This window comes from Pararge aegeria, chromosome 26, assembly GCF_905163445.1.
Source record: "Pararge aegeria chromosome 26, ilParAegt1.1, whole genome shotgun sequence".
Lineage (NCBI taxonomy): Eukaryota > Metazoa > Arthropoda > Insecta > Lepidoptera > Nymphalidae > Pararge > Pararge aegeria.
In genome coordinates, this window is record NC_053205.1 from 2559710 (window position 1) to 2843680 (window position 283971).

The 283971-nt window shown below is 36.5% G+C and overlaps 11 protein-coding genes, 1 long non-coding RNA gene and 2 pseudogenes across 19 annotated transcripts; 8 read left to right on the plus strand and 6 right to left on the minus strand.

Annotated features, from left to right (window-relative positions):
- Positions 1 to 3416: 3416 nt before the first annotated feature.
- On the minus strand, positions 3417 to 27722 carry LOC120635001. The gene is made up of 10 exons (XM_039905908.1): positions 27540 to 27722; positions 23858 to 24032; positions 21858 to 21950; positions 18878 to 19012; positions 18362 to 18766; positions 16612 to 16682; positions 14777 to 14832; positions 9192 to 11330; positions 7053 to 7244; positions 3417 to 5209 (listed from the first exon to the last, which is right to left on the minus strand). The coding sequence occupies exons 1-10, from the start codon at positions 27620 to 27622 to the stop codon at positions 3744 to 3746; spliced, it is 4815 nt and encodes a 1604-aa protein (XP_039761842.1). The 5' UTR covers positions 27623 to 27722; the 3' UTR covers positions 3417 to 3743.
- A 635-nt stretch (positions 27723 to 28357) lies between these two features.
- On the plus strand, positions 28358 to 40110 carry LOC120635420 (annotated as a pseudogene).
- A 3002-nt stretch (positions 40111 to 43112) lies between these two features.
- Positions 43113 to 57339, plus strand: LOC120635419 (zinc finger imprinted 3-like). 3 transcript variants are annotated; one of them, XM_039906442.1, is made up of 9 exons: positions 43113 to 43377; positions 44266 to 44440; positions 46436 to 46528; positions 47093 to 47227; positions 50217 to 50666; positions 52602 to 52699; positions 54293 to 54348; positions 54994 to 55869; positions 55955 to 57339. In XM_039906442.1, exons 1-9 carry the CDS (start codon positions 43295 to 43297, stop codon positions 55984 to 55986), a joined length of 1998 nt encoding a protein of 665 aa, XP_039762376.1. In that variant the 5' UTR covers positions 43113 to 43294; the 3' UTR covers positions 55987 to 57339. The 3 variants fall into 3 exon arrangements, with proteins under 3 accessions (XP_039762376.1, XP_039762377.1, XP_039762375.1); XM_039906443.1 differs by having other exon boundaries at positions 56040 to 57339; XM_039906441.1 differs by having other exon boundaries at positions 54994 to 57339.
- Positions 57340 to 60032: 2693 nt separating this feature from the next.
- On the plus strand, positions 60033 to 115217 carry LOC120635445 (cilia- and flagella-associated protein 91-like). Its single transcript, XM_039906472.1, has 24 exons — positions 60033 to 60108; positions 60941 to 61017; positions 61153 to 61216; positions 62163 to 62295; positions 63734 to 63847; positions 64824 to 64924; positions 66419 to 66485; positions 94048 to 94168; positions 96053 to 96221; positions 97508 to 97705; positions 99149 to 99322; positions 99619 to 99803; positions 100445 to 100591; positions 100962 to 101091; positions 102062 to 102153; positions 104357 to 104505; positions 105182 to 105354; positions 105957 to 106076; positions 107120 to 107200; positions 107544 to 107660; positions 108122 to 108244; positions 109400 to 109516; positions 110096 to 110209; positions 115094 to 115217. The coding sequence occupies exons 1-24, from the start codon at positions 60033 to 60035 to the stop codon at positions 115168 to 115170; spliced, it is 2919 nt and encodes a 972-aa protein (XP_039762406.1). The 3' UTR covers positions 115171 to 115217.
- Positions 115218 to 120613: 5396 nt separating this feature from the next.
- On the minus strand, positions 120614 to 130138 carry LOC120635308. The gene is made up of 5 exons (XM_039906279.1): positions 129867 to 130138; positions 126802 to 126877; positions 125653 to 125829; positions 124160 to 124274; positions 120614 to 121170 (listed from the first exon to the last, which is right to left on the minus strand). The coding sequence occupies exons 2-5, from the start codon at positions 126869 to 126871 to the stop codon at positions 121002 to 121004; spliced, it is 531 nt and encodes a 176-aa protein (XP_039762213.1). The 5' UTR covers positions 126872 to 126877; positions 129867 to 130138; the 3' UTR covers positions 120614 to 121001.
- Positions 130139 to 131950: 1812 nt separating this feature from the next.
- Positions 131951 to 133759, minus strand: LOC120635463. The gene has a single exon (XM_039906488.1). It carries the CDS (start codon positions 133363 to 133365, stop codon positions 131974 to 131976), a length of 1392 nt encoding a protein of 463 aa, XP_039762422.1. The 5' UTR covers positions 133366 to 133759; the 3' UTR covers positions 131951 to 131973.
- A 445-nt stretch (positions 133760 to 134204) lies between these two features.
- LOC120635090 (programmed cell death protein 4) lies at positions 134205 to 171876 on the plus strand. Its single transcript, XM_039906004.1, has 11 exons — positions 134205 to 134681; positions 142364 to 142524; positions 158144 to 158245; positions 159998 to 160115; positions 160722 to 160887; positions 162394 to 162483; positions 164189 to 164321; positions 165938 to 166048; positions 168568 to 168707; positions 170221 to 170339; positions 171398 to 171876. The coding sequence occupies exons 1-10, from the start codon at positions 134426 to 134428 to the stop codon at positions 170291 to 170293; spliced, it is 1350 nt and encodes a 449-aa protein (XP_039761938.1). The 5' UTR covers positions 134205 to 134425; the 3' UTR covers positions 170294 to 170339; positions 171398 to 171876.
- On the plus strand, positions 143331 to 145954 carry LOC120635091 (protein ALP1-like). The gene is made up of 2 exons (XM_039906005.1): positions 143331 to 143858; positions 144768 to 145954. Exons 1-2 carry the CDS (start codon positions 143554 to 143556, stop codon positions 145639 to 145641), a joined length of 1179 nt encoding a protein of 392 aa, XP_039761939.1. The 5' UTR covers positions 143331 to 143553; the 3' UTR covers positions 145642 to 145954.
- On the minus strand, positions 143858 to 146403 carry LOC120635093. Its single transcript, XM_039906006.1, has 2 exons — positions 146004 to 146403; positions 143858 to 144591 (listed from the first exon to the last, which is right to left on the minus strand). Exons 1-2 carry the CDS (start codon positions 146170 to 146172, stop codon positions 143921 to 143923), a joined length of 840 nt encoding a protein of 279 aa, XP_039761940.1. The 5' UTR covers positions 146173 to 146403; the 3' UTR covers positions 143858 to 143920.
- LOC120635092 lies at positions 146732 to 151104 on the plus strand (annotated as a pseudogene).
- Positions 171877 to 181619: 9743 nt separating the features above from the next.
- On the minus strand, positions 181620 to 191744 carry LOC120635344 (lisH domain-containing protein C1711.05-like). Its single transcript, XM_039906322.1, has 5 exons — positions 191459 to 191744; positions 188124 to 188543; positions 186893 to 186928; positions 184603 to 184783; positions 181620 to 183174 (listed from the first exon to the last, which is right to left on the minus strand). Exons 1-4 carry the CDS (start codon positions 191641 to 191643, stop codon positions 184615 to 184617), a joined length of 810 nt encoding a protein of 269 aa, XP_039762256.1. The 5' UTR covers positions 191644 to 191744; the 3' UTR covers positions 181620 to 183174; positions 184603 to 184614.
- Positions 191745 to 192621: 877 nt separating this feature from the next.
- LOC120635489 lies at positions 192622 to 198287 on the plus strand. Its single transcript, XR_005659287.1, has 3 exons — positions 192622 to 192770; positions 194461 to 194629; positions 198206 to 198287. It is a non-coding gene; the product is annotated as an uncharacterized LOC120635489 (long non-coding RNA).
- Positions 198288 to 206200: 7913 nt separating this feature from the next.
- LOC120635096 (pantothenate kinase 3) lies at positions 206201 to 262138 on the minus strand. 4 transcript variants are annotated; one of them, XM_039906013.1, is made up of 12 exons: positions 262021 to 262138; positions 258120 to 258210; positions 233207 to 233277; positions 230556 to 230662; positions 225769 to 225947; positions 224571 to 224744; positions 223071 to 223202; positions 221445 to 221596; positions 219673 to 219849; positions 213444 to 213579; positions 209165 to 209280; positions 207565 to 207692 (listed from the first exon to the last, which is right to left on the minus strand). In XM_039906013.1, the coding sequence occupies exons 3-12, from the start codon at positions 233275 to 233277 to the stop codon at positions 207581 to 207583; spliced, it is 1356 nt and encodes a 451-aa protein (XP_039761947.1). In that variant the 5' UTR covers positions 258120 to 258210; positions 262021 to 262138; the 3' UTR covers positions 207565 to 207580. The 4 variants fall into 4 exon arrangements, with proteins under 4 accessions (XP_039761943.1, XP_039761947.1, XP_039761946.1 ...); XM_039906012.1 differs by having other exon boundaries at positions 230556 to 230665; XM_039906009.1 differs by lacking the exons at positions 258120 to 258210; positions 262021 to 262138 and adding an exon at positions 245856 to 246165 and having other exon boundaries at positions 206201 to 207692; positions 230556 to 230665.
- A 1091-nt stretch (positions 262139 to 263229) lies between these two features.
- Positions 263230 to 279284, plus strand: LOC120635310 (charged multivesicular body protein 7). 3 transcript variants are annotated; one of them, XM_039906281.1, is made up of 11 exons: positions 263230 to 263498; positions 264693 to 264912; positions 265588 to 265759; positions 266572 to 266738; positions 267222 to 267358; positions 268069 to 268156; positions 271460 to 271610; positions 274166 to 274339; positions 275320 to 275475; positions 276663 to 276807; positions 278188 to 279284. In XM_039906281.1, exons 1-11 carry the CDS (start codon positions 263230 to 263232, stop codon positions 278330 to 278332), a joined length of 1824 nt encoding a protein of 607 aa, XP_039762215.1. In that variant the 3' UTR covers positions 278333 to 279284. The 3 variants fall into 3 exon arrangements, with proteins under 3 accessions (XP_039762215.1, XP_039762217.1, XP_039762216.1); XM_039906283.1 differs by having other exon boundaries at positions 278197 to 279284; XM_039906282.1 differs by having other exon boundaries at positions 275326 to 275475.
- The last annotated feature ends 4687 nt before the right edge of the window (positions 279285 to 283971 follow it).

Here is a 283971-nt window from a genome sequence, read left to right on the forward strand (position 1 = left end):
TGGAGGATAGAGGTAAGTAGAGTCATCTTATATGGGAGAAAAGTTGAAAATGTTTCCAGTTGTTGCGCTAAATAACAGCTCAAAAATCCTCCACAATGGCGCTGGTGGATGCACAGGGTATGGTATGAATGTAGCAATCGTAGATGAATTGAAGTATGCCGAGTTAAAAAATTTAATGTCATTGTCGACTAAAGTAGTTAATTATTGAGAATTTCAACAACTTACGTTGTACAAAAAATTTTGGGAAATATAACCTTACTTCCTTGTTTATTTTTCAAGCCTACTCTAACAATATTTATATTTGGCGCCATCCTAATTTAATACATTTTCACGACACTTTTTCATATACACAGATGACTCTCCTTACCGGTAGAGGTAAGGAGACAGATGACTCTCCTTACCGGTAGAGGTAAAGAGAGTCATCTGACTCTGCATAATTTCAAGTAGGCCTACTTTATAAGCACTTTTGAAACGTCAAGTATGTATGTTTATAGTGACTCTACCACCGGTTCGGAAAGCAGATTCTACCGAGAAGAGCCGGCAAGAAACTCGGTAGTTGCTCTTTTCCAACATCAACATTTACAATCATTTTGATATCATGCGGGAGATGAGAGCGAGGCTGCTGGCTGCTTCCAATCTACCTTGTCATTGAGGAATTCATCAAATGTATAGTAACCTCGCTGTACTAGATGCGTTTTTACACATTTTTTAAATATATGCATTGGTAGGGCAAGAATTTCCTTAGGAATGATGTTGTTGAAAGAAGTTTCTTATATAAAAAAAAAGGTTGTATAGCCACTTTGTTTTTTATGTCTTTTTCGACCGTCTAAAACGTGCGAAATTCGCGTGCGCGCCGCTCTCGCGCGTGCGGGTGTCGATGTATTATGTTAATATTTTTTCTATAGAAAGCTGGGTACTTATGACCGATGACGTCATTGGAATTTGCTGTATTATTGTACAAGCGACATTTTGTTATCTACTAGAGCGGATTATGGTACCAAGTACGCTTCCGTGGAAGTACTGCTACAATGCTCATTTCTGCCGCGGAGCAGCACTAATTACAGCCAGTTGAGGCTTAGCACCTACACCCAGTGGCGTGCACTTCATACACGCACAAAAGCACTGCATACCCAAATTATTTTATATCACTCGTCGTGGAGGGGATTTTTTCCATTAAATGCTATTAACCTGCTGTATGCATACCCTGGTCAAAATCCTATGCACGCCACTGCCTACGCCTCAGGGTGATGGACACAGCGTGGCATGTATGGGAGGGTGGACATGTTCCTTGCGTGCCCTGTGAAGTGTCGCTCTGTTTAATAATAATAATTGTTTAATTCAGGTAAAACCCATCTCAATAAAGGCGATTTAAAGGCGATTGTTGTTCCGTCAATTAATACCATTAAAAAAAATTAAAAAAAAAAAACTACTATTTTTTTACGTTTATGTTGTTGAGCGGTAATAGCCCAGTAAAAAGCCACTGGACTGCATAAAATTAAAAAAAAAATGCTTTACACACGTATATTGTTGGACTAGATTACTACAGACAGCATTGCGCACTACACGGATTTTGAAAAGTTCTCATGTGTCTCACGAAGCCATTATTCGCAGAACATTTTTATACTCCCATAACTTACAAAAATACGGATTTTGACATCTGTGAGTTCTCATGTGTCTCACTGAGCCACTACAAGAAATACTTTTACATTTACAAAGCTTAAAAGTACTGAAGCCTTGTACCAGCACGGCTAGCATGGGCAAGAGCCAATTATTTCCCCGGGGAAAGGATAAAAATGTATCTTCTCCCACAGCTTTATAAACACTCAGACAACACACACACTGTTGCACAAGTGGAAATAATATCCAAATAAGGTATGTGTAATATTTGGTTGGGGAAAAGTTTCTTCGCATTTCTTAAGGAATAGGGTATTCAATAAATTTTTTGATATAGTTTATTTACATTTAAATTATGGAGGGTAGAGGTAAGGAGAGTCATCTGTGTATATGAAAAAGTGTCGTCAAAATGTATTAAATTAGGATGGCGCCACATTTGCATCAGGGTAACTCTTAATAGAAGCGCCAAATATAAATATTGTTAGAGTAGGCTTGAAAAATAAACAAGGAAGTATGGAGATACAAGGAAGTAAGGTTATATTTACCACAATATTTTGTACAACGTAAGTTGTTGAAATTCTCAATAATTAACTACTTTAGTCGATAATGACATTAAATTTTTTAACTCGGCATACTTCAATTCATCTACGATTGCTACATTCATACCATACCCTGTGCATCCACCAGCGCCATTGTGGAGGATTTTTGAACTGTTATTTAGCGCAACAACTGGACACTTTTTCAACTTTTCTCCCATATAAGATGACTCTCCTTACCTCTACCCTCCATAATTTAAATAGAGTATGTAGGTACCATTTTGTTCGATAACTTTTTGCCATCTTGTAGGTAGGGACATAATTCCATTGCTAAAGAAATTATGGGGCTTGTGTAATCTTGGCAGTCCTGTCGTGATGTTAACCTGACACTGCCTGAAGAATTCTGAAGACACCGAAACAGGTGGAAATCTGAAGGTGCAAGGTCAGGTCTATACGGCGGATGCATTAACACCTCCCAGCCAAACTATCTTAATTTTTGCTGAGTGGATAAAAATGTGTGAGGTCTAGCGTTATCATGATGAAAAACCACACCCCTTCTGTTGATTGATTTCCTTAACTTTTTGCTTTAATCTCATCAGTTGTTCGCAATAGAGTTCAGAATCGATGGTCCTTTCACGGCTTGCGTTGCATTTTTTTCGCGGCTTGCTTTGCATTTTCACCTTTATGTAGTTAAATTTTTAAATGTATCGAATTTCTTCATTAGATACACTCATATTCACAGTGCGAAAAACATATAAAATTCCACATTTTTCCCAATTTAAATTTGGAATTATCTTCTTCAAAATTTAAACTTTTCAATTTTATTACAAGTTTACATACTATAATGCGAAAAGACTTTTTCCCCAACCTATTAATAAACGGGTGTAAGTAAGCTTCTCCTATTCCATGTTCCTGCAGGCGGACACGTTAATTATAGCCCCTGTCAGGGGATAATAACAATAACGGGATATAATTTTTGTCTCCTGCACGTGCTAGCCCTGCAGTAGGGGGCTAATTATGTGAATCACTAATGTACTTTTAAAAATACTTTTACATACTAAGTCAGACTAAGTGGCTATAAGAAACAGTTTACATTTATTCCAATATATTTTCACATTTTTCTTTTTAAATAAATAAATATACTAAGACCCAAAAAATATACTAAGGTCCAAAGTAAGCGTACCTTGTGTTACCCAGACAACTCATTAATATTTTTATGAATAACATACACGTATACTTATAATATACAGATAAATACCCAGAAGGTGAAAAACATTTTCCAGTTGTGGAAATCGAATCCACAGCCTTGGAATCAGAAAGCACTTATACGTACATGGCACTCCAGCAGTGTGGGTTATACGGACGGACTTTTAGATAAAGTTCTATTCGCACAACTTACAAGAATAAGGCCAGTGTGCTTTCTGTTGCTTTCACTAAGCCACTATTCTTAATACTTTTATATTTTCATAATTAAGGAGTGTGCAATTTTTCACAAAGGTGCGTTCTCATGAGTACCAATATCTGGCTTTAACAAGCAAAGAAATATTTCCGTGACTGAATATGGCTTTTCACCAGTGCCACGTGTCGTCTTAATTAGCCACTATTCGTTAAACTTTTAAAATTGCACAACTTGTTAGTATGTGTTTTCATGTGCTTCGCTAGGACACAATTCAGTGAAAATTTTCGATCGCATAACTTACAAGTATAAGGCTTTTCACCGGTGTGCGTTCTCGTGTGTTTCACTAAGTCACTGCTCGAAACACTTTTATGTTTGCAAAACTTGCAACAAAAAGGCTTTTCACCAGTGTGCTTTCGCATGTGTTTCACTAAATCCCTTCTCCAAAAACTTTTATATTTGCATAACTTGCAACTGTGACGCTTTTTACCGATGTGAGTTATCATGTGTTCTGCTAACCGACTTTTACAAGCACTTTGAAATTGGCATAAATCACAAGAATACGGTTTTTCACCAGTGTGCGTTCTCATGTGAATCGCCAAGTAGAATTTAGAAACACCTTTAAATTTGCATAAATGACATGAAAAAGGCTTTTCACCAGTGTGAGTTCTCTTGTGTCTCATTAAGCCACTATTCGTAGCATTTTTATAATTGCAAAACTCACAAGAAAACGACTTTTTACCAGTGTGCGTTGTCATGTGTATCACCAACAGACCTTTAGAAACACTTTTATATTTGCATAAATCACAAGAATACGGTTTTTCACCAGTGTGCGTTCTCATGTGAATCACCAACTGATTTTTATAACTACTTTTATAATTGCATAACTCACAAGAAATCGGCTTTTCGCCAGTATGCGTTCTCATGTGTTTCTTTAAGCCACTATTCGTAGCATTTTTATAATTGCATAACTCACAAGAAAACGGCTTTTCACCAGTGTGGGTTCTCATGTGAATCACCAAATGACTATTAGAAACACTTTTATATTTGCATAAATCACAAGAATACGGCTTTTCACCAGTGTGCATTTTCATGTGTTCCACCAATTGGCTTTTACTAATATTATAACACCTGCATAACTTACAAGAGTACAGCTTTTCCACAGTATGAGTTCTCATGTGCACTTTTAAATAATTCTTGTGTTTAGTTTTAAACTGGCAATCCTTGCAATTGAACATCTTGGTTCCTTTAGTGTTAGTATGCGTTCGAGTCTTTATATGTGTTACTACGGGATTTCTTCTGTTTAACGTATTACAACGATCGGCGCTAGTGAATGTTTCTTTCTTAATATTTAAAGGATTCTCTGTTGAACTATTTAATTCTGATTTAATGCCACTATTGAAATACTTAGTTGTTGATGTATTCGGCCTACTAGGTATGGAGACGATTTCATTCCTACTCGCTAACTGATGCTTTTCAGATGAAGTATCATTATTCTGGTCGATACAAAACTGTGCAGTTTTTCTTTTTTTTGCCTGCGGAACATCTCGCGTCGGGGCATTTTTTGAACGACAAAACTTGTCCTCGCCATTGCCTCGCCTAGCAGACGATTGCGTGCCCGCTTCCATACTATTCTCGGTCGTAGAGGCTGGTGTGGTAGAGACTGAAAAAAAAAAATGTGTTTTATTTTAAAGGAATGAATGAATGGTGAATGAATGAATGAATGATTGAATGAGCAAATGAATGAATGAATTAATGAAGACAGAATGAATGAACGAAAGAATGAATGAATGAATATAAATAAATTTCAATCTCTTTATTTGCAGATTGAGTTACATAGTTGGCAGGTACAATATTATTATAATCCTGCTACAATCGCCATTGATTGGCATGCTAATTTGATTACTTAGAAACAATGTCTCTACAATGCTCATTCATCAATTAAAATTATTATCAAGTGTTTAAATAAAATAATAATAATATACAACAAATCTATTGAAAAGTTCTATATATAAAAGTCAAAGTTCTATAAAATGTCACTTTAAAATATTCTTTAATATCATACTCTTATGGTAACACCACAAGAAGTACATGATGATACAACGGCTAAGACACCGGGAGGAGGGTTTTTTTTTTTTTTTTTTTTTTTTATTAACGATAGGCCAGCGTTTGACGACAATCATGCCCGTTAGAAAGCAATGATGAGGTCTAGGTTGGAGCACGCTTTCCTAGAAAAAGCCTATTCACTCTAGCCTTGAAGGTACTTAAATTATACGTGGCAGGAAACACAGTTACCGGGAGGGCGTTCCACATCGTAGCGGCACTTATCAGAAACGTGGATAAAAAACGTTTCGTGCGTGTTGATGGGATATCAACCACATAAGGATGCCACCGCTCTCGGTTTCTCGCTGTTTAACGTATTACAAATGGTTTAATGGTTTGTATCGTTCGAGTCCATGTAGGACTGAAGTGTATCGATAATGCAGTTGTATTTACATCAAAATACCCTAACAGGATGCTCGGGTTTCGGAGCGAAACGTGCGTAGAGGGTACATTGCCGAAGATCTGTTTGGTGTGGAGCATAAGCGTTGAAGAAATTATAAATTGCAACTAACAGTGCTATATACTAGATTACATAAAATTTATAATTCATTTAAAGGAAATTGCATATAAGTCAACAATAAACTACCATTTGACATCTTGGAGATGTCTCTTAAAAATTTCAAAGTTTGTATTAAACGTAAGCTTATAGAAAAGTCCTATTATAGTATAAAGGACTACGTAAACGATAAAAAGCTTGGGTGTAAATTATTGCTCTAACCGGGTTGCTCTTCTAATAATTTTAAATGTCAATGCGAGATGGTGATAACAAAAAAAAAACACCCGGCTAAGTTTGTTGTGGGCTCTTCTTAGACCAGGACGCGTTTGGAACCCTCATAGCTTTAGTTTTAAGTTTACGAATATGGTTATCGCCATCATCTCACTACCGTGTAATTCTCATATAATGTACGCATCAAAAGTGCTACCTATAGGCAAATGTCGGTAAAACCACTAATAAAAATTATAAATAGTTGGAAAATCCAAAAGTGCAATAATTAAACTACATCTATTTATACAGTGAAAAGTAATAAATAGGTTTATATTCCTCAAAATACTGAAGCCTATAAAAAAAAACCAACTCGATAAGTGAAGTATTTCGCTCGTTACCGTGACCACAAGATGCGGGATCCGCACATACAGACACACGGACGTCCAAGACAGAACTTTTTTAAACATTTTTTAATTACATATTTTAAATAATATAAAGAGATTTAAAAATATCACGAGTGTTAAAAATAGTGTTTTTTCTCGACATTTGTCCATTTATATTCACTTATAAAAGCAATAAAGAATAAACAAGTGACATTTTATAAAATAACTCGGTGTGCGTGAACTGACAGTACTACCCACCTCAACGCATCGGTTAAGAGGCGTGCAAAATTGTATAGATGAGACTTCATACGTACTGGCTGCCTTCTGACTGTCACGAATCGGTATAGCTTGTCTCTTTCTTGCCGATGGATTTGGCCCAAATACATCATACAACTTGACCGCACAAGCTGTTATCCTGTACATGTCGTGTTTGGGTTTTTTGTTGGTATCACATGATTGGTGGAGTCCGCTGATCTTCCGGGTTGTATCAGGTTTTCTGGCGATAGCTGAAACAGAACCATGTTATTTATTATAGTTCTACTTCTATTTAGCGGCGTTAGGAAAATAAAGTGCGTGTACTTATGTGCACGCGTCAAAAGTTATTCTTCTTTGGCGTGACAAGATAAACCCCTTTTCAATAATTGTATATTCCGCATTATTCTACGTTTATAGAGAGAACGACACTAACAATAGAAAAAAGGTGGAAAGTTTTATTACAACGCATTATCTAGTTAAATAAAGTTTATATAAATATCACAAATAAATACATTAAAACAAGAAACATTAAAATATTGACGGATTATATATATTTTTGTGACGGAGTGCGCGCGTATCGTAAAAATATCCTATAATAATTTTTCCATAACGCGCCAAAAGAAGTATAACTTCAAAAACCTGGGAGTGAAATTATACGATGTAACGATAACACGATTTTGAGTTTTGACAGGATGAAGGTAGTTGCGAAACCGAGTGAGAGGGGTATACATCGTCCGCCAGCTCACCTTTTACAATGCGCGCGAAGACTAACACAAAAAACCGACACTATGAAGTTAGCTATGACATTTTAGTTTTTCGAAAACAGGTGTGACAGTGTACACTTTCAATTGTCAAAGTCTGCGGGCTCATTCCTTTGTTTATTGTTTATTGTTATTAGGTACACAAAACAGGTAATAACTAAGTAGTGTATAAGTAATAACAAGTATTATTCTAAGCTACAACTCAAAGTAAGTGTGCAGTGGAACACATCTTGGAATTAAATGAAACAAAACTACTGCCTAAACTACTACCCCTGTGTCAGAAGACACCGCTCTTCCATAACAAGAAATAAACATAAAAACGAGGGTAGGTATACAAACAAAAATATTTGTGTTGATATTAAAAATAATAGACATGTTGCATAGCAGAAGATAAGTTAACTAAAAAATAAAACCTCTTAAATTTCTAAGTTAACAGCGTTTTAAGAAATTAAAATATCACTTGCTTCAACGGTGGAGGAAAACATGGTGAGGGAACCTGCATGCCTGAGAGTTCTCCATACCGTTCTCATAGGTGTGTGGAGTCCACCTATCCGCACTGGGCCCGCGTGGTGAATTACGGGGTTAACCCTTCCTCATTATGGGAGGTGACCCGAGCGCTGTAGTGGGCTGGTGATGGGTCGATATGAAGGGCCTATTTGAATGAAGATATTTTTGACTTTGACTTTGAAAGGACCGACAGTGACATAGGCTACTACGGGGTTAACCCTTCCTCATTATGGGAGGTGACCCGAGCGCTGTAGTGGGCTGGTGATGGGTCGATATGAAGGGCCTATTTGAATGAAGATATTTTTGACTTTGACTTTGAAAGGACCGACAGTGACATAGGCTACTACGGGGTTAACCCTTCCTCATTATGGGAGGTGACCCGAGCGCTGTAGTGGGCTGGTGATGGGTCGATATGAAGGGCCTATTTGAATGAAGATATTTTTGACTTTGACTTTGAAAGGACCGACAGTGACATAGGCTACTTCGCGAAAAAACAAATGTTTCCTACGGGATCTGTAAAAAATCTTAATAAACGAATACGGGGAACCGGGCAAAGGATGGTTAGTTAACTAATAATACAACTTAGGCACTAAATTCACCATACTATGTATTATGTTTTAATTTGACGGCCGATTGGCGCAGTGGGCAGCGCCCTGCTTTCTGAGTCCAAGACCGTGGGTTCGATTCCCACAACTGGAAAACGTTTGTGTGAATGTTTTTCAATGTCTGGGTGTTTATATGTATATTATAACTATTTATGTATATTATTCATAACAATATTCATCAGTTATCTTAGTACCCATAACACAAGCTACGCTTACTTTGGGACTAGATGGCGGTGTGTGTATTGTTGTAGTATATATTATTTATTTATTTATTATGTTTTGATCGGCTTTTTTGTTGTTATAGTATGATTCGCTGTGAACTTACTTGTTTGCTTGGTTTTTACAGCTTGCTGGGTTCTTACAGCTTGCTGGGTTCTTACAGCTTGTTGGGTTGTTACAGCTTGTTGAGTTGTTACGGCTTGTTGGGTTTTTACGGCTTGTTGGGTTGCTACGGCTCGTTGGGTTGTTACGGCTCGTTGGGTTGTTACGGCTCGTTGGGTTGTTACGGCTCGTTGGGTTGTTACGGCTTTTTGGGTTCTTGCGGCTTTTTGGGTCCTTGCGGCTTGTTGGGTTCTTGCGGCTTGTTGGTTTGTTCCGGCGATTCGGATTGTTCGGGCTTCTTGGGTTGCTACCACATTTTGGGTTATGGTTAAAGTTATGACTTGTTGGGTTCTTGTTGGTTGATGATGGGCTGTTACAGATACTTGGATTCCTCCGTCTTGTTGGGTTTTTACGGGTCGTTGGATTGCTCCGTCTTGTTGGGTTCTTACGGCTCGTCGGGTTGTTACCGCATTTTCAGTTGTTATGGCTTGTTGGGTTCTTACGGCTTGTTGGGTTGTTTGGGCTTCTTGGGTTTTTACCGCATTTTGGGTTGTTACGGCTTGTTGGGTGGTTTGGGCTTCTTGGGTTTTTACCGCATTTTGGGTTGTTACGGCTTGTTGGGTTGTTTGGGCTACTTGGGTTTTCACCGCATTTTGGGTTGTTACGGCTTGTTGGTTTGTTACCGCATTTTGGGTTGTTACGGCTTGTTGGTTTGTTACCGCATTTTGGGTTGTTACTGCATGTTGGGTTGTTACGGCTTGATGATTTGTTACCACATTTTGAGTTGTTACGGCATGTTGGGTTGTTACGGCTTGTTGGTTTGTTACCGCATTTTGAGTTGTTACGGTTTGTTGGGCTGTTACAGATACTTGGATTTCTCCGTCTTGTTGGGTTTTTACGGGTCGTTGGATTGCTCCGTCTTGTTGGGTTCTTACGGCTAGTTGGGTTGTTTGGGCTTGTTGGCTTGTTACCGCATTTAGAGTTGTTATGGCTTGTTGGGTTCTTAAGGCTTGTTGGGTTGTTTGGGCTTCTTGGGTTTTTACCGCATTTTGGGTTGTTACGGCTTGTTGGGTTGTAACCGCATTTTGGGTTGTTACGCCTTGTTGGTTTGTTACCGCATTTTGAGTTGTTACGGCATGTTGGGTTGTTACGGCTTGTTGGTTTGTTACCGCATTTTGAATTTTTACGGCTTTTTGGGCTGTTACAGATACTTGGATTTCTCCGTCTTGTTGGGTTTTTACGGGTCGCTGGATCGCTCCGTCTTGTTGGGTTCTTACGGCTTGTCGGGTAGTTTTGGCTTGTTGGTTTGTTACCGCATTTTGGGTTGTTACGGCTTGTTGGTTTGTTACCGCATTTTGAGTTGTTACGGCATGTTGGGTTGTTTCGGCTTGTTGGTTTGTTACCGCATTTTGAGTTGATACGGCTTGTTGGGTTGTTACGGCTTGTTGGTTTGTTACCGCATTTTGAGTGGTTTGGGCTTCTTGGGTTTTTACCTCATTTTGGGTTGTTACGGCTTGCTGGTTTGTTACAGCATTTTGGGTTGTTACGGCTTGTTGGTTTGTTACAGCATTTTGGGTTGTTACGGCTTGTTGGTTTATTACCGCATTTTGAGTTGTTACGGCATGTTGGGTTGTTTCGGCTTGTTGGTTTGTTACCGCATTTTGAGTGGTTTGGGCTTCTTGGGTTTTTACCGCATTTTGGGTTGTTACGGCTTGCTGGTTTGTTACAGCATTTTGGGTTGTTACGGCTTGTTGGTTTGTTACAGCATTTTGGGTTGTTACGGCTTGTTGGTTTGTTACCGCATTTTGAGTTGTTACGGCATGTTGGGTTGTTTCGGCTTGTTGGTTTGTTACCGCATTTTGAGTTGATACGGCTTGTTGGGTTGTTACGGCTTGTTGGTTTGTTACTGCATTTTGGGTAGTTATGGCTTGTCGGGTTCTTAAGGCATGTCGGGTTATTACGGCTTGTCGGGTTCTTACGGCTTGTCGGGTTGTTTGTGCTTCTTGGGGTTTTAACGCATTTTGGGTTGTTACGGCTTGTTGGTTTGTTACCGCATTTTGGGTTGTTACAGATTGTTGGGTTGCCCCGCCACTTTGGGTTGTTTGGGCTTGTTGGGTTGTTATGATGTCGGTTGGGGCGATTTCTGAAACAAACAACATTACTTTTATTTTTTTAGTTCTCAATTCAATGCGGTGTTCGTAATTTTGTTTGTACAGTATGTACGCGAGCTTCCGCGTCCTATGAGGCCATATTTCCATGACCTGCGACCTCATGACTTTAAAAATCAACATCTCTAGAAGATGCTCCGGTTTCGGAGCGAAACGTGCTTAGCCGACGTGCATTGCCGAAGATCTGTTTGGTGTGGAGAATAAGGATTGAAAAAATTACAAATCACACCATACAGATTCTCCCGCTTATCGCGGAGTATAGCAAATTAAGCTTAATTTTCATAATATAGCATGGAATTTCGTCAAAGTTATTCACCTGCTTCTATCCAATATAGATTAGTACTCATTTGTCCCAGTGCTTCACGTTATTTGTTTGTTTTCATCATTGTTTAATGTAAGTGTTGCTATTTTTTTTAATGTATGTAAATCATCTAAATAATCGTATATGTCGGCGCGAAGGTGTTCTACACCTCATTTAGCGGCGTCAAAATAATTAAGATTTATTAATTAACTCTTTTAAACTGTTTCAATCACAAACTAAGCTTTTACTGACAATCATTATGTTGTGAGTTTTACTCACAACATAATCGTCTGAAAGTATTCGTAATAAAAACAGAAAACAACAAGTTGTGGTTTTAATCGTGATGGACGGAAATATTGAAGTTAGTGACGTCAGTATCGCTGACGTCACTCTTTCTAAAAACAACTCGGAGGCTTTTGAGCCGTCATATATATTAAATTCATAATTCATTTATTTCAAGTAGGCCGGCCCAGTCTATAAGCACTTTTGAAACGTCAGTCTTTTTGTAGTGACTCTACCACCGGTTCGAGATTCGGTTGAGAGAGCAGATTCCATCGAGAAGAGCGAACAAGAAACTCAGCAGATTTATCTTTTATTTATGTCGTACTCAAAAAGTTGAATTAACATATAAGTTAACATTTCACGTAAGCATTAAAATTTTCCAAGAAAAAATTAAGAGATTTTTTTAAACCGTGAAACGAATATTTCTGTCGTGACACGTTTACGCGAGAAATATTTTTTCTAAATACGATTTGCAATTTATATAAAGAAAATCTTTATTTTCTGCAAAAATAAGATTTTTTTTTTATATAGGTAGTAAATACTTCCGGACAAAATAGGCCATTTTTTTTTTAATTAGTCATTATACTATTATTTTTTGTTCGTGATATATCTTAAAGAACAACATAGTGCCGTGACCTGATCAGAAGTGGTTATAATGCTTGTTTAAATTGTATTTTTGAAGTAAAAACTTTTTTTAGAGCGGTAAGCATATTTCTATATAATCTCTGGACTCGCGGCACCGTTAAGTGACGCAGCTATTTGAATTTTGGAATACAGAATTTGATTTTACTTTGTCCAATCAATGCAATATTAGCACAACGAGATATGAAATAAATAAATAATAAATGTACTACGGCAATCCACACATCGCCATATAGCCCCAAGGTAAGCGTAGCTTGTGTTATGGGTACTAAGTTGACTGACTGTTTTATGAATAATATACATTCATACTAATTATATACAGATAAACACCCAGAAAAGTTACGAGGTGCGGGCTGTTTCTAATAAAAATAAAATAAAAATAAAATAAAAATAGTTTATTTCGGTAAGAAACAAAGTGGCATCAATATATCGCTGAAGCCTTCTTTTAAGAGTAGTATTACTACCCCTGTGTCAGAAGACTCTGCTCTTCCATTACAATTAAAATAACTAAAATACATTAAAATGAAGGTAGGTAAACAAACAAAACAAGAGATACAATGATATACAAAAGGACAGACATGTTATAAAGAAATTTAAATGATAATAAAAAAATAACAACCTATAATATACAAATTAAGTATGCGTGTTTCTGTGTATGTTTGTGTGTGTGCATGTGTGTGTGTGTATGTTTGTGTGTGTGTGTATGTTTGTGTGTGCGTGATCAAAATTTGTGTAAGACAGAATATGTGAAAATTCACGACTGATAAATTCAATTTTATATACAACGTTCCAATAAAGATTCCACCTCATCATAATTTAGTGATAAAAGGTACTTATTTAAAATTTCTTTGCATTTATGTAATCCTAGTGGGTATATTTTAAGTTTCCTGTTAATCACGTTATACAGATAGTTTGATTGCGACAAGTATTGTTTCCGCGCAAAGGCAGTTTTGGTTTTAAATGAATTAGCTGCACAGTACTGACTGACGGCCGACTGGCGCAGTTGGCAGCGAACCTGCTTTCTGAGTCCAAGGCCGTGGGTTCGATTCCCACAGCTGGAAAATGTTTGTGTGATGAGCATTAAGTGTTTTTCAGTGTCTGGGTGTTTATATGTATTTTCTAAGTATTTATATATATATAATTCATAAAAATATTCATCAGTCATCTTAGTACCCATAACACAAGCGACGCTTACTTTGGGGCTAGATGGCGATGTGTGTATTGTCGTAGTATATTTATTATTATTATTGTTAATATCTATTTCGTTTACTGGTAGTTATAAACGGTAAAGTTTTGTGCCTTCTAAGAACTATGCTTGAAATTTAAAGCTCTCTGACAGTAAGCAACCCAGTGATGGAATAAAGTTGTGAAGTAGAAAACAAATAAGGTTTAAACAGCATTACTTTTAAAAGAGATCTTTGTGCTCTCTCTAGCTCCAGAAATTTAGTAACGTACGTTTTTTAAATATGATTCCTAAGTTAATTTTGGACCTACCAATGCATAAGTTTAAAGAATGTGTTAAAACACATTTATTATATATTGAGGAATTTCGTAATGACAAGGTTGCTTGGAAGCATCCGGCTCCGCTTTCATCTAGAAATACTCCGTTTTCATCTCTCCGCAGTAAACAAATATGAATGCTAAAACATAATATGTAAATTGTAGATGTTTGAAAAGAGCAACTGCTGAGTTGCTTGCCGGCTTCTTCTCGGCGGAATCTTCCATTCCGCCGGCGTGCGGTGGTAGAGACAATACAAACAGACATACTTGACGTTTCAAAAGTGCCTATATTAGGCCTACTTGAAAGTGTTGAAGGTGTAACGAGCACTTCCCCTCACGAGCTCTGTCACACAAAGCCGCGCTGCTACATCTTTATATATATACTAGCGGACCCCAACGCCATCTGTCGGGCTGATTTGTGAATCTAAACCATCCAGGGTGCCAGCCAAACGCATACTAAAAAAATCATTCAAATCGGTCCAGCCGTTTAGGAGGAGTTCAGTGACATACACACGCACACAAGAAATATATATATAAAGATATATTTCTTGTGTGCGTGTGTCACTGACTATATATATATATATATATATAGTCAGTATATATATATATATATATATATATATATTGTATATGCTCAAAAATTGACACAATAATGGTTAAACGATATAACACAATAAAAAGTGACTGGTCACTCACCAGCACTGTATGTACAGCCCGTTGAGAATCCCGGTATCCGACTCTGAATTTCTCGCCTGTAACACATGAGAGCGTATCTAAGGTGTTCTGGGAAGTTATAAATGGCATATATTGGTACAATGGTTAATTAAAGAGTATTGCATTTTTTTTTATTCCACTACACGTTATCCCTTGACAGCTTAATGTTATATAGCTGGCTAAAGAGTGTTGCATTTTATGTTTATTATTCCACTACACGTTAGCCCTTGACAGCTTAATGTTATATAGCAGGCTAAAGAGTATTGCATTTTTTTTATTCCACTACACGTTTGCCCTTGACAGCTTAATGTAACATAGCAGGCTAAAGAGTGTTGCATATTTTTTATTCCACTACACGTTTGCCCTTGACAGCTTAATGTAACATAGCAGGCTAAAGAGTGTTGCATATTTTTTATTCCACTACACGTTTGCCCTTGACAGCTTAATGTAACATAGCAGGCTAAAGAGTGTTGCATATTTTTTATTCCACTACACGTTAGCCCTTGACAGCTTAATGTTATATAGCAGGCTAAAGAGTGTTGCATTTTATGTTTATTATTCCACTACACGTTAGCCCTTGACAGCTTAATGTAATATAGCAGGATAAAGGGTATTGCATTTTATTTTATTTATTCCACTACACGTTAGCCCTTGACAGCTTAATGTTATATAGCAGGCTAAAGAGTGTTGCACATTATGTTTATTATTCCACTACACGTTAGCCCTTGACAGCTTAATGTAATATAGCAGGCTAAAGAGTATTGCATTTTTTTTATTCCACTACACATTTGCCCTTGACAGCTTAATGTAACATAGCAGGCTAAAGAGTGTTGCATTTTTTTTTATTCCACTACACGTTAGCCCTTGACAGCTTAATGTTATATAGCAGGCTAAAGAACATTGCATTTTATTTTTTTTATTCCACTACAAGTTAGCACGTGACAGCTTTATTTAATATGGCAGTAATTAAAGAGTATTTCATTTTATTTTTTTATTCCACTACACGTTAGCCCTTGACAGCTTAATGTTATATAGCAGGCTAAAGAGTATTGCATTTTATTTTACTACAAGTTAGCCCTTGATTGGAATCTCACCTGGCGTTAGTGATGATGCTGATTAAGATGGTAGCGGGCTAACCTGTTAGGGAGTATGGTATTCATACCCCTAATTTCTACGCGACATCGCACCGGAACACTAAATCGCTTAGCGGCACGTCTTGTCGGTAGGGTTGCAATAAGCCACGGCCGAAGCCTCTCACCAGACCAGACCAAAGAAAATTCAGCCCCTGCCGGGAATCAAACCCGGGACCTACTGCTTAAAATTCACAGCGCTCACTGTTGCGCCAGGGAGGTCGTCAGAACGGCTTTTTTTAAATAAATAAATATACTACGACATTACTCTAACGCCATGTAGTCCCAAAGTAAGCGTAGCTTGTGTTATGGGTACTAAGATGACTGATGAATGTTCATGTTCATCACACAAACATTTTCCAGTTGTGGGAATCGAACCCACGGCCTTGGACTTAGAAAGCAGGGTCGTTTGTCGGTAGGGTGGGTAACTAGCCACGGCCGAAGCCTCCTACAAGACAAAAATGTGGCATCTTTATCAGTCTCGTCGTGCAACATCACATGTAGTCAGTTGCACAGTGTAATGTCACCATAGAGAAATAACATTTTCGTATGAAATATATTAATACTCTATTTTTAAAAGTCTTAAAGCAAAAGTTGTTAGTTTTACTGTAAACAACAAAAGGCCGAGAGCTTTTTGCTGCATTTTTTTTAACCCTGTTTGGCGACACCCGGATATAGTATACTGACTTGTACTCCTCGATGATGTCAGGCACGCTGCCGTTTTTGTTTACAAGAAATTCAGCATCATATTCACTGTTCTGGAAAAAATAATATTAATAAGAGACGTTACCGTACTACAAGTATAAGTGGGCGTTATAACACACAACACATAATATAACACAATATATATTTTACAAAATATAACAAAAACAGAGTCAACCGGTGATCCTAGAGCGGGCAGTTACCTTGGCCAACGAATTAGTTTGGCCATCCAAAGGGGCAATGCTGCCAGCATCTTGGGAAATGTACCTCGCTGCGGTGGTTTCAAAGACGTTTAAGATTTTATTTCGTTTGAACTAGTTTATTTCATTTATAAAACAATTATTTTAAAGAATAAATAAATGCTATTGATATCAAAGTACAAATAAATAAAAACAAAACAGAAAAATATAGGAAGTAGAATACAAAAGGCGGCCTTATCTCTGCCAGGCAACCTTTATTTCCTGTTGTTATGTTATAAATACAACAGACTGACTTGACGTTTCAAAAGTGCTTAAACTTAACCTACTTGAAATAAATGATTTTTGTATTTTAAATCTTTTTGAATTATTCCGTTGGAAATTATTTTGGATAACGAAACACTTTGTAACATTTAATTTTTCATAGCTTTATTAATTATTACAGTTTATAACAGTTTCGCGTTCAACTACAATTGTACTCAAGCGCGACGGTGGCTTTTTTCTTTTTTTTTAATACTAGACTCGCGCTTGACAACTATCATGTCTGATGTAAAGCAATGATGCGGTCTAAGTTGGGGCGCGCCTGCCTATAAAATGCCTATTCACTCTTGCCTTCAAGGCATTCAAGTTGTATGAATCAGGAGACACCGATGCCGGAAGTACGTATCAGAAAGGTAGGTGAAAAACGCTTCGTGCGTGTTGCCTGTATGTCCAACATAAGGATGCCACCGTTCACCGCGTCTCGCCGTTCTGTGGTATAATAAATATAAATAAATTTGTATAATTTTTAATATTTGTATAATTTTTAAATCTTATTTATTGCACCACCTACCTCTTTTCTATGTTTTTTCCTTTTACGCCATTGGTTGCCTGGAAGAAATCGCTATGTAGCGATAAGGCCACCAAATTGTACTCTCTTGATTTGTATTTATATCTTTGTAACTACTTTTTGTTTCTTTGGTGTACAATAAAAGTGTATTCATTCATTCATTCATTCATTCATAAATAAGCTACGACAATGTCTAGCGCCATCTAGCCCCAAAGTAAGCGTAGCTTGTGTTATGGGTACTAAGATGATAATATACTGTAGCGTACTTTAGTTCCTTCAGATGGTTGCAGGTAAAGTGAAACTCACGATGGTTGGTAACTGAGTATATTTCATCGTCAAACCTAGCCTAATTTATACAAAATTGTCCTAATACTACAACCAACAGAATTATCTACTTAAAAAAAACTAACCAATCCGAAAACAGCAATTCCTAACCAATATGGAGCTCTGTCTGTCGTCGTGTCTCACTGACACGAAGTGGATGCACCGTTACGTTCGGTGCGAGGCCATAAGTAGAACCCACGCCGCGCGCGCCGCTTTACTACCCCGCGGCCGGCGCGACGTGCAGACGTGTAGTGTGTGTGTGGAAGAAACCAACCGTGAACGTGTCGTGTTTGGATGCAAGCCTACCTTTAAGTATTTATAAGTCGTACTGGAGATTTTCTTCATTTTATATCTGCATACCCTCTATGCACGCGACTGATCTCACCTGATCCATGCTCGAATCGTCATCACTACTGTAGTTGTCACGGCCCATCTCGTGATTTAAACAATCGTGCATTCCCGTGTCTTCTGAACGCACAGAGCTAGAAGCCGCTCGATACTTCCGGGCTTCTAGGGCTGTGTGAAAATCATTATTCAGGTGGTCGTGATCTGCAATAAGTTCACTAAACGTAATAGACATGTCACAATCATCATTTGCCACAGTGTCATAATTCTTCTCATTTTCCACTATGACTACGTCATCATCTTCATTAACCGTTTCCCCTGTAATTATCACTTCGTTTACATCAGGTTCAACAATATGTAAGTCGCAGTGGTCAGGTTTTGGAGTAGTTCGCACAAATTTTTTTACTTGTAGGTGTCTTATACGTGTTATATGCTGTTTTGTAATCTGTAACAAATTTAGCATTGCAAAAGCGTCATCTACTCCAAGATGGTGAATACAAGTTGAGAAAGGTTCAAGAAAGTAAACAACACAAGTGACCAATTGTAATGTACTCACCAATTTATTTTTTTCAGCTAAGGTCATCATCAACGTACGGGCTAGTAAGCACTTGAATCCAAAACTTCTGAAGTTTCCTAATTTCTGAGCACATAGTACGCAGACTGTTTTCTTCAGGTTACGTGCATCATACATCTGAAACAACGGCAACGTTTACAGATTTAACAAAAGCATTTGACAGTGTCCCGCAAGGTAATTAAACACTGTATTTGTAATGAGAGTACTTTTTTCGTTACTCGTTACGAGTACTGCCGGGCAAGAATAGATCAGCAACAGAATAAAGAACATACTGTATTCTCATTCAGCCATTCATACATCTGAAACAACGGCAATGCTTACAGGTTTAACAAAAGAATTTGACAGTGTCACGCAAGGTAATTATACATTGTATTTGTAATGAGAGTACTTTTACGTTACTCGTTACGAGTACTGCCGGGCAAGATAGATCAGCAACAGAATAAAGAACATACTGTATTCTCATTCAGCCATTCATACATCTGAAACAACGGCAATGCTTACAGGTTTAACAAAAGAATTTGACAGTGTCACGCAAGGTAATTATACACTGTATTTGTAATGAGAGTACTTTTTACGTTACTCGTTACGAGGACTGCCGGGCAAGAATGGATCAGCAACAGAATTAATAACATACTGTTATCTCATTCAGCCATTCATACATCTGAAACAACGGCAATGTTTACAGATTTAACAAAAGAATTTGACAGTGTCACGCAAGGTAATTATACATTGTATTTGTAATAAGAGTACTTTTTACGTTACTCGTTACGAGTACTGCCGGGCAAGAATGGATCAGCAACAGAATTAATAACATACTGTTATCTCATTCAGCCATTCATACATCTGAAACAACGGCAATGTTTACAGATTTAACAAAAGAATTTGACAGTGTCACGCAAGGTAATTATACATTGTATTTGTAATAAGAGTACTTTTTACGTTACTCGTTACGAGTACTGCCGGGCAAGAATAGATCAGCAACAGAATAAAGAACATACTGTATTCTCATTCAGCCATTCATACATCGCACACGCACATCGCACTGGTTTACTGTCAATAATTTACTTTTAAATGCAAAAAAAACTAAGTGTGTGGAATTTATTTTACCAAATGTAAAGAAAGTTAATAAAAATATAATAATAAATGGAGAATCACTAAAAATGGAAGATTCCACAGTTTTTCTGGGCATGACCTTGGATTGTAAGCTTCAGTGGGGTACCCATATAGATACACTAGCAGGTAAACTAAGCTCGGCTGCCTACGCCGTCAGGAAAATTAGACAGATTACTGACGTAGAAACAGCAAGACTTGTTTACTTGGCGTACTTTCATAGTGTGATGTCTTACGGGATCTTATTATGGGGCAAAGCTGCTGATATTTAAACTATATTCATATTGCAGAAAAGAGCTGTACGGTCAATATATAAACTTAATTCACGTGAATCCCTCCGTGAAAAATTTAAAGAAATTTAAAGAAATTGGTATACTTACGGTAGCCTCACAATACATTTATAACAATATAGTATTTGTAAGACAACATATTAGTCTTTATAAACAAAAAGTGGATATAAACAGTCAACTTACAAGAAATGGTCATAAATTAGTGACATCTGCATATCGTCTGCGAAAGGTGCAGAAGTCATTTGTGGGATTGAGTATACGCTTTTATAATATGATTCCTAAGGTAATTTTGGACCTACCAATCCATAAGTTTAAAGAATGTGTTAAAACACAATTATTACAGCGAGGTTATTATACAATTGATGAGTTTCTTAATGACAAGGTTGCTTGGAAGCATCCGGCTCCGCTTTCATCTCTCACAAGATAGAAAAATGAATGTTAAAATATAAAATGTAAATTTTTGATGTTGGAAAAGAGCAACTGCTGAGTTTCTTGCCGGCTTCTTCTCGGTAGAATCTGCCTTCCGAACCGGTGGTAGAGTCACTACACACGGACAGACTTGACGTTTCAAAAGTGCTTGTATTAGGCCTACTTGAAATAAATGAATTTTGATTTTTTTTTTTTTTTTTTGAATTTTTTTCTGAAACAACGGCAATGCTTACAGGTTTAACAAAAGCATTTAACAGTGTCACGCAAGGTAGTTTAACACTGTATTTGTAATGAGAGTGCTTTTAACGTTACTCGTTACGAGTACTGCCGGGCAAGAATAGATCAGCAACAGAATAAAGAACATAGTGTCATCATTCAGCCATTATTGTATGCAGTGCATTGTGTCCAAAACCGGTGGAAACGCCCCGCGCACATCTCATTTTGAGACTACAGAATCATTTATTTCTCTTAAAGAATAATTTTACATATTCACTTACAGAGAAATCATATTGATCTTATGTAATTTGATTAGCAATCAATTTAAACTTATTAATGGTATACATATAAATTATTAAAATTCTACCCTCAGAAACTTCGATATCCGTAAGTTGCGAAATGCGAAGTCTTTACCATAGTGTAGTCATAAGCGGTATTACAACATTACAACTGAGATAGTATGCGATTTTTTAGTTTGCGTTTGAAAATTGTAAGCGACTTCGCATTTTTCACTCCCGTGGGTAATTTATTGTACAGTTGTACTCCTTCAAATTTCACATTTCTTCGCCCGAGGCAGGTTCTAAGACGTGGAAGTAAAATATAGTCTCCTCTACGACTGATTCTACTTTGCACTTGGTTTATTTTTGTAAATCATGTTACACCCGCGTTATTATACTAGCTCACAAACTTTTTACCACTTTCCCGTCGCGTAGCGTAGGTACTATGCGCCAGTCAGTCTTTTATCTTTAATAGGGTTGTCATAAGTAAACACTCAGCATGTTTTGAATTCGTTTGTATGGAAAAATAAATATGCTTCTTTGGATTAAATACTGGGTGAATATACTTATGAAATATACTTATGCATCCTTCAACATTATTTCGTAATTCGGTACAGTTTCGGATCATAAACTACTTACAGGAAATCCCGTTAACTGGATATAAGCTTCTTCCAAATTGTGTTTACTTATAAGTAACAGCTTTACGTCGGTATCTAGGCATATCATGCAAACCTGTAAACATACTGTGAGTAACTATTACATTGCTTTTGATTGTATGGAGATTACAGTAACGGGCATGCGTAGGACGGACAGACCTTTACTCTTCTATTAATTAATCAAGTACTTCGTCAAAAAGATAAATTATAAAACGTGTGTGTACTTATGTACACGCGTTACAAGTTATACTTCTTTGGCGTAACGAGATAAAAATCTTGTCATTTTACAATTTAGCACTATTTTTAGACCTTTCAATCAGTGGCGTGCATAGAGGGTATGCACAGACCATGCAAATGATATAAATTTTAAGGATAGACATTGTAAGAGTTATAAAACGTGTGTGTGCTTATGTACACGCGTTACAAGTTATACTTCTTTGGCGTAACAAGATAAAAATCTTTTCATTTTACAATTTAGCACTATTTTTAGACCTTTCAATCAGTGGCGTGCATAGAGGGTATGCACAGGCCATGCAAATGATATAAATCTTAAGGATAGACATTGTAAGAGTTATAAAACGTGTGTGTACTTATGTACACGCGTTACAAGTAATACTTCTTTGGCGTAACAAGATAAAAATCTTTACATTTTACAATTTGAAATTTTTGTACAATTTAATCAATTTAACAATTGAAAGTGTACACTGTCAAACCTTATAGCTACTGACTTCGGGGTGTCAGTTTTTTGTGGCGGTGTTCGCGCGCAACGTAATAATTAACTCTCATCATTATTACCTAACGCGCCAAACGAAAGCCTACCCTTAAGTATTTATAACTCGTACTGGAGATTTTCTTCATTTTATATCATCTGCATACCCTGTCACTGCTATCAATTTGTTTAGGACCAGCTGCCTGCGTTTTTCGTTCGCCTTCATTACGGTTTTTTACAATTCTTTTGAAAATAGTATGTTTTCATGGGACAAAAATGGGCCTATGCTACCCTCAATCAATTGCGTAATTACAGGGCGTGTAGGGAGTATAGACAAACAAACAAAGACACTGACGCATTTATAATATTAGTAAGGATATAAAAAATGTTAATGTTAATTACGGTTTAAGTTTTTTTAACTTAAACCGCGCTGAAGTAAAGTAAAGGGTTTTTACTTATTCCACATCCACACAAGATATTTATTTTATTTATAAGCTTTTCAAGGGAAACAAACAGTACTATATCACACAAAATTAATGTCGTTATTAACCACAATTGCTTAAGAATTAAGTACCGAGCGAAAATTATACAACAAAATTAAGTAAAAACAAAAACTTTAAAGCTTGTGATATTTATTTTGCCATAATTATCTTCATAAGAGTGCCAATTTTGACGTGGAAAATGTCCGTCTCACAATATTCGCTGTTGAAAATATTGCACGCACGAGATAAAAAGTTATTTATATGCCGAATACCTTGTCTTCCATCTAGCACACGCAAAGGGAGTTTTACGTCTTGCATCAAAACTACGACACCACCTACGACAATCAAAATCGATATCCCTACTAATATTATACATGTAAGTTTTTTTGTTACGCTTTCACGCAAAAACTACTTAACCTATCCTCATGAAACTTTGTACACATATTCTTGGAAGTGTTAGAAGTAATATAGGATACATTTTATTCCGACATTAAGCTCGATTCCTTTGCCTTTCCCTTCCGGAGAGGGGATGAAAGTGTTTGACGGTTTTACACCATAACTCCGACAAATTATAACCGATATAAATAATTATTTTTGTACTATAGAGGTTATAATATGTGTTTAATTTTGCCAAAACATTGTGCAGATCTGATGACTGTAGTTGGAGATAGAGGACAGAACTCCTCAGCTGACAGCAGCAAACCCTCATTTAAGGCTTAGCAATACTGAATACTTGAATGCCACATATAAAAAAATCAAACGCAGACGAAGTCGCGGGCAAAAGCTAGTTACCTGCACTGTCGATGGAATAGCACTGGTATAAATCAGCCTTAGGCCGCCCTCTGTTTCATGCATTTCATCATCTAGAAAGTGCTCTGAGCAGACCATAGCAGATATCGGCACTTGAGTGTCTCGTTTGCCGAGGGCTTTGAGCCAAGCGGCACGGCGTGACACTTCAACGGGGAACCTGCAAATTTACCATGAGCGAAGTGCCTTAGCAAAAAAGAAACCTTACGAAATTAGTTTCATCTAATAGATAAAACGAAACTAGCAGATGCTCTAAACCATGCCCTTGAATTGTAGTGGCAATGGGCCGGCCACATCTCCAGGTGCAAAGATACAAAACAAAAAAAAAAAAGTTCATTTGGGTAAATAAAATTACTTAAAACACTAATGGCTGGAGCCTTCTTTTAAGGGTAGTATTACTACCCCTGTGTCAGAAGACACCGCTCTTCCATAACATTAAAAAATTACATTACAATATATTTAATATGTGTGTGTGTGGGTGTGTGTGTTTTAACCTCTATAATTGTACTTAATATTAAATTATGCGTTTTAATAACGTTTCCACTTCATTATAATTTAATGTTAATAGAAATTTATTTAATATTTCTTTGCATGCATGTGTTAGGAAATAGGGAATTACAGCACTTTATCTATGATAAACCCGATGATTATATTAAATATATCAACAAATCATAGTTTGTATACTCATTGATAATGTATTGAAAATAGAATAATGGACTTTAGTAGACTGTCAAATAAAAGTATAGGATCTATGGCGGGAAACGCGAGTTTGACAAGATAGATTGGCGGGAAAGAAAAGTTAGCACGGATTTAGATTAATGAATTGAGAAAAGGAGATTAAGTAAAGTATTGTGGATAGAACGTTACAAATGGGGAATAGATGATTTATAATGGAAACGATATACTTAACGAAATGTTGTTGTGGCGGAACAAGAGTCGTATATACTGGTGATGGTGTTGAGATAAGTTGTTAAAAGTTGTTGGTACTATGGTTGTACCTGATGTTGCATCAGATAAGTATATATCATCCTTTGGATAATTTAGGTATCATATATGGACCCCTGGCATTATTTTACACAGACAGTTTATGTAGCAGAGGTTGCTTTATACAAATAACTTGTTCTAAAAGTCCTGATGTTATAAGTGATCATAGTAGTTATGTTTGATATGTCTTGTATCAAAGGGCATAGCGTTATAACATATGACAATGCTGTAATTGTGTTTATGTCTTGTTTTAATTTATTGAATAAAAGAGCAACAGTAGAGTTTCTTGCCAGTGGGCTTCTCTGCCAAAACAGCATTCCGAACTGGTAGTAGAGTCATTTGAAGGTAACAAGTAATATGAATTATAGAGAAGCTTAATATACAGTATTAGAGTCAGTCCAGTTGTTTTATTTCACTCCTTGGGAAGTCAGGTTTATAGAGTACAGACCCACAACACTGCTCTAAAGCAGGTTGGTGGGCTTCAAAGATGTCTTTTATAAAATGAATACTTTAATAGGAAGGAAGAATAATAGTCATGAGAATAAATGATTACTGCTAAGTAACTAGGTATTTAGCTTCAATAATACTATTATTAATGAAAGATCTAAGTGTTTATTGAAGTGAATATCTGAATACCATGGTCTTCCATTCTTTATATTTTTTTAGCACATGCATGCAATTTTTGCGGATATATTTTAAGATAGAAAGATAGTAGATGGACTACAATTCCTAACTAACTAACAAAATGGGTAGGACCAAGCTGTAAAAGGAATGTTGGTAGACCTAAGAAAAGATGAGCTGACGATATAATACACAATATTGGATAGAAGCCGACGTTAATTTGCGGATATCCACAATATATTATGAAAATTAAGCTTAATTTGCTATACTCCGTGAACAGCAGGATCATCTGAATGGTGCAATTTATAATTTCTTCAATCCTTATCCTAAGGAGATGTTGACTTAATAATTATTCATTGTAAAGTCAACATCTCCTGAGGATGCTCCGGTTTCAGAGCGAAACGTGCGTAGAGGGTACATTGACGAAGATCTGTTTGGTGTGGAGTATAAGGATTGAAGAAATTATAAATTACACCATACAGATTCTCCTGCTGTTCGCGGATTATAGCAAATTAAGCTTAATTTTCATAACATATAATACACATCGCTGGGACGTAGTGGATGAAAGCTGCCCCCGACAGAAAAGTGTGGAAAGATATGTAGGAGGCTTTCACCCATCCTCTGGAATCCATCTAACATAAAGTCTAACATACTAACACTAACTTAAGAATTGATTGAAATCACAATAACCAATTACTGACACAAGTAGTTTGTAAGGATTCATACTGGTTTTGTAAATTTAGACAACAAATAAACCTTTATTATTATTAACTGTGTACTTATGTACACGCGTTAGAAGTTATACTTCTTTGTCGTAACAAGATAAAAATCTTATTAAATTTTTAATTTTTCGCCTTAGTCTACATTTTTAGAAAAGAAAGGTATTGTTTGAATTATTGAAAGTCAAGAAAGACCTTTTTTAGAAAGACTTTTTTTAAAAAAAATTATTTTTTTTTGGGTTATTGTAAATTTTTACGATGCATAAGTTTAAGGAATGTGTAAAACACATTTATTACAGCGAGGTTATTATACAATTGATGAATTTCTTAATGACAAGGTTGCTTGGAAGCATCCGGCTCTGCTTTCATCTCTCACAAGATAGAAAAATGAATTTTAAAATGTAATATGTAAATTGTTGATACATATGATATTGGAAAAGAGCAACTGCTGAGTTTCTTGCTGGCTTTTTCTCGGTAGAATCTGCCTTCCGAACCGGTGGTAGAGTTGTGGACCGGTGGAGAGACACACAGACAGACTTGACGTTTCAAAAGTGCTTGTATTAGGCCTACTTGAAATAAATGAATTTAGAATTTGAATTTCATGTATATTACAAATAATATTGATACCATCACGTCCCAATGACGGATTAGTGATCATAGTACAGAAGTTGCTATAGAATTCCACTAACAAACTATAATAATTGAATTCACTGACAAGCTGATTGAATTCACACGTCTTTGTTAAACATAATGAAGATGATCCCCCAAGGCACTATACAGTAATTATTAAGAAGCCCTTGGTAATAAATAAATAAATAAATATACTACGACAATACACATATCGCCACCTAGCCCCAAAGTAAGCATAGCTTGTGCCTTAGGTACTAAAATGACTGATAAATATTTTTATGAATGATATACATAAACATATACAAATATACACCCAGACACTGAAAAACATTCATGTACATCACAAAAACATGTTCCAGCTGTGGGAAAAGAGCCCACGGCTATGGGCTCAGGAAGGAGGGTCGCTACTCGACGCCTACTGCGCAAGTAAACTGTCTTATAATCGAATATAAGTAAAACTCTTAAAATATAACAAATTGTTGCCTTAAATTAAGTGCAACATAGTGGTTACTGCCTTCTGTGAGCGACAAATTCTGTGAAGCCTTCTTAAATACTTAATTCATTCTTCTTTCTTCCTTCTTTCGCACTTCAAACAGTATTGTGGAACGGTGAAGAATAAATAATACACGCAGATGAAACAGGGGGTAGGGGTACTACATACAGTTTTTGCACAATAAAACACTATGATACTGTTTAAAGAATCGTGTGCTCACCTAAAAAAGGTAAACTCGGCTTTCCCCTCTGATGTGGACACATTGTCCGTGGTGTTCCTGCAAAAGGGCACACAGCACTGCATCTTCAATGTTTATTTGCAACGCCGCAACACTGCAAGTCTCACTGAGCATCAAAATTTACAACTACGTTACAAGAAACGAGAGCAAACGCAGAGGATTTTATTTTCAATGGCGCCTTTAATTCGAATATCGATTGTTGTTATAATTGTAGGTACTTAGTAAATAAAAATAAAAAACTACTCTGTGGTTAATAAAAACAGCCATAGACTAGATACCATTGTAGTATTTTAAACCAGCCCACAACACTACAAATAGTAGTCATTTACATTGGATTGACACCCTGCCAACAGTATTTGAGGAGACCGGCAAGTTCTGCACAAAACAAAGTACTTCTAGCCAAGCACCCCAACCGTCTTGCTAGCTCAGCCTTATTAAATCGAGCTAATGTGCTCGACATTTGGCGGATGGTCGAGCTATCGCTCGACCATCCGCTCGACGAGCTCCTTCGTCTACAACTGCCAATAATTATCGTTGCACGATTGATATTACAATTATAAAAAGAAAAAAAAAATTACATTGAAGCACATTGAAGAATGAAGATGCGGTGCTGTGTGTGTACGTACCAATAATAAGTGATTATAATAATTATCTGTGCTTTTACTAGTCTGTCATTCGATCATGTCAGTCACATGACAGAGACCAGTAAATATGTCAATGTTTTAAATTTTTATATTTATTGCCAAAGCACCTAGGTATCTACTTTATAGAATAGAATCCTCATTAATTTAACTTGCATTTGTTTTTACTCGTTTTTCGTAGCGTAATTGTGAGAAAGCGTAAAAGTTAGATTTGGAACGTTGCGGCGGAACAAACAAACACTGGCGATGCGGTGTTGTGTGCCCTTCTGCAGAAACACCACGGCCAATGTGTCCTCATCAAAGAGGAATGTAGAAATAACTTTTTATAGGTGAGTGCTGCATGATAACACGAGCTTCGCCTGTGTGTACTATTTATACGCTGTATCCATACTGCCCTACTTCTAGAAATACAAATGATGCTAAGTAAAAGAAGCCAAACCACAAGTTTTGTATTACAGGTATTTTTGCTATAAAAAATTTAAATATAATTATTTAGGGCATAATTTCATTGCAGTCCCTTCAGACATATGAGCTTGAAAGATAACAACAAAAAGTTTTAGATTTATCTAGTTCCCAATTTTGCTGGGATGAAAAGCAGGCTCTGTAAAGGCCGATTAAATTTGAATAAGCCTTCCTGTCAAGTTTTATAACTAGTTCTATCAATTGATTTGTACTATTGCTACTACGCTACTCCTCTCCCATCTTCTTCTACTTTTTAGTAAGTTTTGTTGCTTAAGTCCTTCATGAATGGTCATTTCCAGGTTTCCCAGTGAAGTGCAGCGCCGTGCAGCTTGGCTCAGAGCACTTGGTAAACAAGACAGCCAGCTGTCCAACTCTGCTGTGGTCTGCTCACAACACTTTCTAGATGATGAAATGTATGAAACAGAAAGTGGCTTACTGCAAATATACACTGATGCTATACCATCCACAGTACAGGTAAATTTAAATTATGTCCATAAAAATATATCAAAATTTAAAAAGCAAAATGCACTGTAACAATATAAATATTAGAAGCAAAACTAAACTCGTTGTGCAGTTTACTTCTTCTTTGTCGTAACACTCTTGCCAGAGTGGTTGTGGTCATCACGGTGGGACATTGTTTGTGGCAGTTGTTACTCGCCTCACGATCATTCGCCACTTCTCCCTGTTTGCAGATAGTCTGGTACACTCATGCAAGGGACCTCCCACTGAAGATTTGATTTGATCTGTCCATCGCATAGGTGACCTACCGCGTGCTCTAGTGCCTTCTACCTTGCCCTGCACAATAAGGCGTTCTATGGAGTTGCTGTCTTTCCGAGAGACGTGACCGAAGAATTTTAATATGCGGCTATGCACTAATGTTGAGAGACGTTTCTTGATGTCCAGTTCTTGGATAATGGAAATATTGGTGCGAAATTCATTCCATGACACTCCAAGCATACGTCTCCAACACCACATCTCTAAAGCATCAATTTTCCTCTTCTCGACCTCTCGCAAAGTCCACGTCTCCGCGGCGTATAAAAATATGGGGACAACCTCGCAGTTCGCGTGTTGAATAATTTCCGGCGAATTATTTTTGGCTCTGTCTATAACCATCATTTTGGTCTTACTGCGGTTAATCATTAATCCAAAATCTTGGCTGACGCACTCCATTTTGCGAAGTAACTGCTCCATATGACAGGCAGTGGTTGCGAACAATGTGGTGTCGTCTGCATAGCGTAAATTGGAAATCTTGTACCCGCCAAAAGTAACGCCGTCCGTCCAATCTTCAAGTGTGATTCGCATCATAAGTTCAGTGTAAGTATTAAACAAGAGCGGTGAAACTATGCATCCTTGGCGTACTCCCGCGCTGAGATGGAAAGTTTCTGATAAAACGCCATCCGTGCGAACAGATGCAGTTCCGTTGTCGTATAGACGTCTGAGAAGATGAACCAAATGTTTCGGCGTACCCATGCTTAGCAAAACATTCCACAGCTTGGACCATTTTACCGAGTCAAATGCCTTTGAAAAGTCCACAAAGCAAATATAAGTTGGCTTGTTAAACTCTCGGGCTTTTTCTATAACCTGGCGTACGATCAGGATCTGCTCACGAGTACCCCTACCTTTTACAAAACCAGCTTGTTCAGGTGCTATCTCTTTGGACAAAAAAGTCTTCAGTCGCTCATTGAGAATGTGTAAAAAGACTTTGCTAGCATGAGATATAAGTGCTATGAGGCGGTAGTTGCTACACTTTTTTGTTGAACCTTTCTTATGCAATGGAATAAAAACGGTATGTCCCCATTCTACTAGGCTACACAAAATTGCAAATTCATTCAAGGGCAATTTATATATTTTATAACAAATTACCAAATGAAATCTTTGAGATGTCTCTCAATAAGTTCAAAGTATACTTATAAAACGTAAGCTTACAGAAAAATCCTATTATAATATTAAGGATTACTTAAACAATAAAAAAGCTTGGGTGTGAATTGCTCTAGCTTCATAGCTTAATATAAATTTTCTGGAAGATGGTGATAACAAAAAAAAATTTTACCCAGCCAAGTTTGTTGTGGACTCTTCTTAGACCAGGGCGCGTTTGGAACCCTCGTAGCTTTAGATTTAAGTTGGCGAACAAAGTTATCACCATCCCCTTACAATTATGTAAACAAATATGTATGAACGCTTCATAAGTGCCTGTGATAGGCCTACATGAATAAAGAAATTTTGAATTTTGAATATTTTGTACCATCTGTGTTGTATTGTATTGTATTTAATAAGAGGACACCTGCTAATGGCACACGGGTGATCTATTCTGTCTAAGGACCATTCCACTCTGTACCCCGTTTGAGACACAGGTTTTACTGGCGCCTTGGTAGCATATCCCCCTGAAACTTACTAGTCACTGAACCTAACAATATCTCCTATGGTGAGGTTTGCTAGGTCCTTCTATCCTTACCTTGTAGTTTCAATCCATAGGGGTTAGCTGGAGATAGCTTAACCCATGGCCCCAACATGGCAATAATGAGACTCAAGTGGCTAAGCATGTGAAAATACATATTCTAACCTAAGCCTTTATCTGTCTTCCTGAACCTGTTCTTGAATTTAGGCACCGATTAAAAATTAACTGCTTTATATTCATGTTTAATATCAATTTATTCAACAATAAAAAACATCAAACTGTAGGTCTGTGTGTCTCACACTCGGCCAATGCTGTAATTTCCATTGATTAATGTAATAGTGACTCACAGTTTCTTTGCAGGTCTGCATGATATGTCTAGACACTGAGGGAAAGCTGTTTCTAATGAGTAAACACAAGTTGGCAGAAGCATATGAAAAGTTAACAGGATATCCTGTAAGTAGTTTATGGACTATAGTTACATCTTATATGTAAAGAGTATATATTGAAATAAGCAAGTTTTGTCTACTTTTGATAAATCTTTAAACATTGCCGTTGTTTCAGCTGTTTGATGTGGGAAACCTAAAGAAAACAGTTTGTGTGTTATGTGCTCAAAGATTAAGAAACTTCAGAAGATTTAGAGCTAAGTGCTCGAGAGCCCGTTCATTATTGAACGACTTGGTTGAAAAACATGAATTAGTGAGTACATTACAATATTTATGTGGTTTTCTCTCAGCTTTTCTTGATTTATGTAAACTGTTTTAAAGGGGATGTACTCTTTCACTGTTCAGGCTGTAAAGCTTTGGAATGCCTTGCCTCTTGAAATCCAAGAGGCACAGTCTATTACCATTTTTAAAAACTTGTCAAAGATCATTTTTTGTCTGAATCTGCGGATCTTTAACATGCCTATTCCCTTCTGTTTTATTTGTGGTTTGACAATATTGTATATATTTATTTATTATTGATACTAATTATATAGGTATATATTAATTATTATCACTATCTATATATTTTATTGTAAGTTTGTTATATGTATATATTATATTTGTATATATAGGTTTATGCATGTTTATTTAAATGCACCACCTACCTCTCTTCTTGAGCTGTTTTTAGCGCCTTTGGTTGCCTGGAAGAGATCGCTATGTAGCGATAAGGCCGCCAAATTGGATACTTTTTGTAAAATTTTTTACTTATAATTTTGACGTGACAACGTCTTATAAATTGGTTTGCCGGGTGACACTTCAAGAAACTGCGTTACGCTCCGCTCACGTTATGCGCTCACAATGAGAGCGAGTGAGAGGCACGCGTCCCTTCCACTTGGGCATGGTTAGCCCGCCTAAGAGCGAGAGAGACAGACATAAAAAGTGAAAGGCACGCGTCCCTTTGTAGTAAACGCTGTTTCATTGTACGCAAATGTATTGCAAGTTATTGTATGTATATTTGTATATAAATACGTATGTATGTGTAAAGGTAAAAATAAAATTTTGTTAATATGAAATTCAGTGCGAGATTCTTTGTATAAATTAATGTTTTAAATATAATTCTTTGTATAAATAAATGTTTTAAATTGTTACTATTATTTCATCCTTCTTCCTACTATACGAATGAATATTCACATTAAAATTATTTTACCACTCAAAGTCGTTGTCACGTAAAACTTTCGCCCGTATACCGACTTTACAGGCAACCAATTTTTTTTTTATGTTTATGTGGTATACAATAAAAGTGTATTCATTCTTTCATTCATTCTTTAACAGTGGTAAATTTGTTACAGATTACAGAAAAACATATAAAAAGCATAGACCATGCAACATACCAACTAAAACATAATTTTGCGCAAACTAAACTAGAACTTGACCACTGTGACTTACGTGTTGTAGAATCTGATGTAAACAAACAGATGATAACAACAGATTCTTTTGTAGTTGATGAGCGTAATGAAGAGATATCTGAATGTGATGACAATGACGATGAGTCAGTCGCAGCTAGTGAACAGCACTCATCATCTGATGATAGCATACGGATTGACGCAAAACAACTGGATATTGAACTTCGCAGAGTCCTAGAGGCCCAAAGGAGAGCAGCTTCCACAACTGTAACTGTAAGTGTAGCCGGTATACAGGGTCCTGTGAAGTGCGAGTGAAAAACTTAACATTTTTTATCATTTGAGTGCTCATTGGACTTGGTTTTGTTTGAACACCAGTTAAATAAAATATGGCCGTAGTAAAATGATGAGGCTCCAACCCATTCTTCTTCTTCCTCTGGGCTTGTCTTCGTACTTGGTCGGCCGGAACCTACCCGTAGTGCCACTGGTACGGCGCCCCGCTGGGTCACTCACTCCAGAAGCTTAGCAGGCCGCCCAGGTCGCCAAGTGCTTCAGGGAGTGATGCTGGGGAGCCAAGATATGCTACGCGTTGTTCTGCTACTCCTCTACATCGGAGCAGTACGTGAGTCGGTGTTTCATCTGCCTCCATGCACGCTCTGCACAGAGGACTGTCGTTTATACCTAAAATGAAAAGGTGTTTGTTTACAGATACTATTCTTTCTATTCTATATAATCTATAAAGTCTCGTTGTGTTTCTCCGAAAGTCTTCATCGATATGAAATTTAAATGGGACCATTTCTGAATAAACCTCTTTCGAACAAAAAAAAAAAATTTTTATAAGTGACGAAGTAACGCCCGAGCAAACATAAAAAAACAACCGAATTATTAACCGACTCCTTTTTCAAGGAATTATAGTAGCATACAAATTATAGTTATCAAATTTAAGGTGCCCTAACTAAGACTACACTGCGGACTGAACGCCAGTTGCAAAATTGTTGTTTGGATGCAGTTGTTGTGTGTTTGGCATAGCTGCATCAAAACTCCTAACCGACTGGCAAGTCCGCCTGCAGTCGGTGCTCAGTTCTGTCGACTGTACGTTGATTACACACCGCATAAATCAACTGCATAAGGATTGCAGTTGATTATCATATCATATCATACTTACTACCGTCCTTAGTTTTTTCCGACTTAGTTTTATTAGTTTGGTTGTTAGTCGTGTGTTTAGGTTCGGAAAGACCTCCTTTGTCTGTTTACACTCATTTCCGTTAATCCATACCTCTGAGTGTGAGGATCCAACCGGTGATAATGAGCTTGTGGACGTTCGGGTCCCAAGAATCTGGAAAGGCAATACTATCCGCACCGGTTCAAGCAGCATTGGTCGACCCCCAACAACGTGGGCAAACAAACAGCCCAGGACTATGTATTTTGGGTGTCGACAAAAGACATATGTCCAGCAGTTGCCGTCAATCGGTTGAGGTGATGTAGTTTAATTTGCTTATTGTTATTAGGTACAAAAAACAAGGTAATAACTAAAAGTAGATCTAAATAGAAGTAATAACAAGTTTTGTTCTAAGCTACAACCCAAAGTATGTGTACACAACTTGGAATTAAATTAAACAGAAAGTAAAGATAAAATTAAAGTCGAAACAAAAAAGAAACACTTAAATAATAATATATATATTATTTCCCTAAAGATTATGTGGAATAGTGCTTAATAATTTGATTTTTAAAAATATTTATCCTTTTGTTAAAAATGTCAATATTACGATTACTTGATACTAAATCATTATAAAGGCGGCACATGCGAACGATGGGATTGTAAAAGGTAGTATTGTTAAGTAGTGGATCATGTCACAACATGCAGCGACAAATTGGTTGGATCCTCTTTGTTTCACTACGTCTTGATATTGTCATATAGTGGTATTGAAAAAGTTGAATGCGATCTGAGCACACTGGTTGTCTCAACACATATCATTCTGTGTATATATTATTATTATTATTATTATTATATATTATATATAATATATCTATACTAGCTGTACCTTGACACGCTTCGCTGTGGCACATTGTGATTGAATGGTTGAGAAAACTAGATAAAAACAATCCTTGATGCGTATATATCATGCTAAATTTTCAGCTCGATCAGTGCAGAACTTTTTGAGTTTTTGTAGCGTACACAAACCAACATAACATTTTTATATATATAGATATAGGTATATATGCAAATATATATGTTGATATATATTATAGCACCACCTACCTCTCTTCTTGAGCTGTGTTTAACGCCTTTGGTTGCCTGGAAGAGATCGCTATGTAGCGATAAGGCTGCGAAATTGTATACTTTATGCTAAATTTTTTTTTTATCTATAATTTTACTATATGTTTATATGGTGTACAATAAAAGTGTATTCATTCATTCATTCATATCTATGAATTTATCAAGATCGTAATTTGTAGACAATCAATCAATCACCTATTACTGTCCTCGGGAGGTTGGTGATCAACCAGTTTTCCCACCTTGGTTTATTAGAATAAATAAATAAATATACTAGGACAATACACACATCGCCATCTAGCCCCAAAGTAAGCGTAGCTTGTGTTATGGGTACTAACAACTGATGAATATTTTTATGAATAACATACATAAAGACTTAAAATATACATATAAACACACAGACACTGAAAAATATACATGCTCATCACACAGACATTTTCCAGTAGTGGGAATCGAACCCACGGCCTGGGGCTCAGAAGACAGGAATAAGAGACATTTGTTGTGTTTTGCAGAGTAGTGACAGTGAAGATGATTCACAATTATTTGGATCTCAATCCGCTGCAAGCTCCAACGGCTCTGACCACGAGACTGAGAACAAGTCAGTATACTTTTTTTTTTTTTTATAAATAAATGAATATACTACGACAATACAGACATCGCCATCTATCCCCAAAGTAAACGTAGCTTGTGTAATGGAACGGTACTAAGATAGCTGTTAAAATTTTTTAGGAATATAATACACATAAATACTTATAAAGTACAGTTAAAAACCCAGACACTGAAAAACAATCATGTTCATCACACAAACATTTTCCAGTTATGGGAATCGAACCCACGGCCTCAGGACTCAGAAAGCAGGGTCGCCGCACACTGCGCCAGTCGGCCGTCGAACAAGTCACTTTGTACTTAGTAACACTATAATACTCACCAGCTATACTCTATTTATAACTTCCCAGCACACTTTAGATACATTCTCATTTGTTACAGGCATGACATACAGGAACTGAGAGAAACACCATCCGTGGACTTGACTTGTAATGTAGGTGAGTGACCATTTAATATATATAAAATATAAAATAATAAAACAATTATGTTTTACCCATGCCGCATTATGTAAAGGTAATATGCAGTATGTCAACTGTATTAATGTATAGTTGTATACTAATTACGCCCCGCTGTGAAAACGGAGTACATTCGATCCTATTCTCTATGAATAATTATCATAGTACTGAAATAAATTAATTGTTCAAAAAAACTAAAAAAACACGCTCGGTATAAAAACCAAACTAATTTCTACCTTTTATTTTAGTTTATTTTCTAAAACTACTATTTCTTTTATAGCAAAATTAATCGTTTAACCATTCACTATAAAATTATTAATATTAGAGAAATCGGCTAAAGATAATAGTTGGAAATAATTTAACATAATTCCTAATAATGAAAATTATATAAATTAACAAAAATCTTATTTTGCAAATTGAAAAATTGATTAATCTTATCAAATTAGTATATTGTCATCGGTTCTCGATATATCTACATAGTTTGAACGAAATCAGACCATTGGTTAAAATCAAAGGGGTTGGTTACAATTTCATATAGCACGGCTAGCGTAGGCAGGAGACAATTATATTCCCGGGAAAAGGATACCAATCTATCTTCTCCCACAGTTTTATCAACTCTCAGAGCACTGGCGCACAAGTTGAAATAATATCCATATAATATGTATTAATAAACGGGGGTAAACTTCTTCTATTCCATGTTCCAGTGATTAAGCAGGTGGGCCCTGAAAAGGGATATATTCGGGCGATATCATTTTTATCTCCCACCCATGCTAGCCGTGCTGATGAAGTTAATAAAAAGCGTGTAAAAAAAGAATCAGTCTTATCAAGTTTTCATAAAGTCTTAGAAAGATAACTTAAATTCAAAAATTCAAAATTCAAAATTCATTTATTTCAAGTAGGCCTAATATAAGCACTTTTGTAACGTCAAGTCTATCTGTGTGTAGTGACTCTACCACCGGTTCGGAAGGCAGATTCTACCGAGAAGAAGCCGCCAAGAAACTCAGCAGTTGCTCTTTTCCAACATTAACAATTTACATTTTACATCTTTCTATCTTGTGAGAGATGAAAGCGGAGCCGGATGCTTCCAAGCAACCTTGTCATTAAGAAATTCATCAATTGTATAATAACCTCGCTGTAATAAATGTGTTTTAACACATTCTTTAAACTTATGCATTGGTAGGTCCAAAATTACCTAAGGAATCATATTATAAAAGCGTATACTCAATCCCACAAATGAGTTCTGCACCTTTCGCAGACAATATGCAGATGTCACTAATTTATGACCATTTCTTGTAAGTCGACTGTTTATATCCACTTTTTGTTTATAAAGACTAATATGTTGATAATGACTTAAATAATATAAATAACATTGTTTCTTTCAGTCACTGCCAAAACCCCTAATACAACCCAGATGATTAGCGAATGCAACCAATCATCTGATAGCAACAAAAAACCCAACCCATGTACAGATTAAAAGATTGTGCTGTTAAGTTGTATGATATATTTACAAATTCAAAAATCCTGCCACTAAAGGTAGAAGATCCACTGGCAAAAAAAACTGAACCAGAAGATCCACTGGCAAAAAAAAGAAAACCAGAAGATCCACTGGCAAAAAAAAGAAAACCAGAAGATCCACTGGCAAAAAAAAGAAAACGCATAACCTTTTATGATGATCAGAATATTGATACGTCCTCTATAGATTGGAGTTATCAGTCACCGAATAAAAATGAAGTGTCATCTATACAAAGCAAGTCTAATAGATCAACAGATCTACCTTTACAAGGTGAAACTGAGTACTCAAGTAATGGCATTAATTTAGAATTTAGCAGTTCACCAGAGAATCCATTACATGATGAGAAAAATCGATTCACTTGTGCCATTTGCTTTAATACCTTCAACAGAAAAAGTGTCTTATTGAAACATTTGAAGACTCATATAAAGATCAATGGTGTAAACACTGGCGAAAAGCCGTTTTCTTGTAAGCTGTGCAAATATAAATGTGCTAAAAATAGTTATTTGCTGAAACACATGAGGCAGCACACTGGCGTAAAGCCATATTCTTGTGAGTTATGTAAATATAAAAGTGTCTGGAAAAATCAGTTAAAGGTCCACATGAGAACGCACACTGGCGAAAAGCCGTATTCTTGTGAGTTATGTATATATAAAAGTGTCTGGAAAAGTCAGTTAAAGATCCACATGAGAACGCACACTGGTGAAAAGCCGTATTCTTGTGAGTTATGCGAACGAAAATTTTCCAAGTCTAATGGCCTGTTGGTACACATGAAAACGCACACTGGTGAAAAGCCGTATTCTTGTGAGTTATGTAAATATAAAAGTGCCTGGAAAGGCCAGTTAAAGATCCACATGAGAACGCACACTGGTGAAAAACCATATTCTTGTGAGTTATGCGAACGAAAATTTTCACAGACTAATGGCCTGTTGTCACACATGAGAACGCACACTGGTGAAAAGCCGTACTCTTGTGACTTATGCAAATATCAAAGCGTCAGTAAAGGTCAGTTAGTGGTTCACAAGAGAACGCACACTGGTGAAAAGCCGTACTCTTGTGACTTATGCGGATATCAAAGTGTTAGGAAAGGTAACTTAGTGAAACATATGACTATCCACACTGGTGAAAAGCCATATTCTTGTGAGTTATGCGAACGAAAATTTTCACAGACTAATGGCCTGTTGTCACACATGAGAACGCACACTGGTGAAAAGCCGTACTCTTGTGACTTATGCAAATATCAAAGCGTCAGTAAAGGTCAGTTAGTGGTTCACAAGAGAACGCACACTGGTGAAAAGCCGTACTCTTGTGACTTATGCGGATATCAAAGTGTTAGGAAAGGTAACTTAGTGAAACATATGACTATTCACACTGGCGAAAAGCCTTATTCGTGTAAGTTATGCGAATATAAAAGTGCTAGGCGTAGTGACTTGCTTCAACACGTGAGAAAGCACACTGCTCAAAAGCCGTATTCTTGCAAGTTGTGCAACTACAAATGTATTTTTACAAGTAATTTAGTGGTTCACATGAGGAGGCACACTGGCGAAAAGCCCTATTCTTGTAAGTTATGCGAATATAAATGTACAACGAATAATAGCTTAGTGATACACGTAAGAACGCACACTGGTGAAAAGCCATTCTCTTGCAATGTATGCAAATACAAAAGTGTTTCGAAAAGTGGTTTAGTGAGGCACATGAGAAAGCACACAGGTGAAAAGCCTCATTCTTGTCAGTTATGCGAACACAAAAGTGTTTCGAGTAGTGACTTAGCGAGACACGTAAGACAGGTGCACACACGTGAAAAGCCGCACACTTGCATGTTATGCAATTACAAAACTGCTATTAGTATGAATCTAATGAAACACATGAGAATCCACAATGGCGAAACTGAAAGTCATTTTTGATTTTTAATTAATTCAATTCTCGTTTATGACTTTTTGTGTGCCATTCGGGCATATATTACTTGGACAATGTCGCGTAGATTCAGAAGGCACGAAGTAGATTGATCGGTGAAAATGAAAATAAAATTTTGGGTATCCACCTAAAAATAAATAATTGAAATTAGATTTTCAGTTCTAAGACAGCACAGACAACGCAAATATGAATAATAAATGAATTAATGTTTAATTGTAGAGTAAAACCTTTTTTGAAATTGTAAATATCTGGTAAAGCATCTTTTGAAATGTGGAAGCCACATTTGTCTTGTCAAGAAAAAAAGGGAAAAGAATAAGTCGAAAAAAATTTAAAAAATTTTAAGTAATAAAGATGAGAATTTCGGACAATTAAAATAAATAGTAAAGTTATTTTCCATTACGAAGCTATCGTAGTTAAACATGGTTAAACATTAATTTCCTCGTTTTATATTTTATTTAGTTTTAAATATTTTATTTTAGGTTATAAACAAATTGTGAACATACTACTGTACTTTAATTTCATTCCTTTCTATATCCTACTAATATTATTAATGGGTAAGTGTTGATGTTTGTTACTCAGTCATGATAGAACCGATTTGTACGGCGGTTCTGTCCAGATGTGTCTTTGCACGAACACATCTCAGAGAAGAGTTTTTAAAATGGTGTACAGAACCTGAATCAACGGCTGCTTCAGCACACCAGTCTCAAGTCAGCTGCTTTAGTCTCGTTTCCAGAGATACCTGCTACAAATGCTGATTTGAATCTTCTTATATTTCTCCCAACGGGCAAAAATATGGACCTATGGGCTTACAAAATCGTTTCCAACCCTAATTTTTTTTCTTTTTGAGGAGAAGAAGTCTTTGTTGCACATACAAATAGAAAGCTAGGTTCACAAATAATACAAAATATATATGCAAGGGCGGGCTTGTTTTTTTTTTTTTTAACTCTGGGAAATGTCTTTATGCATCCCCTCCGGAAACAGCGCATCCGAAGCTGCGTCTTTTTCGGATGTTCCAATGTGGGACTTACCGGCATACTGCAACCAGAATACCCTCTAAACCCCAGTGATGTTCCTACTCGTCGCCTGGTGACTGGGAGACGGGAACACTTGCGCAATCGTCCGCATCCCAGCCAGCGGCGTCTGCCGAGGCAAACCCTCCACAGGGGGACCTTATTTGGTCTCCAAACTCCATCAGAGGCGTACCAGGAACACTCGATGCGCCTCCCGGCTCGACGGGCGACCGATACCTCTAATCTGTCGCCCGAAATTCCACGTGGAACTTCGGGCGACAGATTCACACATCGCCTGCGACCCGACCTTTGGCGACGGAGAGGATCCGCGACTGCGTCATCCATCGGCCGCCGCCGTTCCGCTGCCTCCTTCTGCGTCATGACCTTCTCGTAGAATGCGACGGCGTTTTAAGACCTCTCGCTGCTTACTATGGCCCGAACAACGGTGGACAGCGAGAGATCGGGACTAACTACTGCCACGAGTGCGGCTCGCTGAATCGACCTCTGTGACTGCGCAGGCGCAGCAACGTGAGCTCTCGTCCAACAATACAGCGCTCGCTTCGAGGGAACAGGGTGTACTCTCGGCATGGCCCCGTCGCAGATATGCGACATTGCCATGCCGAGATGTGCCACTTCCCCATCAACTTCCACCACCCAGGTTGCCCTTTCGAGGTGCGGTAAACCACGCTTCGACGAGGGCAACCTCGACCAAAAAGTCCCGGTCTATGCGCGACAGCGACCAACGACCGTCCCCTCGCAAGGGGGTTTTCCGCTCGGGAAAACGGAACTTGCGGAGATGTCGAACCCAAAGTATCGCTGGTCCGACAACGTTTCCACGTTCTCCAGCACCTCCCAGCCCCGAACACGGCGCGCCAGGGCAACATCTGCGAAAGTGACGTCCACAATGGAGCCATCCTGTTGCCGCATGCATGTGTTGACCGACCCTCGGTTTAAGACCGTGAGGCCAGTCGCTGTCGCCCATTCCTCCAGCTCTCGTCCACGTGGATCTGTCGCTGGACACCCTCATGCCACAGATTTAGCATTAAGGTCCCCGTGACAAGACGCGTCCGGAGCGTCTTCTGCTTATCAGGACGCCTACTTCAGCAAGAAAATGCTCGATGTCAGCGAGGCTCTTATTCAGCAAGAAGTATACTCCAACCACCATGACGTCGTCAACAAAGGCCGGGGAGCCCACTATGGACCGGGACGTCATGGCTACAACTCCGTCCGTCTCTCCCACCCAACTCTGCTCAAGACTGCTCGCGATTCTGGCCAGCCTTTCCTCCCTTCTTCTTGCCCGCAGATAGGGATACGCAGACTTTCTACCAACGCGCTCCACTGATCTGCCACCCGCCGCACAGACTACGCAATGTAGCGAAGCGGAGCATCCACGGGCTTTGTGACCCGGTTGGCCACAGCGGTAAAACAATCCGCTGCGATACACCCTTTCCTTACACTGGGCCCGATGTGCCCCGGTGCGAGGCACCGATAAGGTTTTAGTATACAATTCGTTATGTTTTTCTGTAAGTTGGCTAAAATTTAATGATGATAGTTACAGTTATGATATGTTTAAAAATCATTATACCGACTGGGAGCTTTACTGGCCTGCACGGCGAAAATTACTATCGATGCCTAGAAATACATGTATAAAGTAATCATAAACCGCTAAAAAAAAAGACCGCGAGGCTTAGTATAGTCACAACAACCGCTCAGTGTTCAAATATTTTAATCAGAACACTGTTACAACAAAAGATGATGACAATTTCTATTATGATATTAATCCTTATCGAAATAATTAGTTTTATAATTAAGATTGATGATGTAACTGTTAATTCCTCATTAGTTTTATTCAAATTGGACCTATCGTTTAAAAGTTACGACAATTGTCGTATTACGATTTCATGAAGTTATTATAAAGTGGAAAATTATTTTATTTGTTTGAGTACCCAAAGATTCTGAAACTACTGTGCCGATTTTAACAATTTTTTACGAAGATAAACCTTTTTTAAAATCAATTATAAATTAGAAACATTACAATTGCTATAACAGTGTACCTAACATATTAAAATTCGTTATTTGGCGTGTGCTGATAAAACTTTTGTTGATAAATAAAAGTAATGTACGATATGATTAGATTACTCATTGTTACCAAAAAAAACCTCCGGCTAAACTGACGTTTCCTGAAACTATAATCGATTACTGTTATCAACATCGCAATCGTAATTTCAATCATTAACTATAATCGATATCCGAAATTCTATGAACGATAAAACAACAAAAAGTAACAAGGAATTTTTGCATTGAAAAGTATTTATTTTTAACACTTTTGATAGTATTGCTAAATCTAGCTCTCTCCAGCTTGTCCAATCCACAAATCACAATTGCTTTTTTTCAAAAACCAATGTGGCAACACTGACCATTCGCCAGTTTTAATCTAATCACTACTCCGTGGTTTCACTTTCATAAACTCCACAGACTAGTATATAAATATGTACTGTTCTATTGATGTTTTATTATTGCCAAATGCCAAGTAAATTGTTAGAATCCTCTTTTATTTTGAACTTCGTGCATACTTGTACTCGTTTCTTGTAGCGTAGTTGTAAAGTGAGACTAGTGAGTGCTGTGGCGTAACAAATAAACATTCAAGATGCGGTGTTGTGTGCCCCTCTGCAGAAGCACTAGGGAAAATGTGTCCACATCACAGAGGAAGGAAAATATTACATTTTACGGGTGAGTACCTACATGATAAGCTTTGCTTTAAGCGTAAACTCTCTATCCATACTGCCCTATATTTTTTTTAAATCCGATAAGAAAGGAAAAACCAACAAACCTACTTTTGCATTTCTATCAAATAATCTTAAATTAAAAATATATCAAATAATTTACAGGGTTTTTTCGCTACAAAAATTGCAAGGCATCTCGATGGCCCTTAATACATAATATCATAGCCCGTTCAGACTTAAAAGCATGTGAAGGTGGACACAATTAGGTTTTAAATCTGTCCAGAAATGTATTTCACTACAAAAGTTGAAACTTTCTCTGCGACAATCAGGTCAATTGGCTTTTGTTGAGGCATGATTCGGGGACTAAAAACAAACAGACCTTCGCTTTAATATCCTTTGGGTTATTGTAAACTGGCTGTTGCTGGTGACTACACGTTTTCTTTTGAACTGTTTGATTCCCCGAAGCTTTGACGAACACCGTGGCGCAACGGTGAGCGCCCTGAATTTAAGTGGCAGGTCCCGGGAATTTCTAATTTTGAATTTTCTCTGGTCCGGTCTAGTTTCTCCTTGGCCATGGCTAGTTACCACGCTACCGACAAAGTCGTGTCGCTATATGATTTAGTGCTGCGGTGCGATGTCACTTAAAAAACAATTAAGGGTATAATTACTATACTCCCTAACAGGTTGGCCCGCTACCGTCTTAGACTTCATCACTTACCACCAGGTAATATTGCAGTCAAGGGCTAACTTGTCATCATCATCATGGGCCGCTTGCCTCCAGCGGCTCCCAGCTACTCGGATTTGGTGGTTCACCTTCTTTCTTGACTAACTTCTTCTTTCTCAGTCTTCGATTTGATATATGGTTATACAGTTCAAACAATTAAAATATTTTCAGGTTCCCTAGTGAAGTGCATCTCCGTGGTGCTTGGCTCAAAGCCCTAGGCAAGCAAGACAGCAACCTGTCAAACTCTGCTGTGGTCTGCTCACAGCACTTTCTTGATGATGAAATGTATGAAACTGAAAGTGGCTTCAGGCAAGTTTACGCTGGTGCTGTTCCATCGACAGTGCAGGTAACTATATCAATTCTCATACATAATATCATCCCAATCCCAATATCATCATGCGCACAGTCTGACTGGCGCTCCCATGACATTAGGCAGTCTAAGTCACTTTGTATTTTTAAGAATGCTGTCAAAAACCACTATAGTTTGCATTGAAGATGACTTGTTATAGTATTTACTGTTATTAATGTATTTATGATATGTTAAAGTATATATTAGTTTATTATTTTTTTTTTGTTAATATTTATTACATTATGTATTATTTTATTTGTGTAATTAATTTAAATTTTATTTGTGTACTAGTTCAAGTATTAGTATGTACTTATTAGTATGTATTTTTTTTATATGCACAACCTGCAGTTATCCTGTCCTTTTGTTTTCCTTATCCTTAGGTTGCCTGGAAGAGATCCAAAGCGATAAGGCCACCTTTTGTATACTTCTTTGGTCTGTGTGTTTTTTTATTCTTCTTCTTATTTTTAAATTTGTGTACAAATAAAGAGTATAAATAAATAAATAAAATAATATGTTACATATATCTCTCTGGGCTTGTCTCCGTACTTGGTTGGCCGGAACCACCCGTTGTACGTAAAAAATATGTTACATGTTAGTAGGCAAAAGAGGTTGAATGTGTAAGAAATAGGTATAATTACTGTAACTTCACAATATATTTATAATAATATAGTATTTGTAAGACAACATATTAGTCTTTATAAACAAAAAGTGGATATAAACAGTAGAGTTATAAGAAATGGTCATAAATTAGTGACATCTGCATATTGTCTGTGAAAGGTACAGAAGTCATTTGTGGGATTGAGTAGCTTATTAGCTACTCAATCCCACTTAGCTTTTATAATATGATTCCTAAGGAAATTTTGGACCTACCAATGCATAAGTTTTAAGAATGTGTTAAAACACATTTATTACAGCAAGGTTATTATACAATTGATGAATTTCTTAATGACAAGGTTGCTTGGAAGCATCCGGCTCCCCTTTCATCTCTAACAAGATAGAAAAAAGAATGTTAAAATGTAGAATGTAACTTGTTGATGTTGGAAAAGAACAACTGCTGAGTTTCTTGCCTGCTTCTTCTCGGTAGAATCTGCCTTCCGAACCAGTGGTAGAGTCACTACAAACAGACAGACTTGACGTTTCAAAAGTGCTTATATTAGGCCTACTTGAAATATATGAATTTTGAATTTGAATTTGAATTAATCGGATAGAAGAAGGCGTTACTTTGCCAAAATCCATGATACTAGCATTACTGCATGCATTGCATTACATGCTTTATAATAATAACAAGAAACAAAACGTTTTCCTTAGCTTTTGCAAGTGATATTTAATGCTAATAACACCAAGAAGAATAAGCTAGAGCTGTGTGTGTCTTATCATCATATCCATCCATTACCAGTCCACTAAAGAACATGGCTCTCCTGCCACAATGAGAAGGGGTTAGGCCATAGTCCACCACGCTGGCCCAGTGCGGATTGGTGGACTTCACAACATTATGGAGAACTCTCAGGTATGCAGGTTTCCTCACAATGTTTTCCTTCACCGTTGAAGCAAGTGATTATTTCAATTGCTTAAAACGCACATAACTTAGAAAAGTTAGAGGTGCGTGGGATTCGAACTCGCGCCCCCGAAAGTGAACATGTATCTGCTACATGTACATGTATCTTATATTACTATCACTAGCTGACCCGTGCAACTTCGTTGCACCAAATCGGTTATTACCGGAAAGCACGAATAAAATGATATTTTCTACAAATGAATCCTAGCTAGATCGATTTATCGCCCCCGAAACCCCATGTATACTAAATTTCATGAAAATCGTTGTAGATTTGCGAGATTCCAATTATATATATACAGAGATTTGCTTGTTTAAAGATATAAGATTTTTGCAAAGAACACAGTGTCACAATGCCTGTATAAATTTTTTCATTGCTGTACTCCTAATAAAATTAATTGTATTGTCAAATTTGTAAGTAATTGTATGTGTTTTTACAGGTTTGCATGATATGTCTAGACTCCGACAGAAAGCTGTTACTAATGAGTAAACACAAGTTGGAAGAAGCGTATGAAAAGTTAACGGGATATCCTGTAAGTATTTTATGGACAATAGTCATATATAGTGAAATATTGCACATATAGAACCACTAGCTGTTGCCCGCGACATCGTCTGCGTTTGATTTTGTTTTTTGATGTGGCATTAAATTTAGTTGTAGATCTAAAAAAAACAAAAATATTCAGTATCGCGAGGCCTTAAATGAGGGGTTTGCTGCTGTCCGCTGAGGAGTTCTGTCCTCCACAGTTTGGGCAAAATTAAACACATTTCATAACCTCTATAGTACAAAAATAATTATTTTAATTTATTAATTATTTTAATTTGTCGGAGTTATTGTGTAAAATCGTCAAACACTCATCCCCTCTCCGAAAGGAACCGTGCTTAATGTCGGGATAAAAAGTATACTATATTACTTCTAACACTTCCGAGAATATGTGTACAAAGTTTCATGAGGATCGGTTAAGTAGTTTTTGCGTGGAAGCGTAACAAACAAACATACATTGACATTTATAATATTAGTAGACACACAAATGCTTCTGATAAATCTGTGGACACTGTCCAATGCTTCTGATAAATCTGTGAATATTGTTTCATTTCAGTTGTTCGATCTAGGTAAACTAAAGCAAACAGTTTGCGTACTATGCGCCCAGAGGTTAAGGAACTTCAGAAGATTTAGAGCCAAGAGCCTGCGAGCCCGCACATTGATGATGGACCTAGTCAAAAAACAGGATTCGGTAAGTACTTTATCACTATGCGTGAAAGGAAAAGATGGCCGAGTAACTAACTCACTGATGTATCCTTACAGAGCTCAAACTTATTTTGGGCTTTCGGGTAGGAGTTCGTGATGATGATGATTGAAGCCTTAAAATTATTAATTAATAAAAACAAATGATCTGTGGGGCATTTCCGTAAACGTTGTCAAATCATTAATTGATATTGTTCCACCCGATTTAGCCTTAATATTTAATAATTGTATAGATTGTGGTGTGTTTCCTGACTTAATGAAACTTAGTAAAATAATTCCATTGTTTAAATCGGGTAGTACTTCTGACCCCACTAACTTTAGAGCAGTGTCCGTACTACCCACTTTCAGTAAAATCTTTGAAAAACTCATTTTAAATCAAATTCTTTACCATTTTCATAAGTATAATTTACTTCATATTAAGCAATTTGGTTTCACGCGGGGTCGCTCAACAATCGACGCAGGTGTTGAGCTAATACAAAACATATTTGGAGCCTGGGAGGAGTAACGCACTTGGTGTGTTCTGTGACTTATCTAAGGCGTTTGATTGTGTTCAACACGAAACGTTAGTTAGGAAACTACACCACTATGGAATTCAGGGTGTAATTCTAGACTTAATGAGTAACTATCTACGCGATAGAATTCAGAAAGTCAACGTGAATGGAAAACGGTCTAATGGATCAGTTGTGAAAATAGGTGTCCCACAGGGGTCTATATTAGGACCATTTCTGTTCCTTATTTACATTAATGAACTTCCTTACCTTGCCAAGAACAAACACGGGATAGTTCTGTTTGCCGATGATACATAACTGACTTTTAAAATAAATCAACGTGAACTAGCTTTTGACGAGCTTTTTAGTGGTTTAAAGCTAATAATTTGATTCTTAACGGAAAAAAAACGAAGTGTATAAAACTCACTCTACCTAATATTAAACACCTGAAAACCACTGTACTACTTAATAATGAGGAACTGAAACTGGATGGCCTCATGTAAATAATTTATCGAACAGGCTTAGTTCTGCTGCCTATGCGGTAAGAAGATACGCCATATGACCGACGTAGAAACTGCTAGACTGGTATATTTTAGTTACTTTCACAGCATTATGTCATATGGAATTTTACTTTGGGGTAATGCTGCTGATATTAGCACTATTTTCGTGCTGCAGAAGAGGGCTGTTCGTTCGATCTACAAAATGGGTCCGAGAGAGTCATTGAGAGATAAATTTAAAGAATTTAAAATAATGACAGTGTATAGTCAGTACATATTTGAAAATTTAATGTACGTTCATAAAAATATTTCTAAATTTAAGAAAAAATGTGACTGCAATAATTTAAACATTAGAAGTAAGAATAAACTTACAGTGCAATATACTAGGTTACATAAAATTCATAATTCGTTTAAAGGATGCAATTCTACAATAAACTACCAATTGACATCTTGGAGATGTCTCTTAAAAAGTTCAAAGTTTGTATTAAACGTAAGCTTATAGAAAAGTCCTATTATAGTATAAAGGACTACGTAATCGATAAAAAAGCTTGGGTGTAAATTATTGCTCTAACCAGGTTGCTCTTCTAATAATTTAAAATGACATTGTGAGATGGTGATAACAAAAAAAACACCCGGCTAAGTTTGTTGTGGGCTTCTTCTTAGACCAGGACGTGTTTTAAGAAATACACGGTAGTGAGATGATGGCGATAACCACATTCGTAAACTTAAAACTAAAGCTAGGAGGGTTCCTAACGCGTCCTGGTCTAAGAAGAGCTCACAACAAACTTAGCCAGGATTTTTTTTCTGTTATCACCATCACATATATATTTATAGTCCGCTACAAATATCTTGAAATCGTTGAATATAAAAAGATATTTTAAGATGGAAGCGGTGATTCAAATTCAAAATTCATTTATTTTAAGTAGGCCTAATATAAGCACTTTTGAAACGTCAAGTATGTCTGTTAGTAGTGACTCTACCACCTGTTTCATCTTCATCTTCATCTTCATATCAACTCATTACCGGCCCACTACGGGGCACGGGTTTCCTCCTACTATGAAAAGGGTATAGTAAGTCCACCACGCTGGCCCAGTGCGGATTGATGGACTCCACACGCCTTCGAGATCCAAATTCGGCCCCACGAAAGCGAAGTTGAAGTCCTAACCACTGGGCTATCACCGCTCCTATTGAAATTTACAATCACTACCGCGTAATTCTCATGTAATGTGTTTAAGACGGCCGACTGGCGCAGTGGGCAGCGACCCTGCTTTCTGAGTCCAAGGCCGTGGGTTCGATTCCCACAAACTGGAAAATGTTTGTGTGATGAGCATGAATGTTTTTCAGTGTCTGGGTGTTTATCTGTATATTATAAGAATTTATGTATATTATTCATAGCAATATTCATCAGTCATCTTAGTACCCATAACACAAACTACGCTTACTTTGTTGCTAGATGGCGATGTGTGTATTGTCGTAGTAAATTTATTTATTTATTATTATTTAATGTACGCATCAAAAGTGCCGCCCACTTGAATAAAGATATTTTTGACTTTGACTTTGACAATTCTTTTCAACCACCAACGCAAAAATACGGGGTGTTATAAGTTTGACGTGTCTGTGTTTCTGTGTGTTGTGAGTGAGTGTGTGTCTCTCTGTAGCAGCGTAGCTCCCAAACGGATCGACCAATTTAAATTTATTTTTTTCTGCTTGAAAGGTGATTCAGTCGGGAGTGTTCTTAGCTATTTTTGATGAAAATTGGTCCAACATTGCCTCAGTCATAAGATCACCACCTTGTGGCTGACAGTTTTTTTTCACAACCCCAAAAATATGGGTATGATATGAGACGTCTTGAGCACTAGAAGAATTGGGAAACTATATTGGTAGACTGTGCCGTGCAGGCATGACAAAAAGCCATTAAATCAAAGAAGAAGAAGAAGAAGAAACAATATTGAATGTCGGGCGTTTATTACATTTTTAATTTGTATTGTTTCAGATAACTCAACAGCATATGAAACAGATAAACCAAGCAAAGAATCAACTGAAGGATAATTTGGTGCAAATAACTCTGGGATCTGACCACTGCGACTCGTACATCATAGAACCAGATGAGAACGTAAAGATAAAGACCGAGAAATCTGATATCAGATGCGAAATCGTTGTAGTGAAAAATGAAGACAGCTGTTATTCTATGGATGATGAATATAACACAGAGATATACGTAGATAACGCAAATGAAGAGTTTGGCGCTGGTGTGGACTATTCAGTAACTGATAATAGCGTAACGTTGGAGGTAAAGCCACTGGACGACGAGCTTTGCGAGGCTCTCCAGAGGAATCTAGAAGCTTCCAGCTCAATGGTTGGAGAACAATGGGCCGGGACACAGGTCCCTATAAAGTACGAATATGACCCTGAGTATGATGAAGATATTCCTGAGCATCTGCAGGTGAGATTGTTCTCCCTGAACAACGTTTTCAAAGAAAAAGCTTGGCTAGTTGAATACTATACACTATGATAAATTTCAAATCCAAGATGGCCGCCACCACGAAATGGCGATTTACATATTTTTTTCACACCTCCCATACAAAAAAAAACACACCCACTATACAAAAATCCAAAATGGCCGCCACAAAAAAAAATAGTTTTTCTCAACTCCCTCGATATGGGTATCCACATGGTTTTCAACTCAAAAAGCTGGGCTAGTTGAATACTATACATTATGACAAATTTAAAATTCAAAATGGCCGCCACACCAAAAAAAACTGTTTTTCTAAACTCCCTCAATAGGGGTTTCAAATGAAAAGGCTTTATTTATAGAATAATGTACACTATATTGAAAGTCGGGGACGAATGAGACCCTGAGTATGATGAAGATATTCCTGAGCATCTGCAGGTGAGATTGTTCTCCCTGAACAACGTTTTCAAAGAAAAAGCTTGGCTAGTTGAATACTTATACACTATGATAAATTTCAAATCCAAGATGGCCGCCACCGCGAAATGGCGATTCACATATTTTTTTCACACCTCCCATACAGAAACAAACACACCCACTATACAAAAATCCAAAATGGCCGCCACAACAAAAAAATAGTTTTTCTCAACTCCCTCGATATGGGTATCCACATGGTTTTCAACTCAAAAAGCTGGGCTAGTTGAATACTATATATTATGACAAATTTTAAATCCAAAATGGCCGCCACAACAAAAAAATTGTTTTCTTAACTCCCTCAATATAATGTACACTATATTGAAAGTCGGGGGTTTTTGGAGTATTTAATTTATAATTGCTAAAATTAAATTTGAAAGTTGTTATGTTTTTTTTGTGTTAATATCTGTGACAACGGCGTATCCAGGGGGGGTCATGGGGGTTATGACCCTTCACTCTTGCGGAGTTTTGCGTCATACCTCTCGACATACCTGTACCTGTTACGGCAAATCATTCACCACGGTTATGGAATATAAATAGGCTGCCTCATTCCGTGAGTGATAATTCTTCTCTGGATGTCTTCAAGAGAAGATGGCATTATGTACGTGTATGTACAAGTTATTTAGGTTACGTTTTGCAAGTGTAAAATAAAGAACAAAAAATTTTAAGTACAGTACTTAGGTACATTAATGAAATACCTACTTTTTACTTCTATCTATTGGCATCAAAATCAAATTATAAGTTCTCGACTTGACCACGACTATGTAACCCCCTCCTGGCGCCAAAGCTGGATCCGCCCTTGATCTGTTACTCAGTCTTGCATTATAGCAGTATAATAATTGCAGTAGTTTGGGTTTCTTGTTCAGTATAAAATTAAAAAATATAAGGTAATGTACACATTATGTATGTATGTATGTTCTTCAGACACTCTTAATGTTGGTATGGATAGTATAGTTATTATATTTCTCTATGGTCATAAGTTGTTTTTTAATATTGTTTCTCAGGTGACTGCGCCATTACTTTTGCGGTTGTCAGCGACTGCTTGTACTGTTGCGAAAAACGGGTTCTAAATATAAAAATAATATACAACTTGAGCATAGTTTTCATGCCACCTAGAACTAACTTTACGATGTAGAATTCAGGTGTCGGTGTGCGCGCGCATCGTAAAAATTCACTCTCAGCATTTTTCTCCATCGCGCCAAAAGAAATATAACTTAAAAAAAAAATTTAAATACAGTCAAAAAAAGTTAAATACAGTTGTGTGCAAAGGCGGTATATATATTTATAAAGTTAAACCTTCGGTATCATATTGTTTAAGCATATACACTAAGGTTTTCTGCCCATTTTTTAAGACAATATGCTGTTATCACTAATTTATGTCAGTTTCTAGTAAGTCGATTGTTAATATATGCATAGTTAAATGAAATAAACAAATATTTTTTATTGTTTAAGCAGAGCTACGGCGGTGATATTGAAGGTGGTACGTTGGAAGTCTGCAGGCCTCACACTGTCTTTCACTCCAGCTATGTCTCTTCACCCTACACTGAGAGCAAGTAAGTAAATACTCGCATTAGTATTATTCTCGTCATAAGTCATAGTCAGTACATATTTGGTAATTTAAAAACCTACTAATATTATAAATGTCAATGTAAGTTTGTTTGTTACGCTTTCACGCAAAAACTACTCAACCGTTCCTCATGAAACTTTGTACACATATTCTTGGAAGTGTTAGAAGTAATATAGGATACTTTTTATCCCGACATGAAGCTCGGTTCCTTTGGTACCATAACTCCGACAAATTGTAACCGATTTAAATAATTATTTTTGTACTATAGAGGTTATTATATGTGTTTAATGTTGTCCAAACTGTGGTTGGAGATAGAGTACAGAACTCCTCAGTGGACAGCAGCAAACCCCTCATTCAAGGCTTAGCGATACTAAGTACTTTAAATTTTTTTAGAACTACAACTAAATTGAATGCCACATCTAAAAACAAAATCAAACGCAGACGAAGTCGCAGGCAACAGCTAGTTATGTCCATAAAAATATAACAAAAATTAAAAAGATAATGGACTGTAACAATATCAATATTAGAAGCAAAAATAAACTCGTGCAGTTTACAAGGCTACATAAAATTGCTAATTCATTAAATTCAAATCCAAAGTTCATTTATTTCAAGTAGGCCTAATATAAGCACTTTTGAAACGTCAAGTCTGTCTGTGTGTAGTGACTCTACCATTCAACGGCAATTGTATATTATTTTATTACAAAATACCGATTGAAATCTCTGAGATGTCTCTCAATAAGTTCAAAGTTTATATAAAACGTAAGCTTACAGAAGAATCCTTTTATAATGTTAAGGATTACTTAAACAATAAAAAAGCTCGGGTGTGAATTGCTCCAGCTTCAAAGCTTAATATAAATTTACTGTGGGATGGTGATAACAAAAAAAAATTACCCCGCTAAGTTTGTTGCGGGCTCTTAGAGCAGGGGCGTTTGGAACCCTCGTAGCTTTAGTTTTAAGTTGGCGTACGAAGTTATCACCATCGCCTTACAATTATGTAAACATATATGTATGAACGCTTCATAAGTGCCTGTGATAGGCCTACATGAATAAAGAAAATTTGAATTTGAATCAACCCATTATGGGCCCACTATAGGACAGAGTCCTGCTCTTAGAATGGGAAGGGTTTGTAGTCGACCACGCTGGCCAAGTGTGGATTGGTGGAATTCACACGCCTTTGAGAATGTTATGGATAACTCTCAGGCGTGCAGGAAGCCCTACCAGCTGAGCAATCACCACGACTTGTCTGTGTGTGTTTGTTTCTTTGGGTGTGGGTGTGTGGGTGGGTGTGTGGGTGTGTGTGTATCGTGGCATCGCATGGCTCCCGAAACAGATGAATCTATTTCGATTTAGTTTTTTTTTGTAAGGCGAATTAGTTATGAAAAAAGCTTGTCTAGTAGAATTCTATACACGATGATAAATTTCAAATCCAAGATGGCCGCCACCACGAAATGGCAAATCACATATTTTTTGCACACCTCCCATAAATGCTTAAATTAAATGCTTTGACTAGTAAAATAATGTACACTTTATTGAAATGGATAGAGGAATGAGCGATTATAATTTTATTCTAACGTTACAGGTGTGACATTCAGAAGCTAAATGGTGATTCTTCCGCAGACTCTACCCGTGCTGTAGGTAAGCTAATTGACTGTTTTATATCGTAGGTCTAGTCGTGAGCGATCTACTGCAGACCACGAGGTTCTGGGTTCAATCCCCGGTTTGGGCTCTTAACTGTAACAAATAAGTAATGGAAACTTGGTAATGGCGACAAAGTTCGTTCGGAAATGTGTCCAAAGGGCATGTTTCAGGACTTGCATTCCCTGTGAAGTGTTGCCTAGCATAGGCGACGCTTTTCCACTTACCAACAGATCATTACTATATAAAAAAATGGCGTGCACTTCATACATGCACAAAAGCTCTGCCTACCCTAAATTTTTTTATATAAATCATAAATACGATGGAATTTTCCATTTTATGGCATCCTCCTTCTTTATGCATACCCTGTTCTAAAACCCTGTGCACGCCACTGAAGAACTTCCCCAAAGTCAGTTAAGGTTCTTCATTGGGATGACGATTCCTTTTATATATAAATGATTGTAGACTCCAGCTTCTGTAAATCAAACCTTCATAAAAATAAATGATTGAGATCGCCAATGCCCGTTTACAGAAACATTATAGATGGTCTGGGTCTTTTTTTATACGCATATTTCACTGAAAGGTCACATAAAAAAAAACAATATAATTAATGGGTTTAACATGAGAAAAATGTTTTTGTTTCAGTCGCTGCCACAAGAGCGGATACAACAAAGAAAATTAATAAAACTGACAACCAACCATCTGATGGCATTAATAAAGCCAAACGAAATAAAAATAGATTACCACGTTGTGTGGTTGACTTGAATGACGTGGTCACGAATTCGTTAAAAGTCCTACCGAATCAAGAAGATCTGCAGGCAACACAAAAACTAAGTTTCGACAGTCATGATAAAACAGCGTCTAAAGATCTCAGTTTACAATCACAGAGTAAGAATGAAGCCACCACGACACAAAGCAAGCCTAAAAAACCGAAAGTTTCACGTAGCGTTACTAAATGTAGCACTTTAAACAATGGCTCCAAATGCCCACCAGAAATTAGTTCGCTAAAGAAAAAACAATTCACATGCAACATCTGCAGTAATGCGTATTACGGAAAGAGTCTTTTGCTAAAACACATGAAGACACACAATGAAACTAGCAATAGAGCAAGGATTATGTACACATGCAATGTTTGTCAATACCAAACCAGACGCAAGAATCACTATACGATGCACATGAGGATCCACACTGGAGAAAGGCCGTATGCATGCGAGATATGCAATTACAAAAGCATAAGTAATAGTCTCTTAGCGCAACACATGAGAACGCACACGGGCGAAAAGCCGTTCGCCTGTCAGCTATGCAAATTTGCAAGTGTCAGGAACTGCGATTTAGTGTTACACATGCGAACGCACACTGGTGAAAAGCGTTATGCGTGTGAGCTATGCGAATATAAGTGTATTAGGAATAGCGACTTGGTGATCCACATGAGGACCCATACAGGTGAACAGCCGTATATGTGCGAGGTGTGCAAACGTAAATTTTCACACACTAGTGCATTAGCGAAGCACATGCGAATACATGTTCCCAAAACGTTGGTCCCTCGCAAGTAATGAAACTATGGAATTGTTACAAACAGTAACTAATCGTTTCACATGGCGAAAACATGTTCCCAAAACGTTGGTCCCTCGCAAGTAATGAAACTATGGAATTGTTACAAACAGTAACTAATCGTTTCACATGGCGAATACATGTTCCCAAAACGTTGGTCCCTCGCAAGTAATGAAACTATGGAATTGTTACAAACAGTAACTAATCGTTTCACATGGCGAATACATGTTCCCAAAACGTTGGTCCCTCGCAAGTAATGAAACTATGGAATTGTTACAAACAGTAACTAATCGTTTCACATGGCGAATACATGTTCCCAAAACGTTGGTCCCTCGCAAGTAATGAAACTATGGAATTGTTACAAACAGTAACTAATCGTTTCACATGGCGAATACATGTTCCCAAAACGTTGGTCCCTCGCAAGTAATGAAACTATGGAATTGTTACAAACAGTAACTAATCGTTTCACATGAGAACGCACACTGGTGAAAAGAGATATGATTCTGAACTATGCCAATATAAGTATATGCCAATAGAGGAATAGCGACTTGGTGATCCACATGAGATATAAGTTCTCCTTTAAACAGCCGTATATGTGTGAGGTGTGCAAACGAAATTTTCACAAACCAATGCATGTTCCCAAAACGTTGGCTTGTCGGAAGTAATGCAACTATGGAAGAACGTATACTGGTGAAAAGGGGTATGTTTGTGAGCTAGGCCTTGATAAGTGTATTAAGAATAGTGACTTGGTGATCCACATGAGAACCTACACCGTAGAACAGTCGTATAAGTGTGCAGTGTGCAAACGTAAATTTTTGCAACCAGTGAATTAGCGAAGCACGTTAAAATACATGTTCTCTAAACTTCGGTTCTTCGCATGTAATGCTAAAATTGTTACGAATAGTAAATAAGTGGTTCAGATGAGGACCTGAACACTGCTAAAAAGCGATATGCTTGTGAGTTACGGTAATGTCAATGTATTAGGATAGAGACTTGGTAATCCACATGAGAACACACACTGGAGAGCATACATATATGTGTAAGGCGAACGTTAACGTTCACACACCAGTGTATTAGAAAAGCACATGAGAATACATATTCCCAAAACGTCGGTTTCTCGCAAATAATAAAATTATTACGAATTGGTCAACACGACAACGTGAGTACTGGTGAAAAACAATACACTTGTTAAAGTTATGATATCAAATTTTCACTGAGTAGTTCTTTAGCGAGGCACATGAGAACTCTCACACGTGTAAGGTTTTATTCCTATATTTGTACGATTAGGAATGTGTACCAAAAAGTAAATTAGGAAGGCACATTAGCACTTTTGCTGTTGAATCCATGTTGGAGTTTAAACGAATTTAAATGTGCACTAAAAAGTAATTTTGACGGCCGATTAACGTAGTGCAGTGACCCTGCTTTCAGAGTCCATCAAGGCGTTGGTTTCGATTACCACAACTGAAAAATGATTGTGTCATTAATATAAATGGTTTTCAGTGTCTTGGTGTTTATTTTGACGGTCGATTGGTGCAGTTTGCAGCGACCATGCTTTCTGAGCCCAAGGCCGTGGGTTCGATTCCCACTACTGGAAAATGTTTGTGTGGTGAGCTTGAATGTTTTGTGTATCTATGTGTGTGACTGTCTGGGTGTTATATAATTCATAGAAATGTTCATCAGGCATCTTAGTACCCATTACACGAGCTACGCTTACTTTGGGGCTAGATGGCGATGTGTGTAGTTCATTTATTTATTATTTATAGGAAATAGGTGTGGAAGAATAAAACAAATTGGTGGCTTGATCGCTTGATACAAACTGAATAGCATATATGAGCCAAACTAACTTATTATAACAAGGAAGATAATACCTCAGTGTCCTACCAGAAAGGGACTGCTGTTATTACTTTAAAATAATAATATATTTTATATCAAGTTAATTACATTTATAAAATGAGATTAGTTTTTGTAATTAAATATAACGTAATCCAACAGTATTCAAAATAATATTCATCAGTTATCCTAGTACCCATAAAACAAGCTACTTGGGGCTAGATGCATTGTCATTTATTTATTTATACATAAGATTACTTGTTCTTTCCAGTTGTGTTTGATGGCCGAGTGGCGCAGTGGGCAGCGACCCTTTTTTCTGAGTCCAAGGTCGTGGGTTCGATTCCCACAACTGGAAAATATTTGTGTGATGAACTTGAATGTTTTTCAGTGTCTGGGTGTTTATCTGTTTATAATAAGTATTTATGTGCATTATATTCATAACAAAATATTCATCAGCTATCTTAGTACCCATAACACAAGCTTCGCTTACTTTGGGGCTAGACGGCGATGTGTGTATTGTAGTAGTATATTTATTTATTTATCAATCTCGCATAATCTATGAGTTTTATAGATTGCACCCACAGGGCTATTAATTTTATAAAAACTAAAAATTGTGATGCTTAAAATTCTATATGCAATTATTATAACCCAGCAAATGTTGCTTTGTGAAACAAAAATGTTTTAAACACAACTTAGTTGGTATGCTGGCATGCCTTTGTAGTAAAATCGTCACATTAAACGGCATGACGTTCTCTTATGCCGTCATGCCGTTTACGCCACTACATATTTACTTATTTTGTAATTAAATTCTGTATTATATTAACTTAAATAATAAGAGAAATATATTAATGATAATAAAGAAACTCTACTCATGTTTTATTTATTTTATTTACACTCTTTTATTTTAGCTTCACTTAGCTAAGAAGCAATGTCATCAAATATCAAAATTAAGCTTCATATATATGTTATGTGGATCAGAAGACAACACTATGATTTGGTGACTGAGAGCATATCTGCGGTGAAAGGCCGGAGGTTAGGACTTTGGCTTCACTTTCGGGGGGCTGAGTTCGAATTCCAGCGAAAACTTAAGGATAGGCATTGTAAGAGCTATAAAAAGCCTACCCTTAAGTATTTTATAACTCGTACGGGAGATTTTCTTCATTTTATATCATCTGCATACCCTGTGCATACCCTCTATGCACGCCACTGCTAGAAGGTAAGCCCGGTACCATCTTCGACTGCATCATCACTTACAGATCAGATTACAGTCAAGGGCTAACTTGTAGTAGAATAAAAAAATAAGTAAGTCAAGACTTCTTCAAACCCGCGTAATGTTGCCAGCCCACGAGCAAAATTTAAAATTCATTTATTTCAAGTAGACCCAGTTTATAAGCACTTTTGAAACGTCAAGTCTGTCTGTTTGTAGTAACTCTACCACCGGTTCGGAAGGCAGATTCCACCGAGAACTGCCGGCAAGAAACTCAGCAGATTGCTCTTTTCAGACTTTTTAAACATCTTTTAAATTTTCTATCTTGTGAGAGATGAGAGCAAAGCCTGTTTCCAAGCAGCCTTGTCGTTAATTCATCAATCGTATAGTAACCACGATTATTAAATGTGTTTTAAGATATTTAATAATTGTATTGGCAGGTCCAATATGAGCTTGAGAATCATATTATAAACGCATATACTCAATCCCACAAATGACTTCTGCACCTTTCGCAAACGATATGACAATGTCACTAACTTATGTCCATTTGTGAGTGTAATTCACATCCAGCGTGTAATTCATATAAGCACAAATACACTGCCTACTCTGAAAATTTCAAAAACATTTATTAAAGGAGAATCTTTCAATTTTATGCGATCTTCCTTCTTTATGCCTACCCTGGTTAAAATACCTATATGCACGCCACTGGTGACATCGCCATATCGTTTGTTAGCTTTTTACGGTTAGAGAATAAAAAATAAGGCTAGTCTCAAGACTTCATTACACCCACTTAATGGTGCCAGCCCACGAGCTATTTCTCCTTTTCCCCATTTTATGGTAAACGCTAAGGGAATCAGAGGAAATATAAATAATTTTTGTTCTCTATTGTGAGCCGTTATCTCGTATCGTTGGTTAAAGCCTTTTTCACGATAACTGTTGCCTAGTAACCAAACGCCAGTTTTGTCAATATTACTCAATGTTATTTTCAAAGTCATTTGGCCTTAAACTGGTGTCAAAATAGTAATTTTAATACTATTACGCTATATTCAAACTATAATCAGCTTATATACATTGAATAATAGTGTTTGGAAATAAAATGAGTGGTGATACGCTTTACGAAGCGCCGAGAAGATACAATGCCGCCAAGATGAGAGTCCACGATTATTTATATGGTAAGGGAACTATAGTTATATATGCTGTATAAAGTATATAAGCATGGGCGTACCCAGCTTCTGGCGTAAGGGGGGGCAAGACAGATTTTTTTGGGTCAGATCGTCCTCGGCTCTTTCGTCATACATACAACGACATTTCTATGAAATATGTATGTATATACAACGTGGAACGGAATTACGAAATAATGTTAAAGGTAAAAATGTTATATCAATAGAAGCATATTAATTTTTCCAAACCAACTAATTCGTATTTGATTGCGTTTTGTCATAACTATGGCAATGGTTTACTCAAAAACTAAGGTTTAAACTAAGATTAGCGCGTTCAACTAAATAAACTCAAAAGCTAAGCTTAAAAAACCACGTCAATCTAAAAGTCCGTTGCGCGGATTTTGAAAGACTAATTCGGCAAAAATTGCGATGCTATCCTGTAGGAGCTATGAAGAAAAATTGATAAAAAAATTCATCACATTTCCCGGAGGAAACTTACTGTTTATCGGGATAAAAAGTATCCCATATGTTTACACAGAATATCAGCTACAACTTTTATTTAAATCCACTCATTAGTTATCACGTGATGCCTGCACAGATAGACAGACGGACAAAAATTCAATAAAAATCTGTTTTGGACTCAGTATCGATTATAAAGAATACCCCGGTAAAAATTTTCAAAATATATTAAATGTACAGAAATCTTCCATTTACAGATTTATTAAAAGTAGGTATAGATTATTTATAAAAATATTCATACCAGTACACAAGATACGCTGACTGTGGGGCCAGATGGCGACGTGTATATTTACGTTCAGTATTTATTTATTTATGTTATTTACAGATTCTGCCTTCATTGTATCCGGCGCCAGGGATTACGCGAGAACCGCTTTTAAAGCAGCCATGGCTTCTGCCCAAGTTGTAAGTACAATAAGTTTGTTGTAGAAAAGTTATTTACTCATTTCATTAAACTCATTTCGCGTTTCATTGTTCGTTAAAATAAAAGTAGTGGTTTCTGTCCATAAATATTATTAACATCCTAATGGCGTCTTACAGATCATTCAGCCCGTATACAAAACAATGTTCTCGGAGCTGCGACAGTTTCCTAGGATTCAAGTTGGTAAGCAACTTTGTAACTTTGAAGTCTCCATTTACAATAATACACACATCGCCATCTAGCCCCAAAGTAAGCGTAGCTTGAGTTATGGGTACTAGGATGACTGATGAAATAATAAGTATACATAACCCATACCCATCCATATTTGACGGCAGAATGGCGCAGTGGGCAGCGATCCTGCTTTTTAAGTCAAAGGCCGTGGGTTCGATTCCCACAACTGGAAAATGTTGTTGTGATGCACTTGAATATTTTTCAGAGTCTGTGTGTTTATATGTATATTAGAAGTATTTATGTATATACTTCTTAAAAATTTTCATCAGGCATCTTAGTACCCATAACACAAGCTACGCTTATTTTGGGGCTGGATGGCGATGTGTGCATTGTCGTAGTATATTTTATTTTTTACAAACGCACACACATACACATTACGTTAGTTTACCTAAATTTCAGTGTACCTAAACTTATTTTAAAATGCAACTTACATCTTTTACGCATATATAACGGATTTTCTTTTTTTTCTTTTTAAGATTAACTTTTTAAAAATGAGCAATCATTTCTGCGTTATTAACTTATTGTAGCTACTATTACTTAGTATAAGTTACTTATCTATATAATTAAACAAAACTCCCGTATCATTAAGAGAATTTTAATTAATAGTGAAAACTTTTTTGGCTTCTGTAAGAATTTTTTTTTATTATTTAAACTAATCAATACTAACTTAGTGGTTAAGGAAAAATTGTAACTAATATTCTAACAATCTATGGATGGAAACGTCAGAATTAAATGATTATTATTATTATTATTATAATGAAGTTTATCCATTGTAACAATTTATTAATAGCTGTTTGTTTACCGAATAAAAAAAAGAAGGTTCCAAACTTACAATCTTGTTATAACTGTAAAAATTTGATAAAATAAAGTATTTTTGATTTTGATTTAATTGTTTCAGTGTACCACCCCAACTGTCGCCTGCCGCACCACGTGGACCGATCATACGGTGCACACTTGACCAAAGTGAGGGAAATGCGTGCGGTACCATCGCCAGACCTGACTGGGAAGGACCGATACAAATATAGTGCAGTGTAAGTATGAATAATGGATAGAAGAGTGTGTGGGTATGTTCCGTATAGTCTCCGAACGTACGTACTGACGTAGGGAGTAATCCTGTAAAGCTTGGTGACGATCGGAGCACTCCTATTTTTGAACTGTCAAACTGTCAAATACAGCTTTTATTTACTATGATGATATTTTATTGTTGGGTGGATGTAGATAATGATCTTCACCCGCTCGAGAAGAGAATAGAAGAGAATTAATACGGAGAGAAATAAATGATTTAATAATATATTATAAGACTTAAATTAAAAATTTAATAATGTAAATTTATTGTTTAATTAAAATAAAGCAAAATCTAGCCCGGCGAAGCGGGCTGGGTACGCTAGTATAAATAAATATAAATATACTACGACAATACACACATCGCCATCTAGCCCCAAAGTAAGCGTAGCTTGTGTTATGGGTACAAAGACAACTGATTAATATTTTTATGAATAATATACATAAATACTTAGAATATACATATAAACACCCAGACACTAAAAAATATTCATGCTCATCACACAAACATTTTCCAGTAGTGGGAATCGAACGGCCTTGGGCTCAGAAAGCCGGGTCGCTGCCCAATCGGCCGTCAAATCAATTACAAGCCGTCGAAGCAATTTGCCACACTCCGTGTAAAGCTGGAGAATTGCATGGTGCAGTTCTTCACTCGGTGATAACCGATATTTCGTTCGCGTAGATTTAGGTTTTGTATTCCCACGGGAACTCTCTTATTTTCCGGGATAAAAAGTAGCCTATGTGCTATTTCAGACTGCAATCTATCTCTGTAACAAAGGAGAATGCCGGACGTAGTCTGGGATTTGGTTTCACATAGTACTTATAAGGTGCCTTCATGGAATTGATCTCATTTTGCAGGGTTCAATAATTACAATACATTACCAAAAACATTAAAACTCTAGTTCGCCGGATTTCAGAGTTACTAATGGAGTTATGCTAATGGAGTTCGTGAATTAAGGTTAATTTTGACACATGCGATTAATGTACCTACCTATTGATGGTACTGTTCACGTGTTTCTGTTTAATTTTTATTGTTTTTACGTACACAAGTGACGTACCTCTTTTCATTTTTGTGAGTATATTTAAACGAGATGGCGGAAATAAAAGAACCACTAATTTATTTCATTAAAAGATTTTTTATCCGTCGGTGTTAAGGCTTGGGATTCTCCTTTATTTCATTTATTGTGACGTCATTGAGTAACAAACATACAATGTTTTCCTTCAACGTTGAAGCATTTTAATTATTTAAAACGCGCATAACTTAGAAAAGTTAGAGTTGCGTGCTGTGATTCGAACTCCGCCCCCCGTGAGTGAAGCCAATGTCCTAACCACCGGGGTAACACCGCTTTTTTAAAAAGCTATACTTTTATATATAAAGCACTGGACTCAAGAAGTAAATTGTTCCAGACCAAAAAAATTGCTGCCCATAAAGAGTGCCAGTCCAGAATTCCATCCACCTTCCTTGCTGAAGACTCCTGCGCCGACCAAACCAATGAATAAGGGGACCCAAAGTGTATTCAGGTTTGAGAATAGCTGTTCAGGAGAGAGAGTGTGGAGTTGAATGAATGAATGAATACACTTTTATTGTACACCACAGAGAAAATTTACAGAGATACAAATACAACAGCACAATAAGGTAGAACGTACAATTTGGCGGCCTTATCGCTAAATAGCGATCTCTTCCAGGCAACCAAAGGCATACAAGCAAATGTTATAAGAAATAAGTAGGTGGTACAACAAACAAAATTAAATATTAGGATTTAAAACTAAATTAACATAAAAAAAAACATAAAACATAGTATATACTAAACATAACATATTAAAGATATGTTCAAAAATATAAAATATATTCCATACATATATACAAACATATAAACATACAAATACGCTACTATAAATACTTAATTAAAAAATAAATAAAAAAAAAGAGTTCGGTGCCAGATTTTCATATCTTTGTCGGTATATCATGAAAGTTAAGGTTAATTTGCTATACTCTTAATATCGTATATACTAGCTGTTGCCCGCGACTTCGTCTGCATTTGATTTCGTTTCTTGATGTGGCATTCAATTTAGTTTTACTTCTAAACAAATTTAAAGTATTTAGTATCGCTAAACCTTAAATGGTGTTGGGTGCTGCTTTCCGCTGAGGAGTTCTGTCCTCTATCTCCAACCACATTCATCAGAACTACACAAGAACTTCAACTTCAAAATATAAACTACAACTCTAAAATTTAATGCCACATCAAAAACAAAATCGCACGCAGACGAAGTCGCGGGCAACAGCTAGTAACTTATAAAAAATGAGGCGCGTGCTGGGATTCGAACCCAACCCCCTGAACTAGCCCTACCCATTGGTATATCACTGTGATTTTTTCTATTGATAACGGTACGGAATCCTTTTCCGGTTTTCTTATCTGTGGTTTGATAGAATAAAGTAATTCTCTATCTATCTATCTATGTATGTTATCTATCTTTTAATCACAATCATAACTACCAGGGAGTCATCAGCGCAGACACGTCCGTGGCAACCGGACGCGCGGCTGGCAGAGGGTTGTGAAAACACTCCCGAAGTTATGTACCTGGATAAACTGGAATGGGGTGAGTGGCAGTGACTTCAGACGAAATTTTTATATATTCGATAAGATGACGCTTGTCTGCGGCAATGACAATAAAAACGACACTCAAAATGTTATAAGGCATGATGAGAGTAACAAAGAATCGCTAAAATATTGTATTTATCTAATGTTTCAAATATTATAAATAACGTATTGTTATTTATATTCGAAGTGCGTTTTGTACCTATTTATGTTCAATCAATAAAACTGCAAATTCTAGTGATCCGACACCTCAACAAACGGCGCATTCAAAATTATGACGTCACGTCTATATAAACAGTCGCAGTCGCAGTCGCAGTCGCAGTCGCAGTCGCAGTCGCAGTCGCAGTCGCAGTCGCAGTCGTAGTCGCAGTCGCAGTCGCAGTCGCAGTCGCAGTCGCAGTCGCAGTCGCAGTCGCAGTCGCCGTCGCATTCGCTGTCGCAGTCGCCGTCGCAGTCGCTGGCGCAGTCTCAGTCGTATTCGCTGTCGCAGTCGCTGCCGCAGTCGCAGTCGCAGTTGCAGTCGCAGTCGTAGCCGCAGTCGCTGTCTCAGTCGCCGTCTCAGTCGCAGTCTCAGTCGCAGTCGCTGTCGCAGTCACAGTCGCAGTCGCTGTCTCAGTCGCAGTCGCTGTCGCAATCGCTGTCGCTGTCTCAGTTGCAATCGCAGTCTCAGTCGCAGTCGCAGTCGCAGTCGCAGTCTCAGTCTCAGTCGCAGTCGCAGTCGCTGTCGCTGTCGATGTTGCTGTTGCTGTTGCTGTCGCTGTCGCTGTCGCTGTCGCTGTCTCAGTCGCTATCGCAGTCGCAGTCGCAGTCATCTTTCACCTATCACCTATCGCTATCGCTATCACTATCACTATCACTATTACTATCACTATCACTATCACTATCACTATCACTATCACTATCACTATCATCACTTTCACCATCACTATCACTATCACTATCACTATATGATGCGTTATTTTTTTATATTTTTATTTATTTATTAGGTTCAACAGGAAGGTTTATATGTATAACTTAGCTTTATATACAACGTTCTTCGTTTTTCCCATTTGTTGAAGAATAACCAAGCTGTCAAGCGAACTTACTCTTGAGCATGCCACGTATGTTGGCCATGAGAGAAATGGTCATATCTTAAATGCCTTGCCTAACCTGTCATCATTAAACTCTGCCCTTGTGCCTTATTAATCGTCATAGCATAAAAAGCTTTGACAGGAAATTGCAGACGTTTAAATCCGAAGTGGTAATCTGATGGAATTAGAGGAATCCTTGGAATGAATACAGTTTCTCCATCATATTTCCCGGTGAAAATCATGGTTTCTTGCCTGGTACCATAACATAATTTTGGCGGATTTGAAATGCGGAGCAACATCATTGAAGCACCAGTCTTGAGTTGAAGAACATGTCAACGAGAGTTTACATCTCTTTGTTGCCCGCTTTTGTATTCGTTCATAGTTTATCTGATCTGCATATATTAATGTATTCTTTTTTTTTTCAGGTCCAGGTATTCCGTACCGTACTGGGGACTTGCCAGCCGATTTTCATACTACGGAAATTATAAATAAGTACGAATTTACTGATAGCTCACGGTACCTTAAGATGCTGGGTATTCCGAAATTAGACTTAAACTACTTAAAATTTCCGAAGAATCTGTGAAACCGAAACGCTAATAGTTTTGAGTAAACCACTGCCATAGTTTTTACTGAAGGAAATTCAGATACCTAACATCACATGCAAAATTAAAATCAAATGATTTCTGTCACTTTATTAGGTATGCGCGTGCCGATCTTTTATCTTCAATAGGGTTGTCACAAGTAAACACTTAGAATGTTTTCAAAATTCAGAAATTCAAAATTCAAAATTCATTTATTTCAAGTAGGCCTAATATAAGCACTTTTGAAACGTCAAGTCTGTCTGTGTGTAGTGAATCTGCCACCGGTTCGGAAGGCAGATTCTACCGAGAAGAAGCGTGCAAGAAACTCAGCAGTTGCTCTTTTCCAACAAAAACAATTTACATTTTACATTTTTACATTCACTTTTCTATCTTGTGAGAGGTGAAAGCGGGGCCGGATGCTCTGGAGGTGAGGTATGCTTTCGAATTAGTTTATTTTACCAGGGTGATGATACCATATCAAATATACGTTTGCAGGGAGACCCGCGTCCTTTATTGGGTCAGTAATGGGTAAATATTATGAAGATGACCGCATCAAAAGCCATCTATGTGTGCCTATTTGAATTAATAAATATTTGACATTGACTTTATTCTTTGCATTCAACTCCCAGTTCATAAAACAACTGTGATATTTGTTTTTTATTTTGACATTGATGATTGAACACGAACTTTCAATTTAATATTTCTGATTTTGTTTTTAAATATGTTTTACTCCTATTATTTAACGAAAACGAAAACGAAAACGAAAACGAAAACGAATTGGCGTTTTCGTTTACGTATACGATGACGTTTTCGTTTTTATTTTCGCATACGATACGATGATTTGTTTCTCGTATTCGATGACGTTTTCGTTTGCGTATTCGATGACGTTTTCGTTTTGGTTTTCGATGACGTTCTCGTTTTATATTCGGATACGATGATGTTTTCGATTTGGTTTTCGTATTCGAAGACGTTTTCGTACACAATTACGTTTTTATTTTCGTTTTCGTTTATGTAGACGATGACGTTTTCGTTTTTGTATACGATGACGTTTTTGTTTTCGTGTACGTATTCGATGACGTTTTCGTTTTGTTTCTCGTTATCGTTTTCGTTTTCGTTTTCGTTTTCGTTTTCGTTTTCGTATACGATGACGTTTTCGTATACGATAACGTTTTCGTTTTGGTTTTCGTTTTCGTTTACGTAGACGATGACGTTTTCGTTTTTGTATACGATGACGTTTTCGTATACGATAACGTTTTCGTTTTTGTATACAATGACGTTTTTGTTTTCGTGTACGTATTCGATGACGTTTTCGTTTTGTTTCTCGTTATCGATGACGTTTTCGTTTCACAGTTCATAAAACAACTGTGATATTTGTTTTTTATTTTGACATTGATGATTGAACACGAACTTTCAATTTAATATTTCTGATTTTTTTACTCCTATTATTTAACAAAAACGAAAACGAAAACGAATTGACGTTTTCGTTTACGTATACGATGACGTTTTCGTTTTTATTTTCGCATACGATACGATGATTTGTTTCTCGTATTCGATGACGTTTTCGTATACGATAACGTTTTCGTTTTGGTTTTCGTTTTTGTTTATGTAGACGATGACATTTTCGTTTTTGTATACGATGACGTAAACGTTTTCGTATACGTATACGATGACGTTTACGTTTTGTTTCTCGTATTCGATGATGTTTTCGTTTTCGTTTACGTATATGATGACGTTTTCATTTTCGTTTTCGTTTTCGTTTTCGATGACGTTTTCGTATACGAGATAACGTTTTCGTTTTGGTTTTCGTTTTCGTTTTCGTTTACGTTTACGTATACGATGACGTTTACGTTTTGTTTCTCGTATTAGATGGCGTTTTCGTTTTCGTTTTCGTTTACGTATACGATGACGTTTTCGTTTTCGTTTTCGTTTTCGTTGTCGTTTTCGTTTTCGTTTTCGTTTTCGTTTTGTTTTTGTATACGATGACGTTTACGTTTTGTTTCTCTTATTTGATGACGTTTTCGTTTTTGTATACGATGACGTTTTCGTTTTCGTATACGCAAACGATGACGTGTTCGTTTTGTTTCTCGTTATCGATGACGTTTTCGTTTTCGTTTTTATATTCGGATACGATGACGTTTTCGTTTTTATTTTCGCATACGATGACGTTTTCGTTTTGTTTCTCGTCATCGATGACGTTTTCGTTTTCGTTTTCGTTTTCATTTTCGTTATCGTTTTCGTTTTCGTTTTCGTTTTCGTTTACGTATACGATGACGTTTACGTTTTGTTTCTCGTATTCGATGACGTTTTCGTTTTCGTTTTCGTTTTCGTTTTCGTCAAAGTCAAAGTCAAATATATCTTTATTCAAATAGGCACATAGATGGCACTTTTGATGCGTTATTATATACAAAATGTGTACATAGCAGTGAGTAGTGATGGCGATAACTACAATCGTAAACTTAAAACTAAAGCTACGAGGGTTCCAATCGCGCCCTGGTCTAAGAAGAAGCCCACAACAAACTTAGCCGGGTGTTCTTTTTGTTATCACCATCTCACATTGTCATAAGAAAATATTTAAGAAGCAACCTGGTTAGAGCAATTGTTTACACCCAAGCTTTTTTATCGTTTACGTAATCCTTTATACTATAATAGGACTTTTCTATAAGCTTTCGCTTAATACAAACTTTGAACTTCTTTAGTGACATCCCCAAGATATCAACCGGTAATTTATTGTAAAATTGTATACAATTTCCTTTAAATGAATTGCTTATTTTGTGTAGTCTAGTGTACTGCACTGCAAGTTTATTTTTGCTTCTAACGTTCAAATTATTGCAGTCACATTTTCTTTTAAATTTTGATATATTTTTGTGAACATACATTAAATTTTCAAATATGTATTGGCTATAGAGTGTCATTATAAGCACTTTTGAAACGTCAAGTCTGTCTGTGTGTAGTGAATCTGCCACCGGTTCGGAAGGCAGATTCTACCGAGAAGAAGCGTGCAAGAAACTCAGCAGTTGCTCTTTTCCAACAAAAACAATTTACATTTTACATTTTTACATTCACTTTTCTATCTTGTGAGAGGTGAAAGCGGGGCCGGATGCTCTGGAGGTGAGGTATGCTTTCGAATTAGTTTATTTTACCAGGGTGATGATACCATATCAAATATACGTTTGCAGGGAGACCCGCGTCCTTTATTGGGTCAGTAATGGGTAAATATTATGAAGATGACCGCATCAAAAGCCATCTATGTGTGCCTATTTGAATTAATAAATATTTGACATTGACTTTATTCTTTGCATTCAACTCCCAGTTCATAAAACAACTGTGATATTTGTTTTTTATTTTGACATTGATGATTGAACACGAACTTTCAATTTAATATTTCTGATTTTGTTTTTAAATATGTTTTACTCCTATTATTTAACGAAAACGAAAACGAAAACGAAAACGAAAACGAATTGGCGTTTTCGTTTACGTATACGATGACGTTTTCGTTTTTATTTTCGCATACGATACGATGATTTGTTTCTCGTATTCGATGACGTTTTCGTTTGCGTATTCGATGACGTTTTCGTTTTGGTTTTCGATGACGTTCTCGTTTTATATTCGGATACGATGATGTTTTCGTTTTGGTTTTCGTATTCGAAGACGTTTTCGTACACAATTACGTTTTTATTTTCGTTTTCGTTTATGTAGACGATGACGTTTTCGTTTTTGTATACGATGACGTTTTTGTTTTCGTGTACGTATTCGATGACGTTTTCGTTTTGTTTCTCGTTATCGTTTTCGTTTTCGTTTTCGTTTTCGTTTTCGTTTTCGTATACGATGACGTTTTCGTATACGATAACGTTTTCGTTTTGGTTTTCGTTTTCGTTTACGTAGACGATGACGTTTTCGTTTTTGTATACGATGACGTTTTCGTATACGATAACGTTTTCGTTTTTGTATACAATGACGTTTTTGTTTTCGTGTACGTATTCGATGACGTTTTCGTTTTGTTTCTCGTTATCGATGACGTTTTCGTTTCACAGTTCATAAAACAACTGTGATATTTGTTTTTTATTTTGACATTGATGATTGAACACGAACTTTCAATTTAATATTTCTGATTTTTTTACTCCTATTATTTAACAAAAACGAAAACGAAAACGAATTGACGTTTTCGTTTACGTATACGATGACGTTTTCGTTTTTATTTTCGCATACGATACGATGATTTGTTTCTCGTATTCGATGACGTTTTCGTATACGATAACGTTTTCGTTTTGGTTTTCGTTTTTGTTTATGTAGACGATGACATTTTCGTTTTTGTATACGATGACGTAAACGTTTTCGTATACGTATACGATGACGTTTACGTTTTGTTTCTCGTATTCGATGATGTTTTCGTTTTCGTTTACGTATATGATGACGTTTTCATTTTCGTTTTCGTTTTCGTTTTCGATGACGTTTTCGTATACGAGATAACGTTTTCGTTTTGGTTTTCGTTTTCGTTTTCGTTTTCGTTTACGTATACGATGACGTTTACGTTTTGTTTCTCGTATTAGATGGCGTTTTCGTTTTCGTTTTCGTTTACGTATACGATGACGTTTTCGTTTTCGTTTTCGTTTTCGTTTTCGTTGTCGTTTTCGTTTTCGTTTTCGTTTTCGTTTTGTTTTTGTATACGATGACGTTTACGTTTTGTTTCTCTTATTTGATGACGTTTTCGTTTTTGTCTACGATGACGTTTTCGTTTTCGTATACGCAAACGATGACGTGTTCGTTTTGTTTCTCGTTATCGATGACGTTTTCGTTTTCGTTTTTATATTCGGATACGATGACGTTTTCGTTTTTATTTTCGCATACGATGACGTTTTCGTTTTGTTTCTCGTCATCGATGACGTTTTCGTTTTCGTTTTCGTTTTCATTTTCGTTATCGTTTTCGTTTTCGTTTTCGTTTTCGTTTACGTATACGATGACGTTTACGTTTTGTTTCTCGTATTCGATGACGTTTTCGTTTTCGTTTTCGTTTTCGTTTTCGTCAAAGTCAAAGTCAAATATATCTTTATTCAAATAGGCACATAGATGGCACTTTTGATGCGTTATTATATACAAAATGTGTACATAGCAGTGAGTAGTGATGGCGATAACTACAATCGTAAACTTAAAACTAAAGCTACGAGGGTTCCAATCGCGCCCTGGTCTAAGAAGAAGCCCACAACAAACTTAGCCGGGTGTTCTTTTTGTTATCACCATCTCACATTGTCATAAGAAAATATTTAAGAAGCAACCTGGTTAGAGCAATTGTTTACACCCAAGCTTTTTTATCGTTTACGTAATCCTTTATACTATAATAGGACTTTTCTATAAGCTTTCGCTTAATACAAACTTTGAACTTCTTTAGTGACATCCCCAAGATATCAACCGGTAATTTATTGTAAAATTGTATACAATTTCCTTTAAATGAATTGCTTATTTTGTGTAGTCTAGTGTACTGCACTGCAAGTTTATTTTTGCTTCTAACGTTCAAATTATTGCAGTCACATTTTCTTTTAAATTTTGATATATTTTTGTGAACATACATTAAATTTTCAAATATGTATTGGCTATAGAGTGTCATTATTTTAACATCTTTAAATTTATCTTTCAATGACTCTCTCGGACCCATTTTATAGATCGCACGAACAGCCTTCTTCTGCAGCACGAAAATAGTGCCAATATCAGCAGCATTACCCCATAGTAAAATTCCATATGACATAATGCTGTGAAAGTAACTAAAATAGACTAGCCTAGCAGTTTCTATGTCTGTCAGGTGGCGTATCTTCTTTACTGCATAGGCAGCAGAACTAAGCCTGTTCGATAAATTATTTACATGCGGGCCCCATTGAAGTTTAGCATCTAACGTTATTCCTAGAAATACTGTTGTATCCACCGGATTCAATTCCTCATTATTAAGTAGTATAGTGGTTTTTACATGTTTAACATTTGGTAATGTGAATTTTATGCACTTAGTTTTATTTTCATTTAAAACCAAATTATTAGCTTCAAACCATTGTACTACTTTAGCGAGATAGTTGTTTACATCGTCTAAAGCTAATTCACGTCTCTTAATTTTGAACATAAGTGATGTATCATCAGCAAACAATACTATCCCGTGATTGTCCTTAACAAGGTAAGGCAGGTCATTAATGTAAATAAGGAATAGAAAAGATCCTAATATAGAACCCTGTGCAACACCAATTTTCACAAATGACCCATTAGACCGCTTTCCATTAACGTCTACCATTTGCACCCTATCACGCAAGTAGTAACTAATCAAGTCGAGAGCTACACCCTGAATTCCATAGTGGTGTAGTTTTCTGACTAACGTTTCATGTACAACACAATCAAACGCCTTAGACAAATCACAGAACACACCAAGTGCATCATGTGACTCCTCCCAAGCTTCAAATATATTATGTATTAGCTCAACACCAGCGTCGATAGTTGAGCGACCCCGTGTAAAACCAAATTGTTTAACGTGGAGTAAATCATACTTATGAAAATAGGAAAGTAACTGATTTAAAATAAGTTTTTCAAAAATTTTACTGAAAGTGGGCAGTACTGATATTGGTCTGAAGTTAGTGGGGTCAGAAGTACTACCCGATTTAAACAAAGGAACTATTTTACTATGTTTCATTAAGTCAGGAAACACACCACAATCTATACAGTTATTAAATATTAATGCTAAATCGGGTGCAACGATATCAATTAGTGATTTGAGAACTTCAACGGAAATGCCCCACAAGTCATTTGTTTTTTTATTATTTAATAATTTAAAGGCTTTAATAACGTCAGAGCCACTAACATGGCTGAATTTAAAAGCGTTTTTACACTCGGGCACGTTATTCTTCAATAGAGAGAGAGCAATATCTGGTGAAGAGTTCAATGATTTAGTGGTGGAGATAGGAATGTTAGTAAAAAAGTTTTCAAAAGCAGTAGCCACCACGAAATCAGATGATAAGTCTTTATTATCTACATTAAGTTTAAAGTTACTATGCCGCGGTGGTACTCTTCCCGTCTCCTCATTAATTATTTTCCAAGTAGTTTTGATTACGTTATTGCTATTTTTTATTTTATTCTGTATGTATCGGGACTTTTCCAAGAAGCAATCGCGTTTAAAACTACTGGAACATAATTTAACACAATCTCTAAACTCATTATCAGTATTGTATTGACGTTCTGCATTAAGTTCGTACATTTTTTGCCTACTCTTATGCAGTTCAATTGATGCCCACTCACTAAAAACTAAAGCATCAGTCACCACAACCGACTTACTAGTGAATATAGAATTAAATAGTCGTTGAAACGTGTTGAAAAAACAGCTGTACATCTCATTCGGACTTGTCCCCGATTGTAAGAACGGGAGGTCTTTGACGAGGCTAGTTCTCATTTTCTCTATGCGGTTTGATGTCACTGGTACAAAAGTAATTTTATGTTTGGAGACATTTTTCTTCACATTTTCAAATTGAATTAATTGACCACAATGATCAGAATCTAATTTATTAATTATGTGTTTACTTATTGGAATTATATTCGTAAAAATGTTATCCAAACATGTGGCGCTAGTGGCAGTAATTCTTGTTGGTTCCATGAACATATTTGTAAGATTGTATGTTTTAAATAAATTTAATAAATTAACACTTAAACAATTACGTTCTAAGATGTTTACATTAAAGTCTCCGCAAACTATTAACTTTTTATTTGACTTTGATATTTTAAATAACACTTCATCCATTACCTTTTCAAAAAGTTCAAAGTTAGACAAGGGTGGTCTATATACAGTGACAATTATTAATTGCTCTAATTCGACCGAGGCTAGCTCTATTGTCCGTTCAACAGACAGGCTCACAATATCATTTCTGTTTTTAAATTTTAAATTTTTATTTAATAGTATTAAAGAGCCTCCATGAATTGCAGTAACTCTGGTGAACGAACTACCAACCTGGTGGTTACCAAAATTAAACAAGTATTCATGAGTCTTCAACCAGTGTTCAGTTATACATAAAATATTAATGTTGAAATCATTAAAAAATAATTCAATCTCTAAGTCCTTTCCTTTAATACATTGAATATTTTGGTGAACCAAGTTGATATGATTAGAATTAGATTTTTTGTATATTTTTTGGTTTACTTTTAAATTGTGCAATGCCTTAATATAATTTATATTGTATATGCCAGAGATAGTCTCAGTTGTCTGTTTATCTATGCAAGAGGAAACCTCTGTTGTCTCCTTAACTAGTTTAAAGTAGAATGACTTGGAATGATTTCCAAGGTGTTAATGTCAGAATTATTACACTGCTCAATAAAAGCAGCTTGTTTAGCCAAGTTCTTGGCTGTAATTGTAAAAAAATATGATAGCGAAACAGCTATCTGTCGTTTAAAATAGTGTGATAGGTAATACCTATCTCGGTACAAATTATAAGAAGGTTTAGCACACTTGCTAAAGTCAATAATATGAATTTTTTTATTATATGTACATAAGTTGTACAAAGTCAAAGTCGTTTTCGTTTTCGTTTACGTAGACAATGACGTTTACGTTTTGTTTCTCGTATTCGATGACGTTTTCGTTTTCGTTTACGTATATGATGACGTTTTCGTTTTCGTTTTAGTTTTCATTTTCGTTTTCGATGACGTTTTCGTTTTGGTTTTCGTTTTCGTTTACGTAGACGATAACGTATTCGTTTTCATTTTCGTTTTCGTTTTCGTTTTCGTTTTCGTTTTCGTATACGATAACGTTTTCGTTTTCGTTTTCGTTTTCGTTTTTGTTGTCGTTTTCGTTTTCGTTTTCGTTTTCGTTTTCGTTTTCGTTTTCGTTTTCGTTTTCGTTTTCGTTTTCGTTTTCGTTTTCGTTTTCGTTTTCGTTTTGTTTCTCGTATTCGATGACGTTTTCGTTTTCGTTTACGTATATGATGACGTTTTCGCTTTCGTTTTCGTTTTCGTTTTCGTTTTAGTTTTCGTTTTGTTTCTCGTATTCGATGACGTTTTCGTTTACGTAGACGATGACGTTTTCGTTTTCGATTACGTATACGATGACGTTTTCGTATACGATAACGTTTTCGTTTTGGTTTTCGTTTTCGTTTACGTAGACGATGACGTTTACGTTTTGTTTCTCGTATTCGATGACGTTTTCGTTTTCGTTTTCGTTTTCGTTTTTGTTTTCGTTTTCGTTTTCGTTTTCGTTTTCGTTTTCGCTTTCGTTTTCGTTTTCGTTTTCGTTTTCGTTTTTGTATACGATGACGTTTTCGTAAACGATAACGTTTTCGTTTTCGTTTTCGTTTTCGTTTACGTATACGATGACGTTTACGTTTTGTTTCTCGTATTCGATGGCGTTTTCGTTTTCGTTTTCGTTTACGTAGACGATGACGTTTACGTTTTGTTTCTCGTATGCGATGACGTTTTCGTTTTCGTTTACGTATATGATGACGTTTTCGTTTTCGTTTTCGTTTTCGTTTTCGTTTACGTTTTCGATGACGTTTTCGTTTTGGTTTTCGTTTTCGTTTACGTATACGATGACGTTTTCGTTTTCGTTTTTGTTTTCGTTTTCGTTTTCGTTTTCGTTTTCGTTTTCGTTTTCGTTTTCGTTGTCGTTTTCGTTTTCGTTTTCGTTTTCGTTTTCGTTTACGTATACGATGACGTTTTCGTTTTCGTTTACGTATACGATGACGTTTTCGTTTTCGTTTTCGTTTTCGTTTACGTATACGATGACGTTTTCGTTTTCGTTTACGTATACGATGACGTTTTCGTTTTCGTTTACGTAGACGATGACGTTTACGTTTTGTTTCTCGTATTCGATGACGTTTTCGTTTTCGTTTTCGATGACGTTTTCGTATACGAGATAACGTTTTCGTTTTGGTTTTCGTTTTCGTTTACGTAGACGATGACGTTTACGTTTTGTTACTCGTAAAGTCAAAGTCAAAGTCAAAAATATCTTTATTCAAGTAGGCCCACAGGTGGCACTTTTGATGCGTACATAAGAATTACACGGTAGTGAGATGATTGCGATAACAACATTCGTAAACTTTAAACTAAAGCTACGAGGGTTCCAAACGCGTCCCGGTCTAAGAAGAAGCCCACAACAAACTTAGCCGGGTGTTTTTTTTTTTTTTTTTGTTATCGCCATCTCACAATGTCATTTTAAATTATTAGAAGAGCAACCTGGTTAGAGCAATAATTTACACCCAAGCTTTTTTATCGATTACGTAGTCCTTTATACTATAATAGGACTTTTCTATAAGCTTACGTTTAATACAAACTTTGAACTTTTTAAGAGACATCTCCAAGATGTCAATTGGTAGTTTATTGTAGAATTGTCTAGAATTTCCTTTAAACGAATTATGAATTTTATGTAACCTAGTATATTGCACTGTAAGTTTATTCTTATTCTTACTTCTTATTCGATGACGTTTTCGTTTACGTTTACGTATACGATGACGTTTTCGTTTTCGTTTTCGTTTACGTATACGATGACGTTTACGTTTTGTTTCTCGTATTCGATGGCGTTTTCGTTTTCGTTTTCGTTTACGTATACGATGACGTTTACGTTTTGTTTCTCGTATTCGATGACGTTTTCGTTTTCGTTTTCGTTTTCGTTTACGTATACGATGACGTTTTCGTTTTCGTTTACGTATACGATGACGTTTTCGTTTTCGTTTACGTAGACGATGACGTTTACGTTTTGTTTCTCGTATTCGATGATGTTTTCGTTTTCGTTTACGTATACGATGACGTTTTCGTTTTCGTTTACGTAGACGATGACGTTTACGTTTTGTTTCTCGTATTCGATGATGTTTTCGTTTTCGTTTACGTATATGATGACGTTTTCGTTTTCGTTTTCGTTTTGTTTTCGTAGACGATGACGTTTACGTTTTGTTTCTCGTATTCGATGACGTTTTCGTTTTCGTTTACGTATATGATGACGTTTTCGTTATCGTTTTCGTTTTCGTTTTCGTTTTCGTATACGATAACGTTTTCGTTTTCGTTTTCGTTTTTGTTTTCGTTGTCGTTTTCGTTTTCGTTTTCGTTTTCGTTTTCGTTTTCGTTTTCGTTTTCGTTTTCGTTTTCGTTTACGTTTTCGATGACGTTTTCGTTTTGGTTTTCGTTTTCGTTTACGTATACGATGACGTTTTCGTTTTCGTTGTCATTTTCGTTTTCGTTTTCGTTTACGTATACGATGACGTTTTCGTTTTCGTTTTCGTTTTCGTTTTCGTTTTCGTTGTCGTTTTCGTTTTCGTTTTCGTTTTCGTTTTCGTTTACGTATACGATGACGTTTTCGTTTTCGTTTACGTATACGATGACGTTTTCGTTTTCGTTTTCATTTTCGTTTACGTAGACGATGACGTTTACGTTTTGTTTCTCGTATTCGATGACGTTTTCGTTTTCGTTTTCGATGACGTTTTCGTATACGAGATAACGTTTTCGTTTTGGTTTTCGTTTTCGTTTACATAGACGATGACGTTTACGTTTTGTTACTTATTTATTTATTTATTTATTTATTTATTTATTTATTAGTAATCCAACAGCGTTACAAACAATTTTTGTTAAGGGTTTATCTTATTAGTAAAATAAGGCCAAATCTAGATTACATATATAAAGCAATAGGTACAAGTACAAAATATACAAAATAATCACTTACGATATTCACAACAGCATGAATGAGTGTGAGTGGGTGTGAGTGTGCGTAAGTGTGTGCGTGTGTTCGTAAGTGTGCAAAAATGAATGATTTCACATCATTTATTATCTCTCGCGATGCAGTTTAGTTATTTCATTCTTCAATTGTGTTTTCGATAAATGAAATATATCAAGTTTTGAATAAAATTTATTATAGTTTCTTGCCAGACGCAATATTATAGAATTCTGAGCATAATTTGTATTTGACTTGGGGACAACCAGTAAGCGCCGGTGACGTGTTCGAATCGAGGAGGCATTCAATGAGTAGGCTGACAGTAAGCTGGGACAATTTAGTTTGCCTGTCAGAATAGCTTGCAGCAGTAACATATCACTCTGATTTCTTCTTTGTTCTAGAGAATCCATTCCGTAATGAGTACAAGCTTCCTCGTAAGTATCGAAAGTTTTAAAATCTTTAAATGCTAAGTACTTAAGAAACTTATTTTGTACGGATTCAAGTCTTTGGGTGTGTATGATATAATAAGGTGACCAGACGTTGCATGCATATTCAAGTAGACTTCGGACAAAAGCAAAGTATAGCGCTTTGATACATTCAATATTATTAAAATGACGGGTCACTCGTTTAATGAAACCCAATTGTTTAAAAGCTCGATCAACAACACAACATCAACGTGTTCATTCATAGATAGCTTTCTGTCTATCTTGATACCCAAGTCTCTAACAGTGTTCACTTTAGGTATCGTTACATCATTAATTTTATAGTCGAAAATAATTGATGTTTTTTTACGAGAAAAAGTTATTTGATGGCATTTTTTGACATTAACTGAAATTTTATTTTTAGTATAATAATCTGACAACGCATTTAAGTCTTCCTGTAGCTTGTGACAGTCGTCCAGGGTGTATATTTTATAGAAGATTTTTTTGTCGTCAGCAAACATTAAGTGTTGTGCATGACTGAAGCAGTTACCAATATCAAATAAATACGCGTTATATAGAAGCGGACCTAGAAAAGACCCCTGAGGCACACCAGAAGGTATTGTTAAAAAGTCACTTCTAGCACTTCCCGTCACAACTGCCTGCATACGATTTCTAATATATGAAGTCAACCATCGAAGCAGGTTCCCATTTATTCCCAAGACGCTCAGTTTTTCAAGTAGGATTATATGATCCACACGGTCAAAAGATTTTTCGAAATCTGTGTAGATTACGTCCACCTGGCATCTCTCGTCCATACTTCGTAGTACATAGTCAGTGAAAACAGCCAAGTTTGTAACTGTAGAACGATTTTTCATGAAACCGTGCTGCTCATATGGTATTGATCTAGTAATAATAGGGTTTATGTGTCTGTAAACCGCTGTTTGAAATAGTTTGCTCATCACGTTGAGAATAGATATCGGCCGGTAGTTCTCTATTTTGGTTCTGGACCCACTCTTATGAATAGGAACTATTAGGGCTTGTATCCATATTTCGGGAAAACAGCAAAAGACGTTAATGGAAAGGTTAAAAATTATGGCTAGAGGCTTAGCCAAGTTGGAAGCACATTTACTGAGAAAAATAGGAGGAATACCATCACTACCCGCTCCTTTATTAGTTTTTAAAGATTTTAGCAGTCTAAGAATATCGTCTTCAGCAAAAATGATTTTACTGAGGGATTCATTATGGGTCAAATTAATAAGGCTAGTTGGGTCATAGGTGTTCGTTGGCTTAACAAAAACGCTCTCAAAGTATTCACTGAACCCACTGCAGATGGAGGTTTCATCTGTGTACGCAGTGCCCCCACGTGTAAGCTTAGTAGGATACCCATTATTATTGCTCCTTAGGGATTTTGTGTAGGAAAAGAGAAGTTTAGGGTCCTTTAGAATGTAGCTTTGCATACGACGTATATATGAGTTGTAACACTTCTTTTGTACATTTTTTTGCCTGGTCCTTAGTAGTGCGAACTCATCGTAATCACGTGGGTTTTTGCCTTCTTTCCACCGTTTGTGCTTAAGCAGCTTTTCCTTCACTATGTGAGTTAAAGATTTAGAGTACCACACAGGAAAATTTGAATTAAACTTAGCTTTAATCGGGATGTAGTTGTTAATAGTTTCGTTGAGAATCGAGTAAAATATTTCAATTACTCTGTCTATTGAGTCACCTACGAGAACTACTTTCCAATTAATTTTAGATAAGTATTCGTTTATTTTAATATAGTCACCTTTAAAAAAGTTTGGCTTGCTTATAGATTTCTGGCGAGCTTTGCGAACCAGCAGGTTGGAGAGATTGAACTCAAGACAAGGGTGATACACGTCTTCCGAAACTAAAGGGTTTGGGCAGTGAATAACATCAAAGTCTATGTTGCTAAACAATAAGTCCAAAGTATTATGTTTACTATTTTTAATGGTATTCTGTTGTTTAAGGCCAGATATATTGCATAAGTCTACAAAATTCACAAAAGCATTCTGTAAGTCCAGTGATCCTCGTTTTTGTATGGTAGGTCCGGAGTCCGACCATGTAATATTTGGTAAATTAAAATCACCAGCTAAGATAAGGAAGTCATTGGGATGCGACGCAACGATTTCTGCTAGTCGAGAAGAGATTGACTCAAGACGAGCAGGTAACAAAACGTCTGGTGGCGCGTAAATTAATCCTATATGGATATTTTGATTGCCTTGGACATTTAGAGACTGGGCAGGTATAGTTGCCCATAGAGCTTCAACTCCAGGGCAGTCCCACTCATGTTGATGTTGTATGTGTAGTTTCTTTGAAGCACACATAACGACTCCACCTCCCTTTGTCTTCGTAGATGTAACAGGATTTCGGTCGCAACGTAAGATATCATATCTATTATCACAAATTTCAGGGTCATAGATACCACTAACTAACCATGATTCTGTGATTAAGATTAAGTCATAATCGTTATGAAGAATATTTTGTCGAAATTCGTTCGTTTTAGTGCGTAAACCACGTACATTCTGGTATAGTATATCTATGGGATTGGCGCCGGTGAGTATATTATTAGTACCAAAATATAGAAAAAAAAGGTATATGTAGATGTACAAATTGATGTGCGTGATTTATAACATGAAATGATCAACTGGCATGAGGGACCAAAAATGATTTCATGGCTAGTTACTATAATAAACTGGTTGCGGTAGCTCAGTTGTAAGCTTGACGAAAAGTAAAACTGAGTGACGAGAGAAGATTGCTGTGTGAATGGAATATTGGTTTTTGTGTGATTTTTGTGTGCTCTTGGAAATATGTGCTGAATGCATGTCTTTGAATATAGTTAGTTAGTTACTCGTAAAGTCAAAGCCAAATTCAAAGTCAAAAATATCTTTATTCAAGTAGGCCCACAGGTGGCACTTTTGATGCGTACATAAGAATTACACGGTAGTGAGATGATGGCGATAACAACATTCGTAAACTTTAAACTAAAGCTACGAGGGTTCCAAACGCGTCCCGGTCTAAGAAGAAGCCCACAACAAACTTAGCCGGGTGTTTTTTTTTTTTTTTTGTTATCGCCATCTCACAATGTCATTTTAAATTATTAGAAGAGCAACCTGGTTCGAGCAATAATTTACACCCAAGCTTTTTTATCGATTACGTAGTCCTTTATACTATAATAGGACTTTTCTATAAGCTTACGTTTAATACAAACTTTGAACTTTTTAAGAGACATCTCCAAGATGTCAATTGGTAGTTTATTGTAGAATTGTCTAGAATTTCCTTTAAACGAATTATGAATTTTATGTAACCTAGTATATTGCACTGTAAGTTTATTCTTATTCTTACTTCTTATTCGATGACGTTTTCGTTTACGTTTACGTATACGATGACGTTTTCGTTTTCGTTTTCGTTTACGTATACGATGACGTTTACGTTTTGTTTCTCGTATTCGATGGCGTTTTCGTTTTCGTTTTCGTTTACGTATACGATGACGTTTACGTTTTCGTTTTCGTTTTCGTTTTCGTTTTCGTTTACGTATACGATGACGTTTTCGTTTTCGTTTACGTATACGATGACGTTTTCGTTTTCGTTTACGTAGACGATGACGTTTACGTTTTGTTTCTCGTATTCGATGATGTTTTCGTTTTTGTTTACGTATACGATGACGTTTTCGTTTTCGTTTACGTAGACGATGACGTTTACGTTTTGTTTCTCGTATTCGATGATGTTTTCGTTTTCGTTTACGTATATGATGACGTTTTCGTTTTCGTTTTCGTTTTCGATGACGTTTTCGCTTTCGTTTTCGTTTTCGTTTTTGTTTTCGTTTTCGTTTTCGTTTTCGTTTTTGTTTTCGCTTTCGTTTTCGTTTTCTTTTTCGTATTCGTTTTCGTTTTCGTTTTCGTTTTCGTTTACGTATACGATGACGTTTTCGTATACGATAACTTTTTCGTTTTGGTTTTCGTTTTCGTTTTCGTAGACGATGACGTTTACGTTTTGTTTCTCGTATTCGATGGCGTTTTCGTTTACGTAGACGATGACGTTTACGTTTTGTTTCTCGTATTCGATGACGTTTTCGTTTTCGTTTTCGTTTTCGTTTTCGATGACGTTTTCGTTTTGGTTTTCGTTTTCGTTTACGTATACGATGACGTTTTCGTTTTAGTTTTCGTTGTCGTTTTCGTTTTCGTTTTCGTTTACGTATACGATGACGTTTTCGTTTTCGTTTTCGTTTTCGTTTTCGATGACGTTTTCGTTTTGGTTTTCGTTTTCGTTTACGTATACGATGACGTTTTCGTTTTCGTTTACGTATACGATGACGTTTTCGTTTTCGTTTTCGTTTTCGTTTTCGTTTTCGTTTACGTATACGATGACGTTTTCGTTTTCGTTTTCGTTTACGTATACGATGACGTTTTCGTTTTCGTTTACGTAGACGATGACGTTTACGTTTTGTTTCTCGTATTCGATGATGTTTTCGTTTTCGTTTACGTATATGATGACGTTTTCGTTTTCGTTTTCGTTTTCGATGACGTTTTCGTATACGAGATAACGTTTTCGTTTTGGTTTTCGTTTTCGTTTACGTATACGATGACGTTTACGTTTTGTTTCTCGTATTCGATGACGTTTTCGTATTCGTTTACGTATATGATGCCGTTTTCGTTTTCGTTTTCGTTTTCGTTTCCGTTTTCGTTTTAGATGACGTTTTCGTTTTGGTTTTCGTTTTCGTTTACGTATACGATGACGTTTTCGTTTTCGTTTTCGTTTTCGTTTACGTAGACGATGACGTTTACGTTTTGTATCTCGTATTCGATGACGTTTTCGCTTTCGTTTTCGTTATCGTTTTCGTTTTCGTTTTCGTTTTTGTTTTCGCTTTCGTTTTCGTTTTCGTTGTCGTTTTCGTTTTCGTTTTTGTTTTCGCTTTCGTTTTCGTTTTCGTTGTCGTTTTCGTTTTCGTATTCGTTTTCGTTTTCGTTTTCGTATTCGTTTTCGTTTTCGTTTTCGTTTTCGTTTACGTATACGATGACGTTTTCGTATACGATAACTTTTTCGTTTTGGTTTTCGTTTTCGTTTACGTAGACGATGACGTTTACGTTTTGTTTCTCGTATTCGATGACGTTTTCGTTTTCGTTTACGTATATGATGACGTTTTCGTTTTGGTTTTCGTTTTCGTTTACGTATACGATGACGTTTTCGTTTTCGTTTTCGTTGTCGTTTTCGTTTTCGTATTCGTTTTCGTTTTCGTTTTCGTATTCGTTTTCGTTTTCGTTTTCGTTTTCGTTTACGTATACGATGACGTTTTCATATACGATAACTTTTTCGTTTTGGTTTTCGTTTTCGTTTACGTAGACGATGACGTTTACGTTTTGTTTCTCGTATTCGATGACGTTTTTGTTTTCGTATTCGTTTTCGTTTTCGTTTTCGTTTACGTTTTCGTTTTCGTTTACGTATACGATGACGTTTTCGTATACGATAACTTTTTCGTTTTGGTTTTCGTTTTCGTTTACGTAGACGATGACGTTTACGTTTTGTTTCTCGTATTCGATGGCGTTTTCGTTTTCGTTTTATTTTTCGTTTACGTAGACGATGACGTTTACGTTTTGTTTCTCGTATACGATGACGTTTTCGTTTTCGTTTACGTAGACGATGACGTTTACGTTTTGTTTCTCGTATTCGATAATGTTTTCGTTTTCGTTTACGTATATGATGACGTTTTCGTTTTCGTTTTTGTTTTCGATGACGTTTTCGTATACGAGATAACGTTTACGTTTTGTTTCTCGTATTCGATGACGTTTTCGTTTTCGTTTACGTATATGATGCCGTTTTCGTTTTCGTTTCCGTTTTCGTTTTTGATGACGTTTTCGTTTTGGTTTTCGTTTTCGTTTACGTATACGATGACGTTTTCGTTTTCGTTTTCGTTTTCGTTTACGTATACGATGACGTTTACGTTTTGTTTCTCGTATTCGATGGCGTTTTCGTTTTCGTTTACGTATATGATGCCGTTTTCGTTTTCGTTTCCGTTTTCGTTTTTGATGACGTTTTCGTTTTGGTTTTCGTTTTCGTTTACGTATACGATGACGTTTTCGTTTTCGTTTTCGTTTTCGTTTACGTATACGATGACGTTTACGTTTTGTTTCTCGTATTCGATGGCGTTTTCGTTTTCGTTTTCGTTTACGTATACGATGACGTTTACGTTTTGTTTCTCGTATTCGATGACGTTTTCGTTTTCGTTTACGTATATGATGCCGTTTTCGTTTTCGTTTCCGTTTTCGTTTTTGATGACGTTTTCGTTTTGGTTTTCGTTTTCGTTTACGTATACGATGACGTTTTCGTTTTCGTTTTCGTTTACGTAGACGATGACGTTTACGTTTTGTTTCTCGTATTCGATGACGTTTACGTTTTCGTTTTCGTTTTCGTTTTCGATGACGTTTTCGTTTTCGTTTTCGTTTCCGTTTTCGTTTTAGATTACGTTTTCGTTTTCGTTTTCGTTTTCGTTTACGTAGACGATGACGTTTACGTTTTGTATCTCGTATTCGATGACGTTTTCGTTTTCGTTTACGTATATGATGACGTTTTCGTTTACGTAGACGATGACGTTTACGTTTTGTATCTCGTATTCGCTTTCGTTTTCGTTTTCGTATTCGTTTTCGTTTTCGTTTTCGTTTTCGTTTACGTATACGATGACGTTTTCGTATACGATAACTTTTTCGTTTTGGTTTTCGTTTTCGTTTTCGTAGACGATGACGTTTACGTTTTGTTTCTCGTATTCGATGGCGTTTTCGTTTTCGTTTTCGTTTTCGTTTACGTAGACGATGACGTTTTCGTTTTCGTTTTCGTTTTCGATGACGTTTTCGTATACGAGATAACGTTTTCGTTTTGGTTTTCGTTTTCGTTTACGTATACGATGATGTTTTCGTTTTCGTTTACGTATATGATGACGTTTTCGTTTTCGTTTTCGTTTTCGATGACGTTTTCGTATACGAGATAACGTTTTCGTTTTGGTTTTCGTTTTCGTTTTCGTTTTCGTTTACGTATACGATGACGTTTACGTTTTGTTTCTCGTATTCGATGGCGTTTTCGTTTTCGTTTTCGTTTACGTATACGATGACGTTTTCGTTTTCGTATACGCAAACGATGACGTTTTCGTTTTGTTTCTCGTTATCGATGACGTTTTCGTTTTTATATTCGGGTACGATGACGTTTTCGTTTTTATTTTCGCATACGATGACGTTTACGTTTTGTTTCTCGTCATCGATGACGTTTTCGTTTTCGTTTTCATTTTCATTTTCGTTATCGTTTTCGTTTTGGTTTTCGTTTTCGTTTACGTATACGATGACGTTTTCGTTTTCGTTTTCGTTTACGTAGACGATGACGTTTACGTTTTGTTTCTCGTATTCGATGACGTTTACGTTTTCGTTTTCGTTTTCGTTTTCGATGACGTTTTCGTTTTCGTTTTCGTTTCCGTTTTCGTTTTAGATTACGTTTTCGTTTTGGTTTTCGTTTTCGTTTACGTATACGATGACGTTTTCGTTTTCGTTTTCGTTTTCGTTTACGTAGACGATGACGTTTACGTTTTGTATCTCGTATTCGATGACGTTTTCGTTTTCGTTTACGTATATGATGACGTTTTCGCTTTCGTTTTCGTTTTCGTTTTCGTTTTCGTTTACGTATACGATGACGTTTACGTTTTGTTTCTCGTATTCGATGACGTTTTCGTTTTCGTTTTCGTTTTCGTTTTCGATGACGTTTACGTTTTCGTTTTCGTTTTCGATGACGTTTTCGTTTTCGTTTTCGTTTCCGTATTCGTTTTAGATAACGTTTTCGTTTTGGTTTTCGTTTTCGTTTACGTATACGATGACGTTTTCGTTTTCGTTTTCGTTTTCGTTTACGTAGACGATGACGTTTACGTTTTGTATCTCGTATTCGATGACGTTTTCGTTTTCGTTTACGTATATGATGACGTTTTCGCTTTCGTTTTCGTTTTCGTTTTCGTTTACGTATACGATGACGTTTTCGTTTTCGTTTTCGTTTTCGTTTACGTAGACGATGACGTTTACGTTTTGTATCTCGTATTCGATGACGTTTTCGTTTTCGTTTACGTATATGATGACGTTTTCGCTTTCGTTTTCGTTTTCGTATTCGTTTTCGTTTTCGTTTTCGTTTTCGTTTACGTATACGATGACGTTTTCGTATACGATAACTTTTTCGTTTTGGTTTTCGTTTTCGTTTTCGTAGACGATGACGTTTACGTTTTGTTTCTCGTATTCGATGGCGTTTTCGTTTTCGTTTTCGTTTTCGTTTACGTAGACGATGACGTTTTCGTTTTCGTTTTCGTTTTCGATGACGTTTTCGTATACGAGATAACGTTTTCGTTTTGGTTTTCGTTTTCGTTTCGATTTTATTACAAATTACCCTTTTCTTTAAATTTATTTAATTAAAATATCACTATATATACAAAACAGTACTCAAACCCATATGGACATACGGATTACAGCTCTGGGGCTCCGCCTGCGATTCCAACATCAAAATAATCCAAAGAGCTGAAGACTCTATTCTCAAACAAATAACAAACTCCCCTTGGTTTATTAAGAACAATGAGATCCACGAGCATCTGAGGATCAGGAACGTAAAAGAAGAACTGCAACAGTGTAGTAAAAACTACCAAATACGACTTAGGCACCATCCCAACCAGCTGGCAGTTCAACTCACTGTACCAGATTGTCTCAGCCGGCTAAAAAGAAAAAAAATTCTAGACCTAAATAAATGCTAAACCAGTCTTTCCTCAATATGACAATTTCCAATGGGAAATTATCATAAAATAATTAAAAATATCTATGAACACATCTGCTCTTAGTCAAGGACTGATTGAAAAAAAAAAAAAAATTAAAATATCACATCCGTTAACACTGAAGGAAAACGGTAAGGAAACCTGCATGCATGTTCCATAATGTACTCTGGGCCGTGTGAAGTTTACCAATCTGGACTTGGCCAGCGTGGTGGACTACAGCCTACACCCTTCTAGTTCTGAGAGGATACCCTTTCCCAGTAGAGAGACAACACACAAAAACACTGAATACTCACAAGCACATACCCGCACATACTTGCACATACTCTGGCATACTCCCACGAACTCTCACACGAACACACACACGGACACACATACACAGTCTGTCGCACCCGTACGTGTACACACATTATAAAATTGTAAGTTGTATTGTTTTAGTTTATTCTCATATTTTAATTTTTATTGTTTTAGTCTTTTTGTATTTAAGCGAACCCAGGGGTTGGCGTAATAGCTGTAACAGTTTTTAACTAACCGTTCCTTAAATTATAAGAATCCGTTCTAAGATACTATAATAAATATAATCTTATATCTTTAAACGAGCAATTCTTGTATATATATGTATATATATATATAGTAATTGGAATCTCGGAATCGGCTCCAACGATTTTCATGAAATTTAGTATACATGGTATATCGGTTTCGGGAGCGATAAATTGATCTAGCTAGGATTCATTTTTAGAAAATGTCATTTTATTTGTGTTTTCCGGTAATCGGTTATTGGTGCAACGAAGTTGCACGGGTCAGCTAGTATAATATTATAGATATACTTTTTTTGTATATATGTATGTATATATTTATACAATAATAATACTTATATACAATAGGAACAATTATTAATAAGAGGTTGATAATACTAAGTCCGTCTATCGAAAATCCCGAACTTGCATTTAATGATATAAATACTGACACACATCAATTTTCATCAGTTTTCGTTTTCGTTTACGCATACGATGACGTTTTCGTTTTCGTTTTCGTTTTCGTTTACGTAGACGATGACGTTTACGTTTTGTATCTCGTATTCGATGACGTTTTTGTTTTCGTTTACGTATATGATGACGTTTTCGCTTTCGTTTTCGTTTTCGTATTCGTTTTCGTTTTCGTTTTCGTTTTCGTTTACGTATACGATGACGTTTTCGTATACGATAACTTTTTCGTTTTGGTTTTCGTTTTCGTTTTCGTAGACGATGACGTTTACGTTTTGTTTCTCGTATTCGATGGCTTTTTCGTTTTCGTTTTCGTTTTCGTTTACGTAGACGATGACGTTTTCGTTTTCGTTTTCGTTTTCGATGACGTTTTCGTATACGAGATAACGTTTTCGTTTTGGTTTTCGTTTTCGTTTACGTATACGATGACGTTAACGTTTTGTTTCTCGTATTCGATGGCGTTTTCGTTTTCGTTTACGTATACGATGACGTTTACGTTTTGTTTCTCGTATTCGATGACGTTTTCGTATTCGTTTACGTATATGATGCCGTTTTCGTTTTCGTTTTCGTTTCCGTTTTCGTTTTTGATGACGTTTTCGTTTTGGTTTTCGTTTTCGTTTACGTATACGAAGACGTTTTCGTTTTCGTTTTCGTTTTCGTTTACGTAGACGATGACGTTTACGTTTTGTTTCTCGTATTCGATGACGTTTACGTTTTCGTTTTCGTTTTCGTTTTCGATGACGTTTTCGTTTTCGTTTTCGTTTCCGTTTTCGTTTTAGATTACGTTTTCGTTTTGGTTTTCGTTTTCGTTTACGTATACGATGACGTTTTCGTTTTCGTTTTCGTTTTCGTTTACGTAGACGATGACGTTTACGTTTTGTATCTCGTATTCGATGACGTTTTCGTTTTCGTTTACGTATATGATGACGTTTTCGCTTTCGTTTTCGTTTTCGTTTTCGTTTTCGTTTACGTATACGATGACGTTTTCGTTTTCGTTTTCGTTTTCGTTTACGTAGACGATGACGTTTACGTTTTGTATCTCGTATTCGATGACGTTTTCGTTTTCGTTTACGTATATGATGACGTTTTCGCTTTCGTTTTCGTTATCGTATTCGTTTTCGTTTTCGTTTTCGTTTTCGTTTACGTATACGATGACGTTTTCGTATACGATAACTTTTTCGTTTTGGTTTTCGTTTACGTATATGATGACGTTTTCGCTTTCGTTTTCGTTTTCATTTTCGTTTACGTATACGATGACGTTTTCGTTTTCGTTTTCGTTTTCGTTTACGTAGACGATGACGTTTACGTATACGATAACTTTTTCGTTTTGGTTTTCGTTTTCGTTTTCGTAGACGATGACGTTTACGTTTTGTTTCTCGTATTCGATGGCGTTTTCGTTTTCGTTTACGTATATGATACCGTTTTCGTTTTCGTTTTCGTTTTCGTTTCCGTTTTCGTTTTTGATGACGTTTTCGTTTTGGTTTTCGTTTTCGTTTACGTATACGATGACGTTTTCGTTTTTGTTTTCGTTTTCGTTTACGTAGACGATGACGTTTACGTTTTGTATCTCGTATTCGATGACGTTTTCGTTTTCGTTTACGTATATGATGACGTTTTCGCTTTCGTTTTCGTTTTCGTTTTCGTTTTCGTTTTCGTTTTTGTTTTCGCTTTCGTTTTCGTTTTCGTTTTCGTTTTCGTTGTCGTTTTCGTTTTCGTATTCGTTTTCGTTTTCGTATTCGTTTTCGTTTTCGTTTTCGTTTACGTAGATGATGACGTTTACGTTTTGTTTCTCGTATTCGATGACGTTTTTGTTTTCGTATTCGTTTTCGTTTTCGTTTTCGTTTACGTTTTCGTTTTCGTTTACGTATACGATGACGTTTTCGTATACGATAACTTTTTCGTTTTGGTTTTCGTTTTCGTTTACGTAGACGATGAAGTTTACGTTTTGTTTCTCGTATTCGATGGCGTTTTCGTTTTCGTTTTCGTTTTCGTTTACGTAGACGATGACGTTTACGTTTTGTTTCTCGTATTCGATGACGTTTTCGTTTTCGTTTACGTATATGATGACGTTTTCGTTTTCGTTTTGTATCTCGTATTCGATGACGTTTTCGTTTTCGTTTACGTATATGATGACGTTTTCGCTTTCGTTTTCGTTTTCGTTTTCGTTTTCGTTTTCGTTTTTGTTTTCGCTTTCGTTTTCGTTTTCGTTTTCGTTGTCGTTTTCGTTTTCGTATTCGTTTTCGTTTTCGTTTTCGTATTCGTTTTCGTTTTCGTTTTCGTTTACGTATACGATGACGTTTTCGTATACGATAACTTTTTCGTTTTGGTTTTCGTTTTCGTTTACGTAGATGATGACGTTTACGTTTTGTTTCTCGTATTCGATGACGTTTTTGTTTTCGTATTCGTTTTCGTTTTCGTTTACGTTTTCGTTTTCGTTTACGTGTACGATGACGTTTTCGTATACGATAACTTTTTCGTTTTGGTTTTCGTTTTCGTTTACGTAGACGATGACGTTTACGTTTTGTTTCTCGTATTCGATGGCGTTTTCATTTTCGTTTTCGTTTACGTAGACGATGACGTTTACGTTTTGTTTCTCGTATTCGATGATGTTTTCGTTTTCGTTTTTGTTTTCGATGACGTTTTCGTATACGAGATAACGTTTACGTTTTGTTTCTCGTATTCGATGACGTTTTCGTTTTCGTTTACGTATATGATGCCGTTTCCGTTTTCGTTTTTGATGACGTTTTCGTTTTGGTTTTCGTTTTCGTTTACGTATACGATGACGTTTTCGAAAAACGAAAACGAAAACGAATATGATGACGTTTTCGTTTTCGTTTTCGTTTTGGTTTTCGTTTTCGTTTACGTATACGATGACGTTTTCGTTTTCGTTTTCGTTTTCGTTTACGTAGACGATGACGTTTACGTTTTGTTTCTCGTATTCGATGACGTTTTCGTTTACGTATATGATGACGTTTTCGTTTTCGTTTTCGTTTTCGTTTTCGTTTTCGTATACGATAACGTTTTCGTTTTCGTTTTCGTTTTAGTTTTCGTTGTCGTTTTCGTTTTCGTTTTCGTTTTCGTTTTCGTTTACGTAGACGATGACGTTTACGTTTTGTTTCTCGTATTCGATGACGTTTTCGTTTTCGTTTTCGTTTTCGTTTTCGTTTACGTATACGATGACGTTTTCGTTTTCGTTTACGTATACGATGACGTTTTCGTTTTCGTTTACGTAGACGATGACGTTTACGTTTTGTTTCTCGTATTCGATGACGTTTTCGTTTTCGTTTTCGTTTTCGTTTTCGTTTACGTATACGATGACGTTTTCGTTTTCGTTTACGTATACGATGACGTTTTCGTTTTCGTTTACGTAGACGATGACGTTTACGTTTTGTTTCTCGTATTCGATGATGTTTTCGTTTTCGTTTACGTATATTATGACGTTTTCGTTTTCGTTTTCGTTTTCGATGACGTTTTCGTATACGTCATAACGTTTTCGTTTTGGTTTTCGTTTTCGTTTTCGTTTTCGTTTACGTATACGATGACGTTTACGTTTTGTTTCTCGTATTCGATGGCGTTTTCGTTTTCGTTTTCGTTTACGTATACGATGACGTTTACGTTTTGTTTCTCGTATTCGATGACGTTTTCGTTTTCGTTTACGTATATGATGCCGTTTTCGTTTTCGTTTTCGTTTTCGTTTCCGTTTTCGTTTTTGATGACGTTTTCGTTTTGGTTTTCGTTTTCGTTTACGTATACGATGACGTTTTCGTTTTCGTTTTCGTTTTCGTTTACGTAGACGATGACGTTTACGTTTTGTATCTCGTATTCGATGACGTTTTCGTTTTCGTTTACGTATATGATGACGTTTTCGCTTTCGTTTTCGTTTTCGTTTTCGTTTTCGTTTTCGTTTTTGTTTTCGCTTTCGTTTTCGTTTTCGTTTCGTTGTCGTTTTCGTTTTCGTATTCGTTTTCGTTTTCGTTTTCGTTTTCGTATTCGTTTTCGTTTTCGTTTTCGTTTTCGTTTACGTATACGATGACGTTTTCGTATACGATAACTTTTTCGTTTTGGTTTTCGTTTTCGTTTACGTAGACGATGACGTTTACGTTTTGTTTCTCGTATTCGATGACGTTTTTGTTTTCGTATTCGTTTTCGTTTTCGTTTTCGTTTTCGTTTTCGTTTTCGTTTACGTATACGATGACGTTTTCGTATACGATAACTTTTTCGATAAAAACGAAAACGTCATTGTATATGTATACGAAATCGTAAACGTCATCGTATACGTAAACGAAAACGAAACCCAAAACGAAAACGTTATCGTATACGAAAACGTCATCGTATATGAAAACGAAAACGTCAGCGATAACAAGAAACAAAACGTAAACGTCATCGTCTACGAAAACGAAAACGAAAACGAAAACGAAAACGAAAACGAAAACGAAAACGAAAACGAAAACGAAAACGAAAACGAAAACGAAAACGAAAACGAAAACAAAAACGTCATCGTATACAGAAACAAAAACGTCATCGTCTACGTAAACGAAAACGAAAACGTTATCGTATACGAAAACGTCATCGTATACGTAAACGAAAACGAAAACGAAAACGAAAACGTCATCGATAACGAGAAACAAAACGAAAACGTATGCGAAAATAAAAACGAAAGCGTTATCGTAAACGACAACGTCATCGAATATGAAAACCAAAACGAAAACGTCATCGTATGCGTAAAAAAAACGAAAACGTCATCGTATACGTAAACGAAAACGAAAATAAAGATATTATTGTGTACGAAAACGTCATCGAATACAAGAAACAAAACGAAAACGTCATCGTATGCGAATATGAAAACCAAAACGAAAACGTCATCGTATGCGTTAAAAAAAACGAAAACGTCATCGTCTACGTAAATGAAAACGTTGTCGTATACGAAAACGTCATCGAATACGAAAACCAAAACTAAAACGTCATCGTATCCGAATATAAAAACGAAAACGTCATCGAAAACCAACACGAAAACGTCATCGAAAACGAAAACGTTATCGTATACGAAAACGTCATCGTATACGTAAACGAAAACGAAAACGAAAACGAAAACGTCATCGATAACGAGAAACAAAACGAAAACGTCATCGTATACGTACACGAAAACGAAAACGTCATCGTATACAAAAACGAAAACGCTATTGTATTATTGTACTGTATTAAAATTGCATGTTTTTTTTTTAATTTATTCACTGTGTTGATTGCAATCTATGGTTTGTAATATTTGCACGCCAGCTAATGGCAATACACTGTGACTTCGTAATTGATATTTAAATGACATCTATGTAAACGTGTGTATTATGCATATAAATATCTATCTATGGCGCAGTTTGCAGCGACCCTGCTTTCTGAGCCCAGGGCCGTGGGTTCGATTCCCACAACTGGAAAATGTTTGTGTGATGAGCATGAATGTTTGTCAGTGTCTGGGTGTTTATATGTATATTCCTAAGTATTTATGTATATTATTCATAAAAATATTCATCAGTCATCTTAGTACCCATAACACAAGCTACGCTTACTTTGGGGATATATGGCGGTGTGTGTATTGTCGTAGTATATTTATTTTATTTATTTATTTTATCTATCTATCTGGCTATCAGAATGCGTCACGCTCGCAAGTGGACGGAGCTGGTGGAGAAGGGTCGGTTCCCGCGCTGGATGAAGAAACAGGACGCGATTATCAGCGATATCGAAACCAAAGATTGGATCTTCAGGGAAGCTGTAAGAACTATTTTCTTCTTTAAACGGATTCATCAAATCTTAGTCTCCTAAATTTCACAAGCTTAATAGCTGTCGCCCGCGTTCACCGTCCGCGTTCATAACGGTATCTCAAAAACCCCGTGGTAACCGTTTGTTACCCCGCGATAAAAGGAAGCCAATGTTACTAACTCCACACCGATAATCAACTTAAATGGTTGCTTAGTTAGGACGGGAACGAAAGCAAAACAAGCAAAAACAATTTTAATATTAATTTTCACTTTTCCCGGTTACATGGAAAGTTCCATAATGTACCATTTTTCTCAAATAGCCTTTACTCGCAAAATCTGTTCAAAAACAAATGAAACTTTAAAAATAACAAAAGAAGTTTATTTAGTAAGTAGATTTTAAAATAAAACCATACTTATTTTTTAATTATGGACCTTTTTTTTGTGTTCCGCTAAATATGCCGCTGTGTATATTATATTATTGGCCTTATAAGAAGGCTCAGCAGAGTCACTCAGCGAGCGATGGAAAGAGCTATGCTAGGAGTATCTCAACGTGATAAAATCAGAAATCTGTAGAAGAACTAGAGTAACTGATATAAGCTCAACGAGTCGCAATGGACGGGGCATGTAGATCGAAGAACCGATGGACGTTGGTGGACCGAAGTGTTGGAGTGGCGACCAACACACCGCTAAGCGCAGCGTTGGTCGACCCTCAACCCCAAGCACGGCTAGCATGGGCAGGTGACAATTATATACATTTATCTTCTCCCACAGCTTTATCAGCTCTCACAGCACAGGCGCACAAATGAAAATAATATATGTATATAAATAAACGGGGGTAAACTTCTCCTATTCCATGTTCCTGTGATTTAGCAGGTGGGCCCTGACAAGGGATATATTCGGGCGATATCATTTTTAACTCCCACCCATGCTAGCCCAGCAGGTATGCGCGTGTCGGTCTTTTATCTTCAATAGGGTTGTCACAATTAAAAACTTTGAATGTTTTCAATTCTTTTGATTAATTATTTTTACAGCGTGATACCTTATGCACCGTTAAGGAGACCCGCACCCTTTTTTAGGGTAGGCCCTGCAGGTGGACAGACGATATCAAGCGAGTCGCACGGAGCCGCTGGATGCAGGCGGCTGAGAATCGTCGAGTTTGGAATGCCGTAGATAAGACCTATGTCCAGCAGTGGGTGGTCAATCGGTTGATTAGATAATGATATTATTAAAAAAGATTATTTTCTATCATTTATTTATATATTTGACGACCTCCCTCGCGCAACGCTGTGAAATTAAGCAAAAGTATTCGATTCCCGACCCTACCGACAAAGACCGGTTACATTTCCGGTGCGATGTCGCGGAGAAACCGATTAGGGGTATGACTACCATGCTCCGTAACAGGTTAGCCCGCTACCATCTTAGACTGTAACATCATTTACACCAGGTGAGATTGCAGTCGAGGGCTTACTGGTAGTGGAATAAAAAAAAAACGTGTTTACTTTATGTACACGAGTTAGAAGTTATACTTATTTGGCGTAACAAGATAAAAATCTTTTCCAAAATTTTACATTTGTACGCGAAACTACACTAACAATAGAAAAGAGGTTTAATACATTGAAAGTTTTATTACAACGCATTACCTAGTTATTTCATTATCGGACAACCAAGTTTCACTCAAAATTAAAATTAGAAATTTTTTATACAATTGCATCAATTAAATCACCGGAATGAGCACGCAGACTTTGACAATTGAAAGTGTACTCTGTCGAACCTTTTTTTTTTATAAACTAAAATGTTGACTGTAGCTAACTTCAGGGTGTCGGTTTTTTGTGACGGTGTGCGCGCGCATCGTAAATTTACTCTAAGAATTCTATTACTTAAAAAAATCCGTTGCCAGGAAATCGACGAGCTCCAGGATATTCGTCTATCGCTACTCCAGAAGCTGAAAGCCGACCAGCAAAATAAGAACACGACCCGCGTTGGCGCGAAATTGACCAAGCTTTGGAATCGCAAGAAAACTGACATGGAACGCAAGATAGAACTCATTAGGAAGACCAGGGACCGAGGTATTTCTTTTTTATTTTTAATAAATATACTACGACAATACACACATCGCCATCTAGCCCCAAAGTAAGCGTAGCTTGTGTTATGGGTACTAAGATAGCTGTTGAATATTTTAATGAATATAATACATATAATTACTTATAATATACAGATAAACATAACAATCATGGTCATCACACAAACATTTTCCAGTTGTGGGAATCGAACCCACGGCCTTGGACTCAGAAAGAAGCGTCGCTGCCCACTGCGCCAGTCGGCCGTCTAAGAGGTATGTTATAATGGAATTCGATCCAGAACCTGCATTTTTTTTTTAAATGTTTATAGTCGAGCGCTGTGCATGCCTGGCACAAATGTATTCACAATCATTACTCCCCTATGTAGAAGAGCAATCAGTGGCGTAAACAGGTTTTTTGACCAGGTTATGCATAAAGATTGGCATGGCATAAAATTGAAAAAACCTTCCCCTTTATGAGTTATACAAACATCTTAGGGTAGGCAGTGCTTTTGTGCGTATATGAAATGCATGCCACTGGGAGCGACTCTTTGTTATGTACGTTTCTTAGTGCGTTTAATACTCAAAGGGATCTTTATGGGGCAGCTGCCCTCCCCTGCCTCCCTGAAAACCTCGCAGTAAATGTATGGCTTCCAAGATATAGACAGACAGAGAAACATAAAAAAAAAGATCGTCTTCAGTATCGATTACAGAGGGCACTCTGTTTAGTATATGTAGATTATGTAATGAAATTTAACTAATTGCTGGTTAACTAAGACATTTGTTTTCTTACAAAGATTCTAGTAAATGCAATGAGAGAAACCCCCCTCAATTAAATAAATACAATATTACTGGCATCATTATGCATATTGTACGCACGATGCCAGAAAATGTAACATAGAGGTTTTATCGAATTTCAAAACATTAACGTCAAACCTCGCGATCCTTATTTGGCGGCATGACAGCCTTCATTGTAATTTGTAGAAATAAGAAAGCTGTCAACTCTTCACGGCCGCGGGGGCAGAGCATCTATACATTAAAAAAAAAAATTAAAAAAAGGAGTTTATCAAAACAACATTTTTTTTTAAATTCTTAACAACGCATAAAAATTAAAAACACTTAATTTAAAAAAAAAAAAACATCCACCCTCCGCTTGCGGGGCTTTTGAATGCCCAAGCAACCGGCGGTCAGGGTTCCAGAGTGAGGAACACAATACGCCTCCTCACAATACGCGCCATTTCAAGGTCTACTGCCTTCTGTATCCGACCCTTGATCCAACAACATTGTAATTTGTAGAAATACGAAAGCTGTCAACTCTTCACGGCCGCGGGGGCAGAGCAGGCCTCGTGCAGTCTTTGCGCGCAGCAAGGGGAGCAGGGTCCGCTATTACTGCTGCCCAAGACCCAAACTCAGACCTGTACGCGCCAAGGGCGATGCACGGGTACCAGGGGAGAAGAACGCATGGAGAGATAATATATGACCCTTCGTTGCTTGGTGAGTTCTCATAAATTCGAATTCAAAATTCATTTATTCTGATACTAGCGTTGCCCGCGACTTCGTCTGCGTTTGATTTTGTTTTTTTGATGTGGCATTCAATTTAGTTGTAGTTCTAAAAAAAATTTAAGTATTCAGTATCGCTGAGCCTTAAATGAGAGGTTTGCTGGTGCCCGCTGAGGAGTTCTGTCCTCTACCTCCAACCACATTCATCAGATCTACACAAAGTTTGGTACAAGGCACGGTTCTCCTCTCACAATGAGAAAGGGTTAACGCCGCAGTCCATCACGCTGGCCCATTACGGATTGATGGACTCCACACACCTTTGAGAACATTTTGGAGAACTCTCAGGCATGCAGGTTACCTCACGATGTTTTCCTTCACCGTTGAAGCAAGTGATATCTTAATTACTTAAAACGCTCATAACCTTTAAAAAAAATTAGAGGTTGGGATTCGAACTCGGCTCCCCAAAGGTGAAGTCGAAGACCTACCTACCGGCTATCACCGCTTCACGCGTCGCTTAGCGTAAGTATGCGCGTGTCGGTGTTTTATATTCAATAGGGTTGTCTCAAGTAAAATACTAAGAATGTTTTGAATTCGTTTGTATAGCAAAATTGTTTTTCGTATATCGGTTACACGTTGTATAGTAGGTTTAGTAGTTGAAGCGCGTTTTGGAACAGAGCTCGTCCGGGGAAGTACTATATGCTTCGAATTTCCGCAGCCACGTAGCATTGCTGTTTTCCGATCTGAAGCGTGGTTGCCGTGAAGTTTGGTTGGTGTATAGTCAAAGACAAAGTCAAAAATATCTTTATTCAAGTAAGCCAAGCACTTTTGATGCGTACATTACATGAGAATTACACGGTAGTGAGATGATGGCGATAACCATATCCGTAAACTTATAACTAAGACTACAAGGGTTCCAAACGTGTCCTGGTCTAAGAAGAATCCTACAACAAACGTAGCCGGGTGTTTTTTGTTTGTTATCACCATCTTACAATGTCATTTAAAATTATTAGAAGATCAACCTGGTTAGCGCAATAATTCACATCCAAGCTTTTTTATCGATTACGTAGTCCTTTATACTATAATAGGACTTTTCTTTAGGCTAACGTTTAATACAAACTTTGAACTTTTTAAGAGACATCACCAAGATGTCAATGGGTAGTTTATTGTAGAATTGTATGCAATTTCCTTTAAACGAATTATGAATTTTATGTAACCTAGTATATTTTGCATTGCACTGTAAGTTTATTCTTACTTCTAATGTTTAAATTATAGCAGTCACATTTTTTCTTAAATTTAGAAATGTTTCTATGAACGTGTATTATAGGCACGTGAGACTTGACACCGACGCTTCAGGTTTATAGACACAGGACGACACTGGAATTCTGATCTACCGTCACCGCACGGTACCGTTATGCCTACAAATGTTATTTTATTCAGCTATCGAAGACCACGAAGCGTTGGCTCAACCACCGGCGTGGCTGGACCAGTGTGGCCAGAACTTGGCGAAGTCATGCTCCGGCCACTATTTACCGCGCGATGAGAGGCAGCTGTGCGAGCGGGAGACCAAGTGGAGTGAACAGTTCCTTGAGAATCTGCACAATGATTTGAAGAGTAAGTTATTCGTTTGTTTATTTACCAGCTGTTGAATGTAATTTTAAGTAAGCCTTATTTGTATTTGATGGTTTTCTATTTACCATAAACCCTGGGCGATCGATTATTATTATAAAAAGTTCAATTTGTTGACACAGTTGATACTCTTGGCAAAAAGAAACAGGTTTACAGAATTTTCGACTCCAAAATCAGAAACACAAGGTCCATTTTGCTTTGCCGATACAGAGCTGAATACTCGAAATCGACTTCTCGATTGCGAGCCAGAAAATCTCGTTCTTAGGCTACTGTTCTTGTAGAAGCTCGTTTGGGAGCAGCGGGTAACGCGACTGGCCCGCTCCGAGTCCTCAAACCTCGTCGCCTAGTAGAGCCTCCAAGACCTTCGACCCCAGAAGTGGAATCTGTTCCCGATTACGATGAGGCGTCGCACCAAGCAGCTTTGGTACTGCAGAAGATATTGAGAGGGCGTGCTGTTCAGAACCTGGTGAGTAGCTGATACTCCGTGATACAACTAACTAACTTGGAATGAAATAAAAAAAAAATAGTACAGCTTTACTTTTGGAACTGTGAATTTGGTTTATTTTCGAGGTTTTTTACAACAGAAGTATCCAACTTAAAACTAAAGCTACGAGGGTTCCAAACGCGTCCTGGTATAAGAAGAAGCCCACAACAAACTTAGCCACCCGGCTTTTTTTTTTGTTATCACCATCTCACAATGTCATTTAAAATTATTATTATATTTACTTTTGGAACTGTAAATTTGGTTTATTTTCGAGGTTTTTTACAACAGGTTGTTTTGGTATAAATTGCAAAATATATAAAAAAAAATATTTCCTTAGATAACGCTCGACGGTTGTCATTGTTATACTCGTGACGTCATAGGCAAATTAGAGCTTTAGTCCTTAAAATTAACAACTGATAGTTTGAATTCACAAAATACTTGAAATACGCGAGATTTTCGAAGTTCAAGCGGTAACAAAATTATGATTATATAGACGTGACGTCATAATTTTGAATTAGGCGTCACACCTGTCATGGCGGATCGCTAGATTTTCCAGTATTATAAGAAAAATACAACATTTTAGCGATTATTTGTAACTGTCATCATTGGAACATTGTCTCCAGATGTTCGAAGGGCGTACCAGGGCAGCAGAACTCACTGAGGAGTTGAAAACCACGCACGGTCTCCAGAAGGAAGACAAGGCGCATATAGCTGAAGAGGAAACCAAGGCCAGAGACTATCGGGCAGTGCATTCGGAAGCCGAGCAAAAGGTTATTGATACTAAACCTAAAAATTAGTAAAGGAAAAAAAAAATTTTTTTTTCAATAAACGGCTTTCGATTTTCAAGTCAATACGAAATTTAAATAAAACCTTTGATAAGTTGCTCTGCTTTTGAGTAAAAGATCGTTCCATATTTAATTACACGACAGAGTTTACTATGTACCTAATTTATTTGGCCGCTAAACCGCGACAGATATGGATTTTCATACAAGTATTGCCGGCCGCTGCTGGCATGTTTTTGTCCAGGACGGCAATTTCGAAGGTTGTCAAATATTGCTTATATTTCCAAGCATGTTTCAGGAAAGGAATATGCTTTTATATATGCCTCACCTAGGTTTTCATACTCAGCTTTTGTTTTAGGAGGAAGCAATAACTGCACTGGTTGAAGAGTTGTGCGGTGGTGCAGTGTCCGCTGCTTTGGACTTCTTGGAGAAGGAACTCAGGAGGTTGAAGGAGGAGCGACGTCAGCACGCCTTTATACTCATTGCACGTAAGTATCTCCTACTAACCTATGCATTCCTAGTAGAAAACGAAAGAGGACGCGATCTTGAAGAAGGGTGGAAGAAGGGGGATTAGATTACCCTTCTGAATACATATCAGCTGTAAGGGGGTGGGGGAACGGAGCAATTTAAGGTGGATTATCTGACACTTCTCAAAGAGAGAACTCTGTCTCCCCCTGACCTATACAATCCTGGTAGAAGACTTAAGCAGCCGCGTGGGTGAAGAAGTGGGGGGAAGGGAAGGGAGGGAGCAATTTAAGGCGATGCTAATGTTTTGTTTGACGGAAGGATTATGTTCTTCTTCTTAAAGAGAGAAGTGTGTGTCTCCCTTAACCTATACACTCCTAGTATAAGACGAAAGAGGACGCGTGATTGAAGAAGTGTCCGTGGGAGGGAAGGGAAGGCAGGGAGCAATTTTAGGCGATGCTTATGTCTTGTTTGACGGGAGGATTATCTGCTGCTTTGCACTTCTTAAAGAGAGAAGTGTGTGTCTCCTCTTAACCTATACTTTCCTAGTAGAAGACGAAAGAGGACGCGAGATTGAAGAAAGTTGGAAGCAGGTTTGCAACCCTGCATCATACGTATCAGCGCGTAAGGGGGAAAGGGGGAGCAATCTAAAGGGCCCATGTCTTGTTTCACCAAGCACATAAATGCTTCGTGGGACTTCTCGGGAATTTCATTGAATCCAGAACATATCATAATTCTGCCGTCGTACTGTGCCACAGATTTCTGAGTGTTTCAATGAATGAATGAATGAATATACTTTTATTGCACATTACAAAAAGTACATAAAAAAAGAAAAGTATAACAAAACAAAACAACGTATACAATTTGGCGGCCTTATCGCTTCATAGCGATTTCTTCCAGGTAACCAATGTTTGCATACTCATTGGTTGTTATTGCTTTATGTGTTCAATCGCATACAGTCCTGACCACATCGACGCTCTATTATATTCATAGTTCGCGAGAAATCAATGCGGGAGGCAGCTGAAGCTGGTCGTAGACAGAAAGAGGAACACCGACGCAAGGAACACGATGAAATGTTTAAACAGGTACGTCTTTTCAACATTTGAAGACACTTTGAAGATATTTGAAACAAGCAAACGAACGCTGATTGGCGCAGTTGGCAGCGACCCTGCTATATCATTCCAAAGCTGTGTATTCCCACAACTGGAATCCGGTCCCGGATCCGGTCTTACACGTCAAGTGAAACGGCTAACGCTTCACTTGACGTGTAAGACTTTTGTCAATGGCCTCACCTCAGATAAGAGTGGCGTACACTAAAACATCCCGCGTCGATCTATTTCGACGAAAGCCGTACTGTTTATCCGACAGTCGATGTTAATCGATTATGATTACGAAATCATAATCGATTAATATAATCGATGTCTTAATCGATATTATATTCGATATTGATTTCGATATCGATTGTGATATTTATTAATGGTTTCGATATCTTAATCGATATTGTATTATTGATATCGATAAATGACAAGAGTGTTCTTCAGAAATACTTTAATTCATGGTGTGTCCTTAATTTTTGTACACTATAATATAAATTGTAAAGAGCGAAAAGACATAGTTAGTAAGACATCTAGTATGACATCGATTAAAGTAATCGTTATCAGTATCGATTAAGATATCGATTATAATAATCGATTACAATATCGATTAAGACATCGATTATAATAATCGATTATGATATCGATTAATGTAATCGATAACGATATCGGTATTACAATATCGAATACAATAATCGATAACGATATCGATATTATAATATCGATTACAGTTATCGATAACAATATCGATTTTGATAACGGTTAAGACATCGTTTATAATATTCGATTATGATATCGATTAAAGTAATCGATTTTGAATAATAAATATCCTAATATCAAAATCGTAATCGTATTTCTAATCCTAATTCGATATCGACAGTGATATCTATTACAATGTTCGATTATTATAATCGATAACGATATTAAAATTGATATCACTATCAATATTGATATCGATATCGATTAGGATTCCGATTGCGATTGCGACTATGTTTTTGATCAAGTAATCGCAATTTCATTGGCAATATAGTTATCGATTACGATAACAGTATTGGTTACGATTCAATCCATCGTTATTAATATCGATAGTCATTATCGATTACTGTAATCAATATCAACATCGATATTGTCGACATGTATTCAACATGAACATGACCCGCCATCCGTGCCGCCCTGTGTCCATCAACCTGAGGCGTAGGTGTTAAGCCTCATGTTCCTGTAATCACACCGGCAACCGAACCCTTCAGAGCGGCACACAGTATTCCAAAAATGCTGCTTAGCGGCAGACATAAGCATGGCGGCATTAGGTACTTCACCGGACGCATCACACCGGTACACAGTATTCCAAAAATGCTGCTTAGCCGCAGAGATGAGCATGGCGGAACATTAAATCGCTCCGTACAGATTCTCCTTCTTCAGTGTCTGGGTGTTTATATGTATATTATAAGTATTTTATTTATATAACCTATTCATAAAAATATTCTTCAGTCATCTTAGTACGCATAACACAAGCTTACTTTAGGGCTAGATGGCGATGTGTGTATTGTCGTAGTATATTTATTTATTTATATTTATATTTCATATTTCAGTTACCATAAGCCATAATAATAATATTACAATTAAATTAAAGCTGTAATAATCTTAGTAGTAATAAAGTAAAATGACATAATTGTATTATTTGTATTCATGTCCATGATAATAAAAGCCTTTTGTTAAACTTTATCTAATTTAACTTTATTTAACCAGTTTCTGTAAAGTTGCAGTAGATCATTTTTCGAAAAATAAGGTCTTTAAGAAGTTTCACTTTTTACGTGTGTACACGCACACATTTTTTTATTTCATAATAACGTTCATCAATTATCTTAGCACCCTTAAAACAAGCTACGCTTACGTTTGACCTTACGGCGATGTGTCGTAATATATTTATTTGTTTACTAGCTGTCCCGCCGAACTTCGTACTGCGGATAATTTTTTTTTTATTGATGTTATTTTAATACTTATTATCCTATTCCGGTGTAAGAGATATTAAAAAAAAAACAAATATCATAAAAATTGGTCCAGCCGTTCTTGAGTTATAAATGGTGTAACACAACTTTATTTTATATATATACATTTCAATGAGCAATAAAACTGTTTACATCAAAAATTCGACGTCTATTTCTTTGTTGTCATGTATATTGTCATTTAAAACCAGGTTCTAGGCGTTACCCAAGAAACTGTGGATGTGTACCTCCAAGAGATCATCAAGGAAGGCGTGGACCTAGCAGCCGAAGCGGACGCTGTCAAAATGACATTGACAGCAGCTGACAAGATAGATCAGTCAATTTTAGACCACGGCTCTATGTGAGTATTATAACTAGGGGCCCCATTCACAGTAACACCTGAAACACTTCTGCGGCGTGTGTTATTTATATTATTTGTATAGGTTTATATTAATTCCTATTATAATATTAAGGATTACTTAAACGATTAAAAATCTTGGGTGTGAATTGCTCTAGCTACATAACTAAATAAATTTACTGTGAGATGGTGATAACAAAAAAAAAAAATTACCCGGCTAAGTTTGTTGTGGGCTTAGACCAGGGCGCGATTGGAACCCTCGTAGCTTTAGGTTTCAGTTGGTGAACGAAGTCACCATCCCCTTACAATTATGTTAACATGTATGTATGAACGCTTCATTAGTGCCTGTGATAGGCCTACGTGAATAAAGCAATTTTGAATTTCAATTTGAATTTGAATTATCAGTATCTATAAGTATATAATATTGTAAGTTTATTATATATCTTTATATATATATTACTTGTGTGCGTGTGTATGTCACTGAACTTCTACTAAACGGCTGCGACATATAAACCATAGTGACGTCTTTCTTTTCTTTTTTCTTGACAATCGGGATAGACAGCCAATTTTTTTTAGGGAGAGTTGGCCATATAATTTCAATGTTGTTGCGGTATTTTATTTATTCCGTTTATTTATTCCGTTTTAAATTTTTAATTTAATTAGTAATATTATTTACCAGGTCGACGGCTGAGCAGAACGAATTGGTTGCGGAGCTGGTACAGCAATTCTTGTTGCCTGAAGCGCATAAAGCCGCTGCCAGGCATCGCGTTTCAGCGCTGCAAGCTGCTAGATTGGAAGCCGCTAGAAGCTCCATTTTCGGAACATTGGATGAGGCTGAGTCGGGCAGAGATGGTATGTTTTTTTTTATTCGTGAAACTAGCTGTAGAAACTTGTATAATAATAGCTAGCTGACCCGTGCAACTTCGTTGCACCAAATCGGTTATTACCGGAAAACACAAATAAAATTTCATTTTCAAAAAAAGGAATCCTAGCTAGATCGATTTATCGCCCCTGAAACTATACTAAATTTAATGATAATTGTTGGAGCCGATTTCGAGATTCCAATTATATTATATATACAAGAATTGCTCGTTTAAAGATATAAGATATAAGATAATAATAATATGTGGACCGAGTCCACCGATATTGTTCCGATCGTCGATTCAATCAATGGTCTTCTCGCTAAAAGCTTCGACCAACATCTTAAGAAACTTTCGCTTGGTTGTTGGATCAAGGTTCGGATACAGAAGGCAGTAGTCTTTGAAACGGCGCGTTTTGCGAAGAGGTTCCTCACTCTGGAGCCCTGACCGCCGGTTGCTTCATGCTTGGGTACTCAAAAGATAAACGGTGAAATATGGAGTACATATGTATATTGTGACACTTCTATAAGATTAAAGCATTTAAAAAACATTTATCCGTTTAAAGTTGACTAAAGTTACGCATTGATACTTTAGAAAGGTGCAATCGATGTGGCGGACCTCTGAACTACCTATGCAAGTGTGCGAACTGCGATTTACCAATGCAGCCAACTGCCACCGAGTCGCGAGACGATCCTCGATGGAAGTGCGCGAGACGTGAGTTATTCGGTAGCTTTAGATCAAGTTTTGCTCGCCGAGAGTCGTTTATCAAATTGTGCCAGGCGAAATTCCATCATATACAATGAAAATTAAGCTTAATTTGCTATACCAATACCAGCACGCGTCACAACTTTTCTAAGTTATGGGCGTATTAAGCAATTGAAATATCACTTTCTTCAACGGTGAAGGAAAATATCGCAAGGAAACCTGCATTCCTGAGAGTTCGCCATAATGTTTAAACAAAGGCGTGTGGAGTCCGCGAATTAGCACTGGGCCAGCGTGGTGGATAACGGCTATGGGTTTCCCAAAATGAGAAGGGTGTACCTTCTATTGTATAGAAGCAGGCGTTACTTTGCGGAAATCCATGATATATTATCAAAATTAAGCTTAATTTTGATAATAAATAAATAAATAATAAATAAATAAATATACTACGACAATACACACATCGCCACCTAGCCCCAAAGTAAGCCTAGCTTGTGTTATGGGTACTAAGATGACTGATGAATATTTTTAGGAATTATATATAAATAAATACTTAGAAAATACATATAAACACCCAGACACTGGAAAACACTTATGCTCATCACACAAACATTTTCCAGTTGTGGGAATCGAACCCACGGCCTTGGACTCAGAAAGCAGGGTCGCTGCCCACTGCGCCAATCGGCCGTCAAATAAGGTGTACCTTCTCATTTTGGGAAACCCATGCCTGTAAGTGAGACGGTAATGGGTTGACCGAAGCTCTAACCAGACCAGACCAGACCAGATTCAGATTTTGCCGCTGCCAGGGATCGTACGACCTTCAACCTAAATACAGATCGCCAGGGTGGTCTTTAGAGAGGTCACTGCATTTACTATAGGAATTAGATTTAGTTTAGGTTTAAGGTTATCGAAACACTGCATTGTAAAATGTAACTTTACTTAAGTTTAACTAGTTTAAGATTCTTAACTGTCACCGCAAAAAAATGGACGAGGTTCGGAAAGTGTTGCTACAGATAAAATATTCAACTTAGTAATATCATATACTTGTTAAACAGGACACGAAGTTAAATCCGTGGATAAAACGTTACCACCCCCTATTGAAATACGTCGCATGCTAGATGGAATTGTGGACGAAGGTAAGTGCATTTCTCCTTTTTTTTTTAATAAATATTCAATTTTTAGCCTGTACCACTTGATTCGATGTAATGCTCGTATTGCTAAGCTATAAAATTTCAAGGTTATTCCGTCATATTACTAGCCAATGTGTAAAGAGTGAATAGTCAACATCTTTGTATACTCATTGAAAGTAACGGTGCGCAAGCAAAGTTGAGTCGGCTGAGTCAGCTGAAGAATTCCTTTGTTTTCCAGTTAAATTACTATGTACAAAAAACGTCTACCCTATTAGTGTATACACATACGGTACGGGGTACGGGGTACCAGGGCCACATAAGTCTAACGGTTATACGACTATGTTTCCAGCGGTCGGGGTCGCAAGATATGTGCGCGAAGAGAAAGAGAAGATAACAAACTATATCGCGCGACGAGTTCGCGAAGATACAGAAGTCGCGCTTGACGCTATGGAGACGGTTGAAGAAGGTAAGTTTAGATGGAAAAACTTTATTGCACCAATACACTAATAAATAGTAGAAGGAACCGGAGAGAGTATTTAGTGCTAGGGTGCTATTAGCGGCGTTTGGAAAAAATCATGGGAGTGAAATTATACGACGTAAAGAAATGCGCGTGTAGGTACATGGTAACACGATTTTAACAGTATGAAGGTAGGAGGATCGACGATATCGATTTCGAATATCCTCTCGTTACGAAATCGATATCATAATCGATATCGTATTCGATTTCTATAATCGATAACAAAATCGATATCGATACCATCAATTGATAACTGTAACCAATATCGTAGTCAAAATCGCAATCCCGATCTTAATCTTCATTTTAATCGATAGCTTTAATCGGTTTTTAACAAAAACGCGTTTGAAGTGAAAACCGGTTATTAATAAAAAACGGGTTTTAACTATCTCTAACATCCTTGTATTTCACAGCTGTAGCTATCGCAACGGGCGAGTCACCGGCGCGCGTGCACAGACCTCCTTACCGCCATTACATGACTCGCATCCACGAAGATGTGCTAGATAACACCGGGCCTGTTGATGCACACACAGACTGTAAGCACATAAAATAATATATACAAAATAAGATACAATAAAAGGACTATAAATAAAAAAGACAATGTTATATCTTAATAAATACTGTCACTTGATAGAGCTAACAGAATCAGTGGCGCGCACTGGATTTCTTACCAGGGTAGGCGTCGAACAGCGAAATTGCATAAAATGGCAGAAATTCTTTTAAGAATAAAACCAATTTTAGGGTAGGCACTGCTTTTGTGCATGTATGACGTGCTCGCCACTGCACAGAATTAAGAACATACAGAAACCGGGAATACGACTAATATGGAAGCATCAACCAGTCATCGGCGGCATCGGCCGAAGGAGAGCCGTAGCTCAGTTGTCAAAGCGCTCAGGCCGAGATTGCCAGACAGTCGCAGGTTCGAATCCTGTCGGTTCTGTTAATTTTTATATTCATTTTAAATTTACAAAATTGATATTTCCTCCAAGTGTAGGTCATCATCTCGTGTTTCAAAAGTGTCTCATAATAATATGGACCTTTGAAAAGTGGATCGAAACTACAATGTTTCCTACTAGATGGCGCTACAGTCTTACAGCTACTGTAGCGAACATCTAGTAGGTAACTATCAATAAATGCAAATACTATAATAATATTTTTTTTGTTTATAAAAAAAAAGTGATATTTGCCGAGACCCCCTCCCCCCTTAAACATCTCACTTATTTTGTGAACGCCTCTGAAGGGGTATTAAGGGTAATTCCCCTTCAGAGGCCTAAGACCTTCTTTACTTGGCAAACGCCTACAAATGCGAGACGGTGATAAAAATAAGAACACCCAGCAAAGTTTTTTGACGGCTTCTTTATAGATGAGGGCGCGTTTGGAACCCTCGTAGCTTTAATTTTAAGTCTACGTATGTAGTTATCGCCATCAAAAATGTGGACACATTTTTTATGGAATCTACGTCTCGAAAGTGCCAGCTACATAATATGCATTTGGGTAAAGATATTTTTACTTTGTAAGTATAAAGTTCTACGTTTTTGTGTATTAGAACTCACGAGTGTTTTTGTCATTACATTTTAGGTAGTTTATGGTCCATAATGTTATTTTTTTATAATTTTTATTAGTGTTTTTACCTACTAACTAATTTTTATGTGCATTTTAAATTAAAAAAAATGATAATGTTATTTGTCCAGGTCTCAAAGATCTACCCTCGGAAATAAGGCGTAGGGCGGAAGAAGAAGCCGCAAAGATGGACCCAGCCTGTCATTGTGAAGATGATCAGGTCAAAAGCACTGTCAAGTTTGCAATGGGTACGTACCGGAGTATTTTAGCAGACTATTTCAGGTACTTTAAAATATTATGAAAATTAAGCTTAATTTGCTATACACCGCGAACAGCAGGAGAATCTGTATGGTGTGGAGTATAAGGATTGAAGAAATTATAAATTACACCATACAGATTCCCCTGCTGTTCGCGGAGTATAGCAAATGAAGCTTAATTTTCATAATATATTATGGATTTCCGCAAAGTAACGCCTTCTTCTATTCAATACTTTAAAATACTTTTCAGTAATAAGGTGACAGCCACGCTACTTTCTGTTTGGCATAGCATTTAGTACTTAACGCATTAAAAAAACCGTCGCCTATAAACAAAGTGACAACATACAAGGAAAAAGCCGCACTGACATCAACATGAGGCGTCATACGCACACACACAACACAAGCATCAAAATTTAACCATTAAGTTTTTCTGCGTAAGTGCGGGACATCCTGGCACAGGTATATTACTTAAAGTTATAACCCATTCTGTGGCCTGTAGTGGGTCGGCGTAACGGCTTGATAGCGGTGATGAAGCTGTTTTTTTTTTAAGTGGCTTAAAATGCTCAACAGGCTTAATGGCACCCGAGGACATCCAAAAGCTGCTGCCTTCAGAGCTGCGACAGCTTGAGGAGATGCGGCGATGCAAGTGTGACACCGACCACTCCGCCAGTCCCGCCACCGGCCGTGAGTTACTGTATATACTATTATAGTGCTTTGCTGGACTAAACGCCTCTCTCAACGGTAGGGTTGGCGCATAATCACCACGTCAATCGGGTGCGTGGTCATAGTAGCACAGAGGATAAATTCTCCGTACTCTCCCTTAGTCGCCTCGTACGACTCCTCCTACGTAAGAGGAGGGCTGGTGATAACTGTATTCTGATTTGCCGTCACCACACGGAATGTAATCATGTATCAACTCAGCCGCTTGGCAACGAATAATTTGGGTGCGAGGATTGCGGGGTCGCGCCGGTCGTAGGCCTCCTTGAGCTTGCTTGCGAACTGGTACTTCCAATGAGTATACAAACATGTTGACTCACTATATTATACTCAATGCATATCTACTTTTTAACCAAGACATCACAAAACTTGGCACTCGCATTCCGCCCTCTTTTTTTTAAAACCATCGGGTGTAGTACGTCGGTGGAGCATTTTAAAATTTTCTGTCTGAAGTTGACAGTTTTTTCAACAACTAACAACACAAATGAAATATGCAAAATAATTTACCGCTCAAATAAATATCAATATACTTATATAACATATAATAGTACTTACTCATCCATATCGAATAGACATTCTAAAATTTCCCCCGTAATAAAATCAATAATTTTTGACAGATTGTGTGGTGGCAGATGATGGCTTCTTATCATAATAATCAATCAATCCTAACCGTATTCGGTCACAGCGACTGTTTCAGATTCCGGCTGAGAGCGCCGCTGGTGAGCCCTTAGATGACTCGCATAACCTGATTTTGTGCTAAACGTGCGGCTGCATTCGCTACACGTCAACACACCGGCAATGTAGTTATATGATAAGGCCGCTGGTTGTCGGGCCTTTAGCTCATCGCGTTTAGCATCAAGCGCCTTAAGTCGCCTCCACTCAAACTTCGTCACGTTCGTGTTTACTAAGCGCCGCCAATGTGAGCGGTCTTTTGTAAAGGTCTCCCAACTTGCCGGAACTATGGAACATTGCTTCATATGACGCTTCAGCACATCTTTGTACCGCAGAAGCTGGCCGCCTTGTTTCCGCTTGCCATCTTGCAGTTCAGAGTAGAAGATGCGCTTTGCAACTCTTTCGTCAGACATCCGTGAGACATGCCCACACCACCGTAGCTGCCGCCTCATCAAGTATGCCTCGATACCCCAGACATTTGCTCGCCTTAATATTTCTGTATTGCGAACACGATCCGACCAGTGAATATTCATTATATCTCGAAGACATCTGATGTGAAATCTGTCCAGAGTGCGGATGTGTTTACGGTAAAGACACCAGGTCTCAGAGCCATACAAGAGATTTGGATGCACCACTGCCATGTAGACGCTCACCTTGGTAGATAGTTTTATGTCATGTGAACGGAACACCTTGTCTCTCAGCTTGCCAAAAGCTGCAGCAGCTGCTCCTATTCTGCAATTTATCTCACTGTCAAGGTGGCTCCTAGATGTTATCACGCTTCCCAGATACTTGAACTTCTGCACTTGCCCAAGTGACTCGTCCTCTAATTTTATGGCCATTGGCTCATCAATAGATGTATCTAATGCCATTACTTCTGTCTTCGTCACATTAATCTTAAGACCAAACCTGCGACAAGACACATCAAGACTAGTCATTAGGTGTTGCAGACCATCCGGGGATTCCGCTACAAGACACAAATCATCAGCGTACATTATTTCGGTTATTATGTCGTAAGACACTTTGGTATACGCTCTTAGTCTAGATAGGTTGAAAACACCGCCATCGGTTCGAAAGCGAATTCGAATGCCTTCATTAGAAGTTTGCAGGGCTTCTTTTACTACAATTGAGAAGTACAGGGCAAAAAGAGTCGGCGCAAGCACGCAACCTTTCTTAACACCACAGCTGACATTGAAAAATTCTGATTGCTCACCCTGCATCTTTATACAACATTGCATGTTATCATGTAAAAGCCGTATCAATCTCACAAACTTCTCTGTGCAACCAATTTTCGCTAATACTACCCACAAAGCTTCCCTCGGTACGCTATCAAAAGCTTTTTCCAAATCAACAAAGCATAGGAATAATTGCTGACCCTGCTCTCTGCTTTTTTCTTGAAGCTGGCGTACAGAAAAGATAGCTTCACATGTGCCTCGGTTTGGCCGGAAACCAAATTGTGTCTCGGGCAGTAATTTTTCCGATAGCGGCAGTAAACGGTTCATGAGAATTCGCGCAAAGACTTTTCCTGGAGATGCTAGTAATGATATTCCCCTGTATGAATTGCAGTTCGAGCGATCGCCTTTATTTTTATATAGCGAGCAAATGCATGAAATCTGAAACTCAGCTGGGATACGTTCTTCGCTCCACATGCGTATGAAAAGTTTCCAGACCGCTTTATGTAGCTCGTCTCCACCATATTTTAGTAGCTCTCCAGGAAGATTGTCAATGCCGACCGCTTTATTATTGCGTTGCTGCTGTATTGCAATAGAGACCTCACTCAGTGACAGTGGCTCGTCTAGCTCCCATTCAGTAGGTAGTGCCATTATCGTGCCGATGTATTGTAGATCCACGGCTCGGTCGACGTTGAGCAAGTTGTTATAATGCTCACACCAACGTTTAAGGAGGTCGCTCTTGTTAGCAATTAGCTGCGTACCATCAAGTGATTTAATTGGAACCTTGGAACGTATCGACGAGCCAGTTAACTTGCGAACCTCCTCATAAAACTCTCCACTCTGATGGGTGTCTGAGAGCCACTTTATGTGGTCAGCTTTATTTTTCCACCATTTATCCTTCGTTTCTCGCACTAGCTTCCGGAGTTCTACATTGCTATGTTTCACTTCTTCAACCTGTTTATCTTGATGCAGTCGTAAAACAGCTCTGTGTTTGGCAATCGCCTCAGTGAGAGCTTGATTGTTTTCGTCATACCAATCATCACTCTTATGAGATTTGGAGCCCAATATCTGAGATGTGGTATTAGCTAGCTCCAATGACAGAGTTGACCATTTCTCAAGCAGATCGCCGTCTTCTAGTTCTATTGCTCGAACCATATCGCCAACTGCTTGAACATAAGCTTCCCTAGTCGATTCTTCTTGCAGACGTCTAACGTTTAACGACTGATGTTTGGTCCCATGAGAACGGCGACGAGGATAAAGATGGAGCTTCAACTTACTAATTACAAGTCGGTGGTCACTCCAACAGTGTGCACCCCGCATAACACGGGTAACTTGGACCTGAGAAACATCTCTTTGCCTCACTATGGCAAAATCAATTAAGTGCCAATGTTTCGATCTTGGGTGCATCCAGGTGGTCTTATATTTTGCTGGAAGTCTAAACATGGTGTTAGTGATCGCCAGATTAAATTGGGCACATAATAGAGACAGTAACAGTTGGCCGTTACTATTCATGTTTCCAACTCCATGTCTTCCTAGGACATTTGGCCAAGCTTCGAAATCACGCCCGACTCTGGCGTTAAAGTCACCCATCAAGAGTATCTGTTCTTTAGGACGAATTCTAGATAGAGTCTGCGTTACCTCTTCATAAAACTTGTCCTTAATATCCTCACTCTTGTCCATCGTTGGTGCATAAACACTTATGAGGTTTAAAAAGTTGTCATTGGCCAAGTGCAATCGTAGTGATGTTACGCGGTCCGAAATGTGAATAGGACATTCTTCCATTCTACTTACAATATTGTTTTTAATCGCGAAACCAACACCTGATCTTCTAGGCTCCGCCGCTGAATTTCCTTTCCAATAGAAGGTATACCCTCCTCCATTTTCCGTCAATTCACCTTCGTCAGCTAAATGTGTTTCGCTGAGAGCAGCAATATCCACATTATAACGCCCGAGCTCACGTGCAACAATAGCCGTTTTGCGCTCAGGACACAAGCTGGTCTCTCGATCAAGGAGGGTGCGCACGTTCCACGCACCAAGTATTACTGTATGATATTTAATTTTGTTATTTACGTTCTTTTTGCTCTTTCGACCGCGACTTATATGATGCAGAGGCAGCCACGGTTACTTCCTCTGTATTTAAATAGGTTAAGCTTTTTTTAGGACACCTTTTCTAGTCCTTTCCCCGGCTATGCGAGGGAAGCAGTGCCTCCCTAAATAGGGCTGCTTCGTCACTCAGGGTGCTGCCGAATCCATACTGTTAACCTAGTGCAGTGCAAAAGCGACCACTCTCCCTGAGCCGCTTGTGTGCAGGCATCAGACAAAACCCAGTTGGCATCACAACCAGACCTCTCTACTTCTGCCTATCGCCACAAGTCTTTCTCTTCTTGGAATCCATTAAACAGAAACAGTCATTTGCGCAGGATATATTTTGGTGCATAAATTTTCGCGCAGAAACAGATGCACCCTCTCGTCCTCGCCTCTCTGTACCTGATGGAACGGGGGACCGCTACAATCAGAGAGAGGCTTGGATGCTGTGTCTGGCCGGCGCTCTCTTTGACCTCTAACGCCGCCCTAAGCCTTCCACCAGGCCTCGCTAACCCGCCGATTCCGCCAATCCCTGTGCTTATCAGCGTGGGTTGCCTTCCTCGCCGAGTTAGACTCTGTACACGTTGCGGGAGGTGACCGCTTGCAACCTGCACACGTAAGTGCACAGATCCCCTCTACCAGGTTTGGCCCACGTGCCGTCGTGGTTTACCGGGGTGTGGCCGCTGCGTGCACTGCTGCTACTTGGAGCCACTGGTGAGAGATTGCGAAATGTCGGGGTGTTTTAATTTTACATTCTGCACCTTTAAATGAAGGTCGGCTTGCAGAAAGTTGACGCCGACATAACACTACACCCCACAGTAGGCTGTATAGATATATACCTTTGCCTTTTCTTTGTTGCTTCCAAATTTATAATGGATCGTTTCGATAACGAAGTAGATAAGATATTGTTTTGTTTTTTCCGCAGTCACTGTCTCTGAAGACTACACTTCGACAACTGAAACGGACGGAGAAGAATACGAAGAAGATAAAAATGAACAGTGAACTTATAACATCATATATCAATCGATGGACGAAATCCAGCGAACGAAAAAAAAACGTAGAAGCATATTTATATGTTTATTTAAGCCTACCGCTATATCTGTCTTTCTAGTAGTTATCCTATTTATAAAATGTATATTTTTTTTATATCTATTTTTTCTGCGTTCTTGCTTTATTAATCAAAAAGATCTGGTCTTTTGTGTTTTTTTCTTAACTACGTAATAATTTTTAGAGCTCATCCCAGATGCGAGCAAAGGCCTCCCCACGTTTCTTCATAGAAGGATACCTTCTGCTCAAAACCCCTAACGAAAATATAGCCTCCGTGGGAGTGGCTTATACTTCGTCTGCCCCATCATCATGCTTTTAGTTCGCTAGTCACAATGCTGACAGATTAACTACCGGCCAATCACGGCTAGTCCCGTGCCGCATAACATATATTAGAACCAATCATGTGTTTTGCGATTCAGTTCATGATGCGTACATAATATATACCGATTGGTAGCAATTTCTAATGGCAATTTCTTAAAAATGGTGACTTCTGTTTTTTCGTTCGCTGCTTTTGTAGGGTGTTCAAAATTCAACGATCTTGTGATGCTTTCTTTTTTATTCCATTACAAGATAGCCCTTTACTGCAATACAATAGTCTAGAGTAGTTAGTTAGCGAGCCAACCTTTAGATATGCTAAGGCATTTATTTTTCTTTAGTGTTAGCCACAGTCGATGCCAGACCGGAAATTCCGAAATTATAAATTCTGAAATTCTCCCTGCCGGGAATCGAACACGGGTCGACGGCTTTAAACAGCGCTCACCGCTGCGGTAGGGAGGTCACAGAAATATATTGCTTTATTTCTTCAGAAATGGGATATCAGAAATTTATTGTGTGAAAAAAGTCGCAGCAAGCCGCTTGTCGAAAATAAAACAAGTTGTTTGTCATAATTGTGTATATTTTTAGCACATTATTACTTATATTTACAAATGCTTTTGTTTAATAAAGATAACGTGTACAAATAATAATTTTTGAAATTACACTTTTCTTTTATTTTATCACTATTCCTTCAAATTAAAAATTTACCTAATTACTTAAAGAAAATGAATTGGACAAAGAGGTAGATAAAGTATTCATAGCGCAAAATTATTATATTTTAATAAATACAGTTAGATGTTTTTGAGAACTTTTAAGTTAATAAAATATTATTAAGAGAGAAGGAAAGAAAAATCATCTTAATTTTCGCACAGTTGTGAAAGATTTTAATCATAGAAATTTTAATAACACGACACTAGAAATTCCGTGTACGTATCCCTTGTCGCCGCGAACGAGACTCTAAGCACTCGAATTTTATCAAAACATTTGCAACAGTTTATCGTAATTTTTAATCTACATTGCCTCTGACGCTTTAAAACAACTAGAGCACGCCGCTGTGAGAACATAAATGTATGATGGTCAGTATGTGCGTGTACGTATAGTGGTACGGCCGCAAGGAGCAGTCGTTCGGCGATATATGTGTGATGTGTCTTGTCATTAAGATTTCTATGGTTAGAACATTTGTATCATCTTTAAAAAAAAATGTGTGGCAAAGGAGCATGGTTTTCAGTGGTTGGAGTGTTAAAAAAAAAGAACAATAGAAATACAAAGACAGAACTACTTAGTAGCGATCTCTGCCAGGCAACCTTTGGATTAGGACAAGATGATCCATTTAGTAGTTGACGGTAATTATTTTACCGCTAATGCTCTAAACGTTTACCGTAAAATGGGGAAAATGAAGAAAGTTTGTGAGCTAGCAACATTACGCGGGTGCTAAGTGAGACGTGCGCGAAGCGTTTTCACTGTTATTGTTTTCAAAAATGGCTAAATGAGTTTTCTGTATATTCTTAGTTCTGTACTCGCGACTAAATAATAACAAGCAATCGAAGTAAGGGACAATAACACAGAATGTAAGAAAAAAATTTGCACTACACTAAACTTAATTATGTATGAAAAACATCAAAAGATAAAATTAAAACGAATCCAACTACAAAGTACATAAATAATTGAACTATAACCAACGGAATAAAATACACATTTGTGCAGCGGCCAGTCTTAGTTGGACGAACGTGTTAATACGTTAGTCCATCAATGCTAAGTTGGGGCCAAAGCTTATATAATAATTTATTTATTTATTGTTATTAGGTACACAAAACAGGTTAAAACTAAAGGTAGATCGAAATATAAGTAACAACAATTTTTGTTCTAAGCTAAAACCCAAAGTACGTGTCCACAACTTGGAATTATAATGTTGACAAAAAAAAAAACATTTATAAAATATATAATTTATAATCCCTAAAGTTACGTGTAATAGTGGTGATTAATTTGATTTTTAAAAATAATTATCCTTTTGTTAAAAATATCAATTTTACGATTACTCGATACTAAATCATTATACATATATGTATAATACTTTTCTCAAACATGTCTTTCGCAATCAATGACAAACTACAACCAACAATAAATTTTCCCGCGTAAAGTGTTCATTTGTTTTTTTGACGTGACAACGTCTTATAATTCGATGGAGCCGGCTGCACGCACGAAAAAACATGACCTATGCGGCGTTACCTCGCTCTGAGGCGTTCCACTCAAGGCTTGAAGTGCAAGCGAGAGCGCGGAACGAGCGACAAAGAGGCACAGCCGGTCTCCGCGTTCGACATCTGTCTCTCTCCTACTTGAGTGAGCGATGCGTCCGCGTGGACAGCTTCTATACAATAATACATTTACATGTTTTCGGCAAGGATTAAGTGCAGTGAAAAGTGAATGTGGTGTCAATTGTTTATAGCAACGATAATATCTATCAAACAAATAAAATTATAATTTTCTTTTGAAAAATGCAACCATTCCATCAGTATAATTTAAAAAAAAAACAGCAAACATTCATTTGCAATCCATTTCGAAATTTTAATAAAACCTTTTACAAGTATTGTTTATTGTTTATAAATTGCTTCATGTACACACATAAGAGATTACATGACGTTGCAATTTTTATTCCTTTACTGAACCGAAATTACAAATTAAATTATTATTATTGCAATAGATTTAAATTTAAAAGAATGAACACTTAAAACATTTAAGAATGTTGCAACTTAAATCATAAAAGTAATTTTGATTTACAATAATTTAATTAATCAGTTATAGAATTAAGATTTAACGTCACTTACAGTGTTTTTTATAATTGATAACAAAGATATCATGATACCTCCTTCGTTGCTATGTTTCGGAGTAAAAAATCGTTCCATTTTTAAATTAGGTACACGACAGATATGAGTATACTATTATCCGTTCCTTATATTCAATCTATCCGTAATGTAAAGATTTTTTATTTAATAGCAACGTTGTTATTGTTAAGAATTATGCATAAAATTTTAAACAAAAGTAACTTTGCTAAGCAACTTATCAACAGATTACAGATATATCGCATTTAGAAAACCGACGCGACGTTTGTAATTTAATTGGCCGCTTAACAACGATGTATACTTTTTTTTCCATACAACTTTTGCCGGCCGCTGCTTGCATTTATTCGGCCAGTAGTTAAAAGAATGTCGATATATCTCGAATAATATAATGCTTAAATTTCCAGGCATGTTTGAGTAAAATACCTTATATACTATATTAAAATAAAAAACAAAAATAAAAGACATGTAGACGGTGCAAGTGTTATTATAGATTTTCTAGAGAAGTCCTTAATATTTATGGTTATAATATAAGTTCTATGTATATGTGTTCTAATACACAAGAAATTAATAAAGAATGAATATTTAAAAAATAACCGTTTTTACTTATGTACACGCGTTAAAAGTTATACTTCTTTGGCGTAACAATATAAAAATCTATTTAAAAAAAATATTTTACGCCTTATTCCACTACGTTTGTAGATAAAACGACATCAACAATAGAAAAAAGGTATTTAATACATTGATTTTAAGTTTTATTATAACGCATTATCCACCTATTCTCACTGAATATTTAAATTTGAGATATTTGTACAATTGAATCAATTAAATCACCGGAATGAGCCCGCAGACTTTGACAATTCAAAGTGTACTCTGTCAAACCTTATAGCTAATTCCCGGTTTTTTGTGAAGGTGTTTTATGCATCGTAAAAAGTGTGCTAGCGAACGATGTATTCCCCTCTCACTCGGTTTCGCAACTACCTTCATCCTGTTAAAATCGTGTAACTATGTGTGAGCGCATTTGTTACACCGTATAATTTCACTTCCATGATTTTTTTGACGGCGCTAAGGAAGCATAACTTCAACTAAAAATTCTACTAAAAAATTTCGGAATAATATTTCATTGAGGGTATAAAAATAGCTTCATCAATGTTAATTTTATACTTGGACTTTAAAATGGGAATCTTAAAGGAAAATGATAAAAGTAGACTAGGTCTCCGATTAATATTTTTATTGAACTGTGTCTTAGAGTGCGACATACATAATACTTAACAATTATTTAGATGATATACACATTTACAAAAAACTGAAAAAAAAAAATTCTAATCGTTGAGTCTGAATATTTTATGGAGCACTGGCACAAATGAGTGGTAGCCTATACACTACGGTCAACTGATGCGAACGATAATCGCCGCCATATTGGTCTCGGCTGCCTGTCACTTTATCCCTACCCCGCCGACCGTCACGCGACATGCAAAACACAGACGAAAAAGTTCGAGACGATGTAATAAAAGTTTCACTTTAAAAAATCATCTATAACGTATTTTATATATAAAATATATAAATGAAATATGTCAAAACAATATGAAAAGAGGGCGTGGTGACAAAATGACACTATATAGGCGGAGACAATATACTCAACTAAATTTAAGATATGGTTTAATGATATGACAAGCATTCTCCCACTACGGGTAGCTTCTGATAAGATTCCCTATCAAGCTATTTTACACAATATACTCCGACGCACCGCGTCCACTCGCCCTCCTTAGCTTAACGTTTGCTTTGTTTGTTAACGTTTGCTTGGCTAATAAAGGTATTTTTTTTATACCATTACCAGTTAGCCCTTGACTGCAATCTCACCTGGTGGTAAGTGATGATGCAGTCGGTAAGCGCAGCGTTGAACCCCCAACGAGGTGGACAGACGACATTAAGCGCGTCGCAGGTAGCCGCTGGATCTAAGCGGCTCAGAACCGTGGAATTTGGAACTCCCTACAAAAGACCTATGTCCAGCAGTGGACGGTTATCTGTTGATATAATGATTGGCGCAGTGGCCAGCCCTGCTTTCCGAGTCCAAGGCCGTGGGTACGATTCCCTCGACTGGAAATTGTTTGTGTGATGAACATTAATGTTTTTCAGTGGCTGGGTGTTTATATGTATATTATTCATAAAAATATTGATCACTCATCTTAGTACCCATAGCACCAGCTACGCTTACTTTGGGGCTAGATGGCGATGTGTGTACTGTCGTAGTATATTTATTTATTTATTTTCATTAATCCAGAAACTTTTATTCTACTATTTTAATTGTTAACATCTTTTGTTTGAATTCCATAGCGCTACGACAAACATTTTATAACTGGTCATCAGTGGTGACCTTGTTCATTTTAGAAAATATACATTCATTAGGTACCCATAATGATTTGCATTTTGGATCCGACAAAACAGAACTGTGACGAAACGAAAAACTATTAAACAGAAAAAAAATCATCTACGTCTAATAAAACGTACTTTCATGAAACGAGAATTTGTCAAAACGGTTTCATGTGTCATGTATATATATATACCTCAATGATCTACTTAAGCGTTAAATGATATCTTACAGAGTAAATTGATACAGGCAATCTTATTTGAACTCTGTTAGCTCCGCGATTGTGTGAAGTTAAACGAAATGAGGGTAGTTATCGAAATGAAGGAAGATATAGTGATAAGGGTAATAACTGTTATGAGGGCCAGATCCGAGGTAGTTTGTGAGGAAGAATTGCATGCGTCTGCATCGTTGCAGCTTTGGAGACAGCCGTGGACGTACCTGTGAAAAAATTAAGTTTTTATTCGCCGATTCTGTGTAGACATAAGTCTCATGGGCTAGTGTAAGGTTACTTGAATTTTCGTCACAGATAAATGCCATTCTAAGCTAGATTATCAATACGAGATGATATGCAAATCAATAAAATGAATCTAGAAATTATAGAAGAACTAGGTCGTCAATCCTTTTTATAAAAACAGTCATGGATTTGGAGTATTCAAAGTCAAAGTCAAAGTCAAAAATATCTTTATTCAAGTAGGCCCACAGGTGGCACTTTTGATGCGTACATAAGAACAACACGGTAGTGAGATGATGGCGATAACCACATTCGTAAACTTAAAACTAAAGCTACGAGGGTTCCAAACGCGTCCTGGTCTAAGAAGAAGCCCACAACAAACTTAGCCGGGTGTTTTTTTTTTTTTTTTGTTATCTCCATCTCACAATGTCATTTTAAATTATTAGAAGAGCAACCTGGTTAGAGCAATAATTTACACCCAAGCTTTTTTATCGTTTACGTAGTCCTTTATACTATAATAGGACTTTTCTATAAGCTTACGTTTAATACAAACTTTGAACTTTTTAAGAGACATCTCCAAGATGACAATTGGTAGTTTATTGTAGAATTGTATGCAATTTCCTTTAAACGAATTATGAATTTTATGTAACCTAGTATATTGCACTGTAAGTTTATTCTTACTTCTAATGTTTAAATTATTGCAGTCACATTTTTTCTTAAATTTAGAAATGTTTTTATGAACGTACATTAAATTTTCAAATATGTACTGACTATACACTGTCATTATTTTAAAATTATAATATTTATGTTTCATAAGAATGGGCTGGCACGTGGAACGAAAGTTGGAAGAACTGGCGACTAAAGTGACGCGGGGATTAAAAAGAAAAAGGAGAAGAAAGAAAAGTGACATTTGGCGAGATTTTAAAAAAGAAATAGGGAAAGGAATATTTTAGTAAAACAGTTTTAAGACTAAAGTTGAAGTATATTGTTTGCGTAATCAACCAATTATATGTTAGTGTATGATTCTGAAATTGGTTTTTATTTGGACTGGTGTCTTTTTATACTAGCATGCGCGGGACGAGAGAGTTATGTCGAAACATTATCTTGTCTTGTCTTGCCTCGTTGTTTAGCATGTTCAACTGCTCACGAATTCCGGGTCGTGCCAAAGTTAGGTATTGTGAATTTCCGGTACCAGCTCGGAGTTAGAAAATTTGGGGTGTCCACCCTCGTGAACACGTTAAGTTGTCGGTCACTTACATGTGACAACAGTCTTTAAAGCCCAACACAAGTTAGGCATTGTGAATTTTCAGTATCAGATCGGAGTTAGAAAATTTGTGGTGTCCACCCTCGTGAACACGGTAAGTTGTCGGTCACTTACATGTGACAACAGTCGTTAAAGCCCAACGCAAGTTAGGTATTGTGAATTTTCAGTATCAGATCGGAGTTAGAAAATTTTGGGTGTCCACCCTCGTGAACACGTTAAGTTGTCGGTCACTAACATGTGACAACAGTCTTAAAAGCCCACCAACCCGCGTTGGAGCAGCGTGGTGGGTTTATGTTCTATGACTGTCCTATCAACACTTGGCAGGGCATGCAAGGAATACATCCTTCATCATTCAACCTAAAGCCTAAATGTTAAGCCTAATGTGCCTGACCACGCCCTTCACAGCCGAATGCCGCTAAGCAGCATTGCAACAATCCCGCTTAACGGCAGAAATAAGCTTTCCAGGACACATCGTTATTTGTTAGTGCTCGTCATAATGGAGCTAAATCAGGTAAGCCACGCTCCAAAAATCCTAATAAAACTTACCTGTATAGTAAGTAGGGTGGCGCAAAAAAAACGACTTTTTTTTTTTTAGTCTCCCGTGAAAAATATCGGCTTTCGATGTTTTATGAGCTGTCTCCAAAGGAAAGCTCAAAAAAAATGTGTAAAAGGTCGCTCAGAATTATTTAAAATTTCAAAAATTAGCAAAAATCGATTATCTTTTTTTATTTTTTTTCTCGTTGCGGTATATTTTTATAGACAAAAAAAAATAAGTTCCTGAACGTTTCAAGTTTCAGTTCCTGAAAGAAAATTATATTTTTTTTCATCTTGTAGTGAATTTTTGTCGATAACTTCCTTAAATAAAAGGAAAAAAAAATTATGGGTTTTTAATTTGAATATTAAAAGGTCGCTCGACAAAATCCAAAAGTAACGCAGTTGCAAATAAAAAAAATTCAAAGCGACTATTTAAAAAATTTTTTTTTATAAAACATCGAAAACCAATATTTTTTCACGTGAGACTAAAAAAAAAACAGTCTGTTTCTTTGCGCCACCCTACTGTATAGTAACCCTCGGTAGTTCAACAGACAAATATGGGAATTTACTTATTTTTTCTTAAGGTAATTTTGGACTTACCAATGCATAAGTTTAAAGAATGTGTTAAAACACATTTATTACAGCGAGGTTATTATAAAATTGATGAATTTCTTAATGACAAGGTTGCTTAGAAGCATCCGGCTCCGCTTTCATCTCTCACAAGATAGAAAAATGAATTTTGAAATGTAAAATGTAAATTGTTAATGTTGGAAAAGAGCAACTGCTGAGTTTCTTGCCGGCTTCTTCTCGGTAGAATCTGCCTTCCGAACCGGTGGTAGAGTCACTACACACAGACAGACTTGACGTTTCAAAAGTGCTTATAGGCCTACTTGAATACACCCGTGTAAATGGTGTGCTTTGCTGCAGTTTTGCGTTTTATCTATTGCGTATTTAAAATGGTAGAGTAAATTTTTTTATTTTTGTTTGATACACATAATTTGAAATAATATACTCCTATACATGCAGTGGCGTGCACTGGGTTTCTTACCAGGGTAAATTCTCCTCCTATACGAGTCATATATCAATTTTAGGGTAGGCAGTGCTTTTGTGAATGTATGAAGTGCACGCCACTATATACACGACATCATTTATATCTTGAAAAACCTGATAGAACTTACCTGTCGTTATAGTAAAACCTTCCGCAGTGCGACATGCGTATGATTTCTGTATCTGTGGTCGCTGTACCGGAGTCGAGTCCACATCCACGCACAGTTATCGACTCGCCATTGTCGTCTGGAAAAAGATTTTATAATGAACTCCTTAAACTTAATCCTTTATGAAAATTAAGCTTAATTTGCTATACTCCGTGAAAAGCAGGAGAATCTGTATGGTGTAATTTATAATTTCTTCAATCCTTATACTCCACCGAACAGATCTTCGGCAATGTACCCTCTACGCACGTTTCGCTCCGAAACCGGAGCATTAGTTAAATTATATTAGACTAGCTGTTGCCCGCGACTTCGCCTGAGTTTGTTTTTGTTTTTTGATGTGGAATTAAATTTAGTTGTAGATCTAAAAAAAATTAAAGCATTCGGTGTCGCTAAGCCTTAAATGAGGGGTCTGCTTATGTCCGCTGAGGAGTTCTGTCCTCTATCTCCAACCACAGTTTGGACAAAATTAAACACAAATTATAACCTCTAAAGTACAAAAATAATTATTTAAATCGGTTATAATTTGTCGTAGTTAAGGTATAAATCGTCAAACACTTTCATCCCCTCTCCCAAATAGGATCGGTTAAGTAGTTTTTGCGTGAAAGCGTCACAAACAAACTTACATTGACTTTTAGTAGGGATAGGGCTAGGGATGTATGTAAGTACTTAATCTGTAATTTAAAGTTATGTACCCTGATAAGTCGACTCGGCTTATAGTCTAGTCGACAAGTTGAAAATGATACAAAACAGAGATACTGCTCTTAAAGTTACGTGCGATAGCTCATCGGATCCGGAATGACGCCTAGAAAAATGTGCCAAAAGAGTGTATTAGCACATAAAAATTGAAGAAGTCATAAACAATTGAAGATGAAAAAAAAATGGCAATTCGTTTTTGCCAATATTTCATAAACTATTAATATTTAAGAAATTTCAAAATAAGATTCTGAAAGAGGAGAAAATATCCAATTAAAAACTCCCAACTCCCGGAACTCATTCTCCATTATTTATAAATTTAATATAACACTGAAAATAGGTCTGCGCACGACATTATTCGATTGCGCGCGCATCGTCAAAAGCATGCGGGGCACATTAATTAATTTATTTAAAGTATTCAATACATATTTTTTTTACTTGGAAAAAATTAACATGTGTTCTGAACACTATAAATAATTTATTTCCGTTGGAAATTTTACTTAAAGTTAATATTCCAATGAGTTAAACAATTGTTAACTAGCAAAATTTTCTTGAACTTCCGTCTTAATTGTAAGTGAAAAAAAATAATTTAAATAATAGTTGTAAAACATTTTCACTTCGTAGCAATCTTAATTACATACGTACTTAACAAGATTGTACCATAAAACTAAAATATTTACACTTTGTTTATAATAATTTTATTACTTGAACAAAAACTGAAAAATCCAAGTAATGTTGTTTCAATAAATAAATGTTAACAGTCTTACCAAAAACTCCCGCGATCTTGATGCACGAGGTTGCGGGGAATAGGCCATCCCTTCCCTTTCTTCCCCCCATACAGGGCGACTCCAGCATGTTCAGCGAGTGGTTGTTGTGGAAGGGGTCATCGCACTGCGGGGATCGCCCATTCATAGACACGCACTTAAAGCAGTCTATACTGGCCACTGTAACACGTTTAGTGAAGTTGATGACCTGGCTTATGAAAACTGAAACGAGCGAGCAGTGTTTGTTGTAAACTAACTTTTCTTTTTAACCCTCGACCCCAAAAACGACGGGTTATGTGTTTGATGTCTGCGGCATCGTATTTCCAGAACGGATGAACCGATTTTGATATTGTTCTTTTTAGTTAGAAAGGTGAATTAGTCGGGCGTGTTTTTAGATCTGATGAAAATCTGTCCAAGATGGCCGCCGCCATTAAATTACGGATTACATATTTATCACTACTCCCTCAATATTGGTATCAAATGAATTGGTTTTACTAAAAGAGTACTATGACCTCTTTCAAATCCAAGATGGCCGCCACCGATGCCGACGTCAATATGGATTTCAAATGAAAGACTAGCAGAATGTAGGTACACCATTGAGAGTCGGGTGTTATTTTTAATTTAAAATTGTAATACAAATATTCTTTATTCATATAGGCCTATCACAGGCACTTATGAAGCGCTCATACATATATGTTTCCAGTATTATTGTGACGCAATGATAACTTCGTTCGCCAACTTAAACCTAAAGCTACTGGGGTTCCAAACGCGCCCTGGTTTAAGAATAGCCCACAACAAACTTAGCCGGGGAATTTTGTTTTGTTATCGCCATCTCACAGTCCATTAAGATTTAGTTATGAAATTAGAGCGATTCCCATCCCATCTTTTTTATCGTTTAAGTAAACCTTAATATTATATTATGTTTCTTATTACGTTTTATATAAACTTTGAACTAGCTGAGAGACATCTCAAATATTTCATTCGGTAATTTCCCTTGAATTAATTATAAATTTTTTGTAGCCTAGTAAACTGCACAACAAGTTAGTTCATATATGAATACATTTGAAATAAGTTAAAGGATAAGTATATGTTAAGGATATGGGATATTGACTTTTCATGTACATTTATTAGTTGAGAACGATGATTTCTTACCAATTGATATCCAGGACAGAATGATGAAAGACGCGATGTAGACGTTCGTACCCCACAGTGAAGACCCCATTTTTGACTGTAAATAAATAAATAAATATACTACGACAATATACACATCGCCATCTAGCCCCAAAGTAAGCGTAGCTTGTGTTATAGGTACTAAAATGACTGATGAATATTTTAATGAATAATATACATAAATACTTATAATATACTAAGATACACCCTGACACTGAAAACATTCATGTTCATCACACAAAAAAATTCCAGTTGTGGGAATCGAACCCACGGCCTTGGACTCAGAAAGCAGGGTCGCTACCCACTGCGCCAGTCGGCCGTCTCATAAATATTAGGTAGATAAAGCACGTGCGATCAGAATTCAGAAGTAAGCCGAAGTCCGGACTGAAGTATTTTTAAAGTTATATTTATTTTGGCGCGTTAGGGAAAAATGGTGAGAGTAATTTTTTACCATGCGCGCGCACACCGTTACAAAAAACCGACACGTATTTAGCTATAATCAACATTTCAGTTTTTCTAAAAAAGGTTTCACAGTTGACTTCCAATAATTCAAACAATACCTATTTTCTATTATTAGTGTAGTTTTTTCTACAAACGTAGAATAAGGCGAGATATAAACTTTTTTAAAATGATTTTTTGTCTTGTTACGCCAAAGAAGCATAACTTCGAACGCATGTAAGGATCCACGTCGGGATGACATCAGAAATCGGGGAACTGCGGTGCATCGATAATGCAGTCGTGTCATGTCATGAACATAAATTGTATGTTATTGTCCTTTTTATGATTATTTTGTTATTGATTAGTCGCGAGGATTCAGTGACGACGAAGATAATGGGACTGGCTGAAAACCAGTGCTGCGCGTTTTAGTATGCAGCTATACTGAGCCAGCTCCTTTGTCACACATTTTTTTTAATTTTTATTCTTTAACAATTTATAACACAAATGTAAAATTTTACACAAATGTGTGTCCAATAAAGACGATTTTCTTTCTTTCTTTCAAAAAAATATCTGACAAATGTGCAATTATATTCGTAGCTATCAAAAGTTTAATTATTTACCCACTGTATAAATTTACTGTAACACTTTCATAATTCGGTAACACGTTGTTTATAAAACAATAGAATATATATTTTATACACATATACATAGCATTGCCTAGTTTGTCGTTAGAACGGGCTTCGAATCGTGTAATGACAATTATTTAAGAGAGAAATATAATCAAGAATAACGTATATTTTTTTTGTTGTGAAAAACAACATAGATCGGGGGTTTCCCAACCTTAATAACCCTCTGTGTTGTGTCTGTCTGTGGCATTGTATTTCCAGAACGGATGAACCGATTTTGATGTTGTTTTTAATGTTGGAAAGGTGTGTTATATAGTATAAGTCTTAGCGGTGTTTGATGAATATCGGTCCAAGATGGCCGCCACAAAGTGGCGGATCAGATATTTTTTAACAACTCCCTCAATATAGATATCAAATAAAAGGGCTTGACTAGTAGTATACTATACACTATGACAAATTTCAAATCCTATTTGACCGCCACTGCAAATTGTTAATGTAAACTTTTTACAAATCCTCAAATGTGCATTAAATAAAAGGACTTGACTAGTAGAATAATGTACACAAGTCACAATATTGGAATTCGGGGATTTTTTAATTTATATTTTATCAAGCTACAATAAGTTAGCGGCTAGGTATATCTCAAGTAACCTTGACTTGTCGAAATTCCCACGTGGGCTAAATATGAGCTGTACAATAAACAACTGAAGCGAACAAAATAAACATTACGCGGGTCATAGCGTGCGAATCTTGAATTTTGGTATATGCTACATGTGGCGTACATAACTGTAAATTGTATACTAGTTTTTGCCGGAGACTTCGTCCGCGTTTATTTATTACCAGCGGCACCCTGCCACACTTCGCTGTGACACATTTTTGGTTGAAAAAAGAGAAACAAAACAAAGAATACATAACATATAAGTTTAATTTTGCAATATTTGCGGATATACAATTTTTTTTTTGTTTTTCCAGTTGCGTCATAAAGTGATATAAAGACTCGCGGATATTATGTGACTGATGCAAAAAAGAGATAAAAACAATCCTTGATGCGTATTTTATATAATGCTAAAATTTCAGCTCGAAAACTCAAAAAGTAATGCACCGATGCAGTACTTTTTCAGTTTTTGAAGCGTACACAAACCAACATAACATTTATATAAAAATAAATTATCAAAAATTCACAGGAACCCATAATTTTATTTCATAAAAACATTGTAATGACAGTAGAGAAGTCTTGTAAAATATTGAATCAATTTGGTGCAGTCGTTCGGAAGTTATGCGCGTACATACATTCAGTGGCGTGCACTTCATACATGCACAAAAGCACTGCATACCCAAATTATTTTATATCACTCGTATTGGAGGTGATTTTTTCCATTATATGCCATTTACCTGCTTTATGCATACCTTGATATAAAACCCTATGAACGCATTGCGTACATTTCAGCGACACATTTTTATTTATATGTTTCATATATACAACTGTGTTCTGATCTGCAGTCACCACACTATTTTGAGTCCACAATATTTTGGCGAGTGCTGAGTTTTAAACTGACGGTCAAGATCAGTGGCATGCACTCTATATATGCGCAAAAGCTCTGCCTACCCTAACATTTTTGTATCACTAATAAATGCAAAGGATTTTTCCATTTTAAGGCATCTTCTTTCTTTATGCGTACGCTGGTCAAAAATTCTGTGCACGTCACTGGGCATGATGTAAAGCAACAGAAAGCTTTGAAAAAAAATAATGTGATATAATTTAGGGGCTGGTGATCCTTATCACAGATAAAATCTAGCTAGTATAGTTTGTCAACTCTTTATATATGCAATTATGATAAAAGGAATAAACGATATTATTATAAACGAAATGATATACGCAAGATCGTATATAGTCGTATTGTTTAGAACAAAACTAAAAAAATATTTTTGATTTTTGTTTTGTTTGTAACAAAAGCTATAAAATACGTGAATATTATTTGAACCTACCTTGATTTCGTTAGCCAACACTAAATCGATATCACGTATGATTTATTGCCCCGATCACACTATAAACACCTTGTTTTATTAAAAAAAAACATCTCACTATCATAAAAAACCTCGTTAAACGATAAAATAGAAACGAAATGCCATAAGAATTAGGTTAATGTTCCGTTTTTGTGTACAATTATGCGGTATGTCGTAAATTAAACGGTTTTTACACGTCGCATGTGTATTTCAGCGCCGCTTTGGGGGTATTGACTGAAATTCTGTAGCGCTGTTTAATAGAGCTTTTGATTCAGTGTTGCCACACTACGCGAGCTTTCGTTTTCTCCCAAATGGGAGTTTAAAATTTAAACGAGTATCGATTAATTTACTGCAATCGCATGCTTAGTTTATAAAGTTCTTAAGTTAAATGCGACTTTATGAATACTCTTGTTAAATTAGCCTTTTAAATTGACTTTTAAATAACTAAGCAGCTCTCACTGTATCGAAGAAATAAATTATTTACTTTTAAATTCATAATTACTGCGTATACCTAGAATATTTTTGTTGTTTCGATACCTAGGTAGGTACTTATTTTCAAACGAAAGCATATAAATCCTGTTTCCCTTATTTATTTTCATTGCTACGTAGCGATAGGGCCGCCAAAATGTACACGTTGTTTCGTTATTGGTTTTTATGTTTTGTGTGGTGGTTTCATCTACGTTTCTGATACGGACTGCTAAGGTTTGGTGTTTTCTGATTCTTACAACTTGAATGCTTTCAAGGCCTGAGTGAATAGGCATTTACTAGGCAAGCGCACCTCAATTTGACCTCATCATTGCTTTACTTCAGGCATGATAGTTGTCAATCGCAAGTCTATCCAGTATAAATAAAAAGAAGGTACTTTTTGTGGTGAACAAAATTATTAATTAATTAATTATGTCTTTCATTCACTAATTAATTCATTCATTCATTCATAGTTTTTGTTGTAGGTGTCCGTCTTAGGTATTCTTTCATTTTTTACAGCAGATGGTAGTTATCCATTTCCCCACTAAGACTTTTTTTTACCGTAAAAGAGGTCGGAATTAAAGAAGACTAAAGTCGCTTGACGATATCGTATCGTAGTTTAGGACCTCGCACTTTATGTAATGTGTTACTTACTCTTAGCGACTTGAATTCACTAGCGTACCTATCTTTCTTCAATCTATATATATCTATATACCTTAATATATTCTACATTTTTATATATGTTATTAATGTTTTTACCTACACTTGGAGGAATTATCAATTTTGTAAAAGTAAAATGCATATGAATATTTTTGGAACGGACAGACTAGACGGCCGCTATAAGACTGATATAAAAGCATATACTTATTTCGGCATCGACCGTAAGTGAACGGAAGCTTAGTTAAAGCGATCAGACCGCGTTTGACAGAGTAGCAGGTTCAAATCCTGTTTGTCACGAAAATTTTTATATGCATTTTAAATTTGTAAAATATAAACTAACTGATGCCCGCTTTCTTCGTCCGCGTTCATTACGGTTTTTTACAAATTCTGTGGGAACCGTTTTTTTTACTGGGATAAAAAATTTGCCTGTACTCTCAATCTTTTAAATAACTAGGTATGTCAATAATCAATTTAATGATAGGATTTCTTGGTTAGTGTGTGAAAGGACATGCAGACAAACTAACAAACACACTTTTGCATTTATAATATTAGTTAGGATTACCAATACATAAGTTTAAAGAATATGTTAAAACACATTTATTACAACAAGTTTACTATACAATTGATGAATTTCTAAATGAAGGCTCCGCTTTCATCTCTCACAAGATAGAAAATTGAATGTTAAGATGTATATAGTTGATGTTGGACAAGAGCAACTGCTGATTTTCTTGCCGGTTTCTTCTCAGTAGAATCTGCCTAAGATGTAAATAGTTGATGCTGGAAAAGAGCAACTGCTTGTTGCCTTCTCAGTAGACTTTGCCTTCAGAACCAATGGTAGAGTGACTACAAACAGACAGACTTGTACTGGGCCTACATCAAATAAATGAATTTAAAATTTTGAATTTTTTGAACTTAAGTCAGGATATGAATATAACTTTACAACAAATTGAATTACAATATTTATTTATGTACATTCAAACTTACTAACATTTACAATAAGTTGGTAACTGGAATTGAAATCTAGTATTTTAAAAGGTCTATAAAGCTTAAAAACTAGGCATTGTTTAATATTATAACTACTCATATATAAATGATTGATTAAAATAAAATATTTCTTTTCAATGACATCCCTAACTTCTAATACATAGCAGCCGTAATTATAAGTAACAGTTAGAATTTGAAATGCAGTGAAGTCATCATTGGGTAGAACAAAGCTTGAATTTGCAGCTAAAAATCTCTCATGCTGCCATAGGCAAGTGTTCGCTTTTTGTTTTTTTAGAAGCACACTCAGCCGATGGGCGAGTCCGTCCTTTTTGTACCGAACCTTCTTTGATTTGTCTATTTCAAAGTCATGGCTCCTCAGAGAGTCAACAGATGATTTTTTCTCCAATGCTATAACTTGTGGAATAGATTTTGTATTTGTTTGCGAGTTAACTATTTCTATTTCGTCACTGGTTTTTGAACTGTCCTTCGGAGTAGTGTCATACTCGCTTATTGACTGCTGTGAAGGGGTTTCTGAACTGAAATGGTTGTTGAAATATGATCTCACTTTTTCGCACAAGGCAACACTTAATGTTTCAGTTGTCAATGAATCATTTAAATTTTCTTCTTCTTTATTAAACTTGGTTATATTTGTTGATGTATTGTCACTTTGTCCTATGTTTATATTAGCAGATTCCGTTATTTCTTGCTTGATAATATTTTTACTGTAATAATAATTATCACAGTGTTTAAAATTAGTTTTTATAGCACCATTTATGGTATCAGAGCTTTCTTGTCTTGTTTTATCAACTAATTGGGTACAGTTTAATACTGGAGATACGCTTCTGCTGTTTTCATTATTTAACGATTTAATTTTAATGTTGCTGCTGTATTCATTAAACAGTTTTTTTCGAATATTTGGAGATATTTTAGGTGAAGCATGATTTAAAACTAATATAGGACTATTGATCGTATTAACTTCATTGTAAGTAGATTTTTTACTGTTACAACACAGTATAGGCGATGATAAAACCTTTTTGCTGTTTCTATCTACAAACTGTTGCTCGGATTTTGACGAAGTAATAACTTTTTGTAAAATTGGTGAAGTTTGGCCAATTTTCACATTTTTACTTTCTAAGCGCGTTTCAACGATCGTAATTTTTAGATTAGACAAGTTTTTCGAGGTGTTTTTCCTTTTTTTCTCTCGTTTCCTCTTCCTATTAACTGTTTGGATGCCTTTTCCGAGGTTCTCGTTAGGGTTCGGAGTTTCGTTATCACTAGAATCACTACATGACCAAATTATCTCTTCAGAGCACTCTTGAGAGTTTAACAAACGGAATTTTGATCTAAAATCATTCTCTGATTGGTTTTTCATTTACAAAAATTTAAATTACCAAAATAATGAACAAAGTGAAAATATGTCAAAATTATAGGCAAAAAAATTTTTTTGCTTTGTTCGATCCCGTCCGGAACAGGCAAAGGTATATCACTGTACAGCCATCGAAATTTAACAAACAAACTTTTTTGCAAGTCATGAAATATTGACAGTTATTGAGCGCCTATTAAAGTGCCAATATTGCAAACTAAATTTGAATGAAATTTCAAAATCAATAGAAATAACTCGGAAATCTTAATAATCAATTGAATTACTTTCAATTCTTTTCCATTTTTATTTAGATCAAAATAAAGTTATCCTGGAAATAACGCTGTCGGTAATGGAAACGATGACGAAAATAAAAGTTTGCTTGCACACAGACGACGTCACGCATAGGTAAAGATTATAAATTTTAAGTTTTATTTGTTGTTTTAAAATCATAAATAATTATTATTTTACTAAAATATTAATTGAACGAAAATAAAATTAGGGTTCCTATCAAACTCAGAATTCGCGCACAGCCGCTTGTTGATGATTTTTTGATGTGTAACTTGACTTGGCTTTAGAATACTTTTGTAATAAAATTGTAGCTTTGGGTTAATGTGGTTCTGCAAAATGCCATAGTGAGAAATTAAAATAATTATTACGTATATAATGAAAATTAGCCTAGATTACCAATATAAAAAAAATATAACGAACACGTTTTCAAAACAATAACAAAGTATTTAAGATCAATCATGATGTATAATATGAAGTTCAAAAATACTAGAGTCCCCAGCAGACGTTAAATGGTGTTAAAAAGTAACCAATATGTTGGCACTATTGACACAGTTGTTCGTGTTATTGTGCCAACTTCACGTTAATGTGCTCTCAAAACAAATACGTATATTGCATGCTGTACACAATTCCGTGCGCCTAGTTCACCCATACTCTATATGTGTTCAATTTGCGACTGATTATCCAATATCTCGTACTAGAATCCTAGTGGATTCGTTCAGGAGTTCGCTGAGCTCGTATTTGCGCCCCCCAGTCCCGTTCGGAGCCGGTCGTCGTCGTAAAAATGGAAGTTGATCGCGTCGCGTCGGACTCTGAAAACGTGGCGGTGGACGAAAAACTAGTCGAGGTTGAAGCTGCTGGGGACGCGACTGCGTCTCAACCGGAAAAATTACGCCGTAGGAGTAAGAAGTATGTCCGTAGCAATAGCAAGGAAACCGCGACTCCGGTAACCGGTGTTGCAGCTTCATTACCGAAATATCGTAATTGGAAGAACAGCCGTCGTTCTCGCAATGGACACGGCAGGGGCCTGCCCAAGAAAGGTAAGAGGAACCCGTAATACAAAATAAAAGTAGTTTAAAACATAAAAGTGCACAGAAATGCCTAGTTATACGGTAATTTGTGAATACAGATGCATTTGCAGAGTATTTACATAACTTTTTGTGTATTTACACAGCCGGCAAAATGGCAATATTTTGGTGTGCTATGTATATTGTAGGTTGCGGCATTTGTGAAGGTCAAGCTATGCTTTTGCGCAGTTGGAGGAAATAGTCAATAGGTTTCTTTTTAAAGTCCATTACGGTAGGTCGCCAATCGTTTAGTAAACTAACTAATCGCTTCAAGTTAGTTGAATGACTTGTTACGTAATCGTAGCTTGTAAACAACTTTCGACGTCCAAGGCTATTTTATACCTTAAATGCCGATCTTTTATTGATCATACGGAATCAACTAAGTTGATATTAGCTACATTATTTACCTCCTAAATAAAACTAATTTTTAAAACAAATCATCGTAAACTACTAAAATTTACTTTCGGTGAAAATCATCGTGAACATGTTACAAAATGATATGGTTGCTGAAATTATAAAAAAAACATACCTTATCTTAAAAAATACATTGTATCTGAAGTAGGTACTTATACTTTATTTTGTTGATAAAGAAATACTGATGCATTCAAAACATGATATTTTTTTTAAAATTTTTTAGCCAACTGGAGTTTGACATCCAAAAGCCATCAAGGTCAAGGTCACAGATACCTAGTTTCTAAATAGGGTTGCCACTATTTGTCTTATGTCATAAGGTAGGGTTGTCAGTTAACACAAACCGAATACTTTTTCAATTGATGAATGTTTTTAACACATGTTTTTTAGCCATGCCTTAAACACATGTGGCTTTTGGATTAAACTTACAAACTAAAAAACTAACTTGTTAATAATATGTGAACTCTTATCATGAAAAATGGTATGTCCTTTTTTGAATCTCATCATTGGATGTGAAAGATACCTTAAACCTAGCATGAGATGTCAATGTTGATTGGTGGGTTGCAAGGTTTACCTACATTTTAACTTCAGGACAGATTCAAAATTACAAACTTGGATTAGTTTTTGTGTGGAAGGCATAACTGCAATGGATGTGCAAAACAACTGCATGATTCGTCTTCTAGAGTCGATGGCCTCCTTAAACATGGGCAGCCCAAAAACAACCGCAATAGCTTGGTTGGTAGCCTAGTGCAGCTCCTCGTCCAGCGTTCATGTGTTTCGGATAGCCGCAGATGCATTCTGTATCGTATTCTTAGATGAAGCCCCATTTTGCAAGGGCCTTGGATTTCCGCACCCCTGCCCTGAGGTGGTTTAGCAATTTCTAAATAGGCCAACAGCACAGCTAGCATGGGCAGTAGACAATCATCTCCCCGCATCTCTTCCCACAGTTTTATTAACTCTCAGAGCATTGGCTCAGACAAGTGGTAATAATATCCCAATAAACTTCTCCTGTTCCATGTTCACGTGCTTTGGCATGTTTACACGTTTGCCCCTGTCAGGGCATATAATTTTTGTCCCCAGCCTGTTTTAGCCCTGCTGAGGTTGTGTCCCTCGGCTAGTCTCTCCTTGACACTGTTGCTCGGAAGTGTTTAGCGGCAGCTTCCATAGGAAAGACGTATAGCTTCAGAGAGCTGATTGAGAGGCTACTCAGAATTCGTGAAAGCGTAACAAACAAACTTACATTGACATTTATAATATTAGTAGGGATTACTAAATTGAAACTGCCTCGCATTAGTGTCTAGAGTAAAACCGAATTAACGGTGATACAAACTGTACATCTGTAAATAGTCCTCTTAGGTTTGATTTTATAAACACGATTTCTATCAGCAAAATGAACATAAAAAACATTGTAAACAGTCCGTCAGTCAGTTGAGCTTCCTGAATAGAAATAACAGCCATTATCAATGTTTTTCAAATTTCAAGGTGAAATTCTGTGACAAATACCTTCCTACCTACATATTTTGTTTATCAACTTAGCTAAGCAAGCGACCTTCAGATTGACTTGAATTTAAATATTATTGTGAAGTGTTTCGAGGCTCCAGTTTATTCCATATTATAATATTGATACCTAATTCTAAAGAGTTTGTTTTTTTGGTTTGTATGTGCTAACCTCTGTAACAAAATTATACCAGATGCAATGGCGTGCACTTAATACATGCACTAAAGCACTGTATACCCTAAAATTGATATATAACTCGTATAGATGGAGAATTTTTGCCCTTTTTATGCAATTGATCTGCTGAATGCGTATTTTTTTTTTTTTAATTATTATTTATGTACCATGAACATAAGATGTATGAAGTGTACAAAGGAAAGCTTATCTCTATAAGAGATCTCCAGCTACCCCAGGATGTGAATAAGATGATTTAATTGTGGTATAGGTAAAATAAAGGTACAATATACATACATAATTACTACTATGGATATTTAATATATATAAATAATAACAAAATTCTACATACTAATACAATAAAATTGCGTACCCTGGTAAGGGTGTACGCCCCTGACCGACCCTGATGTAACTGTTTTGTTTAAATAATCAGAATTTTCCGTACCCATGAGAATGTTGGGATTAAAAGGGGATAGCTTGCTTTATCGACTAGTTTGTAAAGTCGGCTTTATCGACTAGTTTGTAAAGTCTGCTTTATCGACTAGTTTGTAAAGTCTGCTTTATCGACTAGTCGCCGGATATTAGGCTCAAGCCTAGCCGGCACATGCCTACGTATTCATTCTTTGCGCACACAAACATACGGAAAATAATAATTTTATTCGTAACCTAGCATAACTTAACCGACTGGCGAAGTGGGCAGCGACCACTTTCTCAGTCCTAGGCCGTGGGTTCGATTCCCACAACTGGAAAATGTTTGTGTGATGAACATGATTGTTTTCAGTGTCTGGGTATTTATCTGTATATAATAAGTATTTATATGTATTATATTCATAAAAATATTCAACAGCTATCTTAGTACCCATAACAGCTCAGCTTACTTTGGGGCTAGATGGTGATGTGTGTATTGTCGTAGTATATTTATTTACTTTATCGTCACAAGCTTATCTACTCGGTGGTTTAATGATAGTTAATTTGGTCGCCGCGCTCTTATCATCTTAAACTGTCGAATGACATTTAAAACCGTATTTTAATTATTTGTTGTAAAAAAAAAAATGTGGCCAAGTGCACTTAAGGATACTCACAGACTGTAGACAATTTACAAGAATGTCAAATAAAAAAAAAAATCAAATCCATAATGCATTTATTTCAAGTAGGCCGAATATAAGCCCTATTGAAACGTCAAGTCTGTCTGTTTCCAGTGACTCTACCACCGGTTCGGAAGGCAGATTCTACCGAGATAAAGCCGGTGAGAAACTCAGCAGTTGCTCTTTTCAATTTACAGGAATGTCAAATTAAAAAAAAAAAAATCAAATCCATAATTCATTTATTTCAAGTAGGCCGTAATATAAGCACTTTTGAAACAGATTGAGCCGGATGCTTCCAAGCAACCTTGTTGTTATGGTCCTATCGAGCTATATCGAGCTATTGTCGCCGACTTGTAACCGACGAAACACGAATTATTGCAAGAGTAGGTTTATTTAAAAACAAGCTAAACAGTACTAAATAAAAAAATTAAACTATATTAATCATACATTTTAACAAAGAATTAAGACAAATTAAACTATTCATTATTCATTTATTTATACTCTTTGTTTGTACACAAATAAAAAAACACAGACAGAAGCAATATACAAAAGGCGGCCTTATCAATTCGTAGCGATCTCTTCCAGGCAACCTTAGGATAAGGAAAATAAAAGGATAACATACTGCAGGTTAACTAACCTAACAATAAAAAAAAAATTGTTGTTGTGCAGGAGCGCCTCGCGGTGCATCTCTGTACTTTTTACGTCGCCCAGGAAACCGCAAGGGTTTAAATTCTCTCTTGAAAACATTTTATCCCTATTTCCCTATCCCTACTTCCCTACTAATATTATAAATATCAATGTAAGTTTGTTTGTTACGCTTTCACGCAAAAAGTACTTAACCGATCCTCATGAAACTTTGTACACATATTCTTGGAAGTGTTAGAAGTAATATAGTATACTTTTTATCCCGACATTAAGCTCGGTTCCTTTGGGTGAGGGGATGAAAGTGTTTGACGATTTTACACCATAACTCAGACAAATTATAACCGATTTAAACAATTATTTTTGTACTATAGAGGTATATGTATTTAGTTTTGCCCAAATTTTGTGTAGATCTGATGAATGTGGTTGGAGATAGAGGACAGAACTCCTCAGCGTACAGCAGCAAACCCCTCATTTAAGGCTTAACAATACTGAATACTTTAATTTTTTTTAGAACTACAACTAAATTGAATGCCACATCAAAAAACAAAAACACGCTATATATATATGGTTAAAATCTCGCACTTGGCACTTTGGGTGACGGACGCCGCCATGTTGTCTGGCAGCGTTCGTGCAGCCTAAACGCTAAGCTAATAATAATATTTAACGGGTGTTACGTAGTTTGTTTTCGTTTCGCCCGATTCATCCGCGCCCGTACTGCGCAGTTGTTTTTTTTTAAATTTTATTATCTAACACCTGCTGACCAGTGAATGCTTTTATGTTCTATGCGATAATATACATATGCCCGTTTTATTGACGACGGGCAAGGCAATGCGTAAGTAACGCATAGTCAAAGATGTCCCCTATGCCCGGCTTCTTCTTAGACCAGGACGCGTTTGGAACCCTCGTAGCTTTAGTTTTAAGTTTACGAATGTGGTTATCGCCATCATCTCACTACCGTGTAATTCTAATGTACGCATCAAAAGTGCCACCTATGGCCTACTTGAATAAAGATATTTTTGACTTTGACATTCATTCATTCACTATCTACGCGACATCGTACCGGAACGCTAAATCGCTTAGCGTAACGTCTTTGTCGGTAGGTAGGTCCCTCCCACCTACTTTTACGTAGCAGCAAGGAAAGCACCTAGTAATATTCTACATTTTATTTGACACCGACTTAAAAATGTTGTCATCGTCATCATCAAAGTTCTGACAGCTCTGGGTGGGTATTTCTCTCTAGGCGGTCAGAAGCCGCTTCTTTCCAGCTCCGAACTACCAGAACCCTCATATCCCTCTCAACTCCATCACTCCACCGACCTCGGCCTCTACGCCCCTCCAAAATGCCCTCCATCAACATCTTTGGTTGCCCTGCCATGCCCTGCCCATTGCATTCTTAACAGTTCAAAAATCTTGACGACATTTGGTTCTTTAAAAAGTTCCTATAGTTAAAAATGTTGTGGAGAATATTTATTTATTTGCTTTATAGTTTTTATCTGTGTAAAATAAAACAAAATTTGTATACATTTATTTGTTATCTTTCAGTACTTTTGTTTTTGACAAACAAAGCAATAAAAAAAATGACAAAAAAAAAATAGTGAAGATACAAACCCAAAAAAAAATGCAACCGAATTGATAGCCTCATTTCTTGAACGAAGGTAAATAAATAGTACAAAAACGCTTCGCCTTTCGCTTCAGATTATATACAATGTCGACTGTTTATCAGCCGCTAAGTATTAAAAATACCTAAGGCCACGTAGGTATTTATGTACTCGGTTATCAGTGAGTCGATTGCTATTACATATTGTAGCTAAAATATAGTATGTAAATAGAACGTTGTGTATTTATACTTTTAAGAATCTTATTATTATTATTATTATTATAAACTAACTGTCGCCCGCAACTCCGTCTGCGTTTGTTTTTGAGACATTTGGCATTCAGTTCAGGTATAGTTCTACTGACATTTTTAAGTTGTGAATTCTCATAAAAAAAAAAAAGACGGTGTAGTCTTTTAAGAAATTTTTGTATCTACATCATAAACAATGTCTAAAAAGAATGGTCTGTCCTAGCTCCTCTTATCACTTACAAAGAATAGAAATCAATAAAGGCAGAATCGATATCGTTGTATATAATTTATATGCTATGGGTTAACGAAGAACATTTCTAACATTTTTTTTTATTTAGTCCTAGCACTGAAGTCCTTATAAATGTGGCAGCAGTTTAAGTATCGCTAAGCCTTAAATGAGGGGTTAGCTGCTGTCCGCTGAGGAGTTCTGTCCTCTAGCTCCAATCATATTCATCAGATCTACACGAAATTTGGGCAAAATTAAACAGATAATATAACCTATAGTACAAAAATAATTATTTAAAACGGTTATCATTTGACGAAGTTCTGGTATGAAATCGTCAAACACTTTGATCCCCTCTCCCGAAAGAACTAAGATTAATTTCAGGATAAAAATTATCCTATGTTACTTCTACCTTCAGGTATATGTGTGCAAAGTTCCATGATGATCGGTTGAGTATTTTCTCGTGAATGCGTAACAAATAAACTTATGTAAAACAAAAATGTTGAGTGTAATAGCTAACTTCAGGGTGTCAGTTTTTTGTGACGGTGTGCGCGCGCATTGTAAAAATTTACTCTCATAATTTTTCCCTAACGCGCCAAAAGAAGTATAACTTCTTTTTATATTCCCAAACTGAATCTAAAAATTTCATTTCAATTATGAATGAATGAATGAATACACTTTTATTGTACACCAAAGGAAAAAAAGTAGTTACAGAGATATAAATACACATAAAGAGAGTGGTGGCCTTATCGCTACATAGCGATTTCTTCCAGGCAACCAATGGCGTAAAAGGAAAAAACATAGAAAATAAGATTTAAAATTATACAAATATATAAATAATATATATATATATATATATATATATAAATATAACTATTATCTATATATAAAAGGCAAAGGTGACTGACTGAATGACTGACTGATCTATACACGCACAGCTCTAACCACTTGACGGATCGGGCTGAAATTTTGCACACAGATAGTTATTACAACGTAGGCATCTGCTACGAAAGGATTTTGGAAAATTCCAACCCTAAGAGTAATGTAATGTAAATGGGGTATGAAAGTTTGTATAAAATCCTTCATTTATCAATTTATTTTTTTAAGTTACACATGAACCTTTGCTTTTCGATTAAAAATCAAGAAATACGTGTTTCACAAATTTTAAAAATTCTAACTCCGAAGGCTAGGCTATAATAGGGTATAATATGGTATGAAAATTTCTATGAAAGTTTCTGATTTTTGAAATAGTTCACGTTAATTTTTTCTAATAGCAGCAAGACTTTATAACCTTTGTAGTTAAAATTTACCAAATCAAAAATTGGACTTAACGTGAGCGAAACCGCGGGACAAAGCTAGTCAAATTTATTATTGTTTGACACAACAATCGCCCGTGTATGGTGAATTGGTGCTTAAAATTCTTTGTTGCAAGCAAGCGGTGATAGCGCAGTGGGTAGAGCTCGACTTCACTTTCGGGGGGCCGAGTTCGAATTTCAGCACGCACCTCTAACTTTCCTAAGTTATGTGCGTTTAAAGTAATTAAAATATTACTTGCATCGACGGTGAAGGAAACCTGAGAGTTCTACATAATGTTCTTGAAGGTGTGTGGACTCCATCGTGGTGAACTACGACGGCCTTAACCCCCCCCCTTCTCATTGTGGGAGGAGACCCGTGCCCTTTGGTGGGCAGGATATGGGTCGATATGATGATGTCTTATTTATGCACTGGAGAATATTATCGAACAAGTTGAGCTGCCTTTAAGTTGATTACATTTTACAGGTGGCGCCGGTGGTAAAGGAGTATGGGGAGCTCCAGGATCGGAGCTCCTGGAGGAGTATGTGGAAGACGCCAACGATCCCAACTACGACTCCGAGGCTGTCATCAATGGTGACGTGGAGTTCAAGCAGGTCATCGTGGAAGCTGACCCCGAAGAGATAGCGGTAAGCTTTTATGATTGCCTGGTACCAACACTGTTGGTTTATGACCGTCCATAATTCTCGTAACTTTTTTTTAACCCTTTTTAAGCATTAGTGGCATTAAGGTTGACCACCTAACTGCCAACTGCGATCCTTAAATTTTTTGAGCAATTCGATATAAAATTCGCCCACTTAGTATTTCAATTCGCCCGATTAGTTTTTCAATTCGCCCGCTTGGTTAATAATTCGCGGACATAATTTAATGCTTGTTGGTGTATGTATGGCCATAAGTCTTGTAACGCATTTCTTGGGTAAATTTGAACATATAGAAGGGTATCTATATGACATTTATAATAAACCCCTCACTCCCACCTGCGACTTTAAGCGGTCACCAAAGGTGATGTGGAGTTCAAGCAGGCTATGGAAACCGACACCGAAGGGATAGCGGTAAGCTTTTATGTTTGCCTGGTACCTACGCTGTTGGTTTTTGCATAATTGTTGTAACTTTTTTGTTAACCTTACACCCCTCGGTGACATTAGTGGCATTTATTTTGACCACCTAACTGCCAAATGCGATCCTTAAATTCGCCCGCATAGTATTTCTATTCACCCGCCTAGTTAATATTACGCAAAAATAATTTAATGCTGCTTGTTTAAGTATTACAGTATTTCATTAGTTGTATGGAATTTATAGCCCTAATTGGTTTATAGGCGACACCGTACGGGAAACCTGGTCTTCCACCCGACCAAATCATAATTACTCAAATTGCGCCTGCCGGTGATCGAACCGGGGACCTCCCACTTAAAACCTCGCCGCTTACGGGCGCTTGTACACGCTAAGAAAATTTGCCGTTCCTGCGACAGACAAGACAAATTTTTCGTGTAGACGACAAGAATTTTGTCTGTTCCACACACGAAAACTTTTCGTGTCTTCCGCAGACAAGACCAATGGAAACGTGTACACGACACGATTCTTTTCGTGCAGTCGACAGTCGGGCGTAGGGCGCGCAAGTAATAACAAGTGTAATCAGTGAGTTTCGTTTATTTATATAAATGTTAACTACAAAGCAAAAAAGAATGATAATTGCATATTATTATTATAACAAAATAAAAAAGGAAACAAAAAACAAGAGACTTTACTGGGTTCATCCAATTATACAAGAGAAAAATGGGTTTGGCGGGTTCATTACCCTTTACCGTGTCATGCGACAACATGAGGAAAAATTTGTGGATTATTTTCGCATGAAAATGTCTACGTTTGACAAGCTTTTGACAACAATAGAAAATAATATACGACATGAAAATACCAAAATGCGAGAAAGTATTCCTCCATACATTAGATTGGCCGTAACATTAAGGTAAGTAATTTTTTTAAGCATATTGATTTGAACGTTATACAATAATAAATGTCTTTGAAGTGTTACATGTTTCCAAATTCAACAGACTCCACATGTTCATATTCTTCAGAAAAGTCAAAGTGAAATTCATCTGTATGCGATGTTTCCACACTACTAATAGTTTCGGTGTCAAATTCAATGGATGTAGATTTTTGAGTACTGTAACCTGGTCGAGTCGAGTATGATGGGCCGGGTACGTTAAATGACGACGTAGAAGGCTGCGTTGTTTTGTAATACTCAGTACTCCATTGATGCTGAACATCACTTCCCTTTCGTTGTTGCGTAGAACGCACAAGTTTTAAAACTTCAAACTGGAAATCCACCATTTCCTCATCACTGAACTTATCAACACTCGGAGCTATACTTTTAAAAAATGACATGGCACGGCTCTCTTCTTCTTTGGTAACAGCCTTTATAAATTCTGCCATATTTTTGTCCACCTCGCTAACATCCTGTTTCTTTTTTTTCGCGATCGGTGTATGTTCTACGGGACTTTTTTCCACGTTTGTTGTTTCGGGTATATTTGACTCAGTGTCTCGGCGTGTTACAATTTTTGTCAAAAATAACATTTCGTCGTAAAAATCACATTTACGAATCTTCTTAGCACCCGATCCCGATTTCATTTCTTTAAGTCTTCTGTGACATTTCATCCACCTATCTCGCAAACTTGTCCATTTTTTTGCTGTAGACTTTGCTGAAACAAAAAACGAACTACCGTTAGAAAGTAGGTACCATCTATTGCAAGTAGACATAAACTTCATATAAAAAAGGAAATGACCTCATTGTAAGAGTAAGAACACACTTGCAATTAATCGCACTGCAAGTTGCAAGTGTGTTCTTGCTCTAAGACATTGTTACAATTTTTTACAGATACATGGCAACTGGAGATACCTTCGCACGTCTTCATTTCGATTTTCGAATCGGAATAAAAACAATAGCGAACATTGTACGTGAAGTTACTCATCATATTTGGTCAGAATTATCTACAGTTTATATGCGGATGCCAACACAAGAAGAATGGTTGAATATAGCACAAAGATATGAAATAAATGCCAATTTTCCACACTGTCTTGGAGCACTGGACGGGAAACATATTAGAATAATTAAACCCGAAGAAAGTGGATCAATGTTTTTAAATTATAAACATTTCTTTTCTATTGTTCTCATGGCTATTGTGGATTCCAACTACAATTACATTTTTATTGATGTAGGGTCGTATGGTAAAGAATGTGATTCAAATGTTTTCAAAGAAACACAGTTTTGGAAAAAACTTGTTGACAATACGTTAAACATACCATCCCCATGCTCTATAATAAATACTAACTATATATTACCATATGTTTTTGTAGCTGATGAAGCTTTCGCACTTCATGCTAACGTACTTCGACCCTACGGTGGTAACGAACTCACAAAAGAACAAAAGATATTTAATTATCGCTTGACAAGGGCAAGAAGATACGTCGAGTGTGCATTTGGAATAATGGCCAACAAATGGAGAATTCTGCACCGATCTTTAAACTTAAGTCTCGATTTAACAGTTGCTATTGTAAAAACTACTTGCGTTTTGCAAAATTTTATTCATACAGAAGAAGGTCACGTTGAGCCTTTAATCAATCGAGACCGATTAAATAGTCCATTGCATTTAGAAGGCAATAATCTCACAGCAGACGAAATTCGTCAAAAATATACTGAATATTTTTCCTCTGATGAAGGATCACTGCCATGGCAAGATAAATACACATAAAAAATAAGTTCTAAAACTAAAACCCGACTACTAAATTTTAATCCAAAAAGTGTGAAACAAGGAATTATTCTTACCTGCCATATTGTTTAAATAAACAATTACATGTTATATTTTTTTTCATGTTTATACGTATTTTATTATAAGTATTAGTCATTATCGTTTTTAGCAAAGCCGTGTCCGTATGCTACTTAGCGCTATTGAACTTATGATTGCTTGCAACTTAAATCTTTTATTGTAGATGTATTTAATGTGGGTAACGACAATGATTAATATTTATAATAATATATAGCTATATAGAATATATCTAGTAATCTGTATTTTTGAAAATTGTAAAAAGATAGTAATATGTTGTATGTACTTACCATATTCATTTTTTTTGACATTTGTCATTTCGTCGAAGTCTTTGTTTAAGATAGTAAATATTTCTCTCCATGCTTCGTATGTGAGTCTTTTATCTTTATATATGTCTAAAGTTTTGTCCCACAATACCGGTCGTCCTTCTACTAAAGTTATAAGTAACTCATCAGCCATTTTGTACTCTACGCTGCAATACACGTCCACACCAAACGCACAACGCACAACAAAAACTGGGCTGGCTCAACCCTACTACACCGCCCCCCCGCCGCTCCGCAACAACGTTCGCCGCGTCGTGTCTTGCGCAGACAAGATTTTTTTTCGTGCACCGCTGCGAGCAGTGTACACAGTTATTTTCTAGTTACGACACGAATTCTTAGGTACGCCCGGCGTTTTTTCTTAGCGTGTACAAGCGCCCTACCGCTGCGCCACGGGGGTCAAAGTGTTAAAAGGTTGAGTTAGGTCAGACACCTGACCTAACACAACCTTTGTACGGGTGACTGGCACAGTTCCAAGCTGTTATGCTACGTGTCGCTCCGAACCACTCCACCAGTTCACCTATAATTTACACGTAGTTAGGTATAAGGGTAAGTGATGTGTATCTCATTACTCATAAGTTATACCTATACTCAGTAATACACCGGTCTTCGTAACTGACGGTCGTTTTATTTGCCCACATACATCTCAGTGGCGACGAGGATGGGATAACTTACCCTCGTTTATTTTAATAAATAAAATGTCGGCCTACCTAGGGAATCTGCAAATATTTGACCACAAAACAAGTGAATGGCAAATTTTTAAAGGAAAATTAGTGCAGTTTTTGAAAATTAATAAAGTGTTGGACGAAGAAAGTAAGATTGGAGTTCTGCCAACGCATATCACCGATGAAACGTACCGCTTAGTACGTAACTTGGCTTACCCTCACGAGTTGGATATTCTTAGTTACGCGGGGCTAGTTGCATTACTCGACGGCCATTTCAAGCTCAGACAGTGTTCATTTGTTGATAAAGCGAAGTTCTATGCAGCGTGCAGGAGTTCAGGCGAGTCATTAGGAGACTGGGCGGCGCGACTAAGGGGTCTTGCAACCTATTGCGACTTCGGCAACGCCTTGGAAACGAATTTGCTGGATCGTTTCGTCCTTGGCTTGAGCTCTGGGCCAGAACGCGATAAGCTATTTGAACAGAAGCCGTCCACGCTCACATTGGCTCGAGCTATTGAATTGGCAGAACAAGCAGAGAGTGCTAAGAAGGCGAAGGTATCGGTCTCAGCGATGCAGTGCAAGTCAAGGAGGAGCCGGTATTCCGCGCGAAGATTCAAGGTCGCGCTGGCCGCGCTCCACCGGCTCGGCGCGACCGCGCTGGTGCGAGCGGAGATGATTCAGCGAATCGGCGTGACAGTTCGCGCTGCAAAGTGTGTGGTCTGAGAAACCATGGAAGTGGTGACAAGTGCCGTTACAAAGGGTATCGGTGTCAAAAGTGTGGGGTCAAAGGTCACCTTAAAAAGGTTTGTTCTAGTGTGAGTTCGGGTGTTTACCATGTCGGGGATGACGAGCCCAACGAAGGTCGTCAGGTTTGTGAGGAATGTGAAAATTTTAACATAAGGTACGTGAGTGATAAACCTATCCTAGTTGACTTAATTTTAGGTAACGTTAAATTGACTATGGAACTTGACTCAGGTTCTGGGGTTTGCGTTATTTCAGATAAATTGTTTAGTGATAAGTTTTCAAATTATAAACTATCAAAAAGTAATGTTACGATGTGTATGTACAGTGGACATAAAATCTCCCCATTAGGTTATTTTTGTATTCAGGTCATTTTTAATAATTTAAAAAAAAAGTTGAAAGTATTTGTTATAAAAAATGGAGGTCCACCTCTATTAGGCAGGGATTTTATGTCTGCCTTCAACTTAATCATCACTACTCAAATTAACTCTTTAAGTGATGATAAAGATGTGCAAAGCTTAGTAGAAAAATATGCCGAACTGTGGCGCGATGAATTGGGTTCGTTCAATAAATTTAAAGTTAAGTTGCAACTTAAAGATAATTCTGTTCCCAAATTTTTCAAGCCGCGTACCGTACCATTTGCCCTTAAAGATAAGGTAGAAAAAGAGCTTAACAGATTAGTAAGTTCAGGTATTTTAATTCCCATTAATTTCTCACACTATGCCACCCCTATAGTGCCAGTACTGAAAGCTAATGGTCAAGATAAGATCGCAGGTGATTTTTCCATCACTTTAAATAGGGATCTTTTGATTGAAAAATATCCCCTGCCTCGAATTGAAGAGGTATTTGCAAAACTGGGAGGGGGTGAGCGATATAGCAAAATAGATTTAAAGAACGCTTACAACCAATTTGTTCTAGATGATTCTTCTCAGGAGCTTACCACGATTAACACCCACAAGGGGCTTTTTAAATATACCAGGTTAGTGTATGGATTAGCCAATGCTCCTGCGATATTTCAAAAGTCGATGGAAACCCTGCTCTCGGGTATAGATGGAGTCAGTGTTTGGCTCGATGATATATGTATCACGGGTTCCGATAGGAATTCTCATTTGAAAAGGCTCGATGAAGTTCTTAGTAAATTGAGTGACGCCGGGTTACGTTTAGAGAAGAATAAATGCGAGTTTTTTAAAGAAAGCGTGAAGTACCTAGGTTACGTTATAAGTAAAGCGGGGTTAACGACCTGTCCCGATAAGGTCGAAGCCATAATTAATGCACCGGAGCCGAGCAATGTTACCGAAGTTAAAAGATTTTTAGGTTTTGTAAATTATTATAGGCATTTCATTCCTAACGCGTCAGCCTTATTGAGGCCGCTTCACGATTTGCTACGTAACGATACGCCGTGGGAATGGGGCGCGCGCCAGCGGCGCAGCGTGGCAGACGTGCGCCGCCACCTGTGTTCGGAGCGCGTACTCGCGCACTTCGAGCCCGCGGCGCAGCTCGTGCTGGCGGTGGACGCGGGGCCCGACGGGCTAGGTGCCGTTCTGTCGCAGCGTACCGAAGACGGCAGCGAGCGCCCTCTAGCGTACGCGTCGCGTTTATTAATAGCCAGCGAAAAAAACTACAGCCAGATACAGAAGGAGGCGACGGCTATTATATTCGGTGTTAAACGTTTTCATCAGTATTTATACGGTTGTAAAGAACCCTTTATATTAAAAACCGACCATAGGCCCTTGGTGTCTATTTTTAATAGTAAGACGGGTATACCGGTAACAACGGCACTGCGGCTACAGAGGTACGCTATTATTTTGTCAGCATACAATTATACGGTGCAGTACGTGTCTAGTGAAAATAATGCAGTGGCTGACTATTTTTCGCGCACGCCCTCACAAAATAGCGATAAAACCGATTGCGACGACGTAGATGCTCACTACGCCCTCCGATTTTTGGATGAATCGTCCGCGGCCATTACAGCTCGTGACATTATACAGATGACGGAAAGCGATACCACGTTGCAAACGGTTATTCGGTACATGAAACGGGGTTGGCCTAGGAAAATAGTCTGTAAATCAGTTTTGCCGTATTTTCAATGCAAGTCAGATTTGCAATTCGAAAACGGGTGCCTCTTTAGGGGACATAGAATCGTCATTCCTTCAGTATTAAGAGAAAAGATGTTGACTGAATTGCACGACTCTCATTTAGGCATCGTTAAGAGTAAAAGTAACGCGCGTCAGCGCATGTGGTGGCCGCAGATGGACGCGCACATCGAGCGTTGGATCGGTTCGTGCGACACGTGCGTGCAGGCGCGCGCCGCGCCGCCGCGCGAGCCGCCGGCGCCGTGGCCGGCCGCGCGCGCTCCCTGGCATCGCCTGCACATAGACTACATGACCGTCGAACAGCGGGTGTACCTGGTAGTAGTCGATTCTTTTAGTAAATGGCTCGAGTGCCTTTATATGAACAATGGAACTTCGACCAAAGCCTTGATCGGGAAATTAAAAAGTATCTTTTCTACATTCGGGCTTCCGGAGGTACTGGTGTCTGACAATGATGTTAAAATCAATTCGAACGATTTTAAAAACTTTTGTTCATCCAACGGAATTAAATACATGACGACACCCATATATCATCCGCCCAGTAACGGTCAGGCTGAAAACTCTGTAAGGACATGTAAAAAGATGTTAAAATGTATACTAAAGAATAGCTCGACGACTCATCAGACTCACGAGCTGTTATTAGGATATTTGTTTAATTATAGGAACACCGTGCACTGCACCACTGGCGAAACGCCATCCAAGTTAATGTTCGGTAGAAATCTTCGATCCCGTCTAGATCTTATTTTACCACTTGATAAAAATCATCTAAACTTAAAAGTACAGATGGGAAAAAGACATTTTAACATCGGAGATCTCGTTTGGGCCAGATGGTACAGCGCACGGAAGGAAACTTGGCAGTTAGGGTCCATAAGAGAGAAGATAGGGAACAAAATGTTTAAAATTTTTATTTATGACCTTGAAGTTTGCTGTATTAGACATACAGATCAAATAATTAAATATACTGGTCGTAAAGTTGTCGAGAGTGCCAATGGTAGCAAGCTTCATCAGTCCACTACTCAACCGCCAGCACAGGTCGCTGAAAGCACTAACGCTGGGCTAATTGTTGACCAGCGCTTGTTGCCCGCAAATACCCAGCCCATTGAGGAGCGGGCGGGCAAGATAGGAACTGATGAAGCTCAAGGAACAACGGTGCCCGATGACATAAGTGCGTCGGATGGGGGTGATAGGGAAGAATGGGGTGACTGTGAGGACGGAGAGAGTGAGCGAGGGTGCACTGACGCCACGAGTGTGGCAGTAACGTTACCGCCAATGACGTCAGCCTCAGAATGTGACCACTCTCCTCAAGTTGAAAATGTGGCCATCGCGCCACAGGCCCCGTCGCCCACACTCTCACGTCAAAAACGATCTAGAAATAAAATTGACTACCGGAAATATTTTTGATGCTCGTTAATATGTAATTTACTTAGTTACTTACCTTTTTATAATTATTGTAAGTTAATTAAAGATGTTGTTTTTGTTACCAGGTTTCAAAAATTAAGTGTGGAGGAATGATGTGTATCTCATTACTCATAAGTTATACCTATACTCAGTAATACACCGGTCTTCGTAACTGACGGTCGTTTTATTTGCCCACATACATCTCAGTAAGGCTATATAAAGATGTAAACAAACAGGCATCTGTACCATTTGATAATATTGCGTGCGTGCGTGTGCGTGTTTATGAATAAATGAATATACTTTTATTGAACACAACATAGAAAACAATAAGAAAAACGTGTGCACTGTCAATACCCTCACTCTCGTGTCCCAAAGGACTACGAGAGTGGGGCAATTGACAGTGCCGGCGTTTGCGCACCCACTTGTCCCTCATATCTCCCGCGTAGTTGAAAAAGGAGAATGCCGTAACACGGTTTCGTTTGGTGCCTCATTTAAACTGGTATCAAAAATTAAGTTTTTATTTTTTTAAAAAAAACCTCTCAAATCCCAAGCCGTCAAGCAAAAGATTTTTAACCGTCGAAATTAATAAATCTTTTAATGAAATTGATTAGTGGTTCTAATATATTGTGAACAGTACCATCAATAGGAAGGTACAATAATTGCATGTGTCAAAAATAACCTCAATTCACGAAATTCATTTGCATGTAACTCTGAAATCCGGCGAACTAGAGTTTTAATGTTTTTGGTAATTATTAAATCCTTCCAAATGAGATAAATTCCAAGAAGGCACCTCATAAGTAATATGTGAAACCAAATCCCATACTACATCCGGCATTCTCATTTCTCCAGAAATTTTCCACCCGAAAGAGGCCAGGAAAAACTGTTCATCGTCACCATCATATCAAAACATTTCCGGCCCACCACAGGTCACGGGTCTCATCACACAATGAGAAGGTGTTAAGGTGTAGTCCATCAAGCTGGGCCGATTTGGAATGGTAGACTCCACACGCCATGGAGAACACTCCGGCATGCAGCTTTCCTCACGATGTTTAGCTTCACTGCACATAAGTTAGAAAAGTGTGCGCGTGCTGGGATTCGAACTCAGCACCCTGCAAGTGAATTCGAAGTCCTACCCACTGGGCTATCACTGCAGCGGGGAAACTGTTAGTACACTGTAATAACCTATCCTCTTTACAGCAATGTTTGTGTACTCATTGTATAGCATAATCATTGCGTCACATTTGACAGCTCGTTACGACACTCTGTTATTTAAAAAAACTGAGAGGAACAAGACGCGGTCGCACAGTCATTAGCTGAAGCGGATAAAAAATACGATATTTTTTCAGAATCGTTCATTTATCAGCATCATTATACAGTTACAGAGCTCGTCCGGGGAAGTACGGAGGTTTTATGGACGTCCATTGGTGGTCATGATGACGATGATGATGAATTTATAAGTGAAACGCCACGCGACGCTTGTCGAATCAAATAAAAAGTAATATAGTTTATAGTAAACAGTAGTAGAGCTATTCAACGACGTCTTCATGTTTCATGAAACCCTGGTACTTTTAACCGAGTAGCAAGGCTTTTCGTCACAGAGCTCTCCGGGGAAGTATTACCGCCTTGATTATTTCTGCTGCTTAGCAGCATTGTTGCGATGCTTTGTTCCGAACCGAAGCCATCATCAGGTGTACCACCTTCTTCGTCCGTCAATTATTAATATAAAAAAAAATAAAAGGAATATGCAAATCACTGTCGCTCCAATGCATTTAAAATAGCACAACAGTGAGTTACCAACCTGCCATCAATCGTCCTCGCTTATGCGTCAATGATCGGAGAGTTGATAAAGCTGAGGGAGAAGATAAAATGTTATCCTTTCCCCGGGGAAAAAACTGCCAAAAAGTCGATTACGTAGTCCTTTATATTATAATAGGACTTTTCTAGAAGCTTACGTTTAATACAAACTTTGAACTGTCAATGGGTAGTTTATTGTAGAATTGTATACAATTTCCTTTAAACGAATTATGAATTTTATGTAACCTAGTATATTGCACTGTAAGTTTATTATTACTTCTAATGTTTAAATTATTCCAGTCACATTTTTTCTTAAATTAAGAAATGTTTTTATGAATGTACAATATGTACTGAGTATACACTGTCATTATTTTAAAATCTTTAAATTTATCTCTCAATGACTCTCTCGGACCCATTTTGCACTCTTGTCCTTACGAGTTGACTGACCCGAGAGATTCTTTAGATAAATCGCTGCCGCTTATCACAATGGTCTCTACGTATGGAGGCAGTTCATCGACACCGTGACCCAGAACGGGAGTGTGTCGTGACAGACACTCGAGTGTTATTATGTGCATAGCAAACGTGACGTACGAGGTTGAACCGGCTACAAATAAAAGAGGGTTCCAAATTCGAAAATCGATTGCGGAGGCTTCGGCCGTGGCTAGTTACCAACCCACTGAAGTGACGCTAAGCTAATTAGCGGTACGATGCTGCGTAGAAACCTATTAGCGGAGTAGTTTAATATCTTATCCCCTTACAGATTAGCCCGCTACCATCTTAGACTTTCCATCAGCACGGCTAGCAAAGGCAGAAGACAAATATTATAACCCCCGATTATATATAGTCTACGGCCGATTGGTGCAGTTTGCAGCAACTGCTTTCTGAGCCCAGGGCCGTGGGTTCGATTCCCACAACTGGAAAATGTTTGTGTGATGAGCACTAATGTTTGTTAGTGTCTGGGTGTTTATATGTATACTAGCTGTTCTGACTTCGTCTGCGTTTGATTTTGTTTTTTGATGTAGCATAAAATTTAGTTGTAGATCATAAAAAAATTAAAGTATTCAGTATCGCTAAGCCTTAAATGAGGGGTTTGCTGCTGTCCGCTGAGGAGTTCTGTCCTCCATCTCCAACCACAGTTTGAGCAAAATTAACGGATATTATAACCTCAATAGTACAAAAAAAAAATATTTAAATCGGTTATAATTTGTCGGAGTTATATTTGTCGCATATTTATTCATTAATTTATTTATTTATTTATTTATTCCCATCTTACATTTTTGTCATTACAGGAAAAAGTTATCCTAATACGACAATCCAGCATGTTATGTAAATTTTAATAATATAAATAACTATAGTGTATATGATATAAATCCAAATCGCGTATTTGTGAGTTCACTCAGAGTGCAACAAAATAAATCCGTCTTCTCGGCTATCACATTGAGGGTACGGAGTGCGCGCGTCAGTGGCGCCTCCTTCAGTAGCTTGGTGCGCCCGTTCGGCACCGCCAGCAGCGATGGCCGGTGCCTCCGCCAAACATACCGGTCCGGCGCACGCAGGCTTACCAGGCGTAACACATCAGCATTACATATTTGTCCCCTCAGTACTCTAACAACATACGTTACGAGTGTAAGCTCTCTCCTTACCCTATTATAAATACTCTATAGTTATATATAACGCCAAATTATATCTTACCATGCCCAGAACAAATAATGTTGGATACATCAATGGTAGTAGTACCATAGTATAATAAACGTGTCCACCTGATAAAGAGCGGGAACCAGGAATAGGAGAAGTTAACCCCTGTTTTTTATTACATATATATTATTTGGATTGTATTTACACTTGTGCGAAAGTGCTCTGAGAGTCGATGAAGTGGGAGAAGATACATTTTTATCCTTCCCCGGGGTATAATTGTCTCTGTGCAGGTGAGATTGCAGTCTAAGGCTAACTTGTAGTGGAATAAAAAACAAATTGTTGGAACTGTAGTGAAACATGCGTGAAATAACAAGTCGATGGTATTGCTTGCTTACACTGAAAAGCCGAAAATAAATTTTTTTGGCGATCGTCCATTTTTGTGTTTTCGAGTGACTTGAAGAGTTCCTACCGTAGATCTACATTAGGTTTACCATGTCCGGGTTCACACGGTGCGATTTGAGTTGACAAACTGCGAAATCGCATAAAACCGTGCTCACACGGTGCGATTCCAGTTGACCAACTGCGAAATCGCATAATACCGGGTTTATACGGTGCGATTTCAAAATTCAAAATCGTTCGAATCCGAACCGGGACTTTCAACCAAATTGTGGCTACATAATTCAATCAAGACCCATCAACTTGTTTATTCAAGTCTTTTGTTGAAAGCAATTGGACGGGTCTGAACCTGCCAACTATGGAGGGTAGAGGTAAGGAGAGTCATCTTATATGGGAGAAAAGTTGAAAAAGTGTCCAGTTGTTGCGCTAAATAACAGTTCAAAAATCCTCCACAATGGCGCTGGTGGATGCACAGGGTATGGTATGAATGTAGCAATCGTAGATGAATTGAAGTATGCCGAGTTAAAAAATTTAATGTCATTATCGACTAAAGTAGTTAATTATTGAGAATTTCAACAACTTACGTTGTACAAAATATTGTGGTAAATATAACCTTACTTCCTTGTATCTCCATACTTCCTTGTTTATTTTTCAAGCCTACTCTAACAATATTTATATTTGGCGCTTCTTTTAAGAGTTACCCTGATGCAAATGTGGCGCCATCCTAATTTAATACATTTTGACGACACTTTTTCATACACACAGATGACTCTCCTTACCTCTACCCTCCATAGTATATATAGAACGTGTAAATTAAAACCGAAATAATGCTTCAGAGGCTTTAGAGGTACATTATTTACTGTCTCTGACACTTATCTGTGAAACCGAAACGCTAATGGTTTTTGAGTAAACCAGCCCTAACATAATATTCAAATGTAAAATCAAGTGACACCTGCCACTTACCTAAGTAATAATAATAATAATGATAAACTTTATTTAGGCCAAAAACAGTTTGTACGCAGAGTTCTAGATTAAGTATATAAAAAAAAAACATTGCGTTTATGATTTATAAAGAAACAATACTTCTTAAAACATAAGATTTGGTTGCTGGTGCCTTCATCAGATTTCACAGTTTTATAAGTACCAGCGACCTTTAAACCAAAAATAATACCTGCTTACATAATAAATGAGGTTAGTAATTGAAAATATATAGGAATGTACAAAATGTTTGTAAGACCAGGTTCCAGTTACGCCAACTCCTGTACTAGTTAGAACTGTATCACAGTGAGTTGCCATTCCTCGTGCCCAAGTACTTACTATTAGTCTATACGTTTTATTCTATATTATGAATAGGTAAACAATATGTGTGCAGTTTTAAGATAATATAATAATAGTAATAGCGGGTAGGTTAAGTGGCAGTTGTCACTTGATTTTGTCACGTGTCGCGTAACGTAGGTACTTTGCGTGTGTCGGTCTTTTACATTCAATAGGGTTGTCTCAAGTAAACCCTTAGAATGTCTTGAATTAGTTAGAATCGAAAAATAAATATGTTTCTTTTGATTTAATATTTTTACAGGGTGATTCCTTATGAAACATACTTATGGACCCTTCAACGGTATTTCGTAATTCCGTTACACGTTGTATGTCTATAGTTTTTTCTTTTTTTGCGCATGCGACTATAAATGCCGTCTTTTGTACCAATGTTTGTCTGTAGGATTGAAGTTTATCGATAATGCAGTCGTATTTATATCAAAATACCCACAAACTCAATGTCATGAACATTGGTTACTAATCAAATATAATTTTAATTGTTTCTTGAAAACTATCTATTAACTAATTATTAATAATTATTAGGGTATTTGTAAAATCCTAATCAATTTAATAAAATATCTGGCAAATATGAATTTAAAGTTATCAAAAGTTTGGCTATTTACCCACTTTATAAAATTAGACTGTAACACTAGTTAGAAAGTTGAAATTTTCACAGATAATGTCTTTCTGTTGCCGCTATTGCAAGAAATACTGAAAACCGGAATAAAATTCAATTTTAATTGAACCGTCAGAACGTGCTACTTCAAATTAGTTTTCAATATTTTATCGAGCAGCAATATATGTCGATCAACTAAAATAGAACCGTGTGAACCCGCTATTACTTATTTGATACCGATATTGAGGGAGTTGTAAAAATATTATTTGCCATTTTGTGATGGAATTGAAATTTGTCATAGTGTATATGTAGTATTCTATCAGTTAAGCCCTTATATTAGATATGAAGAAGTATGTAATTCGCCATTTTGTGTCTGCGGCCATCTTGGATCGATGTTTATTAAGCATAGTTAAGAACACGCATACAACACAGATATACACACACTCACATACACACATACAACGCACACACAACGCACACCTATATATATACACACACTATACACTATTATATATGCACACACACACACACATGCACAAGCGTAAAACTTAAAACACCCCTTCGTGTTTGGGGGGTTAAATACACCTTAAATACCTAACTGCTAGTTTAAATACTTAAAGCTTTTCTTTAAAGGATATTGTCTTGATAAAAATTAGTTACACAGTTTTATATATGTACATACAGTATATGCAAATAATGCAATGTGAACATACAAACGCACGCGATGAGCATTTTCAATGCAGCGCGTAACAGGTCAATGACTATTAAAATGTTGTTGCAAACAATGCGATGTACTCAACGCACTGAACACAAAGACGATATACCTAACTGTTTTTAACCATTGATTTGTAATAAACGACTTATACAAGTTTCATAATTTTGTGAATCTAAACCATCCAGGGTGCCACCCAAACGCATACAAAAAAATTCATTCAAATCGGGTGATTACGTATCGTACATATCTCGCGACAGGCTTGCAGCAGGCGTAAATCTTGCGATCACTGCTGTCAAACGTCACTTTTGTTTATTTATTGTATGGAAAAGTGAAGTTTGACATGTAGTCACTCTGCGGTCCAGCCGTCTAGGAGGAGTTCAGTGACATACACACGCACACAAGAAATATATATATAAAAAAGAAATATACTATGTTGTAATTTTTTTACTGTGGTTAAGAAATATTTATTATTTATTATAATTATTAAGATATAAGCCGTCTAACTGTTCACTTATGGGCATGGTACCCAAAATGCTGGCGCTATTGCCCCTTTGAATTTCTAGAGCTTACCCGTTGGGCTAAATAATAGCCAGCTCTTGGGTTACCAGACGTCAAGACCAATTTTCGGGACCAATTTTTTTTTATTATCACTTCAAAACCCTTTATTATAAAACAGTTGCATAAATAACAAAGTATAAATAATTAAGGCAAGCAGAAAACTTCTTTTTTTAACATCCACATGCTTGTTTCAGCGTAAATCTGAACCTGTGATACTGGAGTACTTCGAGCACGGTGACACAAATGCAGCGGCGGAGGACTTCTTGGAATACCTGACTGCCATGAGGAGTCACGTTGTGAGTAACGTTTTATAACTCGCTAAATGTTTCACCTGCGTTAACTATGGAATGTAAAGTAATATTGTAATTTTCAGCGAATTTTCCATCCTTTCCTTAACTATGAGACTATTAAGGGCAAGGTTTATAAAAATGATTGTATTTGGTAAAAAATGTCGTGGTAAATATTTATTTCTTGCTTTTTTAGTAACATTATAAAATATTTTTCAAATCGTTTTATAAATGACGGAGTTCAGAGCTAACATATACTTATTAAAAAAATATAACTTAATTGAAAACCTCCTTTTTTTGTAAGTCCGTCCGTAAAAACACGTTTTACGGTTTTTTGTGCCCAATAATGACATTGATATCGGTAGGCGGTATGTTTTTTTAATTTATTTTTTTACCTTTTGTAATTTCTAGTTTTACAATATATAATTTCTCTTGTTTTTTACATCGATATTCACGCGAATTTTGAAGTTATACTTCTTTAGCGGCGTTAGGAAAAAATCATGGGAGTGATATTGTACGATAGTAACGCAATGCGCGCGCACATGTTTACACGATTTTAACAGCATGAAGGTAGTTGCGAAACCGAGTGAGAGGGGAATACATCGTCCGACAGCTCACTTTTTACGATGCGCGCGCACACCGACACAAAAAACCGACACCCTGAAGCTGTAGTCGAAATTTTAGTTTTTCAAAAAAAGGTTTGACAGTGCACACTTTAAATTGTCAAAGTCTCATTCCGGTGATTTAATTGTACATAAATCTCACATTTTCATGTCCAGTGAAACTTGGTGGTCCGATAACGAGATAACTAGATAATGCGTTATAATAAAAACTTTCAATGTATTAAATATGCCTTTTTTCTATTGTTAGTGTCGTTTGCTCTGCAAAAGTAGAGTAAGGCGAAAGATTTTTATCTTGTTACGCCAGAGAAGTATAGCTTCTAATGCGTGTACATACACTTTTTTTTTATTTATTTCAACTTAAGCGATATTTTATTAACTTGAAATTACTTTAGAAGACATAATTTAGTTGAATCACCACTTCTTCATATAGAAATAGGTTTAAATAAGATTGTTAGTTAATATTAAAATATATTTATAGTACCTACCTGCCTACCTACTACCAATTTTAAACTTCCGATATATCTACCTAATTATATTGAGGGAATTTTATTTATATGGAATATCTTGATTGATGTTTGTAGGTGGGTGTTAAATAATTTATTTAGATGTTACCTTTTGTCGAAGGCACGGTGGTGTCGTGTAAAATTCGTAAGAATTTATGATTACACCATAATAGTTTTAAGTCTACTTTGGTTAATAAATTTATATATTATTATTCTAAGTAATATCGATTCTGCATGTCGTAGGTTAAATGCAAGGCGTAAACTTCCCTTTGCTAGGGCTGGATGGAAGACAAGGTATTCGGCAAATGACTTTTTATCTCGTGCGTGCAACGCTTTCAACAGCAAATATTGTGAGATGGACATTTTTTATGTCAAAATTGGCACTTTTGGGAAATTTATTATGGCAAAATGAGTATTATAAGCTTTAAAGTTTTGTTTTAATTTAATTTTTTTTGTATAATTTTCGTTTGTTAGGTACTTATTCCTAAGCAATTGTGGTTTATGTTATCGTATATGTATAACTAAGTTGTGGAAACTTCATTGATTAATGTGATATAAAAATACGACATTACTTTTATGTGTAGTAGTACTGTTCGTTTCCCTTGAAAAGCTTATAAATAAATAAACTTCTTCAGGTCTGCGAAACGATAATAGAAATAGCTCTGGAACACAAACCCTCCCACTGCGAGATGGCCTCCGTGCTTATATCCGACCTCTACGGCAGGGTGTTCTCCGCGAAGGATATTGGCTATGGTGAGAATAAACGCATTGTTTATTTATAGCGAAAGTAGCGTTTATAGCCCTGTGGTTGGGACTTCGGCTTCGCTTTAGAAGGCACCTCTAACTTTCAAAGTTTGCTTGCACTTATGTGCTTTTTAAAACTTGCTTCAAGTGTTCAAGATTATTTTTTTTCTTTTCTCTTAAATTACAATACGCACATCGCCAACTAGCCCCAAAGTAAGCGTAGCTTGTGTTATGTGTACTAAGATGACTGATGAATATTTTTATAAATCATATACGTAAATACTTATAATATACAGATAAACACCCTGTGCATACACCCTGTCCTGATTGTTTTGTGTCCACCAGCGTTCGGACGGCTGCTGGACACAAAACAGTCTGTGCATACCATCTATGCACGCCACTGGCGGTAGGTCCTGATTGTTTTGTGTCCACCAGCGTTCGGACGGCTGCTGGACACAAAACACTCTGTACATACCATCTATGCACGCCACTGGCGGTAGGTCCTGATTGTTTTGTGTCCACCAGCGTTCGGACGGCTGCTGGACACAAAACACTCTGTGCATACCATCTATGCACGCCACTGGCGGTAGGTCCTGATTGTTTTGTGTCCACCAGCGTTCGGACGGCTGCTGGACAAGTTGCCTGACCTCGTCCTGGACACGCCGGACGCGGCTGTCCTGCTGTCCAACTTCATCGCCCGGTGCGTGGCGGACGATTGCCTGCCACCCAAGTTCGTGCAGACTCAGATGGACCGGAGCCAGGAACTCAACACCCACGCCAGGTGACACCCGCAACACCCTTAAAACACCCTCAACGCTAATGTTTAACTCTGCAGCCCTGGTACAAGATTTGCACGCTCGCAATCGTGGACTCGTTTTCGAGTATTAAATACAGTAAAACCAGTTGCGTTCACCTCATACGTGCACATAAACACTGTTACTATACCATTGTTAAAAATAACAATAGTTTATTCACAAGAATGTAGGTACATAGAGTTTTTATAATCTTCTATTATTATATATATAAAAGAGAAAGTGTGTGGGTATGTGCCGTATAGGCTCCAAAACGGCTGAATCGATTTCAATGAAACTTTCAGGGAATCTCCGGATTAACCTGGCGAGTAATCCTGTAAAGTTTGGTGACGATCGGAGCACTCCTATTTTTGAACTGTCAAACTGTCAAATACAGCTTTTATTTACTATGATGATATTCTATTGTTGGGTGTACATGGGTGTAGATCTTCACCCGCTCGAGAAGAGATTAGAAGAGAATGAATACGGAGAGATATAAATGATTTAATATATTATGAGTCTTAAATTAAAAATTTAATGATGTAAGTTTATTGTTTAATTAAAATAAAGCATAATCTATCCCGGCGTAGCGGGCTGGGTACGCTAGTATCATAATATATTTCTTGTGTGCGTGTGTATGTCACTGAACTCCTCGTAGACGGCTGGACCGATTTGAATGAATTTTTTGGTATGCGTTTGGCTGGCACCCTGGTTGGTTTAGATTCACAAATCAGCCCGACAGATGGCGCTGGGGTCCGCTAGTATATTATAATTCAATAGATTCATAATCTACATTCATTATATATTTTTTTAAATATATATGAATTGATAGGCGTAAAAGAAGGATGTTTAAAGATTAGGGGGCGTTCATAAAACACGTGAGAGGTTTAAGGGGGGGGGGGGGGGGGGGAGAGGGTCGAGTCAAATGTTATCTAATCTTACCTAGGAGAGGGGGCGGGGGGGAGGTCTCTGCAAAAAATCACGCAATTTTCTATTGTTAAAATTGCATTTTTTTTATAATTGATTGTATGTGTTAATTGTAACCAATGGTTGGTATATTTGCACTGTGACTGCGTGATTGATATTTAAATGAAATCTATGTAAACGTGTGTATTATGCAAATAAAGATATATCTATCGATCTATCTATATATATATCTATCTCTTTTATTACACTTGTAATGAAACACTCAGCAATATTGATCACTAGTCTTAAGTAGTAGTAAATAAAAGCACGAAGCATTTTTATTTTCTTTTTACAATAACATTCCAACGCGTTTTCGTAAGAAACACACATTTTGAAGGGATGGAGGAGGGGAGGGAGGGACAGAAAATTAAATTTTCAAAAAAAATTAAAACATTGTCACGTAATTTATGGGGGAACCCCCCCCCCCCCCCCCCATTCCGAAATTTTACTTTTCACGCGTGCTGAAAATCTGGCTTTTGCTAAATTCATTGTCAATATCAGTGTTTCTTATAAAATTGCCTTTCTTTCAGACAAGCAATCCACAGGGCGGAAACCCTGTTATCAATGAAGCAAGGTTTAGTGAGGCTGGACAACATATGGGGGGTCGGCGGTGGTATCAGGTATGTCATTTTTTGATTGCCTTTCACATCAGTCTTATAGCGACTGTAGCGTCATCTAGTAGGAAACATCGCAGTTTCGATCTGCATTTTAAATTTATAAAATTGATAATTCCTCCAAGTGTAGGTAGAAACACTAATAAAAATTATAAAAATTAGGGGGTATTTATTTTATAACTTGTAGTTGAATTAAAACAAAGGCAGGCCTTGGAAACAGCAGATAGAAGTGAAATTGATAATATTAATGTACCGAACCTTCCCATGAATTATGTTCATACACTGTAAACATAGTACCCATATAGCTCATGGGAAGTGTTCGGTGACGATGACGCGAGTTTCACGATTTTTAACCGACTCACAAAAAAGAAGGAGGTTCTCAATTCGGATGTCATTTTTTGTTTTATTTTTGATGTTTGCTTCCTCTGAACTCGGTCATTTATAAATACGAAGTATATCTTATACAAAGTGACTTTCTACATTTAACTCGGCATCAACTTGTTTGACGGCCGACTGGCGCAGTGGGCAGCGACCCTGCTTTCTGAGTCCAAGGCCGTGGGTTCGATTCCCACAACTGGAAAATGTTTGTGTGATGAGCATTAAGTGTTTTTCAGTGTCTGGGTGTTTATATGTATTTTCTAAGTATTTATGTATATATAATTCATAAAAATATTCATCAGTCATCTTAGTACCCATAACACAAGCTACGCTTAGTTTGGGGCTAGATGGCGATGTGTGTATTGTCGTAGTATATTTATTTATTATTTAACTTAAAAATGTTATAGAAAATATTTATTTCTTGCTCTTTAGTTGTACGGAAAAGGTCGGTTTTTATTGATCAAAAAAATAAAACGTGTGTATACTTATGTACACGCGTTAGAAGTTATACTTCTTTAGCGTAACAAGATAAAAATCTTTTCAAAATTTTTATCTTTCGCCTTATTCTACGTTTGTAGAGAAAACGACACTAACAATAGAAAAAAGCTATTGTTTGAATTATTGAAAGTCAACTGAAACCTTTTTTAGAACAACAGCAGCTAACTTCATGGTGTTGGTTTTTTTTGACGGTGTGCGCGCGCATTTTATATTTACTCTCACCATTTTTCCCTAACGCGCCAAAAGAAGTATAACTTCAAAAAATTTTTGTTCACCCAAAAAGTAAAATAAATATATAAATATACTACGACGATACAAACATCGCCATCTAGCCCCAAAGTAAGCGTAGTTTGTGTTATGGGTACTGAGATGACTGATGAATATTTTTATGAATAACATACATAATTCATTTATTTCAAGTAGGCCTAATATAAGCACTTTTGAAACGTCAAGTCTGTCTGTGTGTAGTGACTCTACAACCGGTTCGGAAGGCAGATTCTACCGAGAAGTAGCCGGCAAGAAACTCAGCAGTTGCTCTTTTCCAACATCAACAATATTCATTTTACATTTTAACATTCATTTTGCTATCTTGTGAGAGATGAGAGCGGAGCCGGATGCTTCCAAGAAACCTTGTCACTAAGAATAAATACTTATAATATACATATAAACACCCAGACACTGAAAAACATTAATGCTCATCACACAAACATTTTCCAGTTTAGGGAATCGAACCCACGGCCTTGGACTTGGAAAGCAGGGTCGCTGCAAACTGCGCCAATCGGGCGTCGCAAAAAGTGCTCGAAGGCGCCTAAATAAGATGTTTTTCCCTCCTCAGGCCAGTGAAGTCCCTCATCAGGCAAATCCAGCTGCTCCTTAAGGAGTATCTGACGTCCGGCGACCTGGTGGAGGCGATGCGTTGCGTCAGGGATCTGGAGGTGCCACATTTCCACCACGAGCTAATTTACGAGGTGACACGAAACTTTTACACCCATCGTCACCATCTAAATACAACGTGTAACAGAATTACGAAATACGTAGCATATTTATTTTTCCATACAAACTTATTCAAAGCATTCCAAGTGATATTGAAGATAAAAGACCGATACGCGCATAGTACCTCCGCTACGCGACGCCTACCTAATAAAGTGTCAGGAGTCAATTGATTATAATTTTGCACAAAACATTCTAAGTGTTTACTTATGACAACCCTATTGAAGATAAAAGACCGACACGTGCATAGTACCCACGCTACGCGACGCGTACCTAATAAAGTGACAGGAGTCACTTGATTTTAATTTTGCACAAGACATTTTAAGTGTTTACTTATGACAACCCTATTGAAGATAAAATACCGACACGTGCATAGTACCCACGCTACGCGACGCGTACCTAATAAAGTGACAGGAGTCACTTGACTTTAATTTTACATGTGATTCAAAATGCAACGTGTAACCGAATTACGAAGTACTGTTGAATGATACATAAGTATATTTCATAAGGAATCACCAAGTAAATATATTAAATCGATAGAAGCATATTTATTTTTACATACAAACGAATTCAAAATATTTTAAGTGTTAACTTATGACAACCCTATTGAAGATAAAAGACCGACACGCGCATAGTACATATGAAATCATTGCTTTTATAAGTGAATATAAATAGACAAAGGTTGAGAAAAAACACTATTTTTAACACTCATGATATTTTTAAATCTCTTTTTATTATTAAAACTAAAGAATTGGTAAAAAAAGTTCTGTCTTGGACGTCCGTGTGTCTGTATGTGCGGATCCCGTATCTTGTGGTCACGATAACGAGCGAAATATTTCACTTATCGAGTTGGTTCATTTTTTATAGGCTTCAGTATTTTGCTTATTACTTTTACCGGTATAATTATTTACAAATAATCTCAATTTTATTGTAATGAATGAGATTATGAGGCGTGCACTTTTGGATTTTCCAACTATTTACAGAAATTCATATATATATATAAAAAATTATCAAAATAAACAAAACCAAAATATGTCGGCGGAATATAATAAAAGTCTCATTGATTTTACTGTATGGAATAATCATAGGATAATGGAATTACAATAAAAAAATACCTTATAAATTAAATTAGTACCTAAATAAATTATATTTTACTAGATGTTGCTTTTGTTTTTCGAAAGACATGTGGCATTCAAAAGTTCTGTATTCTTAAATACATTATAACCTCTAAAACTACAAAGTTAAAGAAATTATTTAAGTCGGTTATCATTTGACGGCGTAATGTTGTAAAATCGTCAAACACTTTCGCCCCCTCTCCCAAAAGAACTGAGCTTAATTTCGGGATAAAAAGCATCCTTACTTCTAATACCTTCAGGAATATGTGTACAAAGTTTCATGGTGATCGGTTTAGTAGTTTTTGCGTGAAAGCGTAACAAACAAACAAACTTCGTTTACATTTATAATATTAGTAAGGATAGGGATTATCCAAGAACTCTCTTACCGAGTAATATACCGAGTATAAGAGACTTTATGCTTGATCCGTCGATTATTGGTTTGAAAAATAATTAACACGTGCTTTATTATTGTCCAACAGACAGTATTATTAGCGGTGGAGGCCATTAACTCTACTGTTGAGGAGCAACTGTGTACGTTCCTCGCAGAGTTACGTCGGAGTGTCATCGTCACGCCCGATCAGATGGATAGGGTGAGTTATATACCTAGAGGATTACTTAACACACTTGTTGCGTAAAGGCCGTTCTAGCAGTATATTTAAACAACACAGCGTTTGTGTTTGCCGCACTCGCAGAACGCTGGAAAAACACGCCCAGAGTGTTCGGCCGCACACGCGTTACGTAGTTTTAAAACACAAACGTTGTGTTTTCAGCAGCCAACGTGTTAAACGATAAAAAAAGGTTGGGTGTGATTATATTACTTTAACAAATTACCAAATGAATTCTTTGAGATGCCTCTCAATAAGTTCAAAGTTTATATAAAACGTAAGCTTACAGTAAAATCCTACTATAATATTATGGATTACTTAAACGATAAAATGCTTGGGTGTGATAATATATATTACTGTAACAAATTACCAAATGAAATCTTTGAGATGTCTCTCAATAAGTTCAAAGTTTATATAAAACGTAAGCTTACAGTAAAATCCTACTATAATATTATGGATTACTTAAACGATAAAAAAAGCTTGGGTTTGTATTGCTGTAGCTCTAGCTCTAGCTTCATAGCTTAATATAAATTTACTGTGAGATGATGATAAAAAAAAATGTACCGGGCTAAGTTTGTTGTGGGCTCTTCTTAGACCGGGGCGCGTTTGGAACCCTCGTAGCTTTAGGTTTCAGTTGGCGTACGAAGTTATCACCATCCCCTTACAATTATGTTATCATATATGTATGAACGCTTCATAAGTGCCTGTGATAGGCCTACGTGAATTAAGAAATTTTGTATTTGAATTTTAATTTTGAATTTGAGTAAATAGAAGTGCTCTCTCAAATCAATTTCTCTTTTGTCCCCAATATACACACACTCACACAATTACACAGACAATTATTTGTTAAAATTTATTTTGGTTTATTATGGAAATTAAGCTTAATTTGCTATACTCCGCGAAAAGCAGGTGATTCTTTAAAATGAATAATCGTTAAGGATGCTCTGTTTTCGGAGGGAAACGTTCGCCGGCAATGTACCCTACATTGCCGGCGATCTGTTTGGTGTGGAGTATAAGGACTGAATACATTACAAATTACACCATACAGATTCTCCTGCTTTTCGCGGACTATATCAAACTAAGCTTAATTTTCATAATATATCATGGAATTTCGCAAGGTAACGCCTGCTTCTATCCAATATTTATTTTGGTTTTATTGGTATCATAATGAGGATGTCTTATTTTTATCCTATCTACCTTACTAACAAGTAAATATCTATTTTAACTAGCTAGGTTAGGGCGCGGGTAACGTAACACATTTCTTAACTTGTAAGTTCGCTGATCGCCTAACAAGGTTGGGGACCCCTGGCATATATAACAATAGGCCAGGGGTTACCAACCTTGTTAAGGTAGCGGCGCACTTAAGTACAGCTAAAGGCCTTGCCCTACGGGTATGCACATTGTCATCACGCTGATTTGGTTATCGTAGTAGGTTGTAGTAGTAGCATAGAGGGCGTTGCTGGGTTTCTCCGTCCTTTGACACGATAATTCGCAAATTAAAATTGATGATCATATTGTGAAGGCCGTTTGGCACATCGGACTTTCTAAGGCCAAACACCGTGGGTTTGTTGATTCCCACAACTGTGAATTTTTTTATGTGTTTGATGAACGTTGTTCAGTTCTGGGTGTTTATGTTAAGAGTAAGAGAAAAAAGAGACACTCTTAAAAGTTTATGTTTTACACCTTTTAAAGTATTACATATACTTTTTTTTTTTTTTGTATTTTTCGATGCAATTAAAAAAAAAAGTAAAATCAAAAAAAAAACTGTAATTATGCAAAATTCAAAATTAATTTTTTTCATGTAGGCCTAATATAAGCACTTTTGAAACGTCAAGTCTGTCTGTGTGTAGTGACTCTACCACCGGTTCGGAAGGCAGATTCTACCGAGAAAAAGCCGGCAAGAAACTCAGCAGTTGCTCTTTTCCAATATCAGCAACATTTTACATTTTAACATTCATTTTTCTATCTTGTGGGAGATGAAAGCGGAGCCGGACGCTTCCATTAAGAATTCCTGTCATTAAGAAATTCATCATTCATAATAATTTTTTTTTTATATAATTTTTATTAGTGTTTTTACCTACACTTGGAGGAATTATTAACTTGAAAAATGAATATAATAATTTACGAATCCGACAGGATTTGAACCTGCGACTCTCTGGCAATCGCGGCCTCGCGGCCTCGCACGCGCGTGTTTAAAACGTGTCTCATTGTAATATAGACCTTTGAAAAAGGAGAACAACAAACTGCAACGTTTCCTACTAGATGACGCTACAGTCGCTATGAAACTAATGTAAAAGGCATATACTAATTTCGGCATCGTCGGTAGGAGAGCCGTAGGCTTATTGGAGAAAGCGCTCAGGCCGCCATTGCCAGTGAGTCGCAGGTTCAAATCCTGTCGGTTCCGAAAATTTTTATATGCATTTTAAAATTCATAATAATATTATTACTTTGGGGCTAGATGGCGATGTGTGTATATTATCCTAATATATTTATTTATATTTCAGGGCTTCCTTAGAGTTCTGGAGGACATGTCCGATATAGTTCTAGACGTGCCATTAGCGTATATAATGCTGGATCGTTTTGTGGAGCGCTGCCAGTCGCGGTTCCGACTGGGCGCTAACGTGCTTGAGCGCATGCCCACTCGGTGAGTCTCCTGTTTTTTCCCCTTAAGTTATATATACAGCGGCCGAATGGCGCTGTTTGCAGCGACCCTGCTTTCTGAGTCCAAGGCCGTGGGTTCGATTCCTACAACTGGAAAATGTTTGTGTGATGGGCATGAATGTTTTTCAGTGTCTGGGTGTTTATATGTATATTATAAGTATTTGTGTATATTATTCATAAAAATATTCATCAGTCATCTCAGTACCCATAGCACAAGCAACGCTTACTTTGGGGCTAGATGGCGATTTGTGCAATGTCGTAGTACATTTAATTATTTATTTACAACGTGTAACGGAAGCACGAAATAATATTGAAGGATGCATAAGTATATTTCATAAGGAATCACCCTGTAAAATATTAAATCAATAGAGACATATTTATTTTTCCATACAAACGAATTCAAATCATTGCGTCTACTTTTGACAACCCTACTGAAGATCAAAGGCCAACACGCGCAGAGTACCTACGCTACGCGACGCGTACCCAATAAACTGACAGGAGTCACTTGATTTTAATTTTGCATGTAATGCAATATGCATCGTGTAATCGAATTACGAAATGCTGTTGAAGGATGCATAAGTGTATTTTAAGAAATCACCCTGTAGAAATATTAAATCAAAAGAACCATATTTATTTTATCCATACAAACGAATTAAAAAAAATCTAAGTGTTTACTTGTGACAACCCTATTGAAGATAAAAGACGGACACTCGCATAGTACCTATGCGACGCGGTCTTAATAAAGTGACAGGAAACGCATGTGATGTTAGGGCTGTGTCTGATTTATTTCGGTTTTCATTTACACCTTGTATATAAGCATAATAAAAATCATGTATTTGCAATAAACATGTAAAATTACAGGTATATTAAAAACACTTTGCTGCCGAGAAAGAGTTTAGAATTTTTTTTATGAACATACATTCAATCTTCAAATAACTACGGGCTTATAGCCTGTTAATGTTTTAACATCTTTGAATATCTTCTTACTTTCTCAATAACTGTCTCGGACCCATTTTATTATTTGTTCGATATTGTTATGACAATGAATGAACGAAAGAATATACTTTTATTGCACTACAAAAAGTACATAAGAAAGAAAAGTGTAACAAGACAATGTATACAATTTGGCGGCCTTATCGCTTCATAGCGATTTCTTCCAGGCAACCAATGGCGTAGAAAACAAATACAGAAAATAGTTAAAATAGTTAGACAATCTGTGTTATCCCAAATGAAATAAATGGGTTGTCCCCAAATTGAATATCCGTGTTATTGTCCCCAAATTAAATATCCGTGTTATTTATTGTCCCAAAATTAAATATCCGTGTTATTGTCCTGAAATTAAATATCCGTGTTATTGTCCCCAAATTAAATGTCCGTGTTATTGTCCCCAAATTAAGTATCCGTGTTATTGTCCCCAAATTAAATATCCGTGTTATTGTCCCCAAATTAAATATCCGTGTTATTGTCCCCAAATTAAATATCCGTGTTGTCCCCAGGGGCCGCAAGCGCTTCGTGTCTGAAGGTGACGGCGGCATGATCAAAGACCACGCGCTCAAACTGCGCGAGTAAGCACGTGGCGTGCCGTACGCACAAACTGACGCGTTTTCTGTTGCAGGTATTTAACTACATTATAATGGCCATTGTAAAAAGTCTGACATTTTCTACCTTCTCTGCAGTTTTTCTTACTCTTTTTTTTTTATAATGAATGTGTGGAAGCGGTGATAGCGCATTGGGTAGCAAATTGGCGCATAGGAGCTCGACTTCACTTTCCGGGGGCCGAGTTCGAATCCCGGCACGCACCTCTAACTTTTCTAAGTTATGTGCGTTTTAAGTAATTAAACAATCACTTGGTGAACAGAAAATTAAAAAAAAAACACCTCACTTTATTTATGGACGTTGATGTGCCAGTATTATTTAAGAAGTTATGAAACCTTACGGAGAGATCTTGATAGGGACCCAGTTAAAGTTACAGAGGGGGCCCGTACCCTGTTGATGCGATAATGTGATGAAAAGTTCTTAAAATAATACAAAGTCGCAACATATACAGTCAGGCAACCCGAACAATTGAGGCTGGAATTGCAGAAATTTATCAATTAGATAAAATACGTCACTATACTTTTTCAAAGTAGTCTTAACCTTTATTTTAACGGTATAACAGCAGCCATTGACTTTGAGATTAAATTGAATATCTGTACAAACATGGCACATTTTTACAAATAGCCCTGTGTCCATGTCTTGTCGTGTAAACAATCTTTCAGTTACTTTTTAATGGAAAGATCGTATATTTTACACTAGAAAATTAAAGATTTTTTTACATTATAAGACAAGCTAAATGTAATTGGCGCAGTGGACAGCGACCCTGCTTTCCGAGTCCAAGGCCGTGGGTTCGATTCCCACAACTGGAAAACGTTTGTGTTAACAGGAATGTTTTTCAGTGTCTGGGTGTTTTTATGTATATCATGAGTTTACGAATATTTTTCGTAAAAAAAATATTCAAAATAGATGGTGATGTGTTTACTGTCGTAGTATATTTATTCATTTTATTTCAAGTAAAAAAAAAAAAAATAGACTTTAGTGAGAAACATTCTAATATAGTATATATTCCAATATAGTTATCTAACTAATTTATAATAAAAGTATAATGTGTTAATGAAAAATTAATTACATTCACAGATTGCGTAACATATTTGTCGGTGGCGTGCGTATGGCGCGAAAATGTGAACAAGTAAAATTAAAGTGAAACATATATTTTTAATTAGGTTGGCACGCCTGAAAACTATAAACAAAATGCTTTTTTAATGTCTTAAATAAATATAATTAACATAGAGATTATATGATTTCGTTGATATTATCTGGCGTGCGAATTGCGCGCACCAGTTGAATTGTAAAGTTAGCGGCCATTTTGTGGTGGGAAAGTATTTTTTTTTAATTTTGAATCTGTCGCAAAGACAAACTAATTATTTAGAATATTTTTCGTCTGTGGCGCTATCAGCTTTGGCTGAAAAGCATAGACAGTAGATTTCTCAGTTAACATTCTTACCGCAAGAATAAATAGTACAAAAAACCAATCTTCATATTTTTTTGTATTGTATTAATCCATAATCTGTTATAGGATTGCAATAATCTATAAATAAATTATTTTATGAACATCACACATCTTAGTTTGCTATTGAGATTATCTTACGTGAATTTTCTTCGGTTTCGGACGAAAATCACTTGAGTCAAGTCATAAATTACATATTCAAATGAACTTTCTTAAATATCAATTCATAAACGTTGCATAACGTCGGAACGATTGTGCAGTGTTTTTTATGCTATGGCATTTGGGAGTTGAAGTGCGACAGAACTCTGCATAACGTTTCGACGTTATGGCAAGTTAATAGGACTTTAACAAACTTATTAAAAAATAATACCTAACTGGGGAAACAGTTCCGACGTCATGCCATTTTTATTATTTGTGTATCGTTGTGTTTTTACATAACTAGCTTCTATTTTCTTTCTTTTTTTTAAACATATTTCGACTAAAATGTAGTATAAAAGGTATGAAGATGAGTAAGAAAAAAATAATTCAAGTATATTTTTTTTTTTTTTGTTTAAATGTGCCATTGTATGTCATAATATAACTAAGAAATCAAAAGGTAAATAACATTGTATTGTCAATGCTTTTTAAGCTATATATTTTCTGTATGAATGTGATTTTTTTTCTTTTTTATTACTAATAAAATAAATGTTATATTTTAACATATTATGTGAACTAAATACTTTGGCTTCTATGTCAAAAATAGAGATAAAAATAGGTATTTGCTTATACTGAAAATTATTTTGACGTGACAACGTCTTATAATTCGATGGAGCCGGCTGCACGCACGAAAAAACATGACGTATGCGGCGTTACCTCGCTCTGAGGCGTTCCATTCAAGGCGTGAAGTGCAAGCGAGAGCGCGGAACGAGCGACAAAGAGGCACAGTTGGCCTCCGCGTTCGACATCTGTCTCTCTCCTACTTGAGTGAGCGATGCATCCGCGTGGACAGCTTCTATACAATAATTCATTTACATGATTTCGGCAAGGATGAAGTGCAGTGAAAAGTGAATGTGGTGTCAATTGTTTATAGCAACGATAATATCTATCAAACAAATAAAATTAAAATTTTCTTTTGAAAAATGCAACCAATCCATCAGTATTTTCTTACGACTTTGTCACGTTCAACTATCGTCAGTAAACCAACTTTACAGACAACCGTATTTTTGTGTCTTAGCCCGCTAAACCTCTTTAGAACAGCATTTCATTTATTTTAATATTAACTAAATTCCTATTTTTTATATTTCTTTTGGTCACTCTGAGGTCTTTGTATCTTTGACGTAGAAGCATTAACAATATGCATTTATTAGGCAAGAAACACACTTATAACACGCAACGCCACGTTGAGTCACAGCTAAATAATATAAAGAAAAATATAAAGATTTAACAGGAATTCTTCCTTCTAAAAGTCTCAGGACCATCCTGGAGTTATCCATCCCCCATTTATTATCATGCGGTAATTATCTTTAAAGCCCACCAACCCGCATTGGAGCAAAGTGGTGGGTATATACATAACGCGTAGCGTGTTATAAGTGCGTATCTGTCTTTATCTTTTTCGTGAAACGCGTGGTGCCTGGTGAATTTATCTGATAGATTTTGCATTGTGTAATTTAGCGGACGTTTTTTTAACAAAATGTAATTTATTCCTTTACTATTAACGTTTTATAATATATTTTAATGTATTATTAACGGTTAAAATCACATAAATACCTGACTAGTCAGTGTGATGTTCAACAACACGCGAACAAGTCCATGGCTAAGGATCCCGAATGGGTTCGAAACTTCAAGTGAATTTGGCTGTTAATAGCAGATTTCAAATGGACTTCACACGCGACGGTCTAGTAGACATTTTATCCACGGGGAAAGGATAAAATTCTTATCCCCCTCCCACTAATTTACTTAAACTATCACTTGCTTCAACAGCGAAGGAAAACATCGTGGGGAAACCTGCATGCCTGGGAGTTCTCCATAATGTTCTCAAAGGTGTGTGAGACCACCAATCCGCACTGGGCCAGCGTGGTGGACTACGGCCTTATCGCTTAAAATCTGTAGTTGGTTGATATTGTTGATTATTTCTCATCATACATCATTCGCAGCCTATTGACGTCCCACTGCTGGGCTTAGGCCTCGTCTCTCATAAGAGAGACGGTTTTAGAGCATAGACCCACCACGCTGCTCCAATGCGGGTTGGTGGGCAATGGGTTATTTTATTGTCATCATATTAAAACTCAAATTTGCCTAGAATTCTTATGCTAGGACTGACATACGTTTTTTAAACAAAAATCTGAAGTACAGGATTTGCGATTCTAAAACTAGCGACATTAGGCATATTTTACTTTGACCGTATAGACTTTGATAGGCGAAAACGAACAAGCGTGAAAAAACACTGAATCACTATTTCAACGTTATACCACGTGCCATAAGTTTTGAAGCTATCCAAGTTACTTGTTCGGCCGATTGGCGCAGTGGGCAGCGACCCTGCTTTCTGAGTCCAAGGCCGTGGGTTCGATTCCCACAACTGGAAAATGTTTCTGTGATGAACTTGAATGTTTTTCGGTGTCTGGGTGTTTATCTGTATTTTTAAGTATTTATGTATATTATTCATAAAACTATTCATCAGTCATCTTAGTACCCATAACACAAGCTGCGCTTACTTTGGGGCTAGATGGCGATGTGTGTATTGTCGTAGTATATTTATTTATTTATACATATACCTGTTTTGTGACGCAGTGCGTGAAAAGTTGCAATTGTTGAAAAACGTCAGCGAAAAGTTACTATAACCCATACCTCTCGAAAAGGGCGTAGATAATTGACAAACTTAAAAATACGCAGATAACAAAGCTCAAGAAATTGAATAACAAAATGAATAACAAATCATAGATGATCAAATTTTAATATCTTTAAAAAACGATATTTAAGGCTAACTAAAATGCAAAAGAAAAATAATTTCTAAAAAGCTCCTTTTAGTAAAATACAATAGAAAAACCTATTGTATTTTTTGGGATTTCTTGAACTCGGTCAACCGATTATTTTTTTTTGGTTTTTTTTATTACTTTCTATTTTAAACGTTGGTTTAATTTTAATTAAACCGAAATATGCGGTTTTAGTGAAGAATTAAGTATACAATAATGCATTTTTTTTTATTATATACTATGTTTAGTGTTACTTGTATTTTTTGCCTGTGTTTAAGATGACCCGGTTGGCGTATCGCCGTGTAAATATTGCCACGAGGCAGACATTAAATAGATATACGTTCAATGATATTGTTTTATTTAAAACCCTTTATATCGATATTATTAAACCTAGAGACGAGAGAAAACGTTTTGACGTACTTTTTTTGAAGTTATATTTCTTTTGGCGCGTTAGGGAAAAATTATGAGACTAAATTTTTTACGATGCGTCACCGAAATTCTCAAAGTCTGCGGGCTTATAACGGTGATTAAACTGATGATGTAGATTTTTTTTTTTTTGTAATATTTAAATAAACTTTATTTAACTAGATAATGCGTTAAAACTTAAAACACGTTTTTTCCATTGTTAGTGACGTTGTTACTACAAACGTAGAATATGGTGAAATATAAAATATTTTAGAAGATTTTAATCTTGTTAAGCCAAAGAAGTATTACTTCTAACCCGTGTACATAAGTACACACACGTTTTTTTTCCTATTCTTGACTAGATCTGACGAGGCGCAGCGGTGAGCGATGCGGTTTTAAGTAAGAGGTCCCGGATTCGATTCCCGGCAGGAATTTTTTATTTCTGAATTTTCTCTGGTATGATCTGGTGGGAGGCTTCTGCCGTGGCTAGTTACCATTCAAGCGACAAAGACATGCTGCTAAGCGACTCCGCATTCTGCAGGGTGGTTATGTATCAAACAAAACACATGCATAAAACTCGCAATCTTTGCTGTAAAAATTTTTTGAGTAGATAATAAAATACAAAAGTGACGTTTGACAGCAACGATTGCAAGATTTACGCCTAACGTGAGTTACGTATTCACCCTGCCGGTACGATGTCGCGCAGAAACCGACTGCCATAGTCCGTAACAGGTTAGCCCGCTACCATCTTACACTGAATTATAACTTACCACCATGCGCTTAAGGGCCAACTTGTAGTGGAATTAAAAAAAATAGATTTTACGGGACCTCATAGGTCGTAACGGAAAGTTATATTGGCTACCTATTGTGATTTGACACTGATAGTTAGAAATATTTCCTACCTGTTTTTTTTGTAATAATGAGTACTTTAAACGAACATCATAATTTTTGAAGTTAAGCTTCTTTAGAATCGTGATTTCAAACCGGATGCAACGGAAAAAACGACAGGTAAGAGACACTGTCACACATTTGTGTAAAATGTTACATAAATTTGTTAAAGAATAAAAAAAAGTGTGACAAAGGAGCTGGCTCAGTATAGCTGCGTACTAAAAAAGCGCATCACTGGTTTTCAGCCAGTCCCATTATCTTCGTCGTCACTGAATCCTCGCGACTAAACAATAACAACATATGTAAGGTCACTACAAACATACATACTTGAGGTTTCAAAAGTGCTTATAAAGTAGGCCTACTTGAAATAAATGAATTTGAATTTAATCATAAAAAAGAACAATAACATAGAATATAATATATAAACAAACGAAAGATATTTTGTACAACACATGTGTTTAATGCATGTGTTTGCGCCTGCGTATTAGAAAGTTTTAGTATAAGTGTTGATTGTTGATGAATTTTTATTTGTGTCAATATTTTCATCTCGTTGATAAATTAATTTTAAAATTATGCCAAAAACTAAAGTTAAAAAAAACCGCGCACGCACTGCACTACGGAGTTAAATTGTATTGCTTTGTGTTATAATAATTATTGAAGGGAAATTAGAACCGTTGTGATTTTGAAGTCGATGTAACGCAATGCTTCACGATCAAGAAAGAGACAGATTTATAGACGACACATGTATGGGAGGGAATGAGATACAATACATTACACATTTTGTTTCGTATTTAAGTTACCAAGGAAACCGAATAATATCTAGATAAAGAAACAAACACATAAATGTAATAGGACAGAGTGAGATAGCAAACATCATACATTTTTTTAACTATTCTAGTTACCATGGAAACTAAATAATAAACATTACATTTATCCTAATAGTTCTGATACTCACATCCACCTGAATTTCCCGTAGGCTACATTTCAGAAGTTACACTTCCGCGTGTGAATAAATTGCACAGGCTTTTTTTTTGTTTTCAAAATATAGGTACCCAAAAAATACTTGCACGTGGCAGAGTGAAGAAAGAGAAATAAAAGAACATATTTATTTTGGCTTCATATTTTATTTTTAGATTCTAGGCAACCAAGTCTGCAAAAGCAAATTCCGTTTTTGGAACTCCGCTTCCAAATCTACGTAGGACTTTTAACAGCAACACTCTAATAAAATCCTTCTCTTTTCTTCTTCTACTTTCTCTACCCGAATCATGCATTTTATTCTCAAGACCATATTCTTTATTAATAAATCTATTCGTATGAGAACCAGCGTTTGTGGCGGGTTTAATGAAGCTTGGTAAATATAAAATGCCATTTTTATCAAATAGCTTCTTCACATCTCGTATACTCTGCCCTAAAGATCGTCTTATGGACATATTTTCGTAGGACGTTGCATGGATTCTTCCGCTATTTGTCTCCAAGGGGGAATAACTGTTTGGGAATTTATGTATCTTGATGCCAGACCTTAGCTCATTGCCTCTGGGTAAAACCCTTGCTGCGTGAATCACTACGTAATTTACTAAAATTTGAATTTTATTGTTAACCTCCGATGCAAAATGACGTTGTGTTAGCAGTTTGACGTGTGGCATCTCAGCTCCCGAACGTATGAACCGATTTTGATTTTGGTTTTTTGTTTTTGTTTGAAAGGTGAATTAGTATTATTCTGTTTGATGAAAATCGTTCCGAGATGGCGGATTACATTTTTTTTAAACTCTCTCAATATAAGCATCAAATAATGGGCTTGACTAGTAGAATAATGTACACTATACTAAAAGTCCCCTCCAACTTTCAATATAGTACTAATTATTCCACAGCCTCGTTGGTCAAGTGTTTAACATGTTCAACTAGGGATCACGCAGTACCGGGATTAAATCCCGAACCGGGCTCAAAATTATAAATAAATATACTACGACAATACACACATCGCCATCTAGCCCCAAAGTAAGCGTAGCCTGTGTTATGGGTACTAAGATGCCTGATTAATATTTTTATGAATTATGAATGAATATACTTTTATTGCACACCACAAAAAGGACATAGAACAAAAAGAAAAGTATAACAAAACAACGTATACAATTATATACATAAATACTTAGAATATACATATAAACAACATCTGAACAACTGAAAAACATTCACGCTCATCACACAAACATTTTCCCGTAGTGGGAATCAAACCCACGGCCTTGGGCTCAGAAAGCAGGGTCGCTGCAAACTGCGCCAATCGGCCGTCAAATTATATAAGTTAGTTGTCGGTCCCGTTTATTATAACTTGTGGTAATAAGCTTTAAAGCCCACCAACCTGCATTTGAGCAACGTGGTGGGTGTATGCGTGGTCTACGACCGCCAATTTTTTTTTTGTCTCCTACGAGAGGCGGCCTGTTCCCAATGGATCGTTAATAGGCTGTGGATGATGATTATTGATTGTAGTTAGGTATCTAAACAAAAACATCAATGTCTTTTAATTTAAACAAATACCGACCTTTGCTTTACCCCAAACAGATTAGCCCGCTACCATCTTAGACTGCATCATCACTTACCACCAGGTGACATTGCAGTCAAGGTCTAACTTGTAAAGATCTAAAAAAAGTTAAGTAAAATAATTTTACTTGTACGACAATAAAAACTAATGTATTACGTAAAATGATTGTGTTTACCAAACAACAAATATTTAAACTGCCACATATAGTAGTGGTATCTCATTTTAAACAGATTTTCATAACTACGACAAAATTACAAAACGAATACATTAATCTTTCTTTATACCGAACATGCAACTTCCCAATGGTATACATACAATAAAAATCTCAGTATCTGAGTTATCAAATACTTAAACATAAAAATTGATTACGTTTGTTTTTATGGCTTACTCAAAGTCACATTAAATTACTTATATTTTAGATTTTTAAATTCAAAACTGCCTTTGAGATTTATCGTTATATAAAGACTTAGCTGGCAAACACACAGGCATCTACGGTACGTTGGCACCTATCAAAGGAATCTTAAAATCAACGAAATAAAACAAACATAATTAAAAAACGAAATTTTATTTTATTAAAATTTTTATTCATTTTACTATCACACTCAGTTTCAATACAATAATTATATTTTGTTACTATTACAAATTACTCACAATGATATGTCATAAACATTAATTTATTTGCCTCCCTCCACCCAAATTATAAATTAAAAAATTAAAAACTAACAAAAACTCACATGATGCATATTAATTAGAACACAAACCAAATGTAAAATAATTGACAGTCGACAGATATATAAAAAAAAACATATCACTTAACAGACAGTTACTTGTAAACTAAATTGATAGTTTTATAATGAGTACAACCCTTCTTGTCATCTTACAATCAATTTAAATTTAGAACTGTCACTTAAAATCATACGTCCTCAAATTTGCTTTGTCCACATATTGTTTGAGAAGAATATTCCCGCCTAAAACAACAATGACAGTTTTTATTGTAATTAAAAGTGTCACATAACTTAACAAGCAAGTTACTATGAAGTCGTATCAATCCAACTTCGAAACCTTTTTTGACACTATGAGAGATCTCATAACTAAATTGACAGTTCCAAAAAAAATGAGTCTCCTTGCCACACTAAACGATTGTTCTAATTCTTTTGTGCACAAAACGCTAAACTAAACTGCACTAATTTGACAGGTCAGAAAGTAATAATAATAAGTCTATTTCAATTAACAGTTACACAGTAAATTAAAAAAGTGCAAAATAAGGCAAACATAAGGTAATGTGTATCATGAAACCCAAATTCGATAATACTGCTATAGTGCAAGACTGAGTCGCAGTTATTATCGCGCATCTCTGGAGCGAGAACCATACACTTAAATTAAATCTAGTGAGATGAATAAAAACAAAAACCTAAAAACTTTTTGAATTAAATTCAATTGAAAGCATTGATAAACTCAAATTTTTTTTTTTAGTAGTGTACCCCTTTTTTACAATGTAGAACTTGCATTTTTTTCTGGAAATCATATAACTAATTTTAAAACTGTCAGTTATATTTTATTTAATGATTTGTGTACAATATAATATTTGTGCGCAAACGTAACAGAAAAGGCATTATTGATCATTGGATTTAATAGAGTGTATGTCACTAAGTATATCGTAGACTACCACAGCATAAAACTCTTAAACGTTTAACTCTCAGCGTTTTCACAACTTAAATAAGAAGAGACAACAAGATTTCAATTTTATTTTTTTTACACACCGTCTGTGACTGTTTTTGTGTTAAATGAACTTACATATTTTGCACCAGTTAAACTAGTCAATGGACGGCAAACCTAAGGCTAGAGTATTGCTTTAATGTTTTTTTCTAATAACTATTAAAATTTTAATATTAATTTTCAACTAAAAATTCTACATTAGATTTAGCTTATAAAATAATTTCGCAATAATTAGGTTGACCGTAAATCTCTGAATCGCACTAAATTGACACTTTTAAATACTATACTTTTGACAAATAATGCATATTATTTTTATTAGTTTCGCTTAGAGGTTGTGTGCAATCTTTGATATTACTGTCCTTTAATCTTACAAAACCCTTCTAACTACAGAACGAGAGGCCGATTTATGATCCCCGTTCGTAGAAAAAAATATATAAACATTGTTATATACTATTTTCGAACATAAGTGCCAATTCGAGCTTTTGAAAATTTACGATATAGAAGAGAGAGAAAAGAGAGAAGGAATACAATATTTGCAATAAAAAGAAAATATAGTCTGTACAATAAAACTTTTTCTGAAAGAGAGTTACAATATTTTTGACATTTCGTCTTAGTACATCCATCTGCGTTAAATCGAATGAACACTCGAGTTAAAATTAGTGTAAAAGTTACTTACATTATAAAACAATAATATTGCTGTAGTTTACATATTAAAGAACACGACTGAAAAGATAGATAAGACAATGAAAGTAAATTTGCGTAAAAATCACCAAACTTGAATGAACTGGAAAGAATATATTTAATTATAGAACTGACGGTAATATATGAATTGAACCAAAACCCAATCGTAAAAACTCTCCGGCCACAATAGCGAAAGGGTTAGAGACCCGTTCTGTTATTCGTAATTTCTGGTACAGATAAAAAAATCACAACAATAAAGCTTATTTCTTTGCACACTCATTTCTAAACTACACTAAATTGACAGGTCCAAAAATAGTGTTACGCAACATTATGGAGGGTAGAGGTAAGGAGAGTCATCTGTGTATATGAAAAAGTGTCGTCAAAATGTATTAAATTAGGATGGCGCCACATTTGGATCAGGGTAACTCTTAAAAGAAGCGCCAAATATAAATATTGTTAGAGTAGGCTTGAAAAATAAACAAGGAAGTATGGAGATACAAGGAAGTAAGGTTATATTTACCACAATATTTTGTACAACGTAAGTTGTTGAAATTCTCAATAATTAACTACTTTAGTCGATAATGACATTAAATTTTGTAACTCGGCATACTTCAATTCATCTACGAGTGCTACATTCATACCATACCCTGTGCATCCACCAGCGCCATTGTGGAGGATTTTTGAACTGTTATTTAGCGCAACAACTGGACACTTTTTCAACTTTTCTCCCATATAAGATGACTCTCCTTACCTCTACCCTCCATAACTAAATTGACAGGTCCAAAAATAGTGTTAGGCAACATGCAATATTGTGAAAAAGATAAAAGTTACATAGCTGTCAATTAAGTTCAGATTTTTTTTGACAAAAGAATTAATGTTTACTGCGAGGATGTAAGATAATTAATTATCAGTTATTAGTGGCATATAACTCTCCAGCCCTCAGAATAAAGGTCTACGTTCCATCGATACTGTCACTCTGTGGTTGCCACATCTCACTAATTATAATCGAACTAATTTTATGTAGTCAACGTTTTTTTTGTATATTGATTAAGAATAAAGTATAATCTCTACATATTATGTGCGAATACTACCACTTCTATCATATTTTACCCGACCAAGATACTTTAGCGCTGAAAAGAGTAATCAAACACTTAGCAATGAAATATATAGACCTTGTTGCATTGCATTTAGATTTAAAATAGAACAACAAGAGATGCATGCTATCTCGCTTACAAAATCGCTCAACGTGGAGCGATATTATTGCCAATTTTATTCATACTATAATCTCTCGATATTAATTTTATTATTAAAAATATCTATAAATATTTACATCTTTAAATAATTTAATTTGGAAGTGTTTACATAAATATCATATTATTTCCTTTTACAGACATTAAAAGCAGGCAGAGAATAAGCGCTATGTTATTTTTTTCCCTAATGCTAGTTATATTTTGATCTACGGCCACGATATAGGGCTAGAACCCAGAGCCGAAAGTTTTGTATAATTAAAAAACCTTTTAGCTATCATAGACATAACATTTTTTTGTTCAGTTTAGATACGAAGGTCTTTATCCTTTGTATCTAATCTGGTTTATTTTATTACGAAAATAAGCGATCTAAAATATTTTTAAGATAATTAACAATAATATACGCTGATTTCATATTACGGTGTCAATTCCAATGGTCTTAAAAATCGAATTCGTTATTTCATTAAGTACGTTTCAAAAGCGTCGGACACATTAGAAATATGCAGATGACGTAATCGCTGCAACATTTTATTTGCGATTAATTTAAACCTACGCAAACCATTGTACACTATTATTGCTATCGAAGATTTTTTTTTTTTTAAATCGTAAATAAACAGTGCGGTGACCAGAGGTTTTCAGTTCGGTCCACAGATTCAAGTGAAAATATAGACGTCAACATTAATGTCACTTTATTTTCGAAAAATTGTTAAATACCACGCGTGTCAAAAGTATAATTCGGGCCTCACATTCTAGACTTTATGTCGTAGGGTAAATTTGCTATGTCACGATATATTTTCCGTCTATATTTTTTCTTTAACCTGTGGTTCTTTGTGTAGTTTGGCTAAAACCTAAAGATATGAAGACTAGAGTTTTTTTTTCAGATATGATCCGTGTACATCTTCAGAGTTCAGCCAAACTTTGACTTCTCCGACTCAGATCCTGCCGAGTCTAGGTGTAACCTCTGAAGAGTCAACGCGAAGAGATTTCTGTAAAGATAGACACGATTTTGCTTATTAGCTTTTGAAATAATAACGAACACAAAATAAAAACCACCTCGAGTTTATGTGACCCTGGTACTTTAATTGTAGTAAGGGTATGAAGATCAAAGAGGAGAGGAATGGAGGGTTTTTTTTAATTTGCCTTATCTTATGTTACTCTTTAGAGGTAGGAGGATGATGATACCCCATTGAAAACAACCCCTAAAAATAAGGGAAATTATTAAATGGGGGCAGACGATAGCGAAAAGAAGGAGTATCTGTATGGTGTGATTTATAATTTCTTCAATCCTCCACACCAAACAGATCTTCGGAAATGTACCCTCTAAGCACGTTTCGCTCCGAAACCGGAGCATCCTCAGGAGATGTTGACTTTACAATGGATATATAATTTAGGTTTCTGGAGTAGACGTAGGATTGCAGTAATTATAAATTACACCATACAGATTCTCCTGCCTTCCGCGGAGTATAGCAAATTAAGCTTAATTTTCATAATATATCATGTATTTCCGCAAAGCAACGTCTATATAATAAATACAGAGCAAACAACAGAGCAAAATTTATTATCTACAGTCAAGCGGATTGAAAGGAATAGCTGAGAAAAAAACCCTAATTTGTTGAGATCTACAACAAATTGTCCCCAAGATAAAATTTGTTGAGAACAACAACAAATTGTCCCCAAGATATACATCAAATAAAGACACTAATAATAATAATTTAATCAATGTAATCTTTATTAAATTTTGAAAGCTAATCGACAGTTCGAGCACGTCTGCTCCTAGATTCACAATGGATACTTCGATTTTATGCGGCCCTAGTACTTTGATTTTAGAAGCGGGTAGAAAGTACATAAGAAAATCAGGGAGGGGTAATAGGCAAATGAGATTGTGAAATGGTGATAACAAAAAAAACACCCGGCTAAGTTTGTTGTGGGCTTCTTCTTAGACCAGGACGCGTTTGGAACCCTCGTAGCTTTAGTTTTATGTTTACGAATGTGGTTATCGCCATCATCTCACTACCGTGTAATTCTTATGTACGCATCAAAAGTGCCACCCATGGGCCTACATATTTTGACTTTGACTTTGACTTTGGTATTTCATAGAGGTTATGCTCTATGGGGAATTAAATACCCCTTTACCAAGAAATGGACTTTCTACATAAGAACAAGGGGTATTTCTGGTGGTACCTAAATTTGGTGTAAATCGTCAGTGTGTAACGGTGTCGGACGCTTGATAAAAATGTTGCGTAGTCAGATTAAGATAGAGATTATATTATATTCAGATTACGTCATAATAACATTTTCATTATATATGTTTGGCTTAAACGCTGAACTTATCTTATTATGGTGCTGAAAAAGAATGTTACAAAAATTCTCATGTGTATTCTTACCGATACAAAAATTCTCATGTGTATTCTTACCTAATTGTTGAGTCAATCGACAGATTTACGGCAGTTGGGACATGTCTGCTGCTCCTGGAGCCAGGGCATAATGCACGCCTGGTGGAAGTGGTGCGTGCAGGGTAGAGACATCACCTCCTGATTGCGAAGGATCACTTCGAAGCAGATCGAGCATTCTTCGAGGGACCACGACCGTTCGCGGCTGGAACACGCAAAGAATAGTCTTTCTCAAACATGATTATTTAAACTCTTTTTCTGTACACGACTACACAGTTAGGAAAATAAAGAATAAATAAATAAATATACTACAATAATACACATATCGCCATCTAGCCCCAAAGTAAGCGTAGCTTGTGTTATGGAAACTAAGATAGCTGATGAATATTTTTATGAATATAATACACTCAAATAATTATAAGATACATATAAATTCCCAGACACTGAAAAACAATCATGTTCATCACACAAACATTTTCCAGCTGTGGGAATCGAACCCACGGCAGCCAATACCATCAGAAAGCAGGGTCGCTGGCCACTACGCCAGTCGGCCGTCAAAGAGAAACACAAAGACTGGAGTAGAATACAAAAGGCGGCCTTATCGCTTAGAAGCGATCTCTGCCAGGTAACCTTAGGATTAGAACAAGAGCGAGAACAAATAGCTTGTGTAAAATTATTATATTCAAATAACTACATCCGAATACCTAAACAAAAATTACACAAATAAAAATATATATATGTATGTGATGTAAAAATAAAGTTATATATTTTATAAGCTATAAATAAATACACTACAACAATACACACATCGTCACCTAGCCCCAAAGTAAGCGTAGCTTGTGAGATATGGGTACTAAGATAACTGATGAATATTTTTATGAATAATATACATAAATAAGTAGCAATAAACATATTAACACCCAGACACTGAAAACATTCATGTTCATCACACAAACATTTTCCAGTTGTGGGAATCGAACCGACGACCTTGGACTCAGAAAGCAGGGTCGCTGCCCACTGCGCCACTCGGCCGTCAAGGTGTGTATGTTACTCTACGTCCTTTCAACTAACTCTTGAAAAAAACTGATTGGTTGCATAATTAGTGCGTGAAAGGAGGACAAACAAACAGACATACTTTCGCATTTATAATATCAGTAAGGATTAGTTTGTTAATATAATCTTTAAAACAAAACATTGTTAAGTTAAACATAATTTAACCAAAAACATTTTATCTAACTTAGTTAGTTAGTCAGGTCAAACTATTACTGGCCGACTACACTACAGCGTCCGCAACGCTGGCCAAGTAAGGTTTGGTGGATTTCAGACGCCTTTGACATTATGGAAAACACTCAGGCATGCAGTTTACTCACTCACTCATTCACTATACTTTCCTTAACCGTTAAAACAAGTGATATTAAACTATTCTATTACCGTCTATTTTAATAATATATTTAATATTATTATTATAACAATATATGTAATGTTATTATAATACTTCCAAAAATAACTTCATAAAAAAACAAGTAATAATAGGATTTGATTTTGCAACATATAAAACAGTCTTCCATTTCATATAATGCAAAGCTATTCGTCTATAGATACAAACGTCAGTACGCAATTACGTTTATTTGGATGAAATATTTCTTCTCTGAACCGAATTTGATGGAATTGTTATCGCGTCAAGCTGAACGCACCTATACAAAAAAGTGAGGGAATAAACATAAAAAAATAACTGATTTTTTACTTTATATATCTTACACACAGTGGCGTGCATAGAAGGTATACACAGGGTATGCAGATGATATAAAATGATGAAAATCTCGATTACGTTACGTTACGTTATAAATACTTAACTCTTACAATGCATATCCTTAAGTTTTTATAACTCGTACTGGAGATTTTCATCATTTTATATCATCTGCATACCCTGTGTATACCCTCTATGCAGGCCACTGTGTGTAAGAAGAACCCAAGTACGAGCGGCGCGGCGAGATGTTTCCACCACTGCGTTACGATCATTCACTCAACACAAGAAGATGAAACAAAAAGAATAGAAGAACTTACAAAAACTGCATAATAATGTTGTTTTATCATTTTAACAAAAAAAAATAAGTCAGGCCGTCGTTCTTTTCGTTTCCTTATATTCCCACCTTCACATATATAATATTTATATAAAACCAGTTAGGTATAGTCTAAATATATTACATACATGTAAAATCATGCAAAATACCTTAGAAACATAATGTTTAAAGTTAATATCTAAACAAACAGACTATCACAGGGTAAATTCAACAAACCAATGATAGAATCTTACAAAGCTAGTGATCTTCGAGCATTCCTTTCCAGTGTCCTGTAGAATGAAAAATACTTTAAAAAAAATATATAGGTACGAACATCTTGACAGAGCTTATTTTTTTTTTAATTAATCTTAATTTTTTGTAACTTTGTGGTATTAACATTTATTTACAGTTAGCTTTAAGGGTCTTCACACACCTAAAGTCAAGTTAATTTTTTTTTCCCGTTCAACCGGCTACCTTAGCTTAAAGTTGTAGCAGCGTTTTTAGTGTAAAGTAGATATATTAAATATATACTTTCACCAAAAAAAGCGCGTGCGTGTAACCTTTACGCGCGATTTGAGAAAAACTTTTATTATTATTTATTGATAAAAGAGTAAAATATTCCTGGGACTCCGCCATTTCATTTAATACTCTATTTAAAATTCATTAATATCACTTTTACATTTTATAAATATTTTTAAAATAAAATATACTAAATATACTACACGACAATACACACATCGCCACCTAGCCCCAAAGTAAGCGTAGCTTGTGTTATGGGTAATAAGATGACTGATGAATATTTTTATGAATTATATATACATAAATACTTAGAAAATACATATAAACACCCAGACACTGAAAAACACTTATTGCTCATCACACAAACATTTTCCAGTTGTGGGAATCGAACCCACGGCCTTGGACTCAGAAAGCAGGGTCGCTGCCCACTGCGCCAGTCGGCCGTCGAGTTTTATTTGTTAAATAGAATAATTGAGAGTAGAAAATTTAAGCATAGATCGGAACATGTCAATATAACCTTGTCATCGAATATTATAAACTGTCGCAGTCGTTAGAAAATTTATTAATAATTTATTTATTACAAAAATTACTTTTTTTGCAAAGTTTTTTTCAAAATCTTAAAATATACTTGTTATATTTTGAGATTTTCAAAAAAAACTTTGCAATTTAATTTTTTTTTTTTAACTGTTAAATTTTTGCTATTCATAATCGATCCGTTTGAAAATATTGGAAATAAATAATCCTAATTGATTATTATGTTTGCCACTAGCTGGCGTATTAGTCAAGAAGCGTGGAGTAATGACATATACTTATGACCATTCCGTCAGAAAGAAACTAGCTTTCAATTTTTACTTTATACTAAATTAAATATATTTTGGTCATAGTACAGAAGCCGCGTTTTTTTCGCATGACCTCGCGGTTTATAAATATGTATCAAACTTAACCGGAAACGGAAATCTAACTTACCTTTTATCTAGTCTAGGTGATAATAGTCTATCTATAAAATTGCTTAAAGGACTGGACGTGGGGGGTTCAAAGAGTGGCACGTCCAACGAGATATCCACCTCCCATTCGTTAAATTCAGAGTCATCATCTCGAGTCACTGAATCCATATCGTAATCAGACGTACTACTGGAACTAATACTGGACGTGCTAGTGGAATTATTACTCGTACTATCAGACTGGTCTGATGAATCGTTAAAATTACTAGAATATTCGGAATCACAGCTTATGTCAACGTCTTCGTCGCTGATCCAGTTCCATCTCGAGTTTTCATGAGAGCTATCGTTATCGTTAGTGCTGTCACGTATGCTGTCTTCGTTAATACTCGTGTCACTGGTTGTGTGTGCTGATAATGTGGAGTATGAGTCGGTGGAGCCTCCGTCTCTAGAAGCGATGAAAAATGATGGTGAAAGATGCGAAAGCGATGAAAAAATTATGATGAAAGTTGTGAAAGCGATGAAGAAGTTATGATGAAAGTTGTGCAAGCGATGAAAAAATTATGATTAAAGTTGTGAAAGCAATGAAAAATTGTAACTATTTAAACAGACAAGACTCAATCCATTCAAAGTATATCAGATATTTTACTAGATTCATTACGGAGAGTGGTGAAGCGGTGATAGCCTAGCGGGTAAGGTTTTGGCTTCCCTATCAAGGGTACAGAGTTCGATCCCCGGCACGCATCCTCAATCTTTTGGAGTTATGTGCGTTTTCAATATATCAATATGCGTTTTCAATCCCTACTTCCCTACTTAATATTATAAATGTGAATGTAAGTTTGTTTGTTACGCTTTAACACAAAAACTACTGAACCGATCATCATGAAACTATGTACACATATTCCTGAAGGTATTAGAAGTAATATAGGATGCTTTTTATCCCGAAATTAAGCTCAGTTCTTTTGGGAGAGGAGACGACATAACGCCGTCAAATGATAACCGATTTTAATAATTACTTCTAAAAATTTCAGTAGAATTACACCTAAATTGAATGCCACATGTCTTTCGAAAAACAAAAACAAACGCAGACGAAGTCGCGGGCAACAGCTGGTATATTAATATAACTTGCTTTAACGGTGAAAGAAAACATCGCGAAGATGCATGCCTCGTGTTCTGCACTACTCATGTTCTTGAAAAGTTTACCAGTCTGCATTTGGCCAGTGCCCAGCGTGGTGGACTACATAATATATTTTAGACATATTTCTGGTTCTTATAAATAAATTTCAGGATAATCTCAATTCCTTCGTCATTGAAGTCGACAACCACCCATATTCTTCATATTGAACTTGCCAATAATTTTCTCATTTATGTGTGGGATAGAATTTTTTATTCTGAAGTCCTTGATTGACCATGTTACTCCCTCAATATGAATATCAAATTAAATGAGCTAGAATTGCTTTAATTATGGGAGTGGAAGCGGGAGAGCGATTGGCAGTGGATGTGGGTATGGCTGTGGGAGTGGCAGTGAATGAGGCATTGTGTGTGGGTGTGGCTATGGATGGGGGATTGGCTGTGGGAGTGTCTGTGAGTGTGGCTGGGGTATTATTATTATTATTATTATTATAACTCTTTATTTGTACACCACATTAAGAATTATACAAGAAAAAAAAGAAACATAAAAATAGAAGTACAATACAAAAGGCGGCGGAGGTAGTGTCTGTGCTTTGGCTGTGGGAGCAGCTTCGTTAATGGTAGTGGTTCTAATGTCAATGTCAGTAACTTGAAGCACTTTTTTTTGTTTCTACAACAATTCACACATCGTCATCTAGCCACAAAGTAAGCGTAGCTTGTGTTATGGGTATTAAAGCAGACTAATGGATATTTTTTAATGAATAACACCCAGACACTGAAAACACTCATGTGCGTCACACAAACATTTGGACTCAGAAAGCAGGGTTGCTGCCCACTGCGCCAATCGGCCCTCAAACGGTTCTGTCATATATAAGTATCTACCTCATTTGTATACCTTTTCTTAACAAAAGTAAAACCAAGTGGGTAGTTTAATTATTACATGTATAGACTGTCAAGTTTTGCTACCTAGCTCAATAAATGTGTTACTATCCAATATCATATTATTATCTATAAGAAATTTTAATAAACGTGGAAGAAAAATGCGGGCAGCAGCTAATGTACCATTAACACAATTAAGTTTTGTGCAATCTCGGTTGTAGTTGTCTCGGATTAGTCATTCCTTTTTTGTACTCGTTTGCTACAGTTCTTACATTAATAAAGTTTTTAATAACGCCTTGAAGAAAATGTATGAGGCAAAAGCGTTTAATAAAACCAGTTTCATTAAGGTCACTGGATACCTGTTCATTTCCTTTAGTCTTTATAATGTAAACAATCTTTCCTATATTTAGAGTGCAGCTATAAAAAATACTTAAAATTTTAATAATATAAGGGGCTCTCATACAACAGAGCATGATTAAAGGTCAACTGCTTGTCGGATACCGGCACAAAGGTTTAGTATCATTACCTTTCATCGTTGTGAACCCATTACGGGCCCACTACGTTGCACAGGTCACCGCTCAGAATGATAACGGTTTAGGCCGTAGTCTACCAGGCTGGCCAAGTCTGGATTGGTAGTTTTTCCACACCGTTGAGAATATTATGGAGAACTCTCAGGCAAGAAGGTTTTCTCTTGATGTTTTCCTTCACCGTTAAAGCAAGTGATATTTAAATTGCTTAAATTAAAACGTACATAACTCCGTAAAGTCAGTGGTGTGAGCCACAGACTTCACAGAGGAAAGCTGAAGCCTTACCCACTAGGCTACCACTGCTATCTACAAAAACATTTTTAAAAAATGATGTCTGTTGTATGGGAGGCTCCCATACAACAGAGATCTAGTTTTAGTTACTAGTTCTAGTTTTTTTACTACGACAATACACACCTCGCTATCTAGCCCCAAAGTAAGAGTAGCTTGTGTTATGGGTACTAAGATGACTAATGATTATTTTTATGAATAATACACTATACTTATAATAATATACTTATAATATAAAGATAAATACCTAGACACTGAAAAACATTTATGTTCATAACACAAACATTTTCCGGTTGTAAGAATCGAACCCACGGCCTTGAACTCAAAAAGCAGGGTCGCTGCCCACTGCGCCAGTCGGCCGTCTAACTGCCTGCCTGCAGCCTGGTATCCTAGTAAAAGGCTCTCGTTTTACCCTTTGGGTACCGAACACATTCTTTTTTTGACTTATTTGATGTTGAAATTCCAGATCGTAACTGGAGCTAAATTTTTCTATTATATAATGACCTTTCCGAGCGCCATATTTCTTGAGGCTACTTACAAGGTCTGAGGAGACTCGCAGCTCCATTCCTGCGAAGTGGCACCTTCGTTCGCAGGGTTTTCGGGCCGCTTGCTAAAGAAGTAGTACAAGGCAGCCCCTACGCCAACACCTATCGCCGCGGCCGCCAAACCGAGGCCGCGACTTGGGCATCCATTCTTCTGTCGGTCCTCTTCGCGTAAACTCATGTTTTTCTACTTATTTCCGAATTGCGTTTCAAATTCCGATCTCTTTTTCGATTCCGGAACGAATATTTTTATTTTTGTGACTTTGACAGGTGGATGTTTAAAAGGACGGTTGGTTGTTTTTATTTATTTGTTTCACGGAACTGGTTTCTAGCCCATTTGAGCCTAAATTTGTCTGTGGCAACATAGTGTTTGCATCCTCTTTGGCTTACACAACATAAGTCAGTGTCAACTTCGTGACAACTTTTAACTACACTACAAGTAGTTTTTGACTGCGATCTGACCTGCAGGTAAGTCATGATGCAGTCTCATACAGTGTCGGTTTAACCTGTTAGGGGTACGGCTGATATATTAAACCCCTAATTAAGGTCCAGTGTCCACGTGTCATCGTACCGAAACGCTAAATTGCTTAGCGGCACCTCTTTGTCAGTAGAGTAGTAGCTAGATACGGCTGAAGCCTCAAACCAGACCAGACCAGAGAAAGATCAAAAATTATAAATTCCCAAAATCAATCCATCAAACTCGGATCCGGGACCTCCCTCTTAAACACTAAACACTACGCTCACCACTGCGCCGGCGCGCCGTGAGGTCGTCAAAAATCAGGATGTCAGATAGTAAGTACTCTTTAGCTTAGCGTTACTGTACAGGTTTGAAAACTTTGACAATGCACGAAATCAGTAAGGTATCAAGGGTCGGCGGCTTTTTGTATATACTCCTGGATAACCAGCAAAGTGATTCCAAAAAAAAAGCAGCATTCCAATCCAATGAGCATTTTGCAAAAGAACTAATAATAATTATCCTTGATATTATCTTTATCATAACTAAAGGTACTTGTTTAAATTTATCATTTAGAAGTGAATAGAATTGATAGAATCAAGAAAATAATAAATAATCGCTGATAGTGCGATCAAGCTTTATGTAAAATGTTAGTCTATGATTATTATATATTGACTTTTATAATCCATAATATAGTCTGTGACATGTTCTTACCAGAATCCCTTCTATTTTAGGGGAATTACGCACATACATTCCAAAAGATAGAGTAATTAAGATTAATGAAAATAATTTTGCACTTATATTTGTATTACTTAATTTTCAACGCCCGCGGTTCTTATCATCATTTTATTGATGTAAGTAGTCACGATTTAGAGCTCAATTGTTACTGACGATTGTTAAATCAATACCTATGTTGGTATTTTTATGGAAAATACGTAACTAAGTAACATAAAATAATGTTAAATAGTACATGAAATAAATATTTATTAGTTGAAGTTACATAAAAATCTCTTAACGTGTTGCAGGCACTTTACCTAAAAAAAGTAATATAATTAATTATTTCTTTGTGTGGTAAGTACCCTCATTGTTTCATATCCTAAACGACCTATTGTCTACGAACCTACACCGCATAGGTATGTATAAAATTCGAATATTAAACAATACCTATGACATTTATTTAGTTACAATTTGAATTTCGAAACGGAATTTCCTCGGACTTTTGATCAGTGTTTTTGAATTATTTCTTTGTGTTATTTTCTGAGTTATGCTATTATTTGAATAAATAACCATTGTAAATGAGTATTTGCTGCCCATTTACAATCAATTTGTACAGAAAATGTAAAGAAATCACATAAAGATGGCTAAAACTAACTAAAACATCGTGCGGGTAGCGATAAAAATACAACGAAATTCACAAATTCAGTACCAGTGCCATTCCCACAGTAGCTAGCCGCCTATATAGGCAAGTTCTTCAAAATAATTTAGTGTACATTTTAAACTTTTATATTATTTTAAAATAACTCACCCATACAGACAGCCAACCATTATTAGAGCGACACTAACAATAACACAAAAAATGCACAATACAAACAACACCAATTTACAACAACGAAACGACCCAAACCAAACACCACCAAAACGAGTTTATGATAAATTTAAAGAAAAATATGAAAAAAACCGCCATGCACGAAGCCTCCCGCCTATTTCACCGGGGTCTTTATTTTGTTTTTTTTTTTTAATTAATTTTAAGGCTATGGAATCTTAAGCCCTTTCTAAAAAAACTTTATAATTCAGCTTCAATTAAATAATATTTTCTTCAAAACAGTAAGAACAACATAAAATAATATCAAAGTCAATATTCGTAACTTTTCTAAAACCTGTAAATTTTTAGCATAGCCTAAAAAGGGAGACAAAAGTATTATTCTTTGTTTTTACTTTTTTACAGATTAAATTTTAAAATATGGTGACTATGTCAAAGGAACAGCTAGCCTATTTTGTATCTCAGTTAAAACCTAATTAAGCTAGCCACTGTGGAAAGTTTCCACCAAATAACCTGTTCAATTCACTACAATATTTTGAATTCTCAAAGTTAAGATTCCAGATTAAGTTGGCAGATACAATTACTTTATGTAGGAATAATAATGGTTTTAGCGTTATTTGATGGCAACTTTCAATGTAATATAGGTACATTATTCTACTAGTTGAGACCTTTCATTTGAGAATTGAATGGGAATTAAAAAAAATAATAATTAATTCGCCATTTTGTGATTACGGCCATGTTGGATTTAAAATGTGGTCGCCGCCAAAAATGGCGGTTTACATATTTTTTCACAATGGTATCAAATGAAAAATATTGGACTAGAGGAATACTATAAACTACTTACAACAAATTTAAAATCCAAGAGGCTGCCACCATAAAATCGTGAATCTATTTTTTTTTTTACCTTGCCTTAATATGGGTGTCAAACAAAAGGGCTCTACTAGTAGAATTCTGTTATCGTTATTTAAAGTCAGGGGTTTTAAACATTTTTATTTTTTACACAGATTAAAAATGGAGACTGTGGCAAAGGGACTGGTATTCGGGTTGGGAGTGGCGATAGCACTGGTTGCGGTAGCGGTCGACTGGTGGCGGCACCGGAATATACCCGAGCCGCAGACTGTATACGGCCAACGCGCTCCACGCAGAAATACCTAAACTGTTTACATGAAATACGTAAGAAATAGTCGCCATCACAGAATTAAGTACATAAAGAACCCTCCTTTAGCCATTATTGCATGCAGTGCAACAAAGTTGCAAGTTTGACGGCCGACTGGCGCATATGGCAGCGAGCCTGCTTTCTGAGTCCAAAGCTGTGGATTCCCAGTACTGGAAAATGTTTGTGTGATGAACATAAATGTTTTTCAGTGTCTGGGTGTCCATGTATATTACAAGTATTTATGTATATTATTCATATAATATTCATCAGTCATCTTACGCTACGCTTACTTTGGGGCTAGATGGCGATGCGTGTATTGTCGTAGTATATTTATTTTATATTTATTTAGTGCATTGTGTTCAAAAACAGAGAAATTGCCCAGCGCACGTCTCACTTGACACCCGCGGCTCGTTGCTATATATGTATCCCATTCTTCCCATTTTATGCTTACCTTTTAGAACATTAGAGGTAAAATAATTCGAGAAATACTAATAAGTCGAGTAATTTTTGATGCTTCAATATTAGTCGTGTACACGGTTTCTGTACGTCGTTGTATCCAAAGAGTAAACGGGACCATATTACTAAGACTCCGTTGTCCGGATCTACCCGTCTGTCGTTAAACGTGACGGTTACACAGCTGACATTTTCACAGATGGATCTTTTGCCGCTATAACAACAAATAATAAAAAACATAATTTATTATACAGATAAACTGGTGTCTGGGTAGACACTGAAAAACATGTTCATCACACAAACATTCTCCAGTTTTGGGAATCGAACCCACAGCTTTGGACTCAGAAAGCAGGGTCGTTGCCGCCAAATCGTATAGGTTTAATCTTATACAAATATACAACGTGTAAATGAAAACCGAAATAATACTTCACAGTCTTTAGAGGTACATTATGTACTGTCTCTGAGACTTATCTGTGAAACCGAAAACCTAATAGTTTTTGAGGAAACCACTGCATTAGTTTCACTGAAATATTAATTTAGAGACAGCCCTCATTGCATGCAAAATTAAAAATAGCGTGACCGGCTGCCGATGGGCAGAAGACAATGATATCTCCGGGGAAAGGATATAAATTTATCTTCTCCGACAGCTTTATCAATTTCTGACGTCATCCGGACGTGGATCCTTACCACGGTCACGGGGGCGATCGGACTAAACTATGACCGATTACCATTGGACTAGACAGTACCAATTCGCGGACGATACTTGCATCATCTTTGCTGGTCGGGACCCTGACAAGATCTGTGAAGCATTGCAGATGGATTTTAACACCCTGACCATGTGGTGTCACGATGCGGGCTTAGTTCTTAATGTGAAAAAAACCAAACTGATTCATATTAGATCACCATATCTAAAATTCATTCCCTTTAAAAATATTATAGCTCACGATCATGCTTGTCTACACAGTGTAAATTATAATTCATGTAAGTGCCCTTCGATTGAGCTAGTCGACCGATATACCTATCTTGGTCTTACTATTGACTGCAAATTCAACTGGAGTTTCCACATAGACTACGTATGTAATAAACTGAGGCAATTTCTCGCAAATATAACTATTTTAAATCGACGGATACCATTTAAAATCAAATTAATGCTATATAACTCGTTCGCTCTTACTTACGTACAATATGGTCTCAGTAGCAACGGTCGTACTTATAAAACTTATCTCAATAACATATATAGCTTACAGTTAAGAATTTTAAAAGCTATTGTCTCCCATTCCATTAAATCTAAATACGACGGTAATGATCTAGGGCTTTTTAATCATTGTAAAACATTACCTGTTCAGGAACAGTTTAAATATACTTTATTGAAAAATGAGTTCTTTAATAAGAAGATACTCCGGAAAAATGAACATCCTGTACATACGCGGACGATGACTGCCAACCGCATGCTCATTACGCGCGCTAACAATACATACGGTGAGCGTACGACCGCCTTTTTGGTTCCGCGATTCATGAACGAACTACCTTCAACGTTGATCCAAAATGTAAATATTAAAAACATTAAGCGTAAACTCAAAGAATACTTTTTAGCGAAGTTAGTTGGCTGACTCTTTTGTATCTCGTATAGTTTATATGTATTATTTTGGTACTTACTACTATTAAAAATTAAAATTGACAGTCTTACTTGGTTCCTATCGTTCTACAATGTAGCAGTATGTTTTTCCCACAGCTGGTTTTATTCTTCTAATTAACACCTTAGGTAATCGTTGCAGATAGGCACCGAGGACAAACCTCTGCGGTTTTTTCGGTGTTTTTATACTAACCATTTTATTGTAATTGCTTTATTTGATAAATAAATAAAAAAAAAAAAAAAAAATGATTAGTCCAAAAGTCCACCACTCAGATTAACGTCGAACCGAGCCGAGGTCCGAGTCCTCGCAGGAGGCACCCTCGGGTCGACGTCTCCCACTCTCCCCCACCGATGTCGTCGAGCCCTGGGGCTCTTCTCATGGCGAGCTCTCGCGCTCGCCCCGCTCCCCCGGTGACGCCGTAGCAACCCCTCAGGTGGTTATCGGCAAGTGTCCTTCCGAAAAAGCAAAAAAGCTTTATCAACTCTCAGAGCACTGGCGCACGAGGGGAAACAATATCCAAATAATATATATGGAGTAAACGGGGGTAAACTTCTCTTATTCCATGTTCCAGTGATTTAGCAGGCGGGCACGGTAATTATTTCCCTTTTCAGGGTATACAATCGGGTGATATCATTTTTATCTCCCGCCCGTGCTAGCTTTGCCGTCACTTTGTTAGGCACGCGTCGCGTAGGGTAGGTACTATGCTCGTGTCGGTCTTTATCTTCAATAGGGTTGTCATAAGTAATCACTTAAAATGTTTTGAATTCGTTTGTATGGAAAAATAAATATGCTTTTATTGATTTAATATTTTTTGATGAAATATGCATCCTTCAACATTATTTTGTAATTCAGTTACATGTCGTATAATACTGAAGAGTTTGTTTATTTGTTTGTTTACTTGAACGCGATTATCTCGGGAGCTACTGGTTAAATTTGCAAAACTCGTTCAATGTTGGATAGCCCATTTATCGACGACGGCTTTATGTATCACGCTCAGAACAATAGGAGCATAGCACCAATGAAGAACATTTTTTAGACAAAAAAAAAAACGATTTGGTTACACAACTAAAAAGCAAGAACTAAATATTTTGTACAACATTTTTAAGTCGGTGCCAAGTAAAATGTAGAAAGTTACTGCGTATAGATCATATACTTCGTATACCTTTTTATATAGAAGTAAGGAAAGTACCAGTAGTTACTACATTTTACTTGGATTTCTGATTTATCATGGGACCGCCTTCGCCTTCTTACCAACAAAAACAGAATCATCAAAATCGGTTCATAAACGACGAAGTTATCTGCGAACAAACATAAAAAAGTACGTGCGAATATACGATCGAATTGAGATACCTCCTTTTTTGAAGTCGGTAAAGATTGTTTTAAAATCATGTATCACAAAGTTGTTCACCTTTAAAAGTTCTAAAAAAAAATCCCCTACAGCATATGTCTACCTTTTAAGGTTGACGCGGACGAAATGGAGTTAATTTTATTTTTATTTCTTTTCAGGTTTACCAACCGTATATGGGACACATCTCAATGTATAAGCAATATTAAGCAATATAATTTTAATAGTATTTTGATAATTTTATTTGGATCTTTTTTTAAAATGACGTAGCTCAGTGTACCTTAATTTAAATATATGAATGAATGAATGAATATACTTTTATTGCACACCACAAAAAGTACATAGAACAAAAACAAAACAACGTATACAATTTGGCGGCATTATCGCTATCGCACATAGCGATAAGGCCTCCAAATTGTGATAATATACTAAGTATCTTATTGGTTTATCTAATTTAATAAACTTCACTGGTTGTGTAAAGGTTTTTAATTTATTTTTTTATTTTTATTATTTTTTATTTTTTATTTATTTATCAAATAAAACAATAACATTAAAATGGTTGTATAAAAGCACCGAAAAAACCGCAGAGGTTTGACCTCGGTGCCTATCTGCAACGATTACCTTACGTGTTAATTACAAGAATAAAACCAGCTGTGGGAGTGGGAAAAACTTACTGCTACATTGTAGAACGATAGAAACTAAGTAAGCCTGTAAATTTTAATTTTTAAAATCCGTGTCAATTAAAGTATACCCAGAGGCGTGCACAGGATATGCAGGAAGCGGGTACATGGCATAAAATGGAGAAATTCCCCTCCGGTACAAGTTATACAAAATAATATGGGTAGGCAGTGCTTTTGTGCATGAAGTGCTTGCCACTGAGTATACCCACATCAAAAATCATCTACCTTCATACCTTGCTAACTAAACTGATAATCTGACTTAAGATCATGTCGTATGCTGACACTGAACATGCAATTCCACAAGACTAAGTTTTATAAGCTTTCCTTCACAGTGCAGGATATCGAATTGTGGAATGCTCTCCCTACGAACATACGAAAGGCAAAATCGCTTGATATGTTTAAAAATGCAGTTAAATCTTATTATCCTGCGCAATAAGACGACTGTTTTTTTTCTATCTATTCATTAAAATAGCTTATCATAATACTCTTATATATTAGTTTGTTATTTTTATATTTATTTTACATATACATGTTTTTTTTTTATTTGTGTATATTTTGATTATATATTCGTATGTAGTTATTTGAATGTATGTAGTTTTATAATAATTTTACACCACCTATCTTTTATTTTTTTTATTTATATTCTTATTCTAACACTATCATTACAGAATACTTAAACCTAATGCGATAGTGTAGATTTGTTTGTTCTTGCTCTTGTTGTCCTAATCCTAAGGTTGCCTGGCAGAGATTTTTCCTAACTGTGTAGTGGTGTACAAATAAAGAGTTTAAATAAATAATCCTTCGGCGGCGTGTGATGACGGCAGATCAGAAGGCAGTTGTCACCACCCCTCTCCCGGGGGTGTCCTTCCGTGACCAGTTTAAAGAAATAGGTATACTTACGTTAGCCTCACAATATATTAATAACTATATAGTATTTGTAGGACAACATATTAGTCTATATAAACAAAAAGAGGATTTAAACAGTTGACTTTGACTTACAGGAAATAGTCATAAATTAGTGGCATCTGCATATCGTTAGCGAAAGGTGCAAAGGTAATTTGTGGGATTGAGTATACGCTTTTATAATATGATTCCTAAGGTAATTTTGGACCTACCAATGCATACGTTTAAAGAATGTGTTAAAACACACTTATTACAGCGAGGTTATTAAACAATCGATGAATTTCTAAATGACAAGTTTGCTTGGAAGCATCCGGCTCCGCTTTCATCTCTCACAAGATAGAAAAATTAATTTTACAGTGTAAAAAAATAATTGTTGATATTGGAAAAGTGGAGTGAGTTTCTTGCCGGCTTTTTTCTCGGTAGAATCTGCATTCCGAACCGGTGGTAGCCACTACAAACAGACAGACTTGACGTTTCAAAAGTGCTTATATTAGGCCTACTTGAAATAAATGAATTTTGAATTCGGAATTTGTCGTACGAGGCGACTAAGGGAGCGGCCAGCAGCGTTCTCCATGCAACTTCTACCATCTACTGCGATCACTAACCCGTCTGCCCAGCGTGGTGAAACCCTGGGAGGGTTAAGAGGGGACCAGCAGCTGTTATATGAGAGTTGATGAAGAAAATATATGTTAAATTCAAATTTTCTCTATCCATGTAGGCCTATCACAGGCACTTATGAAGCGTTCACACATTTATTTATTTTTATTTCATTAGATATACCAACGATACACTGTATTATAATCAATCATTTTACATTATAGTTTATTGTCTGAGTACAGTTATCACTTACAGGTATACACAACATTGAAGTAAGTCCGGTTAAAAATAATTAAATTAAGTCAAAAGCAAAAATAGTAAGAATAAAAGAATTAATATTAAACAAATGAAAATAATGATTCGAATTGAAATAAAAAAAAATATTTGAAACAATTATCAGCTGTATTAGAACCTATTGGTTTGGCGCGGAGCGATGGCAAGAGACCTGATGGTATGACGCTCATACCTTGGAGGCTTGGAAGGTCACTTCTGTGGGATGCAACTTGTGTTGATACCCTAGCTGCATCACACATCCAGGCCACTTCGTCAATGGTAGGTGCGGCTGCTTCCAGTGCCGAGCAGGCCAAGAGGCGTAAATATGAAAACCTGGATAGCAGCTTCATTTTTGTGCCTTTTGGTGTAGAGACTTTGGGACCGTGGGGTCCGGAGGCAAGAGCCCTTTTCAAAGAATTATCGAAAAGGGTTATCGAGTCTACCGGTGATCCTAGAGCGGGCAGTTACCTTGGCCAACGAATTAGTTTGGCCATCCAGAGGGGAAATGCTGCCAGCATCTTAGGAACTGTGCCTCGCTGCGGTGGTTTCGAGGACGTTTTAGATTTTATTTAGTTTTTAAATAGTTTATTTTAGGTTATAGTTATGTATTAATGAAACAATTAAAAAAAAAATTGAAAAATATTACTCAAAGTCAAAGTCAAAAATTTCTTTATTCAAGTAAAAGCCATTTCAAGCCATAGCCAAAGCCAAAGGCCCATAGGTGGCACTTTTGATGCGTACATAAGAATTACACGGTAGTGAGATGATGGCGATAACCACATTCGTAAACTTAAAACTAAAGCTACGAGGGTCCCAAACGCGTCCTGGTCTAAGAAGAAGCCCACAAAAAACTTAGCCGGGTGTTTTTTTTTGTTATCACCATCTCACAATGTCATTTTAAATTATTAGAAGAGCAACCTGGTTAGAGCAATAATTTACACCCAAGCTTTTTTATCGTTTACGTAGTCCTTTATACTATAATAGGACTTTTCTATAAGCTTACGTTTAATACAAACTTTGAACTTTTTAAGAGACATCTCCAAGATGTCAATTGGTAGTTTATTGTAGAATTGTATGCAATTTTCTATAAACGAATTATGAATTTTATGTAACCTAGTATATTGCACTGTAAGTTTATTCTTACTTCTAATGTTAAAATTATTGCAGTCACATTTTTTCTTAAATTTAGAAATGTTTTTATGAACGTACATTAAATTTTCAAATATGTACTGACTATACACTGTCATTATTTTAAAATCTTTTAATTTATCTCTCAATGACTCTCTCGGACCCATTTTGTAGATAGAACGAACGGCCCTCTTCTGCAGCACGAAAATAGTGCTAATATCAGCAGCATTACCAAAGAAAAATTCAATATGACATAATGCTGTGAAAGTAACTAAAATTTACCAGTCTAGCAGTTTCTACGTCGGTCATATGGCGTATCTTCTTTACCGCAAGTTAAATTAATACTGTAAGTTTAATTTCGCCTTACATTTATGTTTACATAATTGTAAGGGGATGGTCATATCTTCGTTCGCCAACTTAAAAAAGCTGCGATGGTTCCAAACGCGCCCTGGTCTAAGAATAGCCCACAACAAACTTGGCCGGGTAATTTTTTTTTTTGTTATAACTATCTCACAGTAAATTTATATCAAGATTTGAAGCTGGAGCAATTCTCACCCAAGCTTTTTTATCGTTTAAGTAATCCTTAACATTGTAATAGGATTTGACTGTAAGCTTACGTATAGATAGCTGTTACCCCAACATACAGTTCTATTCGGCCGCAAGCAATAAAACACCACATATTTAATAATAATAATTAACTTTATTTATTAATAATAATAATTATACAAAAATGTCCAAAATGGCCCACAATCCATACAAATATAATTATAATAAAAGTAATATAATACAACCGAAATAACACAATTGTCCGTAAAAAAAATTAAAAAATAATTAAAATCGCGCTATTTCGATACATTCATTTCACGATCAATAATATAACTAGGATATGCCGACGTCAAAAACTGACTGAAAATAAGAATTCCTTCTCAAATTAAGAGAAAATTCCTAGACAAAAGCCATTTCGTCTCATTCCAACGTCCGGACAAGCAATAAAAACGATGGAACAACTTATTTTAATTAAGAACATAAATCATATTGTAAGTTATATTAAACAAAAATTAGGCACTCAACAGATAAATAAAAAAACATAACCCTAGACACATTCCCAGCTAGATTTTGAATAGGACTGCATACCTAGTACATTATTAATCGCAACAATTACATAAGTGCAACGAGTATAGTGAGTCAACTTGATTGTATACTCACTGAGAGTACCGGAGCGCAAGCAAACCTGGCTGAACCATGGCAGAGTTGACTGACTATATACTCGTTAAACATATGGTATTTATCAACAATCTGTAAACTATAACACTAAATCGACATTCCTAAAAATAGTGCTATCCTTTTTTCGTGTGAAAAGGTCAGCACTACTTTGACACCTGTCAATTTATTTTAGTTTAGATGTTGGCGTGTCAGAATCGGCACCAATACACAACACTTTACCCGAAACAAAAGTAGCATTTGTGCAAGATTTGCTCGCTCACAATCGACTAGTCGTTTTCGAGTATGAAGATACTTGAGCATCGGGCTGAAATGGATCTCATTTGCATTGTGATAAAATTCAAATTTGCATACAATTAGAGAGTTCGGGCTTTTGACAGAACCTTTGTAAAACAAATGTCAGAATTACAGGATTTGCGATTCTAAAGAGAGTTAAATTAGGTTCATTATACTTCAACGATACTGATATTCATTGCTCGAAAACGACGCCTCGACTGCGAGCGAGAAACTCTTGTACCAAGGCAAAAGATACGACGTGTATGTGAAAGACAAATTGTCGCATAGCTAACAAAACCGCGTAAGTCAAATAAGCCTAGTTTTAAGGCACAATAAACAGCTATCTCGTCATTACACACATGAATAACGCGATAAACCTGTCTATAATGTTAAGACTTTTCTTAGCATTATTGATGGGTCTATTATCTATTTGATTTTTGCTTATTATGGTAAGAGAGTTTTGTTTGTTTGAAGCAAAACCTTAGGTAATATCACTCTCACCAATCACCAAAAAGTTAGCTAAGCAAAGAAATCCATTTTTTTGCCTCTGGCTAGTATAATGATAGACATTTTAATTTCCCGAAAAATTTCAATCAGCTTACCTCGTGGCGTGTAAGCTCACGACCAATAACAAAAGGGCGGAACCTGTGATTGGTCGCGAGTAAGACGCAACTTAGCGTGCGCGATCCTGATTGGTTTGATCGTCGAACACGAAAGTTTCATGTTGAACGAACACGTCGTATCTTCGTCGGGCTTAGAGCTACCTTCACACTAGCGCGACAGACGCTAAGTGTCTAAAAAAAACTCCTTAAAGAAATCATACTTTGTGCCTAGATGCGTACGAGACGCCACATTTTTTTGTGGTCTCAAATAAAATTTGTTATTTAAATGTAATTACAAAACATAAGGCTAAAACCTCTCTTTGAGTTTAAAAGCGCGATCAGTAATCGGAAATAGTTCCAATAATACGCATCCCAACGTGCGAGTGCGATGCTTTGTCAAATGTAGGATGATAATTTTTTTCAGCTCACTCCCCTCGAATTTTCTTATTTTTGCCGCCAAAAATAACCGCATTTGATATTACTTCATTGATACTGCCCACTTACGTCCGTTATCTATATTCAATCTATCTGTAAACTGTTGATAACTTGTTAAGCTAAATTGTTGTTCTTTAAAAATTGTATGGATATTTGTAGGCAATAGGAACGTTTCTAAGTAATAAATCTATTTATTGCGGACAGATTGAATAATGAAAATGGACATTAGTGTTATACCACAGACTATCAAATCGGATTTGAAATCAAAGTCGACGTGGTATTTTTTTTTTGCCGAGTACGCACGCATACGTGCGGTTACGACCCGCACTTGGCCGGTTTTTTGACGTTCCATACAATGCGGTCTCAATTTAAAACAATCAAGCCGTTAACACTAAAAGGCATTCAATTATTGCTTAAACGTTCATAATTTAACATCAATAAATATTATAACGGCAACATTACAACTCCGCCATTTTAAGTAAATTTTTATTTAACTGTTTCAAAATGAATACAAACTTTTACTTTAGTTATAAGTTATAACTAAGTATATATACAACGTGTTATGTAAAACCGAAATGTTACTTCACATGCTTTGGAGGTACAGCCCTAACGCCACATACAAAAACTCCCCACACCTTTGAGAACATTATGTAAGACTCAGGAACATCATGTAAGTTTCCTCACGATGTTTTCCTTCACCGTTGAAGCAAGTGATATTTTTAAAGGTGCGTGCTGTGCATTCGAACCCCCCCCCCCCCCCCCCCGAAACTGAATTCGAGCTCGTACCCGCTCGTACCCAATGCGCTATCGCCGATTCATAATTAAATATACTTTACAGTAATAAGAAATATTAATTTTCTTGCGCAAAAAAACAACGTGCCAATACATTGTTCGCACCATTCAACGTTGACTAAACATAATATAGTATTTCCTTTAGTAAATATTTTAAGTAAAATTTCGCAATAAAAGAATCGAACAGGTTTTTTTACATTTAAAAGACAGAATAAATTATTTAAAGTCATCATATCAACCCATTATCGGCCCACTACAGAGCACGGGTCTCCCCCCACAATGAGGAGTTAAGGCCGTAGTCCACCACGCTGGCACAGTGCGGATTGGTGGACTCAAACTCCAATGCAATGTTTATTAGATTGTAATACACTTTGATTTCATTTGAATCAATTTTTGAGAGGTTTCACATAAGTTTACAATAAAGGATATCTATAACGGAGAACGGGTATCTAATTTTTATAAGGCTTCATTAATATCGAGTTTTACGATAAAAGAGATATAATTATGCTATTTTGTTTTATTTTTTTTATTTATATAAAATGTGGCGTCGATATTAACTATTATCTATAAAACGGGGTTTATTATAAATATTCCCTCCCCCCTTAAAAATTCCCACTCCTTATGGACTGTAGATTTATGACGTCAAATTAATTAAACTATTGGTTATATCACCTCGCTGGTTTGGAAATTAGCCTTAGTGCAAGATTCGCTCGCTCGCAATCGAGCAGCCGTTTTCGAGTATGGAAATACTTTAACATCGGTGTAAAATGGATCTTATTTGCAATGTATTTAAGCACTAATTTGCCTACACCTCTTTAGAACTGTGGCGTTTGGAAGAATGTTTGAATGTAACAGGGTTTTCGACTCTGAATCTAGTGACATTAGGCCTATTTTACTTTGAAGATATAGAGTATAATACTCGAAAACGACTTCTCGATTGTAAGCGAGCAAATCTCGCCCATAGCTGGGCAAAAACCTCCTCTCGCATAGAAGAGGGTTTTAGATCCGCCACGCTGCTGTAACGCAGGATGATGGAAACGATTATCATCACTTAAGGTCCCAGGTTCGATCCCCAGTGTGTTTAGAATGTTCTTTGGTATGGTGTGGCCGTGGCTAGTTATACCATCCTACCAATAAAGACGGTTTCGAAACTGATTCGGGGTATGTGTTTAATATAATTGATATAATTGCCATATCCCTAAAAGGTTAGGCCGCTATCATTTTAGACTGCATCACCACTTACCACCAGATGAGATTGTTGTCAAGGTTTAACTTTTAACACAAGTGACGATAGCAAAAATCTTACCTAAGTGAGACTCTGAAGTCTGTCAAGACCAACGCCAAGTAAATTTAGGTGACGTCATTAATTAAAAGTCACATAAAGGTCGCAATAAACTAAATATACAAAAAGAAGCATCAATGCAAACTGGTCTTGTTAACATTCTATTTTTACACAAAAAGTCCCTTTTAACGCTTTCGATTTAAAAATTTTGTCAATTTCAAATTAACATCATCGATTTCCAATTTAACATTCTCGATTTCAAATTTAACATTCATGATTTCAAATTTAACATTCATGATTTCAAATTTAACATTCATGATTTCAAGCAAATCTTAGCTGATTTAACATTGAACATTCGTGATTTCAAATTTAACATTAATGATTTCAATCAAATCTTTGCTGATTTAACATTTAATATTCTCGATTTCAAATTTAACATTCCTGTTTTAAAAATTTACAACTTCTTCATAATATTTACCAGCGCAAAAGGAATGAATAGTTAAATTAGCCATCAAATACGGTTGCGTTATTGATTTATGTCTATTGTTTATGAATTCTCGAAAGCGTTCTGCAGCAAATACTATAAGGCAATTCTTGTATAAAAATTACAAGAATAATGCTGTAAACACATCTGCAACACCTCACGCCACCGTGCGCGTTAACAAATCACTACCAGCTCCTGAAGTGTGGTTGGACTTGAGCTTTATTGCAATGGAAATAAGTTTTATTATAATGACGATAGTGTCTGCATACTCCTAGAGTTTTTCATATTTGGCATGTGTAGTTGAACTTGAGCTTTAAAGTAAGTAACTAGAGTTTATTTTACACTGCCGTTAGTTTGTGGATACTCCTAGAGTTTTACATATATGGGAAGTATAGTTGAATTGAAGTTTTATTACAATGTGAATATAGTTCATTTTACACTGCGATTGCGAGCGTAGGCACAAATCACCATAAGCAACATGCTATACTCCCAGATTTTTTTTATATACGGGTAGTATATTAGATCTTTATTGCAATGTTTATAAGCTCAATTTTACTTTGACGTCAGTTTCGGAAACTCCTAGAGTTTCGCATGCGTGGACTGTGGGTTGTGTAGTCGAACTAAACAGAGTGATTCAACAATAACGTTAGTTTTTGGATACTCGTAGTCGTATTCATATATGGGAAATGTAATTGAATTTAAGCTTTATTATAATGTAGATATAGTTCAATTTACTGTGCGATTGCGAGCGTAGGCACTAATCACCATAAACAACATGCTTTAGCTCTGTGAGTACCAAGGCATGGGGTGGCGTGACGCGTATGTGTTTCAACGTAACAGTCGTAGGAACATGAGTGCAACGCTCATCTATCCGCCGCGCCTGGCTCGGGCGGCGTGACGGGTTCAGACTTCGTCTTCTCCCGCTTGTGGTTTTTGCTGTCGTAGTGGAGGAGACAGCCTACCGCGCCGAAGTAGCTGTGGAATAATGTCACTGTTATTTATACGTAGTAGTTACCTAGTTTGAGGCTTTAGACATGGCTAGTTACCACCCAAAGTCAAAATCAAAGTCAAAAATATCTTTATTCAAGTAGGCCCACAGGTGGCACTTTTGATGCGTACATAAGAATTACACGGTAGTGAGATTGATGGCGATAACCACATTCGTAAACTTAAAACTAAAGCTACGAGGGTACCAAACGCGTCCTGCTCTAAGAAGAAGCCCACAACAAACTTAGCCGGGTGTTTTTTTTTTTTGTTATCACCATCTCACAATGTCATTTAAAATTATTAGAAGAGCAACCTGGTTAGAGCAATAATTCACACCGAAGCTTTTTTTATCGATCACGCAGTCCTTTATACTATAATAGGACTCTTCTATAAGCTAACGTTTAATACAAACTTTGAACTTTTTAAGAGACATCTCCAAGATGTCAATGGGTAGTTTACCCCTACAGGTAGTGCTGTGCCGCCAAGGTAGTTAGGTTAGGTTAGTCAACATAAAATAAATACTTTTTTTAGGTTTTGTTAGGCCTTGCGTCTATAACTTGAGGTGTAGGTGTTGTGCCTGTAATCACACCGGCAACCACGCCCTTCACACCGGAACACAGCAATGCTGCTCGGCAGCACAAATAACTACTTGCGGTAGTAGTACTTCCTCGGACGAGCTCTGTCACAAAAAACTCGTATTGCCACGTAATTATAAATTGAATGTTATATGCATTTTTTTTTATATTACGCTACGAATCTTAGGAGGTTAATATTGGATAAAAGCAGGCGTTACTTTGCGGAAATCCATGATATATTATGAAAATTAACCTTAATTTGCTATAGTGTAATTTATAATTCTTTAATCCTTATACTTCACACCAAGCAGATCTTCAGCAATGTACCCTACGCACGTTTCGCTCCGAAACCGGAGATTTTGACTTCACAATGAATAAATAAATAAATAAATACACTATGACAATGCACACATCGCCATCTAGCCCCAAAGTAAGCGTAGCTTGTGTTATGAGAACTAAGATGACTGATGAATATTTTTATGAATAATATACATAAATACTTATAAAATACATATAAACACCCAGACACTGAAAATCATTCATGCTCATCACACAAACATTAACCAGCTGCGGGAATCGAACCCACGGCCTTGTGACTCGGAAAGCAGGGACGCTGTTCACTGCGCCAACCATGATCGAAAAATGAAAAAAAGTAATTTTATAAATTTAAAATGAATATAAAAAATTTCGGAACCGACAGGATGTGAACCTGCGACTCTCTGGCAGTCGCGGCCTGAGCGCTTTCTCCAATTAAGCTACGGCTCTTCTACTGTCGATGCCGAAATTAGTATATGCCTTTCACATCAGTCATAATTATAGCTACTGTAAAAGTAATAAAAATTATATAAAAAAAAAAAAAAAAAGTTAAAAAGCAATGTATATTACCCCTCGTGCTCCAAGAACAGCGCCTTCAGTGCACCTCTGGACCAGTACGACATCGCGTAAGACAGCAGCTTCATGGACAGTGGGTTCACTCGGAGGAAGTTCCCGCAGAACACCACCTGGTTACAACATCATTCAAAAAAAAATTAAACTGATTGGTAGACTCTACACGCTTTTTGGAAAGATCCGGAGAAATCTCTGGCATGCAGGTTTTCCTGCACCGTCACAAGTGATATTTAAATTAAAAAAAAAAAACGCGGTTGTCTTATGATAAACGACACACTTTATAAAAGTACTGTAACATATAGCTTACTGGTAAACGATAAAAAAATCTTGGGTGTTTTGTATTGCTCTAGCCAGGTCGCTTCTTGAATATTTTCTAATGACAATGTGAGATGGTGACAACAAAAAGAACACCTGGCTAAGTTTGTTGTGGGCTTCTTCTTAGACCAGGGCGCGTTTGGAACCCTCGTAGCTTTACTTTTAAGATTACGATTGTAGTTATCGCCATCACTACTCACTGCTATGTACACATTTTGTATATAATCAACGAATAAAAAGTGCCATCATGTGCCTGATTTTTTTTTTTCTTTTTTTTTTTTTTTTCATCTTACGACTTGTATTACAGGAATTTTCCTAACTCACTAGCGTAGATTCTGATGAACAATAGTTTACATACAGGTTAAGGTCGTAGTCAACCACGCGTACCCCTAACTTAATCGCCTGAGATAAACAAATATATAGTAATACTGGATGCGCCCTGCGGCTTCACCCGCGTAATTTTGGGAGGCAGCTACTACTACTACATAGTCTACACCTATAATATATGAGATTTTTAGTTTTTTTTTCACAAACATTTTTTTTTTATCTTACGTAAGTTTTTTTTTTTCAATGAAAAGTATACTATATTAGGGGAAAGTGGTTACCCTTCGTACACTTTTTAGATTTTATTTATTTTATTTATGATTAATTGTTGAATTTATCTAGTTTATGTACCTAAGTGTAATAAATACATTGTAGTTTGTTACAAAAAAGTCCGAAACTATTATGTCAAAAGGTTGAAGAATCATAGTAATTTTTCTGCGATAAGATATTTGTACGAAGGTACCCCACGTATGGGGTACGTTCGTACAGTAGGTGGGGTACTTTCATACGCTATGGGGTACATTCATACAGGGTAATTAAAAAGCCTATTAAAGTCGTTAAATTTTTATTAATTATTATAAAAATATTTATTTATTAAAGAACTAACCTAATAATGTTTGACTTGACTCATAGTCGATAAATCTTTCTTTAGAAAAGTAACAAAAAATTAAATCGTTCATCCTTAGTTTACTTATTGATAAATTCTAAGCTTTACAATCAGTCTAAATGAGATCTTTACAATCATTTTCTATGAGATTGTTGTACAGTCTTTGACAATTTAAACTTAAAGGTAATCATATCTACATTTGATTCTTTCTTTGGAAGTTATTGCACGTTATAATTATTTAAATTAACTGCAAAAGTAAAAAGTCTAGCCATTCTAGCTGTACAACCCGCTCGTGGTTGTGGATCAGGGAGGATCATGGCGACATCGCTGATATACAGAGTGTGTATATCTTCTATATCAGGGAAAAAGAATGACCATGATCCCGGTTTCTTCCGAAGGTAAGATATTTTCAGCTCTGTAGGCGAATAATGACTGAGAACTTTTCCGATGTAATAAACAACAGAAGTCTTTTTTGCAAACTTTACCAAAAGAAAACAATTATCTTTGATTTTCTCTGGTGTCACATTTAAATTATCATTGATACTCCGATCATCAGTTTCTTCGTCCGTTTCGAAATCGATTGGAGATGTTGAACTCTCCCGCAAGCTAAATTGTGATCCTTCAGTTTCCTCTGAATCTTCATCACTTTCTATTTGCTTAGGTTTCTTTTTCTTTTGTCTTGAATTAAGTTCCTTCAAACTACGTTTCACTGCTTTGGCTCTGGCTTTCCTTTCCTGTTCTATTTTTTTCAATTCTTTCAGTCTATGTCTCTCTTCTAGTTCATTTTTTTCCGGTGTATCTGTATATATGCGGGATTTACCCGGTTTTCGTCCTTTATCGGTTTTTCTGGTTCTTGCCGCTGTAGGGTAAGGTCTTATGACTTCTGGTGTGATGGGAATATAAGCACTCGGTTCAGGTTGTGTCTCAGCCGCAGAGGTGGAAGGTTCGCCAATTCCGGTAAAAAGAGAATTTTGAAGCAGAGAAGGCGACTGCTCACGAATATCTGCCTCAGTCGATGGCACGCTGGTGGAAGGTTGTAGTTCTAGAGCGACAGTACTTGTATCCGGATTAGATGTCCTATTTACTGAATTATTTGATGCGTACACTTCAATGGGAGCGAAATCTTCATCACTGAAGGCCATTTCATTGAACGGCCATATACCTGGCTTTTCAAATGCACTTGTAATATTTTTGGCGGTAAAAGATTCAAAATATGCAAGTTTAACTAGTTTAGGTATATTATAAATGTTGATTGTTTTGCCAGGATTTGACATATGCCAATTATTGAACGCTATTTTCAACTTCGCCTTGAATGGGCCGAACACTCCAACGTCTAAAGGTTGCAATCGATGACTTGTGTGCGGGGGAACAGACACAAAAATGATGCCATTATCTCTAGCGTATGTGATAGCCTGTAAGCTAATATGGCTTTCGTGATTATCACATAAAAGCAAAATTGGGTGCTCTTTAGAGCTCAGTGTGTGTTTCTGTATGTGTTTCAATACAGAAACAAATATGTCAGCATTTATCCACCCGCTTCTATTAGCAGCTCCGAGGCTTCCTTCAGGCGCACCTTCAAGGAAATGGTCCTTGTAGTGTACACGTGGAAATATATTAATTAATTAATAATGTAATCATTTAAGCGTGTCTCTTCTTCCAAGGAGAAGACTTGTAGACTTGTGAACTTAGAATGAAATGTTCGTGGGGGTCTATCGGTGTTAGAGCCATCTTTGAATTTCTTGACTCTGCTTTCTAACGTCGATGTCTTGATGTTATATTTCAACGCGGCTTTCCTATATGACAACCGTCCTTGAATTACGTCATCAGTTGCTAATTTCATGGACTCTTCATCCACCTCTTGAGTACGCGTACCCTTTTTTTTATATTTTCGCACCATGATTCTGCAAAAAAAATATTAATTATAAGGGTTATTTAATAAAAAAATTCATTTTGTTAGAAGTAGAATGATTCATAAAAGGAAAAATATGTTATTGTGCTGTCTGCACGATAATTTTAAAAGATTACTATATTTCATTTCATAAAAATCTAAAGGGGAGCATACGAATGTGCCCCTTGTTTGGCTGTCCGAATGCACCCCATGCTTTACACAAAATTAAAACACAACTTTATACAAATTCTAATTTAGTTTGAGAAATATAACAATTAAAGCTCAAAATAAACAATTTTAACATTAATTAACCATCACCATTTTGTCAAAAACAAAACAATTCTACTTACAATTGCGAATTAAACTTATGTAAAAAATTTACTCACCGCGCGCGAATAAACTTTACGTCTTGTCAGCCGAGACACCGTGGTGCGACTGGCGCGACACTCTGCTAGCAACATGGCGGCCGGTATGTCTATGCACGCAAGCAATGGCGTGTTTGTGTGCTGTTTAGTTTTTCTGTTATACTAACTGTACGAATGTGCCCCGCGTACGAATGGTGACCACTCTCCCCTATTTCTTATAAATCCAAGGATATGTATAAAAAAATGGTTGTCTGTAAAGTCGGCTTACGACGATAGCTGAACGTGACAACGTCGTAAGAAAATACTGATGGAATGCATGCATTTTTCAAAAGAAATTTTTAATTTTATTTGTTTGATAGATATTATCGTTGCTATAAACAATTGACACCACATTCACTTTTCACTGCACTTCATCCTTGCCGAAAACATGTAAATGTATTATTGTATAGAAGCTGTCCACGCGGACGCATCGCTCACTCAAGTAGGAGAGAGACAGATGTCGAACGCGGAGGCCGACTGTGTCGCTCGTTCCGCGCTCTCGGTTGCACTTCAAGCCTTGAATGGAACGCCTCAGAGCGAGGTAACGCCGCATACGTCATGTTTTTTCGTGCGTGCAGCCGGCTCCATCGAATTATAAGACGTTGTCACGTTCATGAAGATCGGTTCAGTGGTTTTCGCGTGAAAGCGTAACAAACAAACTAACATTCACATTTATAATATTAGTAGAGATTGAGAAGTCGAGATAGATATTAAAAAAAATTAAAGATTTCAACTCACCCTCTCGAGCCGCTCGTTGGACGCGCAAAGCCGGGCGATGGAGCCGATATTATTAGTTATAGTCACCAAAGTTGCCCGCGCCAAGTCCTCCCGGGAGACCTTGGCGCGCCTCTCCGCTGAACACATGTGTCCGAAACTGTAAAGAAAAAAAAAAAAATTGTATACAACGTGTAAAAGAAAACCGAAGTATTACTTCATAAGCTTTAGAGGGACATCTGTGAGACCAAAACTATAATAGTTTTTTAGTAAACCACTGCCATTGTTTTAAATATATATAAAAAAAAATATAGATACAGCCCTAACGTCACATGCAAAATTAAAATCAAGTGACTCGTGTCATTTATTCAATCCCTACTGATATTATAAATGTCAATGTAAATTTGTTTGTTACGCTTTCACGCAAAAACTACTTAACCGATCCTCATGAAACTTTGTACACATATTCTTGGAAGTGTTAGAAGTAACATAGGATACTTTTTATCCCGACATTAAGCTCGGTTCCTTTGGGAGAGGGTATGAAAGTGTTTGACGATTTTAAACCATAACTCAAATTATAACCGATTTAAATAATTATTTTTGTACTCTAGAGGTTATATGTGTTCAATTTTGCTCAAACTGTGGTTGGAGATAGAGGACAGAACTCCTCAGCGGACAGCAGCAAACCCCTCATTTAAGGCTTTGAATATTTTTTTAGATCAACAACTAAATTTAATGCCACATCAAAAAGCAAAAGCAAACGCAGAAGTCGCGGGCAACAGCTAGTAAATAAATAAATATACTACGACAATACATACATCACCGTCGAGTCCTAAATACTTAGAATATACATATAAACACCCAGAAACTGAAAAACATTAATGCTCATCACACAAACATTTTCCAGTAGTGGGAATTGAACCCACGGCCTTAGGCTCAGAAAGCAGGGTCGCTGCAAACTGCGCTAATCGGCCATCAAATGAGAAGGGGTTAAGGCCGTGGTCCACCACGCTGGCCCAGTGCGGATTGGTGGACTCCACACACCTCTGAGAATATTATGCGGAACTCTCAGGCATGCAGGTTGCCTCACGATGTTTTCCTTCACCTTTGAAGCAAGTGATATTTTAATTACTTAAAACGCACATAACTTAGAAAAGTTACGAGGTGCTGGCATTCGAACTCGGCCTCACGAAAGTGAATTCGAGCTCGTACCTAATGCGCTATCACCGATTCATAATTAAATATAAATTCAAATTCAAATTAAAATTCAAATTCATTTATTTCAAGTAGGCCTACTTTATAAGGACTTTTGAAACGTCAAGTATACTTTACAGTAATAAGAAATATTAATTTTCTTGCGCAAAAAAACAACCTGCCAATACATTGTTTTGGTTTTCTGTGGGTAGGCATAAAACAAACAAGTTGTAATTTTTATTGCTCTGATTTTAATTTTCACTAAAATTACATTAAGTGATTATTAATTACAAATAATGTACCTTTAAATACCCTAATCCTGCCAGCTTTCTCATCAATTATTTGCACAGAATTATTTGCACAGTAAATCCCCAGTTTTGACAGTGTGCTCATATAACCTAAAGTTCTCACTGTCACATTCACTTTTTGAAACTACACTATAATGGAGTCAATTAAAAGAAGCTTATGTGATATCAATGACCACTTCAATGCCAGGATGGCGGAATTCCAGAAGGAGTTAAAAGGAGCCATTCCAGCCACAAGTCCGTCATCAAACATTAACTCCCAGTTCGCAGCTTTTCGATCTTTTGTTTTGACTGCTTTGGAAAATCTCCAGCTGCAGGTAGAGCTTCTGGCGAGACAACAGGATGAGATAGAGATGCGGTCCAGGAGGAAAATTCTTCTTGTTCACGGTGTTGCAGAGAATGATAAAGAGGATTCAAACGTTTCAGTTTGCAACATACTTTCACAACATCTTAAATTGCCACAGTTGTCTCCTGGATCTGTCAGTCGCTGTCATCGCTTGGGAGTGGCTGGGGGTGACAAGCCCCGTGCTTTACTTATTAAGTTTAGAGATTGGTCACTTCGAGACTCTGTTTGGTCTGCGAAAACGAAGTTGAAGGGTACTGGCGTGACTTTATCGGAATTTCTGATCAAAAGTCGGCATAAGACCTTTCTTGCAGCACGACAGCGGTTTGGGCTGGCAAAGTGTTGGACCAGGGATGGCAGAATTGTGGTGCTTGACTCGGATGGTAAGCGGCATCACATCACGACTATGTCAGAGTTGAACGCCATCACCAGCACAATACAACATGTTCAGCCTTCCACTGTAGCTGCTGCTGCTCCTGCTGCTCCTGCTGCTCCTAAGGACTCCAGATCGGTCAACCCGAGAGCTAAGCGAGTTATCAAGAAATAATTGCAGTTGGTTTCCGTTTGTAACTTTCTTTTCAGTGTGCTGTAAGTATTTTATTGCTATAAAAGTATTTTATTACTGCCAATCTTGTAGTTCAGTTCTACTTGTTATCTTTGATCAAAGAACGTTCAATCCTAATCTTGTTGTGTTTACAATTTTTCGTTTGACATCTTAGGTTTGTTGACATTGACAATTGATACTGACAACCGAGGTATCACTTTTGACATTCGACATCTCGTTTAGAAATTTTTCATATTTATTCAATATAAGGCTTGCAGCACACTTATACTTAATTTTATTTTTTTTTATTTTTATTTTTAGATGTTTTTTTTTGTTGTCAATTATCTTCGATATTTTGTTACTTACTGTGTAATATTGTGTGTGTTTCTCTGTTATTTTTATAGTGTTTTTGTTAGCAGCTGGCGGATTAGGAAAATATTTGAGATACCTAATTTTTTTTAATCTTTTTCTTCGGTACCTATAATTAGATTGTAATTATTAAATAGTATATTATATATTTTTATTATTATTATTATTTATTATTTATTATATGTCGTCAAACGGTGTAGATAGTGATTGTTTTCAGTCTTTGTCTTCTAGTGATGATAGTTTTCACAGTACATCTTTCCTTCCGCTTGATGTAACCATTGATTCTTGTTTCTCAGATTGCCTGAAAACCTTTAATGTCATTCATATTAATGCTCAAAGCATTCCGGCTCACTATCCTGATATGCTTGCATCTTTTGATTCCCGTAATTTACACGCCATTCTTGTGTCTGAGTCCTGGCTAAAAACGTGTTTACCTTCAACATCATACTCACTGCCAGGTTTTCGGCTCATCCGCAATGACCGGGTTGGTAAAGGAGGTGGTGGAGTAGCGATCTACTTGCGTTCTCATATTCCTTTCTCTATAGTTAACTTGTCTTCACAACTCCCGCAACCTGATGCGGCTGAGCACTTAATGGTGGAAGTTCTCCTATCGCATACCAAAATTCTTCTCGGTATTTTTTACTGCCCGCCCTCTGTTTCTAATTACTTTTGCTCATTAGAATCAATGTTTGAAAAATTTGTCCCCTTGTACAGCCACTCTATTATTATGGGTGATTTTAACACGTGTTTACTTAAAGATGATTTTCGTAGCAAGAAATTAATGTCAGTTGCGGAATCCTGTAATTTATCTGTTCTGCCTCTTACTGCAACACATTACTCGCCTGGCTGTACTCCCTCTCTTCTTGACCTTATAATGGTTTCTTCTCCGGACTTTGTCTTTAAGCACGGCCAGTGTCCTGCTGATGCATTTTCCTATCATGAATTGATATATCTTTCCTACAAAATACGTCCTCATAAAGCAAAATCGAGAATACTTCTGCAGCGTAACTTTGGAGGGATTGACAAGAGTCGCCTTTGTAATGATGCCAGCCTCTTGGATTGGAATGCTATCACAGCTGTTGACTTAATTGATCAGAAGGTTGAGATATTTAATACTCTTGTAACGCTTTATGATACGCATGCTCCGATAAGATCTATTAAGATGAAGCACTTGCCAGCACCGTGGTTGTCGGATGAAATCAAAGTCTCAATGAATAAAAAGAATTCCGCAAAATACAAATACAAAGTTAATAACTCGGTTGATAACCGTTTAAAGTACCATAAATTACGGAATCGCTGTAATACATTGTGTAGAGATGCCCAACGACGCCACATACATAAGTCAGTCGAAAGTGGTAGCACTGCTAAAACATGGAAGTTTCTCGAGTCACTTGGAGTTGGTAAATCATCTAATAAGACTTCTTTTAACATTGATATTGAACTCCTGAACAAACATTTATCTACCTCCGATACAATAGATGGTGTCGATAAAGAAAATACACTTAGAACTCTTTCTTCTCCCTCAACTCCAAACTTTCTCTCTTTTAACTTCGAGTCTTTCTCTGAATGTGATGTTAAGAAGAGTATAATGTCCATCGCCTCGAATGCTGTCGGTACTGATTGCATTAGCCGTAATATGATCATTCCTATTCTTGATGTTATTTCTCCCATTTTAACTCATATTCTGAATTTTTCAATCTGTTGTAGCAAATTTCCCGATGCGTGGAAAAATGCTCAGATTATTCCTCTCCCTAAAAAGGCTAGACCTGTTTCTCTTTCAGATTTCCGTCCCATTTCGATTTTACCTTTCTTGTCAAAAGTCCTTGAAAAATTAGTTTACAAGCAGTTAAGCCTATTTCTTAATAAAAATAATCTTCTTAGTCCCTTGCAATCGGGATTTCGTCCTGGTCATAGTACGGTTACAGCATTGGTCAAAGTCACCGATGACATTCGGTGGGCGATGGATAATAAGCAGCTTACTGTTCTGACTCTGCTTGATTTTAGTAACGCTTTCAATACCGTTGACTATGATATCTTGCTTAGTCTTCTGCGCTCTATTAACATATCTCCATCAGCGATAGACTGGTTTCGGAGTTACCTCATTGGTCGTCGACAACGCATTCGGACTGATGAGTCCGTTTCATCTTGGTGTGATGTTACGGCCGGGGTACCTCAGGGTGGCGTGTTATCTCCTTTACTATTTGCCATATTCATTAATTCTATCACTCAAAAAATAGCTTCTCTCTATCACATGTATGCAGATGATGTCCAGATTTATCGCCACTCAACTTTTGAAAATCTTGGCTCTGCTATTACTGCTGTTAATGTTGACCTTTCACTGATCTGTGAATGGAGCAAGCAGTATGGGCTGAAGGTGAACCCCGCAAAATCACAATCAATAATTATTGGCAGTCCGGGAATGATTTCAAAAGTTGATTGGCAGAACATCCCTTCTATTGTTTATAATGGTGTCGCTATTCCTTTTAGTGCCACCGTTAAAGATCTTGGCATTCAAATAGATCAGGATTTATCATGGTCAACGCATATTAAGGAGCTGAGTAAGAAAACTTTTGCGACAATGCATTCATTGCGACGCCTACGTGCTGTTCTGCCAATCCCAACCAAAGTTATGATAGCCCATTCTCTCCTTCTCTCAATTCTCGATTATGCGGATGCATGCTTTCTTAATTTGACTGAAGACCAGATTAACAAACTTGAGCGTCTCCAAAATCTTGCTATTCGGTTCATATTTGGCCTACGCAAATATGACCACGTTTCCGAATTTCGACAAAAACTCAAGTGGCTCCCTATTCGCCGTCGCCGGGATTTGCATGTACTTTCGCTTCTGTACTGTGTTTTATTTCATTTAAAAACTCCTTCTTATCTTAAGGAGAAGTTTACTTTTCTGGGAGTGCAATCTGATTTAAGATCGTGTCGCGCGCTGACTCTGAGTACGCCTTTTCATAGAACTAAGTTCTATGAGCACTCGTTTACAGTGCAAGCCATAGCGCTATGGAATGCGCTCCCAATAGACATAAGGCAGTCTAAGACACTTTGTATTTTTAAGAAAGCTGTCAAAAACCACTATAGTTTGAATTGAAGACGACTTGTAATAGTATTTACTGTTTTTAATGTATTTATGATATGTTATAGTATATATTAGTTTATTATTATTTTTTATTATTTAATTTATTATGTATTATTTTATTTGTGTAATCTAGTTTAAGTATTAGTATGTAGTTATTAGTATGTATTTTTTTTTAATATGCACAACCTGCAGTATGTTATCCTTTTGTTTTCCTTATCCTAAGGTTGCCTGGAAGAGATCGCTACGAAGCGATAAGGCCGCCTTTTGTATACTTCTTCTGTCTGTGTTTTCTTTTATTCTTTTTTGTATCAATCTTATTTGTGTGCAAATAAAGAGTATAAATAAAATAAATAATAAATTGTTCGTACCATTCAACGTTGACAAGACAGCTAAAAGCTACATGTTCTCACCTGCTGGCGACTAAATCCCCCCTCAAGCCGAACCGCTCGTAGTCCCCCCCATATATGTCCCGCACTAGTTTGTCGACGGTAGTGTTGTCCCCCGCCGCCGCTAACGCGATAGCCTCTTCGAAACTGCTGCAACCGGCCAATAGACAGCACAGCCCTAGGAATGTACCACCGCCGAGACTGAAAAAAAAAACAATTGCTCTTAGACCCTTCGTACACAAGGCTAAAGAAACCTTTTATACCTGATGTTTTTAGTAGTGGAGTTTTTGAAGTTATACTTCTTTTGGAGCGTTAGGGAGAAATGATGAGAGTAAATTTTCCACACCGTCACAAAAAACCAACACCCTGAAGTTAGCTTGTAAGGTTTGACAGTGTACACTTTCTATTGTCAAAGTCTGCTCATTCCGGTGATTCAATTGTACAAAAATCTCAAACTTTAATGTTGAGTGAAACTAGGGTTTTCCGATAACTACCTGTCTGTTTGTTACCTAGCTGTTCCAAATTTAATTATGTTTATTATGTACATTTCTTTAATTATGTAGATTATTTTTTATGTGAAATTTAAATTAACTTCAATAATAAAACTTTCAATGTATTAAATACCTCTTTTCTATTGTTAGTGTAGTTTTTTCTACAAACGTAGAATAAGGTTAAAGACAAAATTTTTGAAATTATTTTCATCTTGTTACGCCATAGAAGAAAGATACCTAAGAATTATAACTTCTTACGCGTGTGTACATAAGAACTCACACGTTTTATTTTGTGACAGCGTGTCCGAGGTAATAATACTTTTATTATTATTGAATTCTTTATTTGCACACACAAAATTAATTCTAATTTCATGAAAAATAAAAAAAAATGTTACCTATTTACACGCGTTAGAAGTTATACTTCTTTGGCGTTAAAAGACAAAAAACTCTCACATGATAGAAAAATGAATGGTTAAATGTAAATTGTTGATGTTGGAAAAGGGCGACTGCTGAGTTTCTTGCCGGCTTCTTCTCAATAGAATCTGCCTTCCGAACCGGTGGTAGAGTCACTACAAACAGACAGACTTGACGTTTCAAAAGTGCTTAGGCCTACTTGAAATAAATGAATTTTGAATTAGATTTTGCAAAATTTTTAACTTACGCCTTACTCTACGTTTGTAGAGAAAACTACACTAACAATAGAAAACAAGTATTCAATACATTGAAAGTTTTATTATAACGCATTATCTAGTTATCTCAGTATAGGACAACCAAGTTTCACTGAATATTAAAATACGAGATTATTGTACAATTGAATCAATTAAATCACCGGAATAAGCCCGCAGACTTCGACAATTCCAAGTGTACACTGTCAAACCTTATAACTAACTTCAGGGTGTCGGTTTTTTGTGACGGTGTGCGCGCGCATCGTAATAAGTGAGCTGGCGAACGATGTATTCCCCTCTCGCTAGGTTTCGCAACTACCTTCATCCTGTTAAAATCTTGTTTCCATCCATATGCGCACGCATTTCGTTACATCGTATAATTTCACTCCCATGATTTTATCCTAAAGAAGTATAACTTGCACTATCCCATTTTCCGTACCAAACATGCTTCATCAACCAAAGGTGATCGCTTCAAGCGATAAGGCCGCCTTTGCGCATCCATATGAATTTACCTTTTGTTTTGTTAACTTGTGCTTTTTTTCTGTACGTGCAATAAGGACTTTCTATCTATCTATAACTGCAATATAAACGACGAAGTCGAATGCAGCGGCTAGTGACAGTATAAAGCTTAAGAACTCACCTCGTACCGCTAACTCTGTAGTAGTCATTAGGGGCGTTTACAACTAGCATGGATACCCCGCTGCCGATGTTCACCAGCAGAAACGGGTAAGGGTTTGAGAAGTCAAAAGGTTTCCTGACGTACTGGCTCAGAGAGGCTTCCAGGTACGGCGGCTGAAAGAGATAACAATATATTACTTTTTATATACATATTATTTTTATTATTTCTATCATTTATTGAAGTTATACTTCTTTTGGTGCGTTAAGTAAAAAAAATTTGAGAGTAAATTTTACGATGCGCGCGCGCACCGTCACGAAAAACCGACACCCTGAAGTTAACTATAGTCAACAATTTAGTTTTTCTAAAAAAGGTTTCAATTCCAATTGTCAAAGTCTGCGGGCTTATTCCGGCGATTCAATTTATACAATTTTACAAAAATCTCGAATTGTAATGTTCAGTGTAACTTGGTTGTTCGATAAAGAGATAACTAGATTTTAATAATGAATAATATAATGTTTATTCTTAATAATTCTTAAAAAAAACAACCGTATGTTATTTTTTGTTAATTTCATATACAAGTAGTTTGCTATAATGTTGGTACATGAGATCCTGTCAGGGCATTGCAAACATAATATTAAATAATTACATGTTATACAAAATAGAATAATTGAATTAAATTAAAATGTCAGTCAGATAGTAGTATTGCAGATAGGTTTGTAAAAAGTTATTGTATTACTCATGCGGGGAAAGTAGTATCTTGACGCTCGCTGTTGCGGTTGAAAAAGAACCGTTTGCCCATTTTAAAATTACGCGTGAGATTTTTCATAAATAAAACTGTTATTTCAAGTAAACTTGTCGCACTCAAATTATTCTTGGCACACGCAAATTTAGATAAAATTGCTAAAATAAATAAAATAATAACAAAAAAAAACACAATCGACATTATAAAACTGAATTGAGGTTGACGCGTCTGACAGTTTAATTTAATAAATGACACTGAAAAAAAGTAATTTATTTATGTTGCTGTTGTTGTTCTTGTTATTTTTTGTTCTGATCAAATAAATTTATCCTCATTTGTAATTAATTGATACTTTTTTGAATGCTTAATTTTTCAGCTATTATTTCTGGTCTCAGAAGGCTTCGCCCTTTTAAAAAATTCAAAAAATTTATTTTTTGTTTATTAATATTAATTAATTTTTATTTATTTTTCAAAATATATTTTTTTCTTCTTTTCAAACTTGTTATTTGCTTGTAAAGACTTTTATATAATTTTAATGCTGTTTCTTGCTGGCTTCTTCTCGGTACAATCAGCCTTCCGAACCGGTGGTAGGCACTACAAACAGATATACTTGACGTTTCAAAAGTGCTTCTGTTAGACCTACTTGAAATAAATAAATTTTGAATATATATGTGTATATAATTCATAAAAATATTTATCAGTCATCTAAGTACCCATAACGCACGGTACGCTTACTTTGGGACTAGATGGCGATGTGTGTATTGTCGTAGTATATTTATCTATTTACTTTAAGTTCAACGCCCTAAACGTACCGCGGTTATGAAACCAATGCGAGGTATCACTTTCTGGGAGGCGAATGTCGTCGCGGCGCTCTTGTCACAATAACCGGAGGGTCAAACTCAACTCACCGTATCCTCATTGGTTATGGACTCTGGCGGCTCCCAGTAATAGCACTCCTGGGGGTTCATGGAGTCCACGAACAGGACGCCGGCTATTAAAGCGTCTAGCTCGTCCAGTTTCGACAGGTTCATGTTCACTTCCTGGTGACAAGAGGTTATATTATACAGGGTGTTTGTTTTTTTTTTTAAATTTTTGGAGTTTACTCCTTAACAATCGATTTTCATATACAAGGCGCCCGGTATGAGAAAAATGTGAGCAGTAAAATCTACTGATGAATGACCTCGTTACGTTTTCGCTTTGTAAGTTTGTTTGTTACGCTTTCACGCAAAAACTACTTAACCGATCCTCATGAAACTTTGTACACATATTCGTGGTGTGTAAGTGTTAGAAGTAATATAGGATACTTTTTATCCCGACATTAAGCTCGGTTCCTTTGGGAGAGGGGATGAGTGTTTGACGATTTTACACCATAACTCGGACAAATTATAACCGATTTAAATAATTATTTTTGTACTATACAGGTTATAATGTGTTTGATTTTGCCCAAACTGTGGTTGGAGATAGAGGACAGAACTCCTCAGCGTACAGCAGCAAACCCCTGGTTTAAGGCTTAGCGATACTACATACTTTAACTTATTTAGATCTACTACTAAATTTAATGCCACATAAAAAAAAAAAAAGCAGACATAGTCGCAAACAACAGCTAGTAATACATAAATTTGCTATAACAAGGCAAATGTCGCCCTCTAGTTCTGAATTAACCTTGTCATGTCGTAAACTAGATGGCACCACTTGTCTTTAATGTCGCGCTAACGACTTGTTCAACGAGAACTATAAGACGAGTTATAATGCAATCAATATAATAAATTAAATAATTCAAACAATCTAAAAAAACACGCTTGGTATAAAAAAAAACTAAACTAATTTTTTTTCTTTTAGTTTATTCATAATAGCGATTTTTTTAGTTTTTCTTGATCTATTATTTTTATTAGAGCAAAATTAATCGGTAACCCATCCACCATTAAAGAGATAAAATGTATTTTTTTTTATTCAGTGTGCCCGTCTCTCGAAATCCAAGTTCTAATTATTATTTAAAACAGGCCATTAAAAAGTAATAGCTAACACCCTCTACCATCTAGTAGCTTAATGTATTCTGTGGAATTTGTTAGGTACGCGAACGCCATAGGTTTTTTACATTTGTGTCTAGATGGCGCTGTAGTAATTAGTAAAAAATCTTATTTTTTATAGTGAAAATTGGAATAATCTTTTCAGATTAGTGTATTGTCATCGGTCCTCGATATGTCTACAAAGTTTAAAAGAAATCTGACCGTTTAAAGTGGGTCAAAATCGCGCCCAAAGAAGTCGGTTACAAACAAACAAACATACAAGTGAAGCTAATATAAAGCGTGTAAAAACAGTTTCAATCAGTGTTGTGCAGTGTTTTATTAGTGCGGTGAGTGACAGAGGTCCCCGAATGAGCTTTGTCACGAAAAGCCGAGTTATTTTACCTTAATGAAGTCGACTTCAAACTTGTACGCGCCGCCGCCGGTAGCGTATATGGTGTTGACGAGGGTCGCCATACCCTTGGACCTGGCCAGCTGGAGGAACGCCCCAACCTCGCTGGTGGGGAACCGTATGAAGTGGAGGGTGCCCCGTCTGCCTCGTATTGTTACGTTTTCCATCTGAAAAAAAAATATAATAAATATTATAAATATACCCAAATATAAACCAAATTCAAAATTCATTTATTTCAAGTAGGCCTAATAGAAGCACTTTCTCAACGTCAAGTCTGTCTGTGTGTACTCTACCACCAGTTCGGAAGGCAGATTCTACCGAGAAGAAGCCAATCTAGCCAAAATATCAACAATTTACATTTTACATTTTTAAATTCATTTTTCTATCTTGTGAGAGATGAAAACGGAGCTGGATTCTTCCAAGCTACCTTGTCATTAAGAAATTCATCAACTGTATAGTAACCTTGCTGTAATAAATGTGTTTTAATATATTCTTTAAACTTATGCATTGGTAGATCCAAAATTACGTTCACTTCAGACACGCACAAAAGCACTGCCTACCCAAAAATTTTTCTATTCTATGCCATCTTGCTTCTTTATGCATACCCTGCGGCCGATGTGACGATGATGATTGTTACAGTAATTTTATATAGTGGGTAAATAACTAAACTTTTGATAACTAAAAATTCATATTTGCCGGAAATTTTATTACATTTTTATGTTCATGACATAGAGTTGGTGGGTATTTTAATATAAATACGACTGCATTATCGATATACTGCAGTCATACATGGACTCGAACGATGCAAAGACACCTCCTGGTGTCTTAGCCGTTTATCATGTTTTTCAGTGTATATGTATGATATAAGTATAATTTTAAATATTATTTATTGCACCAAATACCTCTTTTCTATGTTTTTTTTCCTTTTCCGCCATTGGTTGCCTAGAAGAAATCGCTATGTAGCGATAAGGCCACCAAATTGTACTCTCTTGATATGTATTTATATCTCTGTAACTACTTTTTTTCTTTGGTGTACAATAAAAGTGTATTCATTCATTCATTCATTCATAAGTATTCATGTATATTATTCATAAAAATATTCAGCAGTCATCTCAGTACCAATAACACAAGCTACGCTTACTTTGGGGCTAGATGGCGATATGTGCGTTGTCGTAGTATATAATTAAATACCTGTAAATGTACGTCCCGCCTTCCCGTCTTGCCGTACGCGGAATTCCTCGTCAGATAGCGCCTTATGTTCTTCAGAATCTCTGTCTCCTTGTCAAGCTCCCTGCGGTTGGTTTCACGCGGCTCGAAGTACACCAGCTTGGTGAGTGTCCCGCCAATGTCCATTCCGAACCACGGCATCGCTGGATAAGACAAACGAACACATTTACACATTAATAATAATCCTACTATCCTACTAATCCTACTATCCTACTATCCTACTAATCCTACTATCCTACTAATCCTACTATCCTACTAATATTATAAATGTGAAAGTGTGGATGATTGTTGCTCCAACACGCAAACACGGCTGAACGGATTTCTTTGAAATTTGGCATGCTTGCATAGCAATAAATAAGCATCTATGCACATATGCATCTATGGTCTTAACACGTGCTGTGTTAAGACCGCTCGCACCGATCGCCGCGTTCCGAATGGGCTTCGACGCCGTACCTCACGAGTGAAGCGTCACTAGTAGTCACAATAATCAGGGTTGCCAGATCAATTCTTCCTGTTATCGGGATTTTAGGGCTTCGGTCGGGAGAAATAAAAAAATAAGTTAATAATATTACTTATACATAATATATTAAGTAAACAAACATATTTTTGCATTGCACTGTAGATATAAGAAAAAAAAACATAGTAGGTATTTGTGACACATAAGATAAGAACCGAATGAGCATGTTTATTGTTTTTGTTCTCGCCATAAGTGTTTGTCATTTTTTTTGTGTATTGTTTGCAAGTTTCGTTTTACGAAAATGTGAATTTAAAATTATCGAACTTGTTTTTCTGGAGATTATTTGTTTTGTCGGGAGTCAATCCCGCCAATTCCCGACCGTATGGCAACCCCAAGTCACATTGTTTAGAGCCTCCCGACTCTCGGGGCTCCACAGTGAGCATATCCTTGCCGGATTCAGCTAGGCTGGCTTCGGCCTTAGAGGCGTTCAGGCATAATACCGCGGATGGTAGCTTCGCACCACCGGCCGCTCGGCCGAGTGCATAAACCAAATGTCCAACACTGCGGGTTCCTCTCTTACTGAACACGACACGCCATCAGTAGTGTAAAACTAACCTGTCTCACGATGGTCTAACGGTTAGGGTTCCTATTAAAACGCCCCAACATTTATAGCACGTTATAAATAATTAATAATCTCCATCACTGCACTATTATTATAATTAAATTGATTTAATTTAATAAAAAACTGTCACTAAAAATTAATAAAACAATTAATAATAGTAAAACAATTCTTGTCATTACATAATATTAATAATTCAAGCGCACGACAAATGTGTATTTGATACTGTTGAGGTGTGACTAAATAAAGGATAACCAGTTGTAATAATTGTGTTTGTATTGCGAACTAGGTGTTTTTTTAGGGTTTCGTGCCCAAATAAACAGAATTAAAAGTAATTAGTGTAATTTTTTTTTTAGTAGCCCATTAATCCGCTCTGGAGCAACGTGGTGGGTCTATGCTCTTAGAAGTGTCTCCTGTGAGAGGTGACGCCTTTTCCCAGCAGTGGGACGTTAATATGCTGCGATTGATGATAAATAATCAAAATAAATATATACTACGACAATATACACATCGCCATCTAGCCCTAAAGTAGGCGTAGTTTGTGTTATGGGTACTAAGATGACTGATGAATAATATACTTATAAAATACAGATAAACACCCAGACACTGAAAAACATACATGTTCATCACACAAACATTTTTCAGTTGTGGGAATCGAACCCACGGCCTTGGGCTCAGCAAGCAGGCTCGCTGCCCACTGCGCCAATCGGCCGTGAAATGAATGTACTATTGGAAGCGGTGATAGCCCAGTGGTTAAAACTTCCGCTTCACTTTTGGGGGCGAAAATATCACTTGCGTAGGAAAACATCGTGAGGAAATCTGCATGCCTGAGAGTTCTCCCTAAGGTTCTCGAACGCATGTGAAGTCCACCAATCCGTACTGGACCAGCGTGGTGGACTGGAGAGCCGTGCCCTATAGTGGGCCAGTATAGGGTTGATATGATGATGATGATAAAATTGAAATCGTTAATAAGATTGAGTTGAAATAGTGGTTGTAAAAAAAGTCATTGAGAATTCTAAAGAAAACCATTACAGATATTTGTTTAAAATTTGTTAAAATTTTAGAGCAAACACGTTTATAGAGAGACAATAATAAAAATTTGGTTGCGGTACTTAGAGGGTGTCATTTTGAGACCTTGATGTTTGTGAGTTGGTACGGAACCTTTCTGAATGTGACGACTCGCGCTTGGCTTATAGTGAAGTCATAGTCTTATGGTGAATTCGATGAATTTGTAATTTTCTTAACATTCAGTCAGTGTGTTGGAATCCTAACTTCTGGACTAAGGAACGTAGTAACATCTAATTAAAAAAATATTGAATCTTTCTTTTTTATTAGCTGGATATCTGATTTTTTGAGGGAACGGTCTTTTCGAGTGGTTGTTGATGGCCACTCTTCTGACCTCATGGCTGTCAATGCCGGTGTTCCTCAGGGATCTGTCCTCTCCGCTACTCTCTTTCTGCTTCACATCAACGATCTTTTGAATCCCAATCTTTTTGGGTACGCTGATGACAGCACCGTTACGGAGAGGTACTTGTCCAGCCCTAGGGCCAGTGCTAATGATATCCTTGAGCATAGAGAGTCCTTGGTGGAGCGTATTAACTTGACTCTAAAAGAGGTGTCTGATTGGGGTGACGCCAATTTGGTTAAGTTCAATGCTGCCAAGACGCAGTCGTGTTTATTTTCCGCAAAAAAGAGCCCTTTCACCTTGGCTCCCACTTTCCGGGGTGTATCCGTTCCAATTAGCGACCATATTGAGCTCTTGGGTGTCAACATCTCATCCAATCTCAATTTTGGCAAATGCATCGAGTCCAAAGCCAAAGTGGCAGCTAAAAAACTTGGTATCCTCAATAAGGTTAGGCGGTACTTCACGCCAGGTCAACGCCTCGCACTGTACCAGGCTCAAGTGCGAACCTGCATGGAGTACTGTAGTCACCTGTGGGGTGGCTCTGCCAAGTACCAACTTGAAGCTTTGGATCGGTGGATCGTCGCGCCAGGAGAATTATAGGCGACAATTCGTTAACGCAGGCGAAACTACATAGTCTCCAGCACCGACGCAATGTTGCCTGTTTATCGGTTTTTTACCGGATATACTTCGGTGAGTGTGCTCAGGAACTTCACAATCTTGTTCCCCCTTCCCCGTTTTACCACAGAACAGCGAGACACCGAGAGCGGTGGCATCCTTATGTGGTTGATATCCCATCAACACGCACGAAACGTTTTTTATCCACGTTTCTGATACGTGCCGCTAAGATGTGGAACGCCCTCCCGGTAACTGTGTTTCCTGCCACGTATAATTTAAGTACCTTCAAGGCTAGAGTGAATAGGCTTTTTCTAGACAAGCGTGCTCCAACCTAGACCTCATCATTGCTTTCTAACGGGCATGATTGTCGTCAAACGCTGGCCTATCGTTAATAAAAAAAAAAAAAAAAATTATTCGACCACAAGTTGGCCCTTGACTTTAATATCACCTGGTGGTAAGTGATGGTGGTAAGTGATGGTGGTAAGTGATGGTGGTAAGTGATGGTGGTAAGTGATGGTGGTAAATCATGGTGGTAAGTAATGGTGGTAAGTCATGGTGGTAAGTAATGGTGGTAAGTGATGGTGGTAAGTGATGGTGGTAAGTAATAGTGGTAAGTCTAGGTTGTAAGTGATAGTGGTTAGTAATAGTGGTAAGTCATGGTGGTAAGTCATGGTGGTAAGTGATGGTGGTAAGTCATGGTGGTAAGTCATGGTGGTAAGTAATGGTTGTAAGTGATGGTGGTAAGTGATGGTGGTAAGTAATAGTGGTAAGTCTAGGTTGTAAGTGATAGTGGTAAGTCATGGTGCTAAGTGATAGTGGTAAGTCATGGTGTTAAGTAATAGTGGTTAGTAATAGTGGTAAGTCATGGTGGTAAGTGATGGTGGTAAGTGATGGTGGTAAGTCATGGTGGTAAGTGATGGTGCAAGGTCTAAGATGGTAAACGGGCATGGGTCATCATGATCATATCAAATCAACCAATTACCGGTCAACTAGTTTCCTCAATATGACGAGTGTTATTTTAGAACGATTGGCGAAGTGTGGTGGCTGCACACTCCTGTCTGCATTCTGAGTCCTAGGCCGTGGGTTAGATTCCCACAACTGGAAAACTGTTTATGTGATGAACATGATTGTTTTTCAGTGTCTGGGTGTTTATATGTATATTATAAGAATTTATATATATTCATAAAAATATTCATGGCTATCCTAGTACCCATAACACAAGCTACGCTTACTTTGGGGCTAGATGGCGATGTGTGTATTGTCGTAGTATATTATATTATCACTAGCTGACCCGTGCAAATTCGTTGCACTATATCGGTTATTACCGGAAAACATGAATAAAATGGCATCATCTAAAAATGAATCCGAGCTAGATTGATTTATCGCCCCCGAAACCCCCCTGTATACTAAATTTCATGAAAATCGTTGCAGCCGATTCCATATATACAAGAAATGCTCGTTTAAAGATATAAGATATTATAGGCGGTTATGAAGATTTGGAGCAACGAAGTCTCCTTGTAAGATTTGGACTACTCCTCGTTATATTTCCTTAGTCGCCTCGTACGACACCTGAGGTAAGTGGTCGGATGGTGACTATAGTATAATGATCTGCCGACACCACGCGACACGTTTAAAGTCGAGACTTATAAACTTACGTGGTGCGTTATTGTCTGGAGGTGAAGACTTTGTTTCTGCCATTTTGATTGTCTCCTTGTTCGAAGGCGGTGCTGCGTACGGAGACCGTCTCGCTTTCTTCAGTTGGCTGCTTTTAAAGAGAGAAAGAGACGAATTGTTATTTAAATATTTCGTACATTTGTTTACAAAGAGGCTGTTTTTTTACACTGCTGTCTCTGAGTACATAATATAACCATTCACTAAATTTTCTATAACTTGTCTTATATTATAAATAATCTTTTAATTACTTTTTAGTGTAAAATATGTAAACAAGTGTGTCCAAATAAATAAAAAAAAAACAAAAGATATTTTCTTGGTATGAATGTGTTTTTATTATTTTCTTAACAATTTTAAATAAACTGTAACGTTATTTTTGTAGTTATTATGTAAATGTAGTATGTATGTTCATGTTAGTTTATTTTATTGTTTTTAACATACTTTATGCAACATAATTATCCACTTTCCACCTTTTTATCGGCTTCACACGCTCAGGTTGCCTTTAAAAGATCACTTTTAGTGATAAGGCCGCGTTTGTAGCCTAGCACTAGGTACTGTTACTGTTTTCCCTGCGTTTTTCCTATTGTGTTACAAAAAAGTTTTTCTATTCTATTATATTTATTAATTTACATAACATGCTGCATTGTCGTATTAGGATAACTTTTTCCTGTAATGACAAAAATGTAAGATGGGAATAAATAAATAAAATAAAATAAAATAAATATTTACTTCGGAACTAAAAAGTAACTGAAAGATTTTTTAAAGAAGATGAGAAGTTAAAACTCTTCGATTAAATTCAAAAATTATTATTGCACAAACCACAAATATTATCTATATAGATAATATTCAGGCAATAATATTTCTTCCAAGATATTGTTACATATATGTTTTTAAATATACTGATTTGTAGGAGAGCTATTTGTGACAGAGCTCTTGAGAGGAAGTACTTCCACATATAGTGTCTGCCGCCAAGCATTTCTGTATTCCGGTCGCTGGACCCAGAGCGGCACTTTTTAGTGCGTGTTCCTTTGCTCTGTTAATAGGCGATGGATTTAACTCTCCAAATCTTTGGTCCGTCAAGAATTACTATAAAAATAAAACCACGCGAACCTTGGACACCCGCGTTAATAAATCACTGGGCCATCGCGTCTTTTAAACCAAGGCCAAATAAATTAAGCATTTGAATAAAATTAATTAATAAGCATAACATAATATGACTGCTTTAAAAAAGTACTAGGCTGCCATAATCAGTGAAGAGTTGCTGAGGCGAAATTAATTAAATATTTTAACTACTAATTAATGCTAATCGCAAATTACAAGGATGTTAATATAAGAAATGCGAATGAGGTCATCATCACGCGTTTAATAATTTAGGACTTTCAATAATGTTACTTGAAGAATTTGTACAGGGTTAAACTCCTGCAGACTAGTATTAAAGTATTAAAAATAACAGAACTAGAAAATTAAGTGTAATTGTTCTAATATTTTTTTTCGTTTTTCCCAGCCAAGTTCAGTTCAGGTAATCGCAAACGCTTTATGATTGGCTGAATATCTAATTAAGTCACTATTAGCTAAACAATGTGGTGTTGCTTGTATTAAAAATAAACTTATTCCTAGTAAATTAATGACCGTTTTTATTAAACCTAGGCATCATCTAAACGTTATGAATGCCTTATGATTTCACCGACTCTTACGAGATAGTTATTGGTCAGAGTTTAGAGTTATGCCTAGGAATATCCTTAGATTAGGCGCTACTTAATTATGCATTGCTTTGTTTGTTGTAAGTGAAGATGGGCATAAAGTTCATAATCGCGCGTCATGAACCTAAGGTGTAAGTACAATAAACGGAAGGACGGAAGTAAAAAAACTAAAAATTGCTACGAATTATAAGTTTTGTTAATATTAATGTTACATGATTAATAAAATTCGAGATTTAAAATAAAAACTATTACTCTTTAAATTTATTAATGTAATGAAACTTAACAATTAATTAATTTATTATTCATCATCAGCTTTGACCTCTCACGTCTAGACACAGGCCTCGTCTCTCATAGGGGAGACGGTTTTAGAGCATAAACCCACCACGCTACTCCAGTGCGGGTTGGTGGGCTATTCATTTAAGTTACTTACGCAATTTAAATTAATAGCATATATTAGGTATTATATAAAATCGCGGGTGAGTCTAGTCACATCACAGTAGTCTAGTTATCTAGTCTTTAAGAACAGTAGGTACTAGGCTAACATAACCAGTGAAGAGATTACCTGCCTAGTAAGCCTCGTCCAAAGTGGCCTGAATGTATGTTAATTGGAATATTTGTCGGACAGACGGGTGACCTACCGATGGTTAGTGGAAAACCATCGCCTATAAACAGAGCAACACTTCGCAGGGCATACAAGGAACACGTCATACAGAGTGCCGATACCGCCCTGTGTCCATCAACCTGAGCCGTAGGTGTTAAGCCTCATGCGCCAATAATAACACCGGCAACCGAACCGAAACGGCAATGCTGCTTTACGGGCGAAATAACCTAGGCGGTAGTACTACCACGTACGAGCTCTGTCACTCTACCTGAAGTTATCTTAACATAATATAAATTGTAAGTACCAGGCTACCATAATCAGCAAAGAGTTTTACCTGACGAGACTTCTAGCGCCGCGCTCGGGCCGACAGGCCGCGAGGCAGCCCTCACAGCGGTGTAGGCGCATCTGTTGACAAAGAGAAACTCTATTAAAATACCACCAAGCTTAAATATTATTTAATAATTTTATATGAATTATTATATAACATAATATTATTCAGTTTCTGTGCTAAATCAAATGCAATGTATTCTATCTCATTCCCTCCTGTACATTTATGTGTTTTCATTTTAATTTTCATTTCCTCGAGTTTCAAATAACAATGTAAGAAGTTTCACTACAAAACATTCATTTAATATTTAAGCCAGGTCATTGACCTCAAAACAGATTAAATAGTTAATTTACGTATGTATTCTGTATTACGTAAATAATGCCAATAATAAAATAATAACTCGCGTCTATTCTTTAACATAGTTTTAAAAAGTTATATGTGCTCGCGATACATTGAACGAATCAATTTGAAAATCACGCGTTAGAAGTTATACTTCTTTGGCGTAACAAGATATTTTTTTTTTATCTTTCGCCTTATTCTACGTTTGTAGAAAAAAAACGACACTAACAATAGAAAAAAGGTATTTTATACATTTAAAGTTTCATCATAACGCATCATCTAGTTAAAAAAAAGTTTATTTGAATATCACAAATAAATACATATAGGGCAGTGGCGTGCACTTCATACATGCACAAAAGCAGTGCTTACCCTAAAATTGATATATATAACTCTTGTAGGAGGAGGATTATTGCCATTTATGCAATTTTCCTACTATATGCATACCCTAGTAAGAAACCCAGTGCACGCCACTGATATAGGGAATACAGTTGTCAGTTCTCACGCAAACATACATTGAAGTCCTTGCTTTTACTTTGTTGACTACTGGGTGTCAGTTGAGACGGTGCGCGCGCGCATCGTAAAAAATTACTTTCATAATTTTTCCCTAAAGCGCCGAGAGAAGTATAACTTCAAATAGTTACTTGTACAGACTTATTCAGCTGCGGCTGGTGATTAAATAAAAGGTCAAAAGGTCGAGAACTTATCGCGTCACATTGTCATGGTATGATTGTCATCTACGTCACACAATAATTGGCACTGGCATAATATCGCTCGCATTGCATGCATTCCATACGTATTCTTCGTTCACACCTGATCGGGATGTCATTATTATTTGTTACTAGCGTACCTGACGAGTGATATTTTCTTGTTCCATCAGTCCGCTATTTTTTTTTTTAAATTAAATATACTACGACAATACACACATCGCCATCTAGCCCCAAAGTAAGCGTAGCTTGTGTTATGGGTACTGAGATAGCTGATGAACATTTTTAATGAATATAATACACATAAATACTTATAATATACAGATAAATACCCAGAAACTGAAAAACAATCATGTTCATCACACAAACATTTTCCAGTTGTGGGAATCGAACCCACGACCATGGTATCAGAAGCAGGCTCGCTGCCCACTGCGCCACTCGGCCGTCGCCACGCGGTGAGTTCGGGGTATATTTTACACAATATACCCCGAACTCACCGCGTCGTATAGCCCGACTACGGTTTTGTTTTCTCTGCTCTGTGGGGCCGTAGCGTTATTTTTGTATTGCCAGATAGAGAAGAGAAGAAGATTTTTAAATTCCGGCCGGCAGTTCCAAAACTTTTTAACGTTTTTTATTAGCTTAATCTGTTTGTATGTTAGTATGGTTGTGACTCCTTTGGACGTTCAAACTTTGTAGATAAATCGAGGACCGATGTCAATACACTAATTTGATACGATTATTCTAGTTAAGAATTAATAAGATTTTTGTTTATTTATATTAGCTTTCATCTATAGTCGATAAGGCGGGAATAGTAGTTTCCAACCATTATCTTTAGCCGATTTCTCTAATATTAAAGAAATTGATGGCGAATTAACGATTAATTTTGCTTCAATAAAAAAAAAATCGAATCCCAGCACTCTAACTTTTCTATGTTATGTACGTTTGAAGCAATTAGAATATAACTTGCTTCAACGGTTAACGAAACCATCGTGGGGAAACCTGCATGCCTGAGAGTTCTCCATAATGCTCCCAAAAGTGTGTAGAGACCACGGCCTTAACCCCTTCTCCTTGTGCGAGGAGACCCGTGCGCTGCATTGAGCCGGTAACGGGCTGATTTTATGATGATAAATCAGGGTCTAAATTAGGGCTTCCCGGGCGCCGTAGGAAATACAGAGGCGAACAGAAAGGGGCTCCAACTAATAAAAATTATAAAACTATAAAAAAAAGCAATATGTCATCTCTTGCTTCAAACGTGTCTCATTGTAATATGGACCTTTGAAAAAGTACATCGAAACTGCGGTAAGTTTTTTATTTAATCTGTTATTTTCATTTCCTGTTTTTTTTTTGTGTTTTTACTTTTAATTAATTTATTTAAATGTTACTTGTTGTTTAATGTGGAAAATTAATATAGTGATTGACGAAAAATTTTTGCACGCCAATCTTGGTAGGATATGTGACACTTATAAAAATTAATTAACACCTATGTAAGCATGTTGCATGTACCACATTCAAGCAAAAATAAAAATTGATTGATTGATTGCAACGTTTTCTACTAGATGACGCCACAGTCGCTATGAGACTGATGTGAAAGGCATATACTAATTTTGGCATCGACGGTAGGAGAGCCGTAGCTTAATTGGTGAAAGCGCTCAGGCCGCGATTGCCCGAGAGTCGCGGGTTCAAATCCTGTCGGTTCCGAAAATTTTTATCTGCATTTTAAATTTATAAAAAAGAAAGGGGGAGCCCCTTTCAGTACTTAAAAAAAACGATTTCATAGCTAACATAACAATTTTAAAAATTGTGTGGAGATCGCAAAGTTCAGCAATCCCATTCTTGGGGTCTGTTAAAATTTATTATTTACTAGCTGTTGCCCGCAACTTCGTCTGCGTTTGATTTTGTTTTTTATATGTGGCATTAAATTTGGTTGTAGATCTAAAAAAAATTAAAGTATTCAGTATCGCTAAGCCTTCAGGTTTGCTGCTGTCCGCTGAGGAGTTTTGTCCTCTATTGGAGATAGAGGACAACAGTTTGGGCAAAATTAAACACATATTATAACCTCTATAGTACAACAATAATTATTTAAATCGGTTATAATTTATCGGTGGTATGGTGTAAAATAGTCAAACGGTCATGACAGAGTCAAAGGAACCGAGCTTAATGTCGGGATAAACAGTATCCTATATTACTTCTAGCACTTCCAAGAATATGCGTACAAAGTTTCATGAGGATCGGTTAAGTAGTTTTTGCGTGAAAGCGTAACAAACAAACTTACATTCACATTTATAATATTAGTAGGGAAGTAGGGATTATGGTTTTCTTAGTTTCATAATTTTTATGAATTTCATTTCCGGTGCCTATCTACCTCATGATAAACGACTAAGACACCGGGAGGTATCTTTGCATCGTTCGAGTCCATGTAGGACTGAATTGTATCGATAATGCAGTCGTATTTATATCAAAATACCCACCAACTCAATGTCATGAACATTGGTTGTTAATCAAATACAATTTAAATTTTTAATAGTGTTTTATTTTAATTATTGTAAGCATTGTTAAGAATTATAAAAAAAAAAAAAAAAGGTTTTTGTGAACATCGTAATAAATTTAATAAAATATCTATCTGGCCAATATTAATTTATAGTTAGCAAAAGTTTAATTATTTACTCACTTTATAAAATTACCGTAACATTTATTAAAAAGTATCTACTTATCTATTTTATTAACTAGCTCGGTTAGAGCGCGGGCGCCGTGACAATTTTTTTAACTTGGAAGTGCGCCGATGGTCGGGTACCCCTGGTCTATAGAATTTGATGAACTTGTTGAATCTACAACACCATTTAATCTATTAGAAATCCTACATCCACAGCAAAACTGCCGCTTTGCCTTGACCATGATAATATTATCGTCGCCCTTCAATTTATTGTACCCTGGTAACTAGTTACGCATACAGTAGGATAATATTATATACATAACAGTTGAGATAAGTTATCAACTTAGCACGATATTATAAATGGTCAAGAGGTCGAGAACTTATCGTGTCACAGTTTTATGACGACACAAACATCCCTGCGTCACATTATGTGCACACACATATCATTTGCACCGCATGGATTGATTACGTTTTTTTGTACATACATCGGCGGTTATAACGTTAACTTTGATAGCTTATGGTATCCTAGTAACCTAAATGGTTTCAAAGAGGCAACGTACCGGAACTCTAATGCATTATTTTGAATATTATGAATGTATAACTACACCATACAGATTCTTCTGCTTTCCGTGGATTATAGCAAATTAAGCTTAATTTACATATATAAATAAAAAATAAATAAATATACCACGACAATACACACATCGCCATCTTGCCCCAAAGTAAGCATAGCTTGTGTTATGGGTACTAACATGAATGATGAATAATTATATAAATAATATACATAAATACTTATAATATATAGATAAACACCCAGACACTTAAAAACTTTCATGTTCATCACACAAACATTGTCCAGTTGTTGGAATCGAACCCACGGCCTTGGCTCAGAAAGCAGGGTCGCTGGCCACTGCGCCAATCGGCCGTCAAATATATAATATATCATTACGCAAATGAATTCCCTGAAACTAAAAACAAAAGTACCGCCTGCTTCTATCCAATACTCTTATACCCGTTTTCACTAAAATCGACCTCCGTAGCGCAGCGGTGAGCGCTGTGAAGGAGGAGGACCCGCGTGCGATTCCTGCAGGAGCAATTTGGGAATTTATAGTTCCTGAATTTTCTCTGGCCTTTGCTAAATACCACCCTACCGACAAAGGCGTGCCGCTAAGCGATTTAGTGTTCCGGTACGATGTCGCGTGGAAACCTAGTAGGGGTATGACTACCATACTCCCTAACAGGTTAGCCCGCTACTATCTTAGACATCACTTACCACCAGGTGAGATTGCAGTCAAGTGCTAAACTTTAGCCGAATTAAAAAAAAAAATTGTGCGTGAGAGTTTACTGTAAATTTAGAGGGTCAGATTTTCAAAAGTGTAGCTTTACAAGAAAAAAAATGATAGCGTCATATCTACACTACACTTTGATTGGACGAAAAAAAAAACATTGCTCCCGAGAAGATCCTTATTAAATAAATAAATAAATAAATAAATATACTACGACAATACACACATCGCCACCTAGCCCCAAAGTAAGCGTAGCTTGTGTTATGGGTACTAAGATGACTGATGAATATTTTTATGAATTATGTATACATAAATACTTAGAAAATACATATAAACACCCAGACACTGAAAAACACTTAATGCTCATCACACAAACATTTTCCAGTTGTGGGAATCGAACCCACGACCTTGGACTCAGAAAGCAGGGTCGCTGCCCACTGCGCCAGTCGGCCGTCTAGGTCGGCATATTAGAAATAGATACGTTTGTATGGAGAAGCCCCCATATATTTTCCCTTAAACCCTAATAGCACCCATTGATTATTGATTGATAGGCCTCGCCTACAGTGGCGTGCATAGAGGGTATGCACAGGGTATGCAGAAGATATAAAATGAAGAAAATCTCCAGTACTAGTTAAAAATACTTAAGGCTTTGTTTTATGTAACTCTTACAATGCCTATCCTTAAGTTTTTTATAACACGTGCTGGAGATTTTCTTAATTTTATATCATCTGCATACCCTGTGCATACCCTCTATGCACGCCACTGCTCGCCTATCGGTTATATAATATGGACAATTGTCCCACCAGCCAGTTCACCTTGAGCCTTTGACACTGGCAAATTATGACCTACAGTACATAGGTACAACTTATTGTATCCTTCTCGCGTGAAGTTCTCATGTACATGTTTAATTCTATCAAACGTTATAACAATAAAGCATATTTTCGCTTGTCACGTTTTATTAGATCGCTGGATATTTTTTATTGCGACTACCTAAGGTCGTTTTATCGTACATTCTCAAGGCATCTTGGTTATTTATAATTGATGTTTTTTTTTTTTATTAATATAATAGGTGATTATAATTATGTTGCCTCACCAAAAGATTCTCATCATTTGAGTTGCGGTTTACCGCGAATTTGTCTGCGTACAAATCCTTCAGTTCGCATCAAATCACACGAATGTTTAATTGTGACTCCTCTATCCTCACTAATGTGTGTGTTTATTAAGCCGGTCGATTGGCGCAGTGGGCAGCGACCCTGCTTCCTGAGTCCAAGGTCAGGGGTTCGATTCCCACAACTGGGAAATGTTTGTGTGATGAACATGAATCAAGGGTGTTTATGTGTATATTATTAGTTATTATATGTGAATTATTTATAAGAATATTCATCAGTCACCTTAGTATCCATAACACAAGCTGCGCTTACTATGGGGCTAGATGGCGATGTGTGTATTGTTATTTTTGAAGTAAAACTTCTGTGTGCGTGTGAACTTTAAGCGCGATTGAAGTAAAACATTTATTATTATTTATCGAAGATGTTCCCGGGACTCTGCCATTTCATTTAATATTCACTATTTCATTTTGTATTCTATTTAAAATTCATTAGTATCACTTTCACATTTTATAAATATTTTCATTTGTTATTGAAGCCAGGTTAGATCGGCACATGCCAATATAACCTTGTCATTGAATATTATAGAATGTCGCAATCGTCTGAAAATTGATTAATAATTTATTTATTACAAAAGTATTAAATAAACATCTAGAGATTTCCAAAAATCTTTGCAATTTAAAATATTTTTTTAAAACTGTTGAATATTTATTCAATTCACAATTGATCCTTTTGAAAATATTGGAAATAAATAATCAATAATAATATGATTATGATATTTGCCACTAGCTGGCGTTTAAGTCAAGACGCGTGGAGTATATGAAATATACTTACGACCAATCCAAATTATTATTTTAAAATAGCGAAAACTACACAGACGTCTGACGTGAGCGTTACTTCGGTCAGAAGAAATCGGAGTTACTCCCTAGTCGCGCCTAAAGGAGTTTTACTTTTAAAAAAATCTTTCCTCTGCATTGAATTAGTATAGTAAAGCTAAGTGCGACGATTTCATTTAGGCCAAGTGACGATATTGTAACGACTTTTGACATCGGAATAAAAACAATAAACATTTAACCAATTACCGCTTATTCGCTGTCTGAGCTGAGCAGTGGCGTGCACTTCATGCACAAAAGCACTGCATACCCTAAAATTGATATTATAACTCGTATAGGAGGGGATTTTTTGCTGTTTTATGCAATTTTCCTGCTGTATGCATACCCTGGTAAGAAATCCAGTGCACGCCACTCGAGCTGGAGTTTTTAAAGTAAATAAAAGCCCACAAGCCTGAATTAAAGCAGCGTGGTGGGTAAATGATCTATAAAGTCATTCGAGGATATCCTACTTTATTCATAAATTGTACCAGGGTGTAATAAACTGCCAAGAAGTATAATAACTCAATAAACGTTTACTAGGACATAAAAAAGTTAATTGTCGATAGAAATGTAACCAAATTAAAAAAGAAAATGGAATGTAACAATATGAATATTAGAAGCAAAAATTAACTCGTTGTGCAGTTTACTAGGCTACATAAAATTGCTAATTCATTCAAGGGCAATTGTATTTTATAACAAGTTACCAATTAAATCTTTGAGGTATAGTTCAATACGTTCATAGTTTTTATAAAACGTACGCATACAGAGAATTCTTATTATAATGTAAAGGATTACTTAAAAGATAAACAAAAAGCTTGGTTATGAATTGCTCTTACGTCATAGCTTAATGATAATTTACTGTGAGATGGTTATAACAAAAAAATTACACGGAAAGATTTGTTGTGGACTCTTCTAAGACCAGGGCGCGTTTGGAATCCTCGTAGCTTTAGCTTTAAGTTGGCGAACGAAATTATCACCATCCCCTTACGTTTGTATGAACGCTTCATAAGTGCCTGTGATAGGCCTACATATATAAAGAATTTTTGAATTTGAATTTAAATCTTCTAGCAGTGTACTTAATCTATTACCGTTTATACGTTGACTTATCTATGCACATTTATAGATATGTTTTAAAAATAAATTAAAGCTCACAAACCAGTATTAAAGCAGAGTGGTGGGTATATGCTCCACATTCTTTCCTATAAGTAGAGGCCTCTTCAGAGGAGTGGATGAGCACAATTAAATTGTTATGGATATTCTATTCTCTTAAAGGGTACTCAGTGGCGTGCATAGAGGGTATGCACAGGGTATACGGATGCTATAAAATGAGGTATATTAATCCAGTACGAGTTATAAAAACTTAAGCGTAGGCTTTTTATATAATGCTTATCACTTAGTTTTTCATAACTCATACTGGATATTATTATCATATTATATAATCTGCATTACCCTGCGCATACCTTAAAGAGCTGAAAATTATATAAATTGAACAAAAATCTTATTTTACAAATTAAAAAAAATGGAATAATATTATCAAATTAGTGTATTGTCATCGGTCCTCGATATGTCTACAAAGTTTGAAAGAAATCTGACCGTTTAAAGTGGGTCAAAATAGCGTCCAAAGAAGTCGGTTACAAACATACAAGTGAAGCTAATATGTAGCGTGTAATAATTAAATAGTTCAAACAAACTAAAAAAACACGCTTGGTATAAAAAACTAAACTAATTTCTTTCTTTTAGTTTATTCATAATAGCGATTTTTTTAAATTTTTCTTGATCTATTATTGTTATTATAGCAAAATTAATCGGTAAACCATCCACTATTAAAGAGATAAAAGATAGATAAAATATTTTTTTTTATTCAGTGTGCCCGTCTCTCGAAATGCAAGTTCTAATTATTATTTAAAACAGGCCATCAAAAAGTAATAGCTGACGCCCTCTACCATCTAGTAGCTTAATGTATTCTGTGGAATTTGTTAGGTACGCGAACGCCATAGGTTTTTTACATTTGGGTCTAGATGGCGCTGTAGTAATTAGTAAAAAATCTTATTTTTTATAGTGAAAATTGGAATAATCTTATCAGATTAGTGTATTCATCGGTCCTCGATATGTCTACAAAGTTTGAAAGAAATCTGACCGTTTAAAGTGGGTCAAAATAGCGTCCAAAGAAGTCGGTTACAAACATACAAGTGAAGCTAATATGTAGCTTGTAAAAAGCCATCCTACTACTCATACATAATTTTGGTATGTTGTTTTATAAGTAAATTAATGTAAATTTTTAACAAAAAGAAGACACGCTAAGTATAGTGCGGGAAAATTTTAAAAATAAATCTAATCGAGTTATATAAGTTTATGAGTTACGTAAACAACGTAAACATACAAAATTAGTTGGTAGAGTCATCATCATCATGACATCGTATAGAGCACGGGTCTGTTCGTACAACGAGAAGGGGTTAAGGCCGTAGTCCGCCACGCTGGCCCAGTGCGGATATTGGTGGACTCAACCCCTCCTCATTTTGGCAGGAGACCCTTGCTCTGAAGTTTTGTCGGTGAGAAGGTAACTAGCCACGGCCGAATCCTCAGTGCAGCAGACCAGAGAAACTTAAAAAGTTAAAAATTCCTATGTTGTCCCTGGCGAGAGTCTAACTTATCACAAAAACTAAACCCCCTAAACCCTGCACTTTCCAGTTATTTTATTATTGTAACATTGGGGCTGCGCCATGGAGGTCGTTAAATCGATATAACTATATCGACACTCCAGCTGGGGGTCAAAATACACTTGAATTATATCAACTCGTCATAGTATCATTATGTAGATTAGACGGAACTGATAAACAGATAAAAAAAAGTATTTTAGGTGCGCGTTTGTTTTAGTAATTGTCAAGGTTAAGTTTTTTAAATGCGTGAATTAAAAACATCCCTACCAATATTATAAATGTCAGTGTAAGTTTGTTTGTTACGCTTTCACGCAAAAACTACTTAACCGATCCTCATGAAACTTTGTACACATATTCTTGGAAGTGTTAGAAGTAATATAGGATACTTTTTATCCCGACACTAAGCTCGGTTCCTTTGGGAGAGTGGATGAAAGTGTTTGACGATTTTACACCATAACTCCGACGAATTATGACCGATTTAAATTATTATTGTTGTACTATAGAGGTTATAACATGTGTTTAATTTTGCCCAAACTTTATGTAGATCTGATGAATGTGGTTGGCGATAGAGCACAAAACTCCTCAGCGGACGGCAGCAAACCTCTCATTTAAGGCTTAGCGATACTGAATACTTTAATTTTTTTTAGAACTACACCTAAATTGAATGCCACATCAAAAAACAAAATCAAACGCAGACGAAGTCGCGGGCAACAGCTAGTCAGTCTATAACAGTCCACCGGTGAACTAAAGGCTCTCAACGGACATTCTACGTTATATATTAACAATTATTGATTGTAAAGTCAACATCTTCTGAGGATGCTCCGGTTTCGGAGCGAAACTTGCGTAGAGGGTACATTGCCGAAGATCTGTTTGGTTACAGATTCTGCTGCTGCTCGCGGAGTATAGCAAATTAAGCTTAATTTTCATAATATGTTATATGGCAATCATACAATTTCGCGGAGTATTGTGAAATTTATTTTGGTTAAAACGGAAAATATGAGAGCAGTGCTCAACTTTTGCGTGTTCATATTTTTTATCGACTTAGACCAAGCTGGGATATTTACTGAAAGAACACGCACGTAAATATTATGCGACACGTTAAAAACTTTACTTTTGGCAGGTTTTTATTTAACCTCATCTGCAATGGCAACTTACGATGCAGGTCCAGTTACCTTGGTGTGACAGTTCACAAAGCTTTAATATACATGTTACATAATAAAGAAGAGTTTATTTTGTTTTCTAGTTTCTATATTTATTTGTCGTACTAATTAAAACATATTTTTGCTTTTGAAAGCCCAATCCGTAAGGAAGTTTGTAGGCTATTTACAATCACGTTACGATATTTAGGAGCTGATCGAGCGAAGTAATAGTAACGGGAGGGTTTGGCCTTAAAAAACACTCAGGGCAATTGGGGGTGGAATAATTATTATATACATATACATATATATATATATAAATCTCCTGTCACGATGTTTGTCCGCGATGGACTCCTAAACTACTTAACCGATTTTAAACAAAATTGGATCACCGTGAGCTGTCTGGTCCAACTTAAGAGATAGGATATCTTAGATCTTTAATTATAGTCGCAATTTAATTTTATTGCAAATTATTTGTCTATAATTAATTGACAGTCACATGTTATATATATACTACTATACTCATTTAAGGCTTAGCGATACTGAATACTTTAAAAACAATATCAAACGCAGACGAAGTCGCGGGCAACAGCTAGTATATATATATATTTCCTGTGTGCGTGTGTATGTCACTGAACTCCTCCTAGACGGCTGGACCGATTTGAATGAATTTTACGGTATGCGTTTGGGTGGCACCCTTGATGGTTTAGATTCACAAATCAGCCCGACAGATGGCGCTGGGGCGCAGCTAGTATATATATATATATATATATATACGGAATTTTCATCATAATTTGTATACAGCTTCATTAACTTTTAAAAACCATAAAATAAAAACAGGAAACATAAAGAAAGAAGTAGAATACAAGAGGCGGCCTTATCGCCTAATAGCGATCTCTGCCAGGCAACCTTTGAATTGGAAAAAAAAGTAGAGCAGAATAGAATATCTTTCATTCCCTAGGGGGTGAAATTTGTTTTCGAAAAAAAACTTTCGTGTACTTATGTACACGCGATAGAAGTTATACTTCTTATAAAAATCTCTTCAAAAATTTTATCTTTCGCCTTATTCCACGTTTGTAGAAAAAAACGACACTAACAATGGAAAGAAGGTATTGTTTGAATTATTGAAAGTCAACTGTCAAACTGTTTTTAGAAATGTTGACTATAGCTAACTTCATGGTGTCGGTTTTTGGTGACGGGCGCATCGTAAAAATTAACTCTCACCATTTTTCCCTAACTCGCCAAAAGACGTATAACTTCAAAAAGTTATATAGCCCTCAAATAAAAATCGCCTAACGATTTACATTGAATACTAATGTTCTCAAATGTGAGTGGAGTCCACCAATCCGCACTGGGCCAGCGCGGTGGACTACAGCCTTAGCCCCTTCTCATTGTGAGAAGAAGTATAACTTCAAAAGTCATCTTTATAGCCCTTGGAAAATATATCTAATTGTATAATTTGAGTACACGATAATTACCCGGGTAGGACTTCGATTTCCCTTTCGGGGGGCCGAGTTCGAATCCCGGCACACACCTTTAACTGTTCTAAGTTATGCGCGTTCTAAGCAATTAAAATATCACTTGCTTCAACGGTGAAGGAAAACATCGAGAGCAAACCTGCATGCCTAAGAGTTAATATTCTCAAAGGCGTGTTGAGCCCACTAACACGCAATGGGCCAGCGTGGTGGGCTACGGCCTTAACCCCTTCTCATTGTCAGTGCCCCGTAGTAAGCCGGTAATGGGATGGTATGATGATGATATATAATTTTAAAACGCACATAACTCTAATAAATCGTGCTCGGGATCGAACTCGGTCCCTCTGAAAGGGAATCAGAAACCGTAACCACTGGGCTATAAATGTTTAATATTAAGTATGGATATAAAATCATTAAACACAAAACTCACATGATGTATAGTGATAACTCCACTTTTTTCCGTCATCTCACTTTTCAACACTTTGAATATGTAAAAATAAATATTTAAAAACTAATATCACAGATTGAATAAATAGATTTGACGAAACTAAATCATAATCACAACACTATTCATCGTCAACGTCGGATATCATCAGCTGACCAATGTCCAATATATTGACTACAATATAATCGAAAACTTTGTACAGGAATAAATTATAATAGATTATAAACGCCGACAGTTCGATTAGTATGCGCAAATCGATGAGAAACATTTAGAAAGCGAACGCGACACGTCCGCACCCGACGGCTGCCGCGTATTGAATGCGCTTCGCATGTTCGAAATTTGAATTATGTATGCGCGTGCGCATGATTTGATAGCGGCGCTAAATCGGCGGGTTGTATCGCGTCTTTAGACATGGTAACTTCTAATTTCAACTCTTTCTTACGATTGTTAAGTTCGCCAAACTCAGCAATTAACTTCATAAGGTCTTCTGGTTCGCTTCGAACGTCCTCGCTTTATAAGAATGTAGTTTACCTTATGTTATAATGCATCATTAGTATCTGTTGTTCGATTAGAGAATACAGAGATTGTACAATTTATAACTTTTGATACTACTACTAGCTACTTTTTTATAAGTAAGATACTAACTACTTTTTTATAAGTCTTCCATCGCACCAATCCGCACATGGCCAGCGTGGTGGACTACGGCCTAAACCCTTCCCATTCTGAGGGAGAACCCGTGCCCTTAAGGCAGTGGTCCGACCGCCGACAATGAACGAGAAACGAGTAGAACTAGAAACTTTGAACGAGTTGGCGATCGGGACGCGAGTATGTGTGAAAGTGAGTTTCGATTGTTTTATCGCCGGTTTACAAGCGAGCCGGGTTATGAGTGCGACGAGCAATGACTCGCGCCATTCATACCTTATTGCTATCCATACATCACATTACACACAGTAAAGAAATGATCAATCGAGCAAGCATCGCTGAACGAGTATCGCTGAGTCGTCGACAAAACTATAGTCGTAAAAAAGTAATAGGCCCGTTTTGACATTTGTCATCGCGACGTAACTAGTTATGGAACCATAAGACTCGGGACTCAAATCAATTCAAGTTTGTATCAGTACTTGATTGATATTATTATGTATTGCAAAGCGTTCGTTCGTTCAAAGTATTCCTTTAACTTCACAACCAATACGCGTGACTGGCTGTTGATTATACGTCCACTTTTCAACATGTTGAAACAGAGTTAGTACTATATAAAAACAAACACAAAAATCGAGTCCAATCACTATGTTTAAATTAATGTCCAAAAAAGAAGAGCCATAGTTAACGTAATAGTAAACAATATATATAAAACTTAAACGAGCGCACAGTCAACTTTACAAGATGAGGAACGAAAAACTGCGCAGTGCGCGCGGGGACGCTTCAGTCATGTGCCGCTTGGTCAGATACATCAACTCAGACTCATTATTTAGAACCCATTTTGAGAACCAATTCTTTGCAGTAAAGATTACTACACAATATTTAATTTCGATATTCAGTAAAAAAATGGTTACAGCTCTAGTATAAAAAAAAAGACTGAGAACGTAACTGTTTTCGGAACGTTTCGCAACAATTATAAATTGCATGCTACTATAAAGTAAGCGCAAAAAGAATACTCGCGATATATTCTTTCATATTATTTAACGTCCCAAAAAAATTTACGTATTTTTTAAAACACTGCATGTAATTGATTTTTATTTTATTGTTTCTTTCAGTTTCGTTCCAAGTTACATTCTATGGTCTTGCACAAATGTCAAAACGGGCCTATTACATTTTTACGACTATAGTAAAGCGAGTCGTCGCCGGCAGTGTGAACAGTTAGAGAGCGACTTTTAATATATATGCATCTCTTTCACGGACATGTACATTTATTGTGCGTTTCTTGAGAGAGAAAATCGCCGATAGTTAGTCGTTTTCTCGCCGGCGGTCGGACCATTGCCTTAGTTCCCGGTAATGGATGATGATTATAAGTCTTCATTGACACTTCGGGATACATGTCCGGAAGCAATAGCTTCGTTAATTGGTACATCTGTAGAGGCTTTAAATCGTGCCTTTTACATATGCAAACCAGTAATCACCATCATTACGTACAACCCGGTATCGGCCCACTACATGGCACTGACAATGAGAAGGGGTTAAGGCCGTAGCCGACCATGCTGGCCCATTGCGTGTTGGTGGAATCAACACGCCTTTGAGAATATTAACTCTTGGACATGCAGTTTTCCTCTCGATGTTTTCCTTCACCGTTGAAGCAAGTGATATTTTAATTGTTTAGAACGCGCATAACTTAGAAAAGTTAGAGGTGTGTGCTGGGATTCGAACTCCGCCTCCCGAAAGGGAGGTCGAAGTCCCACCTGGGTTACCCACCATTTTGACTACACGGTAATACCGTGTACTCAAATTATACAATTAGATATATTTTCTAAGGGCTATATATATATATATATATATATATATATATAACTTTTTGAAGTTATACTTCTTCTCACAATGAGAAGGGGTTAAGGCCGTATTCAGTGTAAATCGTTAGGCGATTTTTGTTTTGTGTGTGTACAAGTAGCTCGTCCGCGTAAGTACTACCAGTACCGCCATGCTTATTTTTGATTCAAAGCATTGGCTATGTTTCGGTCTTAAGATCGTGGTAGCCGGTGTGAGTACAGGCACCTGAGGATTAACACCTACGCCTCAGGTTGATCACACAGAGTGACACTGCATAGGAATTGTTGTTTTTTTATAGGCGATGGGTTTCCGCTTCCCATTGAATGGGTCATCTATATCGTCCGTTAAAAAAAAAAATTGATTGTCTGTAAAGTCGGCTTACTGACGATAGTTGAACATGACAACGTCGTAAGAAAATACTGATGGAATGGTTGCATTTTTCAAAAGAAAATTTTAATTTTATTTGTTTGATAGATATTATCGTTGCTATAAACAATTGACACCACATTCACTTTTCACTGCACTTCATCCTTGCCGAAAACATATAAATGTATTATTGTATAGAAGCTGTCAACGCGGACGCATCGCTCACTCAAGTAGGAGAGAGACAGGTGTCGAACGCGGAGGCCGACTGTGCCTCTGTCGCTCGTTCCGCGCTCTCGCTTGCACATCAAGCCTTGAATGGAACGCCTCAGAGCGAGGTAACGCCGCATGCGTCATGTTTTTTCGTGCGTGCAGCCGGCTCCATCGAATTATAAGACGTCACGTCAAAAAAATTAAAAACACATGATAAAAATTAAAGTACCTATTTATTTTTCATAGTAACTTGGAAACGTATGTAACAGTCATTTTATAAAGTGGGTAAATAATCAAACATTTGATTAATAACCAATGTTCATTACATGGAATTGGTGGGTATCCCTACTAATATTATAAATGTCTCGTGAAACTTTGTACACGTATTCTTGGAAGTGTTATAGGATACTTTTTATCCCGACATTAAGCTCGGTTCCTTTGGGAGAGGGGATGAGTGTTATTGAGGTTATAATATGTGTTTAATTTTGCCGAAACTGTGGTTAGAGATAGAGGACAGAACTCCTCAGCGGACAGCAGCAAACCTATCGTTTAAGGCTTAGCGATACTTAATAACTTAATTTTTTTTAGATCTACAACTAAATTTAATGCCACATCAAAAAAACAAAATCAAACGCAGACGAAGTCGCAGGCAACAGCTTGTCTTAATATATATACGACTGCATTATCGATAAAACTCCAGTCCTACATGGACTCGAACGATGCAAAGATACCTCCCGGTGTCTTAGTCGTTTATGACGTAATTAGTCATAGTATCTTGCTAGCTTCTTCTCGATAGAATCTGCCTTTCAAACCGGTGGTAGAGTCACTACAAACAGACATACTTGGCGTTTCAAAAGTGCTTATATTAGGCAGACTTGAAATAAATGAATTTTAAACGACACCAGCGGATTTGTCGGCACGTGTGTAGAGGGTTTAAATCAGGCCACAAACGTATGTGAACTCGTAATCCTTCGGTTTAGTAGTTATGCGGTTTTAACGATAGTAATCTTTATCAAGTTATTGATAAGAAATATCTTTATAGTGAATCGCTCGCTTTTCATTGGTTAGTCATACATATGACCCTTTTCCGACGTACCTACTTCAAAAGACGTAAACATTTTGAAGGAAATTGTTTTTTTTTGGCCTAGCTCAAAAAACGCCTTTGAAACGCCTTGTCTGTCTGTTTGTAGTGACAAAAATAAGCCGGCAAGAATAGCACTTGGCCAGCATGATGGACTACAACCCAAAACCTTTTCATTCTGAGAGATAGATGACCGGTAATAGGTTGTTAAAAACATTTTTTCGACGTAGTACCTATTCGTATTAGTAAATTTGAAGTCGTGTAATAAACTGCTGAAATTAATATTATCGTTACAAATGTACGTATTATGTATTAGCTGAGGGTTCGTTTCAGTAAAAGTAAAATGTAAGAAAAAATAGAGATGTTTTCGACCGCATGGACGGTATCAGAATCAATCTCAACGTTAATCTCAGATATAGGAATCCATTAGTGAATTATAAGACAACACTGAACAAAGACTTTCTACTAAAGAATCGAGTCCTCGCGGTATTAGTTCTACACAATCGGTAATCTACCTACCTATCCATTGACCTGAACATTTGACACACAACACAACATTGACGTGTAACATTCACCAATTACATTCATTTTAAATATTCTAAATGAACGGTCCACTGCGAATTATAAATTATAATGTAAACAAATGATAAACGACTAAGACACCGGGAGGTATCTTTGCATCGTTCGAGTGTATGTAGGACTGGAGTGTATCTTTTTGCTTTTTCGGAAGGACACTTGCCGATAACCACCTAAGGGGTTGCTACGGCGTCACCGGGGGAGTGGGGCGAGCGCGAAAGCTCGCCATGAGAAGAGCCCCAGGGCTCGACGACATCGGGGGGAGTATGGGAGACGTCGACCCGAGGGTGCCTCCTGCGAGGACTCGGACCTCGGCTCGGTTCGACGTTAATCTGACTGTTGGTGGACTTTTGGACTAATCATTGTTTAGTCCGAACGCCCCCGTGACCGTGGTATGAATCCACGTCCGCATGACGTCAGAAATCGGGGCCCTCGTCTTCGCCGGCGAAGACGCTGTGTATGTTGCGTGTGTGTGTGTTGTTGGGACACGTTGTCGGTAGTTATTTTATCGCCAGGGTCGTCAAGGACATGCTTCGGACGTCGCCGCTTAAGCTCGACGTCGGGGACGGGGGTGTAAGTGGACGCCTCGACCACTAGGGGTTGGGGTGTCGGACTGCATTTTCAAAGTAGGTCTTTGATAATGATGGAGTGTATCGATAATGCAGTCGTATTTATATCGAAATACCCACCACCTCAATGTCATGAACATTGATTGTTAATCGAATATAATTTTAATTGTTTCTTGAAAACTATCTATTATTAGGATTTAAATTTAACTAGCATTATAATTTCCACTTCTTTGTTATTTTTTTCAATTTAATCTTGTTTTTGAACGAGACGATCGGTTGTCATTCTCCGATTGGTTAACGTCGGTAGACGCATAACGTCGGGAACCAATCAAATTGCTTGGATCTTACCTGGACGGCTATGAGTTTTGGCGGGAAATTGGGTTTTCTTCTTGGCGGGTTGGATCGTTCTTTAGAGAGTTATGAAGTGAATTGCGAGGTTGTAAAACGATAAGTTCATATTGTCATAGTTTATAAAGTAAATTAATAAAGTGATATTTGTATGGTATGTTTATTTGCATCTTTTCGTGGCCTCGTAGCTATCCTACTACAGTTCTACTGGTACACACACCCACACGCATACTCACACCCTCACGCATACTCACAAACACGCACGCGAATTACTTTACACTTTAAATATATTGTAATGTCATTTTTCTTTAATGTTCATTTTTTAGTTAACTTAATTTCTTCTGTTAAGATGTCTATTATTTTTAATATCAACACAAATATTTTTGTTTGTATACCTACCCTCGTTTTTATGTTTATTTCTTGTTATGGAAGAGCGGTGTCTTCTGACACAGAGGTAGTAATACTACCCTAAAAAGAAGGCTCCAGCCATTAGTGTTTAAAGTAATTTTATTTACCCAAATAAACTATTTTTATTTTATTTATTTTAGTTCTAATACTAACTAAATAATAATTATTAGCGTATTTGTAAAAATCCTAATCAATTTAATAAAATATCTGGCAAATATGAATTTATAGTTATCGAAAGTTTAATTGTTTACCCGTTTAATTGTGTGCCTTTTGGAGTAGACTTTGGGACAGTGGGGTCCGGAGGCAAGAGCCCTTTTCAAAGAATTATCGTAAAGGGTTATTCGAGTCTACCGGTGATCCTAGAGCGGGCAGTTAACTTGTCCAACGAATTAGTTTGGCCATCCAAAGAGGCAATGCTGCCAGCATCTTAAGAACTGTGCCTCGCTGCGTTGGTTTCGAGGACGTTTTAGATTTTATTTAGTTTCAAATAGTTTATTTTAGGTTATATTTATAAAACAATTAATATTAATTAACAAAATATGATAAATTGTTTACCCACTTTATAAATTAACTGTATCTCAATATTTTGGTTAGTTTTCGTTTAAAGTTTGTTTTCAATTATTTGTAATCTATTTATATATATATAAAAAAGAAAGTTGTGTTAGTTACACCATTTATAACTCAAGAACGGCTGGACCAATGATATTAGATTTTTTGGATTCCTCTTAGACTGGAATAGGATAAAAAAAAAAAAAAACAATCCGCGGTACGAAGTTCGCGGGACAGCTAGTGTTAGAAAAATATTATTGTTGCAAAAAGAAAATCTCATTCTATTGTGTTTGTTTTTATTTATTTTATGGCACTTTTTTTCATTTTATTTATTTTTTAATCATACTTAACGCTAGAAATAAATGAAAAAAATATTTATATTATAAGAAAAATTGGAGTAGGTACACGACATCTGATGAGAAAATTCAAATTCGAGCCTGTCTTTTTGTTGTGGACACCACCGGTTGGGAAGGCAAATTCTAGATTCAAATTTCATTTATTTGAAGTAGGCGTAATATATGCACTATTTAAACGTCAAATCTGTCTATTCGATAATAGCAGGCGTTACTTTGCGGAAATCCATGATATATTATGAAAATTAAGCTTAATTTGCTACAGTCCGCGAAAAGCAGAAAAATCTGTATGGTGTAATTTATAATTTCTTCAATCCTTACACTCCACACCAAACAGATCTTCGATATATACCAGGATCTGGTGATCTACGCGAAGACGCTTACTATTAGAACAGCGTGGCTTTATTTAAAGATTATTTGGTGATTTTTTTCCAGTTTCCTTCCACTTCCATGAACATTTATTTGTACTCTATTTACCCCAAGGTAAATAGAGTACAAAAATAAATGTAAAACGTCATAATATTGACAATACTGACGTAAATAGGCCCGTTTACCTTACTTTTGGGTTTCTGACTTTACATACATCATGGGGGGAAAGACACAAAATGCTATAAGCGGAAAATCTGGTTTATAGCGTATTTGCCTGCTACTTTTAACCGAGTTAATAAAAAGGAGAAGGTTCTCGATTCGGCTGTAAGTTATTTTTTTTTTGGTATGTTTGTATTATTATTAGAGGGAAAAATAAACTTGCATTGGAATATAATAGACTGCATAATTCAAATTCAAAATTCATTTATTTCAAGTAGGCCCTAGTTAATAAGCACTTGTGGAACGTCAAGTCAGTCTGTTTGTAGTGACTCTACCACCGGTTCGGAAGGCAGATTCCACTAAGAAGAGTCGGCAAGAAACTCAGCAGATTGCGGCATAAAATAAGTAATTCATTTAAAGGAAATTGTATACAATTTTATCAATAAACTACCAGTTGATATCTTGGTGATGTCTCATAAAAAGTTCAAAGTTTGTATTAAACGTAAGCTTATAGAAAACTCCCATTATAGTATTAAAGACTACGTCAATGATAAAAATGCTTGCGTGTAAATTATTGCTCCAACCCGGTTGCTTCTTTAATAGTTTTAAATGACAATGTGTGATGGTGATGACGGAATAAAACTAGCTATGTTTGTTGCGGGCTTCTTCTTAGACCAGAGCGCCTTTGGTACCCTCGTTTCTTTAGTTTTAAGTTGACGAATTTAGTTATCGCCATCAACTCACTTCTATGTCATATTTTACATGTAATGTACGCATCAAAAGTGCCATCTATGTGCCTATTTGAATAAAGGAATATTTGACTTTGATTTGACTTTGATGCGCCAGTTATGAACCGATTATGATTCTTTTCTTTTTTTTGATTGTTGTGTCTTACCATGCGAAGATCTAAAGGGATCCTGGAAAACTCTTCAAATAGTGTAGCTACACCCAATTTTAGTATATTTAACATTTATTGGTGCTGGTGGTAGCTTCCAAAGCTTTAATTCTAACAAATTCTTGACAGGGACAATTCTTGTTTGTTGTTTAATGTCAATGGCTAAACGTTTTTGGGAGAATTATTCGTGGATGCGAGTTTGAAATAAAATCAAAATGGCGGACGCTAGGTAAGCCAGGCTCAATGCAAACATCTTCATTGCCCTTCGCCTGATTTTCGCGGATAAAAGCCAATTAAGTTAAACGTTAATTGCATAAAATATAGTCAAGAGGTTTAACCGACTTGTAAAATAAATAGTTTTGTGATAACCATCATATTTGCATAGTATATATCTTATTTAGATAAAGAAGGTCAACCCGTGCATAGATCAACACAAACGAATCGAGACAAGTACGGAAAATTTATACAAATAAAGACAATACATGTCAGTCTGTGACTTAAACATTTTTTGTTTAAGTTTGCGATTATCATTACATAGCAGTACAAAATTTTATTTCGTCTCGGGAACTCCTTACTGATTATGGCAGCCTAGTACTTTTTTAGGGCAGTCCTATGTTATATCTACGATATAAAATCGAATACTTATAAGGCTAACTCGATTAAAAGCCGCGATGGCTCAGTGATTAGATCGCGTTGATATCCAAGTTAAGCCTCATCAAATCAACCGGTTGACGTCCACTGCTGGACATAGGGCGTTCCAAACCAAACGATCCTGGGGCGCTTGTATCCAGCGGCTCCCCGTGACTCGTTTGATGTCGTCTGTCCACCTGGTTGGGGGTCGACCAACGCTGCGTTTACCGGTGCGGGATTGCCACTCCAACACCTTGGGACCCCAACGTCCATCGGTTCTCCGAGCTATGTGCTCCGCCCATTACCACTTCAGCTTCGCGACTCGTTGAGCTATGTCGGTAACTTTAGATCTTCTAATAGAATCCTTTGAGGTCCTTTATTGACGACCTCCGTGGCGCGACGGTGAGCGCTATGAATTAAAGTAGGAGGTGCCGGATTCGATTTGGGAATTTATTATTTATGAATTTTCTCTCGTCTGGTCTGGTGGGAGGCTAGTTACCACCCTACCCTTTTTTTAATATACTACGACAATACATCGCCATCTAGCCCCAAAGTAAGCGTAGCTTGTGTTATGGGTACTGAGATGACTGATGAATATTTTTATGAATAATATACATATAAATATTTAGATAGATAGATAAACGCCCAGACATTGAAAAACATTCGTGATCGTCACACAAACACTTTCCAGCTGTGGGAATCGAACCCACAAAACCGGATCACTGTCCACTAAGCTAGGAAGTTAAAGATACATAACTTAAAAAAGGTACGTTCCACCCTTTTTCGCCCTTACCCAAAAGTGACGCCGAAGTATTAACTTCTAAGCTATCACCGCTTCGTGATATATCGAATAACTTCTCAGAAATCCTACGCGGACGAAGTAGCTAGGAAACGCTAGTATACTCATCTCTCACCAGTGATAATAATAATATACAATTTAATTGCTCAGCTCATTAGGAAGGTCCGAGGTTCGAATGCATGCGAACATCGTGAATTAATCCTTCCATTTGGATGTTTATACAAATCTTTATTAATTATTTTAGTAGCTAGAACATTTTATCTATTTATATATAAATTTATAGCTGTTGCCCGCGACTTCGTCTGCGTTTGATTTTGTTTTTAAAGTATTCAGTATCGTTAAGCCTTAAATGAGTATAGTAGTATATATATATGTATATCATGTGACTGTCAATTAATTAAAGACAAATAATTTGCAATAAAATAAAATTGCGACTATCATTAAAGATCTAAGCTATCCTATCTCTTAAGTTGGAGCAGACTGCTCACGGTGTGCCAATTTAATTTAAAATCGGTTAAGTAGTTTACGAGTCCATCGCGGACAAACATCGTGACAGGAGATTTATATATATTAAGATATATTTAGTCATAATTAATAGACATCTTGTTACGCAACGAGGAAATCCGTAGAACCAAGGTCACCGACATAACTCAAAGGATAAGCAAGTTGAAGTGGCAGTGAGCGCAGTGGCGTGCACAGAGGGTATGCACAGGGTACGCAGATGAATGAATGAATGAATGAATGAATGAATGAATACACTTTTATTGTACACCAAAGAAAAAATTTAGTTACAGAGATATAAATACATATCAAGAAAGTACAATTTGGCGGCCTTATCGCTACATAGCGATTTCTTCCAGGCAACCAATGGCGTAAAAGGAAAAAACATAGAAAATAGGTAGGTTGTGCAATAAATAAGATGGTATAAAATTAAACAAATCTCCAGTACGAGTTATAAAAAACTTAAGGATAGGCGTTGTAAGAGTTACAAAAAGCCTACCCTACCCTTAAGTATTTATAACTCGTACTGGATATTCTCTTAATTTTATACCACTTGCATACCCTCTATGCACGCCACCGAGTGGGCGGGCAATGTCTGTCTTAGGACCGATGGCCGTTGGGGCAGACGCGTTCTGGAGTGGAGACCGCGAATCGGTAAGCGCAGTTTGGGACGACCTCTAGCCCGCCAGATAGAACACCTTGAAAAGGTGGCTGGAAGTGGCTCGATGAGAAAGGCGGAAGACCGTGTGTGGTGGCGCGCTCTTGGAAAGGCGTATGTTCAGCAGTGGACGCTTCAGAACTGCTGATCACGATGAATAGACCTGATGTTTAGTATAAACAATCGCATATAAACCGAGCAACTCCTCTCAACCAAGCAACTGAGGTGTAGGTGTTAAATCTCGCGTTCCTGCAATTCCACCGGCAACCGAGCCCTTTAGACCGAAACACAATGCAACAATGCTTCTTGTCGGCATAAATAATGGTGATAGTACTTCCCCGGGCGAGCTCTGTCACAATAAGCTCTAGGACTACTACTCAAAAACATGTCATACTACAAACTATACACACACACACAAACACACAGACAAAGTATTTATAACTAGTACTGGAGACCTCGTAGTTCGTACTACATCCGCGGGAAGTGGATGGGTGGTGTCAACTGTACTCTGATCGTCACTAGACGGCATAGAATAGGAATATAATAATGACATACATATTTGAGGAGAAGAATCCCTACGCCATGCCTTACGCGTCTGAGATGCTTAGGAAGACCTGGAATGTTATAGGAGCATTACCAATCGTAAATGACCGTCCCGGGGTCGTACTCCACTTCCACGTATTGCATTGCCAATCGTAAATGACCTTTCGGGCCGAGTCTCAGCACGCACCTCTAACAGTTCCAAGTTTAAATGCGTTTTAAGCAATCAAACTAAACTTGATTTTACGATGAATAAAACTGCATGACCGGGAGTTCTCCATGATCTCAAATGAATGTGAAGCCCACCAATCCGCCCTGGGACAGTGTGGCGGACTACGGCCTAAACGCTTCTCATTTCGACGGCCGACTGGCGCAGTGGGCAGCGAACCTGCTTTCTGAGTCGTGGCCGTGGGTTCGATTCCCACAACTGGAAAATGTTTGTGTGATAAACATGAATGTTTTTCAGTGTCTGGGTGTTTATCTGTATATTATAAGTATTTCTGTGTATTATATTCATAACAATATTAATCAGCTGCCTTAGTACCCATAACACAAGCTACGCTTACTTTGGGGCTAGGTGGCGATGTGTGTACTGTCGTAATATATTTATTTATTTATTAAAAAAAAAAAAAAAAAAAAAAAATTGTATGAGGAAACCAATGACTTGTAACGGGCCGGTAATGGATTGATATGATGATAAGTTATTTCCCCCTCATTCAACATTACTTAGAATCTTAAAAAAAAAGTTAAGAGGACGCACCTAACAGCATCACTGCTCGGTGACCGGGGCCTCCAAGAGGCTGCGAGTGGGCATATCAGCACGACACGTCACCGACAGTCCATGTTTCGAGCTGCAATATAAACATACATAAAATTTAGTAACAGTGCAGGTATATGGCGAATTAGCCTATCTATAATTTTTATCCATACACGACCGTCGCGGGAACCCAATAGGGGACAATAGTGCACGAAAAACGACCTAGCGTTATGAAAATAGGGGTCTCTCGGCCAACACAATATAGGATAGCTAAGTTTCAAATTATTATAATAAAACCTTTTTATATTAATATTAAAATAAACCCTTGCAGTAACTAAACACCTAGGGCTTCCCACTGTACATCCACTGGACAGATTAGCATAGGGATATTAAGAGCGCTTTTACAATAAGACCTTTATAGTTGGAATCCAACGAGAATACCAACATAATCCAGGATAGCTAAATTTCAAATTATTATAATAAAACCTTTTTATATTAATATTAAAATAAACCCTTGCAGTAACTAAACACCTAGGGCTTCCCACTGTACATCCACTGGACAGATTAGCATAGGGATATTAAGAGCGCTTTTACAATAAGACCTTTATAGTTGGAATCCAACGAGAATACCAACATAATCCAGGATAGCTAAATTTCAAATTATTATAATAAAACCTTTTTATATTTATATTAAAATAAACCCTTGCAGTAACTAAACACCTAGGGCTTCTCACAGTACATCCACTGGACAGATTAGCATAGGGATATTAAGAGCGCTTTTACAATAAGACCTTTATAGTTGGAATCCAATGAGAATACCAACATAATCCAGGATAGCTAAATTTCAAATTATTATAATAAAACTTTTTTATATTAATATTAAAATAAACCCTTGCCATAAATAAACACCTAGGACTTCCCAGAGCCACTGTACATGAGCTGGACAGATTAGCATAGAGAAATTAACAGTGCTTTTACAATAAGACCTTTATAGTTGGAATCAATGAGAATACCAACACAATACAGAATAGCTAAATTTCATATTTATTAAAATAAACCATTGCCATTAATAAACACCTAGGACTTCCCAGAGTCACTGTACATCAGCTGGACAGATTAGCATAGATAAATTAACTGTCCTTTACAGTTGGAATCCAATGAGAATACCAACACAATACAGAATAGCTAAATTTAAAATTTATTAAAATAAACCCTTGCTATAAATAAACACCTAGGACTTCCCAGAGTCACTGTACATCAGCTGGACAGATTAGCATAGGGATATTAACAGTGCGTCTACAATAAGACCTTTATAGTTGGAATCCAATGAGAATACCAACACAATACAGGATAGCTAAATTTCAAATTTATCATAATAAATCCTTTTTACATTAACATTATTATAATAAATTCTTTGTAACATAAACCAATGAAGTTTCCACAACTTAGTTACACATAAACGATAACATTAACTACATAATGATATTCTGACAAAATATACAGAGACTGCCAGACAATGCTTTAGTAATTCATAACAAACAATTAAGTCTAACACAACAAAGTGTATGACATTGAATGACAATGAAGAACCAAAACATGACACCTAAAGATCTAGACAAATCTATACACAATGCGTAACAGAATTATGAAGTACTTTTGTAGGGTGCATGAGTATATATGATTTAATATTTTTCCATACCAACTAATTCAAAACATTCTTAATGGTTACTTATTACAACTCTAGTGAAGATAAGCAATCAATCGAAGCATATGTAACAAAGGGACCTGATTATACTTTTACATTTGATTTTCGGGCTGTTAAAAACTATGGCAAAAACTATGGTTAATTCAAAAACTATTAGCGTTTCCGATTCACAGATAAGTCTCAGAGACATTAAATTATGTACCTTGATATCCTCTAAAATATTATTTCGGTTTTCATTTATATGTTGTATATGAATAAGCAAAACTAACACACGTAAAACAGATGGTTTAGGCAAACCAAGTACGCCCAGGCCGAGGAACAGAAGAAGAAGTAAAACTAAGTGGGAAACGGTGTTAAGTTAGTTGTGGCTAAGTTTGTTGTGGGCTCTTCTTAGACCAGGGCGCGTTTGGAACCGTTGTAGCTTTAGGTTTAAGTTGGCGAACAAAGTTATCACCATTCCCTTACAATTATGTAAACATGTATGTTCATAAGTGCCTGTGATAGGCGTATGTGAATAAAGAAATTTTGTATTTGAATTTAATAGCCGTTTGGTTGAATTCAAATACAAAATTCCTTTATTTGTAGTAGGCCAAGTTTATCTGTCTGTTTGAAAAGCTATTTAGGTAGCTAGGACTTTGGCCTTATTTGACGAGAGCAGAGTTTGAACTTCTAACTTTTCTAGTTTCTGTGTGTTTGATGCATTTAAAATATCACTTGCTTGAAGCAAGCAGTGAAGGAAAACATTGTGATGAAACCTGCATGCCTGAGTCTTCTCAAAGGTGTGTGGATTCCACCAATCCACACCAGGCCAGCGTGGTGGACTACTGCCAAAACCCTTCTCATGTGTGGGAGACCCATGTGTTGGCTGGTAATGGATTGATATGATAAAAGTATCCCTATTTTGAAGTAACTGCCTCCTATTAAGTTCATGTGACTTATTCATAGGTGATAGTCTAGTTTAGATTAAGACTTCCGCACCCCAATTAAATATCCCTTGCTTTGAAGGTCAAGGAAACCTATTTTTTTTTAGTTATAACTATAGATGCGCCAAATATTCATTTGGTATTCAGTTTTCGGCACACACAGCCTCTTTTCCACTATCTGTCTACGGCCAAATTATTCAGCTTTGTTGCAAAATATTAATTATTATTCAGTAATTACAAGGAAGAAATTGCCAGCTTGAAAATACTTGAATCGTGAGCTTTAACGATTATTATCACATGAAAGTGATAAACTGGACCCAATTGTTATTTCAGTCAACAACGAATACATGTGACCTTGGTATGCGTAGATTATTTTTTTAATATTGTGTAGATAGCATTGATAATTATCTATCACATGAGCTGTATTTATTGGGTTTTGGGTCTACATTTATTAATTCCTTTCATGATTAATTTACGACATCTTTCAACAAATAATATTGTTACATTAGTTAATGTTTGTGAAGTAATTAAACTCATACAGATAAGGTACATACTGTATTTTAGTTTGCAAGAAACACATTTTTATTACAGTTAAAAAACCATTTTTTTTAGAAACTTTTACAGAAAGCTCAAATATGCTTTTCGTAATTTTATCGTGAAATATAAAATACGGCATTTAACTCATTGTGAATAAACACTCTTTTAATAAGAGAAAAAAGTATGTTTAGAAAGTATGTTTAACCCAAAAAATTGCAAAGAAAAACCTTAGTTATTTAATAAAATTGTTTTTAAAAATATAAAACGAAGTAAAATATGATCGCTTTACGAATTTATCATCCAAGAAACCCGCGGAATTAATAAGTTTACAAATAGGGAGTTATGAATGACAAAGTGTGTAAAAGAGTCAAAGGAAACCGGTTTAGCTTTATATTCACCGTTGTACGATCATTTTTGACAATACACGTAAACATAATAATATAGTAAGCGCGACGAACCGATCATATATTCTCGTAAGACTACTTTTTATATTGCACAAAAAATCGTTGAAAAACTAACAACAATATGATTGTTCGTAAATTGCACGATGAGGTAACAACTAAACTAGCTTAACAAGTAATACAAGTACGAAATAATTGCACAGTTCCGCGTAAATGATCAAGAAAAGTGGGACGTTGAATCGCCTAGACGTCGCAACTCGCAACCTACTAAAATAAATAATTCAAGCGATTGTCTCACGTAACTGTTGAAATAACTAAAATATATTTAAATAACTTACCAAAAGCAGTTTTAAAGAAGTCCACTTTCAACAAAATGGAGTTAATCGCTGTGAAATTATTGTGAAAATTGAAATTTTTTGGTAAAAACGTGACGTACAGTGATCGGTCTTACCACAGACGACATACATTTCATTTTATCAAAACTGTAATGCTGCTAATGTCAACTTGACAACAAAAATAATACATGTTCAGAAATCACTGGTGTTTGCAATTTGCGGACTGCAGGTTATAACTTTCTTTTTGTAAAAATAAACTTTTTATTTGAAAAGCGTAGTTTTGATTTTTTTTTTATTTCAATGTAATGGATATATAAGCTCGAAAACGAATTAACCGCCTTAGACAATCTTTTTTAGCTACAGATCGTCATTCTCCGCGAGTACATCAAAGGCTATATTTTATTTATTACTTAATTTAACATAAATTATATGCAAAAGCCGGCCATAAAAGTAATTATTTATTTACTGGTGTGTGCAAGTAATAATAAGATTTCAGTCTGAAAAAAAGGATATAGTTTATAAGACAAGTCAGAAGAAAAAGGGATAACTAGTTGATTTATCCACATCCGCTGACAAAATAATTACAGACGCCGATGAAGCAGTACTTCATCGGATAGTAGGACTTAAAAAAGTGGAAAATGATTAAAAATTAATAGGTGCTTTCAATCGCTACCATTGTTTGCAAATCTCATTTACCTTACCCTTTATATAAGTTATCTGCATGGACAGGTTGCTCTTTTATCTGAGTAGTATATATAATAAAATATATAGTGAAATATAAAAAAAATCGCATAACCCTTTAGCGTATGTTCGCGTAGATATTAATAAGGCGTCTTTCGTGTCTTGTGGTATTTTTATTAGATAGGTACGCTAATATAATTTTTATTGCGGTCCTTAACACAACTCCTAACAAAGCTGAAGCCGCGGGGAACAGCTTTGTTAGGAGCAAAATAAAGTCGTGAGTTTTGAAATCGGAAAGGTGTGGCACAGCCACAGAGCTTTTATCATTATTTTGTATCATAGACAACAAAGGAAAACCGTTGTAGTTTTAATGTTGGTAAAACAATACAAACGTCAAAACTCAAATAAAATCAAACTTCAAATCAAAGCAATCAAAGTTGTCATAAAATAAATTTACCCGTGTGCCTTTACGAAGAATAATAGAAAATTGTTACGAATTGTATAAAAATAGTGATAAAATATTGTTTAATAATGGGTATAGCAGACTGTTATCCCGAGGAAAAACTGCCGCAGTGCTGGTCCGATGACGTGCGTATGAACGCTCTATTTGCCCCGTTCCGTCTGAAGTCCGCCAACCCCGAGTCCTGGGAGATGAAGATGAAGTTCTGGTCGGACATGGTGCGCCAGTGGTGTCGGTTCAAAATGGACCCTATAGTTTCCGCGGGGGATGTAAAGTGCGTGTTCCAGAGGCGTGGAAGAACCGCTGCGTGTCTTGATATCGTCATAGAGGAGATGTTTAGGTAAGTCTTTGTTTATTACAAAAATAAACGTGCTAAGGTTATTGCTTTAGCAGGCTCATGTTTTTTTTGTTTGTGTAGTCCGCCAAAATACATAGCTAAGAAAAAATCTAGACATGCTAATACCTACCAATTTACCATTCTTGGTCTGCGAAAAAATAGCCATGTTGCTATCTGTCCTTTCAACTAACTATGCTATAAATCAAGTTGATTGGTTGCTGAGTTAGGGTGTAAAGTAAGAGGAAACAAACACATTTTTGCATTTTTAATATTGGTATCATCATCATCACATCATCCCGTTACTGGCCCACTACCGATAACTGGTCTCCTCCCACAAAAGATAAAGGGGTCAAGGCTGTAGTCGACTGGGGTGCATATAGGATATGCTCAGGGTATGCGGATGATATAAAATGAAGAATATCTCCAGAATGAGTTTTAAAAAAACCTAAGGATAGGCATTTTAAGAGTTATAAAAAGTCTACCCTTAAGAATTTATAGCTTTGTACTGGAGATTTTGTATCATCGCATACCCTGTTCATTTACACTTACACACACTCACACATTTTCATGCTTGCATGATTGATTTTGAAAAATTGTAAACAAAAAAAAAGTATGAAATGTAATAAATGGGTTAAGTCATGTTATTAGTATATGTGTAAACTTTATATCGAAAAGAGCGAGACCTCCAAATACAGCTTTTTTCCAAACTTAAATGGAGGTCTTAGCCTATTGTTTTGTAATGAAATTTAGATAACAAATAAATAATTTTTCATTTTTCATTTTCATTTTCATTTTTCATATCCTCTGCACGCCACTGGTAGTCGACCACACTGTAGTCAACGTAGTTTTTTTGTTATCGCCATCTCACAATGTCATTTTAAATTATTAGAAGAGCAACCTGGTTAGAGCAATAATTTACACCCAAGCTTTTTTATCATTTACGTAGTCCTTTATACTATAATAGGACTTTTCTATAAGCTTATGTTTAATACAAACTTTGAACTTTTTAAGAGACATCTCCAAGATGTCAATTGGTAGTTTATTGTAGAATTGATGATGAAAAGTAGCCTATATTTACACTAAAAAACTCAATGAAAATTATCACATCCATCCACAGATCTGTAGATTCATCTTAGAGGATGAACTGTGGAACACTTTTGCTCTTATAATATAATATTAGTAAGCTTTATTTTTCAGGAGTGGAGAACTATCACCAATATCAAAATACCAACAAATATTACACAATGGTCCTGAGGGCTGGGTGAAATGGGGCGCTCGTCTCGCATTCAAGCCCGCAGCCTTGGCACTGACAGCTGTTACATCACTTCTACCCGCCAGACAGGCTATGGACGCTAATGGCCTACCTAAAGCCAGTATAGATTCCACACAACGTTTTGTTCTGGAAAGCGCAGTTAAAGTAAGGAAAAGTTTATATTTTAAGTTGTTTTTTTTTATTTATGGTTGAGCAGCAGTTGTAGCGCATAGTATTTTAGCTTGTTTTATAGAAAAAAAAATTATTTTCTTTTTAGTTGGTATAAAATTTAGTAACAGTTGAGATTTTTTTTATCAAATTTCACCTGTGGCCTAATAAATAATGCATGCTGATTCCGTTGAAAAGAAATCTATCTAAATTGACACACTGTAATCGTTTTGTAAACGAAAGCAATATTTTTTCGAGTTGTCAGTAGTTTGGTTTATAATTTTTATAAGTGTTTCTACCTACACTAGGAGGAATTATCAATTTTATAAATTTAAATTGCATATAAAAAATTTTGGAACCAACAGGATTTGAACCTGCGACTCTCTGGCAATCGCGGCCTGAGCGCTTTAGCCAATTAAAGGCTATCATACAGTTGATGCCGAAATTTGTATATGCCTTTTACATCAATATAGCGACTGTGCGGCCATCTAACAGGAAACATTGCAGTTTCAATCTACTTTTTAAAACAAGAGATGACTTTTTTATAACTTATATCGGTGCAGTTTTATTATACATTTTAAAATTATACATTTTATATGCCAAGTGTAGGTAAGAATGCAATGTGTCATCTCTTGTCATTTCTTTAAATGTTTATTATTTAAATTGTTCTAGGACCAAGCCATAGAGTTCCTTAACAACTTTCCACCAGGGGAGGATCGTATAGGCACCATAGAGGAGCTGATGAGAACCAGTAATTACACCAACCGTGAGGTTTGCGAGATACTTCTTGGCTACCTAGTCTCACAGGGTATGGCTGTCAAACAGGGGGACGTAGTAAAGCTAGGTAAGTCAAATTTGATAATCCTACTAATATTATAAATGTGAAAGTGTGGATGTTTGTGAGTCAGTCACGCGAAACAAGATGAAATTTGCCATGCGTGTAGCCTTTGACATGGAAAAGAACATAGGCTACCTTTTATCGCGATTCCTTGAGTAGTTCCCGAGGAAAATTGAAAATTGTTTACGAGCTACACTGCACGGCTTTGAAATTTGGTATGCATGTCACCTATGCTATGGAATAGGCCACTTTCTATACCGATCTTTCAAATAGTTACCGTGGTAAGATTGAAATTAACAATTTCACAAGCGCTCAGGATTAAAAATCTTAATCCACGCGAACCGACCCGCGGGTATCAGCTAGTCTTATCCATAAACTAATCCGACTGACGGCCGAGTGGCGCAGTGGGCAGCGACCCTGCTTTCTGAGACAAAGGTCGTGGGTTCGATTCCCACAACCGGAAAATGTTTGGTTGATGAACTTGAATGTTTTTCAGTGTCTGGGTGTTTAACTGTATATTATAAGTATTTATGTGTATTATATTCATAAAAAAAATATTCATCAGCTACCTCAGTACCCATAACACAGGCTACGCTTACTTTGGGGCTGGATGGCGATGTGTGTATTGTCGTAGTATATTATTATATTAAATCCAAAAGTAGCAGGCGTTACTTTGTGTGTTACAAAATATGTTAAATGTACAGAAATTTTCCAGTTACAATTTTATTATAAGTAAAGATAATATTATCTGATTCCCGCGATTTCGTTCGCGTAGATTAAGGTTTTTTTATTACCGCGGGAACTCTCTCATTTCGCAGCGGAACCTAACAAAAAAGTCGCGCCAGTAACGGAGTTAGACGAGGCGCTAGTTAAACTCATGTCGACGGAAACGCGACTGTCGGGAGAAATGGCGCGACTGACGCGCGAGGTCGCGTCAGCTGATGTGGAAGTGAGAGCAGCTATGAAATTAGGCAACAAACTTGTTGTAAGTATTACTATTTAACTAGCACTCTTAACTGTACTGCGTTCCTAGTACAACCTTTCCAGGCAGGAGACAAAATCCCATGATTTTACTCATCATCATATCAACCCATTAATGGCCCAGTACGGGGCTTGGATCTCCTTCCACAATGAGGAGGGTTTAGGCTGTAGTCCACCACGCTGGCCCAGTAAGGATTGGTGGACTCTACACACCTTTGAGAACATTATGGAGAACTCTCTGCAATAAATGTGTTTTAACATATTCTTTAAACGTATGCATTGGTAGGTCCAAAATTAGTGTATATTCAATCCCACAAATGACTTCTGTAAAGAGACAATATGCAGATGTCACTAATTTTTGACCATTTCTTGTAAGTTGACTGTTTATATAGACTAATATGTTGTCTTAAAAATACTATATTATTATATATTAATAATGGGTTGATATGATAATGATATATATTGATTTATGATTGGTCTGTTCCAGGCAAAGAACCATCTCCGCAAGAAACTAAAAGCACAACAGCGTCTCGACAGATGCGAGGGAGCCCTTGAGAATATTCGAGAGCTTGTCCTCCAAGCTAAGAATACAGACTTTAATACTACAGTGGTTGACACATACCGGTAAAAGTTTTATAATCTAGTATTAATGAACGAATGTAATGAGTGAATGAATGTAAAGAGTGAATGAATGTAATGAGTGAATGAATGTAAAGGGTGAATGAATGTAATGAGTGAATGAATGTAATGAGTGAATGAATGAATGAAATACACTTTATTGTACTCCAAATTAAAAAAAAACAAGCATTAAAAAAAACCACAATTAAAATAAAGGAAAAAAGGTACTGCGGCCTTATCGCTTAAAAGCGATCTCTACCAGGCAACCTACCTTTACGGGGGCTAGATGGCGATGTGTGCGTCACGTAGTATATAAAGTATGAATGAATGAAAATACTTTTTTTGCACACCACAAAAAGTACATAGAACAAAAAGAAAGTATATATAAAGTTATTCTATACTATATATTGTTGTTTTGTTATACGTTTCTTTTTGTTCTATGTAGTTTTTGGTGTGTGCAATAAAAGTATATTCATTCATTCACTCATTCATAATGTATGCATAGTCGTGTACACGGTTTCTCTATGTTCCTAAATTTCTTGATACTATAGCAGTTTTTTATCGTCTCGAAACATTGACAAAACATTTTTATAAAAATCGCCCCTCATCTCTCGAACAACCCGCTTCACATCCATAATCAATGCATGATCTCTTAGCAGTGTAGCGGTGGAAACTTTACAATTTCCCTCAGTCAAACTTTACCTCCTGTGTTGCAGAACAAGCGCCCAGGCTATGAAGCGTACGATGAAAGAAGGCGGTCTGGAAGAAGACGAGGTCTACAACACCATGGATAATTTGAAAGAGGTCAGTGAATTAAACAAAAGTGTGTGCGTGTCACCTTTACGCGCGATTGAAGTAAAACATTTATTATTATTTATCGATGAAAGAGTATAAGATGTTCCTGGGACTCCGCCATTTCATTTTATATTCACTATTTCATTTTGTATTCTATTTAAAATTCATTAGCATCACTTTCACGTTTTATAAATACAGTCAAAATCTGTTATAACGACATCGAAGGGACTACTCATATTTAGTCGTAAAAACCGATAGTTGTAACAACCGGTGACAGATATTAATAGGAAAGACAATACATGTATGTAAAACGCGATTTTTCTTTGATATTGATTTGTTTTCTTTGCGACATATTACAATTTACACAGTTAACTCATTAATATGTTTTAGTGCGTCTTGTGTAAAGATAAGTAACAAACAGACTTAAGAGGTATGACGAAAATTAAACGTCGTGAAAAAAATCTTGACGATGTAAACATATGTCTCGCTAAAGTAGTACAATGGTTTGAGGCTAATAACCTATCTCTTAACGGAAAAAAAACGAAGAGTATTAAATTCACACTACCGAATGTTAAACAAGTAAAAACCATTGTACAACTTAATAATGAGGAGTTGGATTTGGTGGATACGACAATCTTTTTAGGAATAACTTTAGATGCTAAGCTACAATGGGGCCCACATATAAATAATTTAGCGAACAGACTTAGTTCTGCAGCATACGCGGTAAAAAAGATTCGTCATATGACAAACATAGAAACTGCTAGGCTTGTTTATTTTAGTTATTTTCACAGCATTATGTCCTATGGCATTTTATTATGGGGTAATGCTGCTGATATAGATTCTATTTTCGTCCTGCAGAAAAGGGCTGTTCGTGCGATATATAAAATGGGCCCAAGAGAGTCATTAAGGGATAAATTTAAAGAAGTTAAAATAATGACGGTGCATAGTCACTACATATATGATAATTTAATTTATGTCCATAAAAATATATCAAAATTTAAAAAGAAAATGCACTGTAACAAAATAAATATTAGAAGCAAAAATAAACTCGTTGTGCAGTTTACTAGGCTACACAAAATTGCAAATTCATTCAAGGGCAATTGTATATTATTTTATAACAAATTACCAAATGAAATCTTTGAGTTGTCTCTCAATAAGATACAGAAAAATCCTATTATAACATTAAGGATTATTTAAACGATAAAAAAGCTTGGGTGTGAATTGCTCTAGCTTCATAGCTTAATTTAAATTTACTGGAAGATGGTGATAACGAAAAAATAAATTTACCCGGCTAAGTTTGTTGTGGGCTCTTCTTAGACCAGGGCGCGTTTGGAACCCTCGTAGCTTTAGATTTAAGTTGGCGAACGAAGTTATCACCATCCCGTTACAATTATGTAAACAATTATGTATGAACGCTTCATAAGTGCCTGTGATAGGCCTACATGAATAAAGACATTTTGAATTTGAATTTTGAATTTGAAGCGGGCCTTGAGGCTAGGGTGTGCACGTGCTTCGTTTCTAAGAATTATAAAAGACCCTAAACTTTGTTTACTTTTACGATAATAGCCATTGACCATTATACTGTGCCAGATGTGGATACTGTTACCTATTCAAATTGCTTACAATACAGCTGGACCGTTCGTTCTACAGATATAATTTTCCGAAAACATTAACCAAATGTGGTCGCTTACGGTGCGGTTTGTCGTAGTAAACCATGTCGTAAAAACCAATGTTTTCCAATAAGGCGGTCATATAGCATTCAGCCAGGACCTTTCATTTTGGTCAATTTAACCGGTGTGTTGTTCTAAACGATGTCGCCATAAACGATTTTGACTGTATTTTCATTTGTTAATTAGAATAATTGAGAGTAGTAGACCTTGTCATTGATCGTGGCAATCGTAAGAAAATTTATTAATAATTTATAGATTTTCAAAAAAATTTGCAATTTAAAATATATTTTTTTTAAACTGTTGAAATTCTATTCACTTTGCTATTCACAATTGATCCGTTTGAAAATATTAGAAATAAATAGTCATAATTGATTATGATATTTGCCACTAGCTGGCGTGTAAGTCAAGCAGCGTGGAGTATATGACATATACTTACGACGAATCCAAATTATTATTTTTAAATAGCGGAAACTATATATTACGTCAGACGTCTGACGTAAGCGTTACTTCCGTCAGAAAAAAAAATGAGTTTCTCCCTAGTCGCGGCTAAAGAAGTTTTGCTTCAAAAAAAAATTCTAAGAATATAAAAAAAAGGGATGGAAGTCCAGAAAACTTCAATGACAGTTCAAACCGTTACCTGTCCACAGAAAAGTCCTATTCTGCCCTCCTCAAGGTTGTTAACATTTGGCCAAATCTGAATTGAATGAATTAAATCACCGGAATGAGCCCGCATACTTTGACAATTGAAAGTGTACACTGTCAAACCTGACAGCTAACAAGGTGTCGGTTTTTTGTTTTCTGTTCTGTTCAGTCTGTCCCGTAGAGTATTAGTATGAAAAATGTTTACCTAGTAGGTGACTAAAATGAATTTTCATTGTAAGTTTATTATATGTATATATCGGTATATATATGTATATATCGATATATATTTATATATAGGTATATATGCATGTTTATTTAAATGAACCACCTACCTCTCTTCTTGAGCTGTGTTTAACGCCTTTCGTTGCCTGGAAGAGATCGCTATGGAGCGAAAACGCTGCCAAATTGTATACTTCTTGTTACATTTTTATTTATAACTAGCTGTTGCCCGCGACTTCGTTTGAGTTTTTTTTTTATTTTTTTTTCAAAAGTGGCATTTAATTTAGGTGTAATTCTACTGAAATTTTTAAGTTCTGTATTCTTATATAAAAAAGTAAATAAGTAATTATTTAAATCTGTTATCATTTGACGGCGTTATGGTGTAAAATCGTCAAACACTTTCGTCCCCTCTCCTAAAAGAACTGAGCTTAATTTCGGAATAAAAAGCATCCTGTATTACTTCTTCAGGAATATGTGTACAAAGTTTCATGATGATCTGTTCAGTAGTTTTTGTGTGAAAGCGTAACAAACAAACATACATTCACATTTATAATATTAGTAGGGATTTTACTATATGTTTATGTGGTGTACAATAAAAGTGTATTCATTCATAAATCTCGAAGTAAAAAGTAAATAAATAATCCTGTCCACCACGCTGGCCAAGTGCGAAAACATTATGTGGAGCTCTCAGGCATGCCGAAGGTTTTTCACGATGTTTTCTCTTCACTGTATACCAATACCTCACTAACTCCAATTCTTATACCAACATCTCAATTTGAAGGTCATGGAAAGCTACAGTGAAGTAGAGAAAGCACTCGGGGGAACACTTGATGAGCTGGATACAACAGAACTAGAGCAGGAGTTGAATGACCTGCTAGCTGGCACCGGCGGTACCGGAGGTACTCCTGGCAAAGAAGAGAAGAGCAGAGTTGGTGAGTTCTCTTCTAGAAGCTTCTTAGTTAGCTCGTGTGGAGTGTGTGATGATCTAGAGCATCACAATACAATGGAATTACAAATGGAATTGCTGCATATACTGTGGTGGAAGTTCCGACAGAAAACAAGAGAGGAGCAGAGCTGGTGAGTTTTCTTCTAGAAGCTTCTTAGTTAGCTGGTGTGGAGTGTGTGATGATCGAGAGCATCACAATACAACGGAATTACAAATATAATTGCTGCATATACTGTAGTGGAAGATCCGGCAAAAAATGAGAGAGGAGCAGAGCTGGTGAGTTCTCTTCTAGGAGCTTCTTAGTTAGCTGGTGTGGAGTGTGTGATAATCTAAAGCATCACAATACAACGGAATTACAAATGGAATTGCTGCATATACTGTGGTGGAAGTTCCGGCCAAAATTAAGAGCGGAGCAGAGCTGGTGAGTTTTCTTCTAGAAGCTTCTTAGTTAGCTGGTGATCTAGATCATCTTAGCACAAAGGAATTTGATATTGAATTGCTGCATTAACTGCGGTGGAAGTTCCGGCAAAGAAGAAGAAAGGAGCAGGGTTTTTCGTGAGGAGATTCTGCGTGGAGCAGAGCTGGTGAGTTTTCTTCTAGAAGCTTCTTAGTTAGCTGGTGATCTAGATCATCTTAGCACAAAGGAATTGAATATTGAATTGCTGCATTAACTGCGGTGGAAGTTCCGGCAAAGAAGAAGAAAGGAGCAGGGTTTTTCGTGAGGAGATTCTGCGTGGAGCAGAGCTGGTGAGTTTTCTTCTATTAGCATATTAGTTATCTGTTGTAGAGTTTGAGATCATCTAGCGTTTCAAGATGATCTCAAACTCTACACATCTCAAACAGCTGCGAACTGCGATCATTACTGCCTGCAGCGGAATTCTCTGTAACGAAAAGAAGAGTTGAGTTGTCATGTTCTAAAACTTTCTTAGTTTGCTACTGTGGATTACGAGATAATCTGAGTTAACTAGATACGATAGAATTCGATTAGGACTTACTGCAGTAAAGCCGTCGGAAGAAAATAAAAGGTAATAATTTATCTCTTAGAAATTTCTTGGGAAAAGTAGCGAGAAACAGGGTTGTTAAGTTATCTATATAACATGTAACGGAATTACGAAATACAGTTGAAAGGTGCATAAGTATATTTCATAAGGAATCACCCTGTAGGCATATTTATTTTTCCATACAAAATAATACAAAACATTCTCAGTGTTTACTTGTGACAACCCTATTGAAGATAAAAGACCGAAACGTGCATAGTACCTATGCTAAAAATAAAAATAAAATTTAAAATTTAAATCTGTTTATTATAAATAAAAAATACATGGTTGTTTAGATCTCAATTACAACGCTAATCTTAATTATGGAAGATTTTTGCGCTTGAGAGGGTTGCACAAATATATATTGATTATTATATATTAATTAATGTATAATGTAAGGAAAAAAAAAAACAAAAGAAACATTTCTATAGTGATAATTAATGGAATTTGTAGGAATGGTCTGGATGAACTTCGGCCTAGTAGTTTTTGCACGTACCCTGAATGTAATAACGTTTCAATTTGTTTTTGATTTGCTTCAGGTTTTTATTTTCAATTTCTTCTAGCAAAGGTCTAGGTAATTTTTCTAAAACACTAGGCAGGAGGTACTCCCATACCCTCTTTCCATAAACATTATTAAATGTGGGTGTTCTAAACAAAGGTAGGTAGGTTAAATGACGTAAGTGCATAGGTCTAGCATTCTTGTCTAATTTGCAAATGTTGTTATAATACTGGGTTATTATTGCTAAATCCACTTTGTCATAAACTGACATCACATTACAATATTTAAAAAGCCCTTCGTAATTATTTTTATGTTTATATTTAATTTTCAATGGAACTATTGTTTTCAGTAATCTAAGTTGCAATTTATAAATGTTTTGCAGATGGGTTTTATAAGTTCTGCCATAACTAGAGATGCCATAGTTTATAATCGAATCTGCTAGTGACATATATAGCAATCGTAGTGTTCTATAGGGCAACTTATTTTTAAGTATGCACATTTTCGCCAACACAGCTCTTAGTTTACATACATAGTCGGTATGCGGTCCCCAGTTAAATGAGTTATCAATCTTTAGTCCCAAGTATGTATGCTGTTTAACAATTTCAAGTACCTTACATGCGCATGACTCACGCCGTAGGTGCATGCAGTCACGCTCGTGAGCTTTAATGTTAGGAATAATGCTTGTTTTTTTGTATGGGGAGTGAATGTACATAAGCTTAGTCTTCTCATAGTTTATGGCAAGCCCTACGTCATGCGCCCATTTACATAATCGATCGAAATCACTAACCTCTCCGTAGCTGTTACAATATCTTGGTACTTGGCTACTTGACGCGATAGGTGGCTATCTGATTTCTTTCAGTAAAACTATGGCGATGGTTTACTCAAAAACTTTCAAGCGTTTCGGTTTCACAGATAAGTCTCAGAGACATTCAGTAATGTACCTCGAAATCCTGTGAAGTATTATTTCGGTTTTCATTTACACGTTGTATGTAATTTTTGTTACAGGCCAAAAACTGCCATCTCCACCAGGCGCAACTACAAGAAGACCTGGACGGAAGATCGATAGAGATTTCGTATTTGATGGTGAAGAACGGATGCTAGCGGACTTGAACGAGCTGGGTACGGGTGGAGTCGCCGATGAAGCAGCGAAGAAGATTGCCGTAGCTGAGGCTGTAGAAGGTGATACAGGATTGTTTGGAAACCGAATTAATTTCTCTCTCTTTCTCTTACTATCTCCCACTCTCTCTTCTATTACTCTTTCTCTCTATTAATTTCTTTCTCTGTTTTTCTCTACCACTAAGGGGGAGGGATAGTTAAATCCATATCTATTGTCCAATCCACTCAAAAAGTTTCGTTTCAAGTGATTTTTTTTTCGCAACAAACACTGCAACGCCAAAAATGTCTTCAGAGGGATATCATGAGGTGATAGTAATTTCTTTAGGTTAGGTATTACTTGAAATAAATGAATTTTGAATTTTTCAATCGTCTTAGTGTCACTCATAGCTCAAAAAATATTCACTCATAATGAATATTTTTATGAATAACTAGCTTTTTCCCGCGGGTTTGCTCACGTGAAGTTCAATTATTGATTTGGTAAATTTTAACTACAAAGTTTTAAAAAAAAACTTGCTGCTAATAGAAAAATATGAACGTTAATTAATTGAAAAGACAAAAACACGTTTATCTTTATTTTTAATCGAAAACCTAAAGTTTAATGGATGTAACTTGAAAAAAAAAATGGTAAATGAAGGATTTTATACAAACTTTCACCCCCCTTTAACCCTCTTAGGGTTGGAATTTTCAAAAATCCTTTCGTAGCAGATGCCTACGTTGTAATAACTATCTGCGTGCAAAATTTCAACCCGATCCGTCAAGTGGTAAGAGCTGTGTATTATATACAGAAAAACACCCAGACACTGAAAAACATTCAAGATCAGTCAGACAGACAGGCATTCACCTTTGCCTTTTATATATATAGATATACATAAATACTTATTATATACAGAAAAACACCCAAACACTGAAAAAAATTGATGTTCATCACAAATATTTTCCAGTTGTGCGAATCGAAACCACAGCCTTGAACACAGATAGCAGGGTCGCTAACCACTACGCCAATCGGTGTATTGACAAAAATGACAGGAGTATTTTTTTCACAGAAGCAGAACCGCAGATCAATCCGAAGAAGAAAGAGAAGCCAACAAAAGACTGGGACCCAACGACCAATCAGAGCGTTTCCGACACATGGAGTAATAAATTAGATACCCTGGCTGAGAACTATGGGGAACTTCGGAAAGATAACAGACTGCATCCAGGTAACTGTACTTGTTACTTTAACTAACTTTATTACTTACTAGCTCCTGCCCGCGACTTTGTCTGCGTTTACTTCAAAATTGGGTCTAAAGCTTCGCTCGTCAGCAATATTTAATTCTACCACGGGAATTATTTGAGAGATCGGTATAGAAAGTCAGTTGGAAAATGTTTGTGTGATGAGCATGAATGTTTTTCAGTGTCTAGGTGTTTATATGTATTTTATAAGTATTTATGTACCTATATTATACATAAAAATATTCATCGGTCATCTTAGTACTCATAACTCAATCTACGCTTACTTTGGGGCTAGGTGGCGATGTGTGCATTGTCGTAGTATATTTATTTATTTAAAAAAAAAAGTACATGCCCTTTTCAATAGCACAGGTGACATGCATACCAAATATCAAAGCTGTCTGGCCGCAAACAATTTTTGTTTTCTTTTCACTCGGGAACTACTTAAGGAATCGGGATAAAGGTTAGCCTACGTTCTTTTCCATGTCAAAGGCCAAAATGCTTGGCAAATTTCATCCAAATCCGTTCAGCTGTTTTTGCGTGATTGAGTCATATGAGTAGGAAAATACCCTTAATTATTGTTTTATTAATTAAAATACAACTACCTAATTTAAAAACAGTGAATTTGAAATATATGATAACTAGCTGTTGCACGAGACTTCGTCTGCGTATGATTTTGTTTTTTGATGTGGCATTAAATTTAGTTCTTTAAAAAATTTAAAGTATTCAGTATCGCTAAGCCTTAAATGAGGGTTTTTCTGGTGTCCGCTGAGGACACTTTCCTCTGTCTCCAACCACAGTTTGGGCGAAATAAACACATATTATAAACTCTACAGTACAAAAATAATCATTTAAATCGGTTATAATTTGTCGGAATTATGGTGTAAAATCGCCAAACACTTTCATCCCCTCTCCCAAAGGAACCGTGCTTAATGTCGGGATAAAAAGTATCCTATATTACTTGTAACACTTCCAAGAATAAGTGTACAAAGTTTCATGAGGATCGGTTAAGTAGTTATTGCGTGGAAGCGTAACAAACAAACTTACATTGACATTTATATTAGTAGGGATATATAAATTTCAGGGCAGGCTGTGCTTTCGTGCATCTATGAAGTGCACGCCACTGGTGCACGGGTATGTGACTTCCTAATTTAACCGTGCGCTGCGTTCTCCACAGGTCAACCCCTGGATGTAGACTTCACTACCCCCCCACAGCACTACAACGCTGAGTTTCAAGTTCAGGACCACAAGTCAGCAAACGGGATATGGCTTTTCAACAGCAAAGATGGAGAAAACCTCACCCCGAGCACGGAATACAGCAGGTATCGTGGATTTTCAAATGATGTCCCATTTGTGATAGTCCCACAAGTTTTAAGGTCAACGTAAACAGTGGTTCCTTTGGCGACCTCCCTTGTGAATTTAAGCAGGAAGACCCGGGCTCGATTCCCGGCAGGGAGTGGGGCAGCGATAAGGCCGCCTTTTGAACTGTCTGTGTTTTTTTTCTATACTTGTGGAGTACAAACCTCCATGTGATGTGAACTTTGACGACCTCCCTGGCGCAACGGTCAGCGCTGTGAATTTAAGTAGGAGGACCCGTGTTCATATCGGTTTGGGAACTTATAATTTCAGAATTTTCTCTGGTCCGTTGTGTGAGGCTTTGGCCGTGGCTAAATACCGACAAAGGCGTGCCGCTAAGCGATTTAGTGTTCCGGTGCGATGTCGCGTAGAAACCGATTAGGGGTATCACTACCATACTCGCTGACAGGTTAGCCCGCTACCATCTTAGAGTGCATTATCACTTACCACCAGGTGAGATTACAGTCAAGGGTTAACTTATAGAGAACAAAAAAAAATGAAAAAAGCCTTCAGGATTTGATAAAAATACGTTTTTATAATGCATTAAATAAATAAATTTATATACTACATTAAAATTATATACTACAATTTACATCTAGCCCCAAAGTAAGCGTAGCTTGTGTTATGGGTACTCATATAACTGATGAATATTTTTATGAATATAATATACATAATAATAATATACATAAATATTTATAATAAACTAGCGGACCCCAGCGCCATCTGGCTGATTTTTGAATCTAAACTATCCAGGGTGCCACACAAACGCATACTAAAAAAATCAATCAAATCGGTCCAGCCGTTTAGGAGGAGTTCAGTGACATACACACGCACACAAGAAATATATATATAAAGATATATAAACACCCAGACACTGAAAACCATTCATGTTCATCACACAAACATTTTTCTACATGTGAGAATCGAACCCACGGCCTTGGGCTCAGAAAGTAGTGTCGCTGCCCACTGCGCCAATCGGCCGTTAACATTAATCATATATCATAAGATTTTAGATTCTATTTTATGTCATCATACCGATTTTGAAAAAAAAAAAAAAAATATACTACGACAATACACACATCGCCATCTAGCCCCAAAGCAAGCGTAGCTTGTGTTATGGGTACTAAGATGACTGATGAATATTTTTTATTAATAATATACATAAATACTTATAATATATATATAAACACCCAGACACTGAAAAACATTCATGCTCATCACACAAACATTTTCCAGTTGTGGGAATCGAACCCACGGCCTTGGACACAGAAAGCAGGGTCGCTGCAAACTGCGCCAATCGGCCGTCCCAAATTCGCTGCGAAATCTCAGAGATTTTATCGTTCCAGCTCCGAAAGTCCCGGAAAATCTTCATGCAGCAACTTCCAAATGGCGCCTGGCGGTGAACGCAGGAAACCAGATCCTTGGCCCAAGGATGACAACTTGGATGACCTTGAAAGGAGATTAAAGAACCTCAGAGGGTTCAACTTATAGGTACAGCGTGTAAATATTTAGTTTTAGGTTAGAAAATTGTCCCTTTAAACTCTTTGAATACATGATTGCCTGGTACTTTATCTCCTCTTTTACCAGGGAATCATGTATTCAAAGAGTTTATGTATGGAGCTGCTTCCACATAAAAATCTGTAAATATTACATAGTAAGGTCTAGGTACCAGGGTCCTATTAAATTAAAGAGGGTTTCTGCGTTATGCACGTTTGCGGCCCGCCGACCTACATTGAAAAAGCGTGGTGGGCGAAGGCTCTAATTCCTTCGCTGCTTTAATAGAGGGGTTTTGGGCTTTTGCCCAGCGCTGGGACATAAATAGTTTGACGATAACAAGGATAACGACATTTCTCAGGTACCAGGCTATCATGAATTCGAAGAGGTATTTAAACTTTATCCCTATATCAAACTTTGACCAGTTACAAGCGACTCGAATGAAAGAGTTTATATAAGCTCTGACATTACGACAAAGTCTCACAGTGATTGCGAACGCACAGTGTAGGTTTCACAAATCATATTGTAGAAAGGAGACTGTGCGTTAGGTATAGACTTCTGTGTAGAACTTTTTAAGTATAGATCATAATAAAGTCCGATCGTTGAAATAATGCGTTTTTAAATCGGATGGACGATGTAACTTTGAAGTGGCGTTGAAATTCGATATAATTTGTTTAATTGTTAAGTATCCCTGATGAATAATCACTAATAACTAAATCATTGTTATCTTTTCTGATAATGCTATAATTTTGTACAAATAATAGAAATAAATAAAAAAAATATCATATTGCGTGGTTATGTCACCTGTTTATTACGTCACGAACGCTTTCTTCCAGCGGCCGCACTGAATTGTTCCTAAAAAGGCCGTGTGACGTCATAAATCGATGGATTTTTATACCTAAAAACATTTTCATTTCAATGAAAACCACAAAAAATAAACTAAAAAAATTGTAATAATAAAATGTAAATAAATAATTATATTTTTAACTTAGCTAAGTGTATTTAACGAGGTTTTTTTTTGATATATTTAATGTAAAACAACAAAATATGACAATTTAGATAGATAGGAATGAAAATATTTCGAAAATTAAAAAAAAAAAAAATTAGGCAGCTTTCTTTAGAACGCGCGCTTAAGCGGTAGTGAAAAATAAAATTTGAACTGTACCTTATTATGTCACAGTAATAGAGACCTTATGGTGATAGTTTTAAAGTCGTATTTTCTGTATTGTTCATTTATACTATGCGACTTTTCCAATAGGAGCATTGTTTGTAGAAGAATTTGAGTTTTAAATTATATTACATAAGGTCGATTTTACTCTGACGTTAAGTGTATTGAAATTCGAAAGCAATTATAATTGCAGGGTCGCAAGTCTAAAAAGTTTTAACATACTGTAATGTTGGGAATATCCGAATCCAACGCCACGTAACGCGTGTTAAGTTAAATCAAATCGAAAAATCAAGAGACGTGGAATCGGGATTAGCATTGGTAATAATTATAAAATTACTGTAAGCAATATTTATGAAGATAGAAACGCACAATATTTGCATTGTTAACGAGTTAGAAATTAAAAAAAAAAACGGCGAGCGAAACGTGCGAGTCGAGCTCGCGCACGAAGCGTTTCATTATCTATGAACACGTAAAAAACATGTCTTCTCATAAATATTTATTTTATTTTGTTTTTAGTACATTACAGCGGCCAGGGATATACATCATCTGTGCAAAAATTCAACTGTCTAACAATCACGGTTCACGAGATACAGCCTGGTGACAGACAGACAAACAGACAGACGGTGTCTAAGTAGGGCGGGACCCTACTTATCGATTATTATTTCGTATATTATATAATAGTTTGCAAATTTAATAATACATATATGCATAATATAATAATTATTGTGTTATGTATAAACTATACTAATAAAACCACTAACCCGAGGTTTGTAACCTATATGCCAAGAACTACTTAGGGCCAATGCACATGACGATATTTAAACGCGCGGACGACGCGCGCTTCTCATTTTGCAGCTTTTTCTTACACAGCATGGAGGAATTTATTTATTTGCATTATTCATGAAAAAAAAATACTAAATGCATTGGTTTGTTATAAATAAATACTGCATTTGCAAAACCGTAACTTATAATGATACAGCTATAATTTAGAATTTAGATCCGATAGATTATTCCAAACTCGGTTTATATTATCGCTATAACCTTGATTATCTCATGTGGCAGATTCACTACAAACAGACTGACTTGACGTTCAAAAAGTGCTTATAAACTACTTGAAATAGATGAATTTTGAATTTAATCAGAAATCGATCTAAAACCATGAATAATAGTTTCTAAGTAGAACAATCATTTGCAATAAACATGTGAAATTACAGATGTATCAAAACAGACATAGAACCCATTAGCCATTAAAAGGCGTGCAAATTATAACATTTAAATAATTTTATTCAGATAAAGTCGATTATAATGCCAATTTTATTATAGTTTAAATTTTATGTCCGTCGCTCTATTGAATCTAAATTCATTCCTTAACTATCTGCAAAGTATTCATCTACGGAATAATATATTTTTTTTTAAAGATAGTCTTTTAATTTCTGGTTTGGCATAGATGTACTGAGATTTTTGTCTGTCTGCTCAACCGCTAATGCATTGTAAATCTGAGGTGCCATATATCGAGGATGGGCAAAATTATTTTTAATATGCCATTGTCTGTCACATTTTGGTTCCAGCCGTGACTAAGAGCCTAAGGGAAACTTCTTAGCCCTTATCGGACATGCGTTCTATTAGAGTAGAGCGTTCGTTAAACGCATGCGTTGTCTGCGGGTTAATAACGATTGATGGATTTCTTAATGACAAGGCTGTTTGAAAGCAGGCCGCTCCGCTCTCATCTCTCACAAGTAAATCTAAAGATTCTGAGACGGACATTTCAAAATTGGCACTTTTAGGAAATTTATTATGTCAAAATAAGTACTATAGCTTTAAAGTTTTTGTTTTTCATTTTTGTTTTCATTTTTGTTTTAATTAAATTATTATTTTTTTCTTTTTTTGTATAATAATTGCTTGCTAGGTACTTATTCCTAAGCAATTGTGGTTGATGTTATCGTATTATATGTATAACCAAGTTGTGGAAACTTCATCGGTTTCGGCATACTTTTATGTGTAATAATACTGTTTGTTTCCCTTGAAAAGCTAATAAATAAATATAAATAAATTATTAAACTTATAAAATATTATGTTTAAAAATAGCAATCTGCTGGTTTTTTTGCCGGCTCTTCTCGGTAGAGTTACTTAAAAAAAAAGTGCTTATAAACTAGACACGCCGTCTGCGTGGGCCCTTAGATGTATGAATTAAAACTTCGCTATTATAAAGCTAGTATTGCGCTGATATCCGGCATGAATTGTGCCAATTTAATCATAGAGTAGGTTAGGTTAGGTTAAGAATTGTTAAAACATTGAACGGCAGTGATACTTTCATAGTCATTTATTTATTTATTTTAACACCTTGTAGTAGCCCTACTGGTACTGTTGTGTTTATATATAGTTTGGACGAAGAAACTTTTTGGAGAAATTAAACTTATTGCTGGTTTACTAGGATTTATTTTGTTACAATGTTTAGTAAATGCACTGAGACCGCCAATGCGTGAATGATCGTGTGGGCCACGTAAGTCGAGCTCGCGGGTCGCCCCCCGCGGAGACCGCGACCCGCGAACCGGCTTCGATGCATACAAGTGGGCATCGAACAGGTACTGTAGGGCTACTACAAGGTGTTCATTATCATCTCTTCAACCGATCGAAGTCCACTGGACATAGGTCTTTTGTAGGGAGTTCCAAAATCCACGGGACTGGGCCGCTTGTTTCCAGCGGCTCCCAGCGACTCGCTTGATGTCGTCTGTCCACCTCGTTGGGGGCCGAATAACGCTGCGTTTACCTGTGCGGGGTCGTCACTCCAACACCTTGGAACCCCAACGTCCATCGGTTCTCCGAGCTATGTGCCCGCCCATTGCCACTTCAGCCTTGCAACTCGCTGAGCTGTGTCGGTAACTCTGTTTCTTCTACGGATCTCCTCATTTCTGATTTGATCACGTAGAGATACTCCCAACATTGCTCTTTCCATCGCCCGCTGTATCAGAGCGTTCTTATTTGTCCACAGTAAGCGACCACGTTTCGGATCCGTAGGTCATCACTGGTAACACGCACTGTTCGAAGACTTTGGTCTTCAGGCACTGAGGGATTTTGGACGAAAAGAGGTCTCGAATTTTCCCGAACGCTGCCCATACAAGTTGGATTCGGCGGTTTACCTCTTTCTCAAAATTGAACCTACCTACAAGGTGTTAAAACTAACTATATTGATCCATCCGACATCCCAACCTCATAGTTGCGGCTTCCTTTTACTCACCCAACCTTAGCGCCAACAAGATGAGGCCTAAACAGATTCTTCACGACCTTGACGATCAGATTACTACTGACAATGCTCCCTATCAGAACACACAATCAACCTCTGCATAGCGTCTTCTCCGAAGACGAGGTCCCCGACTTCTGACGTCATCCGGCTCACACCACGGTCTCAAAGGCGTGCGGACTATTCACTGTCCGAAACCCTTTCACTCCAATCGTCGCCTAAGCCGAGGTTCGGCCTCAAATGAGGCGCCCTCAGACCGACGATCCCTTCGCTTCTTCGAGCTCTAGGGTTCAAATTCTTCTTAGCAGAAACCCCTAGGGTTAATCAGTTACACACAATCCGAAAAAAAAACTAGATGGAACTGCATTAAATAAATTAATAATAAATAAATATACTACGACAATACACACATCGCCATCTAGCCCCAAAGTAAGCGTAGCTTGTGTTTTGGGTACACTAAAATGACTCATAATTTTTTTTATGAAAAACATACATAAATACTAATTGTAATATACATAATGTTTATCATTATTTATGGATTATGTTTGAAAACGATTTGAGTTGACGCGCGGAGGGCCAGGCGAGTAGGCGGGTACATCGCACGGTCGCACTCACTCGACACTCGCAAACGGACCACCGACGAAGCGATCATCGACTTTATAGACAACTAGCTGTTGCCCGCGACTTCGTCTGCGTTTGATTTTGTTTTTTGATGTGGCATTCAATTTAGTTGTAGTTCTAAAAATATTGAAATTATTTAGTATCGCTTAATTAAACACATATTATAACCTCTATAGGACAAAAATAATTATTTAAATTGGTTATAATTTGTCGGAGTTATGGTGTAAAATCATCAAACACTTTCATCCCCTCTCCTAAAGGAACCTAGCTAAATGTCGGGATAAAAAGTATCCTATATTACTTCTAACACTTCCAAGAATATGTTTACAAAGTTTCATGAGGATCGGTTCAGTAGTTTTTGCGTGAAAGCGTAACAAACAAACTTACATTGACATTTATAATATTAGTAGGGATAGGGATAGTAGGGATTGTTACCAACGTTGTAATTCTTATTACAATCAGATTTATATACAGTCCACTTAGTTTCATTTATATACACAACAAAGCGACCGTGAGGACGCCAACAGATATTTTCTATATCTTCTATATATACATATATAAAATGCGAAGAATGACTGACGTACTGATCTATGAACGCACAGCTCTAAC

Coding starts and splice junctions, on each gene's coding strand:
- LOC120635096 (XM_039906009.1), bottom strand. CDS start 245,891: ATGACGGAAAAAAGTGGAGTTATCACTATACATCAT. Junction 225,948..230,555: donor TCCAGACAATAACGCACCAC/GTAAGTTTATAA, acceptor TGTCTTATCCAG/CGATGCCGTGGTTCGGAATG. Junction 223,203..224,570: donor TTGAAGTCGACTTCATTAAG/GTAAAATAACTC, acceptor TCTTGTCACCAG/GAAGTGAACATGAACCTGTC.
- LOC120635091 (XM_039906005.1), top strand. CDS start 143,554: ATGTTAACTACAAAGCAAAAAAGAATGATAATTGCATATTATTATTAT. Junction 143,859..144,767: donor AGATTGGCCGTAACATTAAG/GTAAGTAATTTT, acceptor AATTTTTTACAG/ATACATGGCAACTGGAGATA.
- LOC120635344 (XM_039906322.1), bottom strand. CDS start 191,643: ATGAGTTTACGCGAAGAGGACCGACAGAAGAATGGATGCCCAAGTCGC. Junction 188,544..191,458: donor TGCGAGTCTCCTCAGACCTT/GTAAGTAGCCTC, acceptor CATCGCTTCTAG/AGACGGAGGCTCCACCGACT. Junction 184,784..186,892: donor GCTCGAAGATCACTAGCTTT/GTAAGATTCTAT, acceptor TGCGTGTTCCAG/CCGCGAACGGTCGTGGTCCC.
- LOC120635090 (XM_039906004.1), top strand. CDS start 134,426: ATGGAAGTTGATCGCGTCGCGTCGGACTCTGAAAACGTGGCGGTGGAC. Junction 158,246..159,997: donor CTGCCATGAGGAGTCACGTT/GTGAGTAACGTT, acceptor AAACTTCTTCAG/GTCTGCGAAACGATAATAGA. Junction 160,888..162,393: donor GAACTCAACACCCACGCCAG/GTGACACCCGCA, acceptor CCTTTCTTTCAG/ACAAGCAATCCACAGGGCGG.
- LOC120635001 (XM_039905908.1), bottom strand. CDS start 27,622: ATGCAGTGCTGTGTGCCCTTTTGCAGGAACACCACGGACAATGTGTCC. Junction 19,013..21,857: donor TCCAGTTAACGGGATTTCCT/GTAAGTAGTTTA, acceptor CCGTTGTTTCAG/ATGTATGATGCACGTAACCT. Junction 14,833..16,611: donor GACATCATCGAGGAGTACAA/GTCAGTATACTA, acceptor CATGTGTTACAG/GCGAGAAATTCAGAGTCGGA.
- LOC120635445 (XM_039906472.1), top strand. CDS start 60,033: ATGAGTGGTGATACGCTTTACGAAGCGCCGAGAAGATACAATGCCGCC. Junction 60,109..60,940: donor AGTCCACGATTATTTATATG/GTAAGGGAACTA, acceptor TGTTATTTACAG/ATTCTGCCTTCATTGTATCC. Junction 94,169..96,052: donor ATTGGATCTTCAGGGAAGCT/GTAAGAACTATT, acceptor ATCCGTTGCCAG/GAAATCGACGAGCTCCAGGA.
- LOC120635308 (XM_039906279.1), bottom strand. CDS start 126,871: ATGGGGTCTTCACTGTGGGGTACGAACGTCTACATCGCGTCTTTCATC. Junction 125,830..126,801: donor TCTGTCCTGGATATCAATTG/GTAAGAAATCAT, acceptor AACGTGTTACAG/TGGCCAGTATAGACTGCTTT. Junction 124,275..125,652: donor CAAGATCGCGGGAGTTTTTG/GTAAGACTGTTA, acceptor ATCTTTTTCCAG/ACGACAATGGCGAGTCGATA.
- LOC120635310 (XM_039906281.1), top strand. CDS start 263,230: ATGGGTATAGCAGACTGTTATCCCGAGGAAAAACTGCCGCAGTGCTGG. Junction 264,913..265,587: donor TTCTGGAAAGCGCAGTTAAA/GTAAGGAAAAGT, acceptor AAATTGTTCTAG/GACCAAGCCATAGAGTTCCT. Junction 266,739..267,221: donor AATTAGGCAACAAACTTGTT/GTAAGTATTACT, acceptor GGTCTGTTCCAG/GCAAAGAACCATCTCCGCAA.
- LOC120635463 (XM_039906488.1), bottom strand. CDS start 133,365: ATGAAAAACCAATCAGAGAATGATTTTAGATCAAAATTCCGTTTGTTA.
- LOC120635419 (XM_039906441.1), top strand. CDS start 43,295: ATGCGGTGTTGTGTGCCCCTCTGCAGAAGCACTAGGGAAAATGTGTCC. Junction 46,529..47,092: donor AAAAGTTAACGGGATATCCT/GTAAGTATTTTA, acceptor GTTTCATTTCAG/TTGTTCGATCTAGGTAAACT. Junction 54,349..54,993: donor AGACTCTACCCGTGCTGTAG/GTAAGCTAATTG, acceptor TTTTTGTTTCAG/TCGCTGCCACAAGAGCGGAT.
- LOC120635093 (XM_039906006.1), bottom strand. CDS start 146,172: ATGGCTGATGAGTTACTTATAACTTTAGTAGAAGGACGACCGGTATTG. Junction 144,592..146,003: donor TGTCAAAAAAAATGAATATG/GTAAGTACATAC, acceptor TTTTTGTTTCAG/CAAAGTCTACAGCAAAAAAA.